Source organism: Eurosta solidaginis, chromosome 1, assembly GCF_040869045.1.
Source record: "Eurosta solidaginis isolate ZX-2024a chromosome 1, ASM4086904v1, whole genome shotgun sequence".
Taxonomy (NCBI): Eukaryota; Metazoa; Arthropoda; class Insecta; order Diptera; family Tephritidae; genus Eurosta; species Eurosta solidaginis.
In genome coordinates, this window is record NC_090319.1 from 77328508 (window position 1) to 77616865 (window position 288358).

The following is a 288358-nucleotide window of genomic DNA, read 5'->3' on the forward strand; positions in this document are numbered from 1 at the left end:
TAGAACCCTTGTCGAGGTGGTTGACGTCATCGATAAATGTCCAAACTGCAGACTTCCAAAAAATGTAGAGCAGATTCAATAACGTTAAAACGGAGACAAACTGCGGAGCGCTTCTACGAAATGAGACTCAAGTCTCTGTAGTTGTATTGATATGTATAGATACTGTATTGCAACGAATTTAGGGAAATACCGCTTATTTGAAACCTTCTACTAACGTTCGAATCGCTAAACTATTAAATGAATCACTCTACTATTTAGTATTGCAAACTGGTCTTTATTTAGATTACTTTGGGAGTAGTACTTTACAACCAATAGCATGTTTAAATGAAAACTGATTCGTTATTACTCATCTTGTGCTGCTTTCATACTCTCGGCTTCCTAGTTCAGCTATTTCTCCTAAAGTCTAGTAATTTCGCGAACAGTTGTAGCTCATGCTTGTTTAGTTACCAGCTATATACATGTATATCTGTAGTCCACAACTCTCCCATAGCCATGTGCGTGTGTATGTGTGAGTAACTACTTCGGCTGATGACTACATCTGAGTGTGTGAGGTATATCTTCGTTGCCATGTACATAAGTGTGGCTAGCTTTAATGTGTACATGTATATAAGAGTGGCTGCTTCATGTTTTTGTTGTTGCGTGGTTATTAACTAACGGCTTAGTGATGCTGATATTCGACACAGTATGATATACTGATTGTATAAATACTGGTGGTTAACGAAATCCCGCAAACCTTCAAAGCAAAAGCAACGAAAGTAGCCGAATACGCTAATGACTAAGTTATACTGATCACAGGTGAGTTCCTTTCAAAGATTATTGAACTCATAGAAGCGACACTATGCGAGAGAAAAACACTTCCACTTGCCGAAACTGAACAACATACCGCTAAATGTCTATAATTGGAAGCAAAATACCTTTGCCTATGGAAGCAGAGGAAGGGGCCGGCCCCACTCCGCTGGAAGTACCAGATATAAATTCCTTTGGTGTGGCCAATTAGCGCCAGTTATCAGTTCGAAGAAGAGACTGGAGCGGAATGTTGGACGGTCATAACCGCTTAAACGGTTAAGCGCCAATTAAGTAAGTAAATTAGTAAGTTCTCGAATCCAAATTAAGCTGGAAAAGGAACATTGAGAAGGGTGCAATGAAAGCTCAGGCAGCACATTATACCTGTATTCGTACATTTGGATGAACTTGGGAACTGTCGCCGTGTATCATTAATGACGTGAACAACACAGTCATACGACGGATACTAAATTATAGTGCTTTACTCTACGCGTTGGCGATGGCGAGTACCGAAGAAGATTTAATGATGCGCTGTACGAGCTATACGCAGACATCCACATAGTCCAGCGAATTAAAACGCAGCGGCTGCGCTGGCTAGGCCATGTTATGCGAATGAAAGATGATGCTCCGGCCAAGTAAGTGTTTCTATCAGAACTCGCCTATAAAAGCAGAGGTAGAGGGCGGCCCCACTCCGTTGGAAGGACCAGGTGGAAAACAATTTAAACTCCACTGGTGTGACCAATTGGCGCCGGTTGGCGGAGCGAAGCAGCGACTGGCGCGCCTTGTTGAACGGCCATAACCGTTTAGACGGTTAAGCGCCAATTAAGTAAGTACATACTCCGGTGGAGGGTGGTACACAAAAAGAGCAATGAACAGGAGGTGAGGACAATGCAAAAGCTAGCATACCTGGGAGAATCAAACCATCCAGCTATAGAGCATATGGGGTCATTCGAGGTAGCAATGGATGGTGGACGCAGACAATCGTGGGGTTATTACAACCTACACAGGCGGCTCAAATAGGAGAAAATTAACTGAGAATGCGTTCTACTCTAAGCAGTCCTTCCTTTTGATCGGACCAACGTTGTTCATTAGCGTAACTTGACCTAGCCAGCATAGGCACTGTGTTTTAATTTGCTAGAGTATGTTGATGTTGTAGACTTCGTAGATCTAATCATTAAATTTTCGTTAGTCCTCAAAGTAATCAACGCACAGAGCCCGTAAATCTCTCTCACTCGAACACTCCCACAGCCGCTTAATCTGATGTTATCAAGGCCCTTGCTTCTGCTGACGTGCATAGGGCACCCTAATGTCTCCCTCTGCTAGGTTCCAGAGCATATCAATATTTTAGGGAGGGAATTTGCTGATGAGATAGTCAGGAAAGCTTCCGAAATAAATATTAACAATGCGATGCCCAGTCCTGCAAACAGGACGACTCACACTTCTGGGCGCTTGGTTTTTTGACAGTCTGCCGGTTCAAGTCCCGGTGTAAGAATGTGATAAGGTTAATTAGTCTTAAGACCACTTCAAACGGTCTAAAAGTAAATTGACTTTGCGACCCTACACGGACATGCGAGACAAACCTGCTTATTTTATGGCAGCTTTATGAGTTCGCTTTAAGACCATTGCAGAAAAGGAGTATGGTCATAATGTCATTATCATTGATACTGCAGCCATATGAAATTTGACGTTGACCATATCATATAGTCAAAACGTCAATTGGCCTCAAGGCCATTTGAAGTGGTCAAAAGATCAATTGGCGTTATAGTCCCTGATCCCAAGTCACCCCGTTACCATAGGATGCCCTATACATTCTTTTATTATTTTTAGGCCTGGAAGCACTGCGTTCTTTGTGTAGATCTATTGTGCATGATCTTTCAACCTAATTTTGTATGTGGAGGCTTTTGATGTATCTAAGTATCTCTCAGGCTTTTTACTCCATATCGCATAGGGATTAAGAGTCGCACCACCTAGATGGGAGATTCTCTAACTTGCAAGAGCGACACATTCGCATAGAATGTTAACCGACGTTTCATCCTCCAGCTCACAGAAACGACAAATTTTAGTATCGGATAGATTTAACTTACTTACGTGATATCGTAGACTACAGTGTCCCGTTTAATACCCGGCGAGAGTTCTTAGGTCCTCCCTGCTTAGATTAATGAGTTTGGCTGATACTTTCGTTGCCGTCCTAGCAAAACCTTGTTTAAGGCTCCCAGGTCATTAAGGATTTCAATGCAGTCATCCACTAGCTTAGATGTAACTGTGTAGGATTGCAAGGCACGCAGGGCCGCCTGGCTATTCGAAATAATTTAGATGTTTTTCGAGGATGAGCCTCTCCGTAGACAATCTCCACCGCAGACTTCTATTGCATGGATTTCTGCCTTTAATGTTGTGAGGTAGCATCCCATTGGTATCGATTTCTTGAAGTTCGGCCCATAGATGACAGCTGCCGTTCCTCCATCATCGAATTTCGATCCATCCGTGAATCAGACCTCTGAGTCAGGGTCATTATAAGGATTCCCTGTTTCCCAGTCGGTCCTCTCCACAATGGACACTTCAAAGTTCCGTGAGATTCTGAGCTTACATACATGTAACATTTCAGCTTCTCTCTGAAGATTTCAATAGGGTGGGGCCCTAATTTTCGATCTAACTACATTCATGCATACAAATAAAACGAATGTTGCAATTGTTAACGTACGTACTAGTTGCAGACGTTTTCGAAATTGTTTGTTGCTGTATTCGAAAAACTAGTAGCAAAAATGTAATGCCTGCAGCAACAACGCAGCGACTACAATGACTGCATTAAGAATTACTTCATTTTCATTAACGGCTCAACAATGATATAACACGAACACGAAAGATTGCTGCAGAACAGCAACACCAACCACCAGACAATCGACTAACAGACAAACCAACCGAATGACAGTACTGACAGCTATAAAAATAAAGCACACATCAACTTACTTGAGGAACGAGCCTCTAAAAGACAGCAGCCATTCGCGCGAGTGCTTCATGAAAAGAGAAGAAAATATAAAGATGCCATTATTGTACAATTAAAAAGTATATGTGAAACGAGCTCTTAAAGTGTAAATTTAATAATAGATGATAAGAATTTTTATTTTAACACTCTAACCAGATCATTTGACGGGCCTGTTCTCTTAGGTATCTAATAACACAGAATTCGTATATGCTTTGAAGTGATGTATCCTGGAGGACATTTGAAATACATTTTATAAACTTTAAAGGTATCATCTTTCATATCTCATAATTCAAATCGTTAAGGAACTGGATTTGACTGATGTAGATGCGATTTGCTTCTCGTAGTTCTTCTCTCGCTTTGTCAACGGCAGAATGCCTGGTTGTTGTCCTAAAGAGAATAAACCTAACTATTTGTATTTATGTACGTTTACTTGGCAATTTAGTGACACGAACCGATAATCATAAATCAATAAATCACCAAGCTCATCACAATATCTTAATTGCGGAGAAATAAACAATCGTGTGAATCTATACCAGTACTGTTAGTGGAGAACAGGGGACTATTTGTATTTGTGTGCGTTCACTTAACAATTCAGTAATACGAACTGATAATCATAAATCGTCAAACTCATCAGAATATCCTAATTACGAAAGAATCCACTATTGTGCAAGTTCATATTACTTCTTTAAACGGAGAGAAAACCTAGACTAGGTTAGGTTAAGACGGTGTGCGTGGGTGTTACCCACACTTCCACTAGGAGAAATTTTTGTCCATTGTGAGTGCCCTCAGTAAGTGCAGGGTTGCGGCAAATTCTTTTAACACCATTACCGCCTAGTGGTCCTCAATGAACCACTTGCTTTCCCTGATGAACCCAAGAAGAAGCGAGACGTCCGCCTTCTCAACCCTTCTCGAAGAACCGTGAGCCCATAAATCTGAGTCTTCTTCTTTGAAACCCCGGATATCGGCAGATAAAGTGGTAGATCGACTCCTCTTCCTCCTCATCCTGACAGCTTCTGCAGGGGGAGCTTTTTGGTATTCGCCACCGTCGGAGCATTGGTGCGATAAGTACCCTCACCGCGGATTTGTTCAGTTTCACTTATATCAAAATCGGAACCTTTCCCATGGACCCAGCAAAGGGAGACATTTAGATGACTTATAGAAGCCAGCGAGGCTCTCACCTCAGCAGGATATCTGGTTTTAAATCTAACTATGTGTATTTATGTACGTTTACTTGGCAATTTAGGGAACGAACCGTTTGCCATAAATAGGTAAATCGTCAATTTTATCATAATATCCAAATTACGGAGAAATTCTCTAAAGTATTTATGTACTGTAAACATTTAGTGAAGAACTCTTTGTATTAATGTTGTTGTTGTTGTTGTAGCGATAAGAACACTCCCCGAAGGCCTTGCGGAGTGTTATCTATGTTGATGGTCCATTTCCGGATGCAGCTCCGGTACGGTCCGGTATTTGTAGTAGAGTTTTTTGGCAAATCAGTGACACGAACCCATATTCACAATATTCCAAACAACTGAGGCATGCAAGGAAGGGGTTTTGTCATTTATTTCTTACCATCATCTTCACAGCTTCTGTACCCTCCCCTTCTCCATTCTAGGAATTCTGCTTTTTTCTATAAATTAACCGCTCTTTACTTTCCTCTGAATCACGCAAGATGGGGATGCTTTAAAAGAGACGGTTGACCACTTGGCATGGTCGAGCCCTGAACAGAAATTCTAAGCCACACCGAATTGTAGCACTTACGGCAATTGAAACCAAGCTCAGAAACCACTTAGATAAATATTTGTATACTGTCCAATTTGATCTGGAGAAGGAAAATAAGACTGAGGATGTACACAGCTTGTTTTCAGACCAAATTTGACGGTGACGGAAACGATTTCCTTCTATCTCTTGTCAAAATTGGTTTGCAACCAAATCGGTTTCAACGTTATGTCATCCTTAGTGACATTTATCCTTCGCGGAGGGCACAACTTCGAAACTGGTTTATCTCCAAACCAAATTTGATTAGGAATGATGGAAAGTTGTCAACCCAGACGGAAAATCAAAAAAAAAAAAAGAAAACGAATTGAATAAGGTAAATATTTCGCTTAGACAGCCGGGAAAGCATATAGTGACGGTCAATGGGCTAAACTTAAGATGCGATGAATGCCTGAAAGTTATATAACTGTGGAACTGCAATGATAAATATATGACTATGGTCAAGGAATATAACAGCCCGATCTGTCATTCCCTTAGGAAAATTGAACAGCTAAGCATTTTGTGAGTGGCCGCTTTCTGTAAGATTCGATTTAAGGCCTTTAGAGAGATTTCGTGACCTACACTCTTTGACACCCAGATGTCTATTTCTTATTTGAACAACAATTATTCCACAGATGTTTTGGAAAGCGCTATTTGAGTTTAAAGGTTCTTTTATACATACAAATTCAATAAGCTCGAGTACTAGCAAGAGATATTTCCCAAAGAGTGGAAAGAGTTTTTTATAATACCACTTTACAAAAATGGGAACAGATCACGTGTTTTAAATTACCGAGGAATAGCAAAGCTTAGTGCTATTCCCAAAGTCTTTGAATCGATCGTCACAAAGCAAGTAGCTAATAGGGTATCCTCAACCATTGACTTGTCTCAAGGGTAAATCTACTATAAATAACTTTCTTGAATTCGCAACTCATGTGCTGAACGGATTTGAAGTTAACCCTAGTTCGGCCGACGATTTTTACACCTATTTTTGGGCGACGCATTCACCCCAGTGACTGCCAGAAAAAGAATAAAAGTGTTCAACCCGTTTACTGTTGTGTATGACTAAAATTATAAAACCTTATTTTATATTTTTTCTACTTAAAATTCATTAAGTTAGGATGTTACGGAAAATGAGTTGAAAAAATTTATTAAAAATGTGTTTTTTTTGTTTTTGAGGGAAGAATATGAAAAAGGCACGTTTGTTTGTTTAATGGTGTGTTCAATTTATACTTATTATTTAAGAATTCACGAGCTTAACACCGGCTTATAATAATTGAATATTCAATTATTATGTTTTTCTAAGAGAAACTGAAAAGAAAGAAAGAAACATTTACTGGCATATTGCGATGGTACCATTTCGAAAACCGCCACGAATTTATCATCAGGCAATTTCGTAATGGTCTCAAAAGTTTCACCGAGATTCGAAAATCATACGGTCACCCCCATTGTGGATAAGACAAGTGTGATAACTTTTGCATAGACGTCAAAATGCGCCGCCATATTGAACACCCTGTCAAAACGCTGCCAAAATGCTAAAAAGTAGCCATATTGAACATACTGTCAGGCAGTTGACGGATAAGATATCACACTTGTTTTATCCACAATGGTCACCCCGTGACTCGCGGGCCGAACTAGCGAAATTGATGTAATTTGGACTGATTTTTTTAAAGCTTTCGATAAAGTTTCCCATTCACTTCTTCTGTTCAAACTCGATCGATTTGATTTCCCGCCTTTGTTTCTATCTTGGATATCTTCTACTTTATGAATAGAAAACAAAGAGTTATATTTAATAACTGTAGGTCAGAATCTATCGATGTTACTTCTGGTGTTCCTCAAGGCAGCCACGTTGGTCCAGTGCTGTTTCTGCTCCCAAATGCTTTGAAGTACTGCAAGCCGCATTATGTCAAACTTGTTATGCCTATCCGCTCACCAGTGGATGGATCAAATCTACGATCTAAATAGCCTAGTTAAATGGTGTAGTGTGAATATAATGTCACTAAACCTGCCGAAGTGCAAGTTCATGTGCTTCACATCCTACCAATCCTTCGAGCATATGATTTATGATTACACAATTAACCAAGTCTTTAGCTTCGTAGACTTTAACGTCACGATGGACCCTAAACTTGACTTTAAAAGCCAGGATGGGATTTTGGCGTTCGTGAACCGATTGTCTAAAGAATTCGATGATCCATATTTTACTAAAACTCTCTTTATATCTTTGGTGGGGCCAATCTTCGAATTGGCTTCATTAATTTCGAACCCTCGTTACCAGACCCACTGCGACAAACTAGTGTCGGTTCAAAAGCAAGCAGTCCATCCCGACAACTGATTTAATAATATATATACATATTTTATAATATAAATTTTGTTCAATTTGTATGCTTCTGTAATTTATCTGTAATCCGTAACTATATTTAGTCTGATTAACTGTTGAATTTGTAGGCTAATAAATAAATAAATAAACTAGTGATTGGGGCAGCTATATGATAGGGCCCCTCTAACAGAATTCGCTGGGCATATTTAATGTTGACACTTGCATTGAATGAGACATGTATATTGTGACGAATGTTAGCAACACTAAGGGATACTATCATCTCTAAACCGATACTAAGCAGTCACTTGTATCTACATAATCGAATCAATCATTATGCGTACACGCAGCGGAGAGAAACGCACAAACATGTGCATATATCTTATCTGAGATGCTCACAAAAGTAGTCAATCATTTGTGCAAGTATCACTCACATATACACGCGCATATGAGAAGCTATAACGTGCATCTGTATTTATAGCTGGTAACTAAGTTAAATTCTAGAAACGCCAAGAAGTATGCGAACGAGGAAATCGAAGAGTATAAAAGAGCAAGCTGAGCAATTATGGGGTCAGTTTGATTTAAGTACGCTATCTGTTGAGAAGTAGAAGTGTTATTTTGAAAGTAGTCTAATAAGGACCATTTTGCATTATTGAATATTGGAGTTATTTATTCAACAATTTAGCGATACGAACGTTAGTAGAGGGTGTAAAATAAGCGGAGTTGCACTAAATTCGTTACAATATTTTGCCTCTCAAAATTCTGAGTTATGCAACTGTCTTAATTTCTACAAATGTAGGGTAGCTCACATCTTGCACTATATCAACACCCTTCCCAGTAGCTCCATCCTGCACCTCTAGAACTTTAGTGGATTTTTTTATTATGTAAAGTGGTTATAAACTAAATATGCCCAAAACAAAACAAACAACCAACACAATTAATATTGCAGGTGAAGTATGATACTCCTTTGACATTGTTGCAATGAAATGTCATACTTTATACTCTAGTAGCGGCATGTAGACATAGTAACCACAAAAGAACACACAAGAATGTGCAGAAAAAAACCAAACATCCATAAGTGGCGCATAATAACAATGTCAAATGTGAATGTATTATGACATTTTGTGGTGTAGTTCTTTCAATTCGTTTATAATCAAACCTTTAAAGTACAGTGGGTCATAATTGCAAGCTTCTGCATAAAGACGTAGAAAATAATCTGTATATATAGATGGAGTATGGTAGGGAATACAACGGTCTTAAATGCAATGTATCGTATTTCAGAAAACAGCCGGCTAAAAATATCAAGCAGACTTGAATTTCGTTCTTCAAATATATTTTGCTTTAGTTTGAGTTTCAGTTTTCGCTTTAGCTTCGTTCTTAAAAATTACTCCGGCTTTCTATAGGTACTTCGGCTTGGGTTTTGGTTTCGTACATGAGTGTTATGTCCACTTCGTTCGCGTTCGATTGCGGTTTTTGCAATGTTTTTTAGATGTAAAGGTGGTGTTTTCGTTTTTCGAAGTAATTTCGGTTACCTTCCTGATTCTGTTTCAGCTTTTTATCTGGTTTGTTCTTCAAAATTATTGCGATTTCGGTCTTGCTTCTATTCTGACTCCGCTTCAGTTTTGCAAATTGTTTTGGTTTCGTTCTCTGAAATTAATTCAGTTTCCTTCAAAATGCTGTTTCGGTTGTTCAAAGTGTTCCGTTTCGGTTTCGCTTCTCAATTTTTTTTTTAGTTTCGGCCTTGTTTTCATTGGAATCTTGTTTCAGTTTTGCAAATTGTTTTGGCTTCGTTCTGTAAAATTAATTCAGTTTCCTTCAGGATTCTGTTTCGCCTGTTCAAAGTGTTTCGATTCAGTTTCGTTTCTCAAATTTTTTCAATTTCGGCCTTGGTTTCATTCCAATCCTGTTTCAGTTTTGCATATTGCTTTAGTTCCGTTCGTTAAAATTAATTCAGTTTCCTTCAAAATTCTGTTTCAGTTGTTCAAAGTGTTTCGGTTTCCGCTTCGTTTCTCAAATTGTTTTCAGTTTCGGCCTCGGTTCCATTCGGTTTCAGTTTTACAGTTTTCGTGTTTTTGGTTACGTTCCTCATAAATACTTTGGCTTATTTCTGGTTTATGTTTGGGTTTTGCAATTAGCTTCGGTTTTGACATCGTCCTTCAAAATAATTAGCTTTTCGTCCTTGTTTCAGTTCTTCAAGACAGTTTTACCTTCGTTGGGGTTTTTATGTCCTTCTTCACATTTTTCGGTTTTCTTCAAGATTCTTGTTTTAGTTTCGTTCCGAATTCTAAGTATTTCAGTTTAAGTTTCGCTATCTACATTTCGTATCAGATTCTGTGTCGGTTTAGGTTTCGTTCTTTCAAATAATTTCGATTTCTTTCCGAATTCATATTTGGTTTTGTTACTCAAGTTATTCTGGTTTCATCCCGCACTTTGTTTATGTTTTGCAAATTGTCTTGGGTTTGATCTTCGAAGTTTTTCAGTCCCTTTCCCTTTTACCTTGCAGATTCTGTTACGGTTTTGCAAAGAGGTTTGGGTTTTGATTTTGTTCTGCAAAAATATTTGGTTTGTTAGCGTATTCGGTTTGCAAAGTGTTTCGGATTAAATTTCGTTCTTCAAGACTGTCAAATTTTCCTTTTTAATAGACCAATTTGAATATATGCCGCACTGAAGCTGTGGCTAGGGCATAGGGGCCCCGATTCACCGGTCCATATATTTGAAGTAATGTTTGAAAGTAAATTTAGAGTCAGTTGAGGGATCATCAACCTGACGGTTAAGACTCGTGTAAAGACTGCTTGGAGCTAAGTTATACCAATTTTAATAGCTCGGGCATCAGCTTTGAGCATAAATATTTAGGCCTTCTTTATATACACCTTCATAGATACGGGCATCCGTAAAGTTAAGCTGTTCTGTCAAGTTATTATTTGTATCTCTTACTGCGGCATCTACGACCATTTGATTTGTTTGATTATTAAGTAATCACACCTACGAGCTCATGTGTCAGATATTTTCAACAATGCAGTAAATCGCATCGAACTTGGATCATGGTATTGTATATCCATAATCCTTGAAAACTAAGCGGGTTCTCTATGAAAATGTACAAGCTAAATAATATTCGAACATTTTTAAGCACACTTAGTACACAAACTGTTTTAAATTTACTTCTCGAACGCCAGTTTGGAGCAATAACGCGTAGGCATCGTTTCTCATTAAGCCTTCGTTGATTTCAAGGATTTAAAACATACGGGACAGCAGTATTGGATAAGTTGATTTGCTGAGATATCTGTGAGCCAGTCCGCAAAAACGAAATTGGCCATTCTCAAGGAAGCCCCTTCTTTTGGAGTCTTAGTATAGAAATTAGATTTAAAAAAGCGCCGGGTTGCTTGCGCTGCTAGGCCTTTGTCAAGTAATTACTCTTATGTACGGTATTGGCCTGTTGTTGTTGTTGTAACAGTACTTCGCCTCTTCTAATAGGTGCGACCGCTCACAAATTGTCATCAATATTCTCTAACGGGGGTCCGTAGAAATTTACAGTTTCAACAGGGGTGAACCAGAGAGTGAGAGGGGTATTAGAGGCGTTGGTTCGATATTGCAACCAAAGAGGTGGTTGGTGTCATATGGGGACACATTGCAAGCAGCGTATACATTATGTACGTGGGGGTTGATTTTGGATAGATAAGAGTTTAATCATTACAGTATCCAAATCGAAGTGAAGGTAGAGTGACGCCCATCTCCTTGGGGAGTTTGCTTTTCTCTACTGCGAGCACAGGGTATTTGACTTTAAATAATAATTCTTGGCACAGAAGTCAGACGTCTTTTTGTGGATATCACTGAGGAGCTCTTTGTGCTTTTCTTCTAAATACGGCTGAATTCTCAGGTGCCGCATTTCCTCATATTGCGCAGATAACTTTAAAAGTCTCTGGGTGGTGGGCCCTCTTCAATCAGAAGTCTGTTGGGATTCTCAGGCTTTCGGGTATTCAACAGTAACTGTTTGTGCAGCATTTCATAGTTCACACTTATCAAGAGTACTTTCGCCTCACTCACTCACAACGTATGGTGTTCTGAGGACATAAGAAGTATTGGTCTGTTAAAACGATCTTGAAAAGAGCTCCAAAGCGTGCAACAGATGGCTTTGGTGAGAGTATGTGGCACACATTTTTTTCAAAGCAAGCTGATAGATTAGCACTTTTAATCTCGTACCTTTGCCACTTAGATAAACGCTAGTCCAGGGGAATTATGTCAGGGCTTATTGGAGGTTTTTGATGGTGGAACTGAAATTGTAGAACTTTCTTTTCTTCATTCTACTAGCCACTTGGATGAACTACGATCTTCATCGGTCTTGGATCAGCTGAACAAGTTCTAGGACACCATATGGGGGCTATGAATCACGATTTACAAAAAAAATGTTTTTTCCGGACAAGGTAGATAGTTGTTCGAAGAAGAATTACTCTGAAGATGGCACAACTCGGAAACAGATTGCCTAGTATAAAACAGATTTAGGAAGTTTTGACAGAAAGTCGTTCTGACATATATAAGCTTGATTCCATTCTACGAACTTATCAAGAATGAGGGATGTACATTTTCGGAATACAATCAGGTATCTAAGACAAATGGGGTGGGTCCAAAAGACAAACCTACAATTGTTCGCTCCCTCTTAGATTTGTAATCGGTCCATAATTCATTCCAATTCTAAATTCGCATCCACTGTAAGCGTCAAGTTTCCATCATTCGGTTATCTTTTGACAGTTCACATACCCGCTTGACGTGTCGGTTAGTCCGTCGGGCGCAATTAGATGTGTTCACTCTCTTAATTTTGTGCATAAAAAGTTCTTAGCAAGATTATAATTGTGGAGCGACATTTTCGCATGTTTACATTGTAAGTTGGAGTTCGCAGAGGAAATGCATTTACTACGTTAAATTTTTATTGCATTCTTTGTGTTTTTTTTTGTGTGTCACTACAACAAAACAAACATTCGTGTCTTTTCAGCTTTTGTTATCGCATAAAACTGTAGTAGGTGCTACATATTATGTTGGATCGCTTTTGTGCACGAACTGCAAGTGTCAGGTTGCGGATTGGGGTGTTGTCGTCTCATTCACTCTACACCCACGATTGTTGAACTTCTTTTTTTTATGTTGCATTGTTGGCGTCTACAGTTTGACATTCATGAGTACCAGTGCTATCAACATGTTGTTGTAAAAGAAGTCAGAAGGTACAAGAACACGAACTACCGGTGTGTAACGAAAGCACATATCACGAATACTCATATGGAGTATTACATTGCACTGTGGCGCAGGTTAATTGGATTGTTAGATAGAAATATAATTTCAGAAATCTCATCAGCATTGTTAATTGGCGAAAAGAGCCCAGGCCTAGGTCACTCTCCGCCAGGTATGACCAGAGATCGAGAGACGACATAACTTCACAATTGTGCACTCAGCGCAAAGTATTATTTGTGGGCAAGAGTGACTATCGATTGAATTTCTAGGTTGAAACTGCTTTAACAGAGGTTAAGATTCTTTGTTTGGATGTCATAGTGGTACTTGACACAGCATCACGAGCACTTAAAAGTCTCACACAACGATGACTAGCTGGCTTGTTTGATGATATACATATAACCGAGTAATTCCTGTGTTGGAAGGCGCGGTATTCCGATACCTCAGTAGATAATCGGGCTAATAATGCACCTGTCCGCATGCTATTAAACCCGAAGCAGCCTTAAAAGCATGTTACAGGCCCGTAGCCGTTGAATTGGAAATGTAGGCACCGTTGAGATTTCTCCCGCTTTGCCCCCTGTTTGCCGCTCTATGCAACACCATATTATTATATGGCGCAAACCCTTTCGCGTTTTCCAGGCAATGGATAATAGGACCATGCTAGGGTGACTTCTCATCCGAGTGCGGATAGCGGTCTTGGGTGGCAATTTTACGAGAATGAACCAATTACTAATAACAACAAATATAGCGAAACTAAGTCAAATGTGGGGGTCATGATAGGTCCGTGGAATACAGTGACAATGGCGAGTAAAAGACTTGCGCCACTCAAGAAAGTCCGAACGGGAAGGCGAATGGAACAGGATAGCGGTAAAGTACATCCACCATTACAAAGGAAGACAAAGGAGGGTCAAACTTGTCCGCTTGCGGATCCTAGAAAAACTCGCATACGGCTACAAAATCGGTGCCTGAAATCCAAATGATTTGAAGTCGGGACCGGAGAGCTGGCCGCACATAACCCTCTGGACTTGGGCTTAGGTCCCGGGCGGGGTCCATGTTGGTGTAGTAAATGGAGTCGAGACCGACACCCGATGCTAGTACATCATCGGGCGGTTAAGAGGATTCAAATGTGTTGTGGATCTGAGATGTTCGGCGAATACGATGAACCAATCCTCTTACGTTTATGTGGGAGTGGCCAGCACCAACTCTGCTGCGGGGCGCAATTTAGGTGAGTATCCTGGGCCTTGCGGCTAACACCAGCTACATAGAATCAATCTCCTTGCATACCAGTCGGATAGTGTGCTTCAAAAGCTATAGCCAACGAGTAAAGCAAGATCCTGCAACGTGCTGAGGAAGGGATGTCTTCCAGATCTCCGAAAAACTTCCCCATGCAGTGCAGTAAGACAGCAAAGTCGTAGGTACGTTAGAGACATATTTTGAATAGAGATAGATTGCAGGAAGAGGAAAAGGGCTAGGAAGAAGAATGTCTCCTCGAAAACGACAGCTCGAAGGGTTGGGATACCATGTCTTTCAGCGATTTCGCTAAACATGGGAATTCCTTCTTCTTGTTCTGCTTGTACCGATGTTAATGGTCCTTTGCCGAATATTGATAAAATATTTTCTTGAAATAAGCACCATCCCTTCCATGACAAATTCGGTCACAGTAGAGACTCGACTGATAAATAAGCATGTTACGCCATGGTAAGTGAAATTGCATTGCACCCTTTAAACTGCACAGGCAGCTCCTTGAAAAAATAGCGATACACAGCCTGTGGAATTCGTGACGAGGGAAAAGTAGCTGTGGTTAGCCAGTGCTGTATCGACGGCTTTTATGACTGGCGATATGGAAAACCCTGAATCAGGACTATCTTTCAATTACTCGGGGTGAGATCATGTCGGCAGGCCGGCAACATGTGCAGTCGGTAAATATATGTCTCTCTTCTCTGAAGTTTTTGGGCCGATACCTAGACTCCCGGACCGTAGAGAAGATGAAGCCAGTGGTTCACTCCGGCAAGTGATATGGAAGGGAGTGCTGCTAGTCCCAAACATCTGCTCCTTACGATCTGCCATGGCGTTGTAAAGTATGTGAATATCCCACGGTAGGCATGGCTATAGTGTAGGGCTGGCTTACAAATGATCTTTTCTGAGGTAGTCGGTCTAGTTCTAAAAGAAGCTAGTACCAGAGCATCCGGGTTCATGTATAGAAAATGACTGTTAACATCCGCAACAGCTTCAGGAAGTATTTTTGGGGCTACAACATCAACAAGCTTTCTTCCCCGGAGACTGATCGACAGCTAAAGCACTGTGGGTATCTCGTCGAAATTAGAATATATAATCAGTATGCGTCTTCCTCACAGAAGAACGGATGGGAAGCGTCTGGCTTCGGATGACGATTAGAGATTAGTGATGATGATATATATCCGCGAGATATATTTCCATCTCTGGCTGAAAGCGTACTAAAGGAATATTATTCTATCTCCTCCAACAAAGTGCTGAGTCTTCCGACCCACAGTGCATTTCGCTGCTACAATTAAAAAGCTTTAAGTTACGAGTTGTCGGCTACTGCAAAATTTTTAAAATATATGTGCAGGTGCAATGTGTGTGGTCGAGTGTACGGTCAGTGAGTTGTTTGTTTACATGAGGATTATGGTTTTCTCATTTATGTTTCACTGCAATATTCCGCAAACCATCTGGTGGACTACCTTTGAACGACGGACTATCGTTGTGTCAATTACTTTGTTGCCTTCCCAACGTTACTTTGCTGGTGCTGGTGCTGATGCTACCGATAGGTAATATCGCTTCAAGTAAATGGAAAAGCTGTCAACAAGTTTGATGACTTTGACTTGCGACCAAAGCCGCTTAAAACAGTTTACTTGATTCTTTGGAACTGTTGCTGCGCTTGGCTGATATTAACAATGCTTTCATCTGATATAAATATTAACTTTTTTCTGTTTCTCTCTTTTTATTTAATTTTCTATTTAGTTTGTATGTTTGTATGTCTATAAATCCTAAATCATTATTCATTTTGTGTAATCCCTTCTTATGAAGTCGCACATAATTCGCAGGAAAAACAAAGATTAGAGCTTTGGTTATTACTTTCTAATTGGTGTTCCTCTTAAGGTGAGCTGTGCAGCTAGGAGACCGAGCTTAGGAAACTAGAATTGCCCCGCCGTCCTGAGATAGAAAAACAATGCTTTTAGTAAGCTGGGGTTGATTCCAGACATGTAAGAACCCGTCCAACAAGCTTCGCTATACAGAAAAAGCGGTAGACGGGCAGGTCAGGAGGATAATAAGATCTTGCGACGCCTGAAAAGGAGACTGTCAAGTACTGTCGTTTGCGCCTATGAATAGCCGTATCGCCACGATTCGTATCAAGGTGAAGCCGACATTGATAAAGCTTCTTTCTAAGAGAAACTAGAAAAGACATACGATAACATTCCTGAGATAATCGGAACATAACGGTTCAATAGTTGGCGAAGCACTATCAACATCTACAAAATCCCCAAAACCTTCAGGGAGTGTCCTTATCACTTCAATTAAAAATGAACAATGCTCGAACTTATCTCAAAAATTCGGCTGGTGAAGGAAGGTTTCGAAACCGCGCCGAATTCCAGCAGGAATGGTAATGATGACCTGGAAACTGACCTACAGTGCGTGCTTAAATTATAGTATATGGACCTTACGACGGAATATATGTTCTTCCACCCAACTATGATGAGGGGAAAACGGCAACACCACTATAAAAAATAACAGAGCGTGGGAAACGACGGATGGCCGAGCTTTCTAAGCTTGGACGCGAAGAGTTACTAAAGAATATTCACTAACAAGCGCATGGTCTGAAGACTGAAATTTCGAACCCCTGAAATTCCACGCAACCAACTGATTGGATCATATAAATGTGACTTCGGGCCTGGTAAATATACTACAGAGCATATCCTTACGATACGTCAATTCCAGAAGAGGTCCCACTACATGCTTACTTACTTACTTATTTGTTGCTGTGTCGTTTAGACTTAGTTGGCCTTACTGGTGCCAAGCTATATTAAAATCGTATTTCGCGCGATCCTTCTAGCGGAGTGAGGGCCGCACTTTTGCTCCGCTTCCATAGGCGGATCAACTAAAAATACTTTTTGGTCGGTCCATCATCTATCCTCCACTGTATGCTGTTAAAGCCTTAATTTAAGCGACCTACAGAACTTATGCGACTATGCAAAAAGTATCGGTATTTGAAAAGAGCTCTCCAAACCAGTCGAAGCCATACAAAGCTTCAGCTTGCCTAGAAGGTCGGGCTAATATCTTTATGGTGATTTTTACCGGAACGTACCCAATCTATATCCGGCAAAGGACAATCAACATCGATAACACAACACAACAACAACAAAGAAACCGCTCCGCTTTCGCAAACTAACTCAGCCCTCTAACCTAGACCAAAAGTTGTTAAATTCAGTTAGGTTGAACTGGCAGGTCAATAAAGACCTCACATAGATTGAATGTGTCCATAGTGTTACAAGAATTTATTTGACGACCAAACGGAAGAACCCCAAGCAGGTGCCAGGACATACATATGTTATAGAATAACTCAGTTCTCTTGGCAAATAATAACAGTTTTCTAGGACCCAGCTTAATTGATGCGTAGAGATCTGGCAAATATGCCATCCCTAATAGCTGGAGCCTTGACCTGGCGAACGCAGGACATGAACACAAAACGTGCTCAACCGTTTCTTCCTGCAGCTCATATTTCCTACACTTGTTGTTACTGACGAGGCCTAAGTTATAAGCAGGTGACGCCAGAAGGCAGTATGCCAATCGTGAGCCTTAAGTCTTCTCTTTTCAAAGAGATGAGCCACTCTGTGACTCTAATATCGCAGTTATCCACTACCAGTAGTTTCCAACACCAGAAACCACGTCTCAAACTCAATTCGCTTAGCCTTTGGGGTAAATTCCATAGAACTACAAGTTCGTATTTCTATTTTCATTTTTATAACTTTCCTTCATTCACCACTTCAGCCGACTTGCCATTGCTTACCCTTAAATCGGTTTGCATTTCTAGCTTCACAATTCCTTAAGTCGTTGCTTTAAGGTAAGTACACTTGGTATGACATGACTGCTTAAGTGGTATAAAATCTTAAATCGGCTTTTTCTGCTACAATTACCATTTTTTAAAATTGCCACTTGAAATGATGACAGCTTTGGCTAAAAGAGCAAGCAAATTTTCCTTAATTTGTGTATCACTTCATAGGCAACTCTACCGCATGTAAAAGCATTCCATAAGTGTTGCTTAAGATAATACCAGCCATTAGTCTGGAATGCAGGATTATAAGTAAGTGGAAAAAGAAAATGGGTTATTAGACTTTTATTAAAGATAAAAAACCAGAAAAATCTTTTACTTTTTAGAAATACACTACAAGATCTCAATCAAACTAAAAAGCGATTGATGCTCCGCAATCATACTCCTCTCAATCATAAAGAACTATTATTGCTGAAAAGAAGAGGACTAAAGGAAACAAAATACATCGAAGTCTTTGGCCAAAGAAAGCATGGAGGAAACGCTCAGATCAGTGGTCGGACAGTCTCCCTTAGGCAAGCAGTTCAATGTGGGAATGTTTCTGTTACCTATGCTGACAACGAAATTTAAATATTAAGCTAGTAGTAAACAAACCTTGAAGCGAGCATGACCGTCGTTCGTTTGTGCGTAATGATCTATTACAACGTAGATACATATATTCATACATAAACGCACAAGCGAATTACAGTCATTCTCGATTGTTGGTTGGTTTCGCACTAACTTCTACTGTCTTATTCCGTGTAAGTGTGAAACACTAATTTTCTTATAGCCCGCTTGGTGATATACCCAGATGACCCACTTATTTTCCTCACAGGAATGCACGAGGAAACAATACCAGATCGAGAGATGGTACGATACCAAAGGACTATCTATCAATCCAAACAAAACTGTCATAGTGCCTTTCATCCGAAGAAGGAAAGCATCCATCCCCGAACCATCCCTAGGTGGTAAAATACCAAGGGGTCACACTGGATAGAACCCTCACGTGGAATACATATGTATGCTCATTTGGATGCTATCCTAAACAAAGCAACAAGATCTTTCTTCGCCTGTACTCAACTCTACTGCAATACAAGGGGGATATCTCCAAAAATAGTATACTGGACATTTAATACTCTTGTAAGGCCAATAGTCCCCTTTGCTTCCCTAGTTTGGTGGCAGAAGGCCACGTAAAGAATGGCAACAGCAAAATTAAGCAAACTGCATCGCTTAGTTTGCATTGGCATAACGGTTGCGATGAGAACGTCCCCTACTGATGCACTTAGTGCTTTAGTGGCATTACCTTCCTACCCCATTCTGATAGAAGAAGAAGCAACACTAAGCGCACTAAGACTTCAAAATATATCGGAGTTGAAGCCAGAAAACATGATAGGGTATATGAAAGTAATAAGAAAATGCATAGGAAATCTCACATTATAATTGCGTGACGTAAGCAGAATGTCCCGGAACTTTGAGGTGTCCAATGTGATCGGGACACACTGAGAAATATGGAATCCTTATAATGACTCTAACTGAGAGGTCTGGTTCACGGATGAATCGAATTTCGATGACGGAAGAACGGGAGCTGGTATCTATGGGCCGAACTACAAGAAATCGATACCAATGGGATGCTACCCTATCATATGTCAGGCAGAAATCCATGCAATAGAAGTCTGCGGTGAGGCTCATTCTCGAAGAGCATCTACATTATGTCAGACAGCCAGGCGGCCCTGCGTGCCTTGCAAACCTACACAGTTACATCTAAGCTAGTGAATGTCTGCATTGAAATCCTCAATTAACTGGGAGCCAAAAACAAGGTTTTGTTAGGTTGGGTTCCCGGACATGAGGGACATGAAGATAATGAACATGCAGATTACCTAGCAAAGCAGGGTGCTATAGCAGTATTCTATGGTCCAGAGCCCTTTTGTGGACTCACAAAAGCACACATCAGGGAAACCACAAGTAACAGGGAAACAAAACAATTCAGACGTCACTGGGTTGACTGCCCAGGGCAAAGACAGGCCAAACTGTTTATACTTCCGGCAACGAAAGTATCAGCAAAATTTATTCATCTAGGACCTAAGAACTCTCACTGGGTACTATACGGGACACTGAGGTCTACGATATCACCTTAGTAAGTTAAATCTATCCGATACTCAAATTTGTCGTTTCTGTGTGGAGAATGAAACGCCGGTTAAAATTATCTACTCGCTCTGGCAAGGCAGAGACTCTCCCATCTAGGTTGTGTGACTTTTAACTCCCATGTGATATGGAGCAAAAAGCCTAAAGAGGTACTTAGATACATTAAAAATCTCCACATACAAAATTAGGCTGAAATGTCATGCACAATAGATCTGCATAAAGGTCGCAGTGCTTCCAAGCTAATAATAATAATAATAATGCCCTGGAGAAGCTTGGTTCACTGAAAGTGCGAGATCGACGGGCAGCAAAACAACTCCACATAGAGCTATCGTTCCCCATTAATCAGGGAAAGGCAGCTAATTTAGGTCGATCATATCGCGGCGGATAACCAAGACAATTGTGGCCCTTTTTAGCATCTCAACTGCTCTTGTTCTATAAACATGACTATAAGAAGGCCACAACTGGCCCTAGTTCAATGCGTCATAGAATCTGTCCGAGATATCGTTGATCGAACCACTTCGATGAAGCAATATGTTTGGCTATAGCTTTTATTTCGAGCAAAGATATGTTCGTAAGATAACACTCAATCAATCAATGAGATCAATGAGAAACAGATGACCGAGAGTAGCCGTCTTCTGAAACACTTTTGACAATCAGAAAATTGCCACTCGTCTATATATATCCAGCTACGACGGTAATCATGAGTGTCTATTAACCAGTGACCGGTAAGAACTCTCACTACGGACGATATGCTCAACTTATTCAATAAGAAACTCGCATGCAAAAAGTCTTGGCAAGAGCAAATTTCATTCTTGGGAAAATTGTGGACGCTCATACCCCTCCTGGCCAGCTCAACTGCTCTACATTTTGATCTTATATTGTGAGCTCATTGATCTCAGCCTACTATTCGAGGCGTCTTCTCATTCACTCGACGCAATTTCCCTGATCTCGTGTCCAACTCTTAAGTTTCTAGAGTAGTTGGGCAAAGTGCCGGCTTTATAGACAGTCCGATAAGAGCCATCAATGGGTGTCATTTGATACATCCACGCTAAAAAAAAATTCCCTCAGCTATAACTTTAGACTACTGCCCTGTGTTTCGAATTTACTCGCTTTTATCCGAAGAAGGGCTGATATTTTACCATTAATATGTCTCGTATCATCATCACCATTAATTGGCGCTAAACCGTCTAAGCGATTTTGGCCGTTTCATAACAAGTCTCTCCAGCTATCCCTGTTTAGCGATAACAAGGAGGTCAAGTCTTTCACCACAGTTGAGATCTTCGCCTTCCTCTGTTTCCAAATGGAGGTGTCTTCTTCCATTCGTATGACACGAAGTAGCCAGCGAAGCCTTTGGGCTTCTATTTGTTGCACTATCTTTATACCTACTTAAATCTCACACAACTCTAGCCCCCTTTCTGAGCTAGTTACCATTACTCTTTCTCCCCCGAATTTCTTAAAACATTTGTGACTCATACTTTTTCAAGCACAGAGGCGTCCTCATATCTATTCCCCCAGCGCATATTCAGCATTAATAATATTAATAATTAATAACCGCCATCCAAAACACCCACTGTGGCTTCCTCAAAGGAATACTGCAGCTTTCGCGGGTGCTTTGCACAACAACAATCTTCGTTATATGGACTGGAGTAATGCCGACCAACAGGCTCTATAACCCCGTCTTCTCCTTGTTTCTGGTATAAGAACTCGTGTGAGGCAGGACTTTTTGATCTCTCCCACTATATAGACCGTTCCCGAGATAATCGGACTAGTACCTTAATGGTGCCTGTTACCGGAACGTACCAGATCTGCATCCAACAAAGGACCATCAACATCGATAACACTCCCCAAAACCTTCTGGGAGTGTCCTTATCGCTACAACAACAACAACAGTACCCTCTTCGTGTGCACTCTCACAATTTGTATGACTGGCTCACTTAAGAGTTCGCTCCGTTACTAGCGCGTTACTCATGAAACTCATGAAACTCTCGCTTCAATGCAAAACAATGACCTTTGACACTCCACTTTGTCATATGTCATGCGAAAACCTTTACCACCACCGATGCTCGATGGAACCCCGCCTCCTAAACGATCCAGCAATCACATAGCTCAGCGTTTTGATAAGGAGCAGCACGAGCGAAACAAAAACCGTAACCACACCAAATGGATAAACACTTTCTTCGGAGACAGGTTAAGCCTTGCTTATTCAAACGCAACCCCGGCATACGCAATGTACATTCTGCATGCAAAATTCCCCACATAACACAAATCATCTTTTCTTACATCACTTTCCCTATCTTCCTAGTGCAAGTTTTGTGGGTTCCGCTTGGAGACCTTGGATGCCTTCGCGTCCATTAAGTGGGCGGAGCATAGCTGCAACAACTTACTATATATCGACGTTGATAAGAGTGTAAAACTGGCATATCTTTTATGTGGATATGGTAGCAGGTTTAGCCCTTACCTAAAAGTTCTCAGCAGTCACATACAATAAGTATTTCTTCAAAACCAGCTCCAATAATTTGTTTGCTGTTACATAATTTACTTAAAAAAATTAAACCAGCCATCAAGTACAGAGTCAAATATCTTTAAACTTACCAAATCCACAAACGAATAACAAATTACGAATTAATCAAATTCAAAAAACATCTGACGCACCAAATAAAGATCCAAATCCATCGTTCAATTTCGTTGCCAATAAAAGAAAGTAAGAGAAATTATTAGTCTTGCTACGAACTCATATTAAAGTTTCACAAGTGACAAACAACGTTTTTTCATCTCGTCCATAATTACATTTACGCAGGCAAACCCAATCTATATAGAACGGCTGGAAGGCCTTATTCCACTGTCCATAGCATTGCATACATCGCCTGCTGCTTCAGCTGGCTTTACGGCTGCTGCAATCACTACCTTGAATGTAAATTTCTTCTTCGCATTACTTTTTGTTTTAAGTTAAATTTAGTACGCAACTGTTAGCAATTTTAAAGTAATATTATTGCGTCCGGCTACTGGCGGTCAAAGCTGGAGCGAAATACTATCGGCAATTTTTAATCTTATTACAGCCTGGCCACACATCGCTAGAGCAATCAACGGCGAGCATTTGTATGTCTGCAAATTACATACAAATGTATCTGGCTTTATTGCCCAACCAACCAAGCGAACCACTGCTACGGGTTAGGAGGCTTAGAATAAACCCGCGGCAGTTGCGACTAAAATATCAAACTGATTCAAGGGGATGGGGCGTGATAGCCTAGAAGATTCAATGTGATCATATCAAATCATTTTCGAGATGGTCGGGTCTATGCCTTGCTTGTGCTTGTTACCGGAACGTGCCGGAACTATATCCAGCAAAGGACCATCCACATCAATAACACTCCCCAAAACCTTCGGAGGGGCGCCGAAAAATTATATTAATTGTTTCGTCAGTTGAGTCGAACACCTGCGGCTAGTTACACTACCTCTACGGAAAGAAGACAAAGGGGCAGGAAAAAGTAATGATAATGAGAAGACCCCTAGAAAGGAAGAGAAAAATGACATGGGCGAGTTAACATAAAATGAAAGGCGAAGTAAAGAATTGGATCATTAACCATCCTTACGGTTGCAGGTATGGTTTCGGTTCCTTCAAACAATTCAGACTAGCAGCCTTTCTAGACATAAAGGGCGCTTTCAACAACATAGAACCCAGCTTAAGTAATAATAAAAGAAAAAGAAAGAAAGGGGGGAAAATAAGGGAGGAAAGGAAAGATAACAAGTCAAAACAAAAGTCGGAATTTAAACCGGACAGCATTTGTTATCGAAGTGTCGGCGGTTTGTCATCAATGAGTTATCGATGGTTTTAAATGTGTTACCCATATTTTAAAGAGGTGTTATCGATTTGTTGTCGACTAGGTATAGACGTGTTATCGATTTTTATCGAAATATTAAAATTTGGTTATCGATTAATTAGGTTGTCGATGAGTTACCGATTTTGTTTCGATATATTATTGGAAACTTACCGATTTTTTTTTTCAAAAAATTATCGAATGGCTATCGAAAAGTTGTCGATATGTTATCGGCGTTATCGGTGTTATCATTTTAATATTGGCGTATTAATATAAATTTCTTTACGAATATTTATCGGGTTCTTATCGAAAAGCTATCGATTTCCTATCGAAAAGTTATCGATTATCTATTGAAATGTTATCAACAACCTTATTGATTTCAAATAGAAAAGTCTTCGATTTTGTACCAAAAAGCTTTCGATTTATTTGTTATCAAGGAATTGTCGATTTGGGATAAAAAAAATAGCGTTATGTTATAAAAATGTTATCGATTTAATATCAAAAAGTTAAGCATTATTTATAGGAAAGTTACCGATTTGTTATCGAAATGTGTTATAGTTTTTTTATGAAACAGATACCTAAAAAGTTTCAGTATAAAATCGGTGACACAGCCCGTCGGTAACAAACCAATATGAAGCCGATGACTCGGCGTTAACAAGCCGATAACAAACCGATATCTCGAGAATATTTTCGGTATCGATAATAAGCCATTAATATTACAATAACTCGACGGTAACGGGTGTTACCAATAAAAAGCCAACGAAGATCTTCCCAATTAGCCCTAAATTCTTTGTGAATATGTAATGAGCTCCAGCAAGGAGTTAAATTTAATATAGCTGAGCTTTCCCAGTATAAATTCGAAAATTTTCATTCTGCCCACTTTAGTAGAGTCGTTTGTGGTGATGCATTTTTGAACTCTAAAACAACCCAGGAACCAAGCTGCAGTTTTTTTTATGTAACCGAAAGTATCAGGCCCAGCCTCAGAAGCAAACAAATGCCTGACTTGAAAAACGAGAACGAGAAGACTTTGACGACTCTATTGAGTGGATACATAACTCAGCTTACGAAATTACTTGCGATCAATAGTGATCACCGGAAGTAGACAACAAAGACTAAGGATACAGATTTGACTAAGAATATTAAATCTTACCCACATACCAGACATTATTGACATTAGTTAGAGTTGTAACGAAATAAAAAAAATCTCCTTTCGGGAGAGGAAATAATTTTAGTATAGCCCCGATGTCATAGCTTTAACAGTTCCAACACGATCCTTAGATCAGTACCAAAATAGTTCCGTAATTACGACGAAGCAGAACCAAATTGATAGCGCAAACAATTCTTAATCAATCTAAAGATAATCCTGAAATGATCTCGTAAGAGCCCAGAAAATGAGGCAAAAATTAACCGAACATGATCCGCAAATAGAGTAATTTCTGAAATGATCCGGAGTTAATAACGAAAATAATCTCGAAATGATTCTGGAATCCATTATACTATCTATTTGTTTTAAAATTGGTCTGGGTTAGATATATTTAAAAGTATAAAGATTTATGAACACAGGGGAGGAGAAGAAAGAAAGAAGATCAGTGGTTCCACTCACGTTTGCTTAAAATTCGTTCTATATGCCTCTTACGACAGGCATTCCTACTGCAGGCATAAGGACTAATGAGCCTTAGTGATTCAAATTATTTCGGCAGACCGACTGCAGTCCAACCCTGGATAGAAAGATCTCCGTACCCAGGAAGAGGGATTGTCTGCTCCGCGTAGTCTTAGCTAATTCAATGCCTACCTGTACAAGAGCAGACTATAGGTGGCCACAAGACTTCGAATCTCCTACATCCCGCCACGTCCGGGCAACCAGTTGCCTGAGATCTGCAACACAGATTGTTCCAAAGTAAAATAATTTGAGGCAATCAGGAACAGGATCATGTACTCAAGGCTATCTTCGGGCGTACTGCAGTCAAGGTCAGAGCTTTCAATGCCGTTAGGCTATTCGGCATTCCCTAACCGTAGTAGCACTATATAGCGATTAAGGATGCAAGCCACGGTTATTTCCACTTAAAAGAAGCTACAGTGATCGGGCATATTGAACTTACATATCATATCGCGTTCCAAAAGGGGAATCAGGATGACAGTGTCCACATTTCCAGTCTTTTTGGATTGTCATGAGACTTCCTTGTACACAGTAACCGCTCCCTAACTTTAGTAATACAAATTAAGAAGATATTTTCCTCTTTTGGATATGCTTCATTGAAAGGCGTTTCCGGCGAGTTTATAGATAGCGCCCCGAAAAGCTTGTCCTATTGATTCAACTTTTCTACTTGCTTGGTTCGTTGGGTTGTTTATAGACATGTGTGATTGTGCACAAGTAAGTATCGGCAAAGTTTTCTTCATTACTTCCGGCTGCATACTTCGCTGCAAGCCAAGCATTTAAAATTCAATTTAAGTATGCAAGGCGTGAAAGATTCATAACAGTCGGTCGATTTTTGGCTTTCAAATATGTGTAAAGGTAGGAAAACGTGATCGGAAATATGCGGCTGTTTAATGGCAAATATTTTTTTTAATAATTACATGTGTATGTATGTACATCTGAGCTGTCGGTGGGTGGATAGATGGTAGTGGTAGATTTCCTTAAAGGGAAATATGTAATAGCTTGAAGGCCTTACCGTCTTCTGGGAGAGTTTGTCAGTAATGTAAAGCAATTTTAAACATCTCTTTTCAAACTCTCAACAGACCAAATTTGGTGGAGTTGCATGCTTAAATTGCCAGTAGGAAGATGGAAATGTCAAAAGGTTTTCGAGGTTAGGAATCGCTCCTTCTTAGTGGCACTAAACTATCTGACTAAATATCGTAAAAGACTCATTGAATCTGTACAAGCATCATATCTGCAATCAGACGGCAAGTCTCTACTGACTCCAACTCCATTTAATATTGCAAGCCGGAATAAAAACGACGATGCTTGTTCTACTATATACTCGTTTCGTTTAGTCTAAGTACTTGAGAAGCTCTCCGTGGTCCTAAAATCTGTGAGTTCTGAGAAGCTCTAGGGGAAGATTTTGGAAAGAACTTTATTATATGTTGACAGACTACTGTGTGTTGGAAGATACGTCCTTTGCCTAGATCTGTTCATTCGTCTTCCTCTCTTTGGCAATGCTCAATGAATAGCAAAGTTAGTTTGGTGGTCTCAAGAGTGGTTTAGAATTGCCTTATTTAATAAAAACGCTATACACTACTTTTTAACCTGCTTGACAGCAACCTGTTCCAAATATACATAAACCCTAGCTAAAGAAATGGCTCTTGGTATGATCGCAAATCTCTTTAAACACCAAAAGTAGCAGTAGTGGTAGGTAGGAAACCACGCTGTTTCCTCTACGTTAAGGTCCCACGAGAATTGAATAAGAAAAACGCTATATCGACCCGCTCCAGGCTCTATAATATCGCTGTGGATAATATCGATGGGGACAGAATATTGGATAACGCCACTAACCTAGACCCAGGGTGCACGACCATCTTCACGGATGGCCCCAAGCTCAATGGTAACGTGCGTAGTGGAATATATTCAGAGGATGTTTCACTTTCCCTAAGCATAGGGCTGCCAAGCCACTGTAGCGTCTTCCAGGCGGAATTAACTGCAATAATGGGGCCTCCAGTCCAATGGCTGATATCTAAGAATCCCACATCAGTAGCAATTTACTCTGACAGTGAAGCGGCAATAAAAGCCCTCCAAGGCAAGAACACTTCATCGAAATTAGCAATAGAATGCAGACAGACCCTAAACGAACTTGCATCGCCGTACGAGACAGCTATTATATGGATTCCTCCTTCCTCATTAACCTCAACCATCTGTCCTTAGGTCCACTGATCAGGATACTCCAGGCCACTGCCTGGTGGGAACACACCGCGAACGCATGGGAATTCCAACCAACGATTTTTGTCGGAGCTGCAGGGATGAAGAGGAGATAGAAAGCGTCGAGCACTTCCTCTGTAGATACCCGCTCTGGCCAGCCAACGTATGGAATGTCTGAATAAGTATTTCATCGACTGGTTAGCAGAACTTGGCTATGCAGAAATCGAAAATATTCCACTCTACATCAGAAGGACAAATTAGTTCAAATTCTTACGCATCTAAAGGAGGAAGGGCTATAGCACACATAGTGGTATCACAATTGGCCAGCCGGCCTTAGTGTATCCCTCACATTTCTGGGGGGCAGCCACTTTAACCTAACCTAACTTAAGAACCCAAGTGTAGAATCTGCAAGCAAATAACTCATATTTTCTTAGTATGAAAGAAAATCGTATTTATATTGGGCTTAGAACCACCTATATAAAACTACTTGCAATGAATAATCAATTGTTTTCCTGATGACAACCACACAGCGCAATTTAAGGACTGTGCTTTGTGGGCACGTACCTGGAGTGTCAGGACCTTTCAAAGAGAGGAACCGATTTCTGCCTGATTGATGTCCTTAGATGCAGAGATAGAGGCTGACACCACTACAATAAAGGGGGCGCAAAAGGCCGAAGGAAAATCAGGCTTTGAGACGTCTATCACTGAGCCTATGAGGAGGAAAGCGCAAAACATAAGCAAAATGTTGACATTGTGAAGGGTAAGACCTTCGTCGCTAAGTAATTTTGTTCGCAGCTATGAACGGGCGTCTTGTCAAGATCTACAAGAAAACGAGGTTTTAACATATATCTGCGCCTAAGACCAATAACTCATACGTACGACGCGGAAAAAGGCTCGTTCCCTCAGAAACTAGAAAAGATATACGATGACTGCCGGTTCACGCTTGTCGCCGAAATTCAGCCTACACATTCTAACATCTTCCAACATATTGAGGTAGTTTACCTTCGCCGCGACTCGAAACATGGTCATCTGTGTTGCTCAGCTCCAGCATATAAAGGTACGCCGAGCTATTTGGCTGTCGCCTGATCAAAGAACACAAAGTCAATTCGATGACGTTGTTGCTGACTGCCGGCATAGCATCTCTTCTGGATGTGTATGTACGAGGTCCAAGACGAAATATTACATTTGGCAGCCAAGACCGCATACGTCTATGTGCAGCGAAAAAAGTTCGCGTAGGGAAAGCTTACCGTTGTGAAACCGCTCTACTAGCAGACAACAATCGGCTTTGACCCGTGCTCCCTTAGCGCAATCTTCGACTTGACGATACTGCCGAGTAAAGGAACCACATTTTTCATTAAGTACGAAATCGCCGCAGTGGACATAATAGCGTTTCAGCAAGCACGGAATTACAACTGGTACGATGGGGAATGTCACGCCGTTCGCAAAAGAGGTGAGACGTCTATATATGTAGAAGAAAGAATCGTGAAGCCAAAGGGTGAGAGTGCGAGAAGCTTAACATAAGAACATAAAGAGAACCGCATTGTCTATATTGGCCGCCTCATACGTGAGGATATCGTCCTTCTCCATTAGAGATATCAAGTCGTTCACGTCTTCGAACTTAATGGAGGTCTCTGTTGTTGTTGTTGCAGCGATAAGGACACTCCCCGAAGGCCTTGGGGAGTATTATCGGTGTTGATGTTTATTTGCCGGATACAGATCCGGTACGTTCCGGTGACAAGCACCATTGAAGGACTAGTCCGACCATCTCGGAAACTGTTTGGTATGACCACATGAAACCTTCTAGGATTCGCCACGGGTAGATGAGGTTGACAATTAGGTTGGAGAAGCTATATATTGCGCTGGAAACCCTTTGAAAGGGTTTCGCCTTGAATCAATTTGGTATTTTAGTTACCTCTTACGACAGGCGTATCTACCGCGTGTCTATTCTAAGCCCCCCAACCCGCTGGGGACAATGGAGGTCCCTCTCTTCTGCTGTTGCCAAATTCCTATCAGCAATTGAATTTGGCAGCAATGGAGATCTGTCTCTTTCGCTGCTGCCAAATTAAATTGTTGATAGGAACATTTTTGGGTTGGGGCGCCTTCATTCACTTGCCTCACATTACCTAGTTAGCACGGCTTTGGGTACTAAGATCGTCGCGGGTATCCATGAACAGACTTATTTATTGGTGTTACTCAATCGACAAAGGAATCATATTTGTGGATTTTCATTGCATGAGCCTTTTTCAGGATTTAGGTGAAGATTCGGCTGATAGTAAATCCAACAGGTCTAAAGGCATACTCTTAAGATGCTTTCAGCTAGTGAGCTTTGGTCCTATGCTCCGGTTATAAAAGCTTCCGACATCTGGAGGCCAATTCCGTTTTTGAACTCCATCCGTCAATCAGCGAAGAAACTTCTGTAGTGTATAAATCCCGTCAGGGTTTCCACGGCTGCCAAAAGAAGCGTTACAAACGCAACATCAAAACTTCGCGTAGGATATAATCTTCTACACACGCTACAGTTGCCTTTACTTGTAACTCAATACGACACATAATACAGCAATCCGCTTTCAGCTTAGCTTAAGTTGTTTCTTAGCATAATCAGACTATATACACACACACGATTACATAACTCCCAGTCGCACATTCAGTCATCCATCTAAATGCTATTGAATGGTTACGTGATTATCTAAATGATTGCACACGAGTACCTGCAGTGTAAATGTGGTGGTTGATACTCTAATGGGAAATGAGACTCTGGAGTATATGCTATAAACAATATCAGTGGAGCGTTTTTTATGGCTCCCCAAGAACAGGTGTTTATCTACGATTTCGCGCTACAATGAGCTCCTCCATCCGCTAATACCACTGAACATTTTGTTGCTGCTGCTTAAGCATCAAAAGATAAACAAGTGGCGGAAGGTGGGGCGTACGTGAATAGATGTTGTGGGCGATTTTCAGACAAGATGTACGTTAACGTTGTCATGTAGATGTTATTTTGTCACAGTGACTGGAGAATCACAATAAGTCGCACTGACAGCGACGAACTTACTGTGGCAACATTTGCGTTGCGTTTGCAATCACGCTAATATTAAACGGCTTTCACAAACCCAATCAAAGCTCTTGTCACAGGAACAACAGGTTAGGTTAGGTGGTAGCTGCCCTGATAAGGGAAGCTAACTTGAACAACTCGAGGGTCCGTTGTGATACCACATACAATAAAATAACGGTGACGTAGATATAGCTACTTAGAGAATCGTTGGGTAGCAACGATAAAGTTCCGAATGATACCGATCTCAACCTTGGATAAATCCTTCGGGGATCCAAGTCAGTCCCGACCGAAGTACTTTCGCCTAGTTCTGGCAAAATCTGGGCAATCAAGCATAAAGTTATTTGATGATTCCACCTCATCATCCTCCATACAGCTGCAGCATGATGGAGTTTCCAGTATATTGAGACATACCGCATAGATCCCCATGGGACAGTGCCCTCTCAAACCCCCAATGACCATTGATAGATGAGCCCTAGTGAACGCAATTATTTCGGCAGACCTCCTGTCATCCACTTCCGGCCAGTAATACCTCGCTACCCTGCAAGAGGTGGTGTCCACCCAACGTTTGCTGAGCTGACTCGAGGCTAAGCTATGAAGGAGCAAACCACAGCTGGCCAGCGGAATCCCGAAATCCCTACAGCCATCTTCATCCGGTTGAGTTATACCGATGTAGGCTAATAGATCCCCAACTATTTGACCTTATGAGAAAGTACCAACGGTACGCCTCCATACAAGGGAGTTCAGAAATCGGGCATCTTATATCTCCTTGTAAAGAGAAACAATTCCGTTTTTCCTGGGTCGACCGCCAGTCCACATGATTCAGCCCACCTAGCCACAGTATCCAGGTAGCCCTGCAGAATATCGCGCAGAGTACCCAGAAATTTGCCCCTGGCTCGAATAGCGCGGTGATCTGCATAGGCAACTACCCGACAGCCATTGGCTTCCAGCTCCACAAGAAGCTCGTTGACTACCACAACCCAGAGCAGAGGAGATAAGGCACCCCCCTTTAAGAATTTTTTGCTACTCATCGACCAGTCACAGGAATAATAAGCTTTGATAAAATAAGCCAACGGGCCTGCGACTTGAGCTGCGACTAATTAGAGCTAGATGTTACAGCAACACAAATCACAGATGATGTAATTCACATTTTCACAGCTAATTTCTATGCTGTAACGAGAGCTTTGATTGGGTCTGAGATTGCGCTTTTGGTTAGGGTTGGTTGCGCACTGGGTCTAAGATCATATTCATCTTTTATCACTATGCTGGCACATTAACTGACTAACAAATCACTGCGACTGAGAATACACATTCTCAGATCACGCCTTTCCCAAAAAAACGAGGGCTCTACCATCTCACGTCTTAACTTTGGCTAATCTTCTTTTTCCTTTATTTATTCCTAATGCGTGCCATTATACTCTTCCCAATTTGGTTCTTCTTTTTCTTCTGCCTGTTTCAGTAAGTATTTCCTCAAACTTTCCGCCTTTGTAGCAACATTCCCTTAATTCCAAACACAATATATACTTTACTACTAAGCTTATCTTTGTTTATTGGTTGTTACTCCATATTTTCCTAAGCCTTCCATATCCTTTGTCTGTATATCTGCGCTCGTTCCAATTAGGGGGCACCATCGCTTCTGTTTTTATTTCAATGACTTGCCATATTTACACGATTTCAAACTTCATAATGATGCGCAATTTGTCGGTAATTTCAGTTGTTGTTGTTGTTGTTGTTGCTTGCCGTTTTGGGCCTCACTCATTTCGTGCAATTAATTTTTTTTTCGTTTCCAAGAATTGGCTTTTTTATTTGTGTTCATAGGCAGAGTTACGTAGGTGATTGTTGTTTGAGCTTCTTTTCTCTGCCATTGTCCTTCGTCGTTGTGTGCTTTTTAGGCATTGTTGTTGCGCATTTCATATGTGTTAAATGCCTTGAATCCTTCTAATTTCCCAAGCGATGATACCCAGTTAATAACATTCCGCGATATTGTTGTCTACGTCTCGAGTGACGTATTTTAAGAACTTTAATTACGAAGACTTTAATTAGCTATCATTTTCATCGGTTTTGAGCTGTGGGAATATGTGTAAATTGTAGCAGCTTGGCGCAGAAGTTGTTTTTTGTTGTCATCGTAACTGGCGTTTATCCAGCTTTTAGATGGTGCAGAGTGTGAGGAAGACCTATTTCTTTTGTATTACCTGAAGGTTGATGCTAAATATAGCGTATATCCTCAATGTAAGGAGAGGTGTGGTTTTTGAACCGAACTGAGATTTTAAAAGGAGCTCAAAGCGAAAACGAAAACACCAGCGGAGACGAACTAAATAGGATCGGAAGTGGATGGAAACAGCAGCCGAAATCGGTAGTGAAACCGGACCGATATCAGAACCGAATCCGAAACTGGATCCAGACTGGAACCGAGGCCGAAACCGGAACTGTAAGTAAAACCGGACCGATATCAGAGCGGAATCCGAAACTGGATCGAGACTGGAACCAAGACCGAAACCGGAACTGTAAGTGAAACCGGGCCGATATCAGAACCGAATCCGAAATTGGATCTAGACTGGAACCGAGACCTAAACCGGAACAGTAAGAGAAACCGGACCAAAATCGAGACCCAAAGTGGACATAGACTGGGATCAAGACCGAACAGGAAACAAGAACCCAAACCTTACAGGAACTGGACCAAAATCAGAACCAAAAAATGAACCGAAACCGAAACTGGGCATAGACCGGTATCGAGACCGGACACGAAACCAGAACTCAGACCTAACAGGAACTGAACAGAAAACCAAATCTGAAACCAGAACAGGATCGAGACAGGAAGCGAGGCCGATGCCGATTTCATAATCGAAACCGAAGTTGGATGTGAAACAGGATCGAGATCAGAAATAAAAACCGACCCGATCCCGAAACTATAGATATACCGCGCCGAAATCGAGACCGATGTTCAGCTCAGAACTAAAATCCGTACCGAGAACAAAACAGGGACTGACACCAAAACAGACACCAGGACCCAAACTTAGCAAGAATCGAAACCGAAATCGGTCCTCAGCTCAGAACTAAAATCGGAAGCGGGATCTAAACAGAAATTCAACCAAGACCCCAAATCGGACAGGAAATGAACCCGGTATTCAGCTCAGAAATAAAAACGGGGACTAGATCTAAAAAGGAACTGACACCAAAACGAACAGAATAAGAAACAGGTACACAGCTCAAAACTAAAACCGTAAACCAGGTCAAGATAGAAACTGACATCGGAACCGAAAATTCACTTAAACTAAAACCGAAACCAGACTGAACCAGAACCCAAACCCAGCTGGGCTGTGAAATCGGACCGGGATCAGACACAAAAAAACGGAACCGAATCCGAAACTGGACATATACCTGGCCGAGAATAAGACCGGACACGAAACCAAAACCCAAACCGAACAAAATCCGAAACACGTACAAACTCAGCTCAGAACTCAAACCCGAACCGAGATCAAACCACAAACGGACACCAAAACCGATACCAAACTGAACAGGAACTGGAATGGAAACCGGTACTCAGCTCAGAGTTAAAACATGACCTAGATATAAAAAATAACTTACACCAAAAAGGAACAGCTCAAAACGAAAACCAGAACCGAGATCAACACAGAATGTGACCCCAAAACCGCACCTTTATTGAAACTTAAACCAAAACCAGACTGAACCCGATAGCATATCTATACCTAGCCCGAAATCGAAACTAAAACCAGAGCCGAAGAAAATACAAAAGCCGTCCGCTGTCGAAGCCAATAGCGAAACCCAAATGGGAACGAAAACGGCACCGAAACAAGAATTCCACTCGGAAACGAAGCTATATTGAAAATATTACCGAGTTCGGAAACGAATCAGGTGCCGAAAAGAGACCGCTACCGAAGAAGGTCGAAACAAGAAATAAACCCGAACTGAATTTGAAGCCGAATCAAAAATGCAATTGTGAATGGAAATATGGCTAAATAATAACAAAGCGTCGGGAAACAACGAAGTACAGGTTGAACAAGCCCGATGTGTTTGCAAAATTCATACGTGCGTATGACTTGTCCTATGTGCCGTACTGTGCCAAGGTCTGAAGTCCAAAATCAACAATTTATCACAGCCTTTCTTCTCCTTTTCCCTTTATTGCACTTTTTCGATAAGCCTTCGCTAGCCATCTATCTATCTCTCTATCTCGCTCGCTCAAACCCTTCACCAACATCCTTCCATTGAACCTATTAACTCTTTCTACCTATCCTCTCCGCTGTCCCCCTTCTTCTCTGTCTCACTCACAACATCCAATTGTTTCCATCCCTCCCCCGTCTCCTTCTCTCTTTCACTGCCTTTTTCCCTATTACGCAATATTTAACCCCCTCCATTTCCCCCTTTCTTTCTTTCATTCAGAATCTTCTTTTCTTTTCACCCTCTCTATGTTTTATCCATATCATTTCAATATATTTTCCTCCATCGAATTTGCCTCTGAACTCCTCTTCTGTTCCCCTTTTCCCGCCTTTTCTCACCCTTTCTCACCGCAGTCATTACTCTTTGTCTTGGTGGTCCTTTCTTTAGCTATTTATCTCTCTTTCACTAGCTCGGCATCTCTTCGTCTCTCCCTATCCCCATTTCTATTTACTTTAACGTTTCTCTACCTCCTTTTCTCTGTTAACCCTGTTCACCAATGAGTCAAGATAGACTAATATCATGGTCCGTCCAAACCTACTCAGCCCAACGTCACTATATGGTCTCCATTTCTACAATTTCGTTCCACCTGGCACCCGTCTGTCGCCAACCATTATGGTCAGTTTGCATACCCTAATGTACAGCCTGTACTGCCACCCATATTACAGCCTCTGAGAAGAGCGTAAAGAAATACAAGCAGGCCAGTTAATCAGTTCGTTTGTTTTGCATATTACAAGTCGTTTAATTTAAGCAAATTGCCTTAATTTGCACCCCGAGCCATTCGCCATTTTAGCACCAACATATGTACGTATGTATATTAATTCTGTACCCAAAGATTGGACATCACGAAGCCTCACAAACTAGGTGTGAGTTATATGTATAAATACTCGTAATCAAACTAAATCAGTTCAGACAATGCTTATATCCATTTCTTAGTTTAACAGCAGGAGTTCGTTACATGCGGTGGGCGTAAAATGGGTAGGTAGAGTCGATATCACGCTGAGCTAAAGTTCGCCATTCCCTATTCATGTCGCTTGTAATGCATTGTTTAATACTCAGATATTACGTATTATTTAGGGCTACTATTGGCATGTGAAATATGTACAAATGTCCTGCTATGCTCTGCTCTGTAGTTGGTATCAAATAGGATAGCCAGCGGAGTTCTGTAGCAGGTTGTGTTAGACATATCAGCCGAACTCCTATGGTGCAAATGAATGGTATTAAATTAATGAAGACTTGTTAAGAGAAGGATTTAGAATGTTATAAATGTTTATGTAAGCCAGTCATGAGCTCATATGAGAGCAGAAATATACAAGAGGATTGGAGACTGAAAATACAAATTTCTCTTCGTTTTGAAAGAAGCTGGTGATGTGACAATGAACTGTATGAGTTTTATGAATGGAGAAGGAAGAAGAGAGGAGAAGGAGGGGGAGAGAGAGATAGGGGTAAGATGAGAGAGTGTGAGAGAGATAGTAAGAAGAAGAAGACGTGGGAGAGGGAGATGGAGAGGGTGAGGGAGAGAGATTAAATGCCCATTCTCCCAGTTCACCATATGGCGACGTGACTGTACCCATATTACTATAAAGCATTGAGGTGAATCACACCAATAACGATAATACAATAGTAACCTCTTCACAGATAATCGTCTCTTAAATTGTCTATAGCTTCGTTCACTTGTACCTTCGTCCGTCAAGAAATCGATATTTTGCATCGGCAGTTCAGTCTCAAAGACAATTTTTTGGCTTGAAAGCCATTTTTTGTCAGGTGAAAGAGGGAGATGCTTTATCACTCACTGGGTTACTTAGTTTCGAAATCAGCTGCTCCAGTAGCGAGACATCACAAGTGTCCCTAATTCCTTGAGAGGCCACCCTCTAAAAGCTTACCTCCAACGGTCCGCGTCATTTCCTTGCGAGTTAAACATTTTTTCTAATATGAAAGCTAAGGCTAATAAAGACGAAATAATGGTGTATAGACACATTGCAGGAAAGTTCTGGGAAAGAAGCCCCCTGCATTTAAGATGGATATGTACACGATGATAGTAAGATCCATCACAAGTGTATGGAGCAGTTGAGTGGGCGTCAAGAGCAACTCTGTTTACTGTATAGAAATCACACACCATGGGCCATGCGCATATGCTCAACGGCGGGAAAGAAGGTTCAGCTCGAGCCAACAACGCTACACATAGTAATATCGCTAAGCGCTTTGACAGCGGCCAAGGGGTGCAGTCCCGGAATATAGAGAGACACAAAGCACAAATGCCACTCATCAAGCTTCTCAGAGATGACATCGGAAAGCTGATTGGGTTTGTAGAGCGATTTAGAATAGAGCCATGGAAGAAAGTTACAGCGGACACCTCAATACTACAAGCGCTCTACCGGGATCACACTCACATATGGAAGGGATGCCCGAAGTCATCAGAGAGCGTCGAGGCGGAGATCTTCGGTCTTAGAACCAAAAATATCCAAAATACTCGGAAAATATCCGTGCGTTTTTTATTCCCCAGTGTTCACCATAAGCGGTTGTGCAAAGATCAACCTGAAAAGAGGCCACACTTATGAGAGAATCGCACTACTCAGCGACAGATAGGCCGTGCTGAAGGCAATATCTTCAGTTAAGATCCGATAATCAACAGTTCTTGAGACCGTGAACAGATTGAATGTTTTGGAGGGCCTATAACACCATTGGTTTGATTTGGATACCGCGCCACATAGGTGGATACAACACAAGCGGTATGAGACTCATGGAACTTGGGAGTGGGGAGGGAGGGAATGGCCTGAAGGTTTAATGTGGCCACATAAATCGTTCCCGAGATGGTCGGGATAGCACCTTAATGGTGCTGTGTTACCGGAGCGTACCGGGTCTTTATCCGGCAAAGGACCATCACATCGATAACATTCCCAAAGCCTTCGGGGAGCAACCTTATCGCTACAACAACAACAACAACAGACCATGATTCGTCATCATTAATTGGCGCTTAGCCGCCTGAGCCATTTTGGCCGTTTTGTAACAATTCACGCCAGTTATCCCTGTTTTGCGACAACTGATGCTAATTTGGAGCACCAAGGGAGGTCAAGTCTTCCTCCACCTGGCTCTCCCAAGTCAGTAAAGGGCTCTCCTTTCCTTTTCTTCTAAACTGCGGTGTCGACTGAAAAACTTGCTTGGCCGGAGCGACCTAGCCAGCGAAGCCTTTGAATTTCTATACGCTGCACTATCGTCATATCTGCGTAAAGCTTATACAGTTCATCATCATACCCCATTTTGATATCCGTTGTTGGCACCACGGACGGGCCACGGTCATAAATATTCCGAAGAGCGGAGAGGTATGATAGGCGACTTGTAGAGTGTGATTTTTGTTCGTCGATAGAGGGCCATGTAAGACCATGTCTACCCCTTAGAATTTTCACAGGCATTCGCACAGGTTACTACAGACTCATAAGCCACTTGCTTACACAATGGGTGCCTAAAGCCCAGTGACCAGTGCAGACCGCTATAAGTCTATGGGTGTCGGCCCTGGATCTCCCCAGCAGATACCTTGTTTTCCTTTCGTTGTAGTCCGTCCAAATGGCTTTTGAAATCGCACAAAACGCGGGGCTCTTCCATTTTTGTCGGGCTTTGATCACATAAAAATTCCGAATAACTCCCTTGGCCACCCCCAGGGGTATACCTACTTCAACACTGGCTTTCCCTCACCCCTCTCTGCTGAGCCCCTACGTGCCAGTTTGTCAGCCATCTCATTTCCTTCGATTCCCCTATGTCCCGGAACCCAGATAATGGATATTTCCAGAGTGTTGGTCAGCGCCGATAAGATTTGATTACATGACCCTACCAGCTTTGAACTAGTGTATGGTCCAGCTATCTTCTTAACTGCTGCTTCACTGTCAGAAAGGATAGACACTTTTCCAGTTATGCTCCTGGCCTCAAGCAGTTTACAGGCTTGCCAAATTGCAAGGACTTCTGCTTGAAGTACACTGCAGTATGATGGTAGTTTTGAGCGACGTAGAAATTTCTAGGGAGTGCGAGAAGATACCAGCTCCCACCCCTGTGTTCATCTTAAAGCCATCAGTGTAGATTAGTATGCCGCTACCCACTGGAGCCGCTCATCTCTTCCAATCATTCCTAGCTGGAATGATAGGGGTGATGTTGCCCTCAATATGAAGTTTGCGGGCATTATAATCTATATCGGAATTTAGTACTCCCGTCGGGAGTAGATTAAGGATGCTGCCATGCCCCTTCTGAGTATCCTTCCAACACCCAGCCTGTCTAAGTCTCAGTGTGGTCTGCGCCGCTGTACATAGTATGTGCATGTCTATCGGAAGCAGGTTTAAGATGGGGCCAAAGCCGCAGTCGGGCAGGGGCGGCAGGCGCGGCATGCTCCGGTGGCCCCAACGCACGCACTACGTTGGACCTTCTGTAGGCTGGTGAGGTTGCACTTCTTGCTAAGAGCTTCCCAACACACCTTATTTCAGCACTGACCGCACTACTGCCTCATACAGCCAAAGGACCATCTTCGACCTGATACCTCACTTCTTACCGAACATCGCTTTAGTTTAGTTTATTTCGGTCTATGATCAGTGATCTTACAGACTAGGTACAAGCATAGAAAGCGACGCAAGCCTTCCACACTTGGATCAGTAGTCCATTATATAATTGCATCCGCCAAGATGTCTGAAACACAGAAGAGTCTGGAATTCGAGCTGCGAGCTACTTCGCCTATGCTTAGCAAATTCTGAGTATCCGGAGAGAAGAGGTGAGCTCGCTACCTAACCTTACCTATAGAGCTGTACTTATTGGTCGCTAACAGCATTATCAATGATACTGTGGATCCACCTCTTTGAAAGAATAACGCTAGCTTAAGTCAGTGATCAGTAGAGCAACGATGGAATCTTAATGGAATCTGAATGACTTCCAGAGCTTTCGTGAGAGTGAGGGAAAGTGTGCCGTTCTTACATCCCACCCTTTTTTGTGTATCGTTCATCATTCACAGGTGCATACGGTCGACTATCCACCTGTATCCATCTGTTTGTGATCATGTTTCTTTCAATTTTTGTGTTTATCAGTCCGTCTTACTTCGAGCCCCATTACTAGATTATAATGCTAAATATAACAAGTAAGGACGGGACTGTCTTCGGCTGTGCCTTTCATGAATGGGCTGAACAATAATCTTATCCCATTCATAATCTCCAAATAATGCGCTGTATAAGATAAGAAATATATAGTGAACAGATGTACGTACCTAAACGATTTTAAGATAAATATAAAAAAATGGCAAAAAACCCGACCGATCGGTTGTATGGGATATATATTACATATACCTCCGATCGCAATGATTTTTACAGAAAACCTTCTATGATATATTAGAATATATATCACCAAGTTTCACGTTTTTATATTGGAAACTAAGGGAGAGATTTTGGAACCAGCATCAACACTGGCAACAACATCAGCACTGAAATCCAGGAAGAATGAATCTTGCAAATAAATGGTACTTTGGACTAGATAGGCAATTGAAAAATAAAGTCCTCTCTCGGCGAACGAAAATCATACTCTACAAGTCACTTATCGTACCCGTCCTGCTATATGGGGAAGAAGCATGGACCATGACAACAGCAGATGAAGCGGCTTTGGTAGTGTGCGAGAGAAAAGTTCTTCGAAAGATTTATGGACCTCTACGCGTTGGCGATGGAGAGTACCGAAGAAGATTTAATGATGAGATGTACGCAGACATCAACATAGTCCAGCGAATTAAAACGCAGCTTCTGCGCTGGCTAGGCCATGTTATGCGAATGAAAGATGATGCTCCGGTCAAGAAAGTGTGACCAGGTGGAAAACGATTTAAACTCTCTTGGTGGGACCAATTGACGCCGTTTGGCGGAGCAAAGGAGCGACTGGCGCGCCTTGTTGGACGGCCATAACCGTTTAGACGGTTAGGCGCCAATTAAGCAAGCAAAGTAAGTAAGAGAGAAATGGCCAAAAATCTCCGATAAAAGTGATTTTTTTCAGAAAATCTTCTATGATATCTTAATATATAAAAAACACTGAGGGCCCCGCGATTTAGAGGTAATATGCCATTTTTTTTTAATTCAGGAGAGTCTTTAGTTGTTCCATGTGCAATTTTTAAGCCGAATTTCAAAAGTAATCTGCATTTCGTTTTAATATTATAGTGAAGCGTGACAAATAAAAATTTATATATATAAAAAGAAAGGCTAAAATGTGTGTTAATTGGTCGCCGGTGTTTGAAGAGATGCGTCGGTCGATTTTGTTCAAACTTTCACACAAGGTGCGTAAACCTCACGCGGTGGTTACTACAGGTACAGGGTCTCGAGATATAGCCCAAAACGTGGGCCAGTGAATGCCTAGACAGTGTTTATACAATATGGATATCAAATGAAAGCTGTTGATGAGTGCTTTGGTACAGAGTAATATATTATACAGGGACGGACTGGGATTAGGACTAGGACTGGAACTGAGACTCGGAGTGGGACTGGGACTGGGACTGGAATAAAATACATACCACGCTCTGGGACAGGCAATAATTGAGGGACTAGTTTGCATTCAAACAGACAGACGGACGGACAGACGGTCATGGCTATATCAACTCAGTTCGTCGCCCTGATCAATTCGGTATACTTAATGGTGACCAAATGGGACCAAAGTTAATATACCATTTCCTGTTCATGAAAGGTATAAAAAGTAGAAATTGGTTCTGCAATGTCATTCCATTCCAAAAATTATGCTTAGCTCCCTATAAATATATTTGCATGCTGCCTGGATGGACATAAAAAGGGTTCACACATAGTAAAATGTATAAATGTGATATTCTGTATGACTAGACAGCCCTTAAGGCAATTTAATCCATTATATTTATGAATCTTATGAGCGTAAACGACGCAATAAAAATATTTATCAATATGTACACACACACATTCAAGTATAAGTATGCATGAAAGGAGAAGGATGTTTACAACAACACGAACTCATATGCATAGTAACTTGCAAAACCAGCTGAAAAGGTGTACTTCCCCCTGGTAATATCACTTGATGAGGGTATAGATCTGCATATAGACAAGGCCATAATTATTTATTATCTGCATGAATGCACATGGCTACATTGAAATTTGGATTGGATTTTGAGTGGAACACGAAAAATATTGATCTGTCCTTACGAGATTAGACGCGTGAAATTGGTTTCATTTTATCGCCGATGGTAGATTGAGAAAATAATATAATTCTTAAAGCTCATTTTTCATCACTTTAATGATGTGGCGAATAATAGCATCACTATGCTTTTAGTAACTAATCACAACAACAAAAACAGCAAGCAGCCACACTTATATACATCTACGCATTAAAGCAAGCAGCCACGCTTATGTACAAGGCAACGAAGAATATTCCACACACATAACCAGCCGCTCGAAGTGAAGAGATATCTCACATACACACATGTAGTCATCAGCTAAGAGCAGAAGTTATTTCTAACACATACACACGCATATTTCTAAATGACCAAGTATGCGATACAACTGTTCCATGTTCGTGAAAAGCTAGGCTATGGGAGAAATATGGGAACGAAGCAACAGAGAGTATAAAAGCTGCGCAAGCTGAAGAATAACTAATCAGTTTCATTTAAACATGCTATTAGTTGTGAAGTATAATTGTGAAGTACTACTCCCAAAGTAGTCTAAATAAAGACCATTTTGCAGTACTGAATATTAGAGCTATTTATTCGACAGCGACTTAAACGTTAGTACAAGGTGCATAATTATGGGGAAAACCCCAAAATTCGTAACAATAAGGAGTAAAAACCTGACGATTTTCGGACAATTTCCTTCCCCCTTGTCCATTTCAACCCACTAAAGGTATATTCTTCCCCGGCAACTAGGTTGGATGGAGGGGCAGCTATCCCTGACGCTTGAAGGGATTGCCATACATATCAGATCCAAAGAGTTTACATTCTTCAAATGGTACTCCTAGGACACCTGCAAGATAACTAAGCAAATCGATAATAGGAGAACAGAGTACCTAGTAAATAACGCAAAGAAAGAAGTATTTAGGAGCCTGCATGGTGAGGGAATGGGGATCCCTTTCAACACCATTTGCAGGAGCTGCGCCGAGAAGATTAGCAAAGAAACAAGCGTGTGAATTGTCAGCTCTAGCACACACTAAGTTTCGAACTAAGTGCAGTTATATGCTGTCGAAACTTAATGAGTAGCTAAATACTCGGTAAAATATATCATCAGGTTCATTGTACGCAACAAATAGTTCTAACGGAGTCCCGACTAGGCATATTAGAACAGCAGCGATTGCCTTCCGGAGAAATATGCATCGAAATGGCGCCCCGTGGGCTCGAATCTTTGGTATTTTGGTCGCGCAGCAACCAAAAAACATAATACTGCGGTCGACTTCGTGATGTGACTCTGCGTATTATTAACATTGACAAACTCGAACCCAACCTTTTGATATATATAATTGCGATGCGCTACTTACATTTTTTATCTACAAGCTGCCGGAGCACACGTGTAAATGACGTCCTCTTAAAAATTATGTAACACAGTTAATTATAAGTATCCGCGTATATGTATGTATGGTGTATATCTTGAGGCGCACGCAAAAGGTGTCTACATATGTTACCGTAAATATTTTAGCGAAAATTTGCCGGTTAGACTGCTCAAAACAACCGTTGCGCTTAATTACTGGTTTTGAATGTGGGGAATCGCTTGTGGGTTATCAGTAGAAAGATATCAACATTATGCGCGCTACACATCCTTTATACATATGTACAAATGTAGAGGAACCAACATAAATGACAACAAACTCAGTTGTATAATGTAGGTAATGGTGTATTGATATGGCCTAATGGCAACCATTAACAGGCTCGACGAGTAATTGAGTAAGGATATGTAAGTGGAAAAGACAGACAGTAAAATGAAGTGGCAACATTGAGATGATAGATTGTTGTAATAATAGTAGTCTACTTACACATAATATGAGACATTGTAAACAAAACCAGTTATGTATGTATGTATATATGACAAGGATGTAAAATAATAAACTTGTGTGCCAATAATTAGAGTTGTAGCTGATGTGAATAAAATTAATGTCGCCTTAAGAAGTGATAAGAATCGCATAAATATTCATATGAGTTAAGAGGTGAATTATGTAGTTGCTACAGCCTGGCAGTGTTGGAATCCAGCCTTCACGAAACCCGACCAGTATTGATGGCCGTACTACAGTAAGGGGCGTTGCTTTGGCGGACAGTCATCTTTAATACTGAACCACTGTGTCTGCCTTGTTGGACAGGTGGTCGCACGACCAATATGAACGACGGGTAAAGCATACAAATGCAAATGGAGAAGGACAGTGGAGAAGGGTACACAGCGGAAGGAGTAAGAGAGATATTTCGCCGAACCGTGCAGCACTAAGAATTGTCCAACGCTTGGGAGCAGTGGTCGCCGAACAGAACTGGAAAGCATGTGCTTGGAATGGTCTCGGGAGGCGGTACATGTATGTACCGGTCGAAAGTACTTCAATAGATGTAATGTTCGGCGGAAGGCGGAAGCCTGCTCTCAAGAGACGGAAAGAACCGCCAGGGCATTATTAATACGAGTCAGTGTAGTCACTACACGGTAGCGTAATGTGGGAACACTATACGTAGTAGATCTTATATGAGCGAAAACAGACAGTACGTCAGTTACGGAAGTTAGCGAAGGCAGAAAAACCAATCGAGAAAGGACAAAATGAAACGACATAGGAAAAGAAGTAGACGTAAAGAGGATGGGACACAAAATAGGAGGAAGAAAAAGCAGTACAATAACAATAGCGATAATGATGTGAATGATGGATACTCATGGATACTCACAATCCACACAAGGTAAGTCCAGGCAAGAAAGAGAGGTTAGGGAAAGTAAAGGAAAAGCACAGAAGGGAACTGAAAGAGCAAAACAAAAAGATGTGAGAGGAAAGAAATGATTAGAAGTCTAAATCAAACACAAAACCGACGAGTTATCGAGCAGTTATCGTTGTGTTATTACCGAAGTATAGACGAGTCATCGATTCATTATCTTACTTTTATAAACTTTCTATCGATGACAAAGTTTAGCCATAAGTTATAATTTCTTTCGGCCATTTATCGAAGCACCAGAAAAGTAAGTGTCAGAACTTTTACGCCTTGGCAGCCATAAATCTGAAATAGCAAAACTCTTCGTTTGCTTGAGAAGCAGCAACAAACACAAATAACAACATCAGCTCTGAAATCCAGCGAAGAATAACTTTTGCCAACAAGTGCTACTTTGGACTAAGTAAGCAATTGAAAAGTGAAGTCTTCTCTCGGCAGACGAAAATAACACTACTCTACAAAACACTTATCCTACCCATCCTGATATATGTCGCTGGCAACATCTGATGAGACGGCTCTAAGAGTGTTCGAGAGAAAAGTCTTCAAAATTGATTGACGGACTTCTACGCGTTTGCAACGGCGAGCACCGAAGAAGATTAAATTGGCGAGCCGTACGAGCTTTACGCACACATCAACATAGTCCGGCGAATTAAAACACAGCGGCTACGCCATGTTATGCGCTAAAAGGACCGGGTGGAAAACGTTTCCGAAGACGGCCATACCCGTTTGAACGGTTAACGTTAATTAAATAAGTAGGTATGTTACCGATTTACTAACGAAAATTTGTTGAGTACTTATCGAAAATTTATCGATATTTTATCAAAAAGCTATAAAATTGCTATCGAATAGTTATCGATTTGGTTTCCAAACGTTATCGATTTGTTTACGACAAGTTATAGATTTTCTAGCGAAGAGCTATCGTTTATTTATGGAAAACTTATCGATACGTTGTCACCAAGTTATCGATTTACTATCAGAAAGTTATAAATTTGAAATCAATATGTTATCAATAAGTTGCCTGTTTGATAGAAAAGTTATCGATATGTTCTCTATAGGTTATCGATTTATTATCAGGGTATCACCAATATATCATCATCATGTTGTTGTCGTTTTATCGAAAAATTATCGAAATCGAACGAAAAGTAATCGATTTGCTATCAAAACAGTATCCATTTGATATCGAAAATCCATCGATTCCTCAGTGCTATTAAGTTAAGAAGTGTTTCCAATATGTCATTAGCGTAATATCGTATTTTTCTCGAAAAGTAATCCATTTGTTATCGAAAAGTTACAAGGTTGTTATCAAAAATTTATCGATTTGATATAAAAAATTCATCGCCTACTTACGGTGTTACCAAATTGTCATCCGCGTGTTATCGATTTGTTATCGACGACTCATCGGGTATGCAACAGATACGAGAAACTTCAACTTGAGAGGTTTCTACTTTAAGTAATACAAAAAAGTTTGAAAAGTTTTTTTCTAATTTTTACCTGTGTGTCTCGACTACCTTTCAGAAAGGATGGGAGGCAGTCACCCAAAGCGACAGTTTCGCACTATAGATTGAAAGACTACCTCCGAACTGGGGCTAATCGTGGGCTGCACACTTGGACCAACAGCGCTTAAGTCTGAGCTGTTTTATTTACATCTATCAATCAAAGACAAAGCGACTAGCTCAGAGCTGTCTACTTCATAAGACATCAAGGGGAAAAAATAAGAACTTGTACCATCTCTTAATGTGATTTTTATGGGCTAGTTAGAAACGTATGCGATTCGCTGCAGGGCCACTACCTTCGATTAGCCCGATTTCAAGTATATTTTGGGACCATCTTCTATATATATAAAAAAAAATGTGTGTATGTATGCAGCTTATGTACACCGAAACCACTCCGCCCATTTTATTTAAATTTGCAGGATAGCCTAACAGCAACCCGGAGAGTGTTCCTGTGAAGTTTCTTTTCGAAAAGTTCACCAGGGACCGATCTATTCGAACAAATTGTATTCATGGTTCGATTTGCCAGACATTTGCCTAAATTAGTATTTACCAGAATTTTTTCCAGGAAAGGGCCGACTGGAAGTGGGACTGGGTCTGGAACTTGGATTGGAACTGGGAGTGTGACTGTAACTGGAACTTGAATTGGGAATGGGAATAAGAGATGGGGGAGAAATAGAAGCCATAGACATAAGAGGAAAGAGGGAAGGAGAAAGAGACTGAGAAAGAGAGAGACGAAGATAGAAAGGTGTTGATACATAAAGGGGAATAGAAGTGAGGAAAAAGATGGAGAGAGAGCAGAAGATGCATAAAAAGAGCGAGAGAGGAGTGAATAAAAGGATAAGGAAAACGGTAAGAGAGGGAGAGGGCGAGTAAAACCTTCTTTAAAGTTATACAGATAGACTAAAGTAAGGACAAAACAACCTCTGCCGGATGTGCTATTCATTTATGAACTAAGACTACTTTCTTATGACAAACTGAGAAAAAAGTCTTTTTTTTAGGAAACTCCATCCATAAGTTGTTCAATGTCAGTTGTTTATGATCCTATTTCCGTAGTTCACTTTACGATTAAGTACAATTTACTTTACAAATTATGTGAAATTATTTATTGTAATATTGAATTGTGCTCATCTATTCGTTCAATCCAATAATCTTATTTAAGAGATTTATGAACGCTTGGGGGCACAAACCATTATTGGTACACCCTAAACTTTCCCAATGTGCTTATAAATCGTACTTTTACTTCAAGCGAAGACCTTCATTTAGCTGCCATAAAATAATGCGTAACTTATATAAGGCTTAGTGTATTGTATTACATGCGTACTTAGATATCTCTTGGATGCTACATTTCTTATACTACACTGGTTCAAGATCTCTGAGAGACAGTCTCACGAACATATAAGTTGGTCCCCATATGAATTTTGATAGTACACTATAATAGGACTTTATATGAACCTCAACCAACTTAACCGAGATATTCTGTATTTCCTATATATACTCACAACATTTTTTGAAAGCCTTTTAAGACACTGCTTGTCGCATCATTTCTGCTTATTAAGCAGTATTAGTAATGTAATGGCAGCTGCCGCAAAGTGATTTTCCAAGGCGACTAGGCGTAGGCAAGTACATACTCTTACTTACGCATCAATGAGCGGAATTCGAATAGGCCATTACCGCTATGTCAATGATTATAATTACTGTTCGAGTCTTTAAAAGCTCAGAATATACTGTGGCGAATATTGGCGGCACTATGATGTTACTAAATAATAACAACAACAACAAAAAGCAAGCAGTCACACTTATGTACATGTACACATTAAAGCAAGCAGCCACACTTATGTATATACAAGGCAACAAAGAATATTCCACACACATAACCAGCAGCTGGAAGCGAAGAGATTATCTCACATAGTCAGCAGATAAGAGCGAAGAAGAAGGAGAAACAATCACACATCACGTTATCTTCAGCTAAGAGCAGAAGTAGTTACTCACGCACACACACGCATATAGCTAAATAACCAAGTATGAGATACAACTGTTCCAGAAGGCATGTTCTTGAAAAGTCTAGAGCTTAGGAGAAATATGCAAATGAGGCAACAAAGAGTATAAAAGCAGCGCAAGCTGAGGAATAATGAGTCATTTTGATTAAAACACGCCATTAGGGAAGTAGAATTGTACTACTCCCAAAGTAGTCTAAATAAAGACCATTTTGCAATACTGAATATTGGAGTTATTTATTCGACAGTTCAGCAATTCCAACGTTAGCAGAAGGTGTATAAATAAGCAGAATTCCCAAAATTCGGTACAATACGTATGGCACACATAAAGTTTCTCAAAAATAAGCAGACATCTGTATTGAGTAATTTAATTGTTGTATCCGAATTCCCATTGTAAGCTCAAACTGGAGCAGCACAAGAGGTTTGCCGATGCAAATCATCCTTGACCCTGTCTCTAGGTTATTCCATTGAGGACTGGTCTATGATCCAAACAAGAACAAGTAAGGAAGGTTAAGTTCGGGTATACCCGAACATTACATACTCAGTTGAGAGCTATGGTGACAACATAAGAGAAAATAACCATGTAGGAAAATGAACCGAGGGAAACCCTGGAATGTGTTTGTATGACATGTGTATCAAATGAAAGGCATTAAAGAGTATTTTATTAGGGAGTGGGCCATAGTTATATAGGTGGACGCCATTTAGGGATATCGCCATAAAGGTGGATCAGGGTTGACTCTAGAATTTGTTTGTTCGATATGGGTATCAAATGAAAGGTGTTAATAAGTATTTTAAAAGGGAGTAATCCTTAGTTCCATAGGTGGATGCCGTTTCGAGATATCTCCATAAAGGTGGACCAGGGGTGACCCTAGAATTTGTTTGTACAATATGGGTATCAAACGAAAGGTGTTAATGAGTATTTTAAAAGGGAGTGGGCCTTAGTTCTATAGGTGGACGCCGTCTCGAAATATCGCCATAAAGGTGCACCAGGGGTGACTCTAGAATGTGTTTGTACGATATGGGTATCAAATTTAAGGTATTAATGAGGGGTTTAAAAGTGAGTGGGCCTTAGTTCTATAGGTGGATGCCTTTTCGAGGCACCGCCATTAAGGTGGACCAGGGGTGACTCTAGAATACGTTTGTATAATATGGGTATCAAACGAAAGGTGTTAATGAGTATTTTAAAAGGGAGCGGGCCTTAGTTCTATAGGTGGACGCCTTTTCGAGGTATCGCAATAAAGGTGGACCAGGGGTGACTCTAGACTTTGTTTGTACGATATGGGTATCAAACGAAAGGTGTTAATGAGTATTTTAAAAGGGAGTAATCCTTAGTTCCATAGGTGGACGCCGTTTCGTGATATCGTCATAAAGGTGGGCCAGGGGTGACTCTAGAATTCGTTTGTGCAATATGGGTATCAAAAGAAAGGTGTTAATGAGTATTTTAAAAGGAAGTAATCCTTAGTCCCATAAGTGGACGCCGTTTCGAGATATCGCCATTAGGGTGGACCAGGGGTGACTCTAGAATTTGCTGGTACAATATGGGTATCAAAAGAAAGGTGTTAATGAGTATTTTAAAAGGGAGTAATCCTTAGTCCCATAAGTGGACGCCGTTTCGAGATATCGCCATTAGGGTGGACCAGGGGTGACTCTAGAATTTGCTGGTACAATATGGGTATCAAAAGAAAGGTGTTAATGAGTATTTTAAAAGGGAGTAATCCTTAGTTCCATAGGTGGACCCCGTTTCGTGATATCGTCATAAAGGTGGGCCAGGGGTGACTCTAGAATTCGTTTGTGCAATATGGGTATCAAAAGAAAGGTGTTAATGAGTATTTTAAAAGGGAGTAATCCTTAGTCCCATAAGTGGACGCCGTTTCGAGATATCGCCATTAGGGTGGACCAGGGGTGACTCTAGAATTTGCTGGTACAATATGGGTATCAAAAGAAAGGTGTTAATGAGTATTTTAAAAGGGAGTAATCCTTAGTTCCATAGGTGGATGCCGTTTCGAGATATCTCCATAAAGGTGGACCAGGGGTGACCCTAGAATTTGTTTGTACAATATGGGTATCAAACGAAAGGTGTTAATGAGTATTTTAAAAGGGAGTGGGCCTTAGTTCTATAGGTGGACGCCGTCTCGAAATATCGCCATAAAGGTGCACCAGGGGTGACTCTAGAATGTGTTTGTACGATATGGGTATCAAATTTAAGGTATTAATGAGGGGTTTAAAAGTGAGTGGGCCTTAGTTCTATAGGTGGATGCCTTTTCGAGGCACCGCCATTAAGGTGGACCAGGGGTGACTCTAGAATACGTTTGTATAATATGGGTATCAAACGAAAGGTGTTAATGAGTATTTTAAAAGGGAGCGGGCCTTAGTTCTATAGGTGGACGCCTTTTCGAGGTATCGCAATAAAGGTGGACCAGGGGTGACTCTAGACTTTGTTTGTACGATATGGGTATCAAACGAAAGGTGTTAATGAGTATTTTTAAAAGGGAGTGGGCCCTCGTTTTATATGTGGTCGCCTTTTCGAGATATCGCCATAAAGGTGGACCAGGGGTGACCCTAGAATTTGTTTGTTCAATATAGGTATCAAAAGAAAGGTGTTAATAAGTATTTTAAAAGGGAGTAATCCTTAGTCCCATAAGTGGACGCCGTTTCGAGATATCGCCATTATGGTGGACCAGGGGTGACTCTAGAATTTGCTGGTACAATATGGGTATCAAAAGAAAGGTGTTAATGAGTATTTTAAAAGGGAGTAATCCTTAGTTCCATAGGTGGACGCCGTTTCGTGATATCGTCATAAAGGTGGGCCAGGGGTGACTCTAGAATTCGTTTGTGTAATATGGGTATCAAAAGAAAGGTGTTAATGAGTATTTTAAAAGGGAGTAATCCTCAGTTCCATAGGTGGACGCCGTTTCGAGATATCGCCATAAAGGTGGGCCAGTGGTGACTCTAGAATTCGTTTGTGCAATATGGGTATCAAACAGAAGGAGTTAATGAGTATTTTAAAAGGGAGTGGGCCTTAGTTCTATAGGTGGACGCCTTTTCGAGATATCGCCATAAAGGTGGACCAGGGGTGACTCTAGAATGAGTTTGTACGATATGGTTATCAAATTAAAGGTATTAATGAGAGTTTTAAAAGGGAGTGGTGGTAGTAGTTTATGTGAAGGCGTTTTCCAGATATCGACCAAAATGTGGACCAGGGTGACCCAGAACATCATCTGTTGGATACCGCTAATTTATTTATATATGTAATACCTGCCAAGATTTTAAGGGTTTTTTATTTCGCCCTGCAGAACTTTTTCATTTTCTTCTACTTAATATGGTAGGTGTCACAACCATTTTATAACGTTTTTTCTAAAGTTATATTTCGCTTCAATAAAACAATCCAATTACCTCACCATGTTTCATCCTTTTTTACGTATTTTGTATAGAATTATGGCAATTTTTTCATTTTTCGTAATTTTCGATATCGAAAAAGTGGGCGTGGTCATAGTCGGATTTCGTTCATTTTTCATACCAAGATAAAGTGAGTTCAAGTAAGCACGTGAACTAAGTTCATTAAAGATATGTCGATTTTTGCTCAAGCTATCGTGTTAACGGCCATGTGGAAGGACAACCGATTTCGCCCATTTTCACAGAAAAGAGTTAACGTCATAAAATCTATGCCCCTACCAAATTTCAAAAGGATTGGTTAATTTTTGTTCGACTTATGGCGTTAAAAGTATCCTAGACAAATTAAATGAAAAAGGGCGGAGCCACGCCCCTTTTGAAATTTTCTTTTACTTTTGTATTTTGTTGCACTATATCATTACTGGAGTTGAATGTTGACATAATTGACTTATATACTGTAAAGATATTAAATTTTTTGTTAAAATTTTACTTTTAAAAAAAATTTTTTTTAAAAGTGGGCGTGGCCCTTCTCCGATTTTGCTAATTTTTATTAAGCGTACATATAGTAATAGGTGTAATGTTCCTGCCAAATTTCATCATGATATCTTCAACGACTGCCAAATTACAGCTTGCAAAATTTTAAATTACCTTCTTTTAAAAGTGGGCGGTGCCACGCCCATTGTCCAAAATTTTACTAATTTTCTATCCTGCGTCATAATTTCAACTCATCTACCAAGTTTCGCCGCTTTATCTCCCTTTTGTAATGAATTATCGCAATTTTTCGGTTTTTCGAAATTTTCGATATCGAAAAAGTGGGCGTGGTTATAGTCCGATATCGTTCATTTTATATAGCGATTTGAGATGAGTGCCCAGGAACCTGCATACCAAATTTCATCAAGATACCTCAAAATTTACTCAAGTTATCGTGTTAACGGACGGACGGACATGGCTCAATCAAATTTTTTTTCGATCCTGATTATTTTGATATATGGAAGTCTATATCTATCTCGATTCCTTTATATATGTACAACCAACCGTTATCCAATCAAACTTAATATACTCTGTGAGCTCTGCTCAACTGAGTATAAAAAGCAGCGCTCTGCTGTTGATGTTTTGTCGAAAAAAATAAAAAACGCTTCCTAAGTGTTTGGCGAAATAGCCAAGTAAGTAGCCAAGTAGAGCAACATTCTCTTGACCTACTGTAGACCTACATAGGCAGACACTGGGGAAACCATAATTAACTGGCAAAAAAAGGAGTTTAGACAACACTGGAATGAATGCCGAGGACAAAGGCAGGCCAAATTGCTTATACTCCCAGCAACGAGACTATCAGCCAAACTCATAAATCTATGCAGAGAGGGCATACGAACTCTCACGGGACACTGTAGTCTACGATATCGCCTAAGTAAGTCGAAACTATCCGATACACCAATTTATCGCTGTAATAAAATAAATGAAATGTAAGGCGCGAATAACCTCCGGAGAGATTTTAGGCCAAACCTCTCTTCTAATTTGCGTCGTGGTCCTTTTAATTTTTCCTAGAAATTGGCGGGACAGCACCTACATAATGTCCCGTCCGAACGATATCTGCAAGACAGATGAATTTTCACCGCGAAGCTTTTCATGACAGAAATACACTCGGAGTGCTTGCCAAATCACTGCCGAGTTGCGACCCCGCATAGAAAAACTTTCTTCTAATTGGAAAAACTTGTTTCTAAATTGCCCGGGGCCCGACCCCAGGATCCTCGAAGTGGTAGGCGGAGCGCGCTTTTATATGCTGAAGGATAAAACCCCATTTCACATTCTCTACAAATTCGTCGCTTTGGCAAGGCAGAGACTCTCCTATCTAGGTGGCATGACTCTTGATCCCATTGTGATTTGGAGTAAAAAGCCTGAAGAGGTACTTAGATACATTAAAAGCCTCCACATACATTAATAGGCTTAAAGCTCAAGCATAATAGATCTAAACAAAGATCGCAGTGCATCGAGGACTAATAATAATAGCAATAGTCCTTGGAGAGTTATGGATCCCGAACATTTCGGTACTTAGGCTATGGTTACTATTACTTTATAGTTCTATTTGAGTGAAGTACTTGCTAGTGTTTCCCTCATTTTCCCCCGATTTCAGTCTAATTTTTTCTAGTTCGCATATTCTGAGCTAAAGTCCAATCTTTTGACTAATAGTATACAAACAAGTTCTTTGCATAGCTGTTTATATTTGGAGGAGTTCGTAATTTGTATATCCAATTTTTTATTTATGGTAAAACTATTAAGGGGGATGATAAACAGTCCATTTCTGCTTGGCGAGGTGATGTTTAATGTCCCTTTTAGGCCCTCTCGGTATTTCCAACCGCTATATTTAAATACATGTAGATCGAATTTTCAAATGCATGAACCTCTTCGTTGTCTGTGTCAAGATGTCAATAATCACTGTAATAATATTGATACTTGCGACACACTTTACAGTTTAAAAAAATATATACTCACTGCCTTGAACTCATAACTGTTTCAAAATCACATGTTAAACTAAATCTGTTACCTGCTCCAGTTACTTTGGGCGGGTGGCTTGGAATCACGTCCTTTCCAACCTCCCACACATTGCAGCCCTACTCATTGTGTGTTAAATATACATCAGCTGCCCGAAATCACGTCCATTCCGACAGCACTAATAATCAATAGTTACTTTGGGCGGGTGGCTTGGAATCACGTCCTTTCCAACCTCCCACACATCACAGCCCTACTCATTGTGTGTTAAATATACATTAGCTGCTGGAAATCACGTCCATTCCGACAGCACTAATAATCAATAATTACTTTGGGCGGGTGGCTTGGAATCACGTCCTTTGCAACCTCCCACACATCACAGCCCTACTCATTGTGTGTTAAATATACATCAGCTGCTCGAAATCACGTCCATTCCGACAGCACTAATAATCAATAGTTACTTTGGGCGGGTGGCTTGGAATCACGCCATTCCAACCTCCCACACATCACAGCCCTACTCATTGTGTGTTAAATATACATCAGCTGCTGGAAATCACGTCCATTCCGACAGCACTAATAATCAATAATTACTTTGGGCGGGTGGCTAGAAATCACGTCCATTCCGACAGCACTGATAATCAATTCCGTTGCTCGGCATCACAGTCCATCCCGACAACTGATTCAATAATATATGTATATACATATTTTATAATATTATTTTGCTCACTATGTATGCTTGTTAATTGTACACTGTAATCCGCATTTATATTCATTAATTCATTCATTCATATTTAGTCTGATTAATTGTAAAATTTGTAGACTAACAAATAAATAAATAAATAAAAAAAATTTCACGTCAAGTTCTTATTATTTTGCTTGCTGCCTCCTTTAGGAATTTTATAGGTACGTCTACCTCGTTTTTTTGCTCTCTACCTTCGTGCTGACCCCCGTCCGTGGAGCAATATATACGAAGTACCTTCCAAGCGTATTTCATTACATTCGTATTCTGACGCCAAGGGGGGAGCAACGCATTCTCCAACTTCACCACACATGTGATCAATAAACTTGATATCATTGGAAGCTCCGTTTCATCCTTCAGCTCAAACATTGAGCTTGTGCCTCGTCTTTGTTGAGTTTATACAACAGCTCAACCCGCTCAAGGTTGTAATATTGATGAATCCTATCATCTTCACATAAATGTCGAAGATTAATTGAAGAATGGAAGTGCCTTAGGGGATCCAGCTCGCAACATCCTGATCATGATACTAAGAATCTCCTTTTCTACATATCTCCACCTTTCGATATACACATATTCATTTAGCGCTACAGTTAGCGACTGCTTCCCTATGTTATTAGTCCTTCCATTGAAAGCCGGAGTCAGAGAGTAACTTTCCTTTGGCTTCTTCAAGAGAGCCACAATCTTTTCGATACCTTTGATTCATCAAGCACTTCATCCTTCCTATCCCCTATTGTTGGCATACTTTACCAGCCACTGTGGATGGATTTCTCGTCCCCCATATTTAGACTTACATGTCTTATTGATTCACCCAGCCCACTCTCGGGTTGGTCCTTTCTGCCTTAAAACTATGCTTATCGCTGCCGCTTCATTCCGGTCGCAACTTCTCCCTCTCCGATCCTATTACAGTAGCGATAGCTTTTCGCGTCTAAGTTCTTGCCATGGGTTTGTTTTCTACCACCTTCTACAGCCTCATGGGCGTATTCCAAGCGCTCGCTCTTCCGGTCCGTTGAGTCAACCAGCGCTCTTAGTACCTTTTTTTTCCTGTCCGATACTGTGAGAGGTCAATTTCTTATGCTGCCCAGCGTTGTCAAATTGGAATAACAAGCATTGTAGTAAGCATACTCCTGGGGGTAGCCAAAGGAGAAATTCGGAACTTTTACGTGTCTGAAGCTCAGCAAATGTGGAACAGCAATACGATCTGTGAAATTTAAGGAACTACATTGGTGGATTAGAATGAAAGAAGGACAAGGAGTCTACTGAGTAGATTTAAGACCGAAATTCATAGCGAACTGGACCGGTCATGGGGATTTTGGGACGTATGCAGAAAAGATTGGTGTTACTCATAAATTATGCGGCATTTACAGATAATGCTAGAGCACGTCTAAAATCCTACGGAAGCCCTTTTTGGGAAAATTTTAGTAGATTATCGGATTTACATAACCGTTGCAGCACTCAGTAGGTTCAGACGAGCTTTATGGCATCAAAAACTCGTCTCATAGCTACTTCGGTGACCTTGAGCGCATCCCGTATACCTACCTACACACCGATATTGAAGAAGGGCTATCTTACAATCACTGCTTCGTTCCCCCTTCTCAACTCCTCTCTGTTCAGGTATGCCTGCCACCTCCTATCGGGCTCATTGACTTTTCGCTCTTCACGTCTGACTAATCACTTGTTTTATGACATCAATATAGTCTTCCCTTGCTTTCGGCCCTATTTTCCCTCTTTTTCTCTCATTATCTTCATTACCTACTGAGATACCCATCCTAGAAGTGCAAGCGCCTGCCCTACAATGCTGGCTCAGTGACATATGTATTAAATATATAGACCACCCGTAACAGCAGCGCTCTTTGCAGCGTTAAGGTGGCCTTAGCTTAACTATTTACCTTACTTCTCGGGCTACCTAGTATCGGGAAGCCTTTATTCAAATGCAGCCGAATACTCCTCCTGTCTGCATATCATCCAATAGGCGAGGGCGCCAACTCACTCCGGACTAGGAAGTGTATATCTCTTGGTCATCGACCTCTCAGCTTCTCTTATGTGCCTGTAAAATGTAGCTTCAAGCAAATACGCGACTCCGCCACATGCACGGGCTTTATGGAGCTCGACTAAGCGGTCGCACGCACGAAAAGGTGGCTGCCCTATCGCGGCCAACTTTAGTTAAACATTAACCTTCTGTTGTTGGCTTCTAAAGACAGATTCAAAATAATTACAGTAGCTTAAACAGTACCAATTCTATCGTCCTACCAGCTTAACTACGGAAAACAAACCTATGCCCACACTCTGATGAGTAACGCCAGCTATTTCTTGTCAGTAGTCCTTTGCTGCAATTTAGATCTCGCAAATCAGTTACTTCCTGTGTTAGTTGCACCAAATTTCATTTTAAAGTACCCAACCAAATAAGTATCCCGCTTCCGCACAGCACATAAAATAATAGAGTTCACAAATAGCTTATCACATATGTCACAGAAAGGCATAGCGATTTTGAGGAATTCAATGGGGATTTGTTTTTGTTGCTGCGCTACTGTACCTGCTCGTTGTCTTTTTACGCTTCTGTTGCACTCAAAAAGATTTTTTTTCATTTTCATCCGACAATCCGATTTCATATAATAAAGCGGTGCTTACTAGGTGTTTTTGAATGTACTTACAAGTGCATACAGACATACAGAGTTTGCATCTGTGTATGTGTTTATAGACTCTCTTGGATATAATTTTCTATCCTTGTTTTATTGTTGCACGCCATTGCTATCGACTTAAACGCAATCAGAATGACTGCAACAAAAGTGCACTCCATTGCAGGTAAGTGCGCTCCCAAATGGGGTTAAGGCACATGTGCTTGTCATTGCTAATGTCGCCGCTTTTTGTATACCTTTTCATTCATGAAAGTGGAGTTTAGCTCTTGGCATTAATGAATTGTTTGACTCATAAAATCATACAAGGTAACCAAATATGTGCATATGTGTGTGAGTTTGTAAAGGCTTACTTCAGCACACCACATAAACATACACCTGCACTTTCACATTCATTTGTGTAGAGCTATTTAGTCAAAGACATGTGAGACTCCTTAAAGCTTTGCGAGTATATAAAAGCAGCACCTTCACAGTTTCTTAGCTCCAAGCAAATACTTCTAAGCATCATTTAGTCGGCAAGCACGTGATGTCATTTAAGTCAATGAGACCTCTTTTGAAAGCCACAAGGAAGTGCCGTGTAGTGAACAGCAACCGTCAATAGTTGGGTTGATTTCCCTTTGTATTTTTAAGAAAAGAGCTTGAAATAAGAACTTCTGTTTACTCTTTAAATGTGGTGCAAAATATCAGAGCAGAAAGAAGGAGAGAATAAAGAACCTTTACGCTAATTTTTAGCGAATACCAGATGGTTTGACTCTAACAAGGTTTGGATTAGTGTGAATAGATTTACTCATTTATCAGCTAAATACTTAAAGTCACAAATAGGCACAACATATACAGTCTCTATCTTTTCTACACCGTTATCGGTCGACCCATATATTGGAGTCGATTAACATCGCTATTGTTTTAATCTCAATTCTCAATATATACTTAAGATCATATAAAAAAGATAGAGCGACGATATCTATACGTCTTGTGCTTATTGCCAGATAGCGGCACAGTAAATTTTCCTCCTCAATGCAATGAAACTCCGACATTAAACAGAAGGCCAGATGCCCGCCCTGACTGAAGGAATGTCCTTGGCGTTCTGCCTTGTACCAAGACACTCTAAGTGGAAGCTTCATCTTCGTCTTTGTTTATTTTTGGCACCAGAGTATCTGGTCTGAAAGTCAGAACTTGTGAGCGCCCTCTTATTTTTTCGTGTAGGGTTTTCCCTTTTTCATTGTGTTGACGCGTCTTCGGCAAATTCAATTCCGGACGGGCAGTGTTTAAACGAGTCGGATACCTTGAGGCTATTAGCTTACCATCCGTTTCAACAAGGTTCCACCCTCATATACTAAAAAGGGAGACTTCCGTCATTGTCAGCCCAGAGAATAATCTTCCAAATCATGTTTCTAGTTATAATCAAGAGGATGTTAGTGGTATCTGTGCTGAAAATGCTTGACGAGGTATTTTAGGGCAATGTGACATGCTCGTTTGGTTCGCCAACTACTTAGTTTCCGCCTTAATTCTGGAAACCATTCGTGTAATCATCACCTAAAGAGGTTGCCAACCGACTTCACCAACCAAGAAAAAACACTTGGGTTGCTTTAAATGAAACATCACATTTTCCTTAAATAAATTTCTTTGGAGCGCCAGGTACAGTTTGGTTTCGATGTCGTTGCAACATTTTACCCCTACTGACGAAGAAGTAAGTAGAATCATTGCCGAGATGGTTGGGATTGTACCTAAATGGTGCTTGTTATCGGAAAGTATCATATCTATATCCGGCAAAGGACCATCAACATCGATAGCAATCCTCAAAACCTTCGGGGAGTGTGTTTATCGCTACAAGAACAGCAGCAGTGGGAAATGGGTAGCGGGAACTGGGCTACGCCTTCTCGAGTAGTTCTAATGGAAACATGCTTTAATTAAAAGACGCTAAAACAGCTATTTGAGGATAACCCTATTTCCTACTTCAATACGTTTTCTGGCTGATTTTTACGCCAGTACACCCGCCAGGGAACCATACGCCTTCTTAGAGACAAACTCCATCAATCACTGTCTTTTTATTGATTCAGATCCATCCGTCTGATGGATAATCAGCCGACAATTAAGGAATAATCGCACACAGTACTTCATCACGAAGTGTCCTGGAGATCAAAGAAGCTTGGAAAAAACTTCGCTCAGGCCGGACCATACATCTTCAGTGCATTCCAGATCATAAAGGGCAACGAAAAGGCCGATGGGTTGGCAAAGGAGAGTGCAGCACTCGCTGAATATGCGATAGATGACCCAATCTGTTTGGCAGAAATCAAAAGGAGACAGGAGTTGCATATGATCCATCAAGCAGGAAAGGCGTGGATAGAAGCACAGGGCTGCAGAATTTCTAAGTTCATTTGCAAATCCTAGGATATTAGGGTCACAAAGTGGCTCATATCTTTGAAATGAGAAGACTTAAGGCTCACGATGGTTATACTAACCGGACACTGCCTCCTGGCGTCACATGGATATAACTTATGCCTCATCAGTAAGAGCATATGTAGGAAGTGTGAGCTGCAGAAAGAAGCCGTTGAGCACCTTCTATGTTCATGTTCTGCGCCAGGTCGAGGCTCCAGCTATTAGGGGCGGCAGAGTTGCTTGACCTTGAGTCAGCAATTAAGCTAGGACCTAGGAAACTTATTATACTTGCCAAGAGGACGGAGTTATTCAATAACATAAGTTCTGGCACCTGATTGTGGTTCTTTCGTTTGGTAGTCAAACAAATTCTGCTAACACTATGAACGCATTCAGTCCATATGAGGTGTTATTGAACGGCTAGTTCAACCAAAGCTATGGAGACATTCCGTCTATGTGCGGTGTTCATTGACCGGCCAGTTCAACCTAACCTAACGTACCCCGCTGCTTGAGCTGGTGAGCATTTCATAGGGCATAAAACCTCAACTATCCACGCCCAAAAGGTGCCATACTAGTCGCAAGCCATGATTTTTTTTTTTGAAAACCTCCTTCCTTAGCAGCGTAATTACCTACCTCTAAGCGGAATTCAGCCACCCTTAGCGACTACCCGCTGGTTTTAGCAGCGATTGTTTTATAATAATTGCCAATTTCCTTTGGAAGCTTTCTCTTAGCTTAAAATTAAGTTTGGTAATCAAAGTTTTACCTAAAAAGTTTTCAATTATTTTTGTGCTATTGATTTTTCATTTCTCTTGTTCGTTTTATTTAATTTTTGTATGTCCTTATCTGCGGGAAATTTACTTAAGGATGTTACAGCATAATCTAAAACTGCAGCTGAAATAGCACTTAGACACACACACACACACATGCGCGCTCCAACCACAAATGCAATTCAAAGTTTGAGCATTGGAAGGCTGCCAAAACTAACGATAGGAGTAAAGGAGTTATAAAATAATAAAAGTGATTTGTTGCTAGTGCAACTGCTGTCTTAGAGAACGGCAATTTCTTCTCAGTCGTAACTCTCTCTAAACTTTTGTCTGCATCCACTTCTTCGACATATTCGCAAAGTTTGCACAAATGAAAATCGTTTTACTAACGCTTGCATACACCTTAAAGCTCTTAAAATTTTAATGAACGAAGTGTTGCAACTATCAAAGTATATGGCCATTATTTTACCACTTTTATCAGTCAGCTAAATTCTTCTCCCCCAATGATCGTTTGCAAGTTCGCTGCTTCAATTGTGCGGCAAGTGCACTCACTGTACAGGTACATACAAAAGTCCATAAAGAAATAATACGATTTCTCAATTTTCGGCTAACAAAACTTTAATGATTGTCATACAACGTGCCTCATGCCGCGCCGGTATCACATTGCATTTATTATATCACTACCACTGCTTTTGCTGGTGCAGCTACTGTACAATTACCACCATTAAGTGGCAATTGAATGGAATGACAGCCGATGTGGTAGCTGCATATGCGATTTAGCGCACAGCACTTAATTTGCAATTTCCAAATGTGAATTTTTCCTACTTTTAAATAAATGGCAAAAAAAATTCACATCTACACTGTCAGTGCCGCCACCACGTAGATGTCTGCGCCATACACAGAATGAGCGCAGCGGCAGATATTATGAACTGACAGCTACTCGTAGTCGCAAATTGCAATAGCTGTTTGTGAATCAAACGAAAATTTCAACCAAATTAAAGGAATTAACTTTAATTAAAGCTTTTATATGCAAATAGAAAGAGAGAGAGCAAATATGCAACGAGGCATAGGAAAGGTGGTGCAACAAATAACACCGCACTTGAAAACTGAACGCAGCAGTTTCTCAATAGAAAAACGCGACATCAAGATGTTCACATTGTATGAAAGATATAAAAATTCGGCTTCGACCACCATAAACTGAAAGTTTAGATATGCACCCTGTATGCAGCGAACAACATGCGAACAGGACCGCAAGAAAAGTTTAACCACAAAGCACTATGAGATTCAAAGAAATTTATTGTAATTGTGACGCTAAGTTTAAGCGTTGCGTTTATATTCATAGCTAGTGCAATTTATTATTACTATTACGTGCTTCGTTAGGCTGAGGCTGGGCGGTGTCAAACACACGGATCTAATTGCATCATCAGTGGCCCAACAATCGACTCCATGTTACCTGACCAAAACACTTCGTAGCCAAATCAGTGGTACCCTCATTAGCTTATAATCGGGTGTACAATCACGAGGTCTTATCTTGGTACCTTACTATTTTAAGGTACTATTTAGAATAGGTCAAAAGGCTGGTTTACCCTCGTGCAAGGCCAAGAGAAAACTTTATTGCGACATGCCGCATCGATCACATCGCAATCGAGAGCAGGTAAAACTCCAACGTACCGGAACGACTCACTCTCTTAGATCCCAATATCTAACGTCCTGGAGTGGCACACACTTGTGGCAGTCAAGGTACGCACACTGTTTGCAGCGAAAAATGTGCGAGTAGTTTAGAAATTGGAAATACAGCAAACAGGTTCTCTATTCGACTAAGACAATTGCGCTGCGAGAGCAATCCAACATCAACACAAACTACCACCTAGTTACGGAAATTAAGGAAATGCGTGATGTATGCAGGGGACAATATGCGAATAGTTGAGGAGCTACAAACAGCTAATAGTTCTACATTCGAGGCATATAACTGCGCTACGAGAGCTATTCAATATCTAGCCGTACCACTATGTTGGGACACCCTGAGCATAGCGAACAACTTGCGATATGCTCTCTGAGTGCAGCAAATGAATCCGAACAGTTGAGGTGCTGCATGTGCAATATAGAGCATGGGTTATACATTCGACTCGTATACCTGCGCCTAGGAGCAGTTTTATAACAACATTGTGGTAATCAAGATACGCAGGGAATATTTGCAGATGAGAAGCGGCCTACGCAAAAAAAAAATTATGACAACGCTGTTCGACTTAGACACTTGTGCTCTATAACGATATGGAAGTCTAATAAGTAGGCTCTACCTTCAGTTAGTTCCGCTTACTGAAAAATATCTCTGCTTGCCGTTCAAGACCAATCAAGATTACAGACAAGGCGATTTCTTTCCAGCTCGAATGGATTCGCCGAGAAACCAACTCACACCGGCACCAGAGGAAAAGGTTGCAGCATGTTGCATAAAAAATTTAAGAAAAATTAAAAAGAGGTCTAGCATCACACATGGATGGAACTGCATTTGAAACTGAGCCTGTATGCAGGCAGAGAACTTAATACACGCCATAGACTTTGCAGCAATTTCAGTAGTTTATGCATTATTTGGATGTTGACCTCAGACGGTTTTGCTTCATCAAATTTGTTTCGAAGGCAAAACCGTTTTCGCCGTTGCGCCATCTTCAGTGAATTTTACAATTCCTGCGTTGTACCTACAACCTACAAATACAAGACAATGGACGTGGGCAGATTAGAACGAAAAATATTCTGAATATGGCACAACACTGGCACTGATTTGTGTGTAGAGCACAATTAGCAATAAAATATTTAAAAAAAAAATGTTTAGTTAAACGGTTTTATTTAAAACAATACATACATTAAGTAATAATAATACTAAAAGCTAGAAAATAATTAGGTAGGTCCTAGGTACTAGCCATCGCACTCCTTATCAATCTAGGGCGTTGATCAGACAATTAAATAAAAGCATTGGGGGCGTGAATTCTTTTTTAATTATTTTTTTTTCGCGTTTTTAGCCTGTATTTAATTCCCTATTTGTTCGCATTCTATTTAGATTATTTAGTGACCCATTATTACAAGAAATCTTTCCTGACACTTTGTTACAATCTGAGTCCTCAATACATAATCCTTCCAAAGACTTTGCTCGACTCTGCGCCACGTATGCTTGTTCCTCCTCGAACTCCAAAGTATTTTGATGTCACATGTACCGGACTGTATGTAATATTTGTTCCAAATATGCGCCAAATCGGACCACAGACACGATTTTTTTAAATATTTCGATCCATGCGCCACCTATCGGAGTTTTTTCTTATATTTGCATTGTCATCGGGTTCTGAACTATATTTCAAGTTTCAAGCTTGTAGCTTATGGGGAAGTTACTTAAATTTTAATTACAAAATTCGTAAATAACGGCCGGCCGCTCGCTACGCAGAATCAAGCTGAATAAAACGGTTTAAAAATGACGGAAAATCTTACCAACCGTAGAATATTGCAGCATGTCTTTTTCATCCCAATATACTTGCTGCTCTTGTGACTTCTTTCACCCCTTTGCACTTCTTCATAGCCTACGAAGAGATGACTGAAAGGAGTTTAAAGGCTTTAAACCTAGTGTGTAATATCGTCATACTTTTCATGTGCTTTCAGGGTTTCGTTTACGTCTCACCACGGGTTACCTTCAGGTAGCAGATGCCGGCAGAGCGGTGAATTCCTCGTTTTCCGGTACCATAATAACGTTTGTAATTGTAGTTCAGGTAAAGTATTAAAAGACGAAGTCCCAACTCTCAAATTCGATACACTCACGAGGCTATACAGCCTGTCCTGAACCAAAAAGAAATTTCTCTGGTATTTCTAGTAGTATAAGTACAAAGATCCGTATAGCTACATGAACCAAAATACAGTGTAGTCTACATTGGATGTACATATGTACACATGTGCAAACGTACAATCACATCTGCAACAGCAAAAATCAGAATTATCTACAACATTTCTGCGAAATCGCTTAATTTTTATAGCTTTGGTTTGTCTGCAAAATCGAAAAATTTCATTGCTAAAAAAATTGCCGATGCACTCTCATTTCATGCACACTTTATGGCACACGCAGCAATGGCATAGTAGACAACTTGCACTCGCATTGCTTGCAACGTCTGCTGCTCATGCAGTGCGGTCATTATTTCAGACGTAGTGTATGTATGTGTGAGTATAATGCCCTATAAAGTAACTGCATCTGCACTTGTGCGGGCCAACACGTCGCAATGGCAGCTCGTTAACTCGTGACTAGCGCAACGTTTAGACAACTGCAGCAAAAGGAAAATGCCATAAAAAAGCGCTATATCAACACAAATGCTATCTTATTGTAGAATGGCAGACGGATGAACTGGTTGACTAAAGCAACAGCAAAAAAAAAAACCAATGCATATATATCTCAATGTCTATAATTAACTGTAAATTTGCTATTTTCACACCCAGCGCTCACTTGCACTCGTGCCACAATCAGTCACTCCTCAAGGAAATTTATATTGAAGTAGACATCGCTATTTGATGGGTTTGCAACTGAGTGAAGTTTTTTAGAGTTGGATAAGCAAGGGTAGAAAACCATGGCTTAATGATTGTTGCTTAAAATAGCTCTCGTTCCGTTGTGGCTCAATCCTCTAAAAACTCCATTTTGACAATTAAGATTCGGATCAGCCTTTTCAAACTGTTTTATTGTAATGACGGAGAATACATCAAAGGATTATTCCACAACTCACTGATCATCATCAAATACAGCTTCAGAGTGATGCAAGCACGTACTTTCCGATATACCAATAGTGACTCGGATAACCATCGTATGGCAAACCCAGATACGCGCTGAATGCAGCGAAAATTTAATGTCGAGAAGGTTGCTACGAAAAAGACAGCTGATAAATTCTTTATTTGCTTTTAGTACCTGCACTCGGAGAGCACTCTTTATTCGAACTATGTAGCCAAGCAGTGAGAGCGTATTTCTCACTCATTCCATACCATCGCCACAGTCTCTGTAGCATATCAATGCACTCGTAAAAATAAGTTGTATGTCGTGCCGCCTCGGGAAGAAGGGATTAACACTGTGCAGTGATCGTGGTATGAGAAAAGGGGACCTTGTTAGAAAACAGAAGCGTGAGTTCTACCAGAAGGTAAGTGAATGACGGAAAGCCTCAAGACGGCAGGAACTTCTGCAAGATCAATAACAGAGACTTGGTTACTGACGTATAAACCACACATTGATTATGGAAAGAACAAGATGACGAGCGACATTAGAACTGTCAAATCCTCTACCCAGTATATTACCACCTTACCTTAAATCGGGGATAAGACCCATTATAGGAGAACTGACCGAACCATCCCTCTACATAGAATAAATCCGGTTGCTATATCGGGGTTATGCAGTAAATATGGCGCACTACCGCGTTAATATTTCAACTACCTATAGCAGCCCCTGCGTGTTGTGATGCTTAGAATCTACATGAGGAGGGAGATAAGACGCCTTCACTTCCCACTACGAATCTTCTGCTCTTCCATTGCGTGGCTTATATAAACAAGGAACAACTATCTGAATCAAATCGATCGCACGATATTCTGAATGGTGCTGGAAATACTTTTAGTCATCAATGAAAGATTTGCCGCGTCCTAACTTTGACAATTAGAGCAAAGCTCCTTTCCACAAACGCGAAATTGCGAAGGCGACCCGCTCTTGCCCACAACAGCTATTTTGGATTGGGTAGGAAACCTGCAAGTAAAGTCTTGCCTCGAAGAATATAAATCACGCTCTTGAGCTAAGAAAGTATTCTTCGCTACTCAACCTAATAAACGAACCCTTAGCTCTCAGCTGTCTTCCACACCGAAAGGATTTCTGTTCAGTGGTGTCCGTTTTGCAGCAGAAGACGGGGCAGCCCCTCCCCCATGATGAGGAAAACGTGCGGCCGAACTCTTGGACTACATTGGTGCTGTGATACCAGCAAATTTGTTGCTATGGGTTTGTTTTGTTCTACTTGCAATGCCAAGCGCTTTTAAACATAGCCAAAACAACTTGGAAGGAGCGCCTAGTCACTATCCTATTGCCTCCACAGCAATACTCACAATTCAACTATGACATTCTTAGCTGTGGTCTCTACCTAAAATTTCCAGAGCTTTAATTAGTTTTTGGAATAGAGGAATCGCGGTTTTTATCATCGGATTAGATCCATCTATAAATACATGTTTTGTGTGTTTTATTACAAAGCTGAAACCGGACCCAACCCAAAATGAAAAACGGATGCGGAACGTTATTATTCTCTAACGTCGGGTCGTCTTCCGTAAATCTGTCAAACCGACATGCAGATCATCGAGAATCTTGCATATCCATAACCTGCACCGAAGCATTAGGCTCGGTGGTGGGAGCTATAAAGAACGGACTAGTGCAGTGAGCTTAACAGGAAATATTAAAACATAATATTTCAATTCTGTTTTGTGGAGTCTTCGATCGAGGTTAAACAAGGTACAAAGATTTTCAAAGTCTGTTCGGGCCTTATTTTGCTTTTATAAGGTGAGGTATCCAAAAATCGTTTATTCGAGTAAGTTGCCCCTTTGATGAGAGAAAGTTATATATATGTAAACATGCTGAGGCCGTAGTATAACTGTGTACAAAGATCTAGCATTCTGGCTTATTTGAAAAGTTTGAAGTTTGTCTGGGAGATCTTGCAAAAAAGCGATATTAGCTTTATTTCTGTTCAATCTCTTGCCCGTTATTTACATGCATACAAAATCTTTTTGCAAAAGCTAGAGGTCATTGTAATTGAAGTTTGGGTAGCCGCTGAATATCACTGCAGCAACAAAGATATCCAACAAGTGCAACAAAAATAATACAATTCTATAAAACGGCATAGGGGGAATGAGAGACGCTTCGCTGTGGCCTTTGTTTGTATACACTTGGGTGTCTTATATAATTGTTTGTAAAATTTATAGACATCGTAAAAATAAATGCGACCAACAACATATCAGCAAAAATGTACAATTGTGTGATCAAAAATGGCAGCCAAAGTTATCAAAAATTTGTATAAGGAGTTTTGTTGGATGCCTTCCGAAAAAAGATGTTATGTGTAATGAAAACTAAATGAAAAAATTACAAAAACATTTTCGAAAAAAATCGAAGATCCCAGAAAATTTTTATAAATTTTATAAAAATATTAAATCTTAAAAACTAGGAGTTTTTCGATATCAGATGGATAGGCAATGCAGATTATCAATTATTAGCATAACGAGAGCCCTAAAAACTACCCCGCCAGTAGCATTGCATGCCATTCCACACATCGCGCCTTCAGACCTAATAGCAAAAAGTATGACATTAGCAACTGCAACAAGACTTAATAACGGGTAAACGGGATATATTGTATCGTGGCTGAGCTACGAAAGAGAATTGGGCCATGATTCAGCCGGAAGGGTTGTGCCAGGGTGCAGAAACGCCCGAAATACTACACACGTGTATAGGGATCGAAATTATTGGATGCGGTCGGTTCTGCTATTTCCTGTGCCGATCCAGAAATAGGTAGATCCACCAGGCTGCTAGGTTACTACAGTGTACTTCAGGCAGAAATTATAGCCGTGATGAAAGCAGCAGAAGTTCTACAGAAAGTGTGCTTTATCTGCAGTCGCGTCAATATATAATTGATAGTCAAGCGCCGATTAAGGAAATAATCCCACACAGCACTTCGTCAAGAATTGCTCTGGAATGCAAAGAAGCATTGTAAAAACTTCGCTCAGGCCGGACCATGCATCTACACTGGGTTCCCGGTCAAAAAGTGATTGAAGGCTACGAAAAGGAGGATGAGTTGGCAACAGAGCGTGCAGCACTCGTTGAATCGACGGTAGATGTTCCACTCCGTTTGGGAAAAATCAAAAGGAGACAGGAGTTGCATAGGGTATATCAAGCAGAAAAGGTGTGGACAGAAGCGTGGGCTGCAAATTTTCTAAGATTATGTGCAAATCCTACGATATTACACTCACAATCATATCTCATATCACTGAAGAGAGAAGATTTAAGGCTCACGACGGACATATCAACTGGGCACTGCCTTCTGGCGTCACATCATTATAACCTAGGCGCCAGCTATTGGGGGGAATGGGCATAAGCATAGTTGCCAGTTTTCGAGGCAGCAATAAAGGTAGAATTTTAGAAATAAGGTTTTTAAATTAGAAGAAATTTTTTCTAAGCGGGGTCGCCCCTCGGCAGTGTTTGGCAAGCGCTCCGGGTGTATTTCTGCCATGAAAAGCTCTCAGTGAAAACCCATCTGTCTTGCAGATGCCGTTCGGAGTCGGCTTAAAACATGTAGGTCCCGTCCGGCCAATTTGTAGGGAAAATCAAGAGGAGCACGACGCAAATTGGAAGAGAAGCTCGGCCTTAGATCTCTTCGGAGGTTATCGCGCCTTACATTTATTTTTTTTTTTAATAAAGGTAGGTCCTACAACACTTCTAGTATTTGCAAAAGAACGGAGTGACTATTAAACATGAGCCCTGGCAGCGGATTGGGGGGTTCCTTATGGTCCTCAAACAAACTCTGGTAACACTATGTCTAATTGGCGTCATTATTGACCAGCCAAATATCTTAAATTTAGTTTTAAAATTGAAGTAAAGCCCTCGATAATTAATGAAGCATTTTAAAAATTTCTTAAAAATCTTTATCTGGCTTGCATTTTATAACTCATTAAAATTGTTTCTGAAATTAACAAAAATAAACAAAAGGAAGAAAATAACTACTAAAATTCATCAATAAATTATGCTGCTACTCTTACGCACACAACTGTATGAGCAATTCATGCTTATGTGACAAATTTCTTTCAGTTTTAATAACTCAAGTGGCAATGGAAATTATTACACTTTCTGCGGTTGTTGTCCATTCATTCTGCTTAGTTTTAGAAACAAATATAAAGTGCACTGAACTTCACAATTGATAAAAATAACTTTGCGTTAGACACAACTGTAATAACACTGTGCTACACTGATTTTGAACTTTAATAGCGACCTAGTGTCCGTTGTAGGTCTTGATGAGTAGATCAAGATGCCGTGTTTCAAAATTGTCTAACACCCCGAAATTTTCAAGTTATTGTTGAAAAACTGTTTTTCTTGTACCTCGCGCATTCAAAAATTCGTTACTCCGTCCATACATTTTTGATTGCTTAACAGTCTTGGAGAGCTGAAAGATAGGGCTTTAAAAATATATATATGTATTTGTCTACACTTTTTATAGCAAATTTTTGAGATTTTTTAAAAGTTATCTAAAATTTTCTCGTTTTTTTTAATTTTTCAAAGTTTGACGGCTTTTTAATGTATAATTTTTTTAATGTATTATTTTTTTTTTCTTAAAGAGGTTGAGAGAACATTCTATTTCGAGTAAAAAAAGTACTGGTTGATCAAATTCGGTTGAGAATTGTTGAAATGACAACACTTTTGTGAACAAGAAAATTTTGCTCTCATCGTAGAATCGATATCGCGCCATGTCAGGATTGAATGTATGATTTCAGTATATCGTCGCCGTTGTTTTGAGCATTCTCTCGGCTCCGTTTAACCTTTTTTTTATGTTTTAATTATGAAACAAAGATAAACAAAATTATTTACTTTTATCATCAAATCATGTGTTAGGAAAAATTCATATGACCACGCTTTTGACAACGGTTTTTCTTGTTTGTGGAAATGAGATACACAGTTATTTAATTGCTCTCCGAGACATTTGCCTCTTTGCCTCTGTAAGATAAATGACAAGACGAAAGTTAGGATACTGTCATTTTGGTAGAATCAAATCAGTCAGTGGTTGTACGTGTTGCTACAAGGTACTTTTTTAAAAATGTGTGATAAGCGTTCGTTGATACGAAACATCGTATACAATTAAAAACCAATGCAGCTCTCACAGAAGCTTTCACATCTATCTTTAATCGCGTGTATAGTGAAAATGTTTGGTATGAACCAGAGTATGCTTGTGTGAAGTGCTGCAGCGCACTCAAAAAATGGAAAACTGGGAAATGCAACAAACAACCTTTACCATTCTCAACTCCAATGATATGGCATCGTCAACTTTTCCATAAGCTAGAAGATTGCTACTTCTGCAAAACAAATACTGTTGGTCATCACTACAAATCCCGTGGCCGTATACAATATGCTAATGTGTTAACTGTATCTCATCCAATCAAGGGAGAAATATCGACTATTCGTGATGCAATTTCCGAACTGCAAAATTCATTAGAAGCTGATGATGAAGAAAACTCTGACGGCGTAGAAATCAACGACACAAAGTCCATTTTCTGCATTCACATTTGGATGTCTTCCCTGAAAATCTTGGACAATTCAGTGAAGAACAGGGAGAACGGTTCCATCAGGAACTATTAGAGATCGAAAAACGCTTTGTCGGAAAAAGTTAGATCAGAATGCTGGCAAATTATTGCTGGTCTCTAAAACGCGATACTGACGATGTGGCTTATAAACGTAGAAGATCTAGCAAACATTTTTAACAGCTATCGAAATTCGAAGTTTTTTTTTGTATTAAGTACATAATATAAAACAAAATTTTATGTAAATATATTTGCAACTATTTATTGCTTTATTTTTTCTCTCCAACATAGGAGCGAAATAAAATTACTCGAGAGATGATATACATATGTAGATAAATAAAAAATATCGAAATTGTTTAAATAATTAAAGTCAATAATTGAAATTTTGTTATAACAAAAAATAATGGGTGGAATAAAAGAAACGATAAGAATGTTCAATAGGATGGCAGCGATATACTGAAATCATACATTCAATCCTGACATGGCGCGATATCGATTCTACGATGAGAGCAAAATTTTCTTGTTCACAAAAAGTGTTGTCATTTCAACAATTCTCGACCGAATTTGACCAACCAGTACTTTTTTTACTCAAAATAGAATGTTCTCTCAACCTCTTTAAGAAAAAAATAATTCATTAAAGAAATGACACATTAAAAAGCCGTCAAACTTTGAAAAATTAAAAAAAAACAAGAAAATTTTAGATAACTTTTAAAAAAGTATAACTTTTGAAAAGTGTAGACAAATGTCTATATTTTTAAAGCCTCATCTTTCAGCTTTCCAAAACTGTTATGCAATCAAAAATTGATGGAAAAATGACGGAGTAACGAATTTTTGAATTCGCGAGGTACAAGAAAAACAGTTTTTCCACAATAACTTGAAATTTTCGGGGTGTTAGAAAATTTTGAAACACGGCATCTTGATCTACTCATCAAGACCTACAACGGACACTAGGTCGCTACAAAAGTTCTTGAGATATTTTTTTTTTGTAGCACTGTGTAATCCTTTTATATTTACAGTTGATACTTTCGTCCGATGTTTGTAAGTACCAGAAGAGAAAGAGAGAGCCCAATAAGCATACCCAAATAGTGAAAATCACCAGCAGGTCACGCGATTGACACGAGAAACTACGTGATCTGTGAGTGTGTTAGTCCAAGTCGCAGTGATTTTTGTATGTGAATGTGATTGAAGAGCAATATGATCTAAACGCAGTTCACAATCGCGCTTACAAATGACAGATTCAATCACAACTCTCCTACCAACAGAACAATGGTTGAGAAAATATGAATCAATTAATTCATTATTTGTGCTATCTACTACTAAATATCGCCGTGAACTGCTACATAGGCAGCTTTGAAAACGATCTCGCTTCAAAACGATCTTGCAACATCCAGTAGAAGATAATAGTGTGGTGATTATTAGCATTTCTAACATCACTATGCTTTTAGTAAATAAACACAACGACAATTAGCCATTTACACACATACATAAACGGCGACGAAGAATATTTCACACACATAACCAGCAGCTTAAAGCTTATAGATTATCTCACATACACATATGTAGTCATCAGCTAAGAGCAGAAGTTGTTACTCACACACACACGCATATAGCTAAATAACCAAGTATGAGATACAACTGTTCCAGAAGGCATGTTCATAAAAAGTCTAGACCTTAGGAGAACTAGGTGAACGAGTATAACTGAGAGTATAAAAGCAGCGTAATGCAAGCGATAAACAATAAGTTTGATTTAAACACGCTATTAGTAAAGTATAATTGTGAAGTACTACTCCAAAAGTAGTCTAAATATAGACCATTTTGCAATACTGAATATTTGAGTTATTTATTCGACAGTTCAGCGGTTAGAACGTTAGCAGAAGGTGCATATTTATCAGAAACTCCCCAAAAATCGTTACAATAGTATAAATCACGGATTCATATATTCATATGTCGTGGCTACTACGACATCTAGCGTTAATATTCGAAACAAAATACCACAGGCTACTTAGCGGTTGTGGTGGGTTGGTAGCGTGCTCCGCCTATCACATCGAAGATCTTTGGTACAAGCCCTGCGCAAAGCAACGTCAAAAATTTTGAAACAAGTTTTTTCAATTAGAACAAACAAGTTTTTCTAAGCGTGGTCGCCTTTCAGCAGTGATTTGGCAAACACTCCGAGTGTATTTGTGCCATGAAAAGCTTCTTAGGAGCTCATCTGCCATGTACATGCAGTTCGGAGTGGGCGAAAATATGTGGGTCCCGTCCCGCCAATTTGTAGGAAAAATAAAGAGGAGCAGGATGCACAGAGAAGTTCGGCGAATATCGCGCCTTGCATTATTGTTCTTTTCGTATGCCCATTTTTCTTCTCTTACATGTCTGTATATCTTTTAATTTTTCTTGTTCTTCCTCTCTTACGCCCATTACTCTCCTTCTGTGTATCATGTTTCCTTTTTCTTACCCTGTCACAGTTTTCTTATCTTCTTTTTCTACTTTGTTCTCGGTTTTATTTGTCTTGTTCACTCTTTCTTAACTTTTCTTTCTCTCTGTCCTTTTTTTTGTTTTCTTTTCTTGCCTCATTCTTTCTTCTTGTCTTATTCCTATTATTCTTCTTCCTTAATAAATTCTTTTTCTTTTTCTAGCTTGCTACCTTCTTTTTATCTTCTTCTTATCTTTTTTATTATTCCTATCTTGTTTTCCTTTTCTTTTCTTGTTTTCTTCTTATTATACCTTTTATGAAAATGAAGTTTGGGAAAAATCTCAAATTATAAGTTCTTTAAGAAAAAAACTAGACAGAGCAACCAATAAGTATACCGAAATCATCTGAGTTGATTTAGCCATGTCCGTTTGTCAGTCTGGGCGTTGGTTTGAACGCAAACTAGTCCCTCAGTTTTTGATATAACTTGATGAAGTTTGGTGAGCGGGCATATTTTGGTGACCGATTAGGCATTTGTCGGAACCGATCAGATCCTCCCACTATAGCATACATAAATCCCCTACAACCGATTTTTCAAAAAGAGGTTTATTGCCATATCTTATTTAATTCCAATACCAATACCAGTTAGATGCTTCAAATTTCACCAAATGGCACATAATGTTATGTGAAAAACTCGTAGGGATCGGTCTTATGTATAGTATATACATTGTTCAGATAAGAGGGTTTTCTCATTCTCCGCCTCTTTTAAGATTTCGGTAGGTGGTGCTTGGAAGGATATGAGCCCAACACGCACGGATGTTAAATGGCACGGCCGAGATGTGTATTTGATCTCCAAATATATATTGTGAGATAATGTTAAGGTAAGGCAGAAAGTCACTCCGGCTACACTCCATCAAAATCTTTAAGGTGAGTTTTTGCCGTTCAACAACAACAAAAGCGGGAGGTTGTGTGGAACATAAACTTTGTCAAATCATACTACTCTGTACAATTGAACATCAAACTTACATTTAACGAGAAACGCTTCTATTGGAATTACCACAACCAACATTTTGATACCATCTGCGACCTATTCCCCCCCCCCCCTCATTTTTCTATGAGTTCCTTAAATTTTTCATATATCTTATCTTTGAACTCCATCAAGTTTCAAAATTTAATATTTTAATTTGTGCTTTCTCGCATTAAGTTGACTGATTATCATGAAGTTGGTCTATACAATAAATTTAATTAATTATATACAATTACACACTTGTGGTTTCCATTGTCTTATACATATGTATATACTATAGATATATGTACCCATGGGAGTATCATGAAGGCACATTAGACTGGGTCGCCAAACGAAATGAAGAAATTGCAAAGAAAAAGTTTACGTTGAACTGAACTAAGGATGTCACAAAGACAGAATCAGAGTAATCTGAAAATCCCTATCAACTTATTTTATAAAATAACTCCGTCCTCTTGGCCTATACTAGGAGCTTTCTAGGACATATACCGTTGCTGATAGCTGTGCATCTCCACACAGATGGAGTCTTGGCCTTGCGAGGACAGAGCACGAGCACAAAACACGATTCATCGTCTCCTCCTCCAACCCGCAGTTCCTACATATGCTATCACTATCCAAGCCTAATTTAAAGCCATGTGACGCCAGAAGGCATTGTCCAGTCAGAATACCCGTTATGATTCTCAGTGCTTTATTTTCAATGTTAGGAGTAACTTTGTTAGTCTAAGATTGTAAGACCTACACTGATGCTTATTCAACGACCAAACTTTAAGACCCCTTGAAGAACTGTGACTTATGTTATGAAATACCTACTTCGCTGAAAATACTAAAAGTAAGTTAGGGCCACGCCAGTAGCGGTTTCTAGATTGAAAATTTGATCTGACGTGATCTTTCACACCTTGCAGCTCTTCGCTTGGTTTCACACCTTTCGTACTTAGTTGATCATGTGCCGCTATTGTCTTCTTTTCTAGTTCAACCGCCTTTTCCTTACCATCTATGCCCATATGACTGGGGCCCCATAATGATTGTATGCTTCTTCCTGCTCCAATTCTACCAGGTGCTGATTTTCACCCTACCTGACTTCTAATTGGGTGATGCGCGAGATTATCGCCCCAATGGCCGCCTGGTTAACAATACAAAAGTTTAAGCAACTGAAGTTTACATAGCTTTTTCCAGTATATCTGCCATGGAATACCTACGTGAGAGAATAAAGAAACTAATATGAATTTCCCATAAATTTTCTATTTTTTGGGGGGAATTGTCCTTGAGGTTGCTTTTAAAAGTACTCTTCCATAGATACTTCAAGGAGTAATGCCTTGAGAGTAGTTTTTAAAGTAATCTCCTGTACTACCCCGTAAGCTCATCCATCGAGTGTCGTTTAACGAGTACTCTTTTGATGGTATTCCAGGGATCAATATTTTGAGGGTAGTTTCGCTAGTAGAATCCTGTCGGCAGTTTTTGGAGTAATGTTTCATGAGCAGTTTAGAGAACACTATACCGCAGATATTCCATAGAGCGGTTTTTCTTGAGTCAGGTCAGGTTGGGTGGTAGCTTCCCTGATGAGAGGAAGCTCACTTGGACAACATGACGGTCCGTTGTGATACCACATATAATAAACTAAACTAACGGTGACGTAGATATAACTACTTAGAGAATCGTTGGGTAGCAACGATAAAGTTCCGAATGATCCCGATCTCAACCTTGGATAGCTCCTCGGGAGATCCAAGTGAGTCACGACCAAAATACTTTCGCCTAGTTCTGGCAAAAGCTGGGCAGTCAAGCATAAAGTGATTTGGTGATTCCACCTCATCATCCTCTATACAGCTGCAGCAGGATGGAGTTTCCAATATATTGAGACGTACCGCATGGATACCCATGGGACAGTGCCCTGTCAAAACCCCAATGACCATTGATAGGTGAGCCTTAGTGAACCCAATTATTTCAGCAGACCTCCTGCCATCCACTTTCGGCCAGAAAGATCTTGATATCCTACAAGACGTAGTGTCCGCCCAACGTTTGCTGAGCTGACTCGAGGCCCAGCTATGGAAGAGCAATCCACAGGTGGCTAGCGGAATCCCGAAATCCCTACAGCCATCTTCATCCGGTTCAGTTGTACCGATTCGGGCTAAGAGATCCGCTTGACAGTTACCCGGAATATCACTATGGCCCGGGACCCAGATAATCTTAATTGTAAAATAATTCGATGCAATCGCAAGTGTGGTCAGGCACTCCCAGACCACCCTCGATCGCACTGTAGTTGAGCTCAAGGCCTTTATAGCCGCTTGGCTATCAGAGTAGATGTTAAATTCCCTAACCGTAGTAGCGCTGGATAGCATTTCATCCACCGCATCCTTAATCGCAGCAACTTCCGCTTGGAATACACTGCAGTGATCAGCCAACTTAAACTTGCGGCTTACATTTAGCTCTTGACAAAAGACCCCCCCGCCAACCTTTCCGTCCAACTTCGACCCATCCGTGAACAAGTTAACCGGTCCCATGCCCCAGATAATTCCTCTTCTCCACTCCTCCCTCGGGGGAATGACTGGGGTGAAGGTTGTATAGGGAGCGGCCACCGGCATGCAATAGTCCGTCCTGTCCGGGATAAAGTCGAAACTAGTAAGAAGGCTAGAGTGTCCGAAATCAGAAAGCATATAACCCATATCACGAAGCCTGACCAACGACCGGGCCGCGGCTGCCTTTCCCGCAATATCTACTGGATGTATATTCAGCATGACATTCAGTGCCAAGGTAGGTGTTGTTCTCATAGCGCCACTGATGCCGATAAGCGCCGTCCGTTGCACTGACACTAGCATTTTGGAGGTGCTCGCCGTATCCAGTGCTTTCCACCAGACCAGCACCCCATATAGCAGAATCGGTTTGACAACCATCTCATAAAGCCAGTGTACTACTCCTGGCGAGAGCCCCCATCTCTTTCCGATAGCCCCCCTGCAGCAGTACAAGGCAACCGCGGCCTTCCTGGCCCTATCTTCCACATTGGGCCTCCAGGACAGCTTCTTGTCCAGAACAATTCCCAAATATTTAACCCTGTCAGTAAGTACCAACGGTACCCCTCCAATCGAAGGAGTTCTGAAGTCGGGTATCTTATATCTCCTTGTAAAAAGAACCAATTCTGTTTTTCCCGGGTTGACCGCCACTCCACATGATTCAGCCCACCTAGCCACAGTATCCAGGTATCCCTGCAGAACATCGCGCAGGGTGCCCAGAAATTTGCCCCTGACTAGGATAGCGAGGTCATCTGCATAGGCAACCACCCGACAGCCATTGGCTTCCAGCTCCACAAGAAGCTCGTTGACTACCACAACCCAGAGCAGAGGAGATAGGACACCTCCCTGTGGCGTGCCCCTGCACACCTTCCTCCTTATTATGGCTCCTCCCCACTCCGCTGCGACAATTCTGCCGCATAGAAGTTTGCTAATAAATTCAACCAGAGCCGCTTCGACTCCTAAACCCACCAGAGCTCTTTCGATTGCCCCCGGTAGAACATTGTTAAAAGCCCCCTCGATGTCTAGAAAGGCACCCAGAGCATACTCTTTATGTTCTAGAGACCCCTCTATTTGCTTTACAATCGAATGGAGAGCCGTTTCCGTCGATCTGCCTTTGCAGTACGCATGCTGTGAAGCCGACAGTAACCCCCCAGGTATCCTTTCTCGTAGGTACAGGTCAATCAGCCTCTCAAGCGTCTTAAGAAGAAACGACGAGAGACTGATTGGCCTGAAATCCTTAGGTGTTACATGAAAGCCCCTGCCGGCCTTCGGAATGAAGATGACCCTAACCGTGTGCCACGACCTAGGGATATAGTTAAGCCTGAGGCAGTTAGTGTAGATGATGGCCAACCAGCGGCAGGAAATCCCTAAAGACCTTTGAAGTTGCGCAGGAATGATGCCATCCGGACCGGGTGACTTATAGGGCTTGAACGAATTTATAGCCCAGGATATTTGACTTTCCCGTAGTGGGATGGCAGGCATTTCTGCATGGCCAGCAACCGCCGACCACGCAAGCGAAGATCCCTGCGCAACTGGGACATCGGGAAAATGATTGTCCAGTAAAAGTCTCAGGGACCCCTCGCTACTCATCGACCAGTCCCCACCATCATCTCTCAGATACCCCCGAGGGGCGGGATTCCTAGAGAGTATTTTTCTAAGCCTCGCGGATTCATTGCAGCCCTCCACGTTTTCGCAGAAGCTTCGCGAATCCCGCTTGGCTAACCTTATTTCATATTTATAAATCCCCAGACTCACCTTATAGAGCTCCCAGTCCGAGGGTAGTCTACTCCTCCTGGCTCTATTAAAGAGCCGCCTACTGGACGCTCTTAGGTCGTCAAGGGAATCAGACCACCAGGGCGGCTTGCCCTTCCCCCTGTAAGTTTTCAGTGGGCAGGACTGTTGAAAGGCGCTATTGCTTGCCAAGGTGAAGTTTTCCACCAGATCGTCTATTTCAGATTCGGACAGGTCCGAACCAGCGATAGGCGCCTCAGGCAATAGCTCTCCCAACTTCCTACAATACAAGTCCCAGTTGGTACTTTTAGGGTTCCTAAAAGATATTTTACCGGGACGTTCTTCATTCACCGAGAACTGAATATATCGGTGATCAGAGAAAGAGTGCTCGTTGAGAACCCTCCATCCAGATATCCGATCTTCCAGTTCTCTGCTAACCAGGGTGAGGTCCAAGACCTCCTCCCTTACCGCAGTAATAAAAGTCGGGTCATTCCCCCTATTACATATACAAAGTCCCTCATCTACAATAAAAGTAAATAAAGACTCACCTCTGGTGTTCGTATCCGAGCTCCCCCATATGCTATGGTGTGCATTAGCATCGGCACCTATGATTACGCCAACACCTCTCCGCCTTGCTTCAGCGGTAATTTCGCCCAGTATCACAGGCGGTGGTCCCGTTACGTCCCCATGGGGCATATACGCTGAGACCACCCACAATTCGCTACTGCCTCGCTCGAGGCAGACCGTGGTTACGTCAGCATTGCTGAAATTAGAGAGAATAAAAGCTTTAAATTCCTTTTTAATAAGCACACAGGATCTAGGCCTACCTGCCTCCCCATGCACCAAGGTGTTGAATTTTCCCGTCCTTAATCCAGAAATTTTTCCGCCGTTACTACTCAGCCACGGCTCCTGGACAAGGACAATATCCACTCCGCCTTTCTCAAGACAGAGCAACAAGTTTGCGGAAGCCGCCTTAGAATGCTGAAGATTGATTTGACGGATTTCCATCAACACCACTCTTCTTCTTCTGCACCCCATCCTTGGCGGCTTCGCCCTCGGAGACTAGGAGATCCTCCTCCTCCACCAACAGACGACTTACACTGATGACGGATCCCGCCATCGATGATTCGCCCTCGGAGGCCAGGAGCTCCTCCTCGGCCCTATCAGCCAGACGACTAGCACTGATGACAGATCCCGCTATTGACGGGACGTCAACAGTGCTTTCGCTGTCCAAATTAGCGGAGTCAGCATCCACAACCATGGGTACTGGCTCCCCTGCGGACGCCTCCACCTCCCGAACAGTCTCTGTGGGAGAGGAACCATCCCCCCTGGAATCGGCGTGGTAGATTTTAAGAACCACACGCTCGAGGCCATAGGAGATAACCCCCCTCGTGTCAGAGAGAGGACCGGTGGACTCTGCGTTTAGCAGAATCAGCACTTGCCGACGTGGCCCAACAGCCTCCTCTACTCTGAGGACCCTCCAGTTATGCGTCGGAAGGTTCGGGTTGCAGTAACGCATTAGTTCGAGTATTTTCTCCGGCTGAGATGGCCCGGCAGGCAACCACACCCGAGCCCTCGGTCGAAGGGGGAGATCCCTCCGTTCCACGGCCTCGAGTCTGGCCCCCCTCCAGACCTCCCCTACCAAAGAAATTATTTTCTTAAAGATACAGGCCGACCGCTCGTCAGCACAAGTAATCAGTCTAAAACCATGATACCACCCCGAGTATTCGAAGCATGGCCGCGTACCTGGGCTCTCCATAACAGCGGTCATATAGGCCGCTGATATGGCGCTGGCGACCCACGGCCACTCCTCTCGGGAGATGGCACCATCCTCCCTACTCCTATCCAGGACCCCGAGGGTGATGGAGCCTGCACGTTTAGCGATTTCGCTAAACGAAATTGCGTCCCCACCTCCTCGGGCCCTTTTTGTCGTTGAGGCATTCCGCTCATCCGACCTTTGCCGCTTCATAGCCCCCAACCCCTGCTGCTCACCCGCATCGTTCGACACCGGTGTGTGGTCGTCGCAAGCTACGACGCTCCTGGCCCACTCCAGCGTCCGGGAATGCTTCTCAGACATCTGAGCTGCATCCCTTCCGCCGTAGCGCTCCAAGATCTTCTCAGCTAAGCGCCGATCACCCAGAGCTTTCCTACGCGGCGTCGATCGCCTACCTTTCCCGGCAGGCTTCGACCCCAGGGCTCCCGTTGGGAAAGCTCCTCGCGACAGGGCTTCCTTACTAGTACTGGGCTGCTCCGTCGCATTCGTCGGACCTCTGCCTTTCCCTGTCAAAGCCCCATATGGGCCTACATTGAGTACTTTGGCATATTATATTTTGTGGGTGCAGTGCTCCATGGAGTGCTACTCTGAAGTTATTTCAAAAAGTACTCTCACGTAGGTAATCCATGGAGTAGTCACAAACAAAGCGAGAGAGCACTTCTATAGTCCTTAAGGACTATTCCTGAATTGTTATTCTATTTTAATTTGGCGCAATCTTAAATAGTCAAATGTCTCTCTCTCTATGGTTTTTTTTTTTATTTTTTAAACCTTAACCGTACTCAAATTTCACACTCTATCTATTTTGATAAAAGTTACGGTCTTGCACATGCAAACGCCCGTCATGTCATGTGTTGCTTTCTTTAGTATCGTCTAGTTTTGAATTCGAATAAAATTTATTGAGATTCGAATGTAGTTGTGTGTGTATATGTGTACATATGTATATGGAATCGCATATCTACTGATTACTCTATGAAGAAGAACTAAGACATGTAAGGACGGGACTGTCTTCGGCCGAAGACTTCATACCTTTCATGAATGGGGCTGAACAATAATCTTATCCCATTCGTAATATCCAAATAATCGGCTGCATAAGAAATATATATTATTTTTTTTTATTTAAGAAATATATACCGAAAAGACATAGTACAAGTACTTACCTAAGCGATTTTTAAGATAGGTAGGTAGGTTGAACTGGCCGGTCCATGAGTACCTCACATAGACTGATTGAGTCCGTAGTGTTACCAGACGTTTGTTTTAACGACCAAACTGAAAAACTCTATCAAAAACCAGGACCTATGTTATAAAATAACACCGTCATCTTCGCAAATACTAGAAGCTTCCTAGGACTTAAGCCACTTGCTGCTTCTAGATATGACAGCTGTATCACTCCTACCCGTCATGAGTCTACAGTCTCTCTTTTTAATGATAGAAGCAACTGTGTTAGTCTAAGGTTGTACACTTTACAGCTCCGCGCTTGAACCCACGCCTTTCCCGCTTGGTCGATCATGTGCACCTCTCGCTTTCGCTTAATCTCGCCCAATTTAATTGGGACATCTACGGAGCAAGCTTCAAGGATGCGCCCTTTTTAGCTAGTTCATCCGCTTTTTCATTCCCATCTATTCCCATATGCCCTGGGACCTAATATAGATGTATACTTCTCCCTGTCCCGATTCTCTCCAGAGACTGCTTACACTCTAACGCGCATTTAAATGCTGTGCTATGCGAGATTATTGCCTTAATTGCTGCTTCACTGTCAATATAAAAGTTAACACGGTTGCAGCTTAAGCTATTCTCTTCCAGGGTTTCTACTGCTTTGGTTACGGCTAATATTTCCGCTTGGAAAATGCAACAGTAATCCGGCAGCCTGTAGGATCTGCTTATTTCCGGATCAGCGCAGTATACCGCAGACCCTACTCCTTCCACTACTTTGGAACCATCGGTGTACACATGTATCGCCTCGTCCGCCATTTGCGCACCCTTGCGCCAACCGTCCACCTCTATTGTGGCCCTAAGATCTCCCTCGAAGCGCAGATAGGGAATCATGTAGTCTGTTCGTCTTGTGATTGATGACGCTATACTACTATGGCCATATGGTCGGCGCTCAACTGCCCCGAAGCACCGAGCCTGGTTGCGGTCGTTAAGGCTTTGTTCTTTTCTACCAGGTCTACAGGTGGGATGTGCAGAATGGCATACAGTGCAGCTGTCGTGGTTGTTTTCAGGGCTCCCGTAATGCTAAGCATCGATAGTCTGCATACCCCCTCTAATTTTTTGAGGTATGCTGTTTTTTGTGTGGCTTTCCACCAAACAAGAACCCCATAGTATAGAATAGGGCCAACAATCGCTCTAAAAACCCAATGAGAAAGAGAGGGTGATAGGCCCCACGCACAATCCAGCATTCTTTTACATGCATAGAGTGCCGTTAAGGCCTTCTTGACCCTCTCCTCCACGTTGAGCTTCCATGACAGCTTACTGTCTAGGATAATTCCTAGATATTTTGTGCAAGCTTTCTCCTGTAAGGTCACCCCTCCTAACTTAGGCCTGGTCCAATTTGGGACCTTGTACCTCTCTGTAAACAAGACCATATCCGTCTTCTCCGCATTGACTTTCAACCCGACATTAGATGCCCAGGTATGAATATCCCGAGGCGCCCGATCCATCAAAGAACTTATCGTTGGAAGACACTTTCCACTTATGACAATTGCAACGTCATCTGCGTAAGCCGTAAGTTTTACGGGTCCCTCATCGAATTGCCTGAGCAGTTGGTTGATGACCAGCGTCCACAGCAGAGGTGATAGCACCCCTCCCTGCGGCGTGCCCCTGTCCACTGATTTCGTGGTCTCGTACAATCCCCATTGTGATGTAATCTTTCTGCAATTTAACATGCAGCCGATCCATCTGATTAAGGCAGGATGTACTTTAATGTAATTAAGACCATCCATAATCGCCCATTTTGCAACATTATTGAAAGCCCCGACAATGTCCAAGAAGACTCCTAGAGCATACTCCTTATATTCCAGGGATTTCTCTATGCTTATTACCACCCTATGCAATGCGGTGCCTACCGACTTTCATTTGGTGTACGCATGCTGTGTTGTGGAGAGCAGCTTTTCATCCACGTTGGACTTTATGTACACATCTATCAGCCTCTCAAAGGTTTTGAGCAGAAATGATGGTAAGCTAATGGGTCTATAGTCTCTGGGATACACGTGGCCGATCTTCCCCACCTTTGGTAGAAAAGCTACACGAGCAGTTCTCCAAGAGTGCGGTACATGATTCAGTCTTATGCACCCATCGAATATTATTTTAAGCCATTCCACGACAGCCCTACTTGAGACTTGTAGCATGGCCGGGAATATACCATCTGGGCCCGGCGATTTAAACTTAGAAAACGTCTTCACTGCCCACTCGATCTTGGTATCGGTCACCAAGCCCGGCACTACTAGCTCCGTGATCGAAGTGTGAGTGATGCCTGCTGGCTCTTCTAAACCGTCTCCCGATGGGAAATGTGTATCGAGAAGCACCTCAAGGGATTCCTCACTATTACGTGAGCATTCCCCGTTCTCTTTCTTTATTAGTCCCTGGACTATGTTTCCCTTTGCTTGGACTTTTTTCAACCGTGCTGTTTCGCTGGAGCACTCTATTTCCGTACAGAAACTTTTCCATGAGTTTCTCTTCGCCCGGGTAATTTCACGCTTGTAGATCCTCAGTAGATCCCTGTACTCGTCCCGACACGCTTCGCTTTCCGCGGTCTTTGCGAGCTTAAACATTTCTTTTACATGTCTTCTTAGAAGACTCAGCTCATTGCTCCACCATGGCGGCTTTGCTTTTCCTCTGAATCTTCTTAGAGGGCAAGCTTTGTTAAACGCAGTCATAAGCGTCCTTGTTAGGAATTCATTCGACTCCTCCAGTTCCTCTACATTAGCAACCTCTTTGGGTTGTCCCAGTTTTTTTTCTACATGTTTCTGGAATTTAGTCCAGTTCGTTGACCTAGGGTTTCTAAAGGTTCCTCCCTTCTCTACCCTCTTTAGGGGGATGCTGAAGCTGATATACGCATGGTCGGAGAAGGATGGTCTATCAAGAACCATCCAATCATACCTTGATATATCACGCTCGGAGCTGAATGTAATATCCAGAACATTGCTGAATGTTGGACCAATGTATGTAGGGACATTTCCCCTGTTGGCTATCTGCAAATTGGTTTGCAGGATGTAACAAAACAGAGATTCGCCTCTCTCGTTCGTATCTGCTCCTCCCCACGCATTGTGGTGCGCATTTGCATCTGCACATATGACCAACCGCCCTTTGCGCCCTTCCTCCTGTACTAGCCTTTTGCACTCCATCGGTGGGACCTCCGCAGCATGGGCCATATAGCAGGACGCCAGGATAAATGCCTGCTTATTCTTTTGCTCAACGGCCACAGCTACGAGATCCTCAGTGGTGTAATTAGGCAGCATATATGAATGCAGCTGTTTCCTTACCATTACTACAGCTCGTACCCGTCCTTCCGTTTACGCGTAGTAAACGCCAAACCCGCGCGCGCTAAGTCCAGAAACCTCTTCCCGAAGAGACACGGCTCCTGGATCAGCGCCACGTAAAAATAACCCTCATCAAGGGTTAGGAGGAGTTCGCTCAACGCCACTTTACTGTGTTGGAGGTTTATCTGTAGGATTCGCAGCACCACTGGGCTGTTTCTCCCCCCCAGCACCTTCGTCTTGACGTCGTCGTCCTCCCCTTGCCCTATTGGTTTAGAATATTCGAGGCCCCCTTCAGCCTCTCGTGACTGTTGTGCCGGGTGTTCCTCTGTGCGAGTCACAGCACCATTTAGCGGTTGGTCCTCTTCTAGCACGTTCGTGGTGGCGTCGGGGACCTCCGCCTGTCTTTTTTCGTTTAGGCTTTTGAGATCCTTTTCGACTTCGCCCACCTCTAGCGTGTTAGGGTTTTTATCTTCGAGACTTCTTTTCCTGAGTCGTATGTAGATTTTGCCAAGTACTAAAAGACATTTTGCCAAGCTGCGTGTACAAAATATCCTCCGCCTGCTTGTTTATTTGGAAGATGTAGAACTGACCATCCTCGGTAGGCCGAGATACAGTAAGTACCTTCCAATCCTGTGTCGGTATGTTCGGATTCTGATTCTGCAGAAGTCGCAGTGTATCCTCCGACTTCAACACGCATGGTATCCATACCTTAACTTTTGGTACCGTGGGGATTTGCGCTTTATCCACCACCTCGAACCGCGCGTTCGTGCCTTGCCTTTGGAGGTTTGGAACCACTTCCTCCAACCACCGCAAGCTCGCGATGTTGTCGCACGCTATCATCTTCACACCATTATACCATCCCCCGAATCAAAGGTTGGAAGGGGCTCACTTGGTTGTTCCCGCATCATCTTAAGCATTAAGCTAATAAGCTTCCTTTCCACAGATCTCCACCTTTCAGTAGTCATTTGTCCGAATACGATCAACCAGCGCCACAGTCAGTGACTGCTTTGCCACATCACTCATCTTCTCGGGAGAAGCAGGAGTCTTAGTGTTATCTCCCTTTGGCACCTCCGAGAAAGCCGGAGTCTTAGCGTTAACTCCCTTTAGCGCCTCCGAGAAAGCCGGAGTCTTAGCATTATCTCCCTTTGGCTTATCTCCTGCTTCCGTAATTGGAACTTCCCTCTGACTCGCAGCTTTCGAGGTAGTTGCTACCTCGCTATTGGAGCCCATCTGTCTTACAGCTTTGGGCCTACTTGTCTTGCCTATGCGACTTCCCTGCCTCGCCGCTCTAGGACTGGGTCCTCTCTGCCTCTTGAAAGCAGGCTTGTCGCCTTCCGCCGAACGTTGCCTCTTCATTCTGCCATTCGACGCTTCTTCCTCCTCGTACCGGTTGCAGAACCGAAGGTTTCTCGCAACAAACCTTTTGAACTGCCTTCGACCTACTTCTACCGCTTCATGGGCCCATTCCAAGCACTCGATCTCCACTTCTGTTCGGTCGACCACTGCTCCCAAGCGTTGTACAATTCTTAGTGCTGCACAGTACTGCGAGAGAGCTCTTTCACTTCCTCAGATCCGTACCCTTCTCCACTCTTCTACTCCGTTTTCATTTGTGTGCTTCTCCAACACGGAGTTCATTGAATCAGCACTTTCGCTCCCCGAGTGCGACGCATCGCTTAATTCGTATTTGTCGTCCTTGGATTGCGACTCAGTTCTCCTCTTTACATCGTTCTTATTACAATCAGGTAATGAGTCGTTCATCTTGGTCGTACGACCACCTGCCCGACAAGGCGGGCTCAGCGGTCCAGTATTATATACGGGGAAAGAACCCTTACTGTGGTAAGGCCATTAATAGTTCCCGAGGTGGCCCGGTATCGGGAAGGCTCCGTTCGAATACAGCCGAATTTATCCCCTGGCTGCAAATCGTTCAATAGGCACGGTCCGCATAACACCCTGGATTAGGGGGTTGGCAGTTCTTGGTCACCGACATCCCGCCGCCTTCCTATGATGCGAAACGGCGTAGATGTCAGTCCTTAACAGCTCGCCTCATAGTCGGGGGCTATGGAGTTCGGCTAAGCCCTCACACCAACGACAAGGTGCCTACCCTAGTGACGGGATTTTTAAGATAAATATAAAATAAAAAATAGGTAGATACTTTGTGTGAGGATGCAAAGTTTATGGTCTGCATGAAAAAAACATGAAAAAAGGAGGCAGAAATGACAGTTTATATGGGGTATACACTATATACATATACCACCGATCTCTATGATTTTTCAGATAACAATATATGCTATATACGTAAGCATTCAGTTAAATTTGAAGCGTCTAGCTGTTCAAATGGTGCAGTAATTACGAAAAGCTTCTTATCTGAACAATCGGTTGTGGGGAATATATGCTATATATACGACAGAGCTCATTCATTCAATATGTGCAATATACGAAAGCATATGGCGAAGTTTGAAGCTTGAATGTGATAAATTGAGGAAGATATGACAAAAATCGTTTCTCTGAAAAATCGGTTATATGCTATAGTGGTCTGATCCGGCCGGTTCCGACAAATGTCTAATCGGACACCTAAATACACCCGCTCACCAAATTTTATCAAGATATCTCAAAAATTGAGGGACTAGTTTGCATACAAACAGACAAACGGACATGGCTAAATCAACTCAGCGCTTCATCCTGATTTCGGCATACTTATTGATGGGTCTATTTATTTTCCTTTAAGGACCTACAATTTTGAGATTCGAGACAAAATTAATATGCCATTCCATTTTTATGAAAGGTATAAAAAGTAAATGTGATATTTCACATGCCAGTGATTTTCTGCAACAAAGCAAATATTTAAAAAAATCTTTATTTCGTTTCAAAGATGGATTTGTTTTCGATTTCAACTGAGTTTCTGTTGTGTTACATACCTTACTGAGCTACTCTTGCTGAGCTAAATAAATCCTTTTCCGTTTGCGACTACAACTTACAAACACAAACGAGTTGAAGTGTGTAAGGCGTGCGTCCAGAATGAGTTGTCCTCTCTTGGTAGAATAATTTATAGGATGCGGAGCAGTAAAGTAAAAGAAGAAAATATAGGAAAAACATATATATTATGTATGTATGTATGTAGACAAAAGACAAAGAGTAAATGCTAAAGTCTGATACATAAAAGACAAATAATGTGCATCTTCTTTGCACGCCACAACAACAATAGGAAATAGAAAATTCAAAGCAGAGGCTAAAAATGCATACAAAAACAAGTAAAAGTGCCTAAGTTCGAGTGTAACCGAACATTATATACTCAGCTTGAGGTTCAATGGCACATTTCATTTCAGGTAAATTACCTTTCTACATAACACGTGGCACCGCCCATTTAAAAAATAAATGTCTCCCCATTTCCTCTGACAATAAAACTTGATAAGTGAAATATCATTGATTCAAAACTATTTTTTGCTAAGTTATAGGTTATTATCCTAGTCTACGACCCTTTTAAACCTTTTAAACTTGTTTTATATCTAAGTTGCCGTGGTCTTTAACCGATCCCGTCCATTTTTACTAGAAATATTTTCTGCTATAAGGAAAATATGTGTACCCAATTTTGTTACAATATGTAAATTTTTCTTCGAGTTATAGCTCCTGAAACATTGAAAATTGCTTAGTCATAAAATGGGCGGGCCACGCCCATTTTTTAAATTTGAAGTTTTTCCTATTTATTGTTATAAATCCCCTTGGGAAATGAAATACCATTGATATAAAGCTCTTTTGTGCAAAGATATAGCTTATTTTATTCGTCCACGACCCTTTTAAAAATCTTTTATATAAAAGTGGGCGTGGCACGCCCATTTTAAAAATTGTTTTCAAATGTTTATCAAGAGTCTCAAAATCAGTCCACATGTTGGATTTCAGCATTCTAGGTGTATTATTTACTAAATAATCAGGTTTTTTGTGTTTTCCATTTTTTTATATATATAAAAAGTAGGCGTGGTTGTCATCCGATTTCGCTCATTTTCAATACAAATCTATTCTGGGTCCATATAAGCTCGTGTACCAAATTTGGTGAAGATATCGCAATATTTACTCAAGTTATCGTGTTAACGGACAGACGGATGGACGGACGGACATGGCTCAATCAAATTTTTTTCGATACTGATGATTTTGATATATGGAAGTCTATATCTATCCCGATTCCTTTATACCTGTACAACAAACCGTTATCCAATCAAAGTTAATATAATAAATGTACAAGAAGTAAGAGAGCCTAGATTCGCATGAATCCTAAGAAATGTATACTTTACCGTTCCAAAAAGCTTTCCTTTCAACACCAACCGGAAGCAGTGAAGGTAAGGATAAGCATTAGAATGATCGGGTCGTAAACGATTTGGTCTGGGTTAAGTTAGGTTGAACTGGCCGGTGAATAAAGACCTCGCACATATTGAATGTGTTCCTTGTGTAAGCAGAATTCGATTAACGACCAAACGGGAAACTCCAATTATGTTCCATTACTTAAGTTATAGCATAAGAAGTTTCCTAGGATGTGGCAGCAGCCGTGGTGTAATGGTATCGTGCGCCGCCTAGCACACAGAGGCTCCTGGGCGCAAAGTAACATCAAAAATTTAAAAACAAGTTTTTTTCGGCATAAAAGATGTAGGTCCGATCCTGCCAATTTGTAGAGAAAAATAAAAGGAGCACGACGTAAATTAGAAGAATTATCCTCGGAGGTAAATCGCTCCAAACATATTTTTTGCCTCGCGAAAAGCCAGCTGTTCCACCCCTAGAGTAGCTCGAGCCTTGACCGCGCAAGCGTAGGATACGAACACAGAACTCGCTCAACATTTTCTTCCTGCAGCCCGCACATCCTACATGTGCTATCAAATTTATACCAGTAAGTTATGTTGTTGTTGTATAAACGATAAAGACACTCCCCAAAGGTGTTGAGGAGTGTTATCGATGTTCATGGCCCTTTGCCGGATCTACGTAGATCCGGTACGTTCCGGAAACGATTGATATGACCACATTGAACTTTCTAGACCATACCGCCCCTGTCACACCCCTAGCTCCATGAGGACGTATGCACCCGCATTGATGCACCAGCCTTTTGTATTTTCATGATAGTGCTCTTACGTTATGGGCTATGTAGCAGGATGCTAGACGAAGGGATGATTATTTCCTCCACTCTCTTGCGACCATCGCTAGGTCTTCATGAGTATAGGTCTTTCCTTCCCACGTCTGCAGCTCTAAGCCTATTTGAGGTATTTGCGTAATAACCGCCGAATCCGCACAAGCAGGAACCAGAAGCCTTTCCAATACATGAGGGCCATGGCTCCTATATCAGCGGCAGATCAAACGAGCAATCTTCAAGAGTTCTTGGAGGTTTATCTGTAAGACTATAACAATAGTGCCAGCTGTTTGTCTTTTTCTAACTTCTCCACCAATGCGCTTACACCATGATTGTTCGCCGCTGATTTCAAGTTCTGGAGTTCCCTCTCTGTCTTCACCGCTTGTAGCATATTATGGTTATTTGTAATACTCGCATCGCTATTGTCCACTTCCGACATTGCGCCTATGCCCTCGACATTTGCCGCTACGTTTAGGTTCTCGGTTCTCCCTTTCTAACTACCCTGCTTTTAGCGTATTGTGGTTATTACAGTGCCACAAATCTTCCGATTCTTAATTAATTTGGAAGATGTAATACAGAAAGTACCTTCCAACCCATGTTAATATATGTGGGTTTTGACGCCACAACATCTTTAGCGTGTCCTCTTGCTTTTCCGTGCGTGGTACCCAAACCTCGGCATTCCGGCACACATCACCCCAATGGGGTTGCTGTAAAATTTAAGTGCCACAGTCAGGGACTGCCTTCGGCATTCTTTCACTGTATCGCGGTTCACACACTTTGTTAGATATGGTTAGAATCGATTTTAACGACCCATTGTTAGAGAGAAAGACTAGGACACGATCACTGCTGAACGCAATACCATTTTCTTTCTACACCGTCCATAGATGACCCAGGTGTCCCAAAAAATATGATCCGGGAATTATAGAGCGTAAATTTTTTGCCGAATTTAGCGATTTTTATCCGTGACTTCCATTGAACTGGGAAAGAAGAACAGTAGTAATGCAACATCAACCACTGCTCAGTTGCATCATATGTATATCACTGGCTCATCGGTTCATATTATCGCAAAACCTTGTTCCATTGACGGGAGCTGTGACTGGGTCTGGGAGTGCTGATATTGCGGTGCTTGATTTCGAATAGGGCGTAGACACCGTCATAGCGTACTGCCTCAAATCAATTTATGCCGCAATGTCGCTGCGCTTAATTGTGTTCTTTCAACAGCTGTGACAAAATCACAGCTACATTCACATTACCCAACTCTAGGGAGGACTTTGCTTTTAAATTGACTAGATAAAGTATCTCTTTTTACTTTTTCTCAGTAACATAGTGTTTCGACCAGCAGACATTTATTGCAGTAGCGTCGCACACATCATTTGACTTGGTATTAGTGTAGGCATCAACCTCGGGAACATCATTCTAGGATAGCGAAATAACTGGACTGGATATCGCAAAGCGCGCTGCTTAATGCACTGCTGCATGTGTTTAGCTTTAAAGCGCATTGAAGCCTTCCAACTACGAACTTAGGAGCACAGACCAGATACTAGTTTAACAACTTCAACCGCGTATTGTGCTGTCGATAACGCAAAGTCAGAGTAGTGGGGTCAAGACACTGCTCTGTGTGATTCCCATCCATGGATGTGTTGTGAACTCACAAGTTTCCAGCTCGGTGCTCATTATTCAGTTCAGAGTTCATACTATCCAATTCACAATGGGACATTTACTACCAATTGCATAGGGGACACTTCTAGCCAAACATATTTGAATACCCACATTTAATCCAAGAATACAAAGGCAGTGTAGCAGTGTATTTCGATCTTTAAGTGTTTATTGTTCATTTCATTGGAGGAGGATAGCATCGCTTTCTATAACCACATTGATTTTTTAGGAGGTCAGACAAGGGTGGATTGAAAGGAACGGAATGCATCCGAGACAAGTTTTTAGACCTTGTTAGCAGTAAAATTGTCCTGGACCAGCGTAAAATGTGACTTCGGAAATTTAATTTGATTTTTACACTACCATATGTTCTATTCCACTCTTTTAGAACGGGACTTCTATTGTGGGAAGCTCTAACAGTTTTTAGATTCCTGGTGATAAAAATGCCTTTAATCAATAAAAGCACGACAGGTGTGGGGACGAGACGAAGTATTTGCTGTCACACAGGAAAGAATATGCGTATTTCCGCCTAGTCAGCCACGTCACTGTTAACTGATAAATTCGACTGAAGGTTTTAGTCACCCAATATTAACAGCAAAAAAAAGTTTCGGTTTAGAAATCAAACGAAAATAATGCTTTTTTACTGAGTAACCAATTGAAATGTGAAGTCCTCTCTCAACGAACAAAAATCACGCTCTACAAGTCGCTCATCATGCCTGTCCTGATTAATGGATCGGTATCATGGACAGTTTTAAGAAATGTGAGATCGCTCTTGATGTGGTCTAGGGAAAACTTCTCCGGCAGATTTATGGTCCTGTCCGTGATGCCACCGGCCAGTATCGAAGGGTTCGCGGGCTAGGTTATGTGAATTAATGATGATGATGATGAACGTAAGGGCCTTTTGCTGTGTGAAGCTGATCAGATTTGCAGTTGCAAGAAAAATGCGATGAGACCATCTGATAATTGGGATCCTGCCAACTTCTCTCAAGTTGGAGCATGACAGACAATTGTTACAACAACGTCTATCTTTTCCGTATTCCAGGTATAGTTCCTATTTAAGATGGTACAGTTGTGGGTGGAGTTATGCTTGTAGACATACATATGTGTCGGAGGAGAGATCTTTGTTTTTCTCGTCCTATATGTGAAAAGCCATTCGGACCACGATTGGCAAAGGAAAGGAAGTAATATGCTACTAATACTTTAAGCTAAGCGCAGCCAGGTATAAATTTTCACCTAGAAATAACCGCTTTAACAATAAACAAGTCTAAGTTCGGGTGAAACCGAACATTACATACCCAGTTGCGCACTTGAAACGCTGTTATTGTTTGCTCTGTGTGGTTAATAGGCTTATAAGGCTGCGTTATAAGACCTTTAGGAAAAGTAAGCGGAGTCTTTAACCGATTTTGATTATATTCACTCAGTCTTTATAATTTTGCATGGATAGTGTCTCTGTCAAATTTCAATGTAATATTTTTAACGACTTTTGATTCACGGCTTCTTAAACTTTCAAATTTTCTTCTTCTAAATGTGGGTGGTGCCGCGTCCATATTCCAAAATATTTTGGAATTCATGTTTTACGTCATAAAACCAGTCCAGCTACAAAATTTTATTAGCTTAGTGAACTTAATTTTTAAATTATATCATTTTTTCCATTTTTCGAAATTTTCTATATCGAAAAAGTGGGCGTGGTTATAATCCAATTTCGCTCATTTTCAATGCCAATCTATTCTGGATCAAGGTAAGCCCGTATACTGATTTTGGTGAAGATTTCTCAATATTTGCTAAAGTTATCGTGATAACGGATAGACGGGCGGACATGGCCTAATAAATTTTTTTTCGATACTGATGACTTTGATAGATGTTTGTCTATATCTATCTCGATTTATTTATATGTATACAACCAAGCGTCTTCCAATCAAAGTTATAATACCCTGTGTACCGCTAGGTAGAAAAAACCCAAAGTCAAGTAAGTGCAATACTTAAGGGCCCATTACTTATACTTAGGATAGACTTGATTTGACTTGGCGTAAACTTGGCAACTTAGCCATGATTATACTCCACTTAGCGCATACAATCTGGCATCATAATCAGGCTTGATATTTATTTTTAAATAAATGTCAATTTGTATGACAAAATGTCAAAATGAAATGGAAACAAACAAATGGCATCTCAAAATGTAAACGCCACTTAGAACTTACATAGAAAATCAAAATTCAATAGACTTCTAAGTCAAGTTAAGTGTTGCCAAGTTTTGAGTAATTAGTAACATGCAATGTTCATTTAACAGAACTGTAAGTGACAGTTCTCAAGTCAATTCAAGTCTATGCTAAGTATGGGTAATGGGCCCTTTAAGCGTGAACAAAGTGAATATGGAAGCTCGGGCTAATGGCCCTAAGCATTGTAGGAGCAGCATGTCCTTTGCAGTGCCAAGGCTAAGTAAGTCGACGCTTTTGTAAATAACAACAATTTTCGGGATTTAGTTAAAAATGGACGTTTTGTTGCTGGCCATAAGCAAGTCAACAGTCGACCAATTGCTCCCATCCTCGAACCAAATCCGCGCCTTTTGCAATGAAAAGCATTTTGCCAAGCTTTGTTTTGGCATAATTTTTTAGATACTCGATTTACTTTGTTTTTATTTACGCCGGCGGCTGTTTACTGTTATTTATAGCGCCACAAAATGTTATGCGTTTAGTGTGTTGTTGTTTTTTTTGAGCAATTTTGTTGTTATTAATAAAAATTTGCATTTAAATGTGTTCGAACTTTGCGTAACTTTTGAGACCAACCACAATGTTTACGCGGACTATGAATTGTTGTTGTCTTCTATTAGCATTATTTTACTTGCTTATGCTGAAACTCCTTGAATTTCAAGAACAGAACGGTTTGTTTCGTCAGAAATGTGGGTGTCGATTTAGCAACTCCTATAAGGCAACCTTTTATGCATCTCATATGAAGGAGCTTGTGGGAAATCTGAAAAAGGCAGTTAAAACCAAAGTGAGACCCCAGACCATCGGCGCTATACGAATAAAAGCGAAATTATTTACTTTATCGTTCATCTGCGCCTATGCACCGATCGCGGGTAAAGACGTTAAGGTAAAGACGCTTTTTATGAACGATTAAAATGCACATAACTACGAGCGCCGTCCATCCCTTCCCCCCTCATGATATAAAAGTCGTGATTAGCGACTTTAACGCCGGGGTGGGCAAATTAGAGGTTTTTCGGAAAGTTCAGCCTACACAATGAAATCTCCTTTAATTGACTGAGGCTGATGTTGTTGTGGTTGTAGCGATAAGGACACTCACTCGCCGAAGGCCTTGGGGAGTGTCATCGATGTTGATGGCCCTTTGTCGGATGCAGATCCGGTACGTTCCGGTGCCAAGCCCAACCATCTCGGGAACGATTTGGTATGACCATATGCGACCTTCTAGGCCAAAACGCTCTCCCACCCCCTATATCCATGAGGAGTTCGGGGTCGCCAGAGACTCGGCTGTTAATGAAACAGGATTCTCCACAGATAGGTGAGGTTGGCAATTGGGTTGGAGAAGCTATATATTGCGCTAGACAACCCCTTAAATCTATTTGGTATTTTAGTTGCCTCTTACGACAGGCATACCTACCGTGGGTATATTCTAATACCCTAACCCCTTGGGGGAGACTGAGGCTGATCGACTTTGCCGATGCTACATGGCTGTACCCTGCTCGAAATACACGCAATTAGATTGACCACATTGTGATAGATGGTAGGCATGCATCCAGTGTTTTAGATCTACGCCGGATCTGAAAACTTAACATCGATTCGGATCACTATCTCGTCGCAGCTAAAATACGCGCCGGCCTTTGCTCGGCCAAAAGTAAGGGAAAAGAAACACAAAGAACGCTAGACATGGAAAGGCCGCAATCGCAACAGATTGCCAAAGGTTTCGCAACTCGACTCTCACACATGCTTTCCAAAAGCAAAAGTCAACCCGACGGAATGCAGGAGCAGTGGGAGCATGTCTCTAAAGCACTTTGTACCGCCGCCGATCAAAAAATTGGTTTCCGGTGACCACAAAAAAGAATACGCTGCCTTAAAAGCGAGCGCAACAAGAAGAGTGTGTGAACGCTACCGCGAGTTGAAAGGGGGAGCGAGACGTCTTTGCAGGAAGAAAAAAGAAGAGGCCGAAAGGTGTTAGTGCGAGAAACCTGAGCTGCTAGCCATCAGGAATAACGCTCGCAAATTTTACCAAAAAATTCGGCGACAGACGGAAGGTTTTAAATCCGGGGCAAACTTTGGTAAGAACGAAAACGACGCCCTTCTAACCAATGTCCAGACAGTACTCTTAGATTATGGAGGAAGTACTTCTCCTAAATGGAGAAAGCGAGGTACTGCCCACGTATGATGAGTCCAAATAGCTGTTAACAGATTATAAAACAACAATTCCGCGGGCGCTGATGAATCGCCTGTGGAGCTATTCAAATACGGTGGCGAGGAGTTGGTAAGGCGCACGCATCTGCTCTTTTGTAAAATATGATCGAACGAGTGCATGGCTGACGATTGGAATCTAAGTGTTCATTGCCAAGTCCAAAAAAATTAGGATGCTGATCCGCCAACTAACGCGAAATCAGCCTTCTTAATATCCTGTCAAGTCTATTGTGAGAACGATTGAAGCCCATCTTGAATCGGCTGATTGGACCTTATCAGTGCGGCTTCAGACCTGGTAAATCTACCATCGACCAAATTTTCACTATGTGCCAAATCTTGGAAAAAAAACCCGCCAAAAGAAGGTCGCCACACATCAGCTCTTCGTCGATTTTAAAGCCGCCTTCGACACCACGACAAGGCGCTGCTTATATTCCGATAGTCTGAATTTGGTTCCCCGCAAAACTTATAAACGAGGTTCCAGACAGAGAGGAACCTTAGCGTGCTATGTCTTGAATTTGTCTTGGAACAATATTCTATAAAAGCGTGCAATGGTTGGTGGGTGCTGACGAAATTGATATCATCGACCTGAGAACCCGCCCGTAAGTTCTGCTTACTCCAGTCTATGTGAGGTTCTCATGAATCGGCCAGTTCAACCTAAAACTAGAAAAAGAAGCGGAAAAGATGGATTTGATGGCGAAGTACCTGCTGTCGTCAAGCAATGAGTCAGCGTATTTCCGCCACTGTTGGAAGAAATAGGAAAAAACTTCGTTTGCGAAGAATGCTACTTTAGACTAGTTAGGCAATTTTAAAAGTAAAGTCCTCTCTCGGCGAAAGAAAATCATCTTTTACAAGTCACTTATCGTACCCAACTTGCTATACATCAGATGAGGAGGCTCTGTGCCCCCCAGCGGGTTAGGGGGCTTAGAATATACTACTAAGTTCCTCATGGAACTAGGGGGTGGGAAGGGCGGTATGGCCTAGAAGGTTTAATATGCTCATATAAATAGTTCCCGAGATGGTCGGGCTAGTACCTTTATGGTGCTTTGTTACCGGAACGTGCCGGATCTATAACCGGCAAAGGACCATCAACATCGATTACACCCCCAAGGCCTTCGGGGAGTGTCTTTATCGTTAATACAGCAACAACAACAGGAGGCTTTGGGAGTGTTCCCTTCAACTTCCTTTAATAGAATCCTCTCGACTTATCCCACCGCCCTCGTAATATGCGAGTTTAATCTGCCTTGCTTCCAAATCAACTTAAAAGTTATGCTGGAAAGCGGAGAACGTAAGGTTTAACATTTTAATAGCACTTGTAGTTTTTGCACCAAAGCCTATATAATTATACGAAACTTAACCTTAAAACAACAAAATAAACTAAACTTATGACCCCGAGTAAAAAACATTTTGTGGCAATAAGGAGTGGCATTACGCTTGTACTTTCAAAGTTTGTACACAGCTTTCTCTTAAGTAATTAGATTTAATTGCTTTTCTGTTGGTCCTTACATGATGATGGCAACAACAATAATTAAGACAGGAAGGTTGTCAGCAATATTATCCTAGCTTTACTTCTTTTTACTGACGACATTTGTGTTGAAAAGTTCAGACAGGATAAAGAAAAGGTTTAAGCCATTAAACATGTGGGATCAGATATGAAGGCACTTGCTCGGCATGAAGACTGTGCAAAAGCTTAACGCTTAATGATTGTTGTAGAAGAGCTCAGATACCATTTGGAATATAATACTGTAACGAATTTTGGGAAATCCTTGTTATTATACACCTTCTGCAAACGTTCGAATCGGTAAACTGTTCAATAAATCACTCCAATACGCTGTATTGCAAAAGGGTCTTTATTACACTACTTTGGGAGTAGTACAATTATTATTCTTCACTTCGCAACTGATAGCGTGTTTAAATCAAACTGATCAGCCATGCCTCACCTTACCCTGCTTTTGTACTCTCGGTTTCCTCGTTCGCCCATTTATCATGCTTGGTGACCAGCCATATACATTTATATTTTTAGTTTATAGCCATATGCGTGTGTATATGTGAGTACTACTTCGGCTGATGATTACATGTGTTTGTGAGTATCTCTTCGTTTCCTTGTATGTATGTGTGTAAATGATGATTGATTTGTTTATAGTGGCAGCTTGTTTTACTGTTGTTTTTCCTTTATTTACTTTGTATCAGCTTAGTGATGCTAATATTCGTCACAATACTATGTAAAATGTTAAGTCAAAGCTCTAACTCAATCTGAGGGACGTCACTGCGTTATTTTCACTGCAAACTGTTACGTTCTACGAGAATATGACTTTAAGGAATCTGCTAGCGGTGCCTTTTTCTTTACCACATCGACGGTTTGGGGTGCATGCCCCGGAAACACAACCTTAATATACTTTCGGAAAGGTATGCATGCTATGCGTCCCAAATATCGTCGCCGATGCTGAAAGAAAGAAACTGGAGGAAACTGCAGGCTTGTCAAAACACCGCGCTCAAAACTACCACGGAATGTCTTCTTATGTCTCCAGAACATCATCTACAGATTGAGGCGAGCACACTGCCCATAAAGGAGAGAAACCAAATGCTGCACAACCAGTTTTTGCTGAATACCCAGGAGCTTAGGAATTCATCCGTATGCACTATGAAAAAATCCGGCACTTAAGAATTCAGCCATATAAAAGATATAAAAGAAAGGATCACGAAAAGACTCTCAGAGACATCCACATCCGTCGAACTATTATACCAGGGATTACCCCGTAAACCCCGTTGTTAAGGAAATACCCGTAGGAAAGCAACCACACCAGCGAGAAGCGCGTCACTCTAGCTCAACTTCGATCTATATACTGCCATGTAACGTGTCCCCACATGACACCAAACATGTTTTCAATTGCAATGTGGAACTAACGCCAACGCTGTTGAAACTGCAAGTTTTCTCAGACTACCGTTGAAGGTTATCGATTACAATTTGTGAGTGGTCGCGCCTATTGATTGGGGTGATGCACTTCTACAGCAACAACTTTAGCAAATTATGTATATTGGAACGATTTTCCGTCGTCCCTTGTGATTTTTCGTCATCCCGGAATACGGAATATCGTTCCAATATACATCATTTATCCACCCTGTCGGAAAATAACGAAAACAAAATTAACTTTAGAAAAGTTTTTCTAAACGGGGCTGCCTATCGGCATTAGTTCGGCCAACACTCCCAGTATATTTCTGTCATGAAAAGCTTCTCAACGAAAATTCATCTGCCTTGCACATTCCCTTCGGAGTTAGCATAAAACATGTAAGTTCCGTCCAGCCAATTTGTGGGAAAAATATATAAAATGTAGCTCTACGCCAATTGCAAGAGAAGCTCAACCCAAGTCCCGTAAGAGAGTATAGTAGATGGATTACATTTGGTGAATGGCAGCTGATGCTTATCACAGTGCTGTCGGGATACCAGGTGGACTTATGTCAACTGGGACTTCGTTCTATGGGTAGATGTTTGTGCTAAGGTATCCGGCTTAAGCACAAACTGATCGGGGAAGGGACCGTTTGTAGATATAAGTTCAGCTCTTCTTTACTTAACTGATCCTATAACGCATCGACCGCGATAAGCACTACCGGTTCCATCATTTACGTGCTTCATGGTAGGTATTGGCATGGCGGCCGCCTTGCGCCAGTTTTGAGGTACAGCGATCCCCACAAATCGACCTATAGTCAGAACCATAGATGAGTGAACGGAACCGTGCTTGGCCATAAGGAAAGCGAGGTCTTATTCACTCAAGGAAGCGAGGGAAAATTTGTTTTCGCAATGTATCACAGTGGTAGTCGCCTGTAATGAAACTAAGGACACTACGATTAAGACACTGCATAGTATATGTCGGGATACCAGGTAGACTTATTCCAACTGGGACTTAGTAAGAAGATCCGTTAGTAGACTTTTGTGCTAAGATATCCGGACAAACAAAGAGGAAGGGACCTCATGTAAGTATAAGCTCAGCTGTTCTTTACTTAACCGAGGAAGTAGCCTATAAGGCATGGACGGAGAGCATCACTGCCACATCCATTATTTACTTGCTTCACAGTAGGTATTGGCACGGAAGCCACGTTACGCTAGACTTGAGGCACAGCGATGCCCACAAATCGAGCTACAGTCGGAACCATAGATGAGTGGACGGAACTGTGTGTGTCCATTAGGGCATTGAGGCCTTATTCACTCAATCTATCGGTTTATCAAAAGAGACTCGTCTCTTGCTGAACACCACCTCTTCCATAATTTTTTCACAATACAACAGGGGAAATGGTTTAAAAGACTCGCCCTGGGGCCCCTTGCGGGGCACTGCCACTTTCATGATGCACTTTACATTTTAATTGTTGGTAAGTGTACTGGGATGTCCCTGGATGCGGAGAGATGCCCTCAAACAGCACAACCACTCCCACATTTCCACAAATCGGCCTACTTCCGAAGTCAGAGCTAAGGGCAGAAGGCCGTATAGCCTTAGAGACATTAAGCTCATCATCAGCAATAAAAATATAAAAAATTAACTGCTCGTCCATCGAAGCTGAGATGTGGTCATTCTAGCCGAATAACCAGTTCGATATGCAAGTTTCACTAAACGACAAAGCCATCTAAGCTGGAGAGTATATTTACGGGAGTCATCGCTTAAATTATTACCACGTGGGGATGAAAGCATTGTTGAGTTTAAAGGTCAGTCCATAACGTACAAAGAAATTAGCTCAAAACACAATACCCCTCACTCGCACAAACCGCCGACCGAAGGCAGAGCGAAGTATTGTCAAAAGAACAGCCTTTCTCATTCAACTGATTGACAAGGAAAATTGCCTAAAAAAAGTTGGTGTATAGGTGTTTCCCTACTATGATTATGACTGCAGCTCTCATCGAATCTGCGAGCGCTGAGCCTACACATCTTTCCTACAGAGGAAAGCCACGGCTCCAATACTTCAAAGTAATCCTTCTCAAGAATATATAGAAGTATTTTAAAGTGTTTAAGGTTCTGTTCTCTGGTATTTATGTAGATAAACGACCACCACGACTCAAAGCAGGGATGCCCTGATACTGGGATGTCTTGCTATTGGCCTGACGTACCCGCAACCCCTAATGTTGTATTTAAAGCTTCATCGATGACAAAATATGTGTCTCATACAAGTAACATATGCATAATTCATTCCCCTGGATCTTCTACGCCCATTACGACAAATGTGAGCTTCGGCTTAAATACCACATTCAAAATGTAGTAATGTCTTCCATCTCAGGCGCCTCATGACATTCCTTTCTTTCTTTGCACTAAGCCTTTCGAGCGTATAAATATTTCTGAAATGGCGCGACTGTATGCGGCTACTGGCGTTCGTATTTTTTTTCTAGCAATGCATTTCATTCTATTTCGATATGTCAGTTAGATAAACTTTGAAAATTTGAACGAATGCGTCAGACAAAAATTTATTATTTTTTCTATTTCTGCTTTCGGCGGCGTTGACCTATGTACGTTTCGTTGAATGTTTTTGCCTGTTTGTTGTTGCACGTTTCTGTCGCATATTGCGTGTGCTGCATTTGTAAGCCAACCGAGAAATTGATTAAAGAAACACAGACAACAATGAACAATGCCGTGCGATGCGTTTAGCGACAATGAACGACAACGACCGCGGTTGCAGATTGTGCGAAAGGCACATGCTGAACTCTTGCAATGTGGGGCCATTGTCAAAAAAAAGCTATCAAAATTAATAAGAATGTAATTTATATGTGGGATTTATGCGGACTAAAGTTGTTAATGAGATGATGCCGAAGTCTCCATTGCTCCGTTTTTAGAAAGCACCAGCGCCGCAATAGATGAGGCTCGCAAAAGATGTACTCAGGCAGAGTGTTTCAGCGAGGGCTTCCATTGGAGCGAAGATTGGTCAGTCACAGTTCAATCCTATTACCCTTCTGAAAACGATGAACTCTTGACAATCCAGTACCCCGCTCTTGGCTCATATAAACCTATCTCTAAGGAGCCTATGGTGTGGACGAAATACGAAAAAGGGCCTGTTGCTCGTCGAAAAATTTCGCCTCTTTCTTAATCCAACTCAAAGCTATCCTTGACGTCAATGAACCTATGTATTCACCTGTTTTATAGTCGAGTCCCCAAATTTGCACAGCTCAATTTGAGGGTGGTAGAAATTCGTGAGAAAAACGCCACAGAAGTGAAGCCCCACCAAAGTTAACATGGACGCGAAGTTTTCAAAGCACCTTTGGCGGATCAAAAAATTAATTGGTCGGTATTTAGCCGCTAATTAGTTGCGAAGAGAAAAAATTTTGCGCACGTTTTTAAGTGATTTTTTTGGGTGCTTGGCTAAGTACAACCGAAGCTAACGCAGCATTCTTTTAAAAATTAGCTTACACCGTACTGATCGAAATGCGACTTAGGTGGTATTTTGCCGCGTATTAGGCGCTTATTAGTTGCGAAAGGAAAAATTGCGTCACTCTCGTTTAGTGCTTCTCAAAGTGCACGTAAAGTTATCGAAGCGCCCCTCGTAAAAACTGACTATCACTTCTCCGATCGAAATGCAAAATTAAAATTGTTTCACTCTTTTATAAGTGCGGGTTTCTTAGTGTTTCGCCGATGGCTGGAGTGGCGCTTTTAAATGAATACACATTATTTTGTTGGTGGTATTTGGTTCAGACGAACATACACAGACACGCACCGCGGCGGAGAAATGTATCTAGTTCGCCGGTCTGCATTCCATACCGCAATTGAGCTTTCTTTGCGTATGCGAAAGGGCAATCACTTTCAGTTTTTGGAAAGCCGTGAGCTAGTTGTAATATTGGAGGGGAACTGTTACCGCCCGCTGATTAAAGTATGGGGTGACGAACGTTGGATCGATGTGCAGTGTTCGGTTGCCGGTGAAATCGGTGGGCAGGCGGCGGAACGGGTGAACGTTGTATCGAACACCTTACGATTGCTGATGTAATCGGTGATCGGGTTTCGCTGACGGACATCTTACGGTTGCAGGTATAATCGGTGAACGGTGATAGGATTTCGGTGAACGGTTGACGAAGTTTACAGTGGCCTACTGTTTTATCGGTCAGTAGAAGTGGATTACGATGGTTTGACCTTTCGTTGGTGGCGGCGATGACGAATTGGTGGATCAATTCCCAAGCAAACGGTGGTTGGTGGATTCGATACCCGGCTTGACGTAGATTGCAAATTGGAAAGTTGGTGGATGTCGGTGTGTAGAATTGGTGATTCGGTTATGACGAATCGGTTGATCGATTCCCAAGCAAAGGGTGGTTGATGGAATCGATGTCCGTCGAATTGGTAGATCCATTCCGAAGCAACCACTGGTTGGTGGAACAGACACCTATCGAATCGTAGATGACAAATCTTTCGATGCCGGCGGATCGGTGATGACGAATCGGTAAATCGATTTTCAAGCAATTGGTAGTTGGTGATCTCGATGTCCGGCAAGTCGCAGCTTACAAATCGGTGAATCGGTGGAAAGGATTGATGAATCGGCTACGTCCAGATGCCAAACAGGTTGATCGATATCCAAGCAACTGGAAGTTGGTGAAATTGATGTAGGACGAGTCACAGCTGACGAATCAGTGGATGTTTACTCAAGTTATTCATATAGTGGCCTCGCCCAGTAGGAAGAGGGCGCTGGGCACACCTTGGAGAAGGATGGAGTAGGAAATAGATTCATTTACTCCAAATATCCAAATAGACCAAAACTAGTCGGCGACTGAGGTCACTTATTGATCAAAAGTGGCGGACCTGTGCACGATAAGGGAATTACATCCTTTCACATATAGTGTTCGCGGTACAGAATTCCCTTTTCTGTATGTAGTAGTAATTACATGATGCTACTGAATACTTGTGATACTACTAGAAGCGGCATTACACAAGGTAAGCCTCTTCTTGGAGAAGGCTTCTTTTATACGCAATCCAAAAGTGTTTGGATCAGTTGTCTCGTGTAACCTTTCTATGAAGTTCATAAAAAAAAAATATTTCGCAACTTCCTTGACAGGTATCTAGATCTTATAAGTAAACTATGATCCACACGAAATCCTTAGTAACAGCAATATAAGAACCATGGTTAATGAGTTGTCTTAGCATAATATTCGACGAGATCTCCGTTAGACCCTGAATTTTTCTGATAATACCAGCTCACTTTATCGTTATCAAGTAATCCGTTACGCGATTGAGTTTCAAACCAACCAAGTAAAGGTGTCTAAGTTCGGGTGTAACCGAACATGATATACTCAGCGTGAGCTTCAATTGCACATTTCATTTCAGGTAAATTACTTTCCTACATAACACGTGGCACCGCCCGTTTAAAAAAAAAAATGTCTTCACATTTCCTCTTACAGTAAAACTTGATAAGTGAATTATCATGATTCAAAACTATTTTTTGCTAAGTTATAGCTTATTATTCTAGTCTACGACCCTTTTAAACCTTTTAAACTTGTTTTATATTTAAGTTGCCGTGGTCTTTAACCGATCCCGTCCATTTTTACTAGAAATATTTTCTACTATATGTACCCAATTTTATTACGATCCCTTAATTTTTCTTCGAGTTAGGGCTCCCGAAACATAGAAAATTGCTTAGTCATAAAAGGGGCGGTGCCACACCCTTTTTTAAATTTGAAGTTTTTCCTATTTATTGTTATAAATCCACTTGGGAAATGAAATATTATTGATATAAAGCTTACTTTATTCGTCCACGACCCTTTTAAAAATCGTTTATATAAAAGTGGGCGTGGTCCTTAACCGATTTCGTTAATTTTTCTTCAAAGCATTCCCTATAGTAAAGGCAACCTCTCTGCCGAATTTTGTTATGATAGGTTTAACGATTTTTGATTTATGATTAATAATATTTGTAAAATTGATTTTATCACAAATGGGCGGTGCCACGCCCATTTTAAAACTTTTTTTTCAAATTTTTATCAAGTCTCAATATCAGTCCACACGTCAAATTTCCACATTTTAGGTGTATTATTTACTAAATAATCAGGTTTTTTGTGTTTTCCAAAATGTTTTATTTATAAAAAGTGGGCGTGGTTACCATCAGATTTCGCTCATTTTCAAGATAAGCTCGTGTACCGAAGATACCTCAATATTTACTCAAGTTATCGTGTTAACGGACAGACGGACGGACGGACACTGATGATTTTGATATATGGAAGTCTATATCTATCTCGATTCCTTTATACCTGTACAACCAACCGTTACTCAATCAAAGTTAATATACTCTATGTGCAAAGCACTCTGAGTATAAAAATTTTTTTTTAATAACTTTTTAACAAAAGGTGGACAAACAAAAAAGTTTCCTGGACAAACTATGCACAAACGAATGACCATTGTGAATGATAACTAAGTGTGATATCTTATCTGTCAAATGCTTGACAGGATGTTCAATATGGCTACTTTTTAGCGTTTTGACAGGGTGTTCAATATGGCGGCGCCTATCTTCAGCGGGTGATAGAAAGAGATACAGAATGAGACAGCGATAGTCAACTACAAATCAGGTGATCCAATCACTTTGGAATTTTGACGTCTATGCAGAAGATATCACACTTAGTTATCATTCACAATGCGAATGACATTTGGTTTTTTTAATTACTCATATATATAGGTGCCAACGACACAGAGCTCAATACCCAGGCATCCAAATCGACCAGCGTGCGACTGCGAGAGCAATGAATTTTCCTACTGCTAGCAATTGTCACGTTTTGTATGCTTCAGCGTTGTACATAGGAACATAACAGTAAATAAACAACACACATATGCACATACATATATGTTTATGTATGTATTAACCTTTGGTGACACACGTTGAGCTGATTTTTTTTTTTGCTTTCTGCAATTCGCCCACTTTTTTTCCACTCTTACGCATATTACACCAACACCGCCCCTATCGCTACCTGCACGCGGCCGTAATAGTTCGCTATCGTTCAACAACCACCTTATTCTCTTTTTGATAAAGTCAGCATAGCCAAATTTAAAAATTAACGACTCTAAAGTGTTGGGCATAGTCGGGTTTTTTCCTTTTATTTAGATTCAACCCCTGACGTGCCGCGCTCATATTTCACTGTAGTAATTTCTTTGCCAATGTCATTGCCACGGGCACACGGTTTTCGTTCTTCTTTTCTCTGCGTGCTCAGCGAAAGTCAAAGCAATTTTAACCGAATTCATTACCTCCAGCCATTCGACATTTTCTTAGGTTGCTACTACATACATTTCGCGTTTTTATACCTTTCATGAAAATGAAATGGTATATTAATTTCGTCACGAAACCGAAAATTGTAAGTCCTTAAAGGAAAATAGATAGACCCACCATTAAGTATACCGAAATAATCAGGTTGAAGAGCTGAGTTGATTTAGCCATGTCCGTCTGTCCGTCTGTCTGTTTGTATGCAAACTAGTCCCTCAATTTTTGAGATATCTTGATAAAATTTGGTGAGCGGGTGTATTTGGGTGTCCGATTAGACATTTGTCGGAACCGACCGGATCGGACCACTATAGCATATATCCTCCATACAACCGATTTTTCAGAAAAAGAGGATTTTTGTAATATCTTACCCAATTTAACAGACTGAAGCTTCAAACTTCACCATATACTTTCGTATATTGCACATATTGTTGCCTGAAAAAATTGATGAGATCGGTCGTATATATAGTATATATCACCCACAACCGATTGTTCAGATAAGGAACTTTTCGTAATTACTGCCCCATTTTAAGAGCTAGAGGCTTCAAATTTCAACGAATGCTTAGGTATATAGCATATATTGTTGTCTGAAAAAATCATAAAGATCGGTGGTATATATAGTATATATATGGTGGTATATATAGTATATATATATAGTATATATATATATATATATATATTTTCGCAAATTTTGGCCCCATTTTAACAGCTAGAAGCTTCAAATTTCACCGAATACTTACGCATATAGCATATATTGTTGTCTGAAAAAATCATAGAGATCGGTTGTATATATAGTATATATCTCATACAACCGATTGTTCAGATAAGAAACTTTTCGCAATTTCTACCCCATTTTAACAGCTATAAGCTTCAAATTTCACCGATTGCTTACGTATATAGCATATATTGTTGTCTGAAAAAATCATAGAGATCGGTTGTATATATAGTATATATATCATACAACCGATTGTTCAGATAAGAAACTTTTCGCAATTTCTACCCCATTTTAACAGCTATAAGCTTCAAATTTCACCGATTGCTTACGTATATAGCATATATTGTTGTCTGAAAAAATCATAGAGATCGGTTGTATATATAGTATATATCTCATACAACCGATTGTTCAGATAAGAAACTTTTCGCAATTTCTACCCCATTTTAACAGCTAGAAGCTTCAACTTTCACCAAATGCTTAAGTATATAGCATATATTGTTGTCTGAAAAAATCATAGAGATCGGTTGTATATATAGTATATATCTCATACAACCGATTGTTCAGATAAGAAACTTTGCGCAATTTCTGCCCCGTTTTAACAGCTAGAAGCTTCAACTTTCACCAAATGCTTACGTGTATAGCATATATTGTTGTCTGAAAAAATCATAGAGATCGGTTGTATATATAGTATATATCTCATACAACCGATTGTTCAGATAAGAAACTTTTCGCAATTTCTACCCCATTTTAACAGCTAGAAGCTTCAACTTTCACCAAATGCTTAAGTATATAGCATATATTGTTGTCTGAAAAAATCATAGAGATCGGTTGTATATATAGTATATATCTCATACAACCGATTGTTCAGATAAGAAACTTTTCGCAATTTCTACCCCATTTTAACAGCTAGAAGCTTCAACTTTCACCAAATGCTTAAGTATATAGCATATATTGTTGTCTGAAAAAATCATAGAGATCGGTTGTATATATAGTATATATCTCATACAACCGATTGTTCAGATAAGAAACTTTTCGCAATTTCTACCCCATTTTAACAGCTATAAGCTTCAAATTTCACCGATTGCTTACGTATATAGCATATATTGTTGTCTGAAAAAATCATAGAGATCGGTTGTATATATAGTATATATATCATACAACCGATTGTTCAGATAAGAAACTTTTCGCAATTTCTACCCCATTTTAACAGCTATAAGCTTCAAATTTCACCGATTGCTTACGTATATAGCATATATTGTTGTCTGAAAAAATCATAGAGATCGGTTGTATATATAGTATATATCTCATACAACCGATTGTTCAGATAAGAAACTTTTCGCAATTTCTACCCCATTTTAACAGCTAGAAGCTTCAACTTTCACCAAATGCTTAAGTATATAGCATATATTGTTGTCTGAAAAAATCATAGAGATCGGTTGTATATATAGTATATATCTCATACAACCGATTGTTCAGATAAGAAACTTTGCGCAATTTCTGCCCCGTTTTAACAGCTAGAAGCTTCAACTTTCACCAAATGCTTACGTGTATAGCATATATTGTTGTCTGAAAAAATCATAGAGATCGGTTGTATATATAGTATATATCTCATACAACCGATTGTTCAGATAAGAAACTTTTCGCAATTTCTACCCCATTTTAACAGCTAGAAGCTTCAACTTTCACCAAATGCTTAAGTATATAGCATATATTGTTGTCTGAAAAAATCATAGAGATCGGTTGTATATATAGTATATATCTCATACAACCGATTGTTCAGATAAGAAACTTTTCGCAATTTCTACCCCATTTTAACAGCTAGAAGCTTCAACTTTCACCAAATGCTTAAGTATATAGCATATATTGTTGTCTGAAAAAATCATAGAGATCGGTTGTATATATAGTATATATCTCATACAACCGATTGTTCAGATAAGAAACTTTTCGCAATTTCTACCCCATTTTAACAGCTATAAGCTTCAAATTTCACCGATTGCTTACGTATATAGCATATATTGTTGTCTGAAAAAATCATAGAGATCGGTGGTATATATATTATATACTTCATATAAACTCTCATTTTTGCCCCTTTTTTACGGCTATAAGCTTCAAAATTCATCAAATATCATCAAATAGTTACGTTTACGTCATATATTTTTGAAATACGTGATTCGTAGTCATAGTTTTTACATGCAGACCACAAAAAACGTGAAGCTTTGCATCCTCACACAGATTACCTACCTATTTTTTATTTTCGTTTAGATATGTTCAAATTTCACTAAATGCTTACGTGTATAGCATATATTGTTGTCTGAGAAAATCATAGATACCGGTGGTATATATAGTATATATCCCATACAACCGATTGTTCAGATAAGAAACTTTGCGCAATTTCTTCCCCATTTTAACAGCTAGAAGCTTCAACTTTCACCAAATGCTTACGTGTATAGCATATATTGTTGTCTGAAAAAATCATAGAGATCGGTTGTATATATAGTATATATCTCATACAACCGATTGTTCAGATAAGAAACTTTGCGCAATTTCTGCCCCTTTTTAACAGCTAGATACTTCAAATTTCACCATATGCTTACGTATATAGCATATATTGTTGTCTGAAAAAATCATAGAGATCGGTGGTATATATAGTATATATCCCATACAACCGATTGTTCAGATAAGAAACTTTGCGCAATTTCTTCCCCATTTTAACAGCTAGAAGCTTCAAATTTCACCAAATGCTTACGTGTATAGCATATATTGTTGTCTGAAAAAATCATAGAGATCGGTGGTATATATATTATATACCCCATATAAACTCAATTTTTGCCCCCCTTTTTACGGCTAGAAGCTTCAAAATTCATCAAATTTCATCAAATAGTTACGTTTACGTCATATATTGTTGAAATACGTGATTCGCAGTCATAGTTTTTACACCCAGACCACAAAAAACCAGAAACTTTGCATCCTCACACAAAGTACCTACCTGTTTTTATTTTATATTTATCTTAAAAATCGTTAAGGTATGCAGATCTGTTCACTATATATTTCTTATCTTATACATCCAATTATTCGGAGATTACGAACGGGATAAGATTATTGTTCAGCCCCATTCATGAAAGGTATGAAGTCTTCGGCACAGCCGAAGACAGTCCCGTTCTTACTTGTTTGTTTTTGTCCTTACGTGGGTTTATCTCACGAAATTCGTCTGTATTTGTATGGGTGTACGTGGGGTGTCTAGTAGAGATGCTCACAAATATAAGTTAAAATAGAAGTGATGAGCTTTCTCCCTGAAATAAGCCCCGTAAAGACTCTCACTGCAGGTTTTGTTTTGTTTGAGGGGAAGGTCTTTTCCTGTCTTAACCAAAAATGTCCATAAGGTCCTTGCGACCTCAAAATCATTCCGATTTGTCCACAGGAAGTTCGTTCCTCTTTCCTTGGTGGTATCGATTTTCCTCTGGTAGTATTTGTACGGAGCTATTCATCTCTTTTATATTTATTTCGAACCCTGCCCATCTCATCAGCAAATTCCTTCAAATCAATGCTTTAGTATTGCTGCGCCAACTGACTCAGCAAGGGGAGAAATTGAAATGCCACCGCGGCTTGGGCGCATCGTTCGATATACGACATTGTCAACTTGGAGTCTAATGCTTTTAAGGTAGTATATCTGTTAAGAGATCTTGTTACACTGGTTTCTGGTCCACCTGGATGCCCTCCAAGGTCAGAAGTCGGAAAGACTGATTGACAGGTGCTTCGAGTACAGAGCCCTTCTCCATTTTTGGACCGTCTGAGTTTGCTATAATATTGTCCATACCACTGTCAATTCTCTGCCCCCATTCCACCTATCGGAGGGTACTTTTAGTTTGGCCCTTCCAAAATATAAACAATCTATGTTTACGAAGTGCAACTCAATCGAGCAAGTTAACTCAACGAAGAAGCGACCGGGGATTCAAGGGTTTGTGTAGCGCAACTCTCTCAAGGGGTTTCCAGGGGTATATATACCTTCTCCAACCCAATTGTCAACCTCACCTACACGGGGCGAATCCTGTTTCATTAACAAACGAAGCTCTGGCGACCCCAAGCTCCTCATGGAACTAGGGAGGGGAGATGGAGGGATGCCCTTGAAGGTTTAATGTGGTCATATAAATCGTTCCCGAGATGGTCGAGCTAGTAACTTAATGGTGCTTTGTTACCGGAACGTACCGGATCTATATCCAGGACCATCAACATTGATAATACTCCCCAAAGCCTTCGGTTAGTGTCTTTATCATTAATACAACAACAAGAAGCGACCGGCGCGATTTGGTGAACGACCAAGACCGTGTAAATGATTGAAAGCTAATTAAGTAAGTCAATCGAGCTCATAAGTGACACAAATCTTAAGTATTGTTAAGACAGCCTCCCATTCCATCTCTTCATATGCCATGCGGATGTAGCCCATGCCGATAAGCTTACCGAGAGCTGGGCTATGCGCACGATGAATAAAAGTAACGCGTTCTTTTGGTCAAGCGTAGATGCAAAGAGAGTTAGCGAAAAGTATATCAAGGACTATGGCGGTTGAGAAGGGAAATTTATTGATCGAGCCATGCGATGCCCATACGCATTACCTTGCCTTAGAGGATACCTGTTAGTTTGTTTATATTAGATTTTGACAGGATTACCCAAGCTTCTTCAGACAAAGTTCAAAGATCTACTTGTAGCACGATCACAAAGGCGAGGAGAACTTCACATTCTAAGGGTTCTCTTTATGCAGGAAATCACATTCTTAGTTTGGTCTCCTGTAAGACTGTGCTGACTGGCAAGGACGTATCCTGCGTAATATGAATGAATCCAATATTATAGCAAAACGTCACATGGCAGGCTGCAATGCCAACTATAGGATCATATTTCCAACAAAATAGGATTGAATGTGTGGAAACTTAATGAGGGTTTCGACACCTCAGCTTCAAGGAGGGCGAGCTTTAGCCTCAGTGAGTTTTCAAATAGTTCCTATATAGTGGCTCTTCGGGAATTTGTGATAATAACGTCAAGCCTAGTTGGTCAGTGTAGGGAATAGCTCATGAATCTGGCTGGTGGACAAGGTTTTTCTTTGATTTAGGTACTAAACATCGTAACATGCGGAGAAATGAGTTGTGTGATAAATTAACACATCGCAGGTGGTCTTTGCAAACCTGGAACTCATGAATTGTCGTTTCTCTCAGCACAGAGGTCTGACTTTTCTTCACAGCGGGGATTGGCCCTAGCTGAAGCGAGATACTTGCACACCCCGGAACACATTAAGAGTCATACCTATCTGTAGTTTTCAAGGCTACAACAAAAGTAATTACAATCTCCAGATTAGTTGCGCAATTATTGGAGTTCAAGCGACACAGATGTAATTGGGATTCAAAGCCTCCTGGCTCCCGGAGAAACGGGACCCCGACATTCTTTCACATGCATACAATGCCAAGGACGCGTTCTTCACTATATATTGTGTACTATGGTCCTCGTGAAGTATTTCTTACTCCTCCTAGATTAGGCTTTATCCAATTTGAGACCTTACACATTCTATTGAAATGGACCAGATAGATTTCTCATCATTGGCGTTCAACCCGAAGTCGAATGCCCATGCGTGTATGAATAGCCCGTCAGAAATGTTATTGTTTGCGCCTGATTTGACTACGACGTCTCGCTCGTCAAATCCCTTGCGCTCACTGATGACCAACGTCCCCAGCAGAAATGTTGGAAAGCATTGGCCACTTATGATTGCTGAAGAGTCATCGGCGCACGACGTGACTTGGACGGCTACCTCGTCAAACCGCTTAAGTTCATTGTATCCTAGCACGCTCTTTCAAGTGTACAGTGCCTCTTCCACATGAAGTTTCTACCACTACTCACTATCTCGGATGACTCATAAATATTTTGTGTGGAGGGTTACCTCTCCAAGCTTAGGCTTTGTCCAAACAGGGACCTTATTATTCCTAGTAAATTGTACTAGATGGGTTTATTCCGCGTTGGCGATTAACCAACTCCAGATGCCCAGGCATGTACATCCCGAAGTGCCTGATCCATCAGAGAGCTGATTGTTGATAGGCACCTGCCGCTTATGATAACTGAAACGTCATCTGCATATGCCGTAAGTTTGACTCGTCCTCCGTCGAAGCACCTAAGCATTTAGTTGATTACCAGCGTCCACAGCTTTGGTGATAAAACCCCACCCTGCGGCATTCCTCTGTTCACAGATTTTGTTGCCTTGCAGCAGGGTTGGAACCTTGCAGCGTAGCCCTCTCAATTGATTCCTAGGCATTCTTCCTGCTACTGAACATGCTGTCGATCCAACTATAACGTGATTTCCAGTCGCTAACGCAAAAACTTAATACTCAAATCTGAGCGCAAAATTGGAAGCTTTGCGGTGCAAGAGAAAAAAATAGCAACATTCCCATGAGCGAAGCGTTCCATTGCAAACTGAAGACTGCAGATATTACGAATATATAGGTATACATATGTAGAATATAAACCATCCTACGTACTTTTATGGTATTTGCTAGATAAATTATATCAGGATCTGCGACATTCTTCTATCACCAACACTTAAAACACAGAGCTAACGAAGAGCTTTTTCAGTTGTCTTACTCTGCTGCGGCTTTGCTTTGTCTGCCAGGTTTGTGCCGCCATACGTCCATCCTCAGAGGCGTAGTGAGGTTTTCTTACGCCCGGGGAAAAATATTTTTTGGCCTCCCCCCCTATATACAAAACGATATAATTTTATATATTCAAAAATTTATAAATCAATGAAGTCGTAAAATATTTTTTAAATATTTTTACGTTAAGCTCAAACTTTTCTATGAGAACCCCTGAATTCTTAATCGTTGGAGTGTAATCATTTGGTGTTAAAGCCATCATAACGGTGGGAAAGTCATCATACCTCTGACACCCTCGCCCTGAAATATAGGAAACATTGCCCTCCTCTCTGAAGGACAACAACGGAGGGAGCTTCGTTCCCCGGCGGGTTGAAAGGCATAGAAGAGGAACTTAGTTTTGTCCGCCAGCTTCATGGCTCCGCGAATGCAGATTGGAATCAACAAAAGAAAACTATGCTGCAAAATAAACATTTATATCCCTTGGCTCTTCGAATTTTTCACATCACAGGACTTGACACTGATTTAATGTACATACGGCCATATTGTTCACGACATGGACCTTACACATTACACAATAACTGGACAGCCACTTTGATGGTTCCCAACAACTTTTGGTTGCGACGTTCGAACACAGTATTCAATACAAATACATGCACAAAGATGCATAAAAATCCTCAAATCGCCACAACGGAGAAAGTTTCTGGGCTGCAAAATTTCCCACTTAGAGCTGCCACGGAATATCTTCTTAAGACGTATGAGCACCGAAGCATCCCAAAAGACAATTGATTGATGTAGTTGCACCTCGAAGGTAGATAAGAAGACATCTGCATAAACCATATGACGAGATCTGGTGTAGTATGATCCAGAGCAACATGAACCCAGGGTCTGTGATTTCCTTCAAACTCAGGCTCCTGCCTTTGCAGATATCGCCGAGGAAGAATGCACACCTCCGAAGGATGTGCGCGTTACTCTGCCCCAACTTCGATATCTATGAATGGTCCCAGCCTAGTGTATAGCACAAATCATGTATTCGTCTGTAATGTGAAACAAAAATCTGTAATAGTAACTTTTTTTTGCTAAAACCATATTGAAACCGCTCGATTCCTTGGACCCCCGTTAGAGGAATTTATTTAAAGTTTCTTGAGTGTTCTAGCCTATTAACCCAAGCGAGGGATTTGAAGAACAAAAATAAGAACCATACATGGACGGACGGCAAAAAAACTACGCCGCCTAGTTCTGTTGATGATAAACAGGAAAATGTGTATATGCGCTGCTCTCTGCACGTCATCAAAACAAAATCGGGATGTCCCCCTTAACGCCAAAATGAGGGAAAAGGTGTGTAAGTGACTTAAACTATGAACATTTTTCGTTCGTTTGTTTCATTAGCCATTGAGTGTGCTTGTAATTCTCAACTGCTTAGTGAAATATTCTAAAGACATAGTTTAAATTTTTTATCCCAAAGCGGGGTTTTTGAAAGCAAAACAAGGTGACTCAACCCGCAGCCAATACCTTGGAGCCCCCATGCATAAATACAAGGTGTAACAGGTGCATAGCGACCTCCCTCTCTAAAAAAAAATAAAATAACATACAGTCCACAAAAATAACAAATAATATAATAACAAAAAAAAAACTATTCGCCCGTCGAATCACCAAAGCTTAGACAAAGGTGTCGGAATATTCAACTTCGGCAAATTAATATTCCCCAGTTGGAATAGATGAATCGGCCAGCAGCGAAGACCTGCAACAACTCTAATGATGGAAGTAAGCTGAATGTTGGTAAATCGTACAAATTTAAACAAAAACAGGTAAGGACGGGACTGGACTGTCTTCGGCTTTGCCAAAGACTTCATAACTTTCATGAATGGGGCTGAACAATAATCTTATCCCGTTCGTAATCTCCAAATAATCGGATGTATAGATAAAAAATATATAGTGAACAGATGTACATACCTAAACGATTTTTAAGATAAATATAAAATAAACAAGTAAGGAAGGTTAAGTTCGGGTGCAACCGAACATTACATACTCAGTTGAGAGCTATGGTGACAACATAAGGGAAAATAACCATGTAGGACAATGAACCGAGGGTAATCCTGGAATGTGGCGTTAAAGAGTATTTTATGAGGGAGTGGGCCATAGTTCTATAAGTGGACGCCATTTAGGGATATCGCCATAAAGGTGGATCAGGGTTGACTCTAGAATTTGTTTGTACGATATGGGTATCAAATCAAAGGTGTTAATGAGTGTTTTAAAAGGGAGTGATCCTTAGTTCCATAGGTGGACGCCGTTTCGAGATATCGCCATAAAGGTGGACCAGGGGTGACTCTAGAATGTGTTTGTACGATATGTGTATCAAATTAAAGGTATTAATGAGGGTTTTAAAAGGGAGTGGTGGTATTTGTATAGGTGGTCGCCTTTTCGAGATATCGGCATAAAGGTGGACCAGGGGTGACTCTAGAATTCGGTTGTACAATATGGGTATCAAACGAAAGGTGTTAATGAGTATTTTAAAAGGAAGTGGGCCTTAGTTCTATAGGTGGACGCCTTTTCGAGATATCGCCATAAAGGTGGACCAGGGGTGACTCTAGAATGCGGTTGTACAATATGGGTATCAAACGAAAGGTGTTAATGAGTATTTTAAAATAAAGGGGGCCTTAGTTCTATAGGTGGACGCCTTTTCGAGATATCGCCATAAAGGTGGACCAGGGGTGACTCTAGAATATGTTTGTACGATATGGGTATCAAATTAAAGGTATTAATAAGGGTTTTAAAAGGGAGTGGTGGTAGTTGTATAGGTAGTCGCCGTTTCTAAATATCGCCATAAAGGTGGACCAGGGGTGACCCTAGAATTTGTTTGTACGATATGGGTATCAAATGAAAGGGGTTAATGAGCATTTTAAAAGGGAGTGGGCCCTAGTTCTATAGGTGGACGCCTTTTCTAGATATCGCCATAAAGGTGGACCAGGGGTGACTCTAGAATGCGTTTGTACAATATGGGTATCAAACGAAATGTGTTAATGAGTATTTCAAAAGGGCGTGGGGCTTAGTTCTATAGGGGGTGCCTTTTCGAGATATCGCTATAAAGGTGGACCAGGGATGACTCTAGAATGTGTTTGTACGATATGGGTATCAAATTAAAGGTATTAATGAGGGTTTTAAAAGAAATTGGTGGTAGTTGTATAGGTGGTCGCCTATTCGGGATATCGCCATACAGGTGGACCAGGGGCAACTCTAGACTTCGTTTGTACGATATGGGTATCAAATGAAAGATGTTAATGAGTATTTTAAAAGGGCGTGGGGCTTAGTTCTATAGGTGGACGCCTTTTCGATATATCGCCATAAAGGTGGACCAGGGGTGACTCTAGAATGTGTTTGTACGATATGGATATCAAATTAAAGGTATTAATGAGGCTTTTAAAAGGGAGTGGTGGTAGTGAAGGCGTTTTCCAGATATCGACCAAAATGTGGACCAGGGTGACCCAGAACATCATCTGTTGGATACCGCTAATTTATTTATATATATAATACCACGAACAGTATTCCTGCCAAGATTTCAAGGGTTTTTTATTTCGCCCAGCAGAACTTTTTTATTTTCTTCTACTTAATATGGTAGGTGTCACACCCATTTACAAAGTTTTTTTCTAAAGTTATATTTTGCGTCAATTAACCAATCCAAATACCATGTGTCATCCCTTTTTTCGATATCGAAAAAGTGGGCGTGGTCATAGTCGGATTTCAGCCATTTTTTATACCAATACAAAGTGAGTTCAGATAAGTACGTGAACTGAGTTTAGTAACGATATATCGATTTTTGCTCAAGTTATCGTGTTAACGGCCGAGCGGAAGGACAGACGGTCGACTGTGTATAAAAACTGGGCGTGGCTTCAACCGATTTCGCCCTTTTTCACAGAAATAAGTTATTGTCCAAGAATCTTACTTATGGCATTAAAAGTATCCTAGACAAATTAAATTGAAAAGGGTGGAGCCACGCCCATTTTGAAATTTTCTTTCATCTTTGCATTTTGTTGCACCATGGCATTACTGGAGTTGAATGTTGACATAATTTACTTATATGCTGTAAAGATATAAAATTTTTTGTTAAAATTAGACTTTAAAAAATTTCTTTTTTAAAAGTGGGCGTGGTCGTTCTCCGATCTTGCTAGTTTTTATGTAGCATACATATAGTAATAGCTTGTACAGCTTGCAAAAGTTTTAAATTACCTTCTTTTAAAAGTGGGCAATGCCACGCCCATTGTCCAAAATTTTACTAATTTTCTATTCTGCATCTTCAGTTCAATTCACCTACCAAGTTTCATCGCTTTATCCATCTTTGGTAATGAATTATCGCACTTTTTCGGTTTTTCGAAATTTTCGATATCGAAAAAGTGGGCGTGGTTATAGTCCGATATTGTTCATTTTAAATAGCGATCTGAGATGAGTGCTCAGGAACCTACATACCAAATTTCATCAAGATACCTCAAAATTTACTCAAGTTATCGTGTTAACGGACAGACGGACGGACATGGCGCAATCAAATTTTTTTTCGATCCTGATGATTTTGATATATGGAAGTCTATATCTATCTCGATTCCTTTATACCTGTACAACCAACCGTTATCCAATCAAAGTTAATATACTCTGTGAGCTCTGCTCAACTGAGTATAAAAATAGGTAGGTACTTTGTGTGAGGATGCAAAGTTTCAGGTTTTTGGTGGTCTGCATGTAAAAGCTATGACTACGAATCACGTATTTCAACAATATATGACGTAAACGTTACTATTTGATGAAATTTGTTGAAATTTGAATCTTCTAGCCGTAAAAACGGGGCAAAAAGGACAGTTTATATGGGGTATATAACATATAATATATATACCACCGATCTCTATGATTTTTTCATTTATACATTTTTTCATCATTACATTTGATTTCAGATAAATTACTCTTTACCTAACACGTGGCGCCGCCCGTTAAAAAAATGTCTCCCAATTTCCTCTTACAATAAAACTTGATAAGTGAAATATCACTGATTCAAAACTATTTTTTGCTAAATTATAGGTTATTATTCTAGTCTACGACCCTTTCATACTTGTTATACTCAGCTGAGCAGAGCTCACAGAGTATATTAACTTTGTTCGCATAACGGTAATCCGTAACGGCATAAACTAATCGGGATAGATATAGACTTCTATATATCAAAATGATCTGGGCGAAAAAAGAAATTCATTTAGCCATGTCCGTCCGCCCGTCCGTAAACACGATAACTTGAGTAAATTTGGAGGTATCTTGATGAAATTTGGTATGTAGGTTCCTGGGCTCTCATCTCACGCCCACTTTTTCGATATCGAAAATATCGCAAAATCGAAATAGTGCGATAATTCATTACCAAAGACGGATAAAGCGATGAAACTTGGTAGGTGGGTTGACCTTGTGACGTAGAATAGAAAATTAGTAAAATTGTGGGCAATGGGCGTGGCACCGCTCACTTTAAAAGAAGGTAATTTAAAAGTTTTGGAAGCTGTAGTTTGGCAGTCGTTGAAGATATCATGATGAAATTTAGCAGGAACGTTACTACTATTACTATATATGTGCTTAATAAAAATTAGCAAAATCGGATGGAGAACACGCCCACTTTTTAAAACAAATTTTTTTAAAAGTCAAATTTTAACAAAAAATTTAATATCTTTACTGTATATAAGTAAATTATGCTAACATTCAACTGGAGTAATGGCATGATGCAACAAAATACAAAAATAAAAGAAAATTTCACGATGGGAGTGGCTCCGCCCTTTTTAATTTAGTTTGTCTAAAATACTTTTAATGCCATAAATCGAACAAAAATTTACCAATCCGTCTCAAATTTGGTAGCGGCATAGCTTCTATGACGCTAACTATTTTCTGTAAAAATGGGCGAAATCGGTTGAAGCCACGCCCAGTTTTTACACACAGTCGACCGTCTGTCCTTCCACTCGGCCGTTACACGACAACTTGAGCAAAAATCGATATATTTTTACTGAACTTAGTTCACGTAATTATCTGAACTCACTCCATCTTGGTATAAAAAATGACCGAAATCGGACTATGACCACGCCCACTTTTTCGATATCAAAAATTACGAAAAATGAAAAAAATGCCATAATTCTATATCAAATATGAAAAAAGGGATGAAACATGGTAATCGGATTGGGTTATTGACGAAAAATATAACTTTAGAAAAAAATTTGTAAAATGGGTGTGACACCTACCATATTAAGTAGAAGAAAATGAAAAAGTTTTGCAGGGCGAAATCAAAGGCCCTTGGAATCATGGCAGGAATACTGTTCGTGGTATTACATATATAAATAAGTTAGCTGTACTCGACAGATGATGTTCTGGGTCACCCTAGTTCACATTTTGGTCAATATCTCGAAAACGCCTTCACATATAAAACTAGGGGCCACTCCCTTTTAAAACCCTCATTAATACCTTTAATTTGATGCCGATAACGTACAAACACATTCTAGAGTTACCCGTGGTCCACCTTTATGGCGATATCCAAAAATGGCGTCCACCTATAGAACTATGGCTCACTCCTTTTTATACTCAGTTGAGCAGAGCTCACAGAGTATATTAAGTTTGATTGGATAACGGTTGGTTGTACATATATAAAGGAATCGAGATAGATATAGACTTCCATATATCAAAATAATCAGGATCGAAAAAAAATTTGATTGAGCCATGTCCGTCCGTCCGTCCGTCCGTCCGTCCGTCCGTCCGTCCGTCCGTCCGTCCGTCCGTCCGTTAACACGATAACTTGAGTAAATTTTGAGGTATCTTGATGAAATTTGGTATGTAGGTTCCTGAGCACTCATCTCAGATCGCTATTTAAAATGAACGATATCGGACTATAACCACGCCCACTTTTTCGATATCGAAAATTTCGAAAAACCGAAAAAGTGCGATAATTCATTACAAAAGACAGATAAAGCGACGAAACTTGGTAGATGGGTTGACGTTATGACGCAGAATAGAAAATTAGTAAGATTTTGGACAATGGGCGTGGCACCGCCCACTTTTACAAGAAGGTAATTTAAAAGTTTTGCAAGCTGTAATTTGGCAGTCGTTGAAGATATCATGATGAAATTTGGCAGGAACGTTACTACTATTACTCTATATGTGCTAAATAAAAATTAGCAAAATTGGATGAAGAACACGCCCACTTTTTAAAAAAAATTTTTTTTTAATTCAAATTTTAACAAAAAATTTAATATCTTTACTGTATATAAGTAAATTAAGTCAAAATTCAACTCCAGTAATGATATGATGCAACAAAATACAAAAATAAAAGAAAATTTCGAAATGGGGGTGGCTCCGCCCATTTTCATTTAGTTTGTCTAGAATACTTTTATTGCCATAAGTCGAACAAAAATTTACCAATCCTTCTCAAATTTGGTAGGAGCATAGATTCTATGACGGTAACTGTTCTCTGTGAAAATGGGCGAAATCGGTGGAAGCCACGCCCAGTTTTTATACACAGTCCACCGTCTGTCCTTCCGCTCGGCCGTTAACACAATAACTTGAGCAAAATCCGATATATCTTTACTAAACTTAGCCCACGTACTTACCTGAACTCACTTTTTCTTGGTATAAAAAATGGGCGAAATCTGACCATAACCACGCCCACTTTATCGATATCGAAAATTACGAAAAATGAAAAAAATGCCATAATTCTATACCAAATACGAAAAAAGGGATGAAACATGGTAATTGGATTGGTTTATTGACGCAAAATATAACTTTGGAAAAAACTTTGTAAAATGGGTGTGACACCTACCATATTAAGTAGAAGAAAATGAAAAAGTTCTACAAGGTGAAATCAACAGCCCTTGGAATCTTGGCAGGAATACTGTTAGTGGTATTGCATATATAAATAAATTAGCAGTACCCGACAGATGATTTTCTGGATCACCTGGTCCACATTTTGGTCGATATCGCGAGAACGCCTTCACATATACATCTAAGGGCCACTCGCTTTTAAAACCCTCATTAATACCTTTAATTTGATACCCATATCGTACAAACATTCTAGAGTCACCCCTGGCCCACCCTAATGGCGATATCTCGAAAAGGCGTCCACCTATAGACCTAATGCCCACTCCCTCTTAAAATGCTCAGTAACACCTTTCGTTTGATACCCATATCGTACAAACATTCTAGAGTCACACCTGGCCCACCCTAATGGCGATATTTCGAAAAGGCGTCCACCTATAGAACTAAGGATGACTCCCTTTTAAAATACTCATTACCACCTTTCATTTGATACCCATATCGTACAAACACATTCTAGAGTCACCTTGGCCCACCCTAATGGCGATATCTCGAAAAGGCGTCCACCTATAGACGTAATGTCCACTCCCTCTTAAAATGCTCAGTAACACCTTTCGTTTGATACTCATATCGTACAAAAATTCTAGAGTCACCCCTGGCCCACCCTAATGGCGATATCTCGAAAAGGCGTCCACCTATAGACCTAATGTCCACTCCCTCTTAAAATGCTCAGTAACACCTTTCGTTTGATACCCATATCGTACAAACATTCTAGACTCACCCCTGTCCCACCCTAATGGCGATATCTCGAAAAGGCGTCCACCTATAGAACTAAGGATTACTCCCTTTTAAAATACTCATTACCACCTTTCATTTGATACCCATATCGTACAAACACATTCTAGAGTCACCCTGGCCCACCCTAATGGCGATATCTCGAAAAGGCGTCCACCTATAGACCTAATGCCCACTCCCTCTTAAAATGCTCAGTAACACCTTTCGTTTGATACCCATACCGTACAAACATTCTAGAGTCACCCTTGGTCCACCTTTATGGCGATATCACGAAAAGGCGTCCACCTATAGAACTAAGGATTACTCCCTTTTAAAATAGTCATTACCACCTTTCATTTGATACCCATATCGTACAAACACATTCTGGAGTCACCCTGGCCCACCCTAATGGCGATATCTCGAAAAGACGTTCACCAATAGACCTAATGCCCACTCCCTCTTAAAATGCTCAGTAACACCTTTCGTTTGATACCCATATCGTACAAACATTCTAGAGTCACCCTTGGTCCACCTTTATGGCGATATCTCGAAAAGGCGTCCACCTATAGAACTAAGGATTACTCCCTTTTAAAATACTCCTTACCACCTTTCATTTGATACCCATATCGTACAAACACATTCTAGAGTCACCCCTGGCCCACCCTAATGGCGATATCTCGAAAAGGCGTCCACCTATAGACCTAATGCCCACTCCCTCTTAAAATGCTCAGTAACACCTTTCGTTTGATACCCATATCTTACAAACATTCTAGAGTCACCCCTGGCTCAACCTAATGGCGATATCTCGAAAGGGCGTCCACCTATAGACCTAATGCCCACTCCCTCTTAAAATGCTCAGTAACACCTTTCGTTTGATGCACATATCGTACAAACACATTCTAGAGTCACCCCTGGCCCACCCTAATGACGATATCTCGAAAAGGCGTCCACCTATAGACCTCATGCCCACTCCCTCTTAAAATGCTCAGTAACACCTTTCGTTTGATACCCATATCGTACAAACATTCTAGAGTCACCCCTGGCCCACCCTAATGGCGATATCTCGAAAAGGCGTCCACCTATAGACCTAATGCCCACTCCCTCTTAAAATTCTCAGTAACACCTTTCATTTGATTCCCATATCGTACAAACACATTCTAGAGACACCCCTGGTCCACCTTTATGGCGATATCTCGAAACGGCGTCCACCTATGGAACTAAGGATCACTCCTTTTCAAAATACTCATTAACAGCTTTCATTTGATACCCATATCGTACAAACATATTCTAGAGTCACCCCTGGTCCACCTTTATGGCGATTTCTCGAAAAGGCGTTCACCTATAGAACTAAAGCCCATTCCCTTTTAAAATACTCATTACCACCTTTTATTTGATACCCATATCGTACAAACACATTATAGAATCACCCCTGGTCCACATTAATGGGGACATCTCGAAAAGGCGTCCACCGATAGACCTAAGGCCCACTCCCTCTTAAAATGCTCAGTAACACCTTTCATTTGATACCCATATCGTACAAACAAATTCTAGAGTCAGCCCTGGTCCTCCTTTATGGCGATATCCCTAAATGGCGTTCATCCATAGAACTATGGCCTACTCTCTCTTAAAATACTCTTTAATACCTTTCATTTGATACACATGTTATACAACCACATTCCAGGGTTACCTCAGATTGATTTTCCTTATTTTGTCTCCATAGCTCTCAACTGAGTATGTTATGTTCGGTTACACCCGAACTTAGCCTTCCTTACTTGTTAAAATACTCTTTAATACCTTCAATTTGATACCCATGTCATACAAACACATTCCATGGTTACTCTAGGTTCATTTTCCTAAATGGTGATTTTCCCTCATTTTGCCTCCAAAGCTCTCAGCTGAGTATATAATGTTCGGTTACACCCGAACTTAGCCTTCCTTACTTGTTTTATATCTAAGTTGCCGTGGTCTTTAACCGATCCCGTCCGTTTTTACTAGAAATATTTTTTGCTATAGGGAAAATTTGTGTACCCAATTTTGTTACGATCCGTTAATTTTTCTTCGAGTTATGGCTCCCGAAACATAGAAAATTGCTTAGTCATAAAAGGGGCGGTGCCACGCCCATTTTTTAAAATTTGAAGTTTTCCCTATTTTTTGTTATAAATACACTTGGGAAATGAAATAACATTGATATAAAGCTCTTTTTTGCAAAGATATAGCTTATTTTATTCGTCCACGACCCTTTTAAAAATCTTTTATATAAAAGTGGGCGTGGTATCTTTCGATACTGATGAGTTTGATATATGGAAGTCTATATCTATCTCGATTCCTTTATACCTGTACAACCAACCGTTACCCAATCAAAGTTAATATACTCTGTGTGCAAAGCACTCTGAGTATAACAAATGCATAATAAATTTTCCAACTATTTTATTTTTGTTTTTTATCGGGCATTTGTAAAGTCAAATATACTAAAATTTTTGTTTGTATCCGTTGGTTTGGCATTTCCACAAAGCTTTTGAGAGAGTTCTTAAAATTTTTTTAAAAATCAAAAAATTATTACGGCCACCGAGAAAAGAGAAAAGCATTTTTTAATAATTCCTATCGTAACGTTGGACATGAGAAAAAAAGATATATGCTTTCAATTATTCCACAACCTGTCGCAAGTGTTCTGGATATATGCATGACTTTTTAGTATAGAAATTTTTTTCCAGAAATCAGTTATGATAAAAATACAAACTATTTAGGAAGTTCTGCTTTGCGGACCGTTTGGTGCCCCCTGTGAGTAGCACCCGGGGCAAGATGCCCCCTTGTCCGCTACCCCCTCCCCCCACCCTCACTACGCCACTGTCCACCCTTAGCTGAAATGCCGCAGACCAATAGACTCATGGTAAATGAGTGGATTCGTTAGGTTATGGGTGTTAGTGGAGTGGTAATGGAGCCGTTTTATCTACGGAAGTATACGTAAATGCAATTTACATACTGTTATGATACGTTCAGGCAGATATTTCGTAGTATACTTCAACAAGTTCTATGTAGGTGAAGTTTTGAGCTTTTTAGTGCATATATTAATCATTGCTAGACTGCTTACATTCGAGTTGCTTTCCAACATGAATATATGTAGTCATTTTTTAAAATTGCAAAACCGATAAGGAAATTAGATTGTATTAATACCTCACCTTGTGGAGAGAGGAGTAACGTAGTTTTCATGAGTTGGAGAGGATATACGTACATTCTCGCACGCGAAGCATATCCTTAAAGAAATACAGTATGCGTATAATGTGGTCGATATGTAAGCAGCATACCACAAACGAATGATAACCGCAATCATTCCAATGGCTATAGTCTTTACTTCAACCATAACCATAGCCATAGTCATGACCATAACCATAATTCATCATAGTCCTAACCATAACTGTAAACATAACCGTAACCGTAACCATAGACATATCCATAAACATACCCATAACCATAACGATACACATAACCATAGCCGTAACTGTGATCATAACCACAACCATGTGTATAGTCATAACCGTAACCATGTCTTTAGTTTTAACCATAACCATTACTATAAGTACCACAACCATAACCGCTGTGTAACCATAACCGTAACCATATTTATAGCAATAACCATATCCTTGACTGTACAGAAACAAAATTATCGTGTTGTAACAGCAGCCATAACCTTAACCGCATCTATAACCACCTTAAACCGTAGCCGAGATCATTACCATACCATGCAACGTAACAGTAACCATTCCCATATCCTTGGCCTTAACCATGTCCCTAAACATAGATTTTGCCTGAACTACAACAATCACCATAGCCATAACTATAACTATGACCATAACCGTAACTATAATGGAAACCATATACATAATAGTGGCCTTAACCACAGCTGTAACTATAACAGTAATTGTAACACAAATGGCAGCCAAAACCGCGACTGTTGCCATAGCCATAAATAACCGGCAGCAATGTCTTCATCGTATCAGAAAGCATGAATTGAAACAGTATTGACCGAAGTCGTGAATATAACTGTCCGTTTAACTTGTATTGCTACGTATGTTTCAAAGTTTAATTGCAAGTAAGAAATATTTCAATAGAGTGACTCGTTTTTGATTTATAGCTGCGTGAACTATAATTTTATGATCCCTTACCACATTTTGGCAAATTGCCACCCCTCTACATTTTTCCGCGAAGAGGACCATAGACCGATCCTGTTCTTGGTTCGATTTACATGAAATTGGGCATATAGGTAGCCCTTTGTCTATATTAATATTTATGACACTTTTCTTCGGGAATGGAGCAGGGACCGACTGGAACTAAGGCTGGGACCGGCACTGATATTGGGATTTAGACTGGGACTTGGACTTGAGGAGGAACTAGGAGTGGGAAAAAGGGATGGAAGAGAACAAGAAATGATGGAAGTATAAAGATATAGAGTTAGACGAAGATAGGGAGATATGGATAGATGGGGCGGAAAATAAGTGAGGGAGAAAGACACGCAGACAAAGAGAAAGGCAGAAGGAAGAGTGAATAAAAAGATAAGGAAAAATGTGAGAGAGGGGAAGGGAGAGAAAGAGGTAAAAGCTGCTTAAAAGTTATGCAGATAGACCAAACCTAGGGCAGATCTACGTCTGCTAGTATATATTATAAATTGTAAGTATATATAAGTATATAGATTATCAATAAAGACAATGGAGGCGCGGAATAATGTACAACATAATATGCGGCGGTCGCCGTGGTGTGGTGGTAGCGTGCTCGGCCTACCACACCGGAGATCCTGGAGCAGCGAAGAAGGAGCACGACGCATATTGAAAGAGAAGCTCGGCCTAAAATCTCTTCGGAGGTTATGGTGCCTTACATTTATTTATTTAATATACGTAACTAATATGTATTATTGAAAAGACCCAGGAAACACAGTATCCGACGTTAGAGATTTTTTTGTAGGCTCGTTAGATAACTAGAGTAATCTCGACTCGAGAAAATTGATAGAAAACTACACTAGTAAACGAATCGATAATTGAAAATGCAACTCACATTAGGATCCCATTATAGATATGCACTAGAGTTCGATTAGCGAACTATTGATTTGATAATTAGGTCCAATTTTGTTTGTAGGAATTCCTCCAATCGTTAGATAAATTCGGTGTTTGTTGGGAACGCGGGTCTGTTGTTGTTGTTGTAGCAGTGCTTCGCCCCGTCATCAATTTCCTCTAACGGGAGTCTAAGGAAACTTGCTGTTTGTACAGGGGTGGACCATAATGAGAGAAGTGTGAGAGGCGTTGGTTCCACAATACAGTTGAAGAGATGGTTGGTGTCATGTGGGGACACATTGCAAGACATACATTTTGTATGTCGGGGTTGATTCTGGATAGGTAAGAGTTAACCTGTTACAGTTGCCAGATCGAAGTTGAGCTAAAGTGACGCGCATTTCCTTAGGGAGAGTGCGTTCCTGCTCCGCTAGTTTTGGGTATTGTTCTGGCAATTCCTGGCATAGAGGTCCGACGCCTGTTTGTGGATTTCACTGAGGACCTGCTTATGCTTTTTAGCTTCTGCGTCTGTTAGTAGAGGCTTATAATCAATTTTTTTTCTTAAACAACAATATAGTGGCCAGAAGGCGATATACATTTGATGAAATGTAACGTCAGCGCAGCTGAAATATTACTTGAATATATCAGCTTATAAGGGTACCTATGAAAAGATTCTCAAAATAAGTATGAACACTACGCTTTATTAGGTATATGAGGAAATAAAGAGCCTAATGGGGTTGATGCGATTTCAAGTGGCTGCCGCCTTTCACCCACTCATTTTGTAGATGATACGGCAAAAGAAAATCAACAATTGAGCCGGTGTTTACAGTTAAATTTGCTTATGCATGCATACATACATAGATACTAATTTATTTGTATGAATGATTGAATGACTCATTGATTAGATGGTTTACTAAAGGAATGAAGCATTGGTCAGTCGCATATGCATACATAAATCTTATAACTTTAAACGAGCAATTCTTATTATTTGTATGTTTGTATAGCCGAACGATCGCGGGAACGGCTCAACCGATTTAAATGAAATTTGGCACAGAGATAATGTATCACCTTCTAAGACTTTCTACCTAGGTGTTGCCACTCAGAATGTTTCACAAGGTTGCCACCTATTCGATATTAAAAAAAATTGCATGAGATATGCCGATATGGGTATCAAACGAAAGGTATTTCACTCTGCATTACAATAGGGACATTTTTGAGTACGGTTGCCATTTAGGGTTGCCACCTATTGAAAATTAAAAAAATTGCATGAGATATGCCGATATGGGTATCAAGCGAAAGGTATTTCACTCCGCATTACAATAGGGACATTTTCGAGTAGAGTTGTCATTTAGGGTTGCCACCTATTCTAAATTTTAAAAAATTGCATGAGCTATGCCGGTATGGGTATCAAACGAAAGGTATTTCACTCCGCATTACAATAGGGACATTTTTAGTAAGGTTACCATTTAGGGTTGCCACCTATTGGAAATTAAAAAAAATTGCATGAGGTATGCCGATATGGGTATCAAGCGAAAGGTATTTCACTCCGCATTACAATAGGGACATTTTTTAGTAAGGTTACCATTTAGGGTTGCCACATATTCGAAATTAAAAAAAATTGCATGAGATATGCCGAATGCCGATATGGGTATCAAACGAAAGGTATTTCACTCCGCATTACAATAGGGACATTTTTGAGTAGGGTTGCCATTTAGGGTTGGGGTAGTTAGCCGAAATAGTACTCTACATATTCATATTCTATTAAAGCTTTAAAGGAGAACATTTAAGTTAAAAACCCTCGTAAAAAAATCTTACACATGATTCGACTTAATTTTCTTAATTTCACACATATAAAATTGAAATGCAATATCAAGGCACCGTGGCAAATTCTAGCAAAATATATTTAAATGCATATTTTTGGCAAATATGAAATGAATAATTGCAGTTTCTCACAGATCACAATTACAAAGATTTCTCACCATAGCAAAAATATATCTCACCATGGTAATTTGCTACCGTTGAACACTAGAGGCATATGTTCAATTTGAAAACGACATCTAACCATTTAACAACTTACCAACAGATGGCGCTTAGGGAAGTAAGTTGACATTTAATTAAACTAACTGATAGTTGTCATTCGTGAGATTTACAAGTTTTTGAAATGTAATAAAATTGCTAATAATATTAATAAATAACTTAGTTCTCGATTTCACTAATTGTCATAACAATCCCTGGAACTACCCATTTCAAATTTTTAATTCCAGTTCATTTTGCGATTAGTGTTTGATATGATTTCGAAATCTATATTTAAGGAAATCATAGTAAGTAAAAATATATAATATATGTACATATAAAAAGAGTAGAGTTTGACTAATGATGACATGTAGAACAAAGGGTTGGCGGCCACCTTGGTGTGATGGTAGCGTGCTGGGTTCACACCCCGGGCAAAACAACATCAAAAGTTTTAGAAATAAGGTTTTTCAATTAGAAAATTTTTCTAAGCGGGGTCGCACCTCGGCAGTATTTGGCAAGCGCTCCGAGTGCATTTCTGCCATGAAAAGCTTTCAGTGAAATCTCATCTGCCTTACAGATGCCGTTCGGAGTCGGCATAAAACATGTAGGTCCCGTCCGGCCAATTTGTAGGGAAAATCAAGAGGAGCACGACGCAAATTGGAAAAGAAGCTCGGCCTCAGATGTCTTCGGAGGTTATCGCGCCTCAAATTTATTTATTTTTATGTAGAACAAAGTATGTTATGCGGCATACTCGAAGATTGTCGAGCAAAGCTCGGTCGCCCAGGTACTAATATATTTAAAATAGTATTACTCAAAAGAAAACATAATGTAACGAATTTTTGGAAATTCCGCTTATTCCAAACCTTCTGCTAACGTTCGAATCGCTAAACTGTTGAATAAATCACTCCAATATTTAGTATTGGAATATGGTATTTATTTAGCCTACTTGGGAGTAGTACAATTATACTCCAATATCACGTACTGCTCAACAGCGTGTTTAAATCAAACTGATTAGTCGTTGCTCAGCTTGCGCTGCTTTTATACTCTCTGTTGCATCTTCAGCATATTTCTCCACCTTCTAGAACTCTTGTATCTCCTACTTGGTAATTAGTTATACACATGTATATTTGTAGTTTATTCGTTTCTCATAGTCATATGCGTGTGTATGTGTGAGTGACTACTTCCGCTGATGACTACATATTTGTGTGTGTGAGATATGTATCTCTTCGTCGCCTTCTACATAAGAGTGGCTGCTTTATTGTTGTTGTGCATTTATTTAGTAGCAACTTAGTGATGCTAATATTCGTCATAATACCTACCTTAAAGAGAAACTAATGGCCTTAATAAGAAGTCTACAAAATGGTTAAGTACTAGAAGCCGTAGGGTAAACTGGGAACTGTCGCAGTGTATCTCTCGTGGTATGAATAACACAGTTATTCGACCAATTCACGCTTGGCCCTCCTGTCTAGTGGATGACGTTAGACAAAAAGGCTCATGTTAGAGAAGAGCAGAAACAAGCCGCAAACGAGCTCTAAACTGATAGCATCCAAATGTGTAAATAGTCCGAATAAGGGCACGTAACAATATTACATGACATCTTAAATGACCATCGAAGCTTTCCTAACGTCTAGTACAGACTGTATTCAGGCAGATCTAGATAAAGCAGACTTCGAGGGAGGAATGGAATTTTTAAGTAATGGCATGGACATCATAGTCGACACAGGCGCACGGGTCAAACTCGTCTTACATTAATAGTAATTAAACCGTTACTAAGTGCTAAATCCGGTTTGAATTTTGCTAGTATTTCAATGCATCTGTGTTCTTCAAGAGCTGTATTTAGTAGTAGTGGCAATGTGTTATTATGTGGTTTCCCCAATTCGCACGCACCTGTCCTCAGGCCGAGACACTGCAGTCAGGCTGTTAGCAAAAGGAGCTGGTGCTGGCGCTTACCGAAATAAACGAGGGACTGCATACATAGGGAAGCCAAAAACCTTAGCGCTGAGGTTATACGAAGTTTTCCGTTTATTTAACTTTTAAATAATAACGGTATGAATAGGTTAGGTTAGGTAAAAAAAAAGATTAAAAAAATGTTAGGACTACCTTTATATAAATGGACCAAGAAATAGAAGGCATTTTTCCTTTAATACAGACATAGCCTTGTTGAATTTTGACTAAAAAACTTTAACAAAAGCTCTTGTAAAAGAATTTTGGGATTTAAAACTATAAATGTGGAGCGCAGTCTTTAAATTTAAGGCAGACCATGTACATGGGATTAACTAATTGATTATTTAAAATTGAAACACGCGCTCTACCTTCATAATTTTAAATCCCAAAAGTCTTTTACAAGAGCTATTGTTAAAGTTTTTTAGTCAAAATTCAACATGACTATGTCCGTATTAAAGGAAAAATTGCCTTCTATTTTTTGGTCCATTTATATAAAGGTAGTCCTTAAAATTTTTGTATCATCTTTTTATCTTCAGTTTTTTAGTACTGCCTACAAAAAGGCAGTTGCAACTTTGATTAGTAATTTAAGTAATTCCAAAGTGAAAATTCTTGTCTTTATTTATTTGTTCAAAATAGCATATTTAAGAGAATTAGTGGAATTTTGCTGACAAAACTGGCTAAAACAACAGAATTCCACCTCGCATCATAACAAGAGAATTCCACCGACTGCGTTACATTGCTCAAATTTTTTGATCAAACATTGCACTGTCACCGAGTTTTAAACTATATTTCAGGTTTAAAATCTCTAGATATCCAGGAAGTTAGTTAAAAATCGATTGCAATATTCCCAATTTAAAACTAGTTTTCTCAATATCTCGATCCATGCACTACCTAGCGGAATTGTTTCGATAAAATATTGCATTGTCACCGTGTTATGAGTTACGGCCCAAGTTTCATGTATCTAGCTCATCGGGAAGTTAGTTAAAATTGGATTGAAAGATTCCCAAATTAAAATTTGTTTTCTTACTATCTCCATCCGCGTAGCGATTTTTTTTATAACCAAATGTTGCATTGTCATCGGGTTCTGAATTACGGCTCAAGTTTCATATCTCCAGCTCACCGGGAAGTTACTCAAAATCGATTGCAAAATTCCCCTCGTTTTTCAGGGAATTGTAGCTATCTCAATTAGCACGCCACCTAGCGCAATTTTGTTTTCTGCAAGTTGTATTGTCACCGGGTTTCGAACTATGTGCTAAGTTACAAGTCTCTAGGTAAGCGGGAAGTTAGTTAAAAATGAATTGAAAGGTACCCAAATTAAAACTAATTTTCCTAATATCTCGATCCACGCGCCATCTGGCGGAATTTTTTTGATAAAATATTGCATTGTCACCGGGTTCTGACTTACGGCTCAAGTTTCATATCTCCATCTCACCGGGAAGTTACTCAAAAATCGTTTGTAATATTCCCCTTGTTTTTCAAGGATTTGTAGTTATCTCACTTAGGCTCCACCTAGCGGAATCTTGTTTTCAGTAAATTGTATTGTAACCGGGTCTCGAACTATGTGCTAATTTACAAGTCTCTAGGTAAGCGGGAAGTTAGTTAAAAATGGATTGCAAGATTCCCAAATTAAAATTAATTTTCCTAATATCTCGATCCATGCGCCACCTAGCGGAAGTTTTTTGATAAAATATTGCATTGTCACCGGGTTCTTACTTACGGCACAAGTTTCATATCTCCAGCTCACCGGGAAGTTACTCAAAAATCGATTGCAAGATTCCCCTCGTTTTTCAAGGATTTGTAGTTATCTCACTCAGCACGCTACGTAGCGGAATTTTGTTTTCTGTAGATTGTATTGTCACCTAGCCTCGAACTGTGTGCCAAGTTTCATGTCTCTAGGTCACCGGGAAGTTAGTTAAAAATGGATTGAAAGATTCCCAAATAAATATAATTTTCTTAATAACTCGATCCATGCGCCACCTAGCGAAATTTGTTTGATCAAATATTGCATTGTCACCGGGTTCTGACTCACGGCCCAAGTTTCAAGTCTCTAGCTCACCGGGAAGTTACTTAAAAACCGATCGCAAGATTCCCCTCGTTTTTCAGGGATTTGTAGTTATCTCAATTAGCACGCCACCTAGCGGAACTTCGTTTTCTATAAATTTTATTGTCACGGGATTTCGAACTATGTGATAAGTTACTAGTCTCTTGGTAAGCGGGAAGTTAGTTAAAAATGGATTGAAATATTCCCAAATTAAAATTAATTTTCCAAATATCTCGATCCATGCGCCATCTAGCGGAATTTTTTTGATAAAATATTGCATTGTCACCGGGTTCTGACTTACGGCTCAAGTTTCATATCTCCATCTCACCGGCAAGTTACTCAAAAATCGATTGCAAGATTCCCCTCGTTTTTCAAGGATTTGTAGTTATCTCACTTAGCGCGCCACCTAGCGGAATTTTGTTTTCTGTAAATTGTATTGCCACCAAGCCTCGAGCTGTGTGTCAAGTTTCAAGTTTCTAGGTCACCGGGAAGTTAATTAAAAATGGATTGAAAGATTCCCAAATCAAAATTAATTTTCTTAATATCTCGATCCATGCGCCACCTAGCGAAATTTCTTTGATCAAATCACGACCCAAGTTTCAAATCTCCATCTCACCGGGAATTACTTAAAACCTGATCGCAAAATTTCTTTTACTTTGGCAACTCTAATAAAATGCAACAGCGCACTGGTTTTATGTATACATACTATAGTATAGAGAAATATTACTTTCTTTATTCACGCAAATGCTAAATAACATAAGAATATTCGTAGTAAAAAATACAAAAGTTGTATTGCCCCTCTTCATTTACCTTCATTTTAAATTAAATTCACTGCGATAATTCTTTCCGACACAATTTCTCTTTAGTACTTTGGCATATGATCCTCTGTGGGTGCTCCATGGAGTACAACAGTGAAAGTACTTTGGAAAGTACTCTCACGTATGTACTCTATGGAATACTCACAAACAAAGCGAGAGTGGGATCACCTGCTCCTCTCCTAGGACATCGCAATGTTAATTGGAGCACATTTTTTGTATGAATACAGATTAGTTTTGGAATACTCCTATACTCCCAAAGAAGTATTCCTTACATTATTTATGGAGTACCCGCGTTTTTTGAAGGGAAGTCATTTTCTGTCAAAAATTCTCATGCACATACAACTTGTATGAGAGCAACCCAAATTGAATTTGCTGCGTGAAAACCTAACTCCATTTCCAATTTTTGTTCTGCGTGACATTTAGATTTGACGTTGGCACACCTGCTTTACATTGTCGCAACCATGATACAAAAAATGGAGTTAGTTCCATTTAGTGTGACGTTAGCCACTTGAATTTTGCGGGGACAATGACAATTTCACCAAAAACAAGCTACCAGATTGAAAAATGTTACGAATTTTTCTAATTTTGATGTATTTAATATTAACGATTACGACTAAATTACTTTCATAGTTATTTTAAATAAAAAAGAAAAAACAATGAGCCCCATTCCTTGGAAATATTTTAATACGAAATATCAGCCTAGAAAAGAAGGTTTTTAATAAGTTTTCGAGCTCCCGAATGGATCGAAGTATGCAAAGCAAGGGAATATAGCCAGTACGTTTGCACAGACCAAACATACACGTTGATCAATTGCTTGCTCAAAGGTCCTTATAAACCGGCACCGCAATTTCTTGATAAATTGGCCACAGGTCCACATTTTTTTTTTTTTTTTTTTTTATTTATTGTATAATTCAAGCGTTGCGCTTTAGGAGGGAACCGTTAAACTATTTTATAGGGAGAACATTACCCTGTAGCTCTGCAGGTTAGCTACTAGTTATGAGAGTGTTTTTGCCCGTTGTACCAGAGGTCACCTTGGGGCAACCCCGCCTATACACATTCTGTGCCCTTTTAGCATTGAAATAGATGTGCAGACTTTTGAGGTACAATTTTTGTCAACATGCCTTGAGAAATATTCACTGTAGGGCATGATAATGCTAGAACAATAGGATTTTTCGTGTATTTTTTCTGTCTAGGGGTCAAGCTGCCATAAAGATATGAGTCATTAACCAATGTATGAATCATTATCCACTATTTTTCAATAAAATTGCATGTTTTACTGTATTCTCAATTGATATGTATGCACATAAATCGTGCTAAAGCATATTATTATTGTCTCAGATGACAATTGCGTTTTCATCCTAAAGGAATTTTCCATCCCGAAAAACCACAATTTCGCCTTAAACAGTAACGGTATGGCAACGCTTCTGGCAAAACAACAAACATTATGAAACTTCAAAAATCCCCAAATACGTCAAAAAAATTTGAGTGGAACTACCTTCTTTTTTGTATCATGGTCGCAATGCATGCTTATTTGGGTTCGGGCAAATAACGCCGGTTGTTTGCGTGTGCTAAAAAACGCAGTGCGGTTTTATTAGGTTGGCATGCAATAAATCACTAATTTTCCAAACTACGTAGTCTGTTTGTTTGAAGAAATTTTACCGTAGAACACAAATGCAAACATGAAATTAACTTTTATACACAATCCTATGGATAAAGACGCACAAAATGTTGCATACAAGCAAAAAAATAAAGCCAAAGGCAAACGCATACAAACACAGTTAAATATTTTGCACTTCCCCGCAGGTAGAAAACTGAATGCGTCCGTTAGTGGGAGGTAAGCTGGAGTCATTGGTGCCGTATGTCGTATCGCTGTATCCGTATCTCTAACGTAATCAGCTGTTTATCGTTACGACGGTAAACCAAAACCCAATTGGTTGGCTACGATACGGTTACGACTTTAGCAGCACCAATAATCGATTGCATTGATTCTCATAAGATTGGTCGAATCAGCTGTTATAAGGTTACCGATACGGTTACCGATAAAGCACCAATGTCTCCAGCTGTAGGTTAACTTAACGCATTTGCAGAGCATTCAGCCAGACGTTCGATTAAATTGTTTGTTTGTGTTGGTTAGTTGGTTTGATGGCTCGAATGCTGAATAGCGGTTTGAAAGTTCGAACTATTTGTTCGTTTGGGCTTTTACGCCCAAACATGAAGACAATGTTGCCACCGTTGTAGTCGCTGTAATTCAATTGGTTCAAAAATGATGCTTTTCTGTATAATAGCTGTGTTTTTTTTTACATATATAGACTTTTACGCTTAAACTTTATATGGACTGCTAAGCGTCAAAATTTAAATACACCTCTGAAATTGCTGCGCATAAAATTAGCACTACTAAATTTCAATACGCATTATACTCAGATGTAACTGAAATATGTGTCTATGTTTCACCTCTACACTAATTCTATGTATCACCTCTTAAAATGGTGCCTGTCCATAATTCATCGCAACTAATTCAACTGTATGTTATACACGGAAATAAAACAGAGGGTTGTGTCTCCGCTTTTCGGTGCACCCTGTGCTGTGTAGCTAGTTGTTTAACCATTGCCTCTAGATGGATCTCCTAAGCATTATCTAAGCGAGGATAGGCGTTTTTTTTCACGCGCAAACGAAACGTATACGCGTGTAAAAAAAAACACCGCTGATGATGAGATGATTGTAAGTACTAAACCGGCACCATATTTGTTGTTTTTTTTTTAGTTGTTTAAACTACGAGCCTGACCCGTGCGTATCTTGGGCAACCAATATAAAAGTCTCTTATCAAGTATCAACAGAAATCAGCTGTTCTATTAACTTACAGTTTGCGCTGCCATGTAGCGTATAATAGCAACTGCCGTTAATCAATTAAAACTTAAAGCTTGCGCTGCGATCTAGCGTACAATATCAACTGCCGGTAGTGCAGTGCAAATATTCACAATGGTGCCATAGTACAAATAGATTTCTTTGTGTGCTCACAATCGTTTATTTTTAACAAATTATTTTAATAAAATATAGCTAAACAAAAGCGCTACGACCAAAATTACCCAAAGCTCGCCAATAGCCCGAGTCTCCATCTTTAAAACCAAAACTTTATTTATAGATTTAGATTCCAAATAAGAGCGAAAAAGGGACCCGTACATAAAAACAGCAATTATAAATAATATATATGATATTTTTAGTTATTTAATGTTAGGTTACAAACATGTTTCCGTCAGTTGAGTGATAGAAAATGTGTTCTATACACATCACTGTTTGAGTCAACCTTCAATTTTAAGAAAACGGATTTCTCAAATTATTTTTCGCACTTGACTACAATACTAAGAGGACAATTTGTATTACTAACCGACACTTTAAAATGTCAAAGAACTGTAAGACACCTGAATGAACACGTTAAGCGAATATAACGAAATAATTTGACGTAAAATCCCAACCGTTGAGTGGATAAAAAATACTTAACGGTGCGTTCAGAAAGTTATCACTCAACGACTGATCAAGGGTTGTATTTGCTGAAAGCGCCCTTTACTTATACTATCAAAATATGGAATGCGACCATTATGAGTATTGGATAGTACATTGTAAACTGATATTTAATATGATTACATCTCTACATGGAAGGAGAAAGTCCTAGGATGCAGCATTGTTGATTATATTGCTGCAAGAAACTACATATTTAGTTATTGAATTCAAAACCCTAAATATCTATGCAATAAGCTAATATTTTCTAAGTCTTGTCGGCATCGCTAGTTAATAATACCCAAATATTACTATTTGTCTTCTTCGAGTCTGTTTTTTGTTAATGCTGTAAGGCTTTGGAACTCTACCTCTGATTCTCTGAAGTCTGATATGGGTAGGAGCAAAAACAAAAGAGTGATGTATGATTTTTCAGATCAACGTAAATAATATGGTTACAATAAAATTACTACTACTTCCTCTTCTGTTCTTACCTCTTCTTAAATATAAGCACCTCTTATTTTGATAAATGTATCTTTACTTTAGGCTTAATATTAACTTTATTTTAATATCCTACATTTAAAACTATTAACTTTGTAATTAAAATCGCCTTAAAATACTTTGTCTTACGGTTACAACTATTTTTTTAAATAAATAAATAACAGTCGCTCTATTATGTGGCACCCTCCTATAAATGACAGCCCTCATATAACTGTTATTGATCGGGCAAGTGAGATTTGATCGTGATACAGGGCTGGATAGCTCATGGAACGTCCTTACTATGAGTTATAGCAACATGAGTCATTGTTATCGATCAAATGCGCCATCCGTAGCTGTTGTGCTCGAACCAGCGCACAGTGGCGCCTCTGCCGTTAAAGCATGGCAAAAATCAAAAAAGTCATGAAAGCGTTCGCTAAATCTAATACATGTTTCTAATAGAGAATTCAGGGATCAAGAATATACAACTGTTTTTTCACAGAAAATTATAGTTTACCAGTTAGAGCCGCTCAAAGTTGACCAATTTTCAACATTGGGAAAAATTTGAAATTTTTCTTCTTTTTCGTTGTATTTAAAATGGTTTTGAGAGTAAATAAGGCGGCCAGTTGTCGTTTTCTTGTATAGCAATTAAAGATAATTTAATTTAGGATTCAAAAAAAAAAAATTGTGTTTTTTTTTGTTAAATGTTGGCGGATATACCTGTTTTTCGAAATGCCTATTTTTAGGCCCTTTTTAAAACTTTGATGAAAAAAAAAATGTTAAAATATGTGCTCCGTCAAATTAACAGTAGTTATTTGTGAAATATTCAGTTACCTAAATTCATAAAGTCTACCTGCGTCTAGCTGCGACTTCACTTTTTACATCAAATAAAGTTAAGCAACCTTGGGCATAAATACGCGCCTGAGTAGGTATATATAATTCAGTACGGCCGTAAGGTCGTTTTTGTTATTGGAACTTGTTAACAACATACATTTTTTTAGTTACGAATTGTATACCTGAAATTCATTTTAATAATTTTGGTAGGTATATAAAGCTATCCATCATACAATGCACATTATCATTCGTCTTTTGGAGATTAAGGAACTAACTATTCTGTTTACTTAAATATAGTGAATAGTATTTTTAAATATAGTTCACAGATTAATATTTAGTCAGATACACTCGAAGCCAATTCTAATATGTATCTAGAAAACTCGAAACTATTTGCGGTGTTTAAATCTACAAAGTCAAGACGGGACTTCGTTGAGGCTATATGAGAAAATTAGCGAGTGAAACAAGCATTAAAGAAAAGGAAGGCCTGGAAGAAAAAATTGGTTTACAATACATTATGATAGAAAGAAAATGGAAGGACGCCTATCGTAACAATTCAAAATTTCTAAGTAAGCATGAAAAGTGGCTAGCTGACAAAACTGTTTTGGACGAAGAAACGCCTAGCACGTCAACCAATCCAACTAGAGGGAAACCAACAAAACCCATCGAAGAGTGTTCTACCTACACAAGGAAAAGGAATCTGTCTGATACCACAAAAGCTATGTCCACGACTCATCTTTCAGAAGCACTGGCTATTAAATATAAAAAAGACGAAGAAAACGTGAACTCTCACATAACAGAAGCAGTTGCGGTAGCAAGTCCAGTGCGACGGACGAGGATCAAAAACAGCTTTCCCACACCACCAAATGCGCTACCTAGGAAGTACACTCCCGAAGAAGCTTTGGCGCTGTTCATAGATATCGGTTTAACGAAGGAAAAATTTGTTATATTGCGTAAGTAATTATTGCAACGTAATGCCGATATTTTACCTGCATACAAAAAAATTACTCAAGCCAAGAAAGAAGCAGTTCCTCTAAGTACCAAAATAACCGAATTATCAGCTGAAATTGAGCTAAAAAACCTAAACGTCTACACGACCCCTTCAAAGTTTTACTGAAGAAAAGTTGAAATCACTGCCAAAGGAGCTAGCATTGATAACTAAGTGGGGCTGTGATGGATCATCAGGACAAAGCGCATATAAACAAAGAATAAATGTAGACAATGAAACAATTACAGATAGTAATATGTTTATGGCTTCTATTGTTCCATTACGACTCAAAGATGAAGCTTCAGAATATTGGAAAAATCCACGTCCGTCATCAACTATATTGTGCCGCCCGATATTATTTAAATACGAGAAGGAGTCTTGAAAATCTTGATGATTCAATAACTGACGAACTAAATTATGAGTATGGAATATCTCCTTTGCATGCTAGGATAAGATGTATGGAATTTGTTTTGAATCTGGCTTATACACTACCACAACAAGGAGAAGTTTTTGATACAACATGTAAGGAGAAACAAAACAAGAGAAAAAAATAATTCAGGATGCATTCTATAAAGAGATTGGCCTTAGAGTTGACTGTCCAAAGTATGGATACGGAAATACAAATGGTGGTAACTCCTCAAGAAGATTTTTTGAAAACGATGAAGTGACTGCTCGCATAACAGGAGTTGATAGAGATATTGTGAAAAGATTGGGAGTAATTTTAAATATTTTAAACTGCCGTGAAACAGTTAATGCACCCAAATTTGGAGAATATGCATCTAAAACTACAGAGTTGCTGCATCAAAATTTAACCTGAGAAGAAACTTACACCAACGGTACATAAAATTTTAGCACATGGAAAAGATTTAATAGAGTACCAGTGCTTACCATTAGGAGAATTGTCTGAAGAAGCTCAAGAATCTAAGAACAAGGACTACAAAAGATATAGATGTATGAACACCTGCAAAGTATCACGAGTTAGACAAACGAAGACCTTTTCAACATGTTAGCTATCTCTTCTGATCCAGTCATATCATCTATGAGGTATGTAAGAACACAGAAAAATCTTACAGATGCGTATAGCTCAGAAATGGTTCCAGTGACCATGACTATGTTAAGATAAAATAAGTTTCCCACTTCTTATCACAACAATGAAAAAGAGATTTACTAATCAACTTTGTTACTTTACTGAAAAATAAGATATCTATGTACAAGTTAATTTTTTATTTCAAAAAAAAGAATTAATTTAGTAATTTATAAATATATACTTTTCGTTATTGCATTTCTCTAAAATTATCAAATTTATTTTAAAGCTTAGGCATTTCGCCTTCAAACGAGTATTAAATTTTTATAGAAATCAATACGTCTATCGAGTTGGTACAAATTGGTAAAGCGGTTACTAAGATCAAACTTTTTAGCATAAATGGGCAGTGCCACTCCCTTTTTCCAAAATTCGTTGGCTGTTTAATCTTTAGTTCAAATAAAATTTCATTGAACCACTTTCAATAAATTTTAAATAAATAAAATAAATGTAAGGCGCGATAACCTCCGAAGAGATCTAAGGCCGAGCTTCTCTTCCAATTTACGTCGTGCTCCTCTTGATTTTCCCTACAAATTGGCCGGACGGGACCTACATGTTTTATGCCGACTCCGAACGGTATCTGCAAGGCAGATGAGTTTTCACTGAGAGCCTTTCATGGCAGAAATACACCCGGAGCGCTTGCCAAACACTGCCGAGAGGCGACCCCGCTTAGAAAAATTTTCTTCTAATTGAAAAACCTTATTTCTAAAATTTTGATGTTGCTTTGCCCGGGAGTTGAACCCAGGGCATACGGTGTGATAGGCGGAGCACGCTACCATCACACCACGGTGGCCGTAAATTAAAAAAAACATGTAAAATTTTACGATGAATTTTGAAGCACCTTGTTATTGTGGCACCAAAAACGGACATTTCAGTTTTATAAGAGTATTGACATTTAAAAGAAACAATACGTCTATCGATTTTGGTTGTTATTGATTACGTGACTACTTAGATACAACTTTTTATCATAAGTGGGCAGCGCCACGCTATCTTATCAAAACCATTAGTTTATCTTATTTAATGCTTAAATACGTCATTATAAGACAAATCTCATTTTATTTTTTTTTATTTTTTACTAAAAACACTTTGTTTTTGCATTTTTCTAAAAAATTTCGAATTTGAAGAATTTTTTTTAAGCTCCCTGTATCTGTGACATTCTAAACTTTCACACAATAAAACTTCAAATAATTAGCTTTCATTTGCATTTTAAATTTTTTAAATATCTTCATTGGTTCAAATGTTATGATTTTTGCAAAGAAAAAACTCAAAAGGCGCCACTGTGCAGCGTTCGACGCTGGTATTACACGCCAAACTAATTAAAATGCACTGCGGCAATTTACTGTATAAAATTTCTTATGAACATACAACTTGTATCCGAAAAGAGTATCCGAAATTTAATTATTTCAAATTTAATTAAACAGCATTGTGGATAAGACAAGTGTGATAACTTCTGCATAGACGACAAAATTACAAATAGAATGGATCAACTGATTTTTTATTGAGTATCGCAATATCATTCTGTATCTCTTTCTATCACCCGCTGAAGATAGCCGGCCCTATGCGCCATGATGGAATTATAGAAGGTGGCGCATTGCGCATGTAAACATTAGTTCAGCTGTTTTTTATGGGCAATTTTTACGTCATTTTCCTTAAGCTCTTGTTTTTTTCTCTCTTTCTTTCATTCGCTGAAGCAGTCAAGTGTGACGTAGATGTGCACAACGAAGCAATTTTGAACTCGTGAATGCACAATCTTTTGTGTGTGATTTTTGCTATGCGCCACCATATTGAACACCCTGTCAAAACGCTGCCAAAATGCTTAAGAGTAGCCATATTGAACATCCTGTCAAGCAGTTGACGGATATCAGACTTGTTTTATCCACAATGTTAGAAATTTCGGTTTGACGTTTACATACTCGTCAGGGATGCACCTTAACGTTAAGCTAATCGTTTATCAAAAAATTTCCACCGTTTCCATTGAAACACTTTGAAATATTATCAATAAAGAAATTATCAAGATAAATTGTATCTCGTTTTTAACCGAAACGAAAAGCTTTCGTTAACGTTAAAAACGTTAACAGAAACGCGATACTTTATGTTTGAATTGTGCTGGCAATGCTATAGCCATGGTGAAGCCGTAAGGTGGTAACAACGAGCGGACATACACACGAACTCCATGTAATTTGTTTGTGTAATTCGTTGGTGGTAATGTCAAAAATACTCTGAGAAATGTTCGTACTGTCAAAATTCATGAGAAAAGTTGGAATCAGCTTGGCTAATGCTTTCACCTTTAATGACTCCGCCAGCAACCAGCTTTGCCAGCATAGTTGGAAATTAATAATCAACATAAACGATTTGATTTCGTTTTGATATGGCAGAAAACGAAACAAAATCATTTCGTTAATTTGACGTTCTTAATGTTAATAAACGAATCGAAATGACTTTGTTTCGTTTATTAACGTTACGATAATGTAACGAAATCAGGGATGCACCTTAACGTTAAGCTAATCGTTTATCAAAAAATTTCCACCGTTTCGGTTGAAACACTTCGAAATATTATCGATAAAGAAATTATCAAGATAAATTGTATTTCGTTTTTAACCGAAACGAAAAGCTTTCGTTAACGTTAAAAAGGTTAACGAAAACGTGATACTTTATGTTTGAATTGTGCTGGCAATGCTATAGCCATGGTGAAGCCGTAAGGTGGCAACAACGAGCGCACATACACACACAAACTCTATGTAATTTGTTTGTGTAATTCGTTGGTGGTAATGTCAAAAATACTCTGAGAAATGTTCGTACTGTCAAAATTCATGAGAAAAGTTGCAATCAGCTTGGATAATGCTTTCACCTTTAATGACTCCGCCATCAATCAGCTTTGCCAGCATAGTTTGAAATTAATAATCAACATAAACGATTTGATTTCGTTTTGATATGGCAGAAAACGAAACGAAATCATTTCGTTAATTTGACGATCTTAACGTTAATAAACGAAACGAAATGACTTCGTTTCGTTTATTAACGTTGATTATCGTAACGAAATGATATCGTTTCGTTGGTTAAGCATGCCTGAACGAAATGATATAGGTTCGTTGGTTAAGCATGCCTGATACTCGTACACTTTCCTCGTGTTCCAATGAAACGTGAACCAGATACGGATACAGATTTAAAATGTGAATGCAACAATAATTGCCGTCTTCCAGTGAGTTTTACAGCTTGGGCTCACTCTCAATTCTCACGGGAATGCTCTGGATCATTGAGAGACTTGAGAAGCAGATGTCGTGAAATTTTCGCACACGTGAAATGTGATAGGCTGATGTCGCCGCTGTTTTTCATTTAACTCACACGGTGAAAGGCTAAGCAGCGACATCTATTTTTGAAAAATTAGGTTTATTAAAAGTAGTGTTGCCAAACTAAAAAGAAGTAATTAACAAATTATCTGGCTCACAAATTGAACCAGATTTTTATCTGGATTTATCTGGCTCAAATCGTTGTTTTTGCATTTACATGCAAAATTATTTATCTGGCTCAGAATTTTGCCACCAGACGACGGCATGCCGTCTTCCAGTAAGTTTTACAGCTCCGGCTCACGCTCAATTCTCACGGGAATGCTCTGGATCATCGAGAGACTTGAGAATCAGATGTCGTGAAATTTGCGCACACGTGAAATGTGATAGGCAGATGTCGCCGCTGTTTTTCATTTAACTCATACGGCGAAAGGCTAAGCAGCGACATATATTTTTGAAAAAGTAAGTTTATTAAAGGCAGCGTTGCCAAACTAAAAAGAAGTAATTAACAAATTATCTGGCTCACAAATTGAACCAGACTTCTATCTGGATTTATCTGGCTCAAATCGTTGTTGTTGCATTTACATGCAAAATTATTTAGCTGGCTCAGGATTTTGCCACCGGATGACGGCAAATGTGATCCATATGGTTCACATTTTTGTTGCATTTGCATGTTCAATATCTGGTTCATGTTTCATTGGAACACGTGGATTGTGTATGGTAGCAACACATGCTTATTTCGCTTAGGACAAAACAAGTCGTTTGTTTATGTGTGTTTAAGACCCGGTTTTTCAGTACAAGTTCAACTCAGTTTGTCAGTTAAACTACGCTTAAACTTATTCTGCAGTTTTTCACTCCACTTTAACTGAAGTTTAAGCTGCGCTTAAGCGGCCAATCTGGCAGGGTTAAACTCTAGTTCGTTCGAAATGGCACCGAATATACCCAACTACCATTTGGGCTTCAGTGCCATTAGAGCTGATGTTGATAATTAGGCATACTTCTAAAATCTCAAGAATCATAGCGCACTCAGCTAAAGTGGGAATTTTATATAAAGCAAAAAATGCTATTACTTAAGATGAAAAAATTTAATTAACAACTTGAGGTTCTCTAACTGGATCAAAATGTAAGATTCCATACTACAGTATTTTCACGAAAATAAAATGAAATATATATAATTTTTAATTATTATATAATAATTTGAAAAATAAATAAATATGAGGCTCGAAAGCCTTCGAAGAGATTTTAGGCCGAGCTTTTCTTCCAATTTGCGTCGTGCTCATTTTAATTTTTCCTACAAATGGGCGGGATGGGACCTACTTCGATGTGGTAGACGGAGAACGCTACCAACACACAAACTCGACCGCCTACATAATTTATTTTTGATTAATTACGCTTCATTACTGCTATCAACCAGGTGTTTATTTCTCACAATACACAGCTGTTTGTTTTGGTAGTACCACCTTCAACGCCACCTCAACTCGATATCCAAAGTGGGATATCAACTGGAGAAATGTGTTGAATATTCATTTGAGAACTGTACATTTCTCAACATCTCGAAATTAGGATTATAATTGGAAAATATTAATGACGTAGATCAATTCGAAAATTTATAATTTTACAAAATGTCTCAAAGGTTGGATAGTGATTGAAGAATGAAGTTGGATATCAACTCGAGCACTATCTTGTTTAAGAATTAAATAATGATATTGGATATTTCCGGAACTATATATATATTTTCTTCCGTGTTTGCTGGGTAAAAAATCTACAAATTATCTAGATAATAAAAAACCAATGTTGCCGCAAAAAAGAAAACATACCCCAAAGGCGGCCTTAAACTGTGACAGAAAAACTGCTCAGTAGTTTAACTGGAGTTTGACTAGAGTTTAAGCAAACTTAGTGTAAGCTTAGCTTAACCATCCCTAAAAATCGTCATGCGTTCCTATTAGGTTGTCCTGTTAATGCCCCAGAACCACGAATTTTAAATGTACCAAAAGTAAACAAAACGGACAATTTTTGGTTCAAATGCATCAAAGTGGCAGTCATAACTAAAGTTACGGCTTCAATATTTTCTGTTTCTTTCCTTTTTCACCGGTGAAATACCGTTATAAAAACAAACCAACAAACATGCAAACACCGGAATGTGATGGCAGCTGCTTCTGCCGCCTACTACCACCCCCAGCATTCAAATTGCACACAACTACGAAAAGTTTCAAACACATACAGCGGTATATATACACAAAGTTGATTGCGCGATAACAGTGGTTAGTTTATTGTGTGAATGTGGCTGTTGTCGTTGTTTTTGTTGTTTACTAACGCGACATTTTATCAATGTTATACTGTACGTTTGGGGTACACGACGTCTGCAAAGTTTTGTTCAAGCTAACGCCATCCGCAAAGGAAGTCAATCGATGCGGACATACGCACACTTACATATGTATGTATAACACAGAATAAGATGCAATTTAAATTTTGTAATATGGTGGAGGAATTATTCCGGAAGAAGATAAAATGTTAGATACATTTAGAAAAATTTTGGGAACATGGATAGAATATCAATTAGGTGGAGAAATTTTGTAACAATAGCGCGCTTTCTTTAATGTGAACTTATTTTATTATTTGGATACCAAGACTTGGGGGAAGTTCACGCAAGTTCAAATATTCCGTGTTAAAGCTGGTTTAAATTTCAGAATTCGGCATGAAGTTACCTATTCACCGACTTTTATTATTGGTAAAATATTCACATATGTAAAGCTCATCATTAAACCTACTTCGGTAAATGTCATTGGAATCATGGAAAGTTTTTCTCTCAATCACTCAAGACTAATCTTCTTTCGAGTCTAGAGAAGACTTTTTTTAAATCACCTGCTCAGTCCAAAGAAAGACTTTTCTGGATAGAATTCATTAAAATGTATCAGTCCCTTGTCCCCTTCCGGGAACAAAACTATAGTAAAGACTAATCTAGGCAAAGGGCTACCTGTACTAACTTTCAGACAAATCATAGAATTTGTTCGAATAGATCGGTCCCGGGTCCACTTCCCGGAAAGAAACTTCATAGTAAAGCTATCCTATCTTTCAAGTTGGATCAAACAGCACACGGTGTTTAAATCGGTTAAATAACTTAGAAGTCCATCGCGTACGAACAACGTGACACGAAATATATATATTAAGATACTTTTTATCCTAAAAGAATGTTCAAAATAACGATTTTAACTTGTTTCTGTACATCCATTTTATTTTAGTTTTTATTGATGAAAACAATGCCACCCTCCCTCGCTTGCTAAATAATAGCAATAGGCTTAATCTACCGACAGTGGCATTCTGTCGTGCCGAAAATAACGACCCTCATAAGAACATGTGTAAAAATAACTTGACAGATGCGGCTTTGTAGCCGCAGTCGTGGATGTAATCAGGCCTATTGAAAATAGCGGCTACAGAACGCCATGTGTCAAATTATCTTTAGCTGTAAAGCAGCACGACAATCAACCAAGAGTTACGCTATCGCCAGTTTAAATCTAAATCAATTTTTGATAATCAAAAGAGAGTGGCGGTCTTTTTATTTTGTGATTAAAACTTAAAACTAATAACAGAAAAGGTAAATTAATTTTTATACCCAGCTGTACTTGTACACAGGGTATTATAACTTTGATTAGATAGCCGTTGGTTGTACAGGTATAAAGGAATCGAGATAGATATAGACTTCCATATATCGAAATCATAACTTGAGTAAATATTGATATGTCTTCACCAAATTTGGCACACGACCTTATCTGGACCCAGAATAGATTGGTATTGAAAATTACCGCAATCGAATGATAACCACGCCCACTTTATATATATATATAACATTTTGGAAAACACAAAAAACCTGATTATTTAGTAAATAATACACCAAGGATGTTGAAATTTGACACGTGGACTGATATTGAGACTCTTGATAAAAATTTTAAAAAATTTTTTAAAATGGGCGTGGCGCTCACTTGTGATAAAATCGATCTTCCAAATATTATTAATCATAAATCAAAAATCGATAAACCTATCGGTTGCCTTTAATATAAGGAATGCTTTGAAGAAAAATTAACTAAATCTGTTAAGGACCACGCTCACTTTTATATAAAAGATTTTTAAAAGGGTCGTGGACGAATAAAATAAACAATATATTTCCAAAAAAGAGCTTTATATCAATGGTATTTCATTTCCCAAGGGGATTTATAACAATAAATAGGAAAAGCAACAAATTAAAAACAAGTAAGGAAGGCTAAGTTCGGGTGTAACCGAACATTACATACTCAGTTGAGAGCTATGGAGACAAAATAAGGAAAATCACCATGTAGGAAAATGAACCTACGGTAACCCTGGAATGTGGTTGGATGACATGTGTATCAAATGGAAGGTATTAAAGAGTATTTTAAGAGAGAGTAGGCCATAGTTCTATGGATGGACGCCATTTAGGGATATCGCCATAAAGGTGGACCAGGGCTGACTCTAGAATGTGTTTGTACGATATGGGTATCAAATGAAAGGTGATAATGAGTATTTTAAAAGGGAATGGGCTTTAGTTCTATAGCGGTTACTCTAGAATATGTTTGTACGATATGGGTATCAAATGAAAGCTGTTAATGAGTATTTTGAAAAGGAGTGATCCTTAGTTCCCTAGGTGGATGCCGTTTCGAGATATCGCCATAAAGGTGGACCAGGGGTGTCTCTAGTTATACGCTATGGGAATCAAATGAAAGGTGTTACTGAGTGTTTTAAGAGGGAGTGGGCATTAGGTCTATAGGTGGACGCTTTTTCGAAATGTCGCCATTAGGGTGGACCAGGGGTGGCTCTAGAATGTGTTTGTACGATATGGGTATCAAACGAAAGGTGTTACTGAGAATTTTAAGAGGGAGTGGGCATTAGGTCCATAGGTGGACGCCTTTTCGAGATATCGCCATTAGGGTGGGCCAGGGGTGACTCTGGAATGTGTTTGTACGATATGGGTATCAAATGAAAGGTGGTAATGAGTATTTTAAAAGGGAGTAATCCTTAGTTCTATAGGTGGACGCCTTTTCGAGATATCGCCATAAAGGTGGACCAAGGGTGACTCTAGAATGTTTGTACGATATGGGTATCAAACGAAAGGTGTTACTGAGCATTTTAAGAGGGAGTGGGCACTAGGTCTATAGGTGGACGCCTTTTCGAGATATCGCCATTAGGGTGGGCCAGGGGTGACTCTAGAATGTTTGTACGATATGGGTATCAAACGAAAGGTGTTACTGAGCATTTTAAGAGAAAGTGGGCATTAGGTCTATAGGTGGGCGCCTTTTCGAGATATCGCCATTAGGGTGGGCCAGGGTGACTCTAGAATGTGTTTGTACGATATGGGTATCAAATGAAAGGTGGTAATGAGTATTTTAAAAGGGAGTAATCCTCAGTTCTATAGGTGGACGCCTTTTCGAGATATCGCCATAAAGGTTGACCAAGGGTGACTCTAGAATGTTTGTACGATATAGGTATCAAACGAAAGGTGTTACTGAGCATTTTAAGAGGGAGTGGGCATTAGGTCTATAGGTGGACGCCTTTTCGAGATATCGCCATTAGGGTGGGCCAGGGGTGACTCTAGAATGTTTGTACGATATGGGTATCAAACGAAAGGTGTTACTGAGCATTTTAAGAGGGAGTGGGCATTAGGTCTATAGGTGGACGCCTTTTCGAGATATCGCCATTAGGGTTGGCCAGGGGTGACTCTAGAATGTTTGTACGATATGGGTATCAAAGGAAAGGTGTTACTGAGCATTTTAAGAGGGAGTGGACATTAGGTCTATAGGTGGACGCCTTTTCGAGATATCGCCATTAGGGTGGGCCAGGGGTGACTCTAGAATGTTTTTACGATATGGGTATCAAACGAAAGGTGTTACTGAGCATTTTAAGAGGGAGTGGGCATTAGGTCTATAGGTGCACGCCTTTTCGAGATATCGCCATTAGGGTGGGCCAGGGTTGACTCTAGAATGTGTTTGTACGATATGGATATCAAATTAAAGGTATTAATGAGGATTTTTAAAAGCGAGTGGCCCTTAGATGTATATGTGAAGGCGTTCTCGCGATATCGACCAAATGTGGATCAGGTGATCCAGAAAATCATCTGTCGGGTCATCATCATCATCATCATCCTCCTCAACTCCTATTGGAGCATAGGGCCTCGACCACCGACTTAAATCTTATTCTGTTAGGTGCAGTTCTTGTGATGTCATTCCACGTATATCCTGCGTCTTCGAGTTCTTTATCCACAGTTCTGCGCCAAGTTTTCGCAGGTGCACCAGGTCGTCGGCTTCCTTGTGGATTCCATCGCAATGCTTGTCTGGCTATATTTACTGGAGGTCTTCTGAGAGTGTGACCAATCCACGACCATTTACGCCTGGTTATTTCTGTGGTAGCCTTAGGTTGATTTGTTCTAGACCATAAGTCGTCATTTGAAATTCTTTCCGGCCATCGAATTTTCAGGATTCGGCGCAGACATTTATTAATAAAAACTTGTAGACGTTTCTGAATTGAAGTTGAGCTTTTCCACGTCTCGCAAGCATAAAACAGTACTGATTTAACATTCGAATTAAACAGTCGAAGCTTCGTTTTTAAAGATATTTGGCTGGACCTCCACACGTTTGCCAGTTGCCCAAAAACCATTCTTGCTTTGTTTATGCGAGACTGAACGTCCTCATCTGCACCGCTCTTATTTGAGACAATACTACCAAGATAAACAACGGACTCTACACCTTCGATTTCATTTTCGTCAACCGTAAGCGTCAATGGCCTTGATGAAATACTATAGCCGCATCTTATGACTTTGGTTTTCGCTGTATTGATGCTTAGTCCGGCCTCCTTTGCATGTGTGTTGACAGCTTCTAAATTGTGTTGAAGGTCAGTACTTCTGTGGCTTAGCAGACAGACATCGTCTGCATATTCTAAATCCCCTAGCTGAGTGAAAGGCGTCCACTGTACACCGTGTCCACCATTTTCTGCGTTCCTCATAATCTCGTCTAATGCCAAGATAAACAAGAGCGGGGAGAGTATGCATCCCTGTCGCACCCCGCTTTTAATTTCGAAGGGTTCTGAGAGGCGCCCATCGTGACTGACCCGGCACTTAAATTCGGCATACATTGCCTTTATAATGTTGATTATTTTATTGGGCATCCCTCGTTTTCGTAGTATTTCCCAAATATATTTCCTGTCGAGACTATCAAAAGCCTTTTTAAAGTCGATAAAAAGTAAATAAGCTGATGTTCTGTATTCACAGCATTGTTCAACAATGATTCGGACGGTATTTATTAGATCAACACAGGATCGGTTTTGTCTAAAGCCAAACTGATTTTCTCTTAGAGTTCGATACACCGCCTCTTCAATTCGGGACAGTAAGATCGTGGAGAACACTTTGCTAGGAATCGAGAGTAAGGTGATACCTCTGTAGTTGTTACAATCAGAGGTATCTCCCTTTTTTGCGACTTTTACAAGTATGCCTTCATTCCACTGACGAGGGTAGGATTCTTCTTCCCATACCTGACGGAAGATTGGAAGTAAGGTTTCAGCTGCGGTATCTGGATCTGCTATGAGGTATTCAGCATATATGTCATCAGTTCCTGGGGCCTTGCCCTTTTTTAAGGACTTGATTGCTGAAATTATTTCATTTTTCGTAGGGGGCGCGCTGTTTACCCCATTGAAGTGGGGTTGGCTGTTGTAGTTTGCAGCAATAGTGTTGGAATTTAAGGTCGCTTCACCTACAGGATTATTTAATACTTTCTTGAAGTGTTCCACCCATACACTCATTTGTTGTTCGCTTTCAGTAATAAGATTTCCGTTTAAGTCTTTTACTGGTTTTTGACCACTCCTGTATTTTCCGGTGAGTTCCCTACTAATCTCATAGAGTTCCCTCATATTATTTAATCTGGCTGCCGTTTCAGCTCGACTTGCTAATGTGTCAGCCCATTCCCTCTTGTCTTTTCTAGCAGACTTCTTAATTTGCTTGCATTTTTCTTTATACCTTGCGGCTAACTGCCTTGCTTCCTCCGTGTCATTGTTGTTCGTCCGTCTGAGAAGCGATTCTTTAATTTTCCGCCGCTGTTCAATAAGTGTCCACGTATTATTTGTTAGCCATACTTTCTTTGCTTTGTTTTTGTGTCCAAGGATACTGCTACCAAGTTCTTGGTAGATATTATTAACGGAGTCTAGCCTGTCACCTGTACTACCACTCATGTTTACCTGTTCAACACGTTCGCGTACTGCGGCATTAAAGGCATTTTGATATTCTTCATGCTTTAGTTTCTCAATATCAATTTTCTTGCTAATTTTTTGAAGGTTTTTCTGTACTGCGGCTACCTTAAATCTGAAACTACCAGCTACAAGGTAGTGATCGCTACCAATATCTGCTCCTCTTTTAACGCGCACATCTAGCAAGGATGACCTCCATCTGCTGTTTATTAGTACGTGATCAATTTGGTTATTAGATCTGTCGGGTACTGCTAATTTATTTATATATTCAATAACACTAACAGTATTCCTGCCAAGATTCCAAGGGCTGTTGATTTCGCCTTGTAGAACTTTTTCATTTTCTTCTACTTAATATGGTAGGTGTCACACCAATTTTACAAAGTTTTTTCCAAAGTTATATTTTGCGTCAATAAACCAATCCAGTTACCATGTTTCATCCCTTTTTTCGTATTTGGTATAGAATTATGGCATTTTTTTAATTTTTCGTAATTTTCGATATCGATAAATTGGGCGTGGTTATGGTCGGATTTCGGCCATTTTTTATACCAAGATAAAGTGAGTTCAGATAAGTACGTGGGTTAAGTTTAGTAAAGATATATCGGTTTTTGCTCAAGTTATTGTGTTAACGGCCGAGCGGAAGGACAGACGGTGGACTGTGTATAAAAACTGGGCGTGGCTTCCACCGATTTCGCCCATTTTCACAGAGAACAGTTAGCGTCATAGAATCTATGCTCCTACCAAATTTCAAAAGGATTGGTAAATTTTTGTTCGACTTATGGCATTAAAAGTATTCTAGACACACTAAATGAAAATGGGCGGAGCCATGCCCATTTTGAAATTTTCTTTTATTTTTGTATTTTGTTGCATCATATCATTACTGGAGTTGAATTTTGACTTAATTTACTTATATACAGTAAAGATATTAAATTTTTTGTTAAAATTTGAATTTAAAAAAAAAATTTTTTAAAAAGTGGGCGTGTTCTTCGTCCAATTTTGCTAATTTTTATTTAGCACATATATAGTAATAGTAGTAAAGTTCCTGCCAAATTTCATCATGATATCTTCAACGACTGCCAAATTACAGCTTGCAAAACTTTTAAATTACCTTCTTGTAAAAGTGGGCGGTGCCACGCCCATTGTCCAAAATCTTACTAATTTTCTATTCTGCGTCATAACGTAAACCCATCTACCAAGTTTCATCGCTTTAACCGCCTTTGGCAATGAATTATCGCATTTTTTCGGTTTTTCGAAATTTTCGATATCGAAAAAGTGGGCGTGGTTATAGTCCGATATCGTTCATTTTAAACAGCGATCTGAGATGAGTGCTCAGGAACCTACATACCAAATTTCATCAAGATACCTCAAAATTTACTCAAGTTATCGTGTTAACGGACGGACGGACGGACGGACGGACGGACATGGCTCAATCAAATTTTTTTTAGATCCTGATTATTTTGATATATGGAAGTCTATATCTATCTCGATTCCTTTATATATGTACAACCAACCGTTATCCAATCAAACTTAATATACTCTGTGAGCTCTGCTCAACTGAGTATAAAAAAATGGGCGTTGAAATTTTGTATGTTTCGGGAGCCAGAACTCGAATAAAAAATAGTTCAGAATAGAACCATATGTATATGTATTATTGCGCAGCCTTGTAAGACTATTGGTGCCCCCATAAATTCAGAAACACATTTTTTCAGAAACACAAAATTCATAGGTCAAAACTCAGAAGTCAAATCTCAGAAGTCAAATTTCAGAAGGCAAAATTCAGAAAATAATCAGACGACAGAAAGAACAATACATTTTTCTCAAAATTCAGAAAATTGTATTTATTTCGAAAGAATTATGGATAAAGAAAAAGTAGTACAATCTAAAATGTTTAATTATACTCAAGAGAAAGCATGTAATTAATTAAATCTTTTCGCGTTTATCTTTTTGAAATGAAATTACAATATTAAAAAAACTAAGGGCTTCATTATCTATTACGAAACGAATATTTGTTTCGCCTCAGAGACGAATTGCAAGTGTATTTGCACTATGTTAAACAATGGCAACATATCATTTGACAATTGCTTTCGTCTTCTTGTTTGATATAAAGTAAGAAACATAAAGGCAGAACGAAAATTATATAGAATACCATTGCTAGACGAAATCGTTTTGAGGCGAATCGTTCGTCTGAGCTATCGTTCGCAATACAGCATAAAGCCTAAGTCTTTATATTTTATCTTGGGTTTGCGATATGACTCGCCGCCAGCTGAAAATTGCTGCAGTTTTGTTTCTGTTATTGCCTGTTCGTTTTTTTATTTTATTTATGAAATTAAATATGTTAGGGTGTGTTCCAAACGCACTTCGAATGACGTTGTGCCACCTTTCGATAGAACAATTTGTACATATTCCATTATTGTATTATACATATTCCATTATTCGATTGGATGTAACACCTTCTTTCGACGTTGCTGTGTTCCAGGCTGAAAAAAAAAATCGGAAGTCAAAATTCAGAAAGTAATCAGACATTAAATTTTGCGCAAAATTAAATTTTGTTTGCTGTCTGATTACTTTCTGAATTTTGACTTCTGAAATTTGACTTCCGAATTTTGACTTTCGAAGTTTTGACGTACAGCTGGGTATATAATGTTCGGTTTCACCCGAACTTAGACTTTCTTACTTGTTTTGCTTTAATTTAAGCGGGAGTCATTGGTGCCGTATGTCGTATCGCTGTAGTCGTATCTCTAACGTAATCAGCTATTTATCGTTACGACGGTAAACCAAAAACCAATTGGTTGGCTACGATACGGTTACGACCTTAGCGGCACCAATAATCAATTGCATTGATTTCCATAAGGTTGGTCGAATCAGCTGTTATAAGGTTACCGATACGGTTACCGATAAAGCACCAATGTCTGCAGCTTTAAGCTGGAGTCATTGGTGCCGTATGTCGTATCGCTGTATCCGTATCCCTAACGTAATCAGCTGTTTATCGTTACGACGGTAAACCAAAACCCAATTGGTTGGCTACGATACGGCTACGACTTTAGCGGCACCAATAATCGATTGCATTGATTCTCATAAGATTGGTCGAATCAGCTGTTATAAGGTTACCGATACGGTTACCGATAAAGCACCAATGTCTCCAGCTTTATACTTGTGGCTGCTGCATTCAATCCAGTAGCCAATACGTTAAGGGCATGGCAAAGTTGGCTTATCCATATCCATATAAAGCAGTTGATCGAACCAACTTTATGGAAATCAATGTAATGGGTCAATGGTGCCATACCATAATGCCCGAGCCTTAACTAGGTATACCTCAGCCTTTTTGGTTTTTCGTCATATCCATAACCTATAATTATTTGAGTTCGTTTATTCATCAACTTTTTGGATAACTTATTTTTTTGTTTTACATACGTTTCTACTAAGAGACTTATAATTTGTGGTATATGTTTGTAATTTTTTTGCGTTTTCTTCATTTTTATGAAAATTTCACCATTTTTAGGTTAAGGCACCAATAAATAATGCCAATTGATGTGGATAAGTAAAAATATGGTTATGACTTTGGCGTTATGACTATGTCAACTTTGCCAGACCCTTTAAGCTTTGCTTTATTGTCTTTGTGGTCTGCAACAGTCGCATTTAATACAATCAGGCCTAAAGACTCACAGACTTTCAAATTAATAATTTAAATATGGCTTACCTTTAATCTTAAAAGTTGTAAGTATTTTATATTTAAATATGTAAGTACACGTTTTCTTTAATAACACAATTTTTAACACATAAAGCACTGATCCATCTTTCTTTTGACACTAAGCAATATTTTATTTAATTAAATTTTTTTTTTTTTATTTTACACATATATATCTTAGCTCTTTAATTTTGTTTTTTTTTTTTTTTTTTTTAAATTGTAATTAAACTTTAATTAGTTTTGTATTTTAATTACATATTTTCACTTTGGATATGTTTGTCAAATTGTTGTTTCTTTTGTTTTACCACCAATAAATCTCATGAAATATATCATCTATAAATTGCGATTAGTTAATTGCAAAGAATTAAATTTATTTGTACGCTTGCGGGTGTTTACATATGCATACAAGCATATACATACATACATATATGTATGTATGTGCGCATGAATTTTTGCTAGACACACTTCAATTATACACAAATAAACTTTGCTTTAACATCTCATCGCTGCTTTCCCACACCGCACTTGTCTCACTAGAAATTTTGTTTCACTTGCATTCGCATTTTTTATTTATCACACAGAATTTTTATTTTCTTTTTCTTTGTATAATTTTCATTTCACTTAAGTTAATATAACTTATTTATTCCTATTTAATTCCAGACATATATATGCATATATTTTTTGTTTTTTTTTTTTAACAAGCCAAGAACCATATAATTTTACTTTTTAATTCAATGACCGCTTCAACATCCTTCCGTTACAAACATCGTACCCGAAGCGCTACAACACACGGAATGTCCAATTGAAATGTTGCATTGCATAGCGAGCGGAAGTAGCCGGCATTTAACTGTTATACACATCATACATGCATGCATGCGTTTTTGCTTGTGTCGTGTGATAGCAATCCAACATGTTGCTTGCACCATTTTCTACCATGGCTGCCATACAACATTTTTGCTCCAGCGCCAAAATTTGTAATATATATTACCAAACCTTTATATTAGCTGTTCTCTAGAAATTGTAAATTTTTCTTATTTGAAATTTCAACAAGTAAGGAAGGCTAAGTTCGGGTGTAACCGAACATTACATACTCAGTTGAGAGCTGTGGAGACAAAGTAAGGGAAATCACCATGTTGTAAAAGGAACCTAGGGTAACCCTGGTATGTGTTTGTATGACATGTGTATCAAATGGAAGGTATTAAAGAGTATTTTAAGAGGAAGTGGGCCATAGATCTATAGATGGACGCCATTTAGGGATATCGCCATAAAGGTGGGCCAGGCCTGACTCGAATTTGTTTGTACGATATGGGTATCAAATGAAATGTGTTAATGATAATTTTAAAAGGGAGTGGGCCTTAGTTCTATAGGTGGACGTCTTTTCGAGATATCGCCATAAAGGTGGACCAGGGGTGACTCTAGAATTTATTTTGTACGATATGGGTATCAAATAAAAGGTATTAATGAGTATTTTAAAAGAGAGTGGGCCTAAGTTCTATAGATGTACGCCTTTTCGAGATATCGCCATAAAGATGGACCAGGGGTGACTCTAGAATTTGTTTGTACGATATGGGTATCAAATGAAAGGTGTTAATGAGTATTTTAAGAGGGCGTGGGCCTTAGTTCTATATGTGGACGCCTTTTCGAGATATCGCCATAAACGTGGACCAGGGGTGACTATAGAATTTGTTTGTACTATATGGGTATCAAATGAAAGGTGTTAATGAGTATTTTAAAAGGGAGTGGGCCTAAGTTCTATAGGTGGACGCATTTCGGAATATCGTTATAAAAGTGGACCTGGGTTGACTCTAGAATGCGTTTGTACAACATGGGTGTCAAACGAAAAGTGTAATAAGTGTTTTAAAAGGGAGTGGGTCTTTGTTCTATGGGTGGACTCCTTTTCGGGATATCGCTATAAACGTGGACCAGGGGTGACTCTAGAATGCGTTTGTACAATATGGGTATCAAATGAAAGGTTCTAATGAGTATTTTAAAAGGATGTGGGCCGTATTTTTATAGGTTGACGCCTTTTCGAGATATCGCCATAAAGGTGGACCAGGGGTTACTCTAGATTTTGTTTGTACGATATGGGTATCAAATGAAAGGTGTTAATGAGTATTTTAAACGGGCGTGGGTCTTAGTTCTATAGGTGGACGCCTTTTCGAGATATCTCCATAAAGGTAGACCAGGGTGACTTTAGAATTTGTTTGTACGATATGGGTATCAAATGAAAGGTGTTAATGAGTATTTTAAAAGGGAGTGGGCCTTAGATCTATAGGTGGATGCCCTTTCGAGATATCGCCATAAAGGTGGGCCAGGGGTGACTCTAGAATTTTTGTGTACGATATGGGTATCAAATGAAAGGTGTTAATGAGTATTTTAAAAGGGTGTGGGCCTTAGTTCTATAGGTGGACGCCTTTTCGAGATATCGCCATAAAGGTGGACCAGTGGTGACTCTAGAATTTTTGTGTACGATATGGGTATCAAATGAAAGGTGTTAATGTGTATTTTAAAAGGGTGTGGGCCTTAGTTCTATAGGTGGACGCCTTTTCGAGATATCGACATAAAGGTGGACCAGGGGTGACTCTAGAATTTGTTTATACGATATGGGTATCAAATGAAAGGTGTTAATGAGTATTTTAAACAGGTATGGGCCTTAGTTCTATATGTGGATGCCTTTTCGAGATATCGCCATAAAGGTGGACCAGGGGTGACTCTAGAATTTGTTTGTACGATATGGGTACCAAATGAAAGGTGTTAATGAGTATTTTAAAAGGGCGTGGGCCTTAGTTCTATAGGTGGACGCCTTTTCGAGATATCGCCATAAAGGTGGACCAGGGGTGACTCTAGAATTAGTTTATACCATATGGGTATCAAATGAAAGGTGTTAATGAGTATTTTAAAAGGGCGTGGGCCTTAGTTCTATAGGTGGACGCCTTTTCGAGATATCGACATAAAGGTGGACCTGGGGTGACTCTAGAATTTGTTTATACAATATGGGTATCAAATGAAAGGCGTTAATGAGTATTTTAAAAGGGCGTGGGCCTTAGTTCTATAGGTGGGCGCCTTTTCGAGATATCGACATAAAGGTGAACCAGGGGTGACTCTAGAATTTGTTTATACTGTCACGGATATTAGCATCACTAAGGCGATGCTAAGGCCATGCCAAGCAGTATTTACGTCAATAATAAAATCATGTATACACATATATAAGGCAGCCGAAAGAGATGTCACACACAGATGCATTTACTTATACGCCTATGTGTGTGCAAGAGACTGTAAACTACAAACTCACATACATCTGAGAGACGCTGAAAAGTAGAAAATTGTAAACAAGTAGAAACTATATGAGAACTATAAACACTCGAAATAGTTGGTAAGTTCTGGAAATCGAAGAGCCTAGATGTATGCAGCGTAAACTATAAAAGCGGCACAAGCGAGTAAGAAGTAATTCAGTTTGAGTTGAGCAATCAATGAGTTATTGATTAAGCACGCGATCTGGCGGCCAATAGTATAGTTTAATTTGAGTTATCAATCAGTTTGGTTATTAAGCCAGCGATTAGCAAAGTATAAGTATTATTGTGAAGTACTTTAATAAAGGCCATTTTTCCATTATTCAATATTGGAGTTATTTATTCAACAGTTTAGTGATTCGAACTTAGCAGAGGATTGCAAATAAGAGGATTTGCAAGTAAATTCGTTACAATACGATATGGGTATCAAATGAAAGGTGTTAATGAGTATTTTAAAAATGAGTGGGCCTTAGTTCTATAGGTGGACGCCTTTTCGAGATATCGACATAAAGGTGGACCATGGGTGACTCTAGAATTTGTTTATACGATATGGGTATCAAATGAAAGGTGTTAATGAGTATTTTAAAAGGGAGTGGGCCTTAGTTCTATAGGTGGATGCCTTTTCGAGATATCGCCATAAAGGTGGGCCAGGGTTACTCTAGAATGTTTTTGTACGATATGGGTATCAAATGAAAGGTGCTAATGAGTATTTTAAAAAGGCGTGCGCCTTAGTTCTATAGGTGGACACCTTTTCGAGATATCGACATGAAGGTGGACCAGGGGGGACCTAGAATGTGTTTGTACGATATGGGTATCAAATTAAAGGTATTAATGAGGGTTTTAAAAGGGAGTGGCCCTTAGTTGTATATGTGAAGGCGTTTTCGAGATATCTACCAAAATGTGGACCAGGGTGATCCAGAACATCATCTGTCGGGTACCGCTAATTTATTTATATATGTAATACCACGTACAGTATTCCTTCCAAGATTCCAAGGGCTTTTGATTTCGCCCTGCAAAACTTTTTCATTTTCTTCTACTTAATATGGTAGGTGTCACACCCATTTTACCAAGTTTTTTTCTAAAGTTATATCTTGCGTCAATAGACCAATAAAATTACCATGTTTCATTCCTTTTTTTGTATTTGGTATATAATTATGGCATTTTTTTCATTTTTCGTAATTTTCGATATCGAAAAAGTGGGCGTGGTCATAGTCGGATTTCGGCCATTTTTTACACCAATACAAAGTTAGTTCAGATAAGTACGTGAACTGAGTTTAGTAAAGATATATCGATTTTTGCTCAAGTTATCGTGTTAACGGCCGAGCGGAAGGACAGACGATCGACTGTGTATAAAAACTGGGCGTCGCTTCAACCGATTTCGCCCTTTTTCACAGAAAACAGTTATCGTCCCAGGAGCTAAGCCTCTACCAAATTTCACAAGGATTGGTTAATTTTTGTTCGACTTATGGCATTAAAAGCATTCTAGACAAATTAAATGAAAAAGGGCGGAGCCACGCCCATTTTGAAATTTTTATTTTTGTATTTTGTTGCACCATATCATTACTGGATTTGAATGTTGGCATAATTTACTTATATGCTGTAAAGATATTAACTTTTCTTTTAAAATTTGAATTAAAAAAAATTTTTTTTTAAAAAGTGGGCGTGGTCGTTCTTCGATTTTGCTAATTTTTGTTAAGCATACATAAAGTAATAAGAGTAACGTTCCTGCCAAATTTCATCATGATATCTTCAGCGACTGCCTAATTACAGCTTGCAAAACTTCTAAATTACCTTCATTTAAAAGTGGGCGGTGCCACGCCCATTGTCCAAAATTTTACTAGTTTTCTATTCTTCGTCATAAGCTCAACTCACCTACCAAGTTTCATCGCTTAATGCGTATTTGGTAATGAATTATCGCACTTTTTCGATTTTTCGAAATTTTCGATATCGAAAAAGTGGGCGTGGTTATTGTCCGATATCGTTCATTTTAAATACCGATCTGAGATGAGTGCCCAGGAACCTACATACCAAATTTCATCAAGATACCTCAAAATTTACTCAAGTTATCGTGTTAACGGACAGACGGACGGACGGACAGACGGACGGACGGACGGACGGACATGGCTCAATCGAATTTTTTTTCGATACTGATGATTTTGATATATGGAAGTCTATATCTATCTCGATTCCTTTATACCTGTACAACCAACCGTTATGCAATCAAAGTTAATATACTGTAACGAATTTGCTGCAAATCCTCTTATTTGCCCTTTTGGTAGGTTCGTATCGCTAAACTGTTGAATAAATAACTCCAATATTGAATAATGGAAAAATGGCCTTTATTAAAGTACTTCACAATAACACTTATACTTTGCTACTCGCTGGCTTAATAACCAAACTGATTGATAACTCAAATGAAACTCTACTATTGGCCGCCAGATCGCGTGCTTACCCTGCAAAAATCGCGAGTACTCCATGCATGCATGTATGGAGTACTCGCTATGGACCAAGCGAGTGCTCCAAAATTAACCACAATTCATACAAAAAATATGGTCCAATTAACATTGGGATGTCCTAGGACCGGACCATATACTCCAACTCCGCATTACATCAGAGTAATCCATGGAGTACCCACAGTCCAATAAACCTCGTATAGTGATTACAATCGTTAAAAACGAGCAATGATCGGCTTACAACATGTTCGTGTAGAAACATGAGTTGGTCCATCGCTGCATTACAGTGGAGTAGAATGGTAAGTACTCCAGTGGACCACATGGTCCAACGATTTTTGTAGGGGTATGGACCAAGCCAGTGCTCGAAAATTAACCACAATTCATACAAAAAATATGGTCCAATTAACATTGCGATGTCCTAGGACCGGACCATATACTCCAACTCCGCATTACATCAGAGTAATCCATGGAGTACCCACAGTCCAATAAACCTCGTGTAGTGATTACAATCGTTAAAAACGAGCAATGATCGGCTTACAACATGTTCGTGTAGAAACATGAGTTGGTCCATCGCTGCATTACAGTGGAGTAGAATGGTAAGTACTCCAGTGGACCACATGGTCCAACGATTTTTGCAGGGTAATCAAACTGATTGATAGCTCAACTCAAACTGAATTACTTCTTACTCGCCTGCCCCGCTTTTATAGTTTACGCTGCATACTTCTAGGCTCTTCGATTTCCAGAACGTACTAGTTAATTTCGGCTACAAAATCGCCAGCCACAACTACGTGCACAAATTATTGCTCTCTCTTGTGACAACTCAGATAAGTTATATGCATGTCCCTGCAAAAATCGTTGGATCATGTGGTCCACTGGAGTACTTACCATTGTACTCCATTGTAATGCAGCAATGGACCAACTCATATTTCTACACGAACATATTGTAAGCCGATCATTGCTCGTTTTTAACGATTGTAATCACTACACGATGTTTATTGAACTGTGGGTACTCCATGGATTACTCTGATGTAATGCGGTGCTGGAGTATATGGACCCGTCCTAGGACATCGCAATGTTAATTGGACCATATTTTTTATATGAATTGTGGTTAATTTTGGAGCACTCGGTTGGTCCATAGCGAGTATTCCATACATGCATGCATGGAGTACTCGCGATTTTTGCAGGGGTGTTTGTGCATTGCCGCTCCGATGCTCGTATACGTACATATGTGTAGACGCAATTATTTATTCGTTTGATTCGGAAATTGAATTATTATTTTTTTTTTTTCGAAAATTGAAGAAAAAACTTCCGTGAGTTTTGTAACTGAATGCATACAAACCTATTCAAAAAACTGTTTTCACAATAAATTGAAACACAATTCCGAAACTTCCGATTATTTCAGATTATTTTTGAGTATGCAATTTTGTAGCCCAATCAATTTTAGTCTGACTAAGTACAAGTAACAAATCTCTCTAAATTCGTATTGATAGTTGACAACTTTTCCAAAGGCTGCTGGTTTATATTTTCTCGATCGTTCCCTCGCACTCTGTTGCTCGGCCAATGAAGTACTACTTCGCAGAGCTTGCGCTGGACGGATTTGCTTTGCATAATCAGTATCGTTCCGACGCTTCACAACAGTCTCACACTCTTGCATTCTTTCTTCGTTTTAGTACGTCCGTTAGGGCTTTTCAATGCCAGTGTTTCTCTCACAGGTACCTTCGGTTTTGATTTGTTTGGCCCATTTGTTCCATCAACTTTTACCTTTGAATTTCGTGGCCTTCGTCGAGTCTTCTCCACCAGTACCCGATTACTGCTGAACCCTTTTTCCAAACTAAAGTTAAGTCGCACATGTTGGTTCTCATAACGCATCACCCTTCTCTGCATATCGATCTTGATGTCATGGTCAACCAAGAAATCCACTCCCAATATAACTTCATCAACAATCTCCGCCACAACAAATTTGTGTAGAACCATGACCTTCCCAATCAATACTTCACATATCACTTCTCCCTGAACTTGGTTATACTCGCCAGTAATCGTACGCAATCTTGCTCCAGGTAATGGCTTTACTTTCCTGTTGACCAAATCAGATCGGATCAATGAATGAGATGCGCCCGTATCTACAGTCAGTACACGCTCCTTGCCATCCATATTTCCTTTGACGGTAAGACTGCTCGATTTCCTTCCAGTTTGCGAGATAGGTATCACACGACATTCCATAACTGGGGCAAGTCCTCGATTTTTACATTTGACTCGCTCTTGTTTATCTCCTCCAGCTTTGCGTTTACGACCAGCCAAGTTGGAACTACCATGACCGGTTCTGCAATGACGTGCAATGTGACTTGGGTTACCGCACTTGAAACACTTCATAACTCCGGCATTATTTTGTTGTAATCCCTTCAGTGCTTCCAAAATTGTGTCTACCCAATCGGGCCTTTCCACTTCCACGCGGTGAGCTTTGTATGCGGGCTTACTCAAAAGTGACGCTGTTTCCTGAGTCAGTGCATGGGATACCGTTTCAGCAAATGTTGACTTTGGGTTCGCGTATGTGGCTCGCTTCGTTTCGACGTCCCGTATGCCGTTAATAAAGCTCTGAAACTTTACCCTTTCTGTGTATTCCAGGGGTGCGTCCGCACTTGCAAGATGAGCCAATTTTTCAACATCCGAAGCAAACTCCTGTAACGTTTCGTTTGCTTTTTGGTAACGGTTTTGCAACTCAATTTGGTATATCTGTTTTCTATGCTCGCTTCCATAACATCTCTCGACAGCGGCCATCAATGCTTCATAGTTGTTCCGCTCTCCTTCGGGAATCGTCTGTAGGATTTCGGCTGCTGGCCCCTTCAATGCTACGAATAGAGCAGCCACTTTATCTTCAGCATTCCAGTTGTTCACTGTTGACGTCTTCTCAAATTGAAGCTTGAATACCTCGAAAGGAACAAAGCCGTCAAAAGATGGAGTTTTATCTTCGGATTGCTCGCTGGACCAGCTGAGCGATTTAGTTGTAACTGTTGCATAAGACCTTCCAACGCTTCTATCTCGGCATCAATTTTTTTTCTTCCACTTTTGTTGTTGTTTTGTCGCTATCATAATGAAAGTCATACTCCTCAGCATTGTAGATTCCTTCAAATACCATAGCTACACTTAGTCGTTTTTGTAGCTGGGATTTATCGCCAAAAGTAGCCACTCCACGGACTTCCAACTCCTCCTTCAGTTGCTGGATCGTCAATTCACTCAACTTTGGCATGTCCAAGTTTATTCGAAGCCTTCGGGATTTATTCAACAATTCCTCTTCTGACACCAATTGTAACGAATTTGCTGCAAATCCTCTTATTTGCCCTTTTGGTAGGTTCGTATCGCTAAACTGTTGAATAAATAACTCCAATATTGAATAATGGAACAATGGCCTTTATTAAAGTACTTCACAATAACACTTATACTTTGCTACTCGCTGGCTTAATAACCAAACTGATTGATAACTCAAATGAAACTCTACTATTGGCCGCCAGATCGCGTGCTTAATCAAACTGATTGATAGCTCAACTCAAACTGAATTACTTCTTACTCGCCTGCCCCGCTTTTATAGTTTACGCTGCATACTTCTAGGCTCTTTGATTTCCAGAACGTACTAGTTAATTTCGGCTACAAAATCGCCAGCCACAACTACGTGCACAAATTATTGCTCTCTCTTGTGACAACTCAGATAAGATATATGCATGTGTTTGTGCATTGCCGCTCCGATGCTCGTATACGTACATATGTGTAGACGCAATTATTTATTCGTTTATGTAGATACATAATGATTGAATTATTGATGTGAATGTTTGTAGTTTACAGTCTCTCGAATACACATAGGCGTATAAGTAAATGCATCTGTGTGTGACATCTCTTTCGGCTGCCTTATATATGTGTATACATGATTTGATTATTGACGTAAATACTGCTTGGCAAGGCCTTAGCATCGCCTTAGTGAAGGGATAACTTAGTGATGCTAAAATCCGTGACAATACTCTGTGAGCTCTGCTCAATTGTAATTGAGAATAGTCAGCTGTAAATGAGAAAAGCCAATTTTAAATGCGAAAACGTAACTTGTAATTAAGAATACAAAAATGGTAATAAAGATAAGCGCCAATTAAGTAAGTAAGTAAGTAATAAAGATAAGCTATGTATATATGTGGCAACGGGCATATCCTCTAACGATAATAACACTTGATGAGAAATTGCCTATGTTCCGACTGACATATCTTGGAGTGAGAGAGCATTTCCATGAAACGACGTTGAATGCTGTAATGCTCTCGCACAGTCTCAGTTGAGTGACAGATCTCTTCGCTTCATCCTCCGATTCACCTACATAAATATAGCAGCTGTTGCTCTACATACGACTTACGTTTGTCAAAGGTGTGGTAATGTGTCACGGCACCTATGTTTTTTTTTTTACTTTTCCCCAAAGAGTCGCTATGGGGATAAACATAAGCGAGCTCAGTGCTAAATGCAGCACTCCCGTTTGGCCATTTGAAGCATCAGCTAACGCTGACTCCAATCGCATACTCTTCGAATCGTTGACAAACGTTTTACCTTACTGAAGCAGCGCATGCACTCATGCTCAGCGTCGGTCGATCGATGACACTCCAGACACTGATATCGCGCCGAATAAATGAATGTACGAGCAATTACAAGTGGCGCTTTCGCATATGCACTTTAAGCTTTCTTATGTACTATGAGGTGGGTTTTGTCTAAGGCTGGGGTAACGCTCAGTCAATCCAGAGTCGAGTAAAAGTCCCACAAACCCCCTACTGAATAAATACACAATATTTATGTGTTACGAACACACGCACACACGGCTGGAGATATTAGGCCGACAGCAGCTTTCCGTCGCAAGATGGCGAGGGGGGCGGAGCGTCGACTAACGGAGGTTCGGCAGGGCGGCTGAACGGTCGGGTAACGGACGGACTGGTACGGCGGTACGGAAGCAGCGGCGGGATAGAAGCAACGGCTTAACTGCGGTAGGATGGCAAGCGGCCAACGGTCGTCGTCGCAGTGGCGGGACGGATGCAGCGGCTTAACGGCGGTAGGATGGCGGACGGCCAACGGGCGTCGTAGCAACGGCGTGACGGATGCAGCGGCTTAACGGCGGTAGGGTGGCGAACGGCCAACGGTCGTCGTAGCAGCGGCGTGACGGATGCAGCGGCTTAACGGCGGTAGGATGTCGGACAGCCAACGGACGTCGTAGCAGCGGCGCGACGGATGCAGCGGCTTAACGGCGGTAGGATGGCGAACGGTCAACGGTCGTCGTAGCAGCGGCGGCACCAGAGGGGCGACGATGCGGCGGTGGGCTACGGAGCGCGTACCAGGGCCGTGGTGAGAGGGGAGATGGGCTGGCGACGGGGTTTACCTGGACAGCGGCAGCGTGTTCCGGGCGGGATAGGATGGGCGTACCAGCGGGCTTGTATTGGTCGGTCGGCTTCGGCAGGATCGGGCTGATCGAACGTCTTCGGCAGGCTCGGTAATCGGCGGGGTCAGTCACCTGCGGGAGAAACTGCGAGGACTCGGGTTAGTGCTGGTTTCACCGCTGGACACCCCCGCCTCCCTACTTGCACACTAGTAGAAGGTGCGTAAGGGGGGTGGGGTTGTACCAGCCGAGACGCCGTGGGTCGACCCGTGGCGGAGGGGAAGTGCACCTTAACGGCACAGCGGTAGCCCCTTGTGCGCACGCATCAGCTCACGGCCGAAACCAGAGCTGCGGAGAGGGGGTCGTGCGGTCGTTCGGGCGGCGGGTCATTCCTTACTAGGCCAGGACGACGGAGGGAAGGGTAGTCCGAAGACACCACTCGCGTCGTCCTGGTCCAACAGGGGGTGACTCGCGCCACGGCCGCACCCTCTTCTCCCCAGCTAACTAGAGGGAGTGGTTCCTCCGCTCCGGCCAGCCTACTAAAATCAGAGCTGAGGGGGGAGGGGGCCATTTGGTCATTAAGGCAGCGGGCCGCTCAACACCGAGGTGGGCGACGGAGGGAAGGATAGTCCGAAGACACCACTCGCGTCGTCCAGCCCAGGTGAAGGGTGACTCGCGCCATGACAGCGCCCCTTCCGCTCAGTCCGAGCCGCGGGTGAGGGGGGTTATTTGGTCATTAAGGCAGCGGGCCGCTCAACACCAGGGTGGGCGACGGAGGGAAGGATAGTCCGAAGACACCACTCGCGTCGTCCAACTCTGGTGGAGGGTGACCCGCGCCATGACAGCGCCCCCTTCCACTCGGCCAGCTAGCCGGAGTAGCAATTTTGTCTTTAAAAAGACAACCACTCCCGCTGGCTCAACTGCGAGGACTGAAGTGCAAAAATGCAAATTTAATGTTTATATGGGTGGTGCCGCAAACTGGTTGAGAATTCAATGCACCATCATTGTGCTTTTTCATTGGTTTGCAATTTAGTGGTTGTTGAATATGCTATGGAAAAATAAGTACAGGGAGGTTCAGGTTTAGATGAATAAGGGAATACAGGGGGAGTTACGTTATTGTAACGCTACGTTACAGTCCCCCTCCCACTTCGGTTGACGGAAAGCTGCGGTGGGGAAAGATGGATCTCCAGGCATGGCCTGGTGTGCATGTGGGCGAAGCACTTTATTTAAAAAAAAAAAATTTTCCCAAAAATATACAGAGTCATTCCACTTATATCTAACAGAGTTAATGTTATTGTAATTGTTCTAAAAAAAATGTTCCGCTGTTTTGTTGTTGTTTTTTTTTTTTTTTTTTTTTTTTTGTGGGGGGTGGAGTCGTACTAAACTGTATCCGTTGTCGTACTTCTCTTGTTCCCCTTTTAATGTTATGTAGATATGTATGTATTTATATATATATATATATATAGTTTTTTTTTTTTTTTTTTTTTTTTTTTTGAAAAATAATTTACAATTCATTTCTGTCTTAAATCTAACAAGTTTTTGTAGATGGTATAAAAATATAAAAAAGAAATGCGGCGGCCTTTTCTCTTGATGTCTCATTCGACTTGTACCATTCGGTTGATTCCCATCAGCGAGACTTTCGCCCGGTTCTCGCCCATCATCTTCACCTTGACGCGCTGGTTCTTCCAATAGAATTTCCAGCACTTTTTGCTCAGTTTTGTCGGACGTTTTAGCTTCAGTTTCCCGAAAAATTGTTCGGGATCGGGGTGCCCCTCTTCGTATGACGTTTTCTTCGTTTCGATGTATTCGGTGTCGCCCCGTCCCTGTGGCTCTGGTTGTGGGTCTTCTTTTATGGCCATTAGTTGCTCTATTGGTGGCCCATGAAAAATTTGGATTCTCTGAATCTTCGGTTTGTTTGCCGGCCACACTGTTGCCTCAAACGGAGGGCGCCACGGGCGTATCGGTTTCGGTGAGTCCGGTGGTGTGGGTCGCCGCTGTTTTCGACTCATTGTTGGACGGTTTGATTCCTGCAATGAGTAAGCAAAACGGGGGTTGTTTAGAATTCGTACGGCTTTAAATCTTGCAAGTGCGCGTGTTGTCGCTTTGTTTGCTCCGGGTGGCTTAATTTCACCGTGTTCGTGGAAACATATTCCATCACCAAGTACGGGCCGGAAAATTTTGGTGCTAACTTCTGGGCAAAATTTGTCGGCCGCGGATGAGAGTGGATGGTCCCTTTTCATCACTTGCTCGCCTATGCGTGGCTTCCATTGCCGTCTGCGTAAGTCGTAGTGTTTTTTCTGTTGCTTTGAAGCTTTGGCTAGGTGCCCTTTTATCTCGTCCCATAACTTGGTGATGGACGGTGGTACGGTTGGTGGCTCTGCTGGTACTGCTCCCTCCGTGCGCACTTGCTGCGGTGCTGTAAGGTCTCTACGGAAGTTGATTTCTGCTGCTGATGCTGTTGTCGATTCGTGGCTAGCCGTGTTTATCGCGAATGCTATTTGCGGAATCTCCTGGTCCCAGGTGCGGTGGTCGTCCTTGCATCGCTGAGCTATCATGGTTTTCACGACTCGGTTGGTTCGCTCGGTGGGGTTTTCGTGCGGGGCGTAAGCTGCCGTAATCTTGTGATCGATGCGGTGGTCGTTCAAAAACGCTGCTAATGCCTTCCCGACGAATTGTTTGCCATTGTCGGTGAGGAAGGTTTTCGGGCAGCCAAATCGGTATATGACTCTTTCTTTGAGTGCTTTGATTACGCTTGTCGTTGTCGCTTGGCGCACTGGGATCAACTCCACCCACTTGGAGAATTTATCCACCATGACGAGGAGACAAGTATTTCCTTGCTTGGAACGGGGCAGTGGTCCCACGAAGTCAGCGGTTACTATTTCCCACGGCCGTGATGATTGCATGGTTGCCATCAATCCTGCTGGGCGTCTTTGCTCGACTTTGTATTCTGCTCAGCTGATACACTCCCGTACGTGTTTGAGAACATCGCGGAACATCCCGGGCCAGTAATAGTTCTGTTGTGCTCTCTTAAGCGTCTTCTTCACCCCGAGATGTCCGGCGGCGGCGGCGTCGTGGACTTCTTGTAGTACGTCCTTTCGTCGGTCGGCTGGGATGCACAGCTTCCATTGCGGTGACCGCGAGAGTTGATTTCTCGGGGAAATGTGGCGGAAGAGTCGGTTATCGACGATCTGGTAATATGGATGTGCTTGAGGTTTTTCCCGCACCTGTCTTGCTTTCCTCTCGTGCCAGTCGTTTGTTCCGTTGGTTATGGTGTACAAAATGTCGTCATCGGCGTGTTGTAGCGGACAGCGGGAGAGTGCGTCGGCTACCACGTTCTGTGCTCCTTTTCGGTATTCTATCTCGAAATTATATTGTTGCAACTCCAGTGCCCATCTTTCCAGACGTCCAGAGGGGTTTTGGAGCGAGTGCAGCCATTTTAGTGAGTTGTGGTCGGTGATGACGGTGAAGTGATACCCCTCCAGGTACGGTCTCATCTTACGGATACCCCATAGCACGGCGAGGCATTCCTGTTCGGTGGCCGAGTATCGCTTTTCCAGCTGGGTTAGGCTTCGGCTGGCGTAAGCTACTACGTTCTCGTGGTCGGAATGGCGTTGATAGAGCACGACGCCCAGGCCCTCTCCGCTCGCGTCGGTCTGGAGAAAAAACGGTCGAGAGAAGTCCGGACAACAAAGTATTGGCGCGCTGGAAAGCTTATCCTTGAGTGCTTTGAAAGCGTGATTTTGTTGCACCTCCCATTTCCAGACTTGTCCCTTTTTCAGCAGTTGGTTAAGCGGCGCGGCGAGCGTAGAGAAGTCTGCCACGAAGCGGCGGTACCAAGACGCGAGTCCAAGAAAACGGCGGAGCTCTTTGAGCGTTTTCGGTGCGGGCATCTCCTGTACAGCGGATACTTTTGCTGGATCGGTGTGAATTCCTTTCGAACTGATGATGTGTCCTAGGTAATGGAGTTGTTGCTGGACGAAGCTGCACTTTTCGAAGTTTACTTGCATCTTGTGTCTTTGCAGGCGCTCGAACACTTCCCTCAAGATCGCCAAGTGTTCTTCGAAGGTATCCCCCAATACGATGATATCGTCCAGGTAGGCGAAAACTTTTGGTTGGAGTTCGGGCCCAAGTATCGAATCCAGAGCGCGTGGAAAGGTAGCCGGAGCAGAGTGTAGGCCAAATGGCATGACTTTCCACTGGAACAATCCCCTGCCAGGAACTGTAAATGCGGTGTATGGGTGAGATGCTCTGGCGAGCGGGATCTGCCAGTAGCCGTTCTTCAAGTCAATAGTAGAAATGAATTTCGCCTCTTTCAGCTGGTCGAGAATGGCTCCAATTTGCGGCAACGGGTAAGCGTCTGGTGCGCTGGCGGCGTTGAGCTGACGGTAATCTATGCACATCCTCCACGTGCCCTGTTTTTTGCGGACTAGCACGATTGGCGAGCTGTACGCGCTTCGTGATGGTTCTATTCTTCCTCCGGCTAATAACTCGTCTACCTCTTCGTTGATTAGTTGTTGCATGGCCGGGTTGCGGGGGTAATATCGTTGCTTCAGCGGTCGGTTGTGTTTGAGACGAATCGTATGCTCGGCTGCAGTGCTTGGTCCGATGATTTCGCCAAACCGCTTTTGGTGATGCGCCAGGAAGTTTCCCAGTTCCGTGTTTTGTTCGTCGCTCAGGTGTTCTCGGCTCGTCAATGCACATAGCGTATCCAGTTCGGGTGCTCTCTTGGTCACGGTGGCCTCTAGCGGCTGGCCATCCAGCGTGAGGATGATTCCCCTCTTTCTTAGGAAGTCCATTGCGAGGATTACCTGTTCGGCCAAGTTTGGGATAACGGACAGCATCGTGTCTGTGGCTCGTCCTTGATACACAATCCTTGCCGGGTAGGAATTCGAGGTAAAGACACACGTTTGGTCTGCCAGCTGGATACTTCGCTTGTTGGGGCGCGCCTTGATGTTGTTCTTTTCTAGGTGTTTCCGTACGGTGTCATCTACATAGGATAGGGTGGCGCCGGTGTCCACTAGTGCGCGCACGCTCATGTCCTCGATGGCCACTGGTATATAGAATCGGCCATCTACTTGTGTTTTTGCGGTTGATTTGCTGGCGGGTGGTTCCCTCGGCTTCTCTGGTCGGACGTACGGTGCTTGGCGGCTTCCTTTAATAGCGTTGGATGGCGTTCGGGATGCGTTCTCGGTAGTTGGGCTAGTCGGAGGGCATGGGCAGTCCCTGGAGAGGATGTTGTCTTGGCCACAGCGGGAGCAGAACTTCCTCCAGGGGCCCTTACATTGGAAGCGGTGGTGTCCGCGTTCCTTGCAGCGCCAATATCACTCTTTGCTGTCGTATTCCATGGGTAGGTGGTATAGGCTGTGGGCCACCATTTTTCCCTGTTTCGCTTCCTCGCCTCTTAACAGCTCATACTCTTCCGTTAGCTCCAGGAGCTCCTCGATCGTCCTAAACTCGCTGCGTTTGACGAAAAGGCGGTATTCCACGCGTAGACCATCATAGATCCGTTCGAGGTGATTCTCTTCGCACATCGTCGGGTGTTGGCGGATCAGCGTTTCCAGTGCGAGGATGTAGTCCTTGGCCTTCTCTCGGCCTTGCTGTTTGCGTTGTCGGATTGCTTATTCCAACTGTCGTATGTGTCGCTTAGGTAGAAAAAAATTTTGCACCTCCCTCCGCAGATCGCTCCAGCGGTGTATGTGTTGCTTACGGACGCGGTACCATTGCAGTGCTTTCCCACGTAGAAGCTCCGGCAGTGTTGGAAGGAGTCGGTCGACGGGGATGCGGTAGCATTCGGCAAGCTCCTCTATCCTCTCAAGAAATTCGTGCAGTGACTCCTCCCCCGAAAAGTGCAAGTCCCAGCGGCGAACGGTATTCATAAGTTCACCGTCGCTCATTTCGTCTCGTTTCGGTAATGCGTTCTCTCCCTTTCCTCCGTGCGGCTGTGGGCTGTGGATCTGGATTGAAGGGATCGGCTTTGTTGTTGGCTGGGGTAGCGTAGCGAACTTCCCCTCTTCCTCGTTCACTTCTCGTTCCAGCTCTTTCAACAGATCTTCACTGGATTTCCTGGCGCGTTTCGCTCGCACGTAAGTACTCAGGGCGCGCCGCAGCTCGGCTACGGTTTGGCCTTCCACGTCGATTCGGTGTTCCTTACACTCCTCGATCAGCTTCTCCTTCCTAAGTAGGTAGATCCAATTGAGCGAGTCGGTGTTCAGCAGCGTGCCTTCCGGAGTCTGTGTGTGTGTTGTTTCTAGCGATGTGTTCGTTGAACCCGCTCCGGCAGTGTTGGTGGTGGTTGCAGTTGGTTTTCCACGGTCATCTGCGGAGGAGGGTCCCTGCTCGGGCGCCATTTATGAGGTGGGTTTTGTCTAAGGCTGGGGTAACGCTCAGTCAATCCAGAGTCGAGTAAAGGTCCCACAAACCCCTACTGAATAAATACACAATATTTATGTGTTACGAACACACGCACACACGGCTGGAGATATTAGGCGGACAGCAGCTTTCCGTCGCAAGATGGCGAGGGGGGCGGAGAGTCGACTAACGGAGGTTCGGCAGGGCGGCTGAACGGTCGGGTAACGGACGGACTGGTACGGCGGTACGGAAGCAGCGGCGGGATAGAAGCAACGGCTTAACTGCGGTAGGATGGCAAGCGGCCAACGGTCGTCGTCGCAGTGGCGGGACGGATGCAGCGGCTTAACGGCGGTAGGATGGCGGACGGCCAACGGACGTCGTAGCAGCGGCGTGACGGATGCAGCGGCTTAACGGCGATAGGGTGGCGAACGGCCAACGGTCGTCGTAGCAGCGGCGTGACGGATGCAGCGGCTTAACGGCGGTAGGATGTCGGACGGCCAACGGACGTCGTAGCAGCGGCGGCACCAGAGGGGCGACGATGCGGCGGTGGGCTACGGAGCGCGTACCAGGGCCGTGGTGAGAGGGGAGATGGGCTGGCGACGGGGTTTACCTGGACAGCGGCAGCGTGTTCCGGGCGGGATAGGATGGGCGTACCAGCGGACTTGTATTGGTCGGTCGGCTTCGGCAGGATCGGGCTGATCGAACGTCTTCGGCAGGCTTGGTAATCGGCGGGGTCAGTCACCTGCGGGAGAAACTGCGAGGACTCGGGTTAGTGCTGGTTTACACTAGTAGAAGGTGCGTAAGGGGGGTGGGGTTGTACCAGCCGAGACGCCGTGGCGGAGGGGAAGTGCACCTTAACGGCACAGCGGTAGCCCCTTGTGCGCACGCATCAGCTCACGGCCGAAACCAGAGCTGCGGAGAGGGGTTCGTGCGGTCGTTCGGGCGGCGGGTCATTCCTTACCAGGCCAGGACGACGGAGGGAAGGGTAGTCCGAAGACACCACTCGCGTCGTCCTGGTCCAGCAGGGGGTGACTCGCGCCACGGCCGCACCCTCTTCTCCCCAGCTAACTAGAGGGAGTGGTTCCTCCGCTCCGGCCAGCCTACTAAAATCAGAGCTGAGGGGGGAGGGGGCCATTTGGTCATTAAGGCAGCGGGCCGCTCAACACCGAGGTTGGCGACGGAGGGAAGGATAGTCCGAAGACACCACTCGCGTCGTCCAGCCCAGGTGAAGGGTAACTCGTGCCATGACAGCGCCCCCTCCGCTCAGTCCGTGCCGCGGGGGAGGGGGGTTATTTGGTCATTAAGGCAGCGGGCCGCTCAACACCAGGGTGGGCGACGGAGGGAAGGATAGTCCGAAGACACCACTCGCGTCGCCCAACTCTGGTGGAGGGTGACCCGCGCCATGACAGCGCCCCCTTCCACTCGGCCAGCTAGCCGGAGTGGCAATTTTGTCTTTAAAAAGACAACCACTTCCGCTGGCTCACCTGCGAGGACTGAATTGCAAAAATGCAAATTCAATGTTTATATGGGTGGTGCCGCAAACTGGTTGAGAATTCAATGCACCATTATTGTGGTTTTCATTGGTTTGCTATTTTAGTGGTTGTTGGCTACGCTATAAAACAACAAGTACAAGTGGTTTTCGGCCATGCTATAGAAACTGGTTGAGAAGTCGACGCACCATTATTGTGCTTTTTCATTGGTTTGCAATTTAGTGGTTGTTGAATATGCTATGGAAAAATAAGTACAGGGAGGTTCAGGTTTAGATGAATAAGGGAATACAGGGGGAGTTACGTTATTGTAACGCTACGTTACAGTACATTTGACTCTTTCTCATTTCCAAAAGACTATTCTCAAATATAAATTACGATTTCGCATTTTCATTTGACGCCCTCCTATTTACAAATTTCTATTCTCATATTGAAGTGACGCTTTCGCATTTACAATTTACTATTCTCATTTTCAGTGCAGTCTAGGCCTAATAATAATAATAATTCAACTTTTGTTGCAAGCAAATTATAAAATTTGACATTTGGTTTGATTATGAGTGCTTTCAGACTTTGCAAGTGATCTTATTTCTCACAGTCGTTAGTACTTTTCCAAGGTTAAAACGTTTAAGCGGTTATGGCCGTCTAACAAGGTACGTTAGTCAATTCTTTGTTGAGTGGTCATACCAGTGGAAATTAAGTCGTTTTACACCTGGTCCCTCCAACGGTGTGGGGTCCACCCTCTTTCTCTGCTTCCATAGGCGGGTTGCGATCAAAATACTTTCGTAGCCGGAGCATCATCTTTCATTCGCATAATATGGCCTAGCCAGAGTTTTAATTCGCTGAACTATAGCCGTGTTTTTTACACGTATATGCGTCTACGTTTGCGCGTAAAAAACCTATCCTTATAGGAGACCCATCTAGCGGCAACTAGCTACAGAACATGTTGCACCGAAAAGTGGAGACACAGACTTCTGTTGTATATCTGAGTAAAGCCTATAGCTGAATCGGTTGCGGCGAATAGTGGACACACACCATTTGTAGTTCTTCAGTGCGAGTTTAAACTACAGTTAAAGTTGACTACAGTTTAACCTTGCCACTTTGTTCAATAACATAACATTTCGCTGCTCATCTAAGCGTAAGCGGCCCAAGATGGTTTTGATTTAAACCGCAATTAATCTGGGTGCTAATGGCATTTAGCGCGGTGGTAGTGCTGTGTAGTTTTCTAAAGCCATGCTGATGAGAGGCTAGTGGCAAATTTGCCTTGAAATGGGGCAGTAAAATGGCTTCAAGCGTCTTGGCTACTGGCGATAGGACAGATATCGGTCGATATGACTCTCCTATGTTAGCTGGTTTCACAGGCTTTAGTAGCGGGACCACCTTGGCCATTTTCCATTTTTCGAGAATGACAAAGGTGGAAAGAGACAGGTTGAAGACATGTGCTAAATATTTAAAACCCTCATTTCCTAGGCTTTTAAGCATCGGTATGGCTATGCCGTCAGGGCCCACCGCTTTAGATAGTTTAGCTTGACCGATGGCATCCTCAACCTCTTTGGCGGTGATGGTAATTGGGGACGCGCTGAATTTATGTTTGTGCGCGTGTCTGTAGAATGCCTTATATATTGTCGGCAAAAGGCGCTCGCGCATTTTTTCGCATCCGACAGCACTTTATCGCCAAAGGCGATGGAAATTTTGTCGTTGTGCTTGGACGGATTCGATGGGGACTTTACGGTGGACCAAAGCTTACCCACACCGGCGCAGAGGTTACAGCTTCTTAGGTGTTTCTCCCATTTCATCCACAAGCAATCTGATGTGTTGGTTTATGACCCTATTTGGGGGTCGCCGGGATCGAGCTGTCCCAGAGCCGTCTCATCTGATGTTGTATAGTCTGCGTTTCTGCACCATGTAGCCTACCTAGTCCAAAGTAGCATTTATTGGCAAAAGTGATTCTTCACTGGATTTCAAGGTGATGTTGTTGTTTTTCGATGGTATATTTACTAGGTCTGAAGCCGCACTGATGTCTAATCAGCCGATTCACGGTGGGCTTCAATATTTCGCACAACACGCTTGATAGGACCTCTTCTGCGATGTTTAGAAGGCTGATTCCGCACTAGTTGGCGCCTTCTTGTGGACTGGGCAAAGAACAATTAAATTCCAATCGTCACGCATGCACTCTGCCGACCATATTTTGCAAAGAAGCTGATGCATGAGCCTTACCAACTCATCGCCGCTTTGAGTAGCTCCGCTGACAATGCATCAACGCACGGGGCCTTATTGTTATTTAATCTAGGTATTGCCATTCTCGACATTCTGACTTCGTCATAATCGGAGAGGCCACATTATTTCCATCATCATCGATTATGGAATCAGTTTCATCATTACTGGGAAGTGTTCTCTCCATAATCTAAGTACTCTTTGGACATCGGTTACAAGGTCGCCACTTTCGTTCTTACAGGAGTTTGTCCCGGACCTAAATTTTCCTTCTTTTACCGAGTTTTTTGGTAAAATTTGCGATCGTTATTCCTGGTGGCTAGCAGCTCATCGCAGTTGTGCCTTTTTGCCTCTGATTTTTTCATTCTTGTTAAGGCGTCCCGATTCCCTTTCAACTCACGGTAGTATTCACACACTTTTTTTGTTGCGCTCGCTTTTAAAGTAGCCATGTATAATAATAATGCAATGCGGCATTCTTCATCGTGCCAGTTGTTTTTCCTCGGCGGCATCACGAAGTACTTTAGAGGCATGCTCACACTGCGCCTGCATTCCGAACCGGAAATGACTATCTGTTTTGTAATCTTCCAACTTTCCTTTTTTGAAATTGATGAAAGTGCGTTTTTCAGTACTAATGAAGTCGGCAGATCGCTCAACCGAAAGGAGTATGGGTAGGTAGTCGGATGCCAATGTTACCATTGGCTGCCAGTTGACGCAGTTATCGAGTCTTTTCTCAGGATTGAAATGTCTGGCGAACCGTGACAGCTTACTACCATAAGCGTGGGGGCGTATGTGACCTGAGTTGAGAGAGGCCAGGACGCAAGTGCTGTTGTGGCCCTTGGACTGGATGTCCTTGGGTAAGCATTGGGTTTGCGGCCTAACAGCATGGCGCAATGAAAATCGTCGGGGGGTTGCCGTCGCTGAGGCTAGAATATCTACGAAAGTGGCACCGTCCAAAGCAGGAATTGCATTGGGCAGATTTCGCAAGCATATCTATTCTGTGCTGGTAAACGGTGCACAAGGTGTTAAGGACTAAGAGTATGTTTCCCTGACCTACTCGTGTTCTAGTGCAGGAAAGAGGGAGAGAAGAAAACGGGGGCAGGGGCTGGTGCTCGGCATTGCTACCTACTCTGCTACCGAGATAGCAGTTTTTTACGTTATACTTCTGCGTTGTGGGATGTAATGACTGCGGTCTAATTGAGCCTTGTGCTGCTCGGCTAGTTGCTTTAATTGTCCTCGGGCCATTTGATGTTTTCTGATAACGTGTTTTAGGTACCATGGTATTTTGAATCGTTCTAAGGTTGTAAGGACGACAACTCGCCTTGATTCGTGTTGCCTTTCTATGCTACTTATACTTTACGTCTTATGTTGAGTCTGAAGTGCATCTTCCAGGTCTGAACCATACTACCTGGGCTAGTCCTCCTGCTTGTTCTATAGCGGCTGTAAAACGTGGTTTTTGGAGTCTCTGGTACCTGTCGATCAATTAGCACTAGCACTTTTTCCATGTGTCAGTGAGTAATCCGTTCCTTAGGCATGGATTATACATATCCAGCAGGACCTGAACTTGCTTTTGCAGCTACTTTAGCGGATTCTGCTGAGCTACTGTCTGGCTCTGGGATCTTATAGTTTTTTAGTACTCTTGCTACAAATTATAACTTTTCTGTTGAAGTCTTCTCGAAGCTTCCCCTATTTCTTCTTGCTGTTCATGATAGTTAATTAGCAGTTTCGTTTTATCTCCGTTTTTCTTTCATCCACCAGGATACAAACTTTTTGCATTGTTCAATTGATAGAATTGGCATAAAACTTACAGGCCTGTGCATGTATGAATTAATACTTTCCGGCATTTGCGGAAGCGAGATCTCGAAGCGAGTAGGTTTCGATGACTGCAACTAGCGCTTAAGTGTTTAATTTCGATAAAAGACTTCTGGGTAGGCTACTGCTTGTGTCTGCCCCAGGCGCTAGAAGTAAACTTCTCCAAGCTCGTCCCTGCATCACTCCAGAAATGAGTTGAGATACCATCGTAATATCTTGTATTGTTGTTCCGCGGCCTGGTCTCCTAAAGATATTCGATAAGCCAGAATGTATGACTGTTGAGACAAGTCTAGCTACCATTTATAGTACTCGTCTTTTTGGCGTTGCTCACTCGTTTGAGGTCAACCTTCTCTTGCAATATATGTTGTGCCATTTCTCTTTCCTTGCTACTTAGCTGAGCTACATCTAGTGACCACAAGTTCCTCATGGGTGGGGGGCAGGATGACTTAGAAGGTAAAGTGTGGTCATATTAAATCGTTCCCGAGAGGGTTGGGCTAGTTAATTAATGGTGCTTGTTACCGAAGCGTACCGGATCTATATCCGGCAAAGGGCCATCAACATCGATAACACTCCCCAAACCCTTCGGGGAGTGTCCTTATTGCTACAACAGCAACTCCGAGCGGAATCTTTTTAAGCAGATTTTTTTTTTTTTTTGCTGAAAAAACTGCCACCGAGGCGACGACCTTCGGTCAGTTTAGCCAGCATACTACCTCCGCGAAAATTCCTTAATAAGGTGCAAAATAGCACCGATACGCGTCGGAGAAAAAGGAAAACTCTGTTTTGCCGGCACCTAAGTTTACTCAATATTTACCAAATTAACCATATATGTAATACCCCTATATTGCTACAAAAGGCTAGGTACAATCCCAAACATCAGAGTGCCGATATATTGCTGTTTAAACGTTTTTGTTTTTGTATTAAATAATGGAATGTACCTAAATTAAAATTTTTTCTTGTCACACTTATGCTGCTACAATCACAAAAATTGTATAGGCTGTCTTGTTTTGATTTCGAATTCAAAACACATTGCGAACATTTTCTATTAGCAATATATGAGTATTACATATATGAAAACTATTTTTGTTGCTGTTGTAGCAATAAAGACGCTCCCCGAAGGGTTAACAAGCGTCATTAAGGTACAAGCTCGACCATCTCTGGAAGGGTTAAATATGACCACATTAAACCTTCAAGGCCACCCCACCCCCCCAATTTCTATGAGGAACTTGGGGTCGCTACAGCCCAATCTACTAAATATGTGTACGGTACATGCATATTTGTATGAGGAATCGAATACGTGCAATCTACTCACCATGCCTAAAGGTCGAATTAATGGTGACTTATAACCATAAAGCCATAACCTGATAAAACAGCTGATCACACCTACCTTATGGAAATCAATGTAATCGAGTTAGCGTTATGGTATGGCACCATTAATCGATTACATTTATTTCCATAAGGTAGGTTCGATTAGCTGTTTTATCTGGTTATGGCTTTATGGTTATAAGTAACCATTAATTCGGCCTTAAGATTGCGTTAAACGCACCTACATAAAAAAGTTCATTGTGGCGCGGCCATTAATACTAGCGGCATAGTAAATTTGCTAATATTTGCAACAATATATACAATTTTGATGAGCTCGAGGCAGTTTAAAAAATTGAAACACAGTTTAAATGTTTGTATTTCTAATTTTATTTGGTCGATATTTCGATCTCATTCTGAGATCATCTTCAGGAACTGTGGACAAAAACAACAATTAGTTAACATGTAAACAATTTTTCACCCTAAACATAATACCACTTACACAATTGAATATGTTTTACCGACTAACAAGATGTACGAAATAAAATAATTACAAAAAAATTTTTAAGTTAAACGGTTTTATTGAAAACAATACTTACATGAAATAATAATAATACGAAAAGCTAGAAAATAATTAGGTAGGTCCTAGGTACTAGTCATCACACTCCTTATCAATCTAGGGCGTTGATCAGACAATTAAATAAAAGCGTTGGGCGCGTGAAATTTCTAAAAATGTGAGGCGTAGCATAACCTGTTTAAGGTTCAGTTGGTTTTACTTATGACTATCAATAGAAATATGACGCGTCCAACGCTTTTAGATTGATAAGGAGTGTGATGACTAGTACCTAGGACCTACCTAATTATTTTCTAGCTTTTCGTATTATTATTATTTCATGTAAGTATTGTTTTCAATAAAACCGTTTAACTTAAAAAATTTTTTTTAATTATTTTATTTTCAGGTTTTTAGTCTTTATTTAATTGCCTATTATTTCTCATTCTATTTAGTTCATTTAGTGACTCATTATTACAAGGACTCTTTCCTGACAATTTGTTACAACCTAAGTTCTCAATACATAATCCTTCCAAAGACTTTACTCGACTCCGCGCCATGTATGCTTGTCCCTCCTCCAACTCCAAAATATTTTGATGTCACTTCTACTGGACTGTATGCAATATTGGTTCCAAATATGAGCCAAATCGGACATCATAGGTCGCTTTCTATTCATGTATGTATTAAGTGTTCCAAATATGGACCAAATCAAATCGGACTACAAATACGATTTTTGTGAATATCTCGATCGTTGCGCCACCTAGCGGCGATTTTTTTTTTGATAGGTCGCTTTCTATTCTTGTATGTATTATGTGTTCCAAGCATGAGCCAAGTCGGACCACAAATACGATTTTTGTGAATATCTCGATCCTTGCGCCACTCAGCGGCGATTTTTTTCATAAGTCGCTTTTTATTCTTGCATGTATTATGTGTTCCAAATATGAGCCAAATCGGACCACAAATGCGAATTTTGCGAATATCTCGATCCTTGCGCCACCTAGCGGCGATTTTTTTCTTATTATCATTGTCATCGGGTTCTGAACTATATTCCAAGTTTCAAGCTTGTAGCTTATCGGGAAGTTACTTAAATTTCAATTACAAGATTCGTTCACAACGGCCGTGCGGCCGTGCATGCGGCCTGCCTGTCAACTCAAGCTAAATAAAACCGTTTAAAAAGAAAGCGTAGAAGTCAAATAAATATGAAAATATAAACAATTTAAAACACCGTAGGTAAGTATAAACAAAAATCTGCAAAAACAACAATACATAGAATGACGAAAAAAAGACATAATCATTTGCATTAACATACAAATGTACATATGTATGTATATATATATTGGTCATCCCAGTGCATTTGGTGTGTTGAGCTGCAATTCTAACTAGAACAGTGTTGTTGTTTTAAAACTAAGTCGTGGTAAACGCGCGCCAGCTGATCAGTGTCTATTTTATAATTCATTTTCGTGACATTAGGGGTGTTCGTAATGTGCAGCATTTCTAAAGTATATCTTTTGCCGTAATTTTTCTCCTCGTGTAAAATGGGTACATTATCGAAATCGGGATAATGCCCGGTATCCTTGCAATGTGATGACAATGCCGTCTTATTTTCCTGCTTCTTAATTTCACATTTGACCTGTGAGCGGAAATCCTTGTCTTGAGTTTCATTTTTGTTGTCCCCACATATACCTTATCGCATAAGTGGGACCCGTCACCATTACACGGAATCCTGTAAACTACATCAGACTTCTCTTGTTTGGGAATTCTATCCTTTGTATTGCTGTAGTTTTCTTAGCGTGTGTTTATAAGTTGGCGCGATCTGATATTTATCTCTGTCATAGAGCTTTGAAAATTTTATTCTTTCCGATATTCCTGGAAAATGAACTACTGATTTGTATATTTTTCCCTCTCCTTTGGCTATGTTTGTTCTCTCCTTATTTTTGGTGAAGTATGTTCGAAGTAATTGATTTACGGTTGTCATAGGGAAGTCATTCTTTGTCAAGGTTACTTTTGTTTCGTCAATATTCTTTTCGTGAAAAATCGTGTCGCTAATCGAGAGAACTCTTCTAATGAAATTGCTTGCGGTGTTTATAATTGTTTTTTGTCATGTTTTGAATTAAAATTAATAAGTCTTCCAGATGCCGTGGGCTTTTTATACCAGTCAATCAACAATTTGTTATTCTTTCTGATAATAAGAGTGTCTAAGTAGGGTAGCTCTCCATCTTTTTACGTTTCTATTGTAAATTGAATTGATTTAATGAAGTTGTTAAGATCGTTGAGCATCTTGTCGACATCTTGTGTCCTAAAAATCGCAAACAAGTCGTCAACGTACTTAGTTAGTAAGCGCGGTTTGTTGGCAGTTTCCATCATGAATTTGGATAGTAGTTCCTCCATGACTATATCCGCTACGACAGGTGATGCTGGTGATCACATGCATTCCTGACCGTTGCTCATATATTTTTTTCATTATATTTAATGTAACGATTTTCCATTATGCAAAATTTAACTATGTTTAAAAACAGCTCTTGCGTTAACTTTGTATGGTCTTTTAATTCATTCCATTTTGAGGATATTATCTTTAATGCCAAGTCTACTGGAATGCTCGGGAATAAGGACACTACATCAAAAGACACTAGAATCTCATCATCATAGATATAGGTATTATTTATTTTTCGTTTGAATTCAATCGCATCTTTAACATTAAATTTAGACGACTTAGTTATATTTTCCGATATGTTAACAACATATTTGCATAATTCATATGACCGTGAGCTAATAGAGGAACAAATAGGTCGAAGTGGCGCCCCTTCTTTGTGAATTTTAGGTAAACCGTAAATTCTAGGTGGGTTGGCAGTTTTGCTTAAAAGTCGGTGTTTTTCTATTTCATTGATAACACCGTTATCAAAAATTTTTTGAACTAACGCATTGTTCTTCTCTTGTAATTTACTAGTAGGGTCTCGTTTTAACACTCTATATGTTGAAATGTTGTTAAAAATCGTTTGCACCTTTCTATCATATTCGGCTTTTTCCAACGCTACCGTTACTTTACCTTTATCTGCATTTAGAATCAGTATATATTTATTCTTTTTCAGAAATGTTTTTGTGGCGAGTACCGTTTTGTTTATAAATTTATCCCTTGCAGAAATTTTATTCCTATTAAGATGCTCGTGTATAAGTTTAGTAAAATTACTTCTTCCTATTTCTTGTTTTTCTTTGTCTTCAATAGTGCGTATAACATTCTCCCCGTCTGCTATAAGTTGGAATAAAGGAAACTCTTTATCTTGAATTGGAAGGGCTTACTAACTAAGTACGTTGACTTGTTCGCGATTGTTAGGACACAAGATGTCGACAAGATGCTCAACGATCTTAACAACTTCAATAAATCAATTCAATTTACAATAGAAACGGAAAAAGATGGAGAGCTACCCTACTTAGACACTCTTATTATCGGGAAGAATAACAAATTGTTGATTGACTGGTATAAAAATCCCACGGCATCTGGAAGACTTATTAATTTTAATTCAAAACATGACAAAAAAAACAATTATAAACACCGCAAGCAATTTCGATTAGCGACACGAATCTTCACGAAAAGACTGTTGACGAAATAAAAGCAGAGCTGTAAAAGTGTGCAATCATTTGAAATTTTAAATCATTGATTTAAGAATGCTGTTTCTTCATTCTTTCATTCCTTGTTAAGGAATGTGGCTTAAAAGTCACACATTCTTCATTCAGTAGTGGGAAAAAAAGAATGCACTCTTGAACTCATTCGAAGAAAGAATGAAGTAATTGAATGAAACACAAACATTTTTCAACACAGAATAAGCATTCAAATGAATGCAGCCTTTGCTGAGTGTGCACACACTTTTCTAGTACCAATCAGTTATGAAAAATGTCGTACATGCACAAAACCCGCTCAAATATCACATGGTTGCATTGAATTAAAGCCACTTCAAAATATCTGCATACAAATTTAATTATTGTACGTAATGACCAGTTTTTTTTTTCGATATTTAAATGGTAATAAGGCACAAAGAAGTTAACTGGAAAAGTATTCTTATTGAAATTTTCTTAAAAATTTATAATAAAAAAAGCAAATGACAAAGATTTCAACATCTCTGTTCCGAAAATTGTCATTGTTCCAAATAAGTGTTGCCAATGTGGCATATAAAAGGCTTGCAGGAAAAAGTAGTAATCTACATTTGAACGTCCTCAATTGTTGATTAAACAATTGAAAGATATATATTATAAAAGCTCTTAATTTCCTTCATATATTCTTCCTAGCGGTTTATGTTCAAATACTGATAGATAATGGTTTGTGAGTTTCCAAATTGCAACAGCAATATACTATTTTTCTCTTTTTCTCTGTTTTCTAAGAAAAATATTCTTCTAAACAAAATAGTTTGTAATTACAGTCATTTAAAGTACGCTCTATAGGTAGTTGTAGCTTTGTTGATAGCAAAGAAAATTAACTTTGAATACAAATCTGCTCAAGTAAGATAGAATTCAACCTACAAATGCCATGCAAGTAGGCAGAGAGAGGTCCTTCCCAATAACTCGGGTCCTATATTTATATTCCGTCAAACACTGTCAAAACATCAGCTGTAAAAAACTGTAATCCGATGGAGCCAGTCAATCTCTTTGTGGGGAGGGAAATTAATAACCTCTGAAGAGTTTCTCCCAATGAAACATTTTTTTTTTCTTAACACATATGAAGGAAAACTGGGAAGGTGGCTCAGGTGAATGGAAAAAGCCTGAATCGCTGTAGGACGGTGCCATGCAATTAGGCATATATTTATCAAAATTCTGGGAATTAGGAAACTCCAACGAAATCGCCGATAGACCTATGTAATTTGATGTATTTAAATTTAAACGACTTAAACTCAAGTATCTGTTTTTGTTATATTATCGGCAAAAAATATCCACAATTTACTCTATTTGGTCAATGCACAATGTGTTCATTTACAATATCCATTTTACTACAATAGCAAAATAAGTAGGACATATAGAACTATTTTGACATACATATAGCAAGAAAGCAATAGATTGTCTTTGCGAAGTTTAAAGAGAAACTGAAAAGAACCAAACATTTACTGGCTTATTTCGATGATTTAAGGCAACTGCAGTTTCACCGTGTGATTCGCGGTTCGAATATCAGTGAAGCCTTTGATAACATTCGAAATTGACTGATGATGATTATGTGGCAGTTTTCGAAATGTTAAAATCGCAGTATGCCAGTAAATTTTTCTTTCTTTTCAAAAATAATGATTGAATTTTCAATTATTATAAGCCGGTGTTAAGCTCATGAATTCTTAAATATTATACTTGAATAATTAGAAGGGGCTATTATTTCTATTGATAAATTTTATGCCTTTTTTTCCACCCATCTCCTAAATTGATTTCACATATCTGATGGCAATGAAAGTATACAAAAAAACAACCCAGGGGAAAAATTATTTAGTACTGAATGGAAAAAAAGTGTGCATTCATTTCAAGTTTACATTCATTAAAGATTGGGAATGGTTCCACTCTATATTGAATTATATTTTACCATTCAATAACACACACACTTTAGATTTTAGTTAAGGTATTTTGAGCCATTCAGGAATTGAGATTTATAATATGCAACCAATAAATCAAAATTTTTTAAAAGAATCCTGAGAGAATGCACACTCAATTCATTCAATCTTTTTACAGCTCTGAATAAAAGTAACCTTGACAAAGAAAGACTTCTATGACAACCGTAAATCAATTACTTCGAACATACTTTACCAAAAATAAGGAGAGAACCAACATAGCCAAAGGAGAGGGAAAAATATACAAATCAGTAGTTCATGTTCCAGGAATATCGGAAAAGCTCTATGACAGAGATAAATATCAGATCGCGTCAACTTATAAACACACGCTAAGAAAACTGCAGCAATACAAAGGATAGAATTCCCAAACAAGAGAAGTCTGATGTATCTGAAGGTATATTATTAGGCTTTTCTGATCTAAGTTTTTGTTTTTAAGTGCGAAATAAAATTAAATTATTCCACTTTTCTAACCCAACGTTTCGCTAATAACTTTTTAGCATCATCAGGGGTATGTGTTTATTTGTTAAATCTGTTACAAACAACAAAATACAAAAAATGTTAAATTACATACAAAATCTATTGAGTTTGATAAATCCGTATGAAAAATCAACTAAAAACAGATAATAATACATGGAAAATCAACTCACAATATTCCACTCTGCCGAGGGTTTTTTCTCTTTTGAAATTATTTAAAACTATTGTTTTTGAACATACAACACTTTTGAAAAACATAAAAACATTGAACATTTATGGACAGTAAATCAATACCAACTTAACGCTATGGTCATCTCGTCAATACTAAAAACTATTTTCCTAAACACGTAATGTAAGCAGATGCTATATTGTCTGTATCTTCTTTCTTGTTAATCGTCTTTTCTCTTTTTTCCATGATTCTCAGGCTTTCTAAAGTGTATCTTGTTGTTTCTTTCCGTTCCCTGTCAATAATCTTCGCATTAGTAAAGTCAGCTGAGTGTCCAATTGATATTATGTGTTGTGATAACGCTGTACTGTTCTTTTGTTTTCTTATATCCGCTTCATGTTCGCGCAGTCTAACACCTAAGGGACGCTTTGTTGTGCCAATATATATTTTGCTCCATTCTTCGTTTGGTTTTCCTTTGCAAGTAATTTCGTAAATGACGTTGTTTTGTTGATGGAGATCTACAGGACACTTTGTTCTTGCAAATATCGTTGACAAAGTGCGGTTTGACTTATAGGCAAGTGTTGTGTTAGTTGTTTTTATTATGCTGTGATCAATATTTTCGGTAAGTTTGGGTATGTATGTGACGCTGTAAAACTTTTTCGCTGCTTTCGTTTCTAAATTTGTTCTTTTGTTAGGTTGGTTGCTGGATTTCATGATTTCTTGGTTTATTAGCTCTCGTATTAAATTATTAGGATAATTGTTGCTGCGTAAAATATTATAAATTTTTTGTATATTGGCATTATGAAAAGTTTTGTGACTTAAGGTCAAAATTTTATGTATGATATTAATCTGTATTAATCTTATATTTGGTCGGCTGCGAGGAAAGGCAGTTTATTAAGCGTCCTGAAGAGGTAGGTTTTGAACACCAGTCAAGAAAAAGGTTGTGTTTCTCCCTATGGATGCAGACATCAAGAAAAGGTATTTTGGAGTTGGCTTCCATTCCATTGTAAATTGCAGTTTTTTGTGATATTTATTCAAAATATCTAGTAATTAGTAAATAATTTTCATAATTTTTATATATTGTTTGTAACAGATAAATTAATAAATATTCCCCTGATGATGCTAAAAATAAAAATATCAGCGAAACGTTGGGAAAACAGTGGAATAATTTAGTTGTATTCGCACATAAAATATAGATTGGAAAGCCTACTTACACATATATTTAATATTAAAGAAGAACCAATCGGAATATATATAAAATATCTAGAATAATGTTCGCGTCGTTACGTTTAATTATCGCCAAGAGATCGTCCACATATTTACAAATAAATTTTATGTCTATATCAAATCGTTGCTTAAATTCCAAAATAGCATTGTCAAGTAAGTCATCCATAACAATGTCAGCGATTGTAGGTGAAATTGGATTGCCCATAGGCATTCCAAACGTTTGCGTATAAAGCTTATTATCAAACATAAAATAATTATTATCTTTAAGGCAGAAATCTAATATCTCCTGCAATTTCGGCTTTGGAATATCGGTTTTTTCTTTTATTTGGTTCCATTTTCCTAGAACTATTTTCGAGGCTAACATTGTTGGTATGTTAGTGAACAATGAAACGACATCAAAGGACACTAGAACTTCACCATCACATAACCTAAGTCTGATGTAGTTTACAGGATTCCGTGTAATGGTGACGGGTCCCACTTATGCGATAAGGTATACGTGGGGACACCAAAAATGAAACTCAAGACCAGGATTTCCGCTCACAGGTCAAATGTGAAATTAAGAAGCAGTTTATCGGACAATAAGACGGCATTGTCATCACATTGCAAGGATACCGGGCATTATCCCGATTTCGATAATGTATCCATTTTACACGAGGAAAAAAATTACGGCAAAAGATATACTTTAGAAATGCTGCACATTACAAACACCCCTAATGTCACGAAAATGAATTATAAAATAGACACTGATCAGCTGGCGCGTGTTTACCACGACTTAGTTTTAAGACAACAACACTGTTCTAGTTAGAATTGCAGCTCAACACATTTACTGCACTGGGATGACCAATATATATATACATATGTACATTTGTATGTTAATGCAAATGATTATGTCTTTTTGTTCGTCATTCTATGTATTGTTGTTTTTGCAGATTTTTGTTTATACTTACCTACGGTGTTTTAAATTGTTTATATTTTCATATTTATTTGACTTCTACGCTTTCTTTTTAAACGGTTTTATTTAGCTTGAGTTGACAGGCAGGCCGCATGCACGGCCGTTGTGAACGAATCTTGTAATTGAAATTTAAGTAACTTCCCGATAAGCTACAAGCTTGAAACTTGGAATAGAGTTCAGAACCCGATGACAATGATAATAAGAAAAAAATCGCCGCTAGGTGGCGCAAGGATCGAGATATTCGCAAAACTCGCATTTGTGGTCCGATTTGGCTCATATTTGGAACACATAATACATGCAAGAATAGAAATCGACCTGTGAAAAAAAATCGCCGCTAGGTGGCGCATGGATCGAGATATTCACAAAAATCGTATTTGTGGTCCGATTAGGCCCATATTTGGAACACATAATACATGCAAGAATAAAAAGCGACTTATGACTTCTACGCTTTCTTTTTTCGTACATCTTGTTAGTCAGTAAAACATATTCAATTGTGTAAGTGGTATTATGTTTAGGGTGAAAAATTGTTTACATGTTTAATTGTTGTTTTTGTCCACGGTTCCTGAAGATGATCTCAGAATGAGATCGAAATATCGACCAAATAAAATTAGAAATACAAATTAAGAAGCTGTGTTTTAAATTTTTAAACTGCCTCGAGCTCATGAAAATGTAATAAATTATAATATTTGAAGGCAAATAAAAGTATTTTTAATATTTCCAACAATGTTTATGAAGTTGTTGATAAAACGGCCAAATGCTTCGAACTAAACGGTAAAACATACTCCAGCATGCCCTCCCGCCAAAAAAAAATGTACGTGGGTTCAAGTGCGGGGCTGTAAATTATCGAAGATTATGTGTAGGTCTTACAACCTTAGACTAACAAAGTTGCTTCTGTCAGCATGCTCTCCCGCCAAAAAAAATGTACGTGGGTTCAAGCACGGGGATGTAAAGTATCGAAGATTATGTGTAGGTCTTACAACCTTAAACTAACAAAGTTGCTTCTATCATTAAAAAGAGAAGACTGTAGACTCATGACGGGTATTCCGACTGGACACTGCCTGCTGGCGTCACACGCCTTTAAATTAGACTTGGTCAGTGATAGCAGATGAAGGAAGTGCGGGGTGGAGGAGGCAACGATCGATCACGTTTTGTGCTTGTTTATGTTGGTGTTGTTGTTGTAACAATGACACTCCTCGAAGGCCTTGGGGAGTGTTCTCGAGTTGATGGTCTTTTGCCGGATGCAGATCCGGTACGTTCCGGTACCAAACCTGACCATCTCGGGAACGATTTGTTATGACCACATGCGACCTTCTAGGCCATACCGCCCTCCCACCCCCTAGATCCATGGTGGTGCGTTTTGTGCTCGTGCCCTACGCTTGCCAGGCTAAGACTCTAGCTATTAGGAGTGATACAGCTGTCAGATCTAGAAGCAGCAAGCGGCTTAAGTCCTAGAAAGCTTCTAGGGGGTGGGGAGGGAGGGATGGCCTGAAGGTTTAATGTGGCCATATAAATTGTTCCCGAGATGGTCAGGCTAGCACCTTAATGGTGCTGTGTTACCGGAGCGTACCGGATATGTATCCGGCAAAGGACCATCACATCGATAACACTCCCCAAAGCCTTCGGGGAGCAACCTTATCGCTACAACAACAACAACAACAACAACAACAGGACGAAGTTATTTTATAACATAGGTCCTGATTTTTGATCAGCGTGGTCGGTAAAATAAACTTCTGGTAACACTACGGACTCATTCAGTATATGTGAGGTCCTCATGGACCGGGCAATTCAATCTAACCTAAAGTTGAATGCGCCTTTAGTCTGCAAAATTTTAGTTTAAAGTGCTTTAATGCTAAGAGGTGCAGCAATACCATTTTAGTTTACGCATAAAAATTGTGTGCGGCAATGTATTTTTTTATTTACTTATTTGAACAAGTTCAAGAAAATGGATGAATTACACTTTTTTTAATTGGTCCACCGCATACATGCACATTTGTTAATCTACGAAGCATCTAACCTATATTAAAAACATAACCTGCATTAAATCTTTGTTTTATTGTTTTCACATATTTTACTTTTTTGGTTCACAATGACATACATGCATTTATATGTACACGACAAATAGTCTTATATTTATGTTATTAAAATCTATTCCATATCTATGTACCTACATACATATACTAACGTCTCTTAAAAAAATACATACATACATTGTTTGACGAAAACGTTTACATAGTATAAACCAGGCATGCTTAACCAAGGAACCGATATCATTTCGTTACGATAATCAGCGTTAATAAACGAAACAAAGTCATTTCGTTTCGTTTATTAACGTTAAGAACGTCAAATTAACGAAATGACTTTGTTTCGTTTATTAACGTTGATTATCGTAACGAAATGATATCGCTTCGTTGGTTAAGCATGCCTGGTATAAACAACTCATAAATATGTACTACATTAGGGTCCTTATAATTGAAATTAACGATTTTTCCTGTCTTCTATTTGAACGGTCGTACCAAGGCCAAAAATATAACATATAAATTTTGATCTTGATTTGAGACGAATAAAGAGTTGAGCTTAAGATTTTTCAACGGAGACTGAAATATTTATTAATAGTTATATTTTGTTCTAATACCCAGAATCGATATTATAGTAGGCGATATTATATAAAAATTAATCTGAACTTGAACAACTTATATTCTATATTTTTGACCTTTGGTTTAAAAAAAAACCACCCCAATTCCTACATATATAATAACAATATTAAAAACGTTCAATTATGACCATTTACTATAGCTTCCAGCTGTACATCTGGCGACTTGTTATTTGTTTCTATTAACAATGATTTTACCAAATCCGTTGTGAATTTTTCTACCAAATGTAATGCGTCACATTGATTCATTTCCATTAATGAAGAAGCTAAAAATTGGCCAAATGATCTAAATTTGCAGTAATTTGAATTTGATATTAGATTTGGATTTGGATTTGGATTTGAATTCGAAATGGTATCATCTTCCTTCTCATGTAATGGCGATGGTAGTATATCCTGATAGTTGACATTATTATTATTATTTGTTTGGTTTTGAGTTATTATATTGTTGTTGGATAAATTAGTATGCATTTGTCTTTTTTCTGATAATGCGGCAGCGCGAACAGGCGGACATCTATAAATGCGAATGTATATAGAAAAATAAATAAATTTACATATTTTTAAACTAAAAAAATTATACTATAAACGAAATTATCGCTTCATTTACAAAACGAATGCCATGATCCAAAATCAAAGAAAAACTGCTTTATTTATGGAAACCTGGTATTTGTAGGTGCATATGTTGCACAAAATTTAACCAAATGGCATATAGATATTTCATTTCATTTCATTTCATATCTTTATTAGGTCAAATGGTAACAACCTTACTGACTAGATTACAGGTTAACTTAGCACTACTTTAACAATTTTGAAGTAAGATTTACTGAGATAAGTAATAAGACTCAATGCGTGCCTTAAACAGAGACCTTGGCATGGCAAAGTCCAGGTCAATGCTTCTGGATAGGCGATTAAATTCTACAAGACCTCTTAGAAGAGGTGCGAAACTGAAGTAATTCGAATGCAGCACTTCAACGCGGAATGTACTGTGAAAGCGGAGAGCTTTGTTAGGGACATTGAAAGTCAACTGCCCACGTAGTTCTGAACAGTCAATGGCACCGGATATTATGTTAAAAATAAACATTACGTTTTGAACAACACGTTTAACTTCAAGTGGCAAGACATTGATAAGCATGCATCTTGCATTGTAGGGTGGCAGGGGATTAACAAAATGTAGAGGTTGAAGAGCAAATCGTGTGAACTTGCGCTGAATTCTTTCAATTCTTAAAAACTGTGAAGAGTATATCGGATTCCAGATGACTGAAGCATACTCTAACTAAGGCATTGAATAAGATTTTCCTGGCATATGGGTCCTTGAAATCCTTAGCATATCGTCGCAAGAAAGTTAAGTTGGTATAAGCCTTTGGTATGAGAAAGTTTACATGATTACAAAAAGTAAAAGATGAGTCATAAAATACGCCAAGATCGCGAAACTCATTAATTGACGCAAGTTGCATTTGAAATCGAGTACGCGAATGAAATCACATTCATAGACTTAGTATACGTCATGTGACAACATTTACTAATATTGGTTATGTTAGGTTCGGTTAGGTGGGATCTGCCCTGATAAGGAAAGCTCACTTGGACAACACGAAGGTCCGTTATGATACCACATACACCAAAAATACGGGGACCTAGATCTAGATACTTAATTAATCGTTGGATAGCAACGATAAAGCTCCGAATAATACCGACCTCAACTTTGGATAAATCCTCGGGATATCCAAATGAGTCGCGACCGAAGTACTATCGCCTAATTCTGGCAAAAGCTGGGCAATCAAGCATATAGTGATTTGGTGATTCCACCTCATCATCCTCCATACAGCTGCAGCAGGATGGAGTTTCCAGTATATTGGAGCGAACCGCATGGATACCCATGGGACAGTGCCCTGTCAAAAGAGGTGAGCCTTAGTGACCCCAATTATTTCAGCAGACCTCCTGCCATCCACTTTCGGCCAGAAAGATCTTGCTACCCTGCAAGACGTGGTGTTTTAACGTTTTCTGAGCTGACTCGAGCTCCATCTACGTCGGAGGAGATCCTCCGAAAGAGTTTTAAGTCATCAGCATAAAGCAAATAATTCGAATAGTTTATGCGTGGGCCAACATCATTAATAAACATTAAGAACAAAATAGGACCAAGGAGCCTAGGATCCTGTTTCACTCACAGACGAGGCTCTGGAGACCCCAAGCTCCTCATGGAACTTGGGGGTGGTGAGGGAGGGGATGGCCTGAACGTTTAATGTGGCCACATAAATCGTTCCCGAGATGGTTGGGCTAGCACCTTAATGGTGCTGTGGTACCGGAGCGTACCGGATCTGTGTCCGGCAAAGGACCATCACATCGATAACACTCCCCAAAGCCTTCGGGGAGCAACCTTATCGCTACAACAACAACAACCAAGGATGTTGTTGTTGTTGTTGTAGCAATGCTCGCCCCACCTAATAGCCGCGACCGATCACAAATTGTCATCAATATCCTCTAACGTGAGTCCGAGGAAACTTGCCGTTTCAACAGGGGTGGACCATAAGGAAAGGGGTGTTAGAGGCGTTGGTTCCACATTACAATTAAAGAGATGGTTGGTGTCATGTGGGGACACATTGCAAGCGGGGCATGCATTTTGTATGTCGGGGTTGATTCTCCAGAACGAAGTTGAGCAAGAGTGACACGCGTTTCCCTGGGGAGTATGCGTTCCTCTTCCGCGAGTTCTGGATATTTTTCTTCAAGTACTGGATTCACCGGGCAATTCCCGACATAAAGGTCCGACGCCTGTCTATGGAGTTCACCAAGGACCTGCTTGTGTTTTTTCGCTTCATACGGCTGGGTTCTCAGGTGCCGTATTTCCTCAAAATGCTTACGGAGATGACTCCTTAGGCCCCTAGGCGGTGCTGGTTCGTCAATCAGATATCTGTTGGGATGCCCAGGTTTCTGGGTATTCAACAGAAACTGTTTGGTCAGCATCTCATTTCTCTCCCTGATGGGGAGTATTCTCACCTCATTATGCAGATGGTGTTCTGGGGACATAAGAAGACAGCCCGTGGCGATTCTGAGGGCAGTATTTTGGCAGGCCTGTAGTTTCTTCCAGTGGGTGGTTTTTAGGCTTGGCGACCATATGGGTGACGCGTAGCACGTAATCGGCTGGCTAATTGTTTTGTATGTGGTCAAGAGCGTTTCTTTATCTTTTCCCCAGGTACTGCCAGCAAGGGATTTGAGGATTTTATTACGGCTCTGAATTCTTGGAACAATTGCGGTTGCGTGCGCACCAAAATGTAGATCCTGATCAAACGTCACACCCAAGAATTGGGGTGTAGGACAGTCGGTAGCGTAGTGCCATCGACGTGGATGTTCAATATGGTCGACATTTGGGGCGTCCATGTTGTAAATAAGGTCGCGGAAGATTTAGTCGGTGACAATGCCAGGTTTCGCGAGGCGAAAAAACTGGAGATCAGGGAGATAGCCGTTTATTTTATTGCATAGCTCATCGATCTCTGGGCCTGGGCCTGTGGCCATTATTGTGCAGTCATCGGCGTAGGAAACGATTGTGACTCCTTCTGGTGGTGAAGGTAGCTTAGATATGTAGAAATTAAACAAAAGTGGGGATAGGACACCACCCGGCACCCCTTGTTTAATTCTCCTTTGTTTTGATGTTTCGTTTCTGTTGTGACTAAACAACTTTTGGCTAAATGTACGAGGCTTTCGAAAGTATAAAGAACAGGCTTTACTGAGTTTTACAGAATTCGCTTTTATTATTTGTAACGTGTGAATATTGTTTAGTTTAAAATGAATAGGTAAATGCAATATATGGCGCACTTTTGCGCTTTACTAATAGTTATAGAGAAATTGTTTAAATTAGTTAAATTGGTAAATCGTTTAAACACAGCTCAGCTTAGTGGCGGTTTTGTTTGGTTCCGTTTGGTTTCGTTTGGTTTCGTTTGGTTTCGTTTGGTTTCGTTTGGCTCCTATATCTTTTCGTGCCTCGTACGCGTCTGAATTCTCGTAGCAAACTAACTCCTCCAAGGAACGTTTCGGTTAATTCAAACGCGCTTACATTTTTGGCACGGTTGCATTTTTGAGTATCAATACAGATAAGTTGCAATTTTTTGTATAAATAATAAGATAATTCAAATTCAGTTTCGAAGTGATTGACAAGCAGTTTCATTTAAATAAGATTTAAAATACTGTAACGTTCTTAAGGAATATTTCCGAGCATTCTATGGTTTAAACTGTAACATCCTCCCCCCCGTGATTCACGTCACTGGTAAGAGAATCACTACCAACGTCAAGTATTGCAATTTTGGATGCTGGCCTTCGTATGACTCCGGTTGATGTCTTAACTAAAACGGATCTGACTTGACCATCTGGAGCTGGCTTTGCCTCTGTGACGATGCCCCTTTTCCAGTGCCCTCGGCTTTCGTTGTCGTCGCAGATTATAACAACGTCACCTACCGCTATCGGCTTTACTCTCTTATACCATTTAGTACGACGTGTCAAAGTGGGAAGATACTCAAGTATCCACCTCTTCCAGAAGGTTTGCTTCAGTTGCTGCGCTATATGCCATTGTTTGCGCAGACATTTTTCGTATGAGAGTGCAGGAGTTTGTATTTCATTTGCGCACCCTAGCAAAAAATGATTTGGTGTTAGAGGTTCAGCGTCTTTGTTTTCTAGTGGAACATGTGTTAATGGACGCGAGTTTATCACATTTTCTGCTTCAATCAGTAGACTCTGTAACGTTTCCAACTGTGGCGCTCGTTCTTTAAGTGTGAATATTAAAACGCGTTTTACGCTTCTTACCATTCTCTCCCATGCGCCTCCTGCAGATGGATTGGCAGGTGTGTTGAAAACCCACTCAACTCCTCTACGATCGCATTCCGATTGCATGCCAACCTGCACACTTACCCAGTCTTCCTTGCTCGCGCCGACAAAATTTGTTCCCATATCGCTCCTAAGTCGCACCGGGACACCTCTTCGGTTTACAAAATTACGACAGACAATTATGGCGGAATCAGTCGACAGGTCCTTAGCTAGTTCTAAATGGATGGCTCTGATAGTTAAACAAGTAAAAAGCGCGACCCAACGTTTTTCTCGACGCCGGCCTATGGATACCAATATGGGCCCGAAATAGTCGACCCCTGAATACGTGAACGGGCGAACGAAGGGCGTAGTTCGATCGCTGGGTACTTGGCCCATGATTGGTGGTTCAGGTACAGCTGATAAGTTTTTGCACATTTGACAATTAGCTTTAATTGACCTTAGTACTCGGCGTGCGCTTGGAATCCAAAACTTCCGACGTATTGCGCATAGTGCTGCATCAAAATTATGGTGATGGAAAACTTCATGATAGTGTTTGGCTATAAGGCGGGATATAGGGTGGTCTTTTGGCAGAATTATTGGTCGCCTAGTTGACAGTGGTAGACATTCTGCGTAATCAATCCTCCCGGCCAATCGTAATGTGCTTTTCTCATCTAATATTGGGCTGAGCTTAAAGAGAGAACTACATTTCGGAATTTGAGCACCCTTACGTAACAATTCTATCTCGGCAGCAAACACATTGTGCTGTACTAGTGCGCAAATCAGTAACTCAGTTCGCTTAATTTCATTTGCATTAACAAAATTTGACGCATATTCATAGCCTTTACCCTTGCGAAATTTTATTATAGCATATCGTACCCATGTCATTACTCTTAAAAACTTATAATAATTTGAATACTTGTTGAATGGGATTACCACGTCTGGTAAAGCTATCGTGTATATTTGCTTAGAGCGTCTCTCCTCTTGGCATTCGTTTTGATTAATATCGCTTGGCATTACTGGCCATTCAGTATCAGGTAATCTCAAAAAGTTAGGTCCATTTAACCACTTACCATTTCCAGAAAATGTTTTGATGCGCGTTGCATCATCGGCTGGGTTTTCTATACCTGGGACCCACCTCCACTGACTGGGTTCAGATGTTTGCAATACCTCAGCTATACGGTGTGCTACGAACTGCTTGTAGCATCTGGCATCGGACCTTATCCACTGCAGAACTATTTTTGAGTCTGACCAAAATATCACTTTATTTGGCTGAACGTCATGGCTATTGATGACCGCTTCTTTCAACCTTATACCCAGGACAGCTGCTTGCAACTCAAGCCGTGGAATGGACAGGGGCTTGAGCGGGCTGCATCGGGATCGACCAGCTACAAACATAACTTCCGTGTTGTTTGTGTATTGAATGCGCCAGAAAGCGACGGCAGCAAATGCGATCTCGCTCGCATCGACAAAAACATGCAGTTGTATGTTAGCATTCGGGTTCAAAAAACTTACGCTATAGCATCTGGGCATCTTGAAATCTTCGATGGTGTTCAGTGTTTTGTACCACTGCATCCATTTCTTATAAATGTCCTCAGGGATTGGCTCATGCCAGTCAACGCTTCTGTGCCACAAGCTTTGCATTAGCACCTTTGCTCGTAAAACCATTCCACAAACAAAACCAAGTGGGTCGAATATCGACATAGTAACGCTTAACATTTCACCTTTCGTCGGTCGTCTACTATAGTCCAAAACAGCTTTTGGCACTTTTGAAAATGTTAGCTTGAATAAAAAATAATCTTCGTTTGGGTTCCAGTGCATACCCAGTACCTTTTCGGTAGCACCTTCACCTCGGCATATATAGTTATTTTGTTGCGTACACGATTGCGCATTGTTCGATACGGCTCGTATAAGCTCTTCTGAATTTGATACAAACCCTCTTATCTCGAAGCCAGCGCGGCTGTGGATGTCAATTACATCTTTGGTTACTTTAATACTTTCTTTGACGGTGTCAAAACTGTCCATGTAATCATCTACATAGTGCCTGTCGACGATGGCATCTACGGCTCTTGCGTTCATATTTCGATATTTTTCAGCATGCATATTTTTTATAAATTGCGCCGAGCAAGGGGAACTTATTGATCCAAATATCATTGCGCACATCACATATACTTCAGGTGCTTTTGATTGGTCGCCCTCTCTCCAAAGAAAGCTTTGCGCTCTTTGATCTTCTTTACGAATCAAGATCCGATGAAACATCTCGCGGATGTCACCACAAACTGCTACTTTACCCTGCCTAAACTTGCATAATATTGCTAAAAGCGATTTGGGTTGGTATTTTTCCGGCCCTTTCATTAAGGCACAGTTCAACGACATATTATTGATTTTTGATGCAGCGTCGAAAACAAGTCTGCGTTTGTTACCCTTATTTATGTTGCATGTAGCAAAATGTGGTAAATACCACGTACGATCGGCACTTACACTTAATTCATCGGGGGAAAGCCGCTTCGTGTATCCCTTGTCTACATACTCGGCAATTTTTTCCTTGTACCACTTTCCATACTCTTGATCTCGTGCCATTTTTGCTTCAATTTGCTCTAAACGTTTTACGGCCGTACTGTAACTCTGCGGAAAATTTATATTATCTTTATTCCACAGTAAACCAGTTTCATACCTGCCGTTTACATAATTTGTTGTCTGTTGCAATAAATTTTCGGCTCTTATATCTACTTCTGATTTTACAATTGGCGATTTTACAACTTCAAACTTTTCTGCAGCAAAATATTCTGACATCTGTTTGTTTATTTCATGCAGTTGTGTGTAATCAATATTTACGTGACCAACTGTGACGTCATTAGAGCGATATTCGTTCGATCCAAATAGTGTCCAACCTACCATTGTTTTGTGGACTGCAAAACCATCATCTAAATTGACATGTTTACTTGTTCTTATTAAATCTGCATGCGAAAGTCCAATTAGAATTTGTGGTGTTACATTGTTATAATCTGTGATTGGTATATTTCTCAGCTGTTCGTGACGTTGCATGAATTCGCTCAAGTTCAACGATTGCTGTGGTAGATACAACTTCTTTGTTGTACGAACTCCCCTCATTTGATAACTCGGTGCTGCTTCATTTATGCCGCCGATCTCAAACGATACTTGCCGCGACTGTTCGCTCATACTTTTATTTCCAATCCACTTCAGCCGAAGTAAATCGGTTTTGCCTTTGAGGCCAATGGCGTCTGCTGCCTTTTCTTCTAACAGCGATATTTTTGCGCCTTCGTCTATAAAAGCAATAACATTGATTTCTCCTTTTGGACCTTTTATTTTTACAGGCAAATATTTTAGGAGTGTTTGTTTACGTTGTGGTGAATTCGACATTTGGTCAAATGGTTGCTTTGGATTCAAATACATTGTAGCGACAGCTGTTTCAACTGATGAAATATTTGTTTTGTTATTATTACTAGGATTGTGAAGCAAACGATTATGATATTTATTACATGACGATATACCACATACACGTCGTTTTCGGCAGTTTTGCACACTATGACCGGGCTGTAGACAACAAAAACACAAGTGTTTCTTTTTGATCAAATCCCACCGTTTGGAATAATTTTCCTCTTTAAATTTTGGGCATTGATTTAAGCTATGGTTTTGATCACATAATGAGCATGATTTTTCCTCTTTTGTGACAGTCATTATGGGTTTGAGTGGGCCTTTCGGCTTGTGGTGTGAAAGATCGTTGGACATATTTCGTGTCGGCATAACATCTATCGCCATTGACACGTACATGGCGGTGTTTTGCAATCAGTTTGAGAACTGATGCACATTTGGATATGGATTCTGCATTTCGAGGATGTGGCGTGTCCACTCTTCTCTCTTGTTGAGCGGCAATTTGCTCACTAACTCATCTATTAATATTGGGTTATTCAGATGTGGCGTAGCACCCGAAGTTTCTAAAAATGCTACTAAATTCGACACCATCGAACTAAAATTTAGTATATCGCCGATTCGTCCGGCAGTGACAGGTGGAAAGGTTCGAGCCTTGGCAATTTGGCTCCTAATCAGAAGCTCTGGGCGCCCGTAGTGAATTTCTAATGTTTTCATGGCTGCATATACGCTAGATGGGTGTATCAGTAGTGACTCTACTCGCTGTCTAGCCTCTCCTTTTAGGGCTTTCTGAAGACGCAGCAAATTCTCCAACTGGGAGTACGAGTGCATTTCAGTGGTTTCCTTAAAGGCCACGGGAAACATAGGCCACTCTTCAGGGGAACCATGGAACTCTGGTAAATCTAAAATCTTACGTGTAGCTGAATATCGTATCGGACTCCAGGATGGGTGTTCCTGAGGGGTGGTTTGTGGGTTATACACTGAAGTTGTCGTGGGCGGAAAATTTCTTCCTGGTGGAAAATTACCTCGATAGAAGTTGTTTGTGTAGCAGTGTGGCTGCATTATTGGTGGCCGGCATGTTGGCGACCACATGAAAGCGCCACTGGTTGCATCGAGTTTGACGTTGGCTGTATTAACGTCGGCAGAGTTTAACATTGAGGCGTTGGCGGGGTTAACGCTGACTGAAGCTGGGTCGAAGAGGTTTGCAGTGGTATATAGGCCACTGTTATAATGACTGCAAGTACCCGTAGTGCTGGCAAAATTAGCGCTTGTGGTTATACAGTTTGTAGGTATGGTGCTGGTACAATTAGCACCTGGAGATATAAAATTGGCATGTATGGTGCTGGCAGAATTAGCACCTGGAAATATAAAATTGGGATGAATGGTGCTGGCAGAATTAGCACCGGCAATATAGGCACTAGCTGAAGTAGTGCTGACTTTAGTGAGGTTTTCATGACTTATTGTGCTTGCGATCGAAGGATGGGGTGTCTCAGATACAAATACACGATTACCTGAGTTAACAAAGATGACTTCATCGGGCTTGAAGCCGGCAGGCTTGGCTTCGTTGCTAGGTACGTCGGCGGCGGTGACGTTGTTAGCTGTTTGACGATGTAGGGCATCCTTGTATTCTACCTTTTCCTTCTCCGATGATACAAGTAACATTTGCAAGGTTTTTATTTGCTGGCGTAAGTCTTCAATGAGTTGACCATGTGCCACCATTGTGGTGTTGGCTTCGTCCTCACTGCTGGAACTCTTATTCGTACTATTGTTGTCGGCCATTTTCTTGTCTCGAATATTCGATGAACGCTTTCTCATACGAAGATTATAGCGTGAATTTACTGGTGCAGATCCCACGCGAGTACTTTTTGCGTATTTCATTAACAATATTTACGATTTGCGATTATATAAGCGCGGTTAGCGTAGCAATCCGTACGTAAATTGCGAAAAGATACAAAAAGATGTTGTGACTAAACAACTTTTGGCTAAATGTACGAGGCTTTCGAAAGTATAAAGAACAGGCTTTACTGAGTTTTACAGAATTCGCTTTTATTATTTGTAACGTGTGAATATTGTTTAGTTTAAAATGAATAGGTAAATGCAATATATGGCGCACTTTTGCGCTTTACTAATAGTTATAGAGAAATTGTTTAAATTAGTTAAATTGGTAAATCGTTTAAACACAGCTCAGCTTAGTGGCGGTTTTGTTTGGTTCCGTTTGGTTTCGTTTGGTTTCGTTTGGTTTCGTTTGGCTCCTATATCTTTTCGTGCCTCGTACGCGTCTGAATTCTCGTAGCAAACTAACTCCTCCAAGGAACGTTTCGGTTAATTCAAACGCGCTTACATTTTTGGCACGGTTGCATTTTTGAGTATCAATACAGATAAGTTGCAATTTTTTGTATAAATAATAAGATAATTCAAATTCAGTTTCGAAGTGATTGACAAGCAGTTTCATTTAAATAAGATTTAAAATACTGTAACGTTCTTAAGGAATATTTCCGAGCATTCTATGGTTTAAACTGTAACAGTTTCTGAATTGCACCGATGCCTGCCGACCACCCAGATAATTTGCGGTCCACCTTTTAAGACATGGGGGAAGGGTAGACCCTTCCAGGTCTTGCAGTAACGAGCCATGGTTGACCGTATCAAAAGCTTTTGATAGGCCTAGCGCTACCAGTACTGTTCTATGGTGGGGTTATTGATTCAAACCGCAATTTATCTGGGTGCTAATGACATTTAGCGCGGTGGTAGTGCTGTGTAGTTTTCTAAAGCCATGCTGATGAGAGGCTAGTGGCAAATTTGCCTTGAAATGGGGCAGTAAAATGGCTTCAATCGTCTTGGCTACTGGCGATAGGACAGATATCGGTCGATATGACTCTCCTATGTTAGCTGGTTTCACAGGCTTTAGTAGCGGGACCACCTTGGCCATTTTCCATTTTTCGAGAATGACAAAGGTGGAAAGAGACAGGTTGAAGACATGTGCTAAATATTTAAAACCCTCATTTCCTAGGCTTTTAAGCATCGGTATGGCTATGCCGTCAGGGCCCACCGCTTTAGATAGTTTAGCTTGACCGATGGCATCCTCAACCTCTTTGGCGGTGATGGTAATTGGGGACGCGCTGAATTTATGTTTGTGCGCGTGTCTGTAGAATGCCTTATATATTGTCGGCAAAAGGCGCTCGCGCATTTTTTCGCATCCGACAGCACTTTATCGCCAAAGGCGATGGAAATTTTGTCGTTGTGCTTGGACGGATTCGATGGGGACTTTACGGTGGACCAAAGCTTACCCACACCGGCGCAGAGGTTACAGCTTCTTAGGTGTTTCTCCCATTTCATCCACAAGCAATCTGATGTGTTGGTTTATGACCTTATTTGGGGGTCGCCGGGATCGAGCTGTCCCAGAGCCGTCTCATCTGATGTTGTATAGTCTGCGTTTCTGCACCATGTAGCCTACCTAGTCCAAAGTAGCATTTATTGGCAAAAGTGATTCTTCACTGGATTTCAAGGTGATGTTGTTGTTTTTCGATGGTATATTTACTAGGTCTGAAGCCGCACTGATGTCTAATCAGCCGATTCACGGTGGGCTTCAATATTTCGCACAACACGCTTGATAGGACCTCTTCTGCGATGTTTAGAAGGCTGATTCCGCACTAGTTGGCGCCTTCTTGTGGACTGGGCAAAGAACAATTAAATTCCAGTCGTCACGCATGCACTCTGCCGACCATATTTTGCAAAGAAGCTGATGCATGAGCCTTACCAACTCATCGCCGCTTTGAGTAGCTCCGCTGACAATGCATCAACGCACGGGGCCTTATTGTTATTTAATCTAGGTATTGCCATTCTCGACATTCTGACTTCGTCATAATCGGAGAGGCCACATTATTTCCATCATCATCGATTATGGAATCAGTTTCATCATTACTGGGAAGTGTTCTCTCCATAATCTAAGTACTCTTTGGACATCGGTTACAAGGTCGCCACTTTCGTTCTTACAGGAGTTTGTCCCGGACCTAAATTTTCCTTCTTTTACCGAGTTTTTTGGTAAAATTTGCGATCGTTATTCCTGGTGGCTAGCAGCTCATCGCAGTTGTGCCTTTTTGCCTCTGATTTTTTCATTCTTGTTAAGGCGTCCCGATTCCCTTTCAACTCACGGTAGTATTCACACACTTTTTTTGTTGCGCTCGCTTTTAAAGTAGCCATGTATAATAATAATGCAATGCGGCATTCTTCATCGTGCCAGTTGTTTTTCCTCGGCGGCATCACGAAGTACTTTAGAGGCATGCTCACACTGCGCCTGCATTCCGAACCGGAAATGACTATCTGTTTTGTAATCTTCCAACTTTCCTTTTTTGAAATTGATGAAAGTGCGTTTTTCAGTACTAATGAAGTCGGCAGATCGCTCAACCGAAAGGAGTATGGGTAGGTAGTCGGATGCCAATGTTACCATTGGCTGCCAGTTGACGCAGTTATCGAGTCTTTTCTCAGGATTGAAATGTCTGGCGAACCGTGACAGCTTACTACCATAAGCGTGGGGGCGTATGTGACCTGAGTTGAGAGAGGCCAGGATGCAAGTGCTGTTGTGGCCCTTGGACTGGATGTCCTTGGGTAAGCATTGGGTTTGCGGCCTAACAGCATGGCGCAATGAAAATCGTCGGGGGGTTGCCGTCGCTGAGGCTAGAATATCTACGAAAGTGGCACCGTCCAAAGCAGGAATTGCATTGGGCAGATTTCGCAAGCATATCTATTCTGTGCTGGTAAACGGTGCACAAGGTGTTAAGGACTAAGAGTATGTTTCCCTGACCTACTCGTGTTCTAGTGCAGGAAAGAGGGAGAGAAGAAAACGGGGGCAGGGGCTGGTGCTCGGCATTGCTACCTACTCTGCTACCGAGATAGCAGTTTTTTACGTTATACTTCTGCGTTGTGGGATGTAATGACTGCGGTCTAATTGAGCCTTGTGCTGCTCGGCTAGTTGCTTTAATTGTCCTCGGGCCATCTGATGTTTTCTGATAACGTGTTTTAGGTACCATGGTATTTTGAATCGTTCTAAGGTTGTAAGGACGACAACTCGCCTTGATTCGTGTTGCCTTTCTATGCTACTTATACTTTACGTCTTATGTTGAGTCTGAAGTGCATCTTCCAGGTCTGAACCATACTACCTGGGCTAGTCCTCCTGCTTGTTCTATAGCGGCTGTAAAACGTGGTTTTTGGAGTCTCTGGTACCTGTCGATCAATTAGCACTAGCACTTTTTCCATGTGTCAGTGAGTAATCCGTTCCTTAGGCATGGATTATACATATCCAGCAGGACCTGAACTTGCTTTTGCAGCTACTTTAGCGGATTCTGCTGAGCTACTGTCTGGCTCTGGGATCTTATAGTTTTTTAGTACTCTTGCTACAAATTATAACTTTTCTGTTGAAGTCTTCTCGAAGCTTCCCCTATTTCTTCTTGCTGTTCATGATAGTTAATTAGCAGTTTCGTTTTATCTCCGTTTTTCTTTCATCCACCAGGATACAAACTTTTTGCATTGTTCAATTGATAGAATTGGCATAAAACTTACAGGCCTGTGCATGTATGAATTAATACTTTCCGGCATTTGCGGAAGCGAGATCTCGAAGCGAGTAGGTTTCGATGACTGCAACTAGCGCTTAAGTGTTTAATTTCGATAAAAGACTTCTGGGTAGGCTACTGCTTGTGTCTGCCCCAGGCGCTAGAAGTAAACTTCTCCAAGCTCGTCCCTGCATCACTCCAGAAATGAGTTGAGATACCATCGTAATATCTTGTATTGTTGTTCCGCGGCCTGGTCTCCTAAAGATATTCGATAAGCCAGAATGTATGACTGTTGAGACAAGTCTAGCTACCATTTATAGTACTCGTCTTTTTGGCTTTGCTCACTCGTTTGAGGTCAACCTTCTCTTGCAATATATGTTGTGCCATTTCTCTTTCCTTGCTACTTAGCTGAGCTACATCTAGTGACCACAAGTTCCTCATGGGTGGGGGGCAGGATGACTTAGAAGGTAAAGTGTGGTCATATTAAATCGTTCCCGAGAGGGTTGGGCTAGTTAATTAATGGTGCTTGTTACCGAAGCGTACCGGATCTATATCCGGCAAAGGGCCATCAACATCGATAACACTCCCCAAACCCTTCGGGGAGTGTCCTTATTGCTACAACAGCAACTCCGAGCGGAATCTTTTTAAGCAGATTTTTTTTTTTTTTTGCTGAAAAAACTGCCACCGAGGCGACGACCTTCGGTCAGTTTAGCCAGCATACTACCTCCGCGAAAATTCCTTAATAAGGTGCAAAATAGCACCGATACGCGTCGGAGAAAAAGGAAAACTCTGTTTTGCCGGCACCTAAGTTTACTCAATATTTACCAAATTAACCATATATGTAATACCCCTATATTGCTACAAAAGGCTAGGTACAATCCCAAACATCAGAGTGCCGATATATTGCTGTTTAAACGTTTTTGTTTTTGTATTAAATAATGGAATGTACCTAAATTAAAATTTTTTCTTGTCACACTTATGCTGCTACAATCACAAAAATTGTATAGGCTGTCTTGTTTTGATTTCGAATTCAAAACACATTGCGAACATTTTCTATTAGCAATATATGAGTATTACATATATGAAAATTATTTTTGTTGCTGTTGTAGCAATAAAGACGCTCCCCGAAGGGTTAACAAGCGTCATTAAGGTACAAGCTCGACCATCTCTGGAAGGGTTAAATATGACCACATTAAACCTTCAAGGCCACCCCACCCCCCCAATTTCTATGAGGAACTTGGGGTCGCTACAGCCCAATCTACTAAATATGTGTACGGTACATGCATATTTGTATGAGGAATCGAATACGTGCAATCTACTCACCATGCCTAAAGGTCGAATTAATGGTGACTTATAACCATAAAGCCATAACCTGATAAAACAGCTGATCACACCTACCTTATGGAAATCAATGTAATCGAGTTAGCGTTATGGTATGGCACCATTAATCGATTACATTTATTTCCATAAGGTAGGTTCGATTAGCTGTTTTATCTGGTTATGGCTTTATGGTTATAAGTAACCATTAATTCGGCCTTAAGATTGCGTTAAACGCACCTACATAAAAAAGTTCATTGTGGCGCGGCCATTAATACTAGCGGCATAGTAAATTTGCTAATATTTGCAACAATATATACAATTTTGATGAGCTCGAGGCAGTTTAAAAAATTGAAACACAGTTTAAATGTTTGTATTTCTAATTTTATTTGGTCGATATTTCGATCTCATTCTGAGATCATCTTCAGGAACTGTGGACAAAAACAACAATTAGTTAACATGTAAACAATTTTTCACCCTAAACATAATACCACTTACACAATTGAATATGTTTTACCGACTAACAAGATGTACGAAATAAAATAATTACAAAAAAATTTTTAAGTTAAACGGTTTTATTGAAAACAATACTTACATGAAATAATAATAATACGAAAAGCTAGAAAATAATTAGGTAGGTCCTAGGTACTAGTCATCACACTCCTTATCAATCTAGGGCGTTGATCAGACAATTAAATAAAAGCGTTGGGCGCGTGAAATTTCTAAAAATGTGAGGCGTAGCATAACCTGTTTAAGGTTCAGTTGGTTTTACTTATGACTATCAATAGAAATATGACGCGTCCAACGCTTTTAGATTGATAAGGAGTGTGATGACTAGTACCTAGGACCTACCTAATTATTTTCTAGCTTTTCGTATTATTATTATTTCATGTAAGTATTGTTTTCAATAAAACCGTTTAACTTAAAAAATTTTTTTTAATTATTTTATTTTCAGGTTTTTAGTCTTTATTTAATTGCCTATTATTTCTCATTCTATTTAGTTCATTTAGTGACTCATTATTACAAGGACTCTTTCCTGACAATTTGTTACAACCTAAGTTCTCAATACATAATCCTTCCAAAGACTTTACTCGACTCCGCGCCATGTATGCTTGTCCCTCCTCCAACTCCAAAATATTTTGATGTCACTTCTACTGGACTGTATGCAATATTTGTTCCAAATATGAGCCAAATCGGACATCATAGGTCGCTTTCTATTCATGTATGTATTAAGTGTTCCAAATATGGACCAAATCAAATCGGACTACAAATACGATTTTTGTGAATATCTCGATCGTTGCGCCACCTAGCGGCGACTTTTTTTTTGATAGGTCGCTTTCTATTCTTGTATGTATTATGTGTTCCAAGCATGAGCCAAGTCGGACCACAAATACGATTTTTGTGAATATCTCGATCCTTGCGCCACTCAGCGGCGATTTTTTTCATAAGTCGCTTTTTATTCTTGCATGTATTATGTGTTCCAAATATGAGCCAAATCGGACCACAAATACGATTTTTGTGAATATCTCGATCGTTGCGCCACCTAGCGGCGATTTTTTTTTTGATAGGTCGCTTTCTATTCTTGTATGTATTATGTGTTCCAAGCATGAGCCAAGTCGGACCACAAATGCGAATTTTGCGAATATCTCGATCCTTGCGCCACCTAGCGGCGATTTTTTTCTTATTATCATTGTCATCGGGTTCTGAACTATATTCCAAGTTTCAAGCTTGTAGCTTATCGGGAAGTTACTTAAATTTCAATTACAAGATTCGTTCACAACGGCCGTGCGGCCGTGCATGCGGCCTGCCTGTCAACTCAAGCTAAATAAAACCGTTTAAAAAGAAAGCGTAGAAGTCAAATAAATATGAAAATATAAACAATTTAAAACACCGTAGGTAAGTATAAACAAAAATCTGCAAAAACAACAATACATAGAATGACGAAAAAAAGACATAATCATTTGCATTAACATACAAATGTACATATGTATGTATATATATATTGGTCATCCCAGTGCATTTGGTGTGTTGAGCTGCAATTCTAACTAGAACAGTGTTGTTGTTTTAAAACTAAGTCGTGGTAAACGCGCGCCAGCTGATCAGTGTCTATTTTATAATTCATTTTCGTGACATTAGGGGTGTTCGTAATGTGCAGCATTTCTAAAGTATATCTTTTGCCGTAATTTTTCTCCTCGTGTAAAATGGGTACATTATCGAAATCGGGATAATGCCCGGTATCCTTGCAATGTGATGACAATGCCGTCTTATTTTCCTGCTTCTTAATTTCACATTTGACCTGTGAGCGGAAATCCTTGTCTTGAGTTTCATTTTTGTTGTCCCCACATATACCTTATCGCATAAGTGGGACCCGTCACCATTACACGGAATCCTGTAAACTACATCAGACTTCTCTTGTTTGGGAATTCTATCCTTTGTATTGCTCTAGTTTTCTTAGCGTGTGTTTATAAGTTGGCGCGATCTGATATTTATCTCTGTCATAGAGCTTTGAAAATTTTATTCTTTCCGATATTCCTGGAAAATGAACTACTGATTTGTATATTTTTCCCTCTCCTTTGGCTATGTTTGTTCTCTCCTTATTTTTGGTGAAGTATGTTCGAAGTAATTGATTTACGGTTGTCATAGGGAAGTCATTCTTTGTCAAGGTTACTTTTGTTTCGTCAATATTCTTTTCGTGAAAAATCGTGTCGCTAATCGAGAGAACTCTTCTAATGAAATTGCTTGCGGTGTTTATAATTGTTTTTTGTCATGTTTTGAATTAAAATTAATAAGTCTTCCAGATGCCGTGGGCTTTTTATACCAGTCAATCAACAATTTGTTATTCTTTCTGATAATAAGAGTGTCTAAGTAGGGTAGCTCTCCATCTTTTTACGTTTCTATTGTAAATTGAATTGATTTAATGAAGTTGTTAAGATCGTTGAGCATCTTGTCGACATCTTGTGTCCTAAAAATCGCAAACAAGTCGTCAACGTACTTAGTTAGTAAGCGCGGTTTGTTGGCAGTTTCCATCATGAATTTGGATAGTAGTTCCTCCATGACTATATCCGCTACGACAGGTGATGCTGGTGATCACATGCATTCCTGACCGTTGCTCATATATTTTTTTCATTATATTTAATGTAACGATTTTCCATTATGCAAAATTTAACTATGTTTAAAAACAGCTCTTGCGTTAACTTTGTATGGTCTTTTAATTCATTCCATTTTGAGGATATTATCTTTAATGCCAAGTCTACTGGAATGCTCGGGAATAAGGACACTACATCAAAAGACACTAGAATCTCATCATCATAGATATAGGTATTATTTATTTTTCGTTTGAATTCAATCGCATCTTTAACATTAAATTTAGACGACTTAGTTATATTTTCCGATATGTTAACAACATATTTGCATAATTCATATGACCGTGAGCTAATAGAGGAACAAATAGGTCGAAGTGGCGCCCCTTCTTTGTGAATTTTAGGTAAACCGTAAATTCTAGGTGGGTTGGCAGTTTTGCTTAAAAGTCGTTGTTTTTCTATTTCATTGATAACACCGTTATCAAAAATTTTTTGAACTAACGCATTGTTCTTCTCTTGTAATTTACTAGTAGGGTCTCGTTTTAACACTCTATATGTTGAAATGTTGTTAAAAATCGTTTGCATCTTTCTATCATATTCGGCTTTTTCCAACGCTACCGTTACTTTACCTTTATCTGCATTTAGAATCAGTATATATTTATTCTTTTTCAGAAATGTTTTTGTGGCGAGTACCGTTTTGTTTATAAATTTATCCCTTGCAGAAATTTTATTCCTATTAAGATGCTCGTGTATAAGTTTAGTAAAATTACTTCTTCCTATTTCTTGTTTTTCTTTGTCTTCAATAGTGCGTATAACATTCTCCCCGTCTGCTATAAGTTGGAATAAAGGAAACTCTTTATCTTGAATTGGAAGGGCTTACTAACTAAGTACGTTGACTTGTTCGCGATTGTTAGGACACAAGATGTCGACAAGATGCTCAACGATCTTAACAACTTCAATAAATCAATTCAATTTACAATAGAAACGGAAAAAGATGGAGAGCTACCCTACTTAGACACTCTTATTATCGGGAAGAATAACAAATTGTTGATTGACTGGTATAAAAATCCCACGGCATCTGGAAGACTTATTAATTTTAATTCAAAACATGACAAAAAAAACAATTATAAACACCGCAAGCAATTTCGATTAGCGACACGAATCTTCACGAAAAGACTGTTGACGAAATAAAAGCAGAGCTGTAAAAGTGTGCAATCATTTGAAATTTTAAATCATTGATTTAAGAATGCTGTTTCTTCATTCTTTCATTCCTTGTTAAGGAATGTGGCTTAAAAGTCACACATTCTTCATTCAGTAGTGGGAAAAAAAGAATGCACTCTTGAACTCATTCGAAGAAAGAATGAAGTAATTGAATGAAACACAAACATTTTTCAACACAGAATAAGCATTCAAATGAATGCAGCCTTTGCTGAGTGTGCACACACTTTTCTAGTACCAATCAGTTATGAAAAATGTCGTACATGCACAAAACCCGCTCAAATATCACATGGTTGCATTGAATTAAAGCCATTTCAAAATATCTGCATACAAATTTAATTATTGTACGTAATGACCAGTTTTTTTTTCGATATTTAAATGGTAATAAGGCACAAAGAAGTTAACTGGAAAAGTATTCTTATTGAAATTTTCTTAAAAATTTATAATAAAAAAAGCAAATGACAAAGATTTCAACATCTCTGTTCCGAAAATTGTCATTGTTCCAAATAAGTGTTGCCAATGTGGCATATAAAAGGCTTGCAGGAAAAAGTAGTAATCTACATTTGAACGTCCTCAATTGTTGATTAAACAATTGAAAGATATATATTATAAAAGCTCTTAATTTCCTTCATATATTCTTCCTAGCGGTTTATGTTCAAATACTGATAGATAATGGTTTGTGAGTTTCCAAATTGCAACAGCAATATACTATTTTTCTCTTTTTCTCTGTTTTCTAAGAAAAATATTCTTCTAAACAAAATAGTTTGTAATTACAGTCATTTAAAGTACGCTCTATAGGTAGTTGTAGCTTTGTTGATAGCAAAGAAAATTAACTTTGAATACAAATCTGCTCAAGTAAGATAGAATTCAACCTACAAATGCCATGCAAGTAGGCAGAGAGAGGTCCTTCCCAATAACTCGGGTCCTATATTTATATTCCGTCAAACACTGTCAAAACATCAGCTGTAAAAAACTGTAATCCGATGGAGCCAGTCAATCTCTTTGTGGGGAGGGAAATTAATAACCTCTGAAGAGTTTCTCCCAATGAAACATTTTTTTTTTCTTAACACATATGAAGGAAAACTGGGAAGGTGGCTCAGGTGAATGGAAAAAGCCTGAATCGCTGTAGGACGGTGCCATGCAATTAGGCATATATTTATCAAAATTCTGGGAATTAGGAAACTCCAACGAAATCGCCGATAGACCTATGTAATTTGATGTATTTAAATTTAAACGACTTAAACTCAAGTATCTGTTTTTGTTATATTATCGGCAAAAAATATCCACAATTTACTCTATTTGGTCAATGCACAATGTGTTCATTTACAATATCCATTTTACTACAATAGCAAAATAAGTAGGACATATAGAACTATTTTGACATACATATAGCAAGAAAGCAATAGATTGTCTTTGCGAAGTTTAAAGAGAAACTGAAAAGAACCAAACATTTACTGGCTTATTTCGATGATTTAAGGCAACTGCAGTTTCACCGTGTGATTCGCGGTTCGAATATCAGTGAAGCCTTTGATAACATTCGAAATTGACTGATGATGATTATGTGGCAGTTTTCGAAATGTTAAAATCGCAGTATGCCAGTAAATTTTTCTTTCTTTTCAAAAATAATGATTGAATTTTCAATTATTATAAGCCGGTGTTAAGCTCATGAATTCTTAAATATTATACTTGAATAATTAGAAGGGGCTATTATTTCTATTGATAAATTTTATGCCTTTTTTTCCACCCATCTCCTAAATTGATTTCACATATCTGATGGCAATGAAAGTATACAAAAAAACAACCCAGGGGAAAAATTATTTAGTACTGAATGGAAAAAAAGTGTGCATTCATTTCAAGTTTACATTCATTAAAGATTGGGAATGGTTCCACTCTATATTGAATTATATTTTACCATTCAATAACACACACACTTTAGATTTTAGTTAAGGTATTTTGAGCCATTCAGGAATTGAGATTTATAATATGCAACCAATAAATCAAAATTTTTTAAAAGAATCCTGAGAGAATGCACACTCAATTCATTCAATCTTTTTACAGCTCTGAATAAAAGTAACCTTGACAAAGAAAGACTTCTATGACAACCGTAAATCAATTACTTCGAACATACTTTACCAAAAATAAGGAGAGAACCAACATAGCCAAAGGAGAGGGAAAAATATACAAATCAGTAGTTCATGTTCCAGGAATATCGGAAAAGCTCTATGACAGAGATAAATATCAGATCGCGTCAACTTATAAACACACGCTAAGAAAACTGCAGCAATACAAAGGATAGAATTCCCAAACAAGAGAAGTCTGATGTATCTGAAGGTATATTATTAGGCTTTTCTGATCTAAGTTTTTGTTTTTAAGTGCGAAATAAAATTAAATTATTCCACTTTTCTAACCCAACGTTTCGCTAATAACTTTTTAGCATCATCAGGGGTATGTGTTTATTTGTTAAATCTGTTACAAACAACAAAATACAAAAAATGTTAAATTACATACAAAATCTATTGAGTTTGATAAATCCGTATGAAAAATCAACTAAAAACAGATAATAATACATGGAAAATCAACTCACAATATTCCACTCTGCCGAGGGTTTTTTCTCTTTTGAAATTATTTAAAACTATTGTTTTTGAACATACAACACTTTTGAAAAACATAAAAACATTGAACATTTATGGACAGTAAATCAATACCAACTTAACGCTATGGTCATCTCGTCAATACTAAAAACTATTTTCCTAAACACGTAATGTAAGCAGATGCTATATTGTCTGTATCTTCTTTCTTGTTAATCGTCTTTTCTCTTTTTTCCATGATTCTCAGGCTTTCTAAAGTGTATCTTGTTGTTTCTTTCCGTTCCCTGTCAATAATCTTCGCATTAGTAAAGTCAGCTGAGTGTCCAATTGATATTATGTGTTGTGATAACGCTGTACTGTTCTTTTGTTTTCTTATATCCGCTTCATGTTCGCGCAGTCTAACACCTAAGGGACGCTTTGTTGTGCCAATATATATTTTGCTCCATTCTTCGTTTGGTTTTCCTTTGCAAGTAATTTCGTAAATGACGTTGTTTTGTTGATGGAGATCTACAGGACACTTTGTTCTTGCAAATATCGTTGACAAAGTGCGGTTTGACTTATAGGCAAGTGTTGTGTTAGTTGTTTTTATTATGCTGTGATCAATATTTTCGGTAAGTTTGGGTATGTATGTGACGCTGTAAAACTTTTTCGCTGCTTTCGTTTCTAAATTTGTTCTTTTGTTAGGTTGGTTGCTGGATTTCATGATTTCTTGGTTTATTAGCTCTCGTATTAAATTATTAGGATAATTGTTGCTGCGTAAAATATTATAAATTTTTTGTATATTGGCATTATGAAAAGTTTTGTGACTTAAGGTCAAAATTTTATGTATGATATTAATCTGTATTAATCTTATATTTGGTCGGCTGCGAGGAAAGGTAGTTTATTAAGCGTCCTGAAGAGGTAGGTTTTGAACACCAGTCAAGAAAAAGGTTGTGTTTCTCCCTATGGATGCAGACATCAAGAAAAGGTATTTTGGAGTTGGCTTCCATTCCATTGTAAATTGCAGTTTTTTGTGATATTTATTCAAAATATCTAGTAATTAGTAAATAATTTTCATAATTTTTATATATTGTTTGTAACAGATAAATTAATAAATATTCCCCTGATGATGCTAAAAATAAAAATATCAGCGAAACGTTGGGAAAACAGTGGAATAATTTAGTTGTATTCGCACATAAAATATAGATTGGAAAGCCTACTTACACATATATTTAATATTAAAGAAGAACCAATCGGAATATATATAAAATATCTAGAATAATGTTCGCGTCGTTACGTTTAATTATCGCCAAGAGATCGTCCACATATTTACAAATAAATTTTATGTCTATATCAAATCGTTGCTTAAATTCCAAAATAGCATTGTCAAGTAAGTCATCCATAACAATGTCAGCGATTGTAGGTGAAATTGGATTGCCCATAGGCATTCCAAACGTTTGCGTATAAAGCTTATTATCAAACATAAAATAATTATTATCTTTAAGGCAGAAATCTAATATCTCCTGCAATTTCGGCTTTGGAATATCGGTTTTTTCTTTTATTTGGTTCCATTTTCCTAGAACTATTTTCGAGGCTAACATTGTTGGTATGTTAGTGAACAATGAAACGACATCAAAGGACACTAGAACTTCACCATCACATAACCTAAGTCTGATGTAGTTTACAGGATTCCGTGTAATGGTGACGGGTCCCACTTATGCGATAAGGTATACGTGGGGACACCAAAAATGAAACTCAAGACCAGGATTTCCGCTCACAGGTCAAATGTGAAATTAAGAAGCAGTTTATCGGACAATAAGACGGCATTGTCATCACATTGCAAGGATACCGGGCATTATCCCGATTTCGATAATGTATCCATTTTACACGAGGAAAAAAATTACGGCAAAAGATATACTTTAGAAATGCTGCACATTACGAACACCCCTAATGTCACGAAAATGAATTATAAAATAGACACTGATCAGCTGGCGCGTGTTTACCACGACTTAGTTTTAAGACAACAACACTGTTCTAGTTAGAATTGCAGCTCAACACATTTACTGCACTGGGATGACCAATATATATATACATATGTACATTTGTATGTTAATGCAAATGATTATGTCTTTTTGTTCGTCATTCTATGTATTGTTGTTTTTGCAGATTTTTGTTTATACTTACCTACGGTGTTTTAAATTGTTTATATTTTCATATTTATTTGACTTCTACGCTTTCTTTTTAAACGGTTTTATTTAGCTTGAGTTGACAGGCAGGCCGCATGCACGGCCGCACGGCCGTTGTGAACGAATCTTGTAATTGAAATTTAAGTAACTTCCCGATAAGCTACAAGCTTGAAAATTGGAATAGAGTTCAGAACCCGATGACAATGATAATAAGAAAAAAATCGCCGCTAGGTGGCGCAAGGATCGAGATATTCGCAAAACTCGCATTTGTGGTCCGATTTGGCTCATATTTGGAACACATAATACATGCAAGAATAGAAATCGACCTGTGAAAAAAAAATCGCCGCTAGGTGGCGCATGGATCGAGATATTCACAAAAATCGTATTTGTGGTCCGATTAGGCCCATATTTGGAACACATAATACATGCAAGAATAAAAAGCGACTTATGACTTCTACGCTTTCTTTTTTCGTACATCTTGTTAGTCAGTAAAACATATTCAATTGTGTAAGTGGTATTATGTTTAGGGTGAAAAATTGTTTACATGTTTAATTGTTGTTTTTGTCCACGGTTCCTGAAGATGATCTCAGAATGAGATCGAAATATCGACCAAATAAAATTAGAAATACAAATTAAGAAGCTGTGTTTTAAATTTTTAAACTGCCTCGAGCTCATGAAAATGTAATAAATTATAATATTTGAAGGCAAATAAAAGTATTTTTAATATTTCAAACAATGTTTATGAAGTTGTTGATAAAACGGCCAAATGCTTCGAACTAAACGGTAAAACATACTCCAGCATGCCCTCCCGCCAAAAAAAAATGTACGTGGGTTCAAGTGCGGGGCTGTAAATTATCGAAGATTATGTGTAGGTCTTACAACCTTAGACTAACAAAGTTGCTTCTGTCAGCATGCTCTCCCGCCAAAAAAAATGTACGTGGGTTCAAGCACGGGGATGTAAAGTATCGAAGATTATGTGTAGGTCTTACAACCTTAAACTAACAAAGTTGCTTCTATCATTAAAAAGAGAAGACTGTAGACTCATGACGGGTATTCCGACTGGACACTGCCTGCTGGCGTCACACGCCTTTAAATTAGACTTGGTCAGTGATAGCAGATGAAGGAAGTGCGGGGTGGAGGAGGCAACGATCGATCACGTTTTGTGCTTGTTTATGTTGGTGTTGTTGTTGTAACAATGACACTCCTCGAAGGCCTTGGGGAGTGTTCTCGAGTTGATGGTCTTTTGCCGGATGCAGATCCGGTACGTTCCGGTACCAAACCTGACCATCTCGGGAACGATTTGTTATGACCACATGCGACCTTCTAGGCCATACCGCCCTCCCACCCCCTAGATCCATGGTGGTGCGTTTTGTGCTCGTGCCCTACGCTTGCCAGGCTAAGACTCTAGCTATTAGGAGTGATACAGCTGTCAGATCTAGAAGCAGCAAGCGGCTTAAGTCCTAGAAAGCTTCTAGGGGGTGGGGAGGGAGGGATGGCCTGAAGGTTTAATGTGGCCATATAAATTGTTCCCGAGATGGTCAGGCTAGCACCTTAATGGTGCTGTGTTACCGGAGCGTACCGGATATGTATCCGGCAAAGGACCATCACATCGATAACACTCCCCAAAGCCTTCGGGGAGCAACCTTATCGCTACAACAACAAGAACAACAACAACAACAGGACGAAGTTATTTTATAACATAGGTCCTGATTTTTGATCAGCGTGGTCGGTAAAATAAACTTCTGGTAACACTACGGACTCATTCAGTATATGTGAGGTCCTCATGGACCGGGCAATTCAATCTAACCTAAAGTTGAATGCGCCTTTAGTCTGCAAAATTTTAGTTTAAAGTGCTTTAATGCTAAGAGGTGCAGCAATACCATTTTAGTTTACGCATAAAAATTGTGTGCGGCAATGTATTTTTTTATTTACTTATTTGAACAAGTTCAAGAAAATGGATGAATTACACTTTTTTTAATTGGTCCACCGCATACATGCACATTTGTTAATCTACGAAGCATCTAACCTATATTAAAAACATAACCTGCATTAAATCTTTGTTTTATTGTTTTCACATATTTTACTTTTTTGGTTCACAATGACATACATGCATTTATATGTACACGACAAATAGTCTTATATTTATGTTATTAAAATCTATTCCATATCTATGTACCTACATACATATACTAACGTCTCTTAAAAAAATACATACATACATTGTTTGACGAAAACGTTTACATAGTATAAACCAGGCATGCTTAACCAAGGAACCGATATCATTTCGTTACGATAATCAGCGTTAATAAACGAAACAAAGTCATTTCGTTTCGTTTATTAACGTTAAGAACGTCAAATTAACGAAATGACTTTGTTTCGTTTATTAACGTTGATTATCGTAACGAAATGATATCGCTTCGTTGGTTAAGCATGCCTGGTATAAACAACTCATAAATATGTACTACATTAGGGTACTTATAATTGAAATTAACGATTTTTCCTGTCTTCTATTTGAACGGTCGTACCAAGGCCAAAAATATAACATATAAATTTTGATCTTGATTTGAGACGAATAAAGAGTTGAGCTTAAGATTTTTCAACGGAGACTGAAATATTTATTAATAGTTATATTTTGTTCTAATACCCAGAATCGATATTATAGTAGGCGATATTATATAAAAATTAATCTGAACTTGAACAACTTATATTCTATATTTTTGACCTTTGGTTTAAAAAAAAACCACCCCAATTCCTACATATATAATAACAATATTAAAAACGTTCAATTATGACCATTTACTATAGCTTCCAGCTGTACATCTGGCGACTTGTTATTTGTTTCTATTAACAATGATTTTACCAAATCCGTTGTGAATTTTTCTACCAAATGTAATGCGTCACATTGATTCATTTCCATTAATGAAGAAGCTAAAAATTGGCCAAATGATCTAAATTTGCAGTAATTTGAATTTGATATTAGATTTGGATTTGGATTTGGATTTGAATTCGAAATGGTATCATCTTCCTTCTCATGTAATGGCGATGGTAGTATATCCTGATAGTTGACATTATTATTATTATTTGTTTGGTTTTGAGTTATTATATTGTTGTTGGATAAATTAGTATGCATTTGTCTTTTTTCTGATAATGCGGCAGCGCGAACAGGCGGACATCTATAAATGCGAATGTATATAGAAAAATAAATAAATTTACATATTTTTAAACTAAAAAAATTATACTATAAACGAAATTATCGCTTCATTTACAAAACGAATGCCATGATCCAAAATCAAAGAAAAACTGCTTTATTTATGGAAACCTGGTATTTGTAGGTGCATATGTTGCACAAAATTTAACCAAATGGCATATAGATATTTCATTTCATTTCATTTCATATCTTTATTAGGTCAAATGGTAACAACCTTACTGACTAGATTACAGGTTAACTTAGCACTACTTTAACAATTTTGAAGTAAGATTTACTGAGATAAGTAATAAGACTCAATGCGTGCCTTAAACAGAGACCTTGGCATGGCAAAGTCCAGGTCAATGCTTCTGGATAGGCGATTAAATTCTACAAGACCTCTTAGAAGAGGTGCGAAACTGAAGTAATTCGAATGCAGCACTTCAACGCGGAATGTACTGTGAAAGCGGAGAGCTTTGTTAGGGACATTGAAAGTCAACTGCCCACGTAGTTCTGAACAGTCAATGGCACCGGATATTATGTTAAAAATAAACATTACGTTTTGAACAACACGTTTAACTTCAAGTGGCAAGACATTGATAAGCATGCATCTTGCATTGTAGGGTGGCAGGGGATTAACAAAATGTAGAGGTTGAAGAGCAAATCGTGTGAACTTGCGCTGAATTCTTTCAATTCTTAAAAACTGTGAAGAGTATATCGGATTCCAGATGACTGAAGCATACTCTAACTAAGGCATTGAATAAGATTTTCCTGGCATATGGGTCCTTGAAATCCTTAGCATATCGTCGCAAGAAAGTTAAGTTGGTATAAGCCTTTGGTATGAGAAAGTTTACATGATTACAAAAAGTAAAAGATGAGTCATAAAATACGCCAAGATCGCGAAACTCATTAATTGACGCAAGTTGCATTTGAAATCGAGTACGCGAATAAAATCACATTCATAGACTTAGTATACGTCATGTGACAACATTTACTAATATTGGTTATGTTAGGTTCGGTTAGGTGGGATCTGCCCTGATAAGGAAAGCTCACTTGGACAACACGAAGGTCCGTTATGATACCACATACACCAAAAATACGGGGACCTAGATCTAGATACTTAATTAATCGTTGGATAGCAACGATAAAGCTCCGAATAATACCGACCTCAACTTTGGATAAATCCTCGGGATATCCAAATGAGTCGCGACCGAAGTACTATCGCCTAATTCTGGCAAAAGCTGGGCAATCAAGCATATAGTGATTTGGTGATTCCACCTCATCATCCTCCATACAGCTGCAGCAGGATGGAGTTTCCAGTATATTGGAGCGAACCGCATGGATACCCATGGGACAGTGCCCTGTCAAAAGAGGTGAGCCTTAGTGACCCCAATTATTTCAGCAGACCTCCTGCCATCCACTTTCGGCCAGAAAGATCTTGCTACCCTGCAAGACGTGGTGTTTTAACGTTTTCTGAGCTGACTCGAGCTCCATCTACGTCGGAGGAGATCCTCCGAAAGAGTTTTAAGTCATCAGCATAAAGCAAATAATTCGAATAGTTTATGCGTGGGCCAACATCATTAATAAACATTAAGAACAAAATAGGACCAAGGAGCCTAGGATCCTGTTTCACTCACAGACGAGGCTCTGGAGACCCCAAGCTCCTCATGGAACTTGGGGGTGGTGAGGGAGGGGATGGCCTGAACGTTTAATGTGGCCACATAAATCGTTCCCGAGATGGTTGGGCTAGCACCTTAATGGTGCTGTGGTACCGGAGCGTACCGGATCTGTGTCCGGCAAAGGACCATCACATCGATAACACTCCCCAAAGCCTTCGGGGAGCAACCTTATCGCTACAACAACAACAACCAAGGATGTTGTTGTTGTTGTTGTAGCAATGCTCGCCCCACCTAATAGCCGCGACCGATCACAAATTGTCATCAATATCCTCTAACGTGAGTCCGAGGAAACTTGCCGTTTCAACAGGGGTGGACCATAAGGAAAGGGGTGTTAGAGGCGTTGGTTCCACATTACAATTAAAGAGATGGTTGGTGTCATGTGGGGACACATTGCAAGCGGGGCATGCATTTTGTATGTCGGGGTTGATTCTCCAGAACGAAGTTGAGCAAGAGTGACACGCGTTTCCCTGGGGAGTATGCGTTCCTCTTCCGCGAGTTCTGGATATTTTTCTTCAAGTACTGGATTCACCGGGCAATTCCCGACATAAAGGTCCGACGCCTGTCTATGGAGTTCACCAAGGATCTGCTTGTGTTTTTTCGCTTCATACGGCTGGGTTCTCAGGTGCCGTATTTCCTCAAAATGCTTACGGAGATGACTCCTTAGGCCCCTAGGCGGTGCTGGTTCGTCAATCAGATATCTGTTGGGATGCCCAGGTTTCTGGGTATTCAACAGAAACTGTTTGGTCAGCATCTCATTTCTCTCCCTGATGGGGAGTATTCTCACCTCATTATGCAGATGGTGTTCTGGGGACATAAGAAGACAGCCCGTGGCGATTCTGAGGGCAGTATTTTGGCAGGCCTGTAGTTTCTTCCAGTGGGTGGTTTTTAGGCTTGGCGACCATATGGGTGACGCGTAGCACGTAATCGGCTGGCTAATTGTTTTGTATGTGGTCAAGAGCGTTTCTTTATCTTTTCCCCAGGTACTGCCAGCAAGGGATTTGAGGATTTTATTACGGCTCTGAATTCTTGGAACAATTGCGGTTGCGTGCGCACCAAAATGTAGATCCTGATCAAACGTCACACCCAAGAATTGGGGTGTAGGACAGTCGGTAGCGTAGTGCCATCGACGTGGATGTTCAATATGGTCGACATTTGGGGCGTCCATGTTGTAAATAAGGTCGCGGAAGATTTAGTCGGTGACAATGCCAGGTTTCGCGAGGCGAAAAAACTGGAGATCAGGGAGATAGCCGTTTATTTTATTGCATAGCTCATCGATCTCTGGGCCTGGGCCTGTGGCCATTATTGTGCAGTCATCGGCGTAGGAAACGATTGTGACTCCTTCTGGTGGTGAAGGTAGCTTAGATATGTAGAAATTAAACAAAAGTGGGGATAGGACACCACCCGGCACCCCTTGTTTAATTCTCCTTTGTTTTGATGTTTCGTTTCTGAATTGCACCGATGCCTGCCGACCACCCAGATAATTTGCGGTCCACCTTTTAAGACATGGGGGAAGGGTAGACCCTTCCAGGTCTTGCAGTAACGAGCCATGGTTGACCGTATCAAAAGCTTTTGATAGGCCTAGCGCTACCAGTACTGTTCTATGGTGCGGTTATTGATTCAAACCGCAATTTATCTGGGTGCTAATGACATTTAGCGCGGTGGTAGTGCTGTGTAGTTTTCTAAAGCCATGCTGATGAGAGGCTAGTGGCAAATTTGCCTTGAAATGGGGCAGTAAAATGGCTTCAATCGTCTTGGCTACTGGCGATAGGACAGATATCGGTCGATATGACTCTCCTATGTTAGCTGGTTTCACAGGCTTTAGTAGCGGGACCACCTTGGCCATTTTCCATTTTTCGAGAATGACAAAGGTGGAAAGAGACAGGTTGAAGACATGTGCTAAATATTTAAAACCCTCATTTCCTAGGCTTTTAAGCATCGGTATGGCTATGCCGTCAGGGCCCACCGCTTTAGATAGTTTAGCTTGACCGATGGCATCCTCAACCTCTTTGGCGGTGATGGTAATTGGGGACGCGCTGAATTTATGTTTGTGCGCGTGTCTGTAGAATGCCTTATATATTGTCGGCAAAAGGCGCTCGCGCATTTTTTCGCATCCGACAGCACTTTATCGCCAAAGGCGATGGAAATTTTGTCGTTGTGCTTGGACGGATTCGATGGGGACTTTACGGTGGACCAAAGCTTACCCACACCGGCGCAGAGGTTACAGCTTCTTAGGTGTTTCTCCCATTTCATCCACAAGCAATCTGATGTGTTGGTTTATGACCTTATTTGGGGGTCGCCGGGATCGAGCTGTCCCAGAGCCGTCTCATCTGATGTTGTATAGTCTGCGTTTCTGCACCATGTAGCCTACCTAGTCCAAAGTAGCATTTATTGGCAAAAGTGATTCTTCACTGGATTTCAAGGTGATGTTGTTGTTTTTCGATGGTATATTTACTAGGTCTGAAGCCGCACTGATGTCTAATCAGCCGATTCACGGTGGGCTTCAATATTTCGCACAACACGCTTGATAGGACCTCTTCTGCAATGTTTAGAAGGCTGATTCCGCACTAGTTGGCGCCTTCTTGTGGACTGGGCAAAGAACAATTAAATTCCAATCGTCACGCATGCACTCTGCCGACCATATTTTGCAAAGAAGCTGATGCATGAGCCTTACCAACTCATCGCCGCTTTGAGTAGCTCCGCTGACAATGCATCAACGCACGGGGCCTTATTGTTATTTAATCTAGGTATTGCCATTCTCGACATTCTGACTTCATCATAATCGGAGAGGCCACATTATTTCCATCATCATCGATTATGGAATCAGTTTCATCATTACTGGGAAGTGTTCTCTCCTTAATCTAAGTACTCTTTGGACATCGGTTACAAGGTCGCCACTTTCGTTCTTACAGGAGTTTGTCCCGGACCTAAATTTTCCTTCTTTTACCGAGTTTTTTGGTAAAATTTGCGATCGTTATTCCTGGTGGCTAGCAGCTCATCGCAGTTGTGCCTTTTTGCCTCTGATTTTTTCATTCTTGTTAAGGCGTCCCGATTCCCTTTCAACTCACGGTAGTATTCACACACTTTTTTTGTTGCGCTCGCTTTTAAAGTAGCCATGTATAATAATAATGCAATGCGGCATTCTTCATCGTGCCAGTTGTTTTTCCTCGGCGGCATCACGAAGTACTTTAGAGGCATGCTCACACTGCGCCTGCATTCCGAACCGGAAATGACTATCTGTTTTGTAATCTTCCAACTTTCCTTTTTTGAAATTGATGAAAGTGCGTTTTTCAGTACTAATGAAGTCGGCAGATCGCTCAACCGAAAGGAGTATGGGTAGGTAGTCGGATGCCAATGTTACCATTGGCTGCCAGTTGACGCAGTTATCGAGTCTTTTCTCAGGATTGAAATGTCTGGCGAACCGTGAGAGCTTACTACCATAAGCGTGGGGGCGTATGTGACCTGAGTTGAGAGAGGCCAGGACGCAAGTGCTGTTGTGGCCCTTGGACTGGATGTCCTTGGGTAAGCATTGGGTTTGCGGCCTAACAGCATGGCGCAATGAAAATCGTCGGGGGGTTGCCGTCGCTGAGGCTAGAATATCTACGAAAGTGGCACCGTCCAAAGCAGGAATTGCATTGGGCAGATTTCGCAAGCATATCTATTCTGTGCTGGTAAACGGTGCACAAGGTGTTAAGGACTAAGAGTATGTTTCCCTGACCTACTCGTGTTCTAGTGCAGGAAAGAGGGAGAGAAGAAAACGGGGGCAGGGGCTGGTGCTCGGCATTGCTACCTACTCTGCTACCGAGATAGCAGTTTTTTACGTTATACTTCTGCGTTGTGGGATGTAATGACTGCGGTCTAATTGAGCCTTGTGCTGCTCGGCTAGTTGCTTTAATTGTCCTCGGGCCATCTGATGTTTTCTGATAACGTGTTTTAGGTACCATGGTATTTTGAATCGTTCTAAGGTTGTAAGGACGACAACTCGCCTTGATTCGTGTTGCCTTTCTATGCTACTTATACTTTACATCTTATGTTGAGTCTGAAGTGCATCTTCCAGGTCTGAACCATACTACCTGGGCTAGTCCTCCTGCTTGTTCTATAGCGGCTGTAAAACGTGGTTTTTGGAGTCTCTGGTACCTGTCGATCAATTAGCACTAGCACTTTTTCCATGTGTCAGTGAGTAATCCGTTCCTTAGGCATGGATTATACATATCCAGCAGGACCTGAACTTGCTTTTGCAGCTACTTTAGCGGATTCTGCTGAGCTACTGTCTGGCTCTGGGATCTTATAGTTTTTTAGTACTCTTGCTACAAATTATAACTTTTCTGTTGAAGTCTTCTCGAAGCTTCCCCTATTTCTTCTTGCTGTTCATGATAGTTAATTAGCAGTTTCGTTTTATCTCCGTTTTTATTTCATCCACCAGGATACAAACTTTTTGCATTGTTCAATTGATAGAATTGGCATAAAACTTACAGGCCTGTGCATGTATGAATTAATACTTTCCGGCATTTGCGGAAGCGAGATCTCGAAGCGAGTAGGTTTCGATGACTGCAATTAGCGCTTAAGTGTTTAATTTCGATGAAAGACTTCTGGGTAGGCTACTGCTTGTGTCTGCCCCAGGCGCTAGAAGTAAACTTCTCCAAGCTCGTCCCTGCATCACTCCAGAAATGAGTTGAGATACCATCGTAATATCTTGTATTGTTGTTCCGCGGCCTGGTCTCCTAAAGATATTCGATAAGCCAGAATGTATGACTGTTGAGACAAGTCTAGCTACCATTTATAGTACTCGTCTTTTTGGCGTTGCTCACTCGTTTGAGGTCAACCTTCTCTTGCAATATATGTTGTGCCATTTCTCTTTCCTTGCTACTTAGCTGAGCTACATCTAGTGACCACAAGTTCCTCATGGGTGGGGGGCAGGATGACTTAGGAGGTAAAGTGTGGTCATATTAAATCGTTCCCGAGAGGGTTGGGCTAGTTAATTAATGGTGCTTGTTACCGAAACGTACCGGATCTATATCCGGCAAAGGGCCATCAACATCGATAACACTCCCCAAACCCTTCGGGGAGTGTCCTTATTGCTACAACAGCACCTCCGAGCGGAATCTTTTTAAGCAGATTTTTTTTTTTGCTGAAAAAACTGCCACCGAGGCGACGACCTTCGGTCAGTTTAGCCAGCATACTACCTCCGCGAAAATTCCTTAATAAGGTGCAAAATAGCACCGATACGCGTCGGAGAAAAAGGAAAACTCTGTTTTGCCGGCACCTAAGTTTACTCAATATTTACCAAATTAACCATATATGTAATACCCCTATATTGCTACAAAAGGCTAGGTACAATCCCAAACATCAGAGTGCCGATATATTGCTGTTTAAACGTTTTTGTTTTTGTATTAAATAATGGAATGTACCTAAATTAAAATTTTTTCTTGTCACACTTATGCTGCTACAATCACAAAAATTGTATAGGCTGTCTTGTTTTGATTTCGAATTCAAAACACATTGCGAACATTTTCTATTAGCAATATATGAGTATTACATATATGAAAACTATTTTTGTTGCTGTTGTAGCAATAAAGACGCTCCCCGAAGGGTTAACAAGCGTCATTAAGGTACAAGCTCGACCATCTCTGGAAGGGTTAAATATGACCACATTAAACCTTCAAGGCCACCCCACCCCCCCAATTTCTATGAGGAACTTGGGGTCGCTACAGCCCAATCTACTAAATATGTGTACGGTACATGCATATTTGTAAGAGGAATCGAATACGTGCAATCTACTCACCATGCCTAAAGGTCGAATTAATGGTGACTTATAACCATAAAGCCATAACCTGATAAAACAGCTGATCACACCTACCTTATGGAAATCAATGTAATCGAGTTAGCGTTATGGTATGGCACCATTAATCGATTACATTTATTTCCATAAGGTAGGTTCGATTAGCTGTTTTATCTGGTTATGGCTTTATGGTTATAAGTAACCATTAATTCGGCCTTAAGATTGCGTTAAACGCACCTACATAAAAAAGTTCATTGTGGCGCGGCCATTAATACTAGCGGCATAGTAAATTTGCTAATATTTGCAACAATATATACAATTTTGATGAGCTCGAGGCAGTTTAAAAAATTGAAACACAGTTTAAATGTTTGTATTTCTAATTTTATTTGGTCGATATTTCGATCTCATTCTGAGATCATCTTCAGGAACTGTGGACAAAAACAACAATTAGTTAACATGTAAACAATTTTTAACCCTAAACATAATACCACTTACACAATTGAATATGTTTTACCGACTAACAAGATGTACGAAATAAAATAATTACAAAAAAATTTTTAAGTTAAACGGTTTTATTGAAAACAATACTTACATGAAATAATAATAATACGAAAAGCTAGAAAATAATTAGGTAGGTCCTAGGTACTAGTCATCACACTCCTTATCAATCTAGGGCGTTGATCAGACAATTAAATAAAAGCGTTGGGCGCGTGAAATTTCTAAAAATGTGAGGCGTAGCATAACCTGTTTAAGGTTCAGTTGGTTTTACTTATGACTATCAATAGAAATATGACGCGTCCAACGCTTTTAGATTGATAAGGAGTGTGATGACTAGTACCTAGGACCTACCTAATTATTTTCTAGCTTTTCGTATTATTATTATTTCATGTAAGTATTGTTTTCAATAAAACCGTTTAACTTAAAAAATTATTTTTAATTATTTTATTTTCAGGTTTTTAGTCTTTATTTAATTGCCTATTATTTCTCATTCTATTTAGTTCATTTAGTTACTCATTATTACAAGGACTCTTTCCTGACAATTTGTTACAACCTAAGTTCTCAATACATAATCCTTCCAAAGACTTTACTCGACTCCGCGCCATGTATGCTTGTCCCTCCTCCAACTCCAAAATATTTTGATGTCACTTCTACTGGACTGTATGCAATATTTGTTCCAAATATGAGCCAAATCGGACATCATAGGTCGCTTTCTATTCATGTATGTATTAAGTGTTCCAAATATGGACCAAATCAAATCGGACTACAAATACGATTTTTGTGAATATCTCGATCGTTGCGCCACCTAGCGGCGATTTTTTTTTTGATAGGTCGCTTTCTATTCTTGTATGTATTATGTGTTCCAAGCATGAGCCAAGTCGGACCACAAATACGATTTTTGTGAATATCTCGATCCTTGCGCCACCCAGCGGCGATTTTTTTCATAAGTCGCTTTATATTCTTGCATGTATTATGTGTTCCAAATATGAGCCAAATCGGACCACAAATGCGAATTTTGCGAATATCTCGATCCTTGCGCCACCTAGCGGCGATTTTTTTCTTATTATCATTGTCATCGGGTTCTGAACTATATTCCAAGTTTCAAGCTTGTAGCTTATCGGGAAGTTACTTAAATTTCAATTACAAGATTCGTTCACAACGGCCGTGCGGCCGTGCATGCGGCCTGCCTGTCAACTCAAGCTAAATAAAACCGTTTAAAAAGAAAGCGTAGAAGTCAAATAAATATGAAAACATAAACAATTTAAAACACCGTAGGTAAGTATAAACAAAAATCTGCAAAAACAACAATACATAGAATGACGAAAAAAAGACATAATCATTTGCATTAACATACAAATGTACATATGTATGTATATATATATTGGTCATCCCAGTGCATTTGGTGTGTTGAGCTGCAATTCTAACTAGAACAGTGTTGTTGTCTTAAAACTAAGTCGTGGTAAACGCGCGCCAGCTGATCAGTGTCTATTTTATAATTCATTTTCGTGACATTAGGGGTGTTCGTAATGTGCAGCATTTCTAAAGTATATCTTTTGCCGTAATTTTTCTCCTCGTGTAAAATGGGTACATTATCGAAATCGGGATAATGCCCGGTATCCTTGCAATGTGATGACAATGCCGTCTTATTTTCCTGCTTCTTAATTTCACATTTGACCTGTGAGCGGAAATCCTTGTCTTGAGTTTCATTTTTGTTGTCCCCACATATACCTTATCGCATAAGTGGGACCCGTCACCATTACACGGAATCCTGTAAACTACATCAGACTTCTCTTGTTTGGGAATTCTATCCTTTGTATTGCTGTAGTTTTCTTAGCGTGTGTTCATAAGTTGGCGCGATCTGATATTTATCTCTGTCATAGAGCTTTGAAAATTTTATTCTTTCCGATATTCCTGGAAAATGAACTACTGATTTGTATATTTTTCCCTCTCCTTTGGCTATGTTTGTTCTCTCCTTATTTTTGGTGAAGTATGTTCGAAGTAATTGATTTACGGTTGTCATAGGGAAGTCATTCTTTGTCAAGGTTACTTTTGTTTCGTCAATATTTTTTTCGTGAAAAATCGTGTCGCTAATCGAGAGAACTCTTCTAATGAAATTGCTTGCGGTGTTTATAATTGTTTTTTGTCATGTTTTGAATTAAAATTAATAAGTCTTCCAGATGCCGTGGGCTTTTTATACCAGTCAATCAACAATTTGTTATTCTTTCTGATAATAAGAGTGTCTAAGTAGGGTAGCTCTCCATCTTTTTACGTTTCTATTGTAAATTGAATTGATTTATTGAAGTTGTTAAGATCGTTGAGCATCTTGTCGACATCTTGTGTCCTAAAAATCGCAAACAAGTCGTCAACGTACTTAGTTAGTAAGCGCGGTTTGTTGGCAGTTTCCATCATGAATTTGGATAGTAGTTCCTCCATGACTATATCCGCTACGACAGGTGATGCTGGTGATCACATGCATTCCTGACCGTTGCTCATATATTTTTTTCATTATATTTAATGTAACGATTTTCCATTATGCAAAATTTAACTATGTTTAAAAACAGCTCTTGCGTTAACTTTGTATGGTCTTTTAATTCATTCCATTTTGAGGATATTATCTTTAATGCCAAGTCTACTGGAATGCTCGGGAATAAGGACACTACATCAAAAGACACTAGAATCTCATCATCATAGATATAGGTATTATTTATTTTTCGTTTGAATTCAATCGCATCTTTAACATTAAATTTAGACGACTTAGTTATATTTTCCGATATGTTAACAACATATTTGCATAATTCATATGACCGTGAGCTAATAGAGGAACAAATAGGTCGAAGTGGCGCCCCTTCTTTGTGAATTTTAGGTAAACCGTAAATTCTAGGTGGGTTGGCAGTTTTGCTTAAAAGTCGGTGTTTTTCTATTTCATTGATAACACCGTTATCAAAAATTTTTTGAACTAACGCATTGTTCTTCTCTTGTAATTTACTAGTAGGGTCTCGTTTTAACACTCTATATGTTGAAATGTTGTTAAAAATCGTTTGCATCTTTCTATCGTATTCGGCTTTTTCCAACGCTACCGTTACTTTACCCTTATCTGCATTTAGAATCAGTATATCTTTATTCTTTTTCAGAAATGTTTTTGTGGCGAGTACCGTTTTGTTTATAAATTTATCCCTTGCAGAAATTTTATTCCTATTAAGATGCTCGTGTATAAGTTTAGTAAAATTACTTCTTCCTATTTCTTGTTTTTCTTTGTCTTCAATAGTGCGTATAACATTCTCCCCGTCTGCTATAAGTTGGAATAAAGGAAACTCTTTATCTTGAATTGGAAGGGCTTACTAACTAAGTACGTTGACTTGTTCGCGATTGTTAGGACACAAGATGTCGACAAGATGCTCAACGATCTTAACAACTTCAATAAATCAATTCAATTTACAATAGAAACGGAAAAAGATGGAGAGCTACCCTACTTAGACACTCTTATTATCGGGAAGAATAACAAATTGTTGATTGACTGGTATAAAAATCCCACGGCATCTGGAAGACTTATTAATTTTAATTCAAAACATGACAAAAAAAACAATTATAAACACCGCAAGCAATTTCGATTAGCGACACGAATCTTCACGAAAAGACTGTTGACGAAATAAAAGCAGAGCTGTAAAAGTGTGCAATCATTTGAAATTTTAAATCATTGATTTAAGAATGCTGTTTCTTCATTCTTTCATTCCTTGTTAAGGAATGTGGCTTAAAAGTCACACATTCTTCATTCAGTAGTGGGAAAAAAAGAATGCACTCTTGAACTCATTCGAAGAAAGAATGAAGTAATTGAATGAAACACAAACATTTTTCAACACAGAATAAGCATTCAAATGAATGCAGCCTTTGCTGAGTGTGCACACACTTTTCTAGTACCAATCAGTTATGAAAAATGTCGTACATGCACAAAACCCGCTCAAATATCACATGGTTGCATTGAATTAAAGCCACTTCAAAATATCTGCATACAAATTTAATTATTGTACGTAATGACCAGTTTTTTTTTCGATATTTAAATGGTAATAAGGCACAAAGAAGTTAACTGGAAAAGTATTCTTATTGAAATTTTCTTAAAAATTTATAATAAAAAAAGCAAATGACAAAGATTTCAACATCTCTGTTCCGAAAATTGTCATTGTTCCAAATAAGTGTTGCCAATGTGGCATATAAAAGGCTTGCAGGAAAAAGTAGTAATCTACATTTGAACGTCCTCAATTGTTGATTAAACAATTGAAAGATATATATTATAAAAGCTCTTAATTTCCTTCATATATTCTTCCTAGCGGTTTATGTTCAAATACTGATAGATAATGGTTTGTGAGTTTCCAAATTGCAACAGCAATATACTATTTTTCTCTTTTTCTCTGTTTTCTAAGAAAAATATTCTTCTAAACAAAATAGTTTGTAATTACAGTCATTTAAAGTACGCTCTATAGGTAGTTGTAGCTTTGTTGATAGCAAAGAAAATTAACTTTGAATACAAATCTGCTCAAGTAAGATAGAATTCAACCTACAAATGCCATGCAAGTAGGCAGAGAGAGGTCCTTCCCAATAACTCGGGTCCTATATTTATATTCCGTCAAACACTGTCAAAACATCAGCTGTAAAAAACTGTAATCCGATGGAGCCAGTCAATCTCTTTGTGGGGAGGGAAATTAATAACCTCTGAAGAGTTTCTCCCAATGAAACATTTTTTTTTTCTTAACACATATGAAGGAAAACTGGGAAGGTGGCTCAGGTGAATGGAAAAAGCCTGAATCGCTGTAGGACGGTGCCATGCAATTAGGCATATATTTATCAAAATTCTGGGAATTAGGAAACTCCAACGAAATCGCCGATAGACCTATGTAATTTGATGTATTTAAATTTAAACGACTTAAACTCAAGTATCTGTTTTTGTTATATTATCGGCAAAAAATATCCACAATTTACTCTATTTGGTCAATGCACAATGTGTTCATTTACAATATCCATTTTACTACAATAGCAAAATAAGTAGGACATATAGAACTATTTTGACATACATATAGCAAGAAAGCAATAGATTGTCTTTGCGAAGTTTAAAGAGAAACTGAAAAGAACCAAACATTTACTGGCTTATTTCGATGATTTAAGGCAACTGCAGTTTCACCGTGTGATTCGCGGTTCGAATATCAGTGAAGCCTTTGATAACATTCGAAATTGACTGATGATGATTATGTGGCAGTTTTCGAAATGTTAAAATCGCAGTATGCCAGTAAATTTTTCTTTCTTTTCAAAAATAATGATTGAATTTTCAATTATTATAAGCCGGTGTTAAGCTCATGAATTCTTAAATATTATACTTGAATAATTAGAAGGGGCTATTATTTCTATTGATAAATTTTATGCCTTTTTTTCCACCCATCTCCTAAATTGATTTCACATATCTGATGGCAATGAAAGTATACAAAAAAACAACCCAGGGGAAAAATTATTTAGTACTGAATGGAAAAAAAGTGTGCATTCATTTCAAGTTTACATTCATTAAAGATTGGGAATGGTTCCACTCTATATTGAATTATATTTTACCATTCAATAACACACACACTTTAGATTTTAGTTAAGGTATTTTGAGCCATTCAGGAATGGAGATTTATAATATGCAACCAATAAATCAAAATTTTTTAAAAGAATCCTGAGAGAATGCACACTCAATTCATTCAATCTTTTTACAGCTCTGAATAAAAGTAACCTTGACAAAGAAAGACTTCTATGACAACCGTAAATCAATTACTTCGAACATACTTTACCAAAAATAAGGAGAGAACCAACATAGCCAAAGGAGAGGGAAAAATATACAAATCAGTAGTTCATGTTCCAGGAATATCGGAAAAGCTCTATGACAGAGATAAATATCAGATCGCGTCAACTTATAAACACACGCTAAGAAAACTGCAGCAATACAAAGGATAGAATTCCCAAACAAGAGAAGTCTGATGTATCTGAAGGTATATTATTAGGCTTTTCCGATCTAAGTTTTTGTTTTTAAGTGCGAAATAAAATTAAATTATTCCACTTTTCTAACCCAACGTTTCGCTAATAACTTTTTAGCATCATCAGGGGTATGTGTTTATTTGTTAAATCTGTTACAAACAACAAAATACAAAAAATGTTAAATTACATACAAAATCTATTGAGTTTGATAAATCCGTATGAAAAATCAACTAAAAACAGATAATAATACATGGAAAACCAACTCACAATATTCCACTCTGCCGAGGGTTTTTTCTCTTTTGAAATTATTTAAAACTATTGTTTTTGAACATACAACACTTTTGAAAAACATAAAAACATTGATCATTTATGGACAGTAAATCAATACCAACTTAACGCTATGGTCATCTCGTCAATACTAAAAACTATTTTCCTAAACACGTAATGTAAGCAGATGCTATATTGTCTGTATCTTCTTTCTTGTTAATCGTCTTTTCTCTTCTTTCCATGATTCTCAGGCTTTCTAAAGTGTATCTTGTTGTTTCTTTCCGTTCCCTGTCAATAATCTTCGCATTAGTAAAGTCAGCTGAGTGTCCAATTGATATTATGTGTTGTGATAACGCTGTACTGTTCTTTTGTTTTCTTATATCCGCTTCATGTTCGCGCAGTCTAACACCTAAGGGACGCTTTGTTGTGCCAATATATATTTTGCTCCATTCTTCGTTTGGTTTTCCTTTGCAAGTAATTTCGTAAATGACGTTGCTTTATTGATGGAGATCTACAGGACACTTTGTTCTTGCAAATATCGTTGACAAAGTGCGGTTTGACTTATAGGCAAGTGTTGTGTTAGTTGTTTTTATTATGCTGTGATCAATATTTTCGGTAAGTTTGGGGATGTATGTGACGCTGTAAAACTTTTTCGCTGCTTTCGTTTCTAAATTTGTTCTTTTGTTAGGTTGGTTGCTGGATTTCATGATTTCTTGGTTTATTAGCTCTCGTATTAAATTATTAGGATAATTGTTGCTGCGTAAAATATTATAAATTTTTTGTATATTGGCATTATGAAAAGTTTTGTGACTTAAGGTCAAAATTTTATGTATGATATTAATCTGTATTAATCTTATATTTGGTCGGCTGCGAGGAAAGGTAGTTTATTAAGCGTCCTGAAGAGGTAGGTTTTGAACACCAGTCAAGAAAAAGGTTGTGTTTCTCCCTATGGATGCAGACATCAAGAAAAGGTATTTTGGAGTTGGCTTCCATTCCATTGTAAATTGCAGTTTTTTGTGATATTTATTCAAAATATCTAGTAATTAGTAAATAATTTTCATAATTTTTATATATTGTTTGTAACAGATAAATTAATAAATATTCCCCTGATGATGCTAAAAATAAAAATATCAGCGAAACGTTGGGAAAACAGTGGAATAATTTAGTTGTATTCGCACATAAAATATAGATTGGAAAGCCTACTTACACATATATTTAATATTAAAGAAGAACCAATCGGAATATATATAAAATATCTAGAATAATGTTCGCGTCGTTACGTTTAATTATCGCCAAGAGATCGTCCACATATTTACATATAAATTTTATGTCTATATCAAATCGTTGCTTAAATTCCAAAATAGCATTGTCAAGTAAGTCATCCATAACAATGTCAGCGATTGTAGGTGAAATTCGATTGCCCATAGGCATTCCAAACGTTTGCGTATAAAGCTTATTATCAAACATAAAATAATTATTATCTTTAAGGCAGAAATCTAATATCTCCTGCAATTTCGGCTTTGGAATATCGGTTTTTTCTTTTATTTGGTTCCATTTTCCTAGAACTATTTTCGAGGCTAACATTGTTGGTATGTTAGTGAACAATGAAACGACATCAAAGGACACTAGAACTTCACCATCACATAACCTAAGTCTGATGTAGTTTACAGGATTCCGTGTAATGGTGACGGGTCCCACTTATGCGATAAGGTATACGTGGGGACACCAAAAATGAAACTCAAGACCAGGATTTCCGCTCACAGGTCAAATGTGAAATTAAGAAGCAGTTTATCGGACAATAAGACGGCATTGTCATCACATTGCAAGGATACCGGGCATTATCCCGATTTCGATAATGTATCCATTTTACACGAGGAAAAAAATTACGGCAAAAGATATACTTTAGAAATGCTGCACATTACGAACACCCCTAATGTCACGAAAATGAATTTTAAAATAGACACTGATCAGCTGGCGCGTGTTTACCACGACTTAGTTTTAAGACAACAACACTGTTCTAGTTAGAATTGCAGCTCAACACATTTACTGCACTGGGATGACCAATATATATATACATATGTACATTTGTATGTTAATGCAAATGATTATGTCTTTTTGTTCGTCATTCTATGTATTGTTGTTTTTGCAGATTTTTGTTTATACTTACCTACGGTGTTTTAAATTGTTTATATTTTCATATTTATTTGACTTCTACGCTTTCTTTTTAAACGGTTTTATTTAGCTTGAGTTGACAGGCAGGCCGCATGCACGGCCGCACGGCCGTTGTGAACGAATCTTGTAATTGAAATTTAAGTAACTTCCCGATAAGCTACAAGCTTGAAACTTGGAATAGAGTTCAGAACCCGATGACAATGATAATAACAGGGATGCACCTTAACGTTAAGCTAATCGTTTATCAAAAAATTTCCACCGTTTCCGTTGAAACACTTCGAAATATTATCGATAAAGAAATTATCAAGATAAATTGTATCTCGTTTTTAACCGAAACGAAAAGCTTTCGTTAACGTTAAAAACGTTAACAAAAACGTGATACTTTATGTTTGAATTGTGCAGGCAATGCTATAGCCATGGTGAAGCCGTAAGGTGGCAACAACGAGCGCACATACACACACAAACTCTATGTAATTTGTTTGTGTAATTCGTTGGTGGTAATGTCAAAAATACTCTGAGAAATGTTTGTACTGTCAAAATTCATGAGAAAAGTTGCAATCAGCTTGGCTAATGCTTTCACCTTTAATGACTCCGCCATCAATCAGCTTTGCCAGTATAGTTTGAAATTAATAATCAACATAAACGATTTGATTTCGTTTTGATATGGCAGAAAACGAAACGAAATCATTTCGTTAATTTGACGATCTTAACGTTAATAAACGAAACGAACTGACTTCGTTTCGTTTATTAACGTTGATTATCGTAACGAAATGATATCGTTTCGTTGGTTAAGCATGCCTGGATAATAAGAAAAAAATCGCCGCTAGGTGGCGCAAGGATCGAGATATTCGCAAAATTCGCATTTGTGGTCCGATTTGGCTCATATTTGGAACACATAATACATGCAAGAATAGAAATCGACCTGTGAAAAAAAATCGCCGCTAGGTGGCGCATGGATCGAGATATTCACAAAAATCGTATTTGTGGTCCGATTAGGCCCATATTTGGAACACATAATACATGCAAGAATAAAAAGCGACTTATGACTTCTACGCTTTCTTTTTTCGTACATCTTGTTAGTCAGTAAAACATATTCAATTGTGTAAGTGGTATTATGTTTAGGGTGAAAAATTGTTTACATGTTTAATTGTTGTTTTTGTCCACGGTTCCTGAAGATGATATCAGAATGAGATCGAAATATCGACCAAATAAAATTAGAAATACAAATTAAGAAGCTGTGTTTTAAATTTTTAAACTGCCTCGAGCTCATGAAAATGTAATAAATTATAATATTTGAAGGCAAATAAAAGTATTTTTAATATTTCCAACAATGTTTATGAAGTTGTTGATAAAACGGCCAAATGCTTCGAACTAAACGGTAAAACATACTTCAGCATGCCCTCCCGCCAAAAAAAAATGTACGTGGGTTCAAGTGCGGGGCTGTAAATTATCGAAGATTATGTGTAGGTCTTACAACCTTAGACTAACAAAGTTGCTTCTGTCAGCATGCTCTCCCGCCAAAAAAAATGTACGTGGGTTCAAGCACGGGGATGTAAAGTATCGAAGATTATGTGTAGGTCTTACAACCTTAAACTAACAAAGTTGCTTCTATCATTAAAAAGAGAAGACTGTAGACTCATGACGGGTATTCCGACTGGACACTGCCTGCTGGCGTCACACGCCTTTAAATTAGACTTGGTCAGTGATAGCAGATGAAGGAAGTGCGGGGTGGAGGAGGCAACGATCGATCACGTTTTGTGCTTGTTTATGTTGGTGTTGTTGTTGTAACAATGACACTCCTCGAAGGCCTTGGGGAGTGTTCTCGAGTTGATGGTCCTTTGCCGGATGCAGATCCGGTACGTTCCGGTACCAAACCTGACCATCTCGGGAACGATTTGTTATGACCACATGCGACCTTCTAGGCCATACCGCCCTCCCACCCCCTAGATCCATGGTGGTGCGTTTTGTGCTCGTGCCCTACGCTTGCCAGGCTAAGACTCTAGCTATTAGGAGTGATACAGCTGTCAGATCTAGAAGCAGCAAGCGGCTTAAGTCCTAGAAAGCTTCTAGGGGGGTGGGGAGGGAGGGATGGCCTGAAGGTTTAATGTGGCCATATAAATTGTTCCCGAGATGGTCAGGCTAGCACCTTAATGGTGCTGTGTTACCGGAGCGTACCGGATATGTATCCGGCAAAGGACCATCACATCGATAACACTCCCCAAAGCCTTCGGGGAGCAACCTTATCGCTACAACAACAACAGGACGAAGTTATTTTATAACATAGGTCCTGATTTTTGATCAGCGTGGTCGGTAAAATAAACTTCTGGTAACACTACGGACTCATTCAGTATATGTGAGGTCCTCATGGACCGGGCAGTTCAATCTAACCTAAAGTTGAATGCGCCTTTAGTCTGCAAAATTTTAGTTTAAAGTGCTTTAATGCTAAGAGGTGCAGCAATACCATTTTAGTTTACGCATAAAAATTGTGTGCGGCAATGTATTTTTTTATTTACTTATTTGAACAAGTTCAAGAAAATGGATGAATTACACTTTTTTTAATTGGTCCACCGCATACATGCACATTTGTTGATCTACGAAGCATCTAACCTATATTAAAAACATAACCTGCATTAAATCTTTGTTTTATTGTTTTCACATATTTTACTTTTTTGGTTCACAATGACATACATGCATTTATATGTACACGACAAATAGTCTTATATTTATGTTATTAAAATCTATTCCATATCTATGTACCTACATACATATACTAACGTCTCTTAAAAAAATACATACATACATTGTTTGACGAAAACGTTTACATAGTATAAACCAGGCATGCTTAACCAAGGAACCGATATCATTTCGTTACGATAATCAGCGTTAATAAACGAAACAAAGTCATTTCGTTTCGTTTATTAACGTTAAGAACGTCAAATTAACGAAATGACTTTGTTTCGTTTATTAACGTTGATTATCGTAACGAAATGATATCGCTTCGTTGGTTAAGCATGCCTGGTATAAACAACTCATAAATATGTACTACATTAGGGTCCTTATAATTGAAATTAACGATTTTTCCTGTCTTCTATTTGAACGGTCTTACCAAGGCCAAAAATATAACATATAAATTTTGATCTTGATTTGAGACGAATAAAGAGTTGAGCTTAAGATTTTTCAACGGAGACTGAAATATTTATTAATAGTTATATTTTGTTTTTTAATACCCAGAATCGATATTATAGTAGGCGATATTATATAAAAATTAATCTGAACTTGAACAACTTATATTCGATATTTTTGACCTTTGGTTTAAAAAAAAACCACCCCAATTCCTACATATATAATAACAATATTAAAAACGTTCAATTATGACCATTTACTATAGCTTCCAGCTGTACATCTGGCGACTTGTTATTTGTTTCTATTAACAATGATTTTACCAAATCCGTTGTGAATTTTTCTACCAAATGTAATGCATCACATTGATTCATTTCCATTAATGAAGAAGCTAAAAATTGGCCAAATGATCTAAATTTGCAGTAATTTGAATTTGATATTAGATTTGGATTTGGATTTGGATTTGAATTCGAAATGGTATCATCTTCCTTCTCATGTAATGGCGATGGTAGTATATCCTGATAGTTGACATTATTATTATTATTTGTTTGGTTTTGAGTTATTATATTGTTGTTGGATAAATTAGTATGCATTTGTCTTTTTTCTGATAATGCGGCAGCGCGAACAGGCGGACATCTATAAATGCGAATGTATATAGAAAAATAAATAAATTTACATATTTTTAAACTAAAAAAATTATACTATAAACGAAATTATCGCTTCATTTACAAAACGAATGCCATGATCCAAAATCAAAGAAAAACTGCTTTATTTATGGAAACCTGGTATTTGTAGGTGCATATGTTGCACAAAATTTAACCAAATGGCATATAGATATTTCATTTCATTTCATTTCATATCTTTATTAGGTCAAATGGTAACAACCTTACTGACTAGATTACAGGTTAACTTAGCACTACTTTAACAATTTTGAAGTAAGATTTACTGAGATAAGTAATAAGACTCAATGCGTGCCTTAAACAGAGTCCTTGGCATGGCAAAGTCCAGGTCAAGGCTTCTGGATAGGCGATTAAATTCTACAAGACCTCTTAGAAGAGGTGCGAAACTGAAGTAATTCGAATGCAGCACTTCAACGCGGAATGTACTGTGAAAGCGGAGAGCTCTGTTAGGGACATTGAAAGTCAACTGCCCACGTAGTTCTGAACAGTCAATGGCACCGGATATTATGTTAAAAATAAACATTACGTTTTGAACAACACGTTTAACTTCAAGTGGCAAGACATTGATAAGCATGCATCTTGCATTGTAGGGTGGCAGGGGATTAACAAAATGTAGAGGTTGAAGAGCAAATCGTGTGAACTTGCGCTGAATTCTTTCAATTCTTAAAAACTGTGAAGAGTATATCGGATTCCAGATGACTGAAGCATACTCTAACTAAGGCATTGAATAAGATTTTCCTGGCATATGGGTCCTTGAAATCCTTAGCATATCGTCGCAAGAAAGTTAAGTTGGTATAAGCCTTTGGTATGAGAAAGTTTACATGATTACAAAAAGTAAAAGATGAGTCATAAAATACGCCAAGATCGCGAAACTCATTAATTGACGCAAGTTGCATTTGAAATCGAGTACGCGAATGAAATCACATTCATAGACTTAGTATACGTCATGTGACAACATTTACTAATATTGGTTATGTTAGGTTCGGTTAGGTGGTATCTGCCCTGATAAGGAAAGCTCACTTGGAGAACACGAAGGTCCGTTATGATACCACATACACCAAAAATACGGGGACCTAGATCTAGATACTTAGTGAATCGTTGGATAGCAACGATAAAGCTCCGAATAATACCGACCTCAACTTTGGATAAATCCTCGGGATATCCAAATGAGTCGCGACCGAAGTACTATCGCCTAATTCTGGCAAAAGCTGGGCAATCAAGCATATAGTGATTTGGTGATTCCACCTCATCATCCTCCATTCAGCTGCAGCAGGATGGAGTTTCCAGTATATTGGAGCGAACCGCATGGATACCCATGGGACAGTGCCCTGTCAAAAGAGGTGAGCCTTAGTGACCCCAATTATTTCAGCAGACCTCCTGCCATCCACTTTCGGCCAGAAAGATCTTGCTACCCTGCAAGACGTGGTGTTTTAACGTTTTCTGAGCTGACTCGAGCTCCATCTACGTCGGAGGAGATCCTCCGAAAGAGTTTTAAGTCATCAGCATAAAGCAAATAATTCGAATAGTTTATGCGTTGGCCAACATCATTAATAAACATTAAGAACAAAATAGGACCAAGGAGCCTAGGATCCTCTTTCACTCACAGACGAGGCTCTGGAGACCCCAAGCTCCTCATGGAACTTGGGGGTGGTGAGGGAGGGGATGGCCTGAACGTTTAATGTGGCCACATAAATCGTTCCCGAGATGGTTGGGCTAGCACCTTAATGGTGCTGTGGTACCGGAGCGTACCGGATCTGTGTCCGGCAAAGGACCATCACATCGATAACACTCCCCAAAGCCTTCGGGGAGCAACCTTATCGCTACAACAACAACAACCAAGGATGTTGTTCTTGTTGTTGTAGCAATGCTCGCCCCACCTAATAGCCGCGACCGATCACAAATTGTCATCAATATCCTCTAACGGGAGTCCGAGGAAACTTGCCGTTTCAACAGGAGTGGACCATAAGGAAAGGGGTGTTAGAGGCGTTGGTTCCACATTACAATTAAAGAGATGGTTGGTGTCATGTGGGGACACATTGCAAGCGGGGCATGCATTTTGTATGTCGGGGTTGATTCTCCAGAACGAAGTTGAGCAAGAGTGACACGCGTTTCCCTGGGGAGTATGCGTTCCTCTTCCGCGAGTTCTGGATATTTTTCTTCAAGTACTGGATTCACCGGGCAATTCCCGACATAAAGGTCCGACGCCTGTCTATGGAGTTCACCAAGGACCTGCTTGTGTTTTTTCGCTTCATACGGCTGGGTTCTCAGGTGCCGTATTTCCTCAAAATGCTTACGGAGATGACTCCTTAGGCCCCTAGGCGGTGCTGGTTCGTCAATCAGATATCTGTTGGGATGCCCAGGTTTCTGGGTATTCAACAGAAACTGTTTGGTCAGCATCTCATTTCTCTCCCTGATGGGGAGTATTCTCACCTCATTATGCAGATGGTGTTCTGGGGACATAAGAAGACAGCCCGTGGCGATTCTGAGAGCAGTATTTTGGCAGGCCTGTAGTTTCTTCCAGTGGGTGGTTTTTAGGCTTGGCGACCATATGGGTGACGCGTAGCACGTAATCGGCTGGCTAATTGTTTTGTATGTGGTCAAGAGCATTTCTTTATCTTTTCCCCAGGTACTGCCAGCAAGGGATTTGAGGATTTTATTACGGCTCTGAATTCTTGGAACAATTGCGGTTGCGTGCGCACCAAAATGTAGATCCTGATCAAACGTCACACCCAAGAATTGGGGTGTAGGACAGTCGGTAGCGTAGTGCCATCGACGTGGATGTTCAATATGGTCGACATTTGGGGCGTCCATGTTGTAAATAAGGTCGCGGAAGATTTAGTCGGTGACAATGCCAGGTTTCGCGAGGCGAAAAAACTGGAGATCAGGGAGATAGCCGTTTATTTTATTGCATAGCTCATCGATCTCTGGGCCTGGGCCTGTGGCCATTATTGTGCAGTCATCGGCGTAGGAAACGATTGTGACTCCTTCTGGTGGTGAAGGTAGCTTAGATATGTAGAAATTAAACAAAAGTGGGGATAGGACACCACCCGGCACCCCTTGTTTAATTCTCCTTTGTTTTGATGTTTCGTTTCTGAATTGCACCGATGCCTGCCGACCACCCAGATAATTTGCGGTCCACCTTTTAAGACATGGGGGAAGGGTAGACCCTTCCAGGTCTTGCAGTAACGAGCCATGGTTGACCGTATCAAAAGCTTTTGATAGGCCTAGCGCTACGAGTACTGTTCTATGGTGGGGTTATTGATTCAAACCGCAATTTATCTGGGTGCTAATGACATTTAGCGCGGAGGTAGTGCTATGGAGTTTTCTGAAGCCATGCTGATGAGGGGCTAGCTGCAAATTTGCTTGGAAATAAGGGAGCAAAATGGCTTCAAGCGTCTTTGCCACTGGCGATAGGAGAGATATCGGACGATATGACTCACCTACGTTAGCTGGTTTCCCAGGCTTTAGTAGCGGGACCACCTTGGTCATTTTCCATTTCTCGGGTATGACAAAGGTGGAAAGAGACAGGTTGAAGACATGCGCTACATATTTGAAACCCTCTTTCCCTAGGTTTTTAAGCATCGGCATGGCTATGCCGTCTGGGCCCACTGCTTTGGATGGTTTAGCGCGACCAATGGCGTCCTCAACCTCTCTAGCGGTGATGGTGATTGGTGACGCGCTGAATTTGTGTTTATGTGCGTGTCTATTGGCTCTCCGTCTATCTTTGTCTACCGTAGGATGCATTATATATTGTCGGCAGAAAGCGCTCGCGCATTTTTTCGCATCCGACAGCACCTTATCGCCAAAGGCGATGGAAACTTTGTCTTTGTGCTTAGTCGGATTCGATAGGGACTTTACGGTGGACCAAAGTTTACCTACACCGGTAGAGAGGTTACAACCTCTTAGGTGCTCTTCCCATTTCGCCCGCTTGTGTTCGTCCACAAGCAATCTGATGCGTTGGTTTATATCCCTTATTTGGGGGTCGCCTGGATCAAGCTGTCTTATAAGGTCGCGTTCCCTCGCTAAGCTCGCGGCCTCCGCCGGGAAGTGGGGCCGGATTTCGGGAATTCTCCCGGCGGGAATGAAATGTGCCGAGGCGGATTCAATGACCTTACGGAAGGCACGCTCCCCTTGGCGGGCATCAGTCGGGATAGCGAGGCAGCAAAGCTGCTGTCTGTTGCAGATTTATATTCTTCCCACTTTCCTTTTTTGAAGTTTATGAAAGTGCGTTTTTCGGTGACGATGAAGTCGGCGGTACGCTCGAACGAAATAAGTATGGGCAGGTGGTCGGATGCCAATGTTACCATCGGCTGCCAGTTGACGCAGTTTACGAGTTCTGCGCTCACGATTGAGATATCTGGCGAGCTATGACAGCTTCCTACCATACGTGTGGGGGCGTCTCCGTTTATTGTGCAGAACGTCGTTTCGTCTATTTGATCCGCCAACATCTCACCCCTACTGTCCGCCCGCAAGTTTGGATGCCATAGGTCGTGATGGGCATTGAAATCGCCTAAGATAATGCGATTGTTGCCAGTGAGTAAGGCCTCGATATTAGGGCGGTATCCACTGGGGCAACAGGTGACAGGAGGGATGTAGATGTTGATGATTTCTAGATTTGCATCGCCTGACCGGACAGATAGGCCTTGACGTTCTAAGACATTGTCCCTGCGGTCGATGCCAGGATCAAATATATAATATTGCACAGAGTGGTGTATAATAAACGCGAGGCCGCCTCCATTTCCGCTCTCGCGGTCTTTCCTGTGGACATTATAACCAGAGCAGGTCTGCAATGCAGATCTTGCTGTGAGTTTAGTCTCTTGAATCGCAGCAATGCGGATGTTGTGCCGCTTCATGAAATCGACTATCTCCGTAATCTTCCAAGTTAGTCCATTACAGTTTAACTGCAGAATTCTGAAGTGCATGAGGGGTGACGCCGCCACTCTAGGGGTAAGTGACGGGTGACTACGCCTAGGTTGTGGAAGGCCAGGACGCAATTGCTGTTGTGGCCTTGGGACTGGGCGCCCTTGGGCAAGCATTGGGGTACCCGGATGATTTGGGTTTGCGACCTGGCAACATGGCGCGATGAAACCCGTCGAGGGGTTGCCGTCGCGGAGACCAGAACATCTAGGAAAGTGGCACCACCCAAGGCAGGAGCTGCATTGAGCGGATGTCGCAAGCCTATATATTCTGTGCTGGCAGACGGTGCAAACGGAGGCAGGGACTAAGAGTCTGTTTCCCTGACCTGCACGATTGCTGCCAGAAAAGAGAGGGGGAGAAGAAGAAGGGGCAGGGGCTGATGCTCAGCATTGCTACCAGCTCTACTACGAAGGTAGTAGTTATGAGTGGTATCAGCTGTTTGAGTTGTTGGCGCCATGGGGCGCGAGCAGCAGCGCGTACTTGTTGTGGCTTGCTGAGCAGCGAGGCTGCTGGAAGGTAGTGGGGATACGCTTAGGCGTAGACTACGGGACGCCCTTGGGCGTGAGCAGCAAGGAGCCACAAAAGATTTATAAAAGCAAGGATCCTACACTGTGGTATACCCGAGTTTGCTGAGAATTCATATGAATTAGTTTTCTCGATATTTTATTACAGGAGCTGGACCTCTAAATTGCTTTCAAATCTTACTTCAATGAATTTTTCGAAAATATAAAGTTGTAATTTTAGCATGAATCATAAGGACTAGAAAGTTTATATTTCATCACTTCCAATTTCTCTTGGTGCTTGAATCGCAAGAACACTGCCGGAAGTGATTGGGGAGTTCTATCTCACATACCACCATTTTCAAATACTATTTGATACCAAAGTCGTGGTTTAAAAAACTGTTCCCGAGGCACACAACCCAGGACTAGATGATGTTTATACAAGATTGTTGTTGTTATTGTAGCAGTGCTTCGCCCCATCCAATAGGCGCGACCTATCACAAATTGTTATCACTATTCTCTAACGGGAGTCCAAGGAAACTTGCAGTTTTAACAGGGGTGGCCATAGTGAGAGGAGGGTTAGAGGCGTTGGTTCCACATTGCAATTGATGGGAAGGTTGGTGTCATATGGGGACACATTGCAAGCAGGACATACATTTTGTATGTCGGGGTGGATTCCTGATAGGTAAGAGTTTAACCGTTACAGTACCTAGATTGAAGTTGAGCTAGAGTGACGCGCGTTTTCCTAGGGAGAGTGTGTTCGCCTTCTGCGAGTTCTGAGTATTTTTTCTTTAAGAACTGGATTCGCCGGGCATAGAGGTCCGATGTCTGTTTGTGGATATCACTGAGGACCTGCTTGTGCTTGTTTACTTCATACGGCTGTGTTCGCAGGTCCCCGTTTCCTCATAATGCTTACGGAGATGACCTCTTAAGCCCCTGGGAGGTGTGGCCTCATCAATCTGATGTCTGTATGGACGCCCATGATTCTGAGTATTCAACATAAACTGTTCAGCATTTCATTTCTCTCCCAAATGGGAAGTACACTCGCCTCTTTGTGTAGGTGGTGTTCTGTGGCTTATGTACAAGACAGCCTGTTGCGGTTCTGAGGGAAGTGTTTTGGCAGGCCTGCTTTAGTACACCGATGATGTTGATATCATTGGTTAAAACAAAGTCCAAATTTAACCTTCACCAGCAAAAAAAAAAAAGAGGGTCATGCGGAGAAAGAGCATAAGTTGTCGTGGTTGAAGCAGTGCTTCGCCCCATCCAATATGTGTGATCACTCACAAAATGTCAACATACCCTAACGGGAGTCCAAGGAAACCAACTTGGACTAAAGATGTATGGATATTCAACTGCAGTTGAAAAGATCGTTTTTATGTCATGTCGGGACAAATTACAAGCAGGCCATATATTGGGTATGTCGGGGTTGATTCTGAATAAGTAAGCCTCTAACCTGCTGCAGTATCCAGATCAAAAAAGAGCAAAGGTTGAAGTAATTACTGTCTTGTGAAATAATCTTCGCCTTTCGCTGTATAATAGACGTCAATGTTACTAATATAAAGTCGAACCATGTCGTATGTGGGAGCCCAGAATGGACAGAGAAAACAATGTCAGATTATAAATTAAACGAGTATTACCAAATGCTGCCTTGAAATAAGTAGGCAAATGAAAAACAATGCCCTGTAATGATAAGCTGTGTGATCTTTAGATGGACGAAAAACAGCATGCTTTTTATGTGGGAGCCAGCATTGACAACGAAAAGAACGTAAGATTAGCTACTTTGAAGTTAGTAGGCAAGAAGTAGCTTAACATGACACAAGCATAGCGCACCCCAGCGGGTTAGCGGGTCAGAATATTCCCGCGGTAGGTATGCCTGTAGTAAGAGGCGACTAAAATACCAGATTCAAGGGCTGTGTAGCGCAACTCTTCAGGTTGCCAGCGCAATATATAGCTTCTTTAAACCCAATTGTCAACCTCACCTATCCGCAGCGAATCCTGTTTCACTAACAGACGAGGGTCTGGCGACCCCAAGCTCCTCATGCAAATTGGGGGTGGGGAGGGAGGGGATGGACTGAAGGTTTAATGTGACCACATATGTCGTTCCCGAGACGGTCGGGCTAGCCTTCGGGGAGCAACCTTATCGCTACAACAACAACAAGAAGCATATCGCGACGAAAAAGCACCCATTGGCTTCGCTGGCTACGCCATGTCATGAGAGTGGAAGACGAGGCTCTCCTACTAAAAAGTTAACCGTATTTGAAAACATAGGGAGGGACCTCTAATAAGATTAGACGGACAAGAAGACTACAATTCTGTTAGCGCTTTCATTTGGCTCAGTTATTGCAGGAATATCTGACACTAATTGTTAAACATGGGCCTAAACAGACGTAATAAGGAATAAGTTAAAAAAAAACGTCTAAGCGGTTAAGCTCTTATCATAATGATGACTTGTGTGGCGTTTTTTGAATTTGGAAATTATGAAACTTATCTGTAAAGAAAATACAGATGTGTTTTTAAAAACTTACCGTGGATATGAATTGTGTTCATCACAGTCGTCAGAGTCACTGCAATATGCAAAGCGCACAGGTCTTATGTTTTCAATTATTTTTTTTTTTAAAGCATACACATAAACAAACAACATTGAAGTGCTCACCTTGAATTTGAAAATGGCGCCGACTTAGGCCTTACAATAACTTCTTTTGTAAATGACCGACGAGATTTTATATGACCGCCTAAATATGTTAAGTAATTGTACATTGGCCATTGGGATGTTATATTTGGATCATTGTATTGTTCTTGTAACATTTCAACTCTTCTCTTTTCCAAATTATAACGATTTCGTAATTGTACCATACGATTTTTTACGATGGCAACTGTTGGAGACAAAATAATTTTTCTAAGTGTATATATCGTTTACATGTATACATATGTAAGAGTGGATGTATATACACACATGCATAAAAAACTTACCATTTTGTCCCACATTTTTTGCCATGTCTAACCACATGCCATCCAGATAATCTCTGTTTCGATATTGTGGGTGAGCGCGATCATAAAAAGCTGGTCGTTGCTGGAATTCACGTGCAAGTGATATATCAAGATCATCGATTGCCGTTCCTTCTCCACGACGCGGTCGTCCACGCTTTCGTCGGGTGGTCATGGTGCAAATTTTTTTAGCAAACTAAGCTAGACAAATTTTAATAGCTGGCTTGATTAAAATAAGTCAAAGCTGTTGAAAGTAAACAAAAAAAAATTTGTTTCACCTAATTTTTTTTTTTTTTTTGTTGAAGTATTTACTTTGCTTTGATTAAATTTGGATTAAATTATTTTACATATTTGTTCTAGGAATGGAGTTTTGGTATATTTTGTACAAGTTAAAGAACCGTATTACCGATACGAAATTCGATGTTACGTTATCGTTTTTCGATTATTTTGAGATTTTCGGAGCAGGGTTGATAAAAAGCAACGAATTCACAAATAAAACATGTGTTAGACCATGTTTACATATAAACTAAAGTGCATACTAATTAAGGCGTCGAGTCCCGAAGATGTCATGCAATCTTGGGATTTCCAGCCAACCTAATATAAACGCACGCAAGTCATTTTTTGTAAAAAATGTCTCATACACATACAACTTGTATGAAAGCAACCGAAATTGAATTTGCTGCGTGAAAACCTAACTCGATTTCCAATCTTTGTTCTGCGTGACATTTAGTTTTGACGTTTGCATACATATTTTACATTATCTCAACGCATACTTATTTCGGTTAGGGCAAAAAACGCAGGTTGTTTGCGTGCGCTAAAAAACGCAGTGCGGTTTTATTAGGTTGGCATGTTCGGGATTTGAAAATGACTAAGCCGGAATTTTTCGGGCTTGTCCAGAAACTGTTCTCTGAACTCTTTCTTCAGTCCAATGTTTTAAAAATAATTCAATACAAATATTATAAACAAATTCGGCTTTCGTCGCGTATAGACGTGTTTCGTTTGCTCCGTGATTTTCTTTAAATATTTTTTTCTTAAATGGATGACTTTTGTGCTAAGTGCAATAAAGGCTTTGCGAGAAATGACTCATATGTTGTGCCATGTTCGGATTTTTGCAAAAACGATTTCATAGAAACTGTTGTGATGGCCAAATTTCAGAATATGATGTGAAATTATTTAAGCTTAATCGTAACATCGTATACTTATGTCAAGGGTGTATTAACTTGCCTGAGCGCTTTATACCTTCTTTAGACTCTATTGCTGCTTCGCAAAAGCTTGGCATAGATTTGTTAAAGATCTGTTCAGTTCTAAATTCGAGGATTTGATGAAGGAAGTTGAGGGGCTGAAATCGCTTATCAAATCAGATAAGCAACCTCAAAACTTTAACAGTGATAACATCAACAATGCCAATGGCCTACAATTCTTAAATAGTTCCGTCCGTCAATGAAAAACTTTACTTTAGTATTAAGCACCTGATTTGCGCCAATCAACATGGCTTTGTCCCGGCGAGATCCACATTAACGAACCTCGCTGAGGATTGCTACGCGGGATTTAGGCGGGGTCTTCAGGTTGATACAATATACCTAGACTTTTTCAAGGCATTCGATAAAATTTCTCCTAAAATTTTAATTGGAAATTAGCTTGTTATGGGTTCCACTCTACGTTCCTAGAGTGGGTTAAATCTTACCTGCACAACAGAAGGAATGTTGTAAATATTGACGGTGTTTATTAGAAACCATTTTGGGCCACTTCTGGAGTGCCCCAGGGCAGTATTCTGGGCCCTTTACTATTTATCTTGTTCATTAATGACATTAGCTCTTGCTTCTCATCTACCAAATTTCTGCTTTATGCTGATGATCTCAAGATCTTGTTATGGATACGCATCGTCGGTGGAAGCAGTAAGGAAGGCGGTCGGCATGATGTGTTGGTGCACAGTGGCTAGTCATTGTCGGCTGGGGCGGGTCCTTGCCAACCTTACTGTTCCTGCGCCATAAACAGAAAAAAATTCCTATCATGCCTATCAAAACCAAGAGCTGTCAAATTAAAAAAAAAAACTGACAGAAGCGCAGAGACCGACTCAAAACGCTTATAAATTCAAACTAAAACAACATCCGGTCGAACCGGATGTCACGGACAGGCCGTTAAACATTAAAAAATTTAAATTCAAATTCAAAAAAAACTAAACGCAAAAAAAAATTACCGAGCCGGACATGGCCGGTTACCAACGTTGAAAATCAAACAAAAAAAAACGGCTGAAAAATAAAAATACAAATAAAAGGCCGAATATATATAGGGGGTGCCGCGGGTGGTGTTGCGACGCCCGGTGCTTTGCCCACCCTCAAAATCCATGGCCACCGACGCACCTAAAATTCCGGTGGCCCCTTACCTGTAGATCCTACGTGCCTTCTAAATAAATGGCGACGCCAGCATTCCCATTTTAAATATTAATTTATTTATAATTAATTTCTATTAACGTATGTAAGCAACAAAAAAAATAAGATAATGCAGGTTTCTTAATCGGGGCTACAGCATTGTTGAAATACGAATATCTACGCTATGAAAATGTAGGTAAGTTTGTGTGGAGCATAAAGTGAGAGAAAAAAATGATCCAACAGATCACACTTTATTGGGCCGAAGTCGAAACGAAATCTAATATGAATACTAAAGTCTGACTAAGCTCGTTCTGTTGGGGGTTCTTTTCTTTTCTCTTACTTTGCTCGTAATATTTTAAATTATACAATTATTTATGTCTCCTCTTTTTTTTTAATCGTTATAAACGCTATGTGTGAGAAAAATATGTAATTAAATGTACTTATGTATAGTAAATATACTACATACAAAGAATTTGGTTGAATACCCTTTTTTTCATTCACAAAACATATTTTAGGGCTATAAAGTTTGGATACAAATTCCGATAATTGGGGCTCTCTTACAAAATTATTATGTTGTTGTAGTAGAACTTATTTTTGAGTGTCACAAAATATCAATTTGGTACAATGGCATAGTATAATGAGAATAATATGTAATATGTACTAAGAAAGTTTGTTATAAAAGCAATAAAGATCAAATTGTGATAGTACTATGTATTATATGCACGTATATTATTTTCTTCTGGTTGTTCGAACGATATTGCTAGCAATATTAATTCATATAGATATATATATATATATATATTGTATTTGTATGATATAAGAAAAAGTTTAAATCTTTTAGCCAATTCGTGCATAATTGACCAATGGCTGCGGTCGCAAATTTTTTTTCTAACAATTTATGGTTTAGCTCCAAAAATGGATCGCTAAAACGTTTCACGTGATGAAGACGGCTTATTATGAATAAAATTTATATAGCTAACTTCAATCATTTTAAAGCAACAAAATATATTATTAAAATGATATAAAAAATGTATGCCCTTTGTTGTAAAGCTAACAATTTCAAGTATTCAATAATAAAATTTGACGAAAAAAATCGACCCTTGTTAAATGGTTTAACCGGGCTGTATAAAACTCTCTAGGTACTGCTTAGAAGTTTCTTTTAACTATTTATATCTAAGGTTATACTTTGCTGGTACTTACATAGCCGCCAGAGTACGTACCATGGGCCTATGCCGGCGTGGTTACTGGTGATGTTGTTGTTGCTGGTGAAGCCGTCGCCGTTGTTGGTTATGGCGCGCGGTCTTGGGCGCGCTGTGTTGGTACTGTTAGTGGTTGTTGCGCTCTGGTCCGAGGTAATCGAGTGAACCTGGTGGCGATAAAACTTCGTGCTGACCTTTACGATCTGGATGACTTGGTAATTTTGGCGTTAGTGGTATTACACGGCAGCGTACTGCTGGCCCTGGAGGCGGAGGTGGTTTCGGACGCTTTTCCGAAGGTGGTAGCGTACTTCGTAAACGTAGAGAAGGGGGTTTATTTGCGGATAACAAGGGTTCTCATCACAATTAGTTTAGTGCCGTCTGAATCCGAATCGGAATCACTAGTACTTTCCTCACTAGGTGTGACTGTGAAACGCCAACCTACTTCAACTGGATATTCTATACGTTGAGTTTGTGCCAACACAACACAACCGTTGTAATGTTTATTACCACCCAAAATAGACGAGTAGAAAAGAGGTTTGTCGGAATGGACTTTGCGCTATCGACTCTTCCTAGTTTCTGGGCATTTACTTGAATACGTGCACAGCCGGCGAGGGTGTTTTGCGATTAGTTGAGTATAGTTGGGGATGCGCAGTTGATGTGAGCCATAAAGTTACTGAAGCAGTATCGGTGCTTGACGCCTTTGCTGTAGATGTTGTGCCAATAGATGTTACACGATCCTTTTGTATAATCGCAGGGCCGCCAAAAATTAGGCTTTTTGTTTTATAAAATTTTTCCGATTAACTGGGCAAAACTCTTGCTTTTTTTCCCGGCCGGAAAAACGTGGCTATCGCTTTTGCTGCCTTTTTTCTAAATTTTTCCACGTCTTTGTTTTACTTGCGGCCGGAAACTCATGGCATTTTTCGCTAGTGATCGCCGATCTTTTTTTCCTGTTTTCGATACCTTTGCATCGCAACTTTTTGGTCCCATCACTAGTCACTAGGTGTGTTCGCACGAAAACGCTCCCAAGTGGACCGTAACCGTAGACCATAACAGCAGACTGTAACAAACCTGCTTCGCTTTGAAGACCTGACGATGAAGCGAACAGGAAACCGCACCATCTGTGGGAAGCCACTGCCAGGGACCTCCGATGCCAAGCAACGTGGGGCACGACTCACCCCTGAGATAAGAGTCTCAAAGTCCTACTACGAAGCTAGCCGGGCAACATAGGTCCATCAAAAAAAAGTTAAGTCAAGTTGGGAATTAATTCTGTTTCCTAGTTTAAAAGGGCTTTGCGGCAATTAGACATTTGTTATGGAGAACTCGTCAAAACTCCGATAGATGATTCTAGTGGTTATCGCCCCCACAGAAAGGCAAAACAGAAAAAAAGGTGTAGACATTTTGATAAAGGAGAACTCGTCCAAACTCCGAAAGGCTAGTCCGACCTAAGCGTGAACTGCCAGGGTGTTCACGGTCCTCGGTGATTCCGCGTGTGAACATCCTATGAGGTCAGTGCTCGGGGAGAATACTGGGCGAGATGTCCCCGACCGCCAAAACGCCCAAACAAAAAAATTGTAAGTTTAAAATAAAAAAACATCAATTTAAAAATCTTGGTAAAAAAATAAAAAAAATTACCAATACTCCCGGAAGGGGTGTGATGAGAATGCTGGCATCCCCTTCGAATGCAGTAGGGCTACAGAAAAAAAAACAAAAACAACACAAACTCATTCATACTTGTCCCTAGTGCTCCCAACTGCAACGCATAAGGGGGTCTTAAGGACCGGCCTCTGGAACTGGTTGGGGCCATTAGGGTCAATTTACTACACACTTAGGTTGGTCCCAACCCACCCAGCCGCAACGCAGAGGCGGTCTCAGGGACTCGCTAGTGGGACTGGCTGGCGGTGCTGAGGCCTCCCGATCATTCACCCTGGACACCCCTCCTGCCACCGCCGCTATGGGTGGAGCGGCTTCAATGCCCTCACCCCAGACTGGTGGGACAGGAAAGGGTGCCGCTTTGAGTCCCAGCTCAACCCGTCACAATCCAGGTGGTATTCTGTGGTACCACCTGAGACGTGAGCTGAGCTGGGGTCCTACTATTCACACACTCACTACAGACAACACTAATTCGGCTAAAAAAAAAAAAACTAAAAAAAAATTTGTACAAAAAAGCCCAATTTAGCGGACAAAATTATTCCTAGCCGACTACGGACAACATCCGGCAAACTAAAATCCCAACTACAAAAAAAATAAAGTGCGTGCAGCACTGCCTCATCGGGTGAATGCGAAAGTCCGGAGGACACGACGTTAAGTCTCGTGACGCCTTCGACTACTGCCCCCAATGACCAGTCCAGACAACCTGATCCGTCAACCATTCCACCGCAACGCAGCTGGCTGCTTCTGTGGCTACCCACCTCGGACTGGTGGAATGGTCAACTTCACACGTTGCCCGAACTGACCACTGATACCAGCGCCTCAGGTGCCACGTTGGGCGCCATCTGTTATGGCGCCCTCAGCAACTGTCAACGATGATCACTCCGGACAACTTGATCCATCTAACCATCCCACCGCAACGCAGGTGGCTGCTCCTGCGGCTGCTCACCTCGGACTGGTGGGATGGTCAACTTCACAAGTCGACCCGGAATGACCAGCGCGACAGCACCTCGGGCACCAAATCCCGTTGGGCGCCATCTGTTATGGAATCGCATCTATGGTGGAAGCAGTAAGGAAGGCGGTCGGCATGATGTGTTGGTGCACAGTGGCTAGTCATTGTCGGCTGGGGCGGGTCTTTGCCAACCTTACTGTTCCTGCGCCATAAACAGAAAAAAATTCCTATCATGCCTATCAAAACCAAGAGCTGTCAAATTCAAAAAAAACTGACAGAAGCGCAGAGACCGACTCAAAACGCTTATAAATTCAAACTAAAACAACATCCGGTCGAACCGGATGTCACGGACAGACCGTTAAACATTAAAAAATTTAAATTCAAATAAAACTAAACACAAAAAAAAATTACCGAACCGGATATGGCCGGTTCCCAACGTTGAAAATCAAACAAAAAAAAACGGCTGAAAAATAAAAATACAAATAAAAGGGCCGAATATATATAGGGGGCGCCGCGGGTGGTGTTGCGACGCCCGGTGCTTTGCCCACCCTCAAAATCCATGGCCACCGACGCACCTAAAATTCCGGTGGCCCCTTACCTGTAGACCCTGCGTGCCTTCTAAATAAATGGCGACGCCTGCATTCCCATTTTAAAGACTAATTTATTTATAATTAATTTCTATTAACGTATGTAAGCAAGAAAAAAAATAAGATAATGCAGGTTTCTTAACCGGGGCTACAGCATTGTTGAAATACGAATATATACGCTATGAAAATGTAGGTGTGGAGTGTAAAGTGTGCGTGTGGAGCATAAAGTGAGAGAAAAAAAAATGATCCAACAGATCACACTTTATTGGGCCGAAGTCGAAACGAAATCTAATAGGAATACTTAAGTCTGACTAAGCTCGTTCTGTTGGGGGTTCTTTTCTTTTCTCTTACTTTTGCTCGTAATATTTTAAATTATACAATTATTTATGTCTCCTCTTTTTTTTTTAATCGTTATAAACTCTATGTGTGAGAAAAATATGTAATTAAATGTACTTATGTATAGTAAATATACTACATACAAAGTAAGAATTTGGTTGAATACCCTTTTTTTTCATTCACAAAACATATTTTAGGGCTATAAAGTTTGGATACAAATTCCGATAATTGGGCTCTCTTACAAAATTATTATGTTGTTGTAGTAGAAATTATTTTTGAGTGTCACAAAATATCAATTTGGTATAATGGCATAGTATAATGAGAATAATATGTAATATGTACTAAGAAAATTTGTTATAAAAGCAATAAAGATCAAGTTGTGATAGTACTATGTATTATATGCACGTATATTATTTTCTTCTGGTTGTTCGAACGATATTGCTAGCAATATTAATTCATATGTATATATATATATATTGTATATGTATGATATAAGAAAAAAAGTTTAAATCTTTTAGCCAATTCGTGCATAATCGACCAATGGCTGCGGTCGCAAATTTTTTTTTTCTAACAATTTATGGTTTGGCTCCAAAAATGGATCGCTAAAACGTTTCACGTGATGAAGACGGCTTATTATGAATAAAATTTATAGAGCTAAATTCAATCATTTTAAAGCAACAAAATATATTATTAAAATGATAATAAAAATGTATGCCCTTTGTTGTAAAGCTAACAATTTCAAGTATTCAATAATAAAATTTGACGAAAAAAATCGGCCCTTGTTAAATGGTTTAACCGGGCTGTATAAAACTCTCTAGATACTGCTTAGAAGTTTCTTTTAACTATTTATATCTAAGGTTATACTTTGCTGGTACTTACATAGCCGCCAGAGTACGTACCATGGGCCTCTGCCGGCGTGGTTACTGGTGATGTTGTTGTTGCTGGTGAAGCCGTCGCCGTTATTGGTTATGGCGCGCGGTCTTGGGCGCGCTGTGTTGGTACTGTTAGTGGTTGTTGCGCTCTGGTTCGAGGTAATCGACTGAACCTGGTGGCGATAAAACTTCGTGCTTACCTTTACGATCTGGATGACTTGGTAATTTTGGCGTTAGTGGTATTACACGGCAGCGTACTGCTGGCCCTGGAGGCGGAGGTGGTTTCGGACGCTTTTCCGAAAGTGGTAGTGTACTTCGTAAACGTAGAGAAAGGGGTTTATTTGCGGATAACAAGGGTTCTCATCACAATTAGTTTAGTGCCGTCTGAATCCGAATCGGAATCACTAGTACTTTCCTCACTAGGTGTGACTGTGAAACGCCAACCTACTTCAACTGGATATTCTATACGTTGAGTTTGTGCCAACACAACACAACCGTTGTAATGTTTATTACCACCCAAAATAGTCGAGTAGAAAAGAGGTTTGTCGGAATGGAATTTGCGCTATCGACTCTTCCTAGTTTCTGGGCATTTACTTGAATACGTGCACAGCCGTCGAGGGTGTTTTGCGATTAGTTGAGTACAGTTGGGGATGCGCAGTTGATGTGAGCCATAAAGTTACTGAAGCAGTATCGGTGCTTGACGCCTTTGCTGTAGATGTTGTGCCAATAGCTGTTACACGATCCTTTTGTATAATCGCAGGGCCGCCAAAAATTAGGCTTTTTGTTTTATAAAAATTTTCCGATTAACTGGGCAAAACTCTTGCCTTTTTTCCCGGCCGGAAAAACGTGGCTATCGTTTTTGCTGCCTTTTTTCTAAATTTTTCCACGTCTTTGTTTTACTTGCGGCCGGAAACTCATGGCATTTTTCGCTAGGGATCGCCGATCTTTTTTTTGCTGTTTTCGATACCTTTGCATCGCAACTTTTTGGTCCCATCACTAGTCACTAGGTGTGTTCGCACGAAAACGCTCCCAAGTGGACCGTAACCGTAGACCATAACAGCAGACCGTAACAATCTATTCTGAGATCAGTTGTTATAATGATGTCGTTGTTCTATAAGCTTTATATCTGGTGTGTCAAGAACCGTCTTTTCCTTAATATAAGTAAGTGCCACACTGTGACTTATGGTAAACTGCTGAGGTCATACCTCCTATCATATTGCAGACACTTTTCTTCGAACGATTCTTGAAGTTAAAGACCTGGGGATATACTTCTACTCAAAGTTTAATTTTAACACTCACGTCAGTTTCATAATTTCTAAGGCGCTTTCAATGCTTGCTTTTGCAAACTTCTCTGACCCCTACACAATCAAAGTTTTATATACGTCTTTTGTGCGGTCCAAACTTGAGTATGCGGCTTTCATTTGGCGGCCTTACCACGCAGTTCACATCAACCGCCTGGAGCGGGTTCAAAAAATCTTTATGCGCTTCGCACTTATTTCATTACGATTCTCTGAACCGATCCCGTCTTATGAGTCTCGATGCCAACTAATATCCTTACTATCCCTAAACAATCGCAGAATTCTTTTGGCCTCGTTGTTCATTTTCGATCTTTTCACGGGCAAAATTGACTACGCGTTGCTTCTTGAAAGACTATGCTTAAATACTCCCTGTAGAAACCTCCGCCACTTTGAAATCTTTTTCATAGGGCTTAGTAGAACTGTTGATAACTCAAAATCACCTATTAACAGAGCCCTATCAGAAATTAATTGCTTCTCAAGTGTTTTGGATATTGATTTCTCCGACTCAAAATACGCTTTTCAACTTAAACTAATAAATTACGTAATCTGTAATAATATAAATTCTTTTTGCTAGTGTTTTCCATAGCTTAATATAAGCTGCTTTCTGTTATTTAGTTGTTGTTGTAATTACTACTATCTACTGTAATTTAGTCATAAGTGTCTGTACTAAACATTTGTTACTAGACTAAATAAATAAAAAAAATAATTCATTTTCACACATGTGTTACACATGAAAGCTCATCCAATTCAAAGCACTTCATTTTAAAAAAGGCTGCTCCTATTTCCATAAAAAAGAAAGGACTTTAATACGCGTCCAAAATATCGATAGGGGTATCAAACGATGCGTCTTGGCCACGACAACAATAATCCGAACGCGGAGAACATAAAGGTGACGGCTGGAAATCATCTGATTGTTCATTTTTTAATATGATTTGACACTTCACTTCCGGCCCAACACGATTTTGGCACGAGTCTTTGAATTACAAAAACAATGTACATGGAATTTTTATTTGCCATCTTCAATGCTTCCGCCATGACATTTAATTTTTAATTAGGGATGGTAAAACATTAAAAAAGTCGGTCGAAATACATGATACCTGTGGTAAATTTAACATTAATTTTCATATTGCCTTTGGATTTATATAGACTGATAACACCCGGTATTTCAGTACGAGTTTTAATTAACTGTTTTTTAACTGTTTTTAATTAACTGTAGTTAAAGTTGACAAGAGTTTAAGGGCCAATTAATGGTGACTTATTAGGTATAACCATAACATATAACCATAACCAGATAAAACAGCCGATCGAACCTACCTTATGGAAATCAATATAATCGATTAAAAGTCTGTACACACTAGGCGACGCGACACGTTCCACAAAATATTCGCGGCATTTTTGCCTAATTGGCCAACTTGATCGTGTCGTGTCGCCCGACTGTCGCTACGAGTGCATGGTTCCATTAGAATACATGCAAAGAATATTTTGTCGGTACGTGTCGCGTCACCTAGGGTGCACGGACTTTAATGGTGCCATACCATAAGGGCAAATTAATGTCATTTAATTTAGCTCTTGTTTATTCCTCTCTTTCTTTCATTCGCTGAAGCAGTCAAGTGTGGCGTAGATGCGCAGAACGAAGCAATTTTGAACTCGTGAATGCACAGTCTTCTGTGTGTGATTTGTGAAGTGACTGGTTGATGGCGAAACCATACAGGTGACGGCGGGAAATCAGTTGATTGATACTTTTTAATATGATTTGACACTTTTACTCAAGCCAGTGCGATTTTGACGTTAGTCTATCGAATCACAAAAACAAAGCATATGGAATCTGTATTTATGTTTATAGGCATGTCACCGTGCTGCCGCCTTGTGTGGTTCTGCAATGAAATATAAAAAGGGGATTTTGATGACTTCCGCTCATGGCGAAATCATACACAGGTGGCGGCCAAAAATCAGCTGATTGGTGCCTTTTTAATATGTTTTGACACTTCAACTTCCACCAAAGTAAAAGACATTTCATTTTGTTTGACAGAATGTTCAATTTTGCTACTTTTTAGCGTTTTGACAGAGTGTTCAATATGGCGGCGCATAGGAACGGCTATCTTCAGCAGGTGATAGAAAGAGATACAGAATGAGACAGCGATAGTCAATTACAAATCAGGTGATCCATTCTATTTGTAATTTTGACGTCTCTGCAGAAGTTATCACACTTGTCTTATCCACAATGTATATCGCCCTTCTGCCATCTTGTATGGCTCCACCATTATCATTGTTTACTATACCCGACATTGTTTACTATATAGTTTGGCAGCTTATTTTGAGGTTGTTACGGTCTGCTGTTATGGTCTACGGTTACGGTCCACTTGGGAGCGTTTTCGTGCGAACACACCTAGTGACTAGTGATGGGACCAAAAAGTTGCGCTGCAAAGGTATCGAAAACAGGAAAGAAAAGGTCTGCGATCGCTAGCGAAAAATTGCCATGAGTTTCCGGCCGTAAAACCACGAAGGAGTGGAAAAATTTAGAGAAAAAACAAAAAGCAAAAAGATAGCACGTTTTTCCGGCCGGGAAAAAAAGCAAGAGTTGGCTTTTCTTTTGCGCAGTTAATCGGAAAATTGTATAAAACAAAAAGATTTATTGTAAAATTATTCATCTAAGGCCGTTATACAAACGAGAAGATTTGTGATTTGCTTCAGCCTTATTTTTGGCGGCCCTGCGATTATACAAAAGGATCGTATAACATCTATTGACACAATTCCAACAGCAAAGGCGTCAAGCTCAGATACTGCTTCATTAACACTACATCAACTGCACATCCCCAACTATATTCAACTCATCGCAAAACACCCTCTCCGTGCTGTGCACATATTCAAGAGAGTATTGTTGAAGAACCAAAAGACTGCAATGAAGAATCGAAGGCCGATTCCTTAACCCAACTACTAAACGAACAAATAGGAAAATGCCCAGAAACTAGGAAAGAGTCGAACCTCGTTTCTACTCGTCTATTTTGGGTGGTAATAAACCTTACAACGGTTGTGTTGTGTTGACACAAGCTCAACGTAAAGAATATCCAGTTGAAGTAGTAGGTCGGCGTTTCACAGTCACACCTACTGAGGAAAGTTCTAGTGATTCCGATTCGGATTCGGACGGCACTAAACTAATTGTTGATGAGAAACCCTTGGTATCCGAAGATAAACCCCTTTCTCTACGTTTACGAAGTACACCACCACCTTTGGAAAAGCGTCCAACACCACCTCCGCCAGGGCCAGCAGTACGCTGCAGCGTAATACACCGAACGCCAAAATTAGCACCAAGTCATCGAGATCGTAAAGGTCAACACGAAGTTTATTGCCACCAGGTTCACTCGATCACCTCGGACCAGAGCGCAACAACCACCAACAGTACCAACACAGCGCGCCACAACCGACAACAGTGACATCTTCGCCAGCAAAACAATATCACCAGTAACCACGCCGGCAGAGGCCCACGGTACGTACTCTGACGGCTATGTAAGTACCAGCAATGTATAAACTTAGATATAATTAGTTAAGGAAACATTAAGTAAAACTTAGAGAGTTTTATACAGCCCGGTTAAAATATTTCAAATGGGTCGATTTTTTTATCTCCCTTCCGAGGATTGTTTTGAGAAAGTCTCGAAGTTTTACGTTGGTTTCCAGTCACCTTTTTTTTTGTCCGTCGAGTTTTGCGGATGTTTGAAGTTTTGTTAGAAGAAAAAAAGAGGGGGGGGGGGGGGGGGAAGGAATCAATGTTCGTTTTGAAATCCTTCGAAGAGTTAAATTGGCCAAACTCAGAAACTGGTGACTTCTCCAAGTAAGACTGCGGGATTTTCGTAAAATTCTTTTTTCCAAGCATTAGATTTTCGGTAATGGCTTCGACATGGTTTGAAGATTTTCCTTTTCCGAAATTAAATGAAGTTTTTCTTTGAACACTGTCGAACTTCCAACGAAAATAAATGAGGGGAGATAACAACCGGAAGATTTGGTATTAGTTTTCATTGCTATTTTCGTACCCACGGCTGTAAATAATTCAACGTTCTTTCCATTCAGTTTAATGAATTTATGATAAATCTTTAAAATAGTATATTACATTATGTAATGCTTTAACACACGCAAGCGCATCAATAGCTCAATTTTCATAAATGTAAATTATAGACAAAAATTTTACACATTTGAATTTAATAAGACTAAATTATATACGTAATATTATTATCATTAGTTATTACAAGGGCATAAGTTACGTAAATGGTATAAGTACCAAGTAATAAATGTCTGTTGTGATCGTTAAGTTTTTTTTTTTGAATTATCTAGCATGTCTTTAACAACTTTACTGACTATTTGTTAATTGAATCACACAACATTAGGCGTGGCAGTTACACCCGTACGCACATAAGTGTAGGATTTTGAGTCTGGTTATATATTAAGCTGTATTTTTTTTATTCCTACAAATCTTTTGGTGAGAGTTAAATCTAGGCATATATTTATTTCTCACTCTATTTTCTTCAATATATACCCCAACCCTTCTACATAAATACATTTCTATACATACACAAATTAACATAATTGTTATAACATGCATACGAATAAAGATGTTATGAATTAAACTAAATTCATGATTTATTTCCTTATAAAAGCATGCTACACTGTTTAGATGTTATACGATCCTTTTATATAATCGCAGGACCGCCAAAAATAAGGCTGAAGCAAATCACAAATCTTCTCGTTTGTATAACGACCTTAGATGAATAATTTTACAATAAACCTCTTTGGTTTATAAAGTTTTCCGATTAACTGCGCAAAAGAAAAGCCAACTCTTGCTTTTTCCCGGCCGGAAAAACGTGCTATCTTTTTGCTTTTCTTTTTCAAAATTTTTCCACGTCTTCTTCGTTTTACTTGCGGCCGGAAACTCATGGCAATTTTCGCTAGTGATCGCAGATCTTTTCTTTCCTGTTTTCGATACCTTTGCATCGCAACTTTTTGGTCCCATCACTAGTCACTAGGTGTGTTCGCACGAAACCGCTCCCAAGTGCACCGTAACCGTAGACCATACCAGCAGACCGTAACAACCCTGCTTCGCTTTGAAGACCTGACGATGAAGCGAACAGGAAACCGGATCATCTGTGGGACGCCACTGCCAGGGACCTCCGATGCCGATCAACGTGGGGCACGACTCACCCCTGAGATAAGAGTCTCAAAGCCCTATTACGAAGCTAGCCGGGCAACATAGGTCCATCAAAAAAAGTTAAGTCAAATTGGGAATTAATTCTATTTCCTAGTTTAAAACGGCTTTGCGGCAATTAGACATTTGTTATGAAGAACTCGTCAAAACTCCGAAAGATGATTTCTAGTGGTTATCGCCCCCACAGAAAAGGCAAAACGAAAAAAAAGGTGCAGACATTTTGATAAGGAGAACTCGTCCAAACTCCGAAAGGCTAGTCCGACCTAAGCGTGGACTGCCAGGGTGTTCACGGTCCTCGGTCAGTACGTGTGTGCACATCCTATGAGGTCAGTGCTCGGGGAGAATACTGGGCGAGATGTCCCCGACCGCCAAAACGCCCAGACAAAAAAAGTCCGATTGGTAGGTAGATATAAAAAAAAATCAAATTGTAATTTGGCAAAGAAACGTTCTTTCTGGTTCATTGTGGACGAATATCCGAAGCATGGAAGCGACCTATCAATTTCCCGTTTAGGTCCTCGAGATCATACAATGCATTGCCTATTTTTCGGAGCACGCGACACTTAAGGTATTTCGGCAGGAATTTGGCGTTAATACCCTGTTTGAAGTTACTTAAGGCAAAGTTTTTCCGGAAAACTTCCTGACCTTCCTTGTAGTTGACTTGCCTAGAGCGCTTGTTATAGGTGGTTACTCCCCTATCCTTGGCTTGATCTAAATTTCTACGGATCTGCTCACGAATAGTAGTCAACTTGTCAGTTCTGCTTACTACCGTAACCTGGTCTTCCCGAAGGCTGCCGAATTTCTCTAAAATTTTGTACGTTGAGGCATGTTGGACCATATTTTGGCCATATAATGCAAAGTATGGAGAGCACTGAATCGCCGTATGAAAATCAGTTCTCAAAACTGATAAAATCTAGGGATTATGCTTATCCCAATCGGTATGGTCAGGTTTATCTTTCAGGAAAATCCTAATCTTCGAAAGAATTTCTCTATAAACGCGCTCGGATGCGTTTGCTTGGGGAGAATATAACACCGTCCCCACGTGCGTCGCCCCGTAATTTGCTAAAAATTGGTTCATTTCCTTCGAGATAAACTGTTTACCATTGTCACTATGAATAAATTCAGGGACCCGTACAGCCGGAAAAATTTCTGAATCGAAGTAATTTATAACGTTAACAGTGGTGGCTCTCTGCATGGGCTTTAGCCAAACGTATTTTGAAAAATGGTCTAGTACTATGAAAAGAAATTGATTTCGCCGCTTAGATCTCGGATACGGCCCTAGGAAATTGCAATATAATCGCTGAAATGGCCTTTCGGATGCAAAGGTATTTTCTATTAGCGGTCTCGACTGCTGATTAGTGGGTTTTACCGCTTTGCAGGTGTCACAATGCTGGACGTAGTCTCGGACGTCCTTAGCCTGCTGCGGCCAGAAGTACTTCTGCCTAACACGTTCTAAGGTTTTCTGTCACCCACCATGGTAACTCCGGTTAGCGTCATGTGCTAATCTCACTGCTTCCTCTTTTTGCTTTTGGCAACCATAATCGCCACAACGACTCTTCTTCCCCTTCCACCCCTTACGAAATTTAACTCTTTTGAAAATTACCGCGTCCACCACTCGTAAATCCGGAAGCGATTCCTCATTTTCGGTGACGGTCCGAATCAAGTCTAAATATTCGTTACTGCTGAATTCGGGAGAGACTAAATCTATTTCCCCGGGTGTGGTAGTGAAATTTATCTCATCAGTATCAAACCGCAATAGCGCATCTGGTGCTACATTCAGGGTGCCCTTACGATGTTCCATCTTAAAATCGTATCTTTGCAGTAAGAGCGACCACCTCGCCAACCTCCCGCTCAAGTCCTTTTGTGTCATTAACCACTTGAGACTGGAGTGGTCCGTGATAATCAGAAACGGTAACCCTCAACATAAGGTCAGAAGCGCTTCACGCTAATTATGGCGGCGAGACATTCCAGTTCGGTTACCGTATAATTGCGTTGAGCATTATTCAGCTTTTTCGACACGAACGCGATTGGATGCTCAGCGCCCTCATCATCGACCTGGAACAACACTCCGCCAACACCTATTTTGGAAGCGTCGCATTGTATTACGAATTCCTTGGAAAAGTCTAGTTGTGCCAAGATAGGAGCGGAACTCAAGGCTACTTTTAGTTTTTCGAAGGCCTCTATAGCTTCAGAGGGAAGCTTGAACGGGCCTGATGACTTACGGAGACAGTCGGTCAAGGGACCTGCCAAGTCAGCAAAATTGGTAATAAACGCCCTGTACCAATTTGCCATGCCCACAAACCTACGCACTTGCCGAGGGGATTTAGGGATCGGGAAGTTTTGCATTGCTTCTATTTTTCCCGGATCCACTTTTAAACACCCGCTGCCTATCAAATACCCTAAGTAGCGTATTTCCTTCTGACAAAATTTACTTTTCTTCACGTTTATTGTCAGCCCTGCGTCTCTCAAACATTTGGCCACTTCCGCTAGCAATTTCAGGTGGTCTTCAAAGTTAGTGCTGCATACCATCAGGTCGTCCAGATGGACAAAGACGTTCTCTCGCAGACGCGAAGGGATTGCCTTGTCCATCAGCCTACTCATAGTTTGCGGTCCATTGCACAGACCAAATGGCATTACCTTGAAGTGGTACAGAGGCCTCCCCGGAACTGCGAATGCTGTTTTTTCCTTGGAGGACTCTGTCAATTTGATCTGGAAGAACGCGTCTTTCATATCAATGCCACTAATAAAATGCGTATCCTTCAGTCTACTCAATAAGCCGTTGATATGAGGCAGGGGGTACGAGTCTTTCTTAGTCACCGCGTTGACCTTCCTGGAATCTATGCACAGCCTAACTTTGCCTGGTTTCCGAACCAGTACCACAGGACTACACCACGGAGAGTTTGATTCTGCTATAGCTCCTAATTCGAGTAACCTGTCTAGTTCGCTGAAAGCTTCGGCTTGCCTTGATGGCGAAAGAGGGAAATGTTTGCTTTTTATGGGAAAGGCATCACCGGTGTCAATGTGATGCTCCACTAATTTAGTTTTCCCTAGGCCTAACTTCTCGTACGAAGGAAACGTCTCGAGGACCTTTTGTAATACTAATTTCCGGGCTGGTGACAATTCATGGAGGTTAAGTTCTTCTTCCTTTTCAGGTCTAATCTCTATACACTCTACGCTTGGGAATATTTTGGGAGCTAACGCAAATGCTCTCCAAAAATCTACTCCGAAGTAGGCTTCTTGGAGAAGTGAAGGGACAAGGTAAAAACGAACAACCTTTGTGGTATTCTTGAAGGTGACCGGTAGAGACACTGAGCTTAAAATTTTTTGTTTGCCGCCACCCGCGGTATATACGAATGCATGTAAGGGCTGGTAATCGAAGCCATTATCCTTCAGGAATTCTACCCCATTTTTCCCCAAGATGGAAACGTTGGCTCCCGAGTCCAACAACCCTACAATAAAACTATCTTTAATTTTTGCCTTTACAAGAGGCCTTTCATCCTCTGTAAGCGTTAACGTGGTGGCTTGCAGCAGTCTACGCTCCTGTACTCTCCGGTAGTATCTTTTCCTGCACTTCAAAATATTGTCCGATACCGGGTATTGTTCAATAATGGTATATCTTATTTGTTTGTACCTATGTTCCCATTTCTTCAAGGTTTGGTGAAAAATGCGTTTGGCAAGCGACATCCCTATGCTGGCATTGCAGAATTCTGGTCGGTTCGCCCATCGCGGATGAGGACGTTTGACTCTCGGATTCAGAACTATTCGAATTGTCCGTACTGTCAGGGTAAGTTATTATCACGTTTGAGGGTTCTTCTGCCAGGGTACTACTGCACCTCGGAAGCTCACCACCTCCATGCAGAGATTCACCCTCTAGTTCAGTGCACGGGACGACGTCTCGAGCACTGCCTGGTGTGGGAGATATGATGCCGAACGAGGTTCCCCCGCCTTCTCGCTCGGGTACTGGTTTCCCTGCCTGCGATGGTCCCTAGGGCATTTTGGAGTTAATACTCCCCTATGGCCGCATTTGAAACAAAAAGGAGTCCTAATAGTTCCTCGCATTGCCTGGCAATTCCAGCATTGGATTCCCGAATAGTCCGGCCTCCTGTTGCGTCGATATTCCAGCGCCTCTATCTGCGGATCCATTTCACAATCCTCGCCTTCCATCCTCACGCCCGGGGTTGTCACGCGTGCTTCGTTTACATGCCGTCCTGGGTAAGTGGCTCCCAAGAGCTTGATTTCTTTCAGCACTTGTTCACCTCTGCGTGCTACATCGCGTAGATCATGAAGGGTCCTTACATCTGCGATGAAAAGCATCAGCTTAAGGCTACTGTTGACGTTTGTTTTTATTGTGTCAATCAGTAGAACCTCCGACATGGGTTCTTTTAAGCACGCGTTCAAGGAAATTGTGTCCGTGTGGAACACGTCATAGCACTCGCTTGCTTTCTGCTTGCGCATGGAGATCTCCATCATGATCTCGTGGTCAGTTTTCAAAGTACCGAACTCTCTTTTCAATGAGTAGCACAAAAAGGCATATGTCGTATTTGGGTTTTGTTTCGTGAACAGCCAGTACCATTCTTCGGCCCGCCCGGAAAGAAAAGGGTGGAAACTAGCCATTATTTGTTCGTCCGTGCATTGTGTGCGCTCACACAAGGTTTTCAGCTTAAAAAGGAAATCTGCTACGCTCCCAGTGCCGTCAAACGAGATTTACCACTCCTGCGGTTTCACTACTATGCTGCTCGGAGCCGGGTACATTGGTGGTACTACTGTTGGAAGTGGGTTACGGTCCATCCTATTTCCGTTCCGGTTCTGATGAATTGATTGCTGCGCAGATTCGAGAGCGGCGTTGAGCTGGTCCATATTGTTTCTGATTGACCCCATCTCCCTCCGCATTTCCTCCTGCGAAGCCTGGAACAGTCGGTGTAGCACTTCCACCCACGACTCTCCACGAGTAGCTTCGTTCTGCATTTCTGGGGTATTCGCCCGGTCACCTGCAGCTTCTCTAAAGTTTGCAACCCTTTGGTGTAATGGTAAGGCACCAGCTCCATCCGGTGCGTAGGTCGACACATTGGTCATTAGCCCCGAGATATCATGCGCGTTTAATTGGGGCGCATTAAGATTACTGGTGCTTACAGGTCTGTCCATTTTATCGCGAGGGTCATTCAGGTCCGAGCCCATGTTCATTCCCGCGGGATCTCCGTATTGCCCCCCTACTGGGGTGTGCACCACCAAGGGACGCCTGGCCTTGGGGAAAGCCCCCCTATTATTACCGCCCCGGTTCTGGCTTCCCCGGAAACTCCCCGCACTTCCAAACGGAGTATTCCGGCCCGGTTGGCCGTACGACTGCTCGGGCGACATAGTCAGAGAAAAAAGTTGGTCAAGTAGAAGATAACAAAAACTTTTGCCACGTAAGGCAGTTAGGGATTAGGGAAAAAAAAGTTAAAATCCACCGCCTTTCACCCTATACCCTAAACTTTGAAGGGTATAAAAAAAATGGTCATACAAAAAAAAGTTTGCGAGCGAAAAAAAAAATCGCGAGAATAACTGCTGTAGAAAAAAAAAAGTAAAAAATCAGCTGAAAAAAAAGAAATATAATTATCGGTTATGTGTATCTTGAGTACTCAATGGGAACGCTGACATCCCCTTCCCGAAGACACTCGGGCTACAGATACATTCATACATGTCCCTAGTGCTCCCAGCCGCAATGCGAGGGGGTCTTAAGGCCCCCTCCGATACTGGTTGGGGCCACTAGGGTCCGCTCCAGGCACACACGGCCTGGTCTCAACACGCCCAGCCGCAACGCAGAGGCAGTCTCCAGGGGCTCGCCCCTGGGACTGGTTGGGGTGCTGAGGCCTCCCGTCTCTGGACACCCCTCCTGCCTCCGCCGCAATGGGTGGAGCGGTTTCGGAGCCGCTCCCCCAGTCTGGTGGGACAGGAAGGAGTGTCACTCTGAATCCCGGCTCACCCCGTCACAGTCCAGGTGGTATTCTAAACTACCACCTGGGACGTTGGAGGGGTTCTTTCACCACATACACCCACGCACTCACACTAACAACACAAATTCGGCTAAAGAAAACTATGAAAAAAAAAAATTTTACATTACAAAAAAAAAACCCAATTAGCGGACAAAATTATTCCAAGCCGACTACGGACAACATCCGGCAAACTAAAATCCCACTTACAAAAAAACTAAGTGCGTTTAGCACTGCCTCATCGGGTGAATACAAAAATCCGGAGGACTGACGTGAAGTCCCGTGGATCCCTCAGCTACCGGAGACGATGATCACTCCGGACACCCTGATCCGTCTAACCATCCCACCGCAACGCAGGTGGCTGCTCCTGCGGCTGCTCAACCCGGACTGGTGGGATGGTCAACTTCACAGTTTGACCAGTAGTGACCCCCGCACCCGGCGCCTCAGGAACCACGTTGGGCGCCATCTGTTATGGAATCGCATCTTCTAGTGGAAGCAGTAAGAAAGGCGGTCGGCATGATGTGGTGGTGCATAGTGGCTAGTCATTGTCGGCTGGGGCGGGTCCTTGCCAACCTTACTGTTCTTCCGCCATAATCAGAAAAAAGTTCCTATCATGCCTATCAAGCTAACATCTGTCAAATTCAAGAAAAATCGACAGAAGCGCAGAGACCGACTCAAAACGCTTATAAATTCAAACTAAAACAACATCCGGCCGAACCGGATGTCATGGACAGACCGTTAAATATTCAAAATTTAAATTCCAAAAAAATAACCGCAAAAAAATTACCGAACCGGACATGGCCGGTTACCAACGCTGAAAATCAATAAAAAACGCTGAAAATTAAAAGAAAACAAACAAAAAAAGAAATGGGCCGAATATATAGAGGGGCGCTGCGGGTGTTGTTGCGACGCCCGGTGCTTTAACCCACCCTCAAAATCCATGGCCACCGACGCACCTATTTTTCGGTGGCTCCTTACCTGTATTACCCTATGCTTTCTAAATAAAGGGAGACCTCAGCATTCCCATTCTAAAAGTACAACTTACTTATTCAAGATTTATTTCCTTATAAAAGCATGCTACACTGTTGTATGCGCATATGTGTGTATCATGAAGCGAAAGTAAATAAATATTGTAGCGTAAGCGCAAGCGTTTACCTTTCCTGCTTTCAAAAATTATTAAAAACAAATGCTTTTAAGCCGTTAATGCTCTTAAATAAAAGGCGTATTAAGAAAACACTAAATTTCTGGATTTTCAAATTTTAATTTCAAATCTGGGTTCTTCTAATTTCCTTTGACATTCTCTTTTCGCTCATAATACACAAAAAACATGAGCATTACAAAAACAATTGTTAAATTTTTACTTCTTCATCTAAGTCAACATCAATATTTTCATCAAAACTTATTATCAATATTTTCATTACATTTGATTATTTCGTTTTAAAGTTTACTGTATGGTTTTGAATAGTTAATCTAAGATATGTTATAATTAGCATATATATTTATGCAAGAATTAAAATTTTTTTTTTTTTATTTAGGAGTCTTTAAGAATAAATAAAAAAAACGTAGGTATGAAAAATACGGAATAGTAGTAGTATGTAATTAAAACTAATATGTATTTGAGATTTCGTAACCATTTACAAGTTTGCAGGCTTGCTCGGATTTTCGATATCAATTTCTTTAATCAAAATCAGTTTTTATATTTAAGTTTATTTTGTTTTATTTTAGTTTAATTTATTTGCATTTAATTTTAATTTTATTTTATATATATTTTGGTAAATTTAGTTTAATTCATAACATCTTTATTCGTATGTATGTTATAACAATTATGTTAATTTGCGTATGTATAGAAATGTATTTATGTAAATGGGTTGGGGTATATATTAAAGATAATAGAGTGAGAAATAAATATATGCCTAGATTTAACTCTCACCAAAAGATTTGTAGGAATAAAAAAAATACAGCTTAATATATAACCAGACTCAAAATCCTACACTTATGTGCGTACGGGTGTAACTGCCACGCCTAATGTTGTGTGATTCAATTAACAAATAGTCAGTAAAGTTGTTAAAGACATGCTAGATAATTCAAAAAAAAACTTAACGATCACAACAGACATTTATTACTTGGTACTTATACCATTTACGTAACTTATGCCCTTGTAATAACTAATGATAATAATATTATGTATATAATTTAGTCTTATTAAATTCAAATGTGTAAAATTTTTGTCTATAATTTACATTTATCAAAATTGAGTTATTGATGCGCTTGCTTGTGTTAAAGCATTACATAATGTAATATACTATTTTAAAGATTTATCATAAAATCATTAAACTGAATGGAAAGAACGTTCAATTATTTACAGCCGTGGGTACGAACATAGCAATGAAAACTAATACCAAATCTTCCGGTTGTTATTTCCCCTCATTTATTTTCGTTGGAAGTTCGACAGTGTTCAAAGAAAAACTTCATTTAATTTCGGAAAAGGAAAATCTTCAAACCATGTCGAAGCCATTACCGAAAATCTAATGCTTGGAAAAAAGAATTTTACGAAAATCTCGCAGTCTTACTTGGAAAAGTCACCAGTTTCTGAGTTTGGCCAATTTAACTCTTCGAAGGATTTCAAAACGAACATTGATTTCCCCCCCCCCCCCCCCCCTTCTCGGCAAACTCGCCGGACAAAAAAAAGGTGACTGAAAACCAACGTAAAACTTCGAGACTTCCTCAAAACAATCCTCGGAAGGGAAATAAAAAAATCGACCCTTTTGAAATAGTTTAACCGGGCTGTATAAAACTCTCTAAGTTTTACTTAAAGTTTCCTTAACTAATTATATCTAAGTTTATACATTGCTGGTACTTACATAGCCGTCAGAGTATGTACCGTGGGCCTCTGCCGGCGTGGTTACTGGTGATATTGTTTCCTGGCGAAGATGTCAAGGTTGATCGCTTTGATTTAACAAAAATTAAATGCAGATATTGCAATAGTTATTTCCATGGCCTGTGTGTCAAAATGAACGCCGCGGAAATAGAGTTCATGAAGACACAGAATGTGAAATATCGCTGCAAAAAGTGCTCGTCTGAGCGCCGAAACTCTTTGAGTCGAGATACATTGGCACCAAATCAACCTTTGAAACAACTAACTAAAACCAGTTTTTCAGCTGAGCAGCTACAACAAAATACCACACAAAATTCCAACAACACAACAAACCAAATGCCAATTAGCGGCACTACGGCAAATGCAGAGAAAAGTGATAAAAAACATAACACTTGAACTCTTGTATAACGAGATAATAGCCGTGTTTTTTAACACGCGTATATCCGTTTACGCTTAAACTTTATATTGACTGCTAAGAGACAAACTATAAATACACCTCTGAAATTGCTGCGCATAAATTTTGTCCTACTAAATTTCAATACGCATTATACTCAGATGTAACTGAAATATGTGTCTTTGTTTCACCCTGTACACTAATTCTATGTATTATATGTGTGTCCACAATTCATCGCAACCAGGCATGCTTAACGAACGAAACGATATCATTTCGTTACGATAATCAACGTTAATAAACGAAACGAAGTCACTTCGTTTCGTTTATTAACGTTAAGATCGTCAAATTAACGTTAATTTGGCGTTCTTAACGTTAATAAACGAAACGAAATGACTTCGTTTCGTTTATTAACGTTGATTATCGTAACGAAATGATATCGTTTCGTTCGTTAAGCATGCCTGATCGCAACTGATTCAGCTATATGTTATACCCTATGGCCATCAGAGCGTTGCGTCTCCGCTTTTCGGTACACCCTGTTGCTATAGCTAGTTGTTTTACCACAGCCGCTAGATGGGTCTCCTAAGCATTATCTAAGCGAAGATAGGCGTTTTTTAACACGCGCAAACGAAACGTATACGCGCGTGTTAAAAAACACGGCTATTGAGTCTCAAAGCAATAAACATTGATTTTTTGGAGACAATCAATAGACTGAAAGGGGAGAATATCGCGCTGAAAGAAAAAGTCGCAAAGCTGGAACGTCAAGTAAATTGGAGTGAGCAGAAGCGACTGGAGAGAGACGTTGAAATTGTTGGGATTCCTAACATAGCCACCGACAAAATAGACGAGTGCATTGGAAAAATAATTGTAAACGCTTTGGGTGTTTCTGTGTCGCCTGGTCAAATTGAGAGAAGTTACATCAAGCAATACAATGACTCTTCCTCTTCACCGCGCAAAATTCTTTGTTTGCGATTCTCTTCGCTTGAGTTTAAGAAAAAAGTAATGAGTGCAAAAAAAGTGGCGAAAAAGAAACTAACAACCGAGATTTTTACGGGCGCCAGCAGTAAGCACAAGATATATATTAATAACAGCCTCACACCCTCTAACAGAGCTCTGTATAATGCTGTTAATAAAATTAAAAAGGAAAAAAAATATAAATATGCGTGGTTTAGTAATACTAAGTTTATGTTGAGAAAAGCTGATAATGATGCAGTTGTTGTTGTACGATCGTTTGATGATCTGTCTGGTATTCCAGACTAACTTTATATTTTTATCGTTTTTATTATTTTGTTTTGAGTTCTTTAACTTATAATGAATTTCAATGATCTCTACATCGACAACCCTATCAATAACAGCCCTTTAAATAATGTTAACCAGCTTTCTTATATTGAAAATTGTATTTATATATTGCATCAAAACATACGTAGTCTGCGGCAAAACTTCGATTCTCTAATGTGCAATGCAGAATCGTTTCCAGTCTACCCAGACATAATAGTTGTGTCGGAGATATGGATATATTCTCATGAGAATAGCTTTTATGATATTCCTAATTATAACTTTTTTGCAACCAGGCATGCTTAACCAACGAAACGATATCATTTCGTTACGATAATCAACGTTAATAAACGAAACGAAGTCATTTCGTTTCGTTTATTAACGTTAAGATCGTCAAATTAACGAAATGATTTCGTTTCGTTTTCTGCCATATCAAAACGAAATCAAATCGTTTATGTTGATTATTAATTTCAAACTATGCTGGCAAAGCTTATTGATGGCGGAGTCATTAAAGGTGAAAGCATTATCCAAGCTGATTGCAACTTTTCTCATGAATTTTGACAGTACGAACATTTCTCAGAGTATTTTTGACATTACCACCAACGAATTACACAAACAAATTACATAGAGTTTGTGTGTGTATGTGCGCTCGTTGTTGCCACCTTACGGCTTCACCATGGCTATAGCATTGCCAGCACAATTCAAACATAAAGTATCACGTTTTCGTTAACGTTTTTAACGTTAACGAAAGCTTTTCGTTTCGGTTAAAAACGAGATACAATTTATCTTGATAATTTCTTTATCGATAATATTTCGAAGTGTTTCAACGGAAACGGTGGAAATTTTTTGATAAACGATTAGCTTAACGTTAAGGTGCATCCCTGTTTGCAACTAATAATGACGATTATTCTGCTGGAGGTGTGGGAGCTTTTGTGCGAAACACGTTTGATTGTACTATTGCTAAATACAACGTGCAAAGTGCTGATATTTTGAAAGTTTTGCTAAAAAATGGTGAACAAACTTTAGCCTTAATATGTGTATATAGGTTACATTCTGAAACTAGTCAGGCCTTTCTGGAAGAGTTCTCAGATTTTTTAAATGGTTTAAAAGAGAGGGATGTAGTTATATTCGGTGATTTGAACACAGATATAATTCAGTTGAATGCGGTATCTGAAAGCTACCTAGCACTATTGGCCAGTCACGGTTTTACATCGTACTTAAATGAGCCGACAAGGAACTGTTCTGGCACTTGTCTGGATCATATTTTTTGCCGTCTTAGCAGCTTGTGTGCGTGCACTGGTATTAATTTGGAACTAGGTATTACAGATCACAGTATGACTGGTGTCAAACTTGAGTTCCATAGGAAAAAGAAAGATTTAACGAGCAATACAAAAACGAATATGATAAACTATTCCATGCTTAATGAAAAGCTGCTTTATGAGGATTGGGTTGTTGTCTACGCTGAGAAAGATATTTCAAAAGCATACTCTCTGTTTATAAATATATTGCATGGTCACATAGAATTCTCTAGTTTCACTTGTGCTCGACGTAAATCCAAAACCAAGCTTAAACCCTGGATGCATTCTGCCCTTTTAAAAAGTATTAAATTGAAAAATAAGTTAGGTGTTAAGTGTAGAAAGCATCCAAGAAATCTTGCGTTTCGATCTCGTTACAAAAAGTTGTGCAAAAAATTAAATAAAGACATAAAATCACACCGAGATACTTATTTCCGGAGTAGACTATTGAGCTGCCATGGGAACACTAAAAAAGAATGGGAAGTTGTAAATAGCATTATCAACCGAAATAGCTCTGGTAGTGAACGGGTTATTGCTCTGAATAATTGTGGCAATATGATTGACGACCCCTCTGTTGTTGCTGATATTTTTAATGATTTTTTTGTGTCTGTTGGTCAATGCAATACTTCTTCCTGCAACTGCATCATGTCCAGTGGTGACGCATCTATTTCTAGGTGCAGTTTTATGTTTGAACCCTTCACAGGCACTGAGCTCCTTGCAATAATAAAAAGTCTAAGCAACTCTGGCTCTAGTGGATATGACGGTATTTCAAATAAACTTCTTAAAAACATAGCCCTTAATATTCTGGACGTACTAAAGCATCTATTTAATACTAGTGTTTTTACAGGAATTTTCCCCGATGCCTTGAAATGTGCAATTATTATACCCGTGTTTAAAAAGGGTAACAGGGAAGATAAAAATAACTATAGGCCTATTTCACTTCTATCCTCTATATCTAAGGTCTTTGAAAAAGCTCTTAAAAATCGAATTATGCAGTTTCTAGAAAGCAGAAGCTTTTTTAGTCCAAGGCAGTTTGGTTTTAGAGCAAACCGCTCTACTGAAGATGCTCTACTAGAATTCTGCTCTTTTATTTATCAAGAGTTGGACAATAAAAAAAATTGCGCTGGTCTTTTCGTAGACATAACCAAAGCTTTTGACACGGTAGATCATGCTATTTTAATAAATAAATTGTATGATGCCGGTTTTCGAGGATTTGTACATAAGTGGTTTCAATCATACCTTTCTGAAAGGGTACAATGCGTCAGAGTTTGCGGAAAGCTGGGGAAGACTAATCCAATCACGAGAGGGGTTCCGCAAGGCTCCGTGCTCGGTCCCATCTTATTTTTAATTTATGTTAATTCAATTTTTGATATGCCCTTCTTGGGGGAAGTCACTGCATTCGCAGATGATCTTGCGATGGCCTATAGTTCTCCTAACACCTTTGATTTGATAAGTAGTATAAACCATGATGTACATCTACTGAGAACTTGGTTTGCAAAACATAAGCTCGTCGCTAGCAATAAGACCAAACTCATGAGTTTTAGTCTAAATATAAAAAAACCACCGGATGTAAGTATTGTTTTTCATTCTGCGATTTGCGAGCGATTTGCTTTACATGACAATATGTGCCAAGTTTTTCAGTCCGGTACCTTCGCCTCGCTTGTGGCCTGTAGTAAGTACTGCTTCACGATAGACTATGTTGATGAATTTCAGTATCTGGGTGTAACGGTTGATACGAATATGAGCTGGGGTAACCATATATCCCGTCTAAAAAAATATCTTCAATTCTCTTTGCGTTGTCTTTATCATCTCAGACCTTCCGGTTCCAACAATCTTCTCAAAATAGTTTATTATGCGGTCTTTCATTCTAAATTAAAATACGGAATCTGCTGCTGGGGTGGCGCCACCCTTAACAAAACCCAGCCGTTACTAGTATTGCAAAAGTATGCTGTTCGAAAAATATCTAATGTTAACCGGCTGCATCCATCGAGAGAACTTTTTAGAAGTCTAGGGATTCTCCCAGTCAAGGACCTGTATTATTTCAAAGTTTTAAAAATTTTTTTTATTAGATGTGGCTATCTGCAAAGTATGAGGTCGGAAACATATAACCTGAGGACAAACTCACAAACTAGAGTCGTTGTACCTTCGACCAGAACCACACATTCAAGCAAGTTTTTCACAATTGTTTCACGAAAACTCTTCAATATACTTCCCACCGAAATACGTACTTTACGGAATCTTCGGCAATTTACAGAAAGTGTTAAGTCCTTCCTCTTAGGCCTCGCACACAATGAAATCGAAGTTTTGCTTCAGCCAGCTACATAAACCGTTTATAATAACAAATACTTCATAATTTTAATTGCTTTTCCTTTCATTTACCCATGGGTTTGTTGGAATTTTAGCTGAATCTTTTTATATACTATAATTAAATTAAACAACCATTTATAATTTAATCACTTTATTTAACAGTTCACCCCACTGTATTTTTTATATTTGCTATAATTGACATTTGTCACTATGCTGAATTGGCATAAAAATGTCTTAACTTTTCCTATATCTACTTGTACATATATCCCATATATATAAGATTAAATTGTTTGCTTTTACGATGTTATTTTAATATGTACATACATAGATAGAAGGAAAATGCCTAATAAATGAAATGAAAATGAAATGTTGTCGGTTGTGGCGCGCGGTCTTGGGCGCGCTGTGGTGGTACTGTTGGTGGTTGTTGCGCTCTGGTCCGAAGTGATCGAGTGAACTTGGTGGCAAAAAAACTTCGTGTTGACCTTTATGATCTGGATGACTTGGTGCAAATTTTGGCGTTCGTTGTATTACGCTGCAGCGTACTCCCGGCCCTGGAGGCGGAGGTGGTGTCAGACGCTTTTCCAAAGGTGGTAGGATACTTCGTAAACGTAGATAAAGGGGTTTATATTCGGATAACAAGGGTTCTCATCACCAATTAGTTTAGGGTCATCCGAATCCGAATCGGAATCACTAGAACTTTCCTCACTAGGTGTGACTGTGAAACGCCGACCTACTTCAACTGGATATTCTGCACGTGGAGCTTGTGTTACCACAACACAATCGTTGTAATGTTTATTACCACCCAAAATATACGAGTAGAAACGAGGTTTGTCGGAATGGACTGTGCCGGTACTTTGCGCTATCGACTCTTCCTAGTTTCTGGGCATTCACCTGTTTGTTCTTTTAGTAGTTGGATTTAGGAATCGGCCTGCGATTCCTCGTTGCAGTCTTTTGGCTCTACAACAATACACTCTTGAATATGTGCACAGCACGACGAGGGTGTTTCGCGATGAGTTGAATATAGTTGGGGATGTGCAGTTGATGTAAGCAATAGTGTTAATAAAGCAGGAGCTGTGCTTGACGCCTTTGCTGTTGAAGTTGTGTGAATAGATGTTATACGATCCTTTTGTATAATCGCAAGGCCACCAAAAATTAGGCTGAAGCAAATCGCAAATCTTCTCGTTTGTATAACAGCCTTAAACGAATAATTTTACAATAAACCTTTTTGGTTTATAAAGTTTTCCGATTAACTGCGCAAAAGAAAAGCCAACTGTTGCTTTTCGCGGCCGGAAAAACGTGCTATCTTTTTGCTTTTCTTTTTCTAAATTTTTCCACGTCTTCTTCGTTTTACTTGCGGCCGGAAACTCATGGCAATTTTCCCAAGTGGACCGTAACCGTAGACCATAACAGCAGACCGTAACACACTATCATATTTTACTACTGAAAAATGCAAAAAAACAACACTTTTCGGGGACAACATTGGTGACAAATTTTCAGATAGCCGAATGACAGAACAAAGAAGAATTTAGAGCGAGACAATTGACGGCTTACTTCACTTGGTTATTCCACCATGCCAACACTATCAATCAGGTCGACAATTACCTAAGCGGTTTCAACTGAAAGCGCTTAGCCAACTCAACTCGATTACTTTTTATTGTTGCTTTCCATGCAAATCGGTAAGCTAGATAGTGTTTTAATTGTACTAGTTAGCAACGAAATATAGCTACCCTTCAAAAAACGCGAGTACTCTATAAATAAGGTAAGGAATACTCCTTTGGGAGTATAGGACTGCTCCAAATCTAATCTGTATTCATACAAAAAATGTGCTCCAATTAACATTGCGATGTCCTAGGAGAGGAGTAGGTGATCCCACTCTCGCTTTGTTTGTGAGTATTCCATAGAGTACATACGTGAGAGTACATTCCAAAATACTTTGACTGTAGTACTCCATGGAGCACCCACAGAGGATCATATGCCAAAGTACTAAAGAGGAATTGTGTTGTCGGAAAGAATTATCGGAGTGAATTTAATTTAAAATGAAAGTAAATGAAGAGGGGCAATACAACTTTTATATTTTGTACTACGAATATTCTTATGTTATTTAGCATTTGCGTGAATAAAGAAACTAATATTTCTCTATACTATAGTATGTATACATAAAACCAGTGCGCTGTTGCATTTTATCAGAGTTGTCAAAGTAAAATTTTATTATCAGTTATTTGTATGCAATATTTTACTTTTGGCAACTCTGTTCGATCGTCATCGTGTTGTGATCACGGTCGTTAAAAAACGAGCAATGATCGGCTGATGGTGGTCCGCAAACGCATTGCAAAGGAGTATTGTTAGAGTACTCCAACATGAAGAAAATGGAACACGTAATCCAATAATTTTTGCAGGGTAGTGTTGCATATTCAAAAATAGGGCACTTGTGAACGAGCAAATGAAATGGACATACGAATGTGCAGATAAACAAAAATAACAGCGTGGCCGCAGGGTGAAATACATACAAACAAACACACGCATTTCATGTATTTTGTTTTTGTAATTCTCTGGTTGAGTGTCAAAAACATACTGCGCTAGAAGTAGAAATGTCATAGCAGCTAAAAAAAGTAACAATTAGCTGATAAACTTCCACCATCTGTATGGTTTTGGCATAATGAAACTGTTTAGCTAGTTGAAGCGTTTTTTTCAAGCTCGCTTGAAAAAAAACACCTATAGATGAGTTTAACACAAGCTTATGCATTATTAGTAGATTGCATGAATTTTTTTGGAGAATGGTAGAATGAGCGGCACTGGCGCCATCTGATATTGAAAAGTAACCAACTCCCCAATTTTGTTCCAAGCAAATCATAAGAAGAAGAATTTGACATTTGCTTTGGCTAAGGGTGTTGGCACCATAGTACAGGTCTACAAGTAGGATATGTAGCAGAACGCACATACACAGCCACGATCACGTGATAAAATGCTTGTTCTCGTTCGTTTTTTTGTGGAAGGTATTTGGCACTGTTGTACTTCTTAGGTCGAAGTAAAGTGTAGTAGCAGCTAACGAAAACTGTGTAAAATTTTTATTGTAAAATTTCAAAGAAATATCCTTATTAATTTCAAACGAGCACTTAATTACATCTCTCTTCAAAATTCATATGCTTTGAAAAATTTTAATTAATAAATTGTGATACTTTATTACCGGGGACGATTGTTAAAACATGACAAAAACCGTTGGGGGGAAGTATCAATTGACGCGTTTTTGCCTCGCTTCCAATAATTCGAGTACTTTTTCGCCTTTGGACTGTTGATAACAGGACAAAACGCGTCTTTTTATTTCTCTTTCTACATTTTTGGACGGGTTATTGCAGTCGACATCGGTTTCAAACTGTTTTTCGCGGAGAACTTTTGAACGGGCAGAAAAACTTAGCATCCGTGCTTGTATTCTTAATACTGCAATAACTACGCGTCCTCAGATACCCCAATTCAAGACTTTTGTATAATTTTCTGTAGGACCCATATAGGCGCACTAGATTTTCATACTAAATTCGTTCAAAAAAATTTACCATCACAGCAACCCATATCTGATATTCCGCTACCTTTTTTGTTTCCCTGCGTCCCTTTCCACGACAGCAACCCTTGTAATTTTGACACTTAGTTCAGTTTCAAACGCATGGCGGAGCGATACAAGGTGGCAGCATGGGACAGCTGATTATAACATTTTTTCCTTTGATTTGATACATCAACTTCCGGCGCAGTACGATTTTGACATTTGTCCATCGAATTTACAAAAACAAAATACATGGAATTTTTATTTATGTTTGTAGGTATGTCACCATGCTGCCACCTTGTATCGTTCCGTCATGGTCAAACGCATGTGTCAAACGGCAGTGTGTTAGAAAGAAAAAGGAATTGTTTCCCTCTCATACATATCATACTTGTAAACCTGTACTATGGTTGGCACCATTGTTTACTATATAGGTTGGCAACTTAAATAGAAGTTATGTTGCGAATAGAGTGGAAGGCAGTGGACTAGGCAGTCGAATGTCATATAATGAAGGAATGGTGCTCGGAGTTTTTTCAGAGTTAAAAAAAATGATAAAAGCTTTAATAAAAATAAAACTATTATTTTAATAACAACACAAACGCCTTATATATTCTATATACATAAATTCGTAAGGATTATCTCACTTTAAAATTTGAGTTAAAAAATCTAGTTTTTTTTTTAAACTGAGTCGAGAACTGTGCGTGTGAATGTGCGAATTTTCACCGATCAGCTGTTAGTTGCGCTACTTGGTAAAATTTACAATGGTTGGCACCATAGTACAGGTCTACAAGTAGGATATGTAGCAGCACGCACATACACAGCCACGCTCACCTGATAAAATGCTTGTTCTTGTTCGTTTTTTTTTGTGGATGCTATTTGGCACTGTTGTACTTCCTAGGTCAGAGAAAAGTGTAGTAGCTGCTAACGAAAACTGCTTACATTTTTTATCGTAAAATTACAAAGAAATGCCCTTATTTACTTTCAAACGAGCACTTAATTACATCCCTCTTTAAAATCCATATGTTTTGGACAATTTTAATTAACAAATTGAGATACTTTATTACCGGGGACGATTGCAAAACACGACCAAAACAGTCGGGGGAGATATTAATAGACGCGTTTTTGCCTAGCATCCAATAAATCGAATACTTTTTCGCCTTTGGACTATTGATAACAGGACAAAACGCGTCTTTTCATTTCTCTTCCACATTTTTGGACGGGTTATTGCAGTCAACCTCGGTTTCAAACTGTTTTTCGCGGAGAACTTTTGAACGGGTTGAAAAACTTAGCACCCGTGTTTGTATTCTTAATACTGGAATAACTACGCGTCCTCAGATATCCCAATTCAAGACTTTTGTATAATTTTCTGTAGGACCCATATAGGCGCACTACGTTTTTATACTAAATTCGTTCAAAAAATTTACCATCACAGCAACCCATATCTGATATTCCGCTCTTTTTTTTGTTTCCCTGCGTCGCTTCCAACGACAGCAACCCCTGTAATTTTGACACTTCGTTCAGTGTCAAACGCATGTTCCACGCAGGTTCCACTGAGTTCCACAATAGTTTGACACTGACCGAAGTGTCAAACTGCAATGTGTTAGAAAAGGAAAGGAATTGCTTCCTTCTCATACATATCATACTTGTAAACCTGTACTATGGTCATAGATGAATGGATTTGCAACTCTTTGTTTCGAGAGAGTGCTGTCAAAATGCACATTTTTGACAATGATGGCACTCCAAATAAAAATGAATAGATCTGAATATGGGGATTTTTTACATACATTCCGGCGATTTTATAGTTTCAATCATTTAATAAAATGATAGTGCAAAATATTCATTTCTTTAAACTTATTTTACAATAATACGACTAGTTAGAGTTAAATATAAACAAATCTTAATAAAATTAACATTTTGATTAAATTAATTAGTCAAATATTGTAACACATTTAACTCACAATGAAAACCAAATAATCTTTTGAAATTTATGTAAATCGAACTTATGATAAATAGTTAACATTATTTAATGGATAGGGCTTATCCTACATGTCTGGCGTTCCAGGTTCTGTGATCAAAATGGACTGGTTGCATCGGGAGTTCATATTTACAAAACCTGTTGTTAGTGATAACTTTTGAATGGGGAATAATATTTACCCTCCGCCTTCGAACTAATAATACTTACACTAAGACAAGTATTTTTATCCTTTTTCCCATAATTTTTGAACGCTATTCTACAGTTGTAGGTCAAACTAAAGTTTACCAAAATTTTTGGCACGTTTTTCGTTTTGGCTGGCACATTTTTTGTTCTGGCACCCGCTTCAGCTGGCGCGAGGGATTTATCTGTGATTGTTGCCAGCAACAACTAGAAGATAAATCCCTCGTGAGAGCGAAAATATGAGAGCGTAAACAAAAGATTCGTATCAATGTCATCATTGCTATGGTTGGCACCATAGATGAATGGATTTGCAACTCTTTGTTTCGAGAGAGCGCTGTCAAAATGCACATTTTTTATAACATTTGTCAGTGATGCCACTCCAAACAAAAATTAATAGATCTGATTATGGGGATTTTTGACATACATTTCGGCGATTATAGTTTCAATCATTTAAAAAAATGATAGTCGTAAAATATTCATTTCTTTAAACTCATTTTACAATAATACTACTAGTTGGAGTCAAATATAAACAAATCTAAGTAAAATTTACATTTTGATTAAAGTAATTAGTCAAATATTGTAACGCATTTAACTCACAGTGAAAACCATATAAAAAAATAAAAAAAAAAACCATATATTCTTTTGAAATTTCAGTAAATCCGACCTATGATATAATAGTTAACATCATTCAATGGTGGGGCCTATCCTACATGTCTGACGTTCCAGGTTCTGTGATCAATATGGACTGGTTGCATCGGGACTTCATATTTACAAAACCTGTTTTGGCGATAACTTTTGATCGGGAAATAATATTTACCCTCCGCCTTCGAACTAATAATATTTACACTAAAACAAGTATTTTGTCCTTTTTCCCATAATTTTTGAACGCTATTCTACAGTTGTAGGTCAAACTAAAGTTTACCAAAATTTTTGGCACGTTTTTCGTTTTGGCTGGCACATTTTTTGTTCTGGCACCCGCTTCAGCTGGCGCGAGGGATTTATCTGTGACTGTTGCCAGCATCAACTAGAAGATAAATCCCTCGTGAGAGCGAAAATATGAGAGCGTAAACAAAAGATTCGTATCAATCTAATCTATGGTTGGCACCAATGATGACATGATATGAAACTTCTCATACAAACATACAACAAACACACGCATTTCATGTATTTTGTTTTTGTAATTCTCTGGTTGAGTGTCAAAAACATACTGCGCTAGAAGTAGAAATGTCATAGCAGCTAAAAAAAGTAACAATTAGCTGATAAACTTCCACCATCTGTATGGTTTTGGCATAATGAAACTGTTTAGCTAGTTGAAGCGTTTTTTTCAAGCTCGCTTGAAAAAAAACACCTATAGATGAGTTTAACACAAGCTTATGCATTATTAGTAGATTGCATGAATTTTTTTGGAGAATGGTAGAATGAGCGGCACTGGCGCCATCTGATATTGAAAAGTAACCAACTCCCCAATTTTGTTCCAAGCAAATCATAAGAAGAAGAATTTGACATTTGCTTTGGCTAAGGGTGTTGGCACCATAGTACAGGTCTACAAGTAGGATATGTAGCAGAACGCACATACACAGCCACGATCACGTGATAAAATGCTTGTTCTCGTTCGTTTTTTTGTGGAAGGTATTTGGCACTGTTGTACTTCTTAGGTCGAAGTAAAGTGTAGTAGCAGCTAACGAAAACTGTGTAAAATTTTTATTGTAAAATTTCAAAGAAATATCCTTATTAATTTCAAACGAGCACTTAATTACATCTCTCTTCAAAATTCATATGCTTTGAAAAATTTTAATTAATAAATTGTGATACTTTATTACCGGGGACGATTGCTAAAACATGACAAAAACCGTTGGGGGGAAGTATCAATTGACGCGTTTTTGCCTCGCTTCCAATAATTCGAGTACTTTTTCGCCTTTGGACTGTTGATAACAGGACAAAACGCGTCTTTTTATTTCTCTTTCTACATTTTTGGACGGGTTATTGCAGTCGACATCGGTTTCAAACTGTTTTTCGCGGAGAACTTTTGAACGGGCAGAAAAACTTAGCATCCGTGCTTGTATTCTTAATACTGCAATAACTACGCGTCCTCAGATACCCCAATTCAAGACTTTTGTATAATTTTCTGTAGGACCCATATAGGCGCACTAGATTTTCATACTAAATTCGTTCAAAAAAATTTACCATCACAGCAACCCATATCTGATATTCCGCTACCTTTTTTGTTTCCCTGCGTCCCTTTCCACGACAGCAACCCTTGTAATTTTGACACTTAGTTCAGTTTCAAACGCATGGCGGAGCGATACAAGGTGGCAGCATGGGACAGCTGATTATAACATTTTTTCCTTTGATTTGATACATCAACTTCCGGCGCAGTACGATTTTGACATTTGTCCATCGAATTTACAAAAACAAAATACATGGAATTTTTATTTATGTTTGTAGGTATGTCACCATGCTGCCACCTTGTATCGTTCCGTCATGGTCAAACGCATGTGTCAAACGGCAGTGTGTTAGAAAGAAAAAGGAATTGTTTCCCTCTCATACATATCATACTTGTAAACCTGTACTATGGTTGGCACCATTGTTTACTATATAGTTTGGCAACTTAAATAGAAGTTATGTTGCGAATAGAGTGGAAGGCAGTGGACTAGGCAGTCGAATGTCATATAATGAAGGAATGGTGCTCGGAGTTTTTTCAGAGTTAAAAAAAATGATAAAAGCTTTAATAAAAATAAAACTATTATTTTAATAACAACAAAAACGCCTTATATATTCTATATACATAAATTCGTAAGGATTATCTCACTTTAAAATTTGAGTTAAAAAATCTAGTTTTTTTTTTAAACTGAGTCGAGAACTGTGCGTGTGAATGTGCGAATTTTCACCGATCAGCTGTTAGTTGCGCTACTTGGTAAAATTTACAATGGTTGGCACCATAGTACAGGTCTACAAGTAGGATATGTAGCAGCACGCACATACACAGCCACGCTCACCTGATAAAATGCTTGTTCTTGTTCGTTTTTTTTTGTGGATGCTATTTGGCACTGTTGTACTTCCTAGGTCAGAGAAAAGTGTAGTAGCTGCTAACGAAAACTGCTTACATTTTTTATCGTAAAATTACAAAGAAATGCCCTTATTTACTTTCAAACGAGCACTTAATTACACCCCTCTTTAAAATCCATATGTTTTGGACAATTTTAATTAACAAATTGAGATACTTTATTACCGGGGACGATTGCAAAACACGACCAAAACAGTCGGGGGAGATATTAATAGACGCGTTTTTGCCTAGCATCCAATAAATCGAATACTTTTTCGCCTTTGGACTATTGATAACAGGACAAAACGCGTCTTTTCATTTCTCTTCCACATTTTTGGACGGGTTATTGCAGTCAACCTCGGTTTCAAACTGTTTTTCGCGGAGAACTTTTGAACGGGTTGAAAAACTTAGCACCCGTGTTTGTATTCTTAATACTGGAATAACTACGCGTCCTCAGATATCCCAATTCAAGACTTTTGTATAATTTTCTGTAGGACCCATATAGGCGCACTACGTTTTTATACTAAATTCGTTCAAAAAATTTACCATCACAGCAACCCATATCTGATATTCCGCTCCTTTTTTTGTTTCCCTGCGTCGCTTCCAACGACAGCAACCCCTGTAATTTTGACACTTCGTTCAGTGTCAAACGCATGTTCCACGCAGGTTCCACTGAGTTCCACAATAGTTTGACACTGACCGAAGTGTCAAACTGCAATGTGTTAGAAAAGGAAAGGAATTGCTTCCTTCTCATACATATCATACTTGTAAACCTGTACTATGGTCATAGATGAATGGATTTGCAACTCTTTGTTTCGAGAGAGTGCTGTCAAAATGCACATTTTTGACAATGATGGCACTCCAAATAAAAATGAATAGATCTGAATATGGGGATTTTTTACATACATTCCGGCGATTTTATAGTTTCAATCATTTAATAAAATAATAGTGCAAAATATTCATTTCTTTAAACTTATTTTACAATAATACGACTAGTTAGAGTTAAATATAAACAAATCTTAATAAAATTAACATTTTGATTAAATTAATTAGTCAAATATTGTAACACATTTAACTCACAATGAAAACCAAATAATCTTTTGAAATTTATGTAAATCGAACTTATGATAAATAGTTAACATTATTTAATGGATAGGGCTTATCCTACATGTCTGGCGTTCCAGATTCTGTGATCAAAATGGACTGGTTGCATCGGGAGTTCATATTTACAAAACCTGTTGTTAGTGATAACTTTTGAATGGGGAATAATATTTACCCTCCGCCTTCGAACTAATAATACTTACACTAAGACAAGTATTTTTATCCTTTTTCCCATAATTTTTGAACGCTATTCTACAGTTGTAGGTCAAACTAAAGTTTACCAAAATTTTTGGCACGTTTTTCGTTTTGGCTGGCACATTTTTTGTTCTGGCACCCGCTTCAGCTGGCGCGAGGGATTTATCTGTGATTGTTGCCAGCAACAACTAGAAGATAAATCCCTCGTGAGAGCGAAAATATGAGAGCGTAAACAAAAGATTCGTATCAATGTCATCATTGCTATGGTTGGCACCATAGATGAATGGATTTGCAACTCTTTGTTTCGAGAGAGCGCTGTCAAAATGCACATTTTTTATAACATTTGTCAGTGATGCCACTCCAAACAAAAATTAATAGATCTGATTATGGGGATTTTTGACATACATTTCGGCGATTATAGTTTCAATCATTTAAAAAAATGATAGTCGTAAAATATTCATTTCTTTAAACTCATTTTACAATAATACTACTAGTTGGAGTCAAATATAAACAAATCTAAGTAAAATTTACATTTTGATTAAAGTAATTAGTCAAATATTGTAACGCATTTAACTCACAGTGAAAACCATATAAAAAAAATAAAAAAAAAACCATATATTCTTTTGAAATTTCAGTAAATCCGACCTATGATATAATAGTTAACATCATTCAATGGTAGGGCCTATCCTACATGTCTGACGTTCCAGGTTCTGTGATCAATATGGACTGGTTGCATCGGGACTTCATATTTACAAAACCTGTTTTGGCGATAACTTTTGATCGGGAAATAATATTTACCCTCCGCCTTCGAACTAATAATATTTACACTGAAACAAGTATTTTGTCCTTTTTCCCATAATTTTTGAACGCTATTCTACAGTTGTAGGTCAAACTAAAGTTTACCAAAATTTTTGGCACGTTTTTCGTTTTGGCTGGCACATTTTTTGTTCTGGCACCCGCTTCAGCTGGCGCGAGGGATTTATCTGTGACTGTTGCCAGCATCAACTAGAAGATAAATCCCTCGTGAGAGCGAAAATATGAGAGCGTAAACAAAAGATTCGTATCAATCTAATCTATGGTTGGCACCAATGATGACATGATATGAAACTTCTCGCTCTCTGAGAGCGCGTGAAAATGTGCATTTTTTATAACATTGACCATAGATGCCATCATCCTCAAAATCAAATTTGGGCATTTCGGAATAACTTTGGGGTATTTTACATGGTAAAGGTTTAATTTATGATTTTCACCGAAAACTTACTCAAGATTGTCAAATGGGATATCAAAAAACTCGAATTTTTTCAGGATCACAAATACAAAAAAAAGCTTATTTTACCCGTTAAAAATTTTTCCGTGACAACACGTGAAATTTAATTTTTTGATAGCTAAGATAAAATGTACTTATCTCTTTTCGTCCGTTAATATAACAGCTCATTTAATTTTGTTATTTCTTGTACCTTTTTTACAAATTTTTGATCGGCTTATGTAGTTGAATACACTTGAAATGAAAAATAATGAAAACGCACCGATTTTCTTGGAATTTTTTTTGCGCGGTTTACGCAACTCTGATCTTCAAGCCCATTCTTGGAAACGAATGAAGTTTGTTTACAATCGAATGAACCAATGTTTACAATTGAATGAACTTTAAGACCTATTCCTGGAAACGAATTGAGAGAGAATGAACATAGTACAGGTCTACAAGTAGGATATGTAGCAGCGCGCACATACACAGCCACGCTCACCTGATAAAATGCTTGTTCTTGTTCGTTTTTTGTGTGGATGCTAT

At 39.9% G+C, this 288358-nt stretch overlaps 1 protein-coding gene and 1 long non-coding RNA gene across 3 annotated transcripts; both read right to left on the reverse strand.

The window, feature by feature from the left end:
* Positions 1–3543: 3543 nt before the first annotated feature.
* Positions 3544–157046, reverse strand: LOC137245666 (uncharacterized). Its single transcript, XR_010951385.1, has 3 exons — positions 156281–157046; positions 88005–88118; positions 3544–3791 (listed from the first exon to the last, which is right to left on the reverse strand). It is a non-coding gene; the product is annotated as an uncharacterized lncRNA (long non-coding RNA).
* Positions 157047–238412: 81366 nt separating this feature from the next.
* Positions 238413–248430, reverse strand: LOC137245702 (uncharacterized). Of its 2 annotated transcripts, XM_067776822.1 has the most exons (5): positions 248302–248430; positions 247975–248233; positions 247658–247877; positions 247530–247592; positions 238413–239543 (listed from the first exon to the last, which is right to left on the reverse strand). In XM_067776822.1, exons 2-5 carry the CDS (start codon positions 248162–248164, stop codon positions 239153–239155), a joined length of 864 nt encoding a protein of 287 aa, XP_067632923.1. In that variant the 5' UTR covers positions 248165–248233; positions 248302–248430; the 3' UTR covers positions 238413–239152. The 2 variants fall into 2 exon arrangements, with proteins under 2 accessions (XP_067632923.1, XP_067633012.1); XM_067776911.1 differs by having other exon boundaries at positions 247530–247568; positions 247975–248408.
* Positions 248431–288358: the final 39928 nt, after the last annotated feature.

Coding starts and splice junctions, on each gene's coding strand:
- LOC137245702 (XM_067776822.1), bottom strand. CDS start 248,164: ATGACCACCCGACGAAAGCGTGGACGACCGCGTCGTGGAGAAGGAACG. Junction 247,878..247,974: donor AAAAAATGTGGGACAAAATG/GTAAGTTTTTTA, acceptor TGTCTCCAACAG/TTGCCATCGTAAAAAATCGT. Junction 239,544..247,529: donor GAACACAATTCATATCCACG/GTAAGTTTTTAA, acceptor TCGCATTTATAG/ATGTCCGCCTGTTCGCGCTG.